General features: G+C 43.4%; 3 protein-coding genes across 4 annotated transcripts; all 3 read right to left on the reverse strand.

The window, feature by feature from the left end:
- Nucleotides 1–32280: 32280 nt before the first annotated feature.
- Bcl2 (BCL2 apoptosis regulator) lies at nt 32281–198741 on the reverse strand. 2 transcript variants are annotated; one of them, XM_042693479.1, is made up of 2 exons: nt 198130–198741; nt 32281–37547 (listed from the first exon to the last, which is right to left on the reverse strand). In XM_042693479.1, exons 1-2 carry the CDS (start codon nt 198709–198711, stop codon nt 37413–37415), a joined length of 717 nt encoding a protein of 238 aa, XP_042549413.1. In that variant the 5' UTR covers nt 198712–198741; the 3' UTR covers nt 32281–37412. The 2 variants fall into 2 exon arrangements, with proteins under 2 accessions (XP_042549413.1, XP_042549414.1); XM_042693480.1 differs by lacking the exon at nt 32281–37547 and adding an exon at nt 183965–184246.
- A 12418-nt stretch (nt 198742–211159) lies between these two features.
- Nucleotides 211160–237216, reverse strand: Kdsr (3-ketodihydrosphingosine reductase). Its single transcript, XM_042693483.1, has 10 exons — nt 237064–237216; nt 232750–232839; nt 230700–230756; nt 227154–227219; nt 226621–226716; nt 224040–224231; nt 219347–219430; nt 216749–216832; nt 213217–213318; nt 211160–211901 (listed from the first exon to the last, which is right to left on the reverse strand). Exons 1-10 carry the CDS (start codon nt 237169–237171, stop codon nt 211782–211784), a joined length of 999 nt encoding a protein of 332 aa, XP_042549417.1. The 5' UTR covers nt 237172–237216; the 3' UTR covers nt 211160–211781.
- Nucleotides 237217–240422: 3206 nt separating this feature from the next.
- On the reverse strand, nt 240423–274492 carry Vps4b (vacuolar protein sorting 4 homolog B). Its single transcript, XM_042693481.1, has 11 exons — nt 274222–274492; nt 260963–261074; nt 259289–259445; nt 256489–256556; nt 253822–253941; nt 250899–251055; nt 250390–250538; nt 249787–249868; nt 248014–248233; nt 245411–245551; nt 240423–242114 (listed from the first exon to the last, which is right to left on the reverse strand). The coding sequence occupies exons 1-11, from the start codon at nt 274246–274248 to the stop codon at nt 242013–242015; spliced, it is 1335 nt and encodes a 444-aa protein (XP_042549415.1). The 5' UTR covers nt 274249–274492; the 3' UTR covers nt 240423–242012.
- Nucleotides 274493–288358: the final 13866 nt, after the last annotated feature.

Here is a 288358-nt window from a genome sequence, read left to right on the forward strand (position 1 = left end):
CACTTACAAGGATAACCTGTTCCGCCATCAAAGCACCTAAAACTGAGAGAAGTCCTTATGCTGAAGGGAATTTCTCTGTGATGCTCTGGACCATCCTCTAGACTTTGAACACAGAGATCAAGTCTTATACCACGAACCCATGATAATAGTCCTTTGTGTACTGAAGGTGAATTGGTTCTCTGTTGTCCTAGAGTTTGCTGTTCTGACAACTAGGCATACTTATTCCTTCAGTTTCCGTTTGATGGTAGGGTTCTTCCTGTCCTGCCACTTTCTGTGTATAACTGAGTCTGAAATGACTCTCTTTTAATGTAGTATTTTCAAGTGAGTATATACTCTAGGCATGGCCTGGACAATAAGTTTCTCTTACTGTGGCTGTGAATTACATTAGCGCCTTGGTGTTGACTTGGGTTGTGCTGATAGGCCATTCATGAACCATTGCCAAATCCACTTAAACATAAATGTAGCATGGCGCCAATCAAAAACTAATAAGGGATACTAATTATTCAGATTATTTTGATCTTGACTCTGCTTTTCATTATATTAACTTTCCTCTTACTATTGATTGATAGGCAAAGACACTGTATTATGAATGGAAGGGGAAAAAAACAAAACAAGTCAACCAGGGCTAAACAAGAAGCCTTTTCATTTAGATAGAACTAGCAACCTCTCAGATTGACACTGAATGTCAGTCTGTAGTATAGCTATTAAACCACCTACGAATTTCCACAAATGCAGAATTCTTCAGAGTGTGCTTGGTGGAGGAACTGTTCCTCTAGTAGTGAGATTTACTTTAAAGGAAGGCAACAACAACATTACTTCTGAGTCTTTATTACTGTGCCCAGTAAATCAGTAGGAACATGCGATACTCTGTAGGCTTCGGTCTGAGTGTGAGGAGAGCATCTGATGAAGTCCCTTGAGGCCTACTGAGGAAACACCGGTAGAATGAATGGTATTGGATTTCAGCCAACATCCAAGTGTCTAGGCTACCTCAACAGGGGTTAACAGGGGTCTTAACTAAGTGTTCTACTGTGATCGGGAACCCTTGTTCCTCCAGCAAGCCTGTGTTCTTCCAACCCTGCTAGCCTTACCAAAGGCAGTAAACAAGGGGAAATTTTCAGAACTGTGCCAAGGGGCTGCAGGCTAATGCAGGTGCCTGTTGCCTAGAAAACTTCAGAGGGAGGAGAACTCAGGTTCTGGAGTGCCAAGAATAAATGAGAAAGGTGGAATCATAGTGAGTCAGAGGTTGAGCTATTTACCATGAAGAGCCAGAAGGAAAACCCAAGCTAGGAGGTCAGGACAATTGGACATCTTTGAGTCATTTATGGGCAACATCCTACCTGAGTGGTCACTGGCCTGGTGTCCAACCATTGGAGAGCTAAGAAACGTCTTTCTCTTTGGTACCTGCTAATAATGCGCGGTTAGCCAGTGGGCATAGCCTCACTTTATCCTCTTAAGCTAGGATGAACACCACAGACTCTTTCTGTTGTTGATAGGCTCTCCCACCCATCTTGATTACTTTGGGCTTGAACCTTCTTGACACCTCTCCCCCTTTTCCCTTTCTTCCTCTCCCCTCTTCCCTTGTCTTCTCCTCTCCTCTTGTCTACCTCCCCTTCTCCTTCCCTCCCCCTCCTTTTTTTGTCAGTTGTGGACCTTGAACTCTGGGCCTGAGCACTGTTCCTCAGCTCTTCAGCTCAAGGCTAGCGCTCTACTACTTGAGCTACAGCGCCACTTCCGGTTTTCTGGTGGTTTATTGGAGATAAGAGTTTCACGGACTTTCATGCCCCGGCTGGCTTTGAACCGCGATCCTCAGATCTCAGCTTCCTGAGTAGCTAGGATTACAGGCGTGAGCCACTGACGCCCGGCCTCCCTCCCCTTTTTTATCTTTAGTTTCCTTCCTCTCCCGCGCTCTCCTCTCCCCTTTCCCTTCCTCTCATCTCCCCTCTTTTCTCTTCCTCTCCCTGGCTTAGCTCTCCTCTCTTCTACTCTCCCTTCACTTTCCCCATAGGATCTCATTATGTAGCCAAGGCTATACCTGAACTGTGATTTTTCTGCCTCTGTGGTCCAAATACTGAGATTTCAGGAAGGCACCACTATGTCCTGCTTCGTATTCTTTCCACTTTACTCTTCTTTCATCTGGGGTTTTCTGTCATCTTCTAGACTCATTCTTAGAATTTGTTCTTGAACTTTAAAAGCAATATTTAAAGGCTTGCTTTATTTGTGAAATGAGTGCATGCTTGAAAAAAAAGGAAACTTTGGCAAATTGATTTACATTTGAGCATACAGCGGGAGCTTGAAATATATGGATATTTCACTGAAGAAGACTTTAATAAGTCAAGTAACAACCTCTAATTGGCCAGTTTGGTAATTCTAGATTTAGTCTTAAGCCAGGTTAACACAAATTTATAAACAGTACTTTATAAGTTGATTGCTTAGCAGAGGATCTGATCGGATGGCCAGAATTAATTGATGTGATTTCAGGTCTGTGTTCATCCTTACAGTATGATTTAAGGCTGGCACTCAGTAAATTACATGAGATCATTTTGTATCTACTCTTTATGTAAGGCTGCTTGTTAATGTGGGGTGCCTGTGATACAATAATGGGTCTACAGTGGCCCAGTTAGAACTTCCTGTTGCTTCCCTTAATATTACTATTCATCCACCAAACAATGAGTGCTTAGAACATTCTAGAAACTGGGAATGCAAATGCCTTTGGTTTAATTCACATCACACAATCAGAGTATTTCACTATCAGGCACCTAATCTGAAATCCCTGCAAACATGTTAATTACTAATGAGATAGGAATGGACAATATGCTATGACCCTACAGGCATTCTGGAACCAAGCTGGAAAGAAGTACAAATGGGAGCTTCACAGTTGTTGGAACATACTTTTCCTTGGATATAAAAGGTCTAAAAAACAATAGTGAGGGCTGGGAAGGTGGCTCAGTGATAGAATGCTTGCCTTGCGTGAATGAGGACCTGGGTTCGATTCCTCAGCACCACATAAGCAGAAAAAGCTGGAAGTGGCACTGTGGCTCAAGTGGCAGAGCTGAGGGACAGTGCCCAGGCCCAGAGTTCAGGCCCCACGACTGACAAAACAAACAAACAAAAAACAATAGTGAGTTTATGGAAAAGCCACACACTTAAGCCCAATTTGGGGCTTAAATTATTATCCCAGGAGATGCTAAGTAGAGAGAGATAACATTTGTGGTTTGAGTTGATTCAACTCATTCTTTTTTTTTTTTTTTTGGGGGTCCGGTCATGGGGCCTGAACTCTGGGCCTGGGCACTGTCCCTCAGCTCTTCAGCTCAAGGCTAGCGCTCTACCACTTGAGCCACAGCACCACTTTCGGCTTTTTTCTTTTTGCTTATGTGGTGCTGAGGAATCGAACCCAGGGCCTCAGGCATGCAAGGCAAGCGCTCTACCACTGAGCCACCTTCCTAGTCCCTGATTCAACTCATTCTGACAACACCTTTATTATGTAAATTCTATTATAATTCCTTTATTATAAATGAAGATACAGATGCAGGATCTTACACAAGGTTGCACAACATGTAAATGATAAGGCTGGCATCAGAGCCAGGCAGTTTGTCTCTAGAGCTTGTGTCTTGGTGGTTGCAGGGCTAACTGAGGGGTGACAGTTGATGCACACCCCCGACTCTCCGACAGTGCATAAAAACTGCAGCAAATCACCAGTATTTGGGATGTCTGACTCTTGTGCAGACCACATGCTCTTGGTTTACCCAGTAACAACTTCATCAAATGCTTTACATTCACCATCGCCTGTTGGACCGAGTTATGTAGCAGTCTGCTTCTGGTGTGTTATGAAACAGATGTAAAAACACTCTCAGATGACTTATGGAGAAAATAAATTTCATAGTAGGAATATAAGGTAGAATACCTACACTGGGACTGAGGGCCACACAGACTCCCTTCAGAGCTCCTCTCCATGGCCATCTGCGTGCCTGTGGTACACCCGACTATCTCCCCAGCCCTATAACTCTGAGCGCCTGGATGTCTAGATAGCAAATTAGAGAGTATTGATGAATGGCTGTGTATTGGACAGGGCCTGTGAATAGTGATTCATTAACCTAGGCAGTCTCCTATAGCTAAAAACATCAAAGCTGGAGGTTATCTTTCCAAAACACAAATCAATCCATAAGTCTCCTCTGCTTAAAATTCATTCATAGCCGGGGTGCCTGTAACTCATACCTCTAATCCTAGCTACTCAGTAGGCTGAGATCTGAAGATCTTGGTTCAAAGCCAGTCCAGGCAGGAAAGTCCATGAGGTTCTTTTTTCTAATCAACTACTCAGAAAAAGCCAGAAGTGGTACTGTGACACAAATGGTAAAGCACTAGCCTTGAGCACAAAGAGGCTCATAGACAGTGCCCTGAGTTCAAAGCCTCAGGACCGGAAACAAAACAAAGCAAAACTCATTAATGGCTCTCCTCTGCCCAAGGTAAATTCTGAATGCTGGGCCTGTCCAGTCTCCCCACACAAACGCAGCAGGACTTACATTCCAGACACTCAGTATCCTTGGTTGCCTTTCCTCCTCCCGTGCCTTTCTCTCCTTCACCTCCTCCAGGACGCTGCTCCTCCAGCCCAACTCAGATCAGCTGCAGGCTGCGCTCCTGTCCCCTGCCTCCTGCGTGGTGTTGAGATGACGCAGTATCAGAGGCAGCCCAGGCCAGAGCCGGGGAGTCCCTGGGGTCCAGACAGCTGTAGACAGTCAAGGAACTGCACAGAACTTGGCTGAGTCCTTGCAGGTGGACGCCCGTGGAGAAGAGGGCTCAGGCAAGGCCTTCAGAAAAGCAGGCAACAAGGCCGGCCCCCCACATTGCCACCTGGATCCAGGGCCCCAGCCATGATGCTGAGGTGGCACCAGATGCCCAGAGGCAGGAGGAGAATGCCTCAGATGTGGGCCATTGGAGAGCTTACTGGGGCCTGAAACCAAAGCTTCAGGGACAAAGAATCAGACTAAGGGAGGGACTAGTGTGTCACCATTAAGGGATAAGGCAGGAATGGCTCCCAATGGACTCTCCTTTGATTCCTTTATGGTATCTCCCCCTCCCCCATTCCAAGACCATCAGATGATTGAACACAGGGGAATGATGGTACGTCAACAGTCACAGAGAGTTTTCTAGAAGACAGATCCCGGTCAGTCTGTGTTATTCAGGCCCATTCACTCACCAGATTCAGGTCTACTTCCTGTGTTTCAGGCCCTGAGCTCTGGCTGGGTGCCCAAAGTGGGAAAGATCTCATCTTCTGGGAACCTGGGGAAACTGGATGGACATCGGGCTCATGAAGGAGAGCCAGGCAGTGGGACCTCAAAGGCTTTGAAGGACGTAGGTGCTCATTGGGAACTTGGGGGGCAGGGAGCCCTCAAGGATGAAGGGTGCTTGACAGTGTCTTTTCAGGGACAAATTCTTCTGTCCCCCCTCCACGCCCTTACCTCCTCTCCTGCTGCCACGGGCCTCCCAGCATCCTGTAGTTCTGTTAGTGGCAGAGAACTAAGAGCTTGACTAAATAAATGGCTTTCAGTGGCTTTTTTTCTTTGGAGTGGGTTGGGAATATTGAAGCATAAGGGTTCCATCTTTTTGTCTTTTTCTTTTCTTTTACTGTAAGGGTGATGTACAGAGGGGTTACAGTTACATAAGTAAGGGAATGAGTCCATTTTGTGTCGAACATGGTTACTCCTTCCCTCATTTTCTCCACAGTACTACTTAGCACATAGTTAGTACCTGAGAATTCATGGTAAAAAGGATCAAAAGAAATGATCTTTCCCCCTGTCCTTTCTCCCATTTACTCTCTGCCTTCGTCCATCTCTCTCTCTCTCCTCTTCCTCCTCCTCCTCTCTCTTTTTTCTCTTCTAGTCTGTTCCCTTCCTTCGTTCTCTCTAAGATTTTAGGAGTGTGGCATGACTGAGCTGACAGCCTGTCTGTCCCCTTCTCAGTCTGTCCCAGAAGCCTGGCTGGAGAAAGGTTTTTGGATATAATCAAACCAGGCCATAAGCCTTTAGAGGAGGCAAAATTACAATTTGCATTTCATTGTGGAGTGAGAACTCTGTAATTTAGGATTTTCTCTAGGTGCTGTTTAGAGTTCCCAGGGACTACTTTTCTCTCTCCATTCCATGTTTGGTGGGGAGACTAGTAATGGCTTCGAGGTGAGATGACTCAGCTGGAGATAGGTCAGTCCTCAAGTTCTGTTTTGATCCTAGAGCCCAGATCTGTTCCCCAACAAGGCCACGGGGAGCCGTGGGAGATCCAAATGCTAGTTTTCACATAGCATCTTTGGTCAGTGTCAGCTCCAAGTTAAGCTCTGGGCAGCTGGCAGCCAGGAACCAGGCCTTGCCAAAGATCAGCGCGTCCCTGCTCCCCCGCAGCCCCGGCTCCCTCTGCTCGTGGGTGCAAAGCTGCTTCTCATTTGCACTCCATGGACACTTGGGAAAGTTACCTGCTTCCTTTAAAATCATTTTCAAGTATTCCCAAGTGGTATGGAGAACGTGGCACAGGCTGCCCGTATCTGTGGGTGGGTGCTACAGGCTCCCCCGCTCCCCAGGCTTCCCACGTGCCTGCAGATTCATCCAGACCAAGCCTTTCTGCTCCTCTCTGTGTGGATTGTCATTTAATAACCTTTCTTCACTTTTGTTTCTCAAGAAAGATTCAGAGCTGAGCATGGTGGCAGATGTGAGGAGGAACATAGTTGAAGGCTAGCCCAGGCAAAAAGCTCTTGAAACTCCAATACAACCCATAAGATGTCAGGCTTGGTGGTACATGCCTGCATCTCAGCTGCCAAGGTTAAGTGTGAACAGGGGGATCATGATCCACAAATGTGAGAAATGACCGAAAGGTCCAAGGGACTGGATGCATGGCTCAAGTGGTAAAGTGCCTGCCTAGCAACTACAAGATCCTGATTTCAAACCCTATTACTGCCACAAGAGAGTGAAAGAGAGAGAGAAAGACAGGCGGACACTCAGAAGAGGGTCAAAATTAGAATCATTTCAATCTATTATGTGCAAATACTTCGGCAAATATAAAACAAGTGCCCCTTTTTGTTCAACTTAAAAAAAATAACTGGCAATTCCTTGTGGTTTCAAGTTAAGGTCACAGATGTGCAAGCCACAGGCAGAAATGTTTCCAGGTGGGGCAGGGCCACGCTGAAGCTGGCTGTTCTCCAACCATCTCTGCTCCAGGGCCAGGCCATGGCTGGATTTGGTGGATTCAGGACCCTGTATCCCTAGCTCAGCTGAAAGCAGCATCCTCAAAGTCCTGGAAGGGAGGACAGAAGTGCCTTCTGCTACATACAGAGTTTGCTGCTACATACAGAGCCTACTGGTGTGTGTGTGTGTGTGTGTGTGTGTGTGTGTGTGTGTGTGTGTATGTGTTGTGTATGCTGTAAGTATGCAATATGATGTGCACATGTGTCATTTAAAATAAGTAGTGTGTGTGTGTGTGTGTGTGATATGGAGTCATGTGTGTATAGGAATAAGGTGTGTATGGGTGCATGTGTGTTGTGTGTGAGGTGTGACATGGATTAGTGTGAGTAGGAGATAGTGCATGTGTGGGTCCATGGCATCTGTATGTTATGCATGTAGTGCCTGGTATGGCGCATGTATATGGCAGTGTTTGGGAAACACTGCCAGGAAGAAGAGCTGTGGAGAATGAGCTCCCTCTGTCTGGCAGAACACTAGTAATCATGTCTCCTTTGCCCCCTACTTGTCAGATGCTTCCTGTATATCTCCTTATTTCATCTTCAGATCTCCAGAACGTATGACTCTGGCACCTTCATGGGGAGGAGACTGAGCCTAGAGTCCCCAGGCTGCCTGAGGCTACAGAAGGGTCTTCTCTCCTAGTTCTGAGGCTGGGCCGGCACTGGGGCGAATCTGTCTCAGGCTTTTCCTAGCTTCTGGAGGTGGCTGCGGGTCCTGGACATTCTTTACTATGCAGCTGTGTTTCCTCGCTATCTGTTGTTGTCACTGTGTAGCTTTCTCCTGTCTATATCTCTTCTTATAACACCAGAGTGGATTAACATCCTTGCTAAGTGAGTAAGACCTTATCTACTTAACCAATTCCATTTCATTGACTCTCTTTCCAAATAAGGTCTCACATTTGGTGGTACTGGTAGTTAGGTTTCATCTTCCATGGGGCCCCATGGAAGCACAAAATACCTTACTCAAGATGGCATCACTTGCAAGAGGCAGGGAGGAGCGCAGCCTGTTACTCCTCCAGACGCCTTTCCTTCTCAGATAATAGCTTCTAGCTATTAATTAATTGGTGTGTGTGATTTACTCAGGCTTATATTTTCTTACCCTACTGAGTGGTTCTCACAGGAGGCAGGAAGAGGGAAGGCCAGGGCTGAGGCGCTGAGTCAGACACAGCGATGAAAGTTGTATTTGTATCAGAAATCCAGTCAGGAAAGCAGAAATCAAAGTATTTCAAATGAAAGATTTCATAGAGAAATTAATTATAAAAGCATTGGAAGGGCCAAGGGAATACAAAAAGAAGAGGGTGGAGGAAGGATGGAGAGAAGGAGAAGGAGGGAGGGAGAAGATGCAGTAGGAAATCATGAGTGAGCAATATGGCAGCCAAGGTATCTGCGGACACATCCTGTAAATAATACCCTGGAAGGCTAAGGGAAAGAGGAAGAAAGAGATATCACTGTATGCCCAAAAGGACACAAGAGAAGACCAAAGCGGTAGCCTTAAGCTTGAGCATTAAGAGGCTCTGTCACTGTGGCAGAGGATAAAGCCCGGGACCACACAAGAGGGAAAGTCAGAGCAGAGATACCCACACAAAGCCAGGACCCAGGAAGAGCACTATTTTTGAACCAGAACAGTGACACCAGACATAGATAGGAACAATAAGAGCACCTTCTTGTCTTAATCTTCACTCTGGGTAAAGGGAAAAACAGAAACAAAAGTTACCCACGAAAGAGGTTAATGTCTTTTTCTTTTTGTTCTGACTCTTTCTGATAGAAGGAGCTCTTTATTTACTTGGTAGGAGGAAATCTACACAGAAGAAAATAGATTACTTGCTTGGGGCAAGAAAGTTCTAGAAAGTAAAAAGAAACCTTGGGCCTTTTCTTTTCTGGCTTATGTATAAGCTTATTTTCTTAACGGAAGAGAATATCAAGAATTTTTGAGGAAGTGAGGAGCATATTTCAAAGGGAATATGTTGTCCGCACATCTCTGTTTCCAGTACTTGAAGCATCAGGCTCAGGTTTCCAAGATGTCCTTTTGAATAGAAGCTAAAGCCCTTGTTTGGATGTCCTGCATACTCACGGGAAGCAACTGGCTTATGTATAATGCCAGCAACTTGTAGTAGGAATTTCCTGTGGGCATTTCCATGGTGTCTCATGGAACCTGAGCTGCATCATCAGAAAGAAGTACCGGACGGCAATTTCCTAAAAGGAGCACCGATAACACGAAAGCAGGGCAGTGGCAGCGTGGAGTCAGACAAGGCTCCTGACTTCCACCTTCAGTTCCAATGAATAAACATGCGAATAGCGCCCTAGATGCAGCCTTGGTGGTTTCCATCTCCCACCTGAGCTAATAAATTGATCTCTTGGAAGCAGGCTATGAGCACAATTTCAAATTTACATATTGTGTCACCCAGTTTGAACGTGGTATTAGCTCACATGAAGGACACGCTGAATTGAAAGTCAGAGTGTATTGGCAGAGAGGCCTTTCCCTTAATCAAGAAATTTATAGGCAGACAAATTTGCTCAGGAGCCAGAAACCTTCTCTAAATCTAGACCTGGAAGTCATTTCCAACGGATCCACGTGCCCCTTAGCGTCCTGACCTTCCTGTCCCTTAGTTCAGCTTCATGACTTTAACAAACCACTTGTGTTTATCTTTTTTTTTTAATTTTTCATTATTTCTCCACAGGTACCAGGAACAAATAAAAACTCCACAGAGATTCAGAGACAGTGAACGAAATCAGTAGCATGGGATTCTGTGCCTACGTGTTCTAGTCTTGTGTGGACATTCCAGGGGCCCAGCTTTGAGAAACACAATGGGAACCAATGGAGGACCTTGGGCACATTGCCATACAGGCTGCAGATTAGGGAGACAGTGATGGAGAATGATGTCATCATAGAGTGCCTTCCAGGAGCTGTGAAGCCAGTCATCAAATGCCAGGCTTCCTGCCTCTGCCTCTGACTGCATTAAGTGAATGTTGGTGACTTGGGTTGAAAACAGATGGGGCTTTCAGAGCAGCAGCTTTCTGTGTGAATTCCAGTACAAGTAGTTTTCAACTCTATTTTTTTTACTTAAGACTGGAGAATATAGATCTATAGTTGTGTAATCCCACTCAATTAAGACTTGGACAACGAGCAGTTCTTCAGCAGAGTGTGTTATTCATGGGAAGGCTGAGATCACAGGTGACACTAAAGGTGACTATATTAGTGAAGTCAGCTTATAATTACTGTTAGACTTACAAACCTAAGGGTAAAGAGGATGCAAGTCTCTGTGAGATTGTGAATACTAAATATAAGTAGGTAGGTGGGCATATCTACATGTGCTAGTTTCCTTAATATACAAAGAGCTCTTAAAAGTGAATAAGAAGATGGAAAAAACCTTGACAGGATAATGAGCTCTTATGTTTGTTACAAACATTTTAGCCTGATGTGACAGTAACTCTCTGAACTTACATTTTTTTGGTAATTTCTATGGGTTGGTATTTTATGTGGTCAGATCTGTACATCTTCCACTTTTGTGTTTAGGAAGGCATTCCTCATTGTGAAGCTGACATATTCAATATTGGATTGGGGAAGGCATTTCTGATCCATCTGTAACATTTTTGGTGTATGGTTAAAAACAGAAATAAACTCCCTTTTTCCTAACTAGCCCACGTTTCCAGCTCTACTTGCTGAGTGGTCCTCCTTTTCCCCACATCATATATTAAGTGCCCATGCATGCTAAACATAAAGTCATTTCAGTTGTGTGTGGTGCATTAAGCCGAGGAGTGTGCAGAAGTGGTGTTTGTGGATGTCCTTCCCTTTCTGTCCTCCCCAGAGACTGAAAACAGAGGGAAGGAAGCCAGGAAAACATTAAACAAGATCTGCTACTCTGGATAATGTCTACGAAGAAAAAAAAAACAGGCTAAGATTGCATGATTTAAAGACTACTAGGCCCCTGGAAAAGCCTTGCAAGACAAACCATCACTGCCGTTTCTTGGGCATTCACCCCAGGCCAGGCTCTGCTCTGAGGGTTTCCACGGATGACGTCACTCCATCTTTATGTCCACTTATGTGATGTGGCTATTTTTGAAAAATCATCATCCCTATTTAATGTTTCATTCCGTTTCATTTGTGTTTGTGGTAGTACTGAGGCCTGAACTCAGGGCCATGTACTCTTGCTTTTAGCACTTAAGCCACAGTTCTACTTCTGGCTTTTTGTTAGGTAATTAGAGATGAATCTCATGAATTTTTCTGCCACGGTTTACTTAAAACTATGATTCTCAGATCTCAGTCTTCTCTGCAGCTAGGACTTCTAGGTGTGAGCAACCAGCACCCCCAGATAAACCCTATTTCAGACATGTGGAAACCGAGGCCCTAAAGCTCCATGTCCCTTTCTCTAAAGCCATCAGAAGGATGACCACTGAAAACATGGCAAGAGCCAATTAGCAGAGCAGGAAGGTTCATTCTTCAAAACCTTCTCAGACATCAGGCATCCGTACACCAAGGAAGTTTCCAGCAGAGGGAGCATGAAGAGCCATGTTTTTGCATGAGTGTGGGCTGGGCATAAAGGGAAGAAGCCCCCTGAATTCGTGGTTCGGGGAAATGTGGGCCATTGACAATTTCCAGCTACTCATCTAACTCCGATCTTTCCACACCAGGCTTCTCCTTTCCAAGAAACCAAGCAAAAGGCTTTTCATCTAACTGGCTTGGGGCAAGATAGAAACCTTTTTACCCCATAAACCCTCTGGTAGCTTGTAGAATTCTGAGCCTGAATCTTTGATGGCCTCTGGGTGCTTCCATTATTGATAGCTGTTCATCTATCAGATGTTTAGTAAATGTCTTCAGGGAGCAGCAAAGGGTGAGGGTGGTTAGGTTAGAGAGCAGTCTTTGTTCTCAAGCCCTACTCAGTAATGGGGGTGTGGCTCTGGAGTCAGATGAAATCAAGGCCATAGAGACCATTGTGGTGATCTCAAGGACATGGAGATGTGGTGATGTCAAGGTCATAGAGACTGTTGTGATGACATCAAAGTCATGGAGACTGTGTGATGATCTCAAGCCCATGGAGACCATTGTGATGCAGGGTCATGGAGATCGTTGTGATTGTCAAGGTTATGGAGACCATGGTGATGATATCAAGGTCATGGAGACTGTTATGATGATACCAAGGCAAGGGAGACCATTGTGATGATACTGAACCTGCTTCTTTCTGAAATTGGGCTCTGCTTATGGTTGGGTTTGTATCATGCATCAGAGTCCCAGATTCTTGGGCCCACTTTGTCACACACCATCTTTACAACCATAACCCCAGTTCTATATCCTTATCCAGAAGCTAGGGGTAATGACACAGATCTTCACACCCACACCTCCTCAGTCTTAGGAGCATCAAGCATGTGTGAAGATTGTTTGCAGTGTATCGGCTGTTTCCATCCTGATGCAGAGATTTGCTTTTGGTTTTGGGTGGTGTGCAAGTTGCTGGCTGTGGTGTTGATCATCTTGGTACCAAGCTCATGGCCAGGCTTCCCCAGACTTCACAACCAGTTGACTGTGGGCAAAAAAACAGCCTCTCCCAGCCCCCTTTGCATCCTGCCCGCCCTTCAGTGAGGAATGGACTGCTTCCACTTTTGTCAGTTCAAACCACATCCTGCCCATTTCCACTTTCCATGAGACAGCTCATGACCCCGGTGGTTCCAAAACGTGGCAGGCTTCTTGGTGAAGTGATAGCAGAAGTGTGTTTTTATTTCTTTAACAGAAGTGAAAATAATTCATCCAGTGGCTGCAGGTCAGGTGGGGGAATGGAGTTTACTGCTCATATACAACCGGTGCTGATGCCTGATGTGGAGTGTGAGCTGCTACTTAACCTGCTGTTAGCAGCTTGACCGAGGCCTTCACCTACAGGGAGACTGGGCCCTGAGAAGGAGTCAGGGTACCAGAGTGAAAGGGCTATGTACACGCAAGCTGGGGGCCCTGGTCCAAGCCAAAGGTATAGCCTGCTGTCTCTAAAAGGATTCACACTTCACATGGGGACACGAGTCTGATAAGGGTCCTTGTATGAGGCCTCACACAGTACCTTCATTTCTGGGCTCTTCTTGTTCAAGTTTTTCTGAGGATCAGTTGCACCCATCACTGCCGTAATGACTCATTGGCATTGCTGGAACTGGTGAGTTAGTCTTGCTTACGGGGCTTGGTCTTGGTGAACAAAGGATACATCTCAGCTGGAAGTTATTTTCTAAAAGCAAAGCCAAGGCCAGCTCTGGGTTACCAAATAGCATAGTAAGCCATTACTTACAGTGTGAGGTGAATGGGAATAGTAGGTACAGTAAAACAAACATTCTGAAGTTAACTATGATAGCCCATGCATGAAATCTCAGCACTTGGAAGGAAGGCTGAGGCAGGCGGATCTTGAGTTTGAGGTCACTCTGAGCTACATAGTGAATTCCAAGCTAGCCTTAGACTACATAGTAAGCCCCTGCCCCACAACACTAAACAATAACAACCAGCAATAAACACTTAGGAAGAATTTTCTTGAGTGGAAAAGAGGAAGAGAGAGAGGAGGAAAGAAGGAATGACAGAGGAGGAGAGCAGCATTAAAGGAGTCATGAGAAAATCAACTCATTTTTTGGAATTCTTTATTATGATGATTATTCTTTATGATTATTGTCTTTAGTTGTACAAAGAGGTCTCAGTTCAACAGGTCGGTTTATGTACACAATGTATCTTGATCAGTGTTAGTCCTTCCATTATTCCTCCCCCATCTCAACCCCAGCCATCCTTTCAAATTACCTGGCGCCATTTTCACATTTGTACATGAATGTTATAACTGAGTTCACCTCCCCTTCTCTGTGCTGGGGATGGAATAGAGCACCTCGCATATCAGAGGTGAATGCTTTACCACGATGCTATAGCCCCAGCTAGCTCCTAATTTGATCATTTTGATGCTAGCAAACCAACATATCTCCTGAGTGTTCACGAGAAGCTGAAGAGAGAGCCACAGCCTAAACCAGCAGCAATGGCCCTAACCCGGGGCTGGGTGACCAAGTGTCCCGAGTGTCACCATGTTCGCCTCTGTCCCTGCATTTCCCTCGGAGGGGCCTGGAAAGCTGAGGCGGCCTTGACCACAGGAAATACCGATTTTCAAAGACATCTCCCTGGGTTACTTCTGACCCCAAATGGGGCTTATCACTCGGTTGCTGACTTTCCTTATCTTTCAAGGGTACTAGAAAGCTCGTAAACACTTAACTTATTAACTTAGGAAACCAAGGGTGAGAATAAAACCGTAATGCCAGTGTATGTGCATAGTTCTGGAACCTACCATTCCACACTGTGGGCTTTTGTGGATCTGTGCATCTGGAGGCCTCTTGGGGGGCAGGATGAGCCCATAGCCTGGGTGAGGAGAGGGGTAGAAAGTACAGCGAGGCACTGTAAGGACCAGTCCCTTCTGAGCAAATCACCTGGAAGGGTCTGTTCCCAGACCTGGCCCAGCCTGAGTCCGTTTCAGCCCTGCTGTGGGGAGAGTTATCTTTCTGCCAGTTTAACTGACGGCTCAGATAAGAAGCACTGGGGCTGAGGCTCACAGGTTGCACAATCCAACCACTCTGTCAACTGGGAGAAGAGACACGTCTGTTCAACTTCTATGGTCAGAAACGAATTTCCTCTCGGGCTGTCTTCTCCGCCATCTCCTCTCCTTCTCCTATTTTTAGTTTGAAGGTTGGTTTTAATTAGACTTTGGTTTGTACATGGGTGGGGGTGGGAAGAGGGTGGAGGATTATGCTCCATTTCACTCAGGATGTGCAGTGTTGTTGAACACGATTGGCCCGGGCAGGAAGCCCAGCGGCCAAAGCCACGATTCCCACTTGGGATGCGCAGATGAGCTTGGCCATGTGGGGCAAAAACTGAGTTCAGTCCTGTGGCAAGGTTGGTGGACTGATAAACCATCTGCTGACGGGAGGAGACCCATTTAAAATGTCCTGGAAACTGGGGCTGGGAAGGTGGCTCAGTGTTAGAGGCTTGCCTTGCATGCACGAGGCCCTGGGTTCGATTTCTCAGCACCACATAAGCAAAAAGAAAAAAGCTGGAAGTGGCGCTGTGGCTCAAGTGGTAGAGCGCTCACCTTGAGCTGAAGAGCTGAGGGACAGCGCCCAGGCCCAGAGTTCAGGCCCCATGTCCAACAACAACCACAAAATGTCCTGGAAGCTGACCTCCTGCAGTTACCCTCAGTAACTTAACCACGTGGGTCCCTCACCCTACCATGACACTCTCTCTGTAAAGATGGATCAGTACTCTCTCAACCAAACCCTCACTGAGGTTCTGTCATGTGCAACCTCTGTGCTAATTTAATTTCTGCCATAGCCGCCCGTCATAACGCTTGACAGAAGCATTGACAACGTGAAGTGTGTTTTTAACTAATCATGAGCTAATTAAGTCATGTGGTCATGGGGGATAGGATTTCCTGTAGGTGCTACGCACGGTAGCGCAGAGCTCTCCTGCGCAGATGGCAGCAATCTCCTCTCTAAAAGCCAAGGAAGGACAAATCAAAGCTGTGGACGTGCTGATAGACCGAAGGCTTAAGACAAATGAAAAAGAATAAGAAAGGTCCAGAGAGGGAGAGCAGGCCGGAGAGAGAAGACGGAGCAAAGAAAGAAGAAAGGGAGGTGTGCCTTCAGTGTGCCGGGTGCCAGCCAGCGCCATGGGCTCTGTACCGGGTGCTCTATGGCATCTTCTCTTCTCGCTCTGGCTGAGGGTTGTTGGAGTGGCCGAAGCTCCCTGCTCTCCCTTCATTCCGCTCTGGGTACAGATTCAGCTTCTGGAAAGCCAAGATCCCAGGGCTGGAACCTCTCACTCAGGCAAGCAGAGGGAGCTGGTCCTGAGCCCGTGGCCCTCTGCCTGAAGCCTCGCACTGCCAACCAAACGCCACGTGCTGAGATCTGCAGCAGACTCAAGGCTGTTCCCACTCCAGTCTGCATTCAGGCCGTGAGGACCACCAAACGCTGGAAGTCAGCATCTGTGAACCGACATGGAGCTCCTGTTTGTCCCAGCACCGGGAGTCGGGGTTCGCCCTGCTTCCTATCAGGAGGTCACAGGTGAGTTAACCCGTGTGCTGGACTGCTGAGTTTCAGGTTTCTCACCTTTGTGACCGTCTGTGTGCAGGGATCATCTGCTCTCCGGAGGCCTGGAGTGGAGGCAGGGGTGGATGAGATGGGGTGGGGTGGGCCTGGGGTGGGGTGGGATGGGGTGGGGTGGGCCTGGGGTGGGGTGAGGGGCGCGGATGGGATTGCTCTCTTCACTGTCACAGTGGGGCCAGCTTTCTTCCTGTGTGCTAATGGGTTACCATTGCTGAACTTAAACAGATGTGGTCAAGGACACGATCCTCAGGCTGACCTCCCGGAGCTGCTCTGCCATGCATAGCTAATCCCAGCCCCCCCAATCGATCACTCCCTGTCTCCCCCACTCTCCTCACCCACTGCCAGTTGCTCAACAATAACTCGAAACCTGCCTTTGCTGACAGACCACAGTGCCAACATTTTATCTGCTGCGCATGATTCCAAGAATTAAAGTTCCAAAGGAAAGAATAATAAGAAATCAAGAGAGGGAGTGTTGATGATGACAGAACTCACTGCTAACCTGAAAACGAAGTCCTGGGAGCTGCTCTCAGCCCTGGGAAGCACACCCTGGCCCGTGTCCGCACTTTCCTGTCCTCTTGCGTCTTTTTCCGTCAGGTTCTGGCTCCTCTTGCAGTGTTTGCCTGCTCTGCTTCTTGGGCCCCAGTCCGGCTCCTGGTGCTCCTGGATCATTCCCGAAGCTTCTTCAACTGCACCCAGCTGGGATGGCTCAGTCCCTCGTCGCCACCCTAGCGAACCTGTAGAGGAACATCTGCTGACAATGAAGACCCACCAGTATAGGTATAGGGAGGCGGGAGGCGAGGAGCCTCCTCATTTCACACTAATTCAGCCATGATGGAGAGGTGCGGCAGCGAGATACCGAAACCCCAAGCCTCCTCCCTCCACACTCCAGGGTAGGTGGTATGAGATTGTCCATGGTGAGGGGAAAAGAATGGAGGAGGGAAAATGGTGTCACAGATTGAAATATGGGGGCTGGTAGGAACTGATGTGCGTGTGTGTGTGTGTGTGTGTGTGTGACAGACAGACAGACACAGAGAGACTAGAGAAGCAGTGTAGGGGATGTCATGAGAATCACTGGTGAAGGACAGAGGAATTTGGTCAGATGGTGAATTGAAACTCCTTTGTACAAGTGTTTATAAAGGACCTTGGTGAATCATTAGGAGGAAATTGGTGAGAAAAGTAAGGGACAAGGATCTGATGAGCAAGAGTGGATGACTGAGGACCAGAAAGAGAAAAGGGAATCTCTTCCTTTGGCCTAGAATCTGGTTCATTAGGATCCCAACTATGTTACAAGAGATCTGAGTTTTTTAAACAAAAGTTAGAAGAAAAAGATCTTCCTTTCAGCCTGAAATTTGCTTTTCTGTGGTTTTGGAGGCTCAGAAGTTCCATCAGGTATGGGTAGAGAGGTCGCTTTCTGGTTCCTGGAAGGATTGTCACTGTGGATCTCTCTTCTAAATATGATCCAAATTATGAGAGCCTCACCACCTGTTACCCTTACCAGGGCACTTCAGCATTTGTAGTGTGGCATGGCAGAGAGCTTCAGGCCACAGAGATCTCAGCCAGGGAAAAGGGTGAGAAGAATCAGGTCCTTCCAGCAATGGGGGAAATCCCAGGCCTAGATTCACAGAAGGATTGCAGCAGCTTGGGAAGAGCTCTGGCCAGGGAACAAGGACTATCTGTATTTTCCCCCGGGTGAGAAGGGTGTCTGGGAGATCCCAGGGGAGCCTCTGAGATGATGCAAGCCTTCCACAGGACTGTTGCCCTCTGTGACATCAACTAGGACTATGGTCCAGAGTGGAACAGCACATGAAAAAGACGAGACACCTGAGATCATTTTCCAGTTATAGAGGGAAAGATGACTGGTCTATTGAGTTTGACTGTGCAGCTCTCTGAGTCTAGGCCAGTAGGTGGCAGCACTGAGAATGCCATGTTCCTTGGGATTCCATGACTCTGTGTGTGTGTGTGTGTGTGTGTGTGTGTGTGTGTGTGTGTGTGTGTGTGTGTGTGTGTGTGTATTCCTGATGTGAAGCTGTGCCAAGAAGCAGCTGCATGCCAGGGTGATCTCCCAAATCGTTAGTTGGCAGATCCCTCCCCAGCTTATGGAGGCCCATGGGGGCTTAGAGCTGGTGGGGGAGAGGGATGGGGAGGGGGGGTGCTGAAGCCTGTAGCTGGGGAGGAGCAGGAGGGGTGAGGGCACCTGCCCTTGCTTCTTGGTACACTCAGTTCTCCTGAGGGGGGATTGATGGATGTCTCTGGTCATTCTCGCTCCATGTCTTCTCTCTTTTCCCCTTGTATGACAGGATGGGGCTCCATAGGCCAGAGGCTGGAGACAGACTTGTTGAACATAGTCTAAGGTAATTGCAGATTCTTCTCACCTGGATCCTGATACTATCCGGCTCCTCCCACGCCGGGGTTTGCCACTGTCCCCAAGAAGCTGTTCATTAATGCATGTTGACAGTATCATTTCTGCCCTGCTCATCAACTCATTGATTTTCCTTCTGGTATTTTATTTTATTTTTTCCAAATGACATCTATGAACCAGGCTCCAGTGGCTCATGCCCGTAATCCTAGCTACCCGGGAGGCTGAGATCTGAGGACTGAGGTTGGAAGGCAGCCCAGGCAGGAAAGACTGTGAGATTCTTAGCACCACCCAAAAAAACCAGAAGTAGGTTTGTGGCTCACATGTCAGCTCAGGGACAGTGCCTAGAGCCTGAGTTCAAGCTCCAGGACTCATGAAAATAAAAATAAATAAATAAATATGCCTTTTCTCCTTATTTCCTATAATATGTCATCAAGGCCAAGATTTCAAAGGTTACAGAAACTTAACTGCTGGGAAGGCTTTCAAAGAGCCAGAAGAAGTTCCCAGGTTTGTAAATATAGGACACCTCTGTAGAACCCCGGGGTGAAGAACACAACAGTAGAAAGGAGTAAAAGGAAGCCTCTGAGTTTGTGAAGTACAGTCCTGGGGGGCTGCGGGGGAAGGGGGTGACTGTGATGGAAAACAGTAGAAGATAAATGAAGGCCCAGGAAACAAGACAGGAAGAGCTGATCAGGTGACCAGTATTTTAGGGGAGAATCTGTGGGACAGGTGGCACCATGTTAAGCCCAGGGTGATTAAGGTAATAGAGAAGAAGGGAAGAAAATCTAGCTCTGGGTGTGTGTGAGTGTGTGTGTGTGTGTGTGCGTGCATGTGTGTGTGTGTGTGTGTGTGTGTGTGTGTGTGTGTGTGTGAGAGAGAGAGAGATGAATAAACAGATCTGGAAATGGCTTAGCAGGGCATATTTAGCTAAGAATGAGGAACATTTATTAACTTTCAGGGTGCCAGGCCCCATACTGACATTGGCTCCTGCGGCCCCACTCTTACAATTCCTGAGAATTTGGTGTTAATATGCAGAGGGGGTATTACTATTGCAGGGCTTAAGGCTCATTGTCAACCAGGAAAAAAAATGAGATTAAAATTTACATCTGTTTCCAAAGTCCTGGCTCTTCATTCTCCTCTCTTGCGGACTGTGGGAAGGCCGACTGGAGTGATCGGAGTGTGGTTAGATTTAAAAAGGGCCCGGTGTTGCCCAGGTAGAGCTGAGGCCGAGATTGTAGCCTGGCTGTAGGAGGGTGGGGGAGGCCCGCCAGGCCTGTATCTCACAGGGAAATGGAGGGAAGGGGGTTGGGAACAACGGAGGGGGTTGGGTTTGCTGGAAGAAGCCAGAGAGCAGCGAGGGAGGCTGGGGAGCAGGCGGTGCGCTGGCACGGGAGGGTCGAGAACCCGGCAGGAAACGCATCTCAGCCACCGAGTGTCCTGGAGCCGGAGGAGGAAGCGCTCAGGAGAGGCTGACAGGGCCGTGAGAAGGGACTGCGAGCCCCGATCGCGGCTGCTGCGCCAAACCGGCGGCCCCTGCGGGGGTGATCCTTCACCAAGAGCACGGCCGGCCGGCTCCGAGAGCACTGGGCTGAGCAGGGTTAAGGGAGGAACTTCTCGCGGTTTGCCTTCGGCCTAGGTGACTCCACAAGAGGGAGTGTAATCTGCAGGACTTCCCAGGTTTGCCTGGGGGTGAGGCTGGTTTCTGCCGATCACCGTCAGGCGCTGCTGTGCCCGGGAGGCCGGAGACATTCCACGATGCCCGCCAGGCTCTTCTGTGTCGCGGGTGATGGGGCATTAGGCAAGCTCAGACCCTGAGGGGAGAATCTGTCTGCTTGGTTCCCTGGCTTAGCTGAGGTGCTGTTCTGTTTCCCTAATCTTATTTTGTCTCCTCCCCCCCTTCCCCAACAGCTGGGACCCCTCATTGTGCGCTGCCTCCGTTCTCCTTGGGTGACCAGAAAGGGGGTGCTGGCCTTGACAATGGCCTTCTGCTGGCTCGCCTTGCTGAGGAGAGCAAGGAACTGACTCAGGTTTGGGGAGCACAGTCTCCCCAACTTCCCACTCCACAGGGGATCCAGGAGGTACAGGAACATTCTACCCTGGACAAGACATCAGTTGAGACTCTAGAAGCCCCTGGGGGACCCTGGCCGGATCATATTAAAAAAATGATGATGGGATGTATTGGCTCTAGAAGAGAATTCAGAATAAGAAGGGTCTTGGCTCCCACCTAGATGGGGTTCGCTACACAGGGTCCCAAAGAACCACCTTCCAAGGTGAGACGGTGGGAGTCCAGGGGCTGTCGGCCAGGTAGTCGAGCAGGAGTATTCAGGGAGCAAGGCTGTCTGTCGGCATAGTTACTGGCTGCACCGAGGCTCTGGGGCGGCTCCTTGGAGGATGCAAGGCTCAGCCTCCAGAGACGGTTCAGCTGTAGAGACCAGATCTGTTCATCCCAGTCCAGACCCAGACAGGCTGGCTAACCCTAACTCGATGTGGAAATGGGTGGGGGGAGAGGGAGAGGAGATGGGGCGGGGGAATGAGGAGAGAGAGAGAGGAGAGAGAGCATGAAAGAGCCTATCTGATCCACCTCTTAGAGGTTCAAGTGGTTTTTGTTTGGCTTTTTGTGAAGAGCGATAATAAAAATGATACCAAACTCCTCTGAAAATAAATACAGAGGCTCTATGGATTTCTAGCAATAATAGCAAGTATTCTCAATGGGATCGTGGCTCACTTTACCATGATAAAAATCACTGGTAAATTTCTCAAAAGTTACTCCTTTGTGCGTATACTTTCTCACAGAAAGTGGTTTTCTGCTGAGGGGGGGAAGGTGAGGGTCAGCCCTAGGTATTCGTCTGGGGCTCTCCGGGGCTCCTTTCCTGATGAATAGGATCCCCCCCACCTCCAGGTTTCCATTTTGGTCATATTTCAGAAATGGCTGAACTTCAGATTCTGAACTCTCACTTACTTGAGAGTGAATTTAGAAAAAAATAATAATGAGATTAGCAGATAAGTAAACAAACATTTTAATTGAGGCTCAAGAGCTCTGGATAGTATGGAATTACGTGTTTCCATATTCTCTCTTGGTCTGCATGAAACCAAAACCCAGAAGGTTATACTAAACATAATCACCTAACTCCACAGGGCCTTGGAAGGAGTTTTTAATGTGGCAATTAAAGGTGTGCAATGGTGTAAAACACAATGGCCCAAATGAGTGTCTCTGTTGCTTTTCCTTTCTTTTTTAAAACATTCGCTCTGGTGAGTACATATGAGTACCAAATTTCAGTTCCCTTTCTTACCTCCTAAAAAGAAACATGACCTACTGGGCCTCGCCGATCCCTTAGGCGGGGGAATGAGTCCAACCCAGAGGAAGGTTTTTCACGCAGGTTCCATGTTGTAAGAAGCTGGATCTGGTTCCTTGGGTTCATCTAAATCGAAACTTCTTTTTTTTCTCTCTGTAGTATTTAATACATACTTCATAGATTCTAATTTTTTTTATTGTATTACAAAGGTGAAGTACAGAGGGGTTACAGTTAGGCAAGTCAGGTAATAAGTACATTTCTTCTGGGACAATATCACCCTGACTTTCTCCCAAATTTTCCCTCCTGTCCCCATCCGCAAATTGTGTAGTTCATTTTCTGCAGCGAACGCCTTCTCGGCCAGCGAGAAAGAACGACCACCACACCAGGAGTCTTCTCAGATCACACTTTATTGGAGAGCCTTTGCGTTGATGGGAGAGAGCTTGAGCGAGAGACCCCGTGTACAGAAACGTGGCCGCTTATATATGGAATAGGAACACGGGTCGTTCTATCATTGGTCGTCTGCCTTTCACTGTCACCAGGTGCCACGGGATTGGCTGGGGACTCTACGTGGCTCGCGCATGCGCAAAGCCTGGGACCTACAATCCCGCCAAGCACTGCCTAATATGGAGTTGTTTACCTCCAAGCTGCAAGGAAGTGGGCGCCATCCTGTAATGGCGTTCGCCCCGGCTCCCCGCAATTTTCAACATAGTGTCAGGCGAGTGTCCCTGCTGCATTTGTTCACACTTTGTCCCTCCATTTCTGTGCCCTGCACCCTTACCCTCCCAAACAGGACAAAAAGAAAAGCCACAACAAAGAAAAAAAAAACAACCTCTTATTTTCATTTCCTGAAGTTTATTTTGATAAATATTATTTTCTATAAACGGATGTTCACAGGTATGGCGCCTGTGTGTTCCTCCCTCAAGAGTATCCTCCTCTGGTCTCACTGTGTGTGAATGTTTAGCGTCCTGTGTAATTGATCATGTCCCAGTGTATTGGTGTATTTTAGATCTAGCTTCCACCTATGAGTGAAAGCATGCGCCATTTGGCTCTCTGAGCTTGGTTTATTTCACTTAACATGATTTGTTCTAGGTTTATCCATCTCCCTGTGATTCTGATCCTAAGCATTCTGACAGGCTGGTGGCAGGGTGCTAGTGCTCTGCTCTAACTAGACTAAGTTCCCATAGCCAAGAGGTCACTGGTATCTGCTGTGGAATGAGATCCAGGAAGCATGTGGAAGACGCTGCTCTGCTCCCTCTCTTTAGAAGTCTGGCGGTGGCTGCCTCCAGCTCCTTACCCTTTTCCCTTTGAATTCCAAGTGGTCTTGCTAGTCCTACAGCAGGCGTGTGGTTTCCTGGTCTGGCATCTTTCCCTCTGTGCCCAGCTGGAAGTGCGCGCGAGGACCTCCATCATTTCCCCCTTATTGCAATACACAACCTCAGCTGATATATAACCACGAGTCATATATGGCTATGTAAAATGAAACAAACCATCTTTCCCACTCACACTAGCCCCTGTCAAAGGCTCCGTGGCCACACGTGGCAGGGGGCCACTGTACGAGTGCAAATTCAGAGCAGCGCTGTTAGTGCAGAAAGCTCTGCTTTCAGGAATCACCAGCAATTCCTTGATTCAACCAGGATTTGAAGAAGCACAGACCCATACGTGTAAGTGACTTCCGTGATGATATCCAGGGACTTAGGAGAATACTTTGTTCCCTTTGGCCATTTGGGAATCTTTTATTTCAACTTGATTTTAAGATACTTCTGTACGGTTATTACAAAATGTGCTGTGCAGGGGCATTACTGTTTCATAAGACAGGTAATGAGAACATTTCTTTTTGGACCATGTTAACTTTTTTTCCCTCTCTCCTAGACAACTTGGGTTTTTTTTTTAAGACAAATTCTTCATATCAAATGTAGACTTGATGTTTACAAGTAGCACAATGTACCATCATAATGATCTTGAAGGATAAAAACACTGACTCCTTTTTAGAGAGGCTCAACAGGGTACATCATGTTCTGTTTAAATCATTTTTCCTATTTCTAGTGACTTGTGGCAAGGAGAAGAGAGAAGTGAAGACTGGATTTAGTTTTGGAGACCCAGAAACACTGCTGTTTGTTGTGAAGTGTGTGAGGAATGCCATCACATTTCCAAGGCCATCTAGAGCACAGGGATCCACTCTGTAAGAAGGCCAGCAGGTCACTGCGCTGGGGTCATAGGCCCCCAGCGTGATAGCTTGCATGGACAGTGGTTTGAAGGGCCAGATTCAGAACAGGAGGGTGTGCAGACCGTCTGTCATAGGTGTGTCTTGAGCATGCTTCATAAACACAGACTCAGAGCCAGGCAGACAATGGATGTGCCCCTCACACCACACCCAGGGTTTCTGCAGGGCATGGGGGATCTCATGGGAGACCAGAATTCATGACACCTTGCTCATGTGCAACAAGTCTACCCCGAGGGTTCAGAGCAAGGTAGTGATGGAGAATTCAGGACCGGGGGACTCAAAACCTACCTCTGTGAGCCTCTTGTCCCCAGGAAAAGAGATGAAAGGCAATTCTGGACAATTGCTTTTAGTTATAAGCTAACTGAAATCAATCTTTGATGATTATCATGGGTAACAAAACTATGGTACAGAGAGACAGGAAAAGAAAGACTCTGGGGTTGTGCCCTTATTTTATTTTATTTTTGTGAACATACTGTACAGAGGGGTTACAATTACATGGGCAGGATAATGCGTACATTTCTTACCAAGCATTGCAGCCTCCTCCTTTGTTTACCCTTCACATCCCTTCCCAGCCTCCCCCCCACCCCCCCACCAAATCCTCCCCTCTCCCCCCCCCCCCCAAAGCTCGTTTTTGACATGACAACTTGTACTTCTCATTGTTGCAACAAGTCCACCTGTGCCCTTTATTAAGTTCCTTCCCTACCTCTCTCGGCCTTGATCTTGGAAGCTCTAGCTTATGTGAGTTGTAATAACTTCCTCATCATGTGTATCCCTTCCCAGGCTCCTTCTGTCTTCACCGTTTTCTGTTTACACCTGAATATGCAAGTGGATGACACCCAGCCCGTATATAAGATACAAGTCTGATTTGGGTGCTGGTGGTTAACACCTGTAATCCTAGCTACTCAGAAAACTGAGATATGAAGAGTGAACTTGGAAGCTAGCCAGAGCAGGAAAGTTTATCGCCAGTCAACCAGCAAAAAGCCAGAAGTAAAGGTGTGGCTCAAGTGGTAGAGTACCAGCTTTGAGCAAAAAAGAGACAGCACACAGGCCCTGAGTTCAAGCCCTAGGACTGGCACTCAGAAATAAATAAAATTAATTAGTTTTAAAAATCTGAACCACAATCTGCAGAAACCAGTTCAGGAAGCCAGCCTATTATCCACAGTATCGAGCCCAGGAAGCAACCTGCTAGAAAATAGACTTATAGAAAATCAAGCCATCAACTTTAATAATCATCTGGGAAGTCCACAGTAACATCTGGAATTGACAGTTGCAAATGGACAGATTTGGTTATTATCTGCGAGCTTTCTTGTTGCCTCTCCTCCACTTCCCCTGCTCAGATTCGATCCAAACAGAGAAAGCCAAGTGTGTACTCTAACCTAGCACATGGATAGTCCTCTTCCAGCTAGCTCAGCTCCAGCTGTCTACCTCTGATTATGGTGTGCCCAGAACTTGTCCCCAGTCCTCTTTTTCCTTCTGTAGAGCTCTTTTGCCTCGCTACCTGCCTTGGAGTCTCTGTTGAAATACCAGGGAAGGTGGATGGTTGAGTCCTGTGCTATAAATAGCGCATCAGCAGCCTTTGTCTCTCCTTTGATCAGTCTTGCTTTATCTCTGTCCATCACACAAGCAGAGAATGTGGATTTGGAGGTGGACATGCTCTGTGCACAGACATGAATGCAGGACAATTGTAGCAGCTCACGAAGGCCAGCACCTCTCTCCCTGCCCGCCTTTGTAGGATGTGTATGGTTTCTCTGGGAGTTGGGGCTGAGTGTGATGAGATAAATAATAACTCCGTGCTATGTAAACTGGAATTGTTATGGCACATCTGGGTGGAACATAAAGGAAGTAATTAGGGAAGCCAAGTGGGAAAAGTTCAAAATTGGAATTTTGCTTTTAAGGAACACTTGGGAGAGAACCATTGAGGAAGAAAGAGAACGTATGTCCCGACTCCCCTGTCCCCAGGCCTCATCTGAAAGAAGACAACAAGGAGGTAAGTGGTAAGTAGCGTCCTAGGGAACATTAGACGCTAATGTCACTAATCTAAAAGCTATTAGTGAGCCAAAATATCCAGGTGGTTTCCCAGGCAGTGATATTACGGGACCTCTCTGTGGACACCTCCGGCATGGGCCTGGGAAAATCGGGTCCACTCGCAATGCTCTCAGCAGGGCCATTGTCAAGATTGCAATGAAGTTTATTGCTAGGCAATATGAGGATGCATTCCCGTGATGTGTGGTTGGCTCCAGGGATGCTAGTTGATTATTATCCTGGAGTGTCATCCATCTCTTTCCACCCCTCGCTCAATAAAAATGACACATCAAGGTTTGATCATGGGCCCTGTTGACATTGTGGATAATTATAGGAATTTGTTTCTTAATAAAAGCTTCTTCCTTATACAATCTTCAAAGCTATTGTAAGCTTATTGTTTCCTGTAGTTAGTATTTTTTTTTGTCGGTCATGGAGCTTGAACTCTGGGCCTGGGTGCTGTCCCTCAGCTCTTCAACTCAAGGCTAGTAGTGCTCTACCATTTGAGCCACAGTGCCACTTCCGGTTTTCTGGGGGTTTATTGGAGACAAGAGTCTCATGGTTTTCCTGCCTGGGCTGGCTTTGAACCAGATCCTCAGATCGCGCCGCCTGAGTAGCTAGGATTACAGGCGTGAGGCTGTAGTTGGTACTTTTAATGGATTGGAATAATAAGTATTGTTCTTTCCCATTGTCTATGACATCCTAGCGTCCTTGACACTCACCATTTTGATCTCTCTTAGTCCACTGTTCCGTGAAGCTGGTAAGTAGGATGTGGAAGACAAATGCCACTCCCCTTTGTACTGATAACAACATAGAAATTACCAAGGCAAATGCTTTGCCTAAAGTCATACATTTGGAGGTCTGGATTCAGACCCTGAACCTCTGATCTTTCTCACTGCCAACCAGTGGAACTAATTCTACTTTTATTTGACATATTCCAGACCTACTTTCCCCTTGAACTAACATCAAATGTTTCAGAAGTAAGAACTCTCTGGGAGCCACTGACTCACTCAATGTAATCTTAGCTACTTAGGAGGCTGAGATTTGAGGATTACAGTTCAAAGCCAACCTGGGCAGAAAAGTCCAGAAGTAGAGCTGTGGCTCAAGTGGTAATGTATTAGCCTTGAGCACAAAAGCCTTGTAAGGGGCGGTGCTCAGGCCATGAGTTTAGGTCCTAGGACCAGCCCAACATAAAAAGAAGAAAAAAGAAGAGAAAAGTAAGAACTGTTTTGGATAAACTTTGGGGAACTTCTGTAGGGAAGCTTGCAGAAGAGCTGTGGAGGGAGTTAGAAAGATGTATTCTGGCCTTAGCCACTTAATTCACCAGCACTGGAGTAGAGGGCTTGAGAGAGAGGCGTGTTGGGGTCACGTTTGTCCATGTGAGCTGTAAACCTGTAGGCACAGCCCACGTTGCGCTCTCTAATATACTAGCCACTCGACCACAGAGCACTCAAAATGTGGCTCATTTGAGCCGAGATGTGAGACCCAGGTCCGTTCCCCACAAATTCATAGACACAAGGAAGGAATGTAAGCTGTTTCAGTACTTTTTAGATTTATTTTGTGTGGGCGTGACGGATCAGATCACAAAATACATCGTGAAGCATCGTATCAGGGGGTCGTTCTGAATTTTTTTAATGTGCTTGCTAGAAGATTAAAAACTGACACGTGTGGCTCCTAATCATTTCTGCTGGGAAGCGCTGGCCAGCCCAGACACGCTCGCTTAAGGATACCACAGGCACTGGGAAGGTGGGACTGGCAGGGTCAGTGGTCCCGCTGGGGCTGGGCTAGAGCAGACGTCTTGCGGGAAGAGCTGAAACAGGAAAGCCAGTGGCCCGGCGCCTGCTCTGGGAAGGGGACCCTTATTATGCAAGAACACTGAAGAACCCCAGAGCTCCATGTGGCAATTTCAATGGAAACATTTTCACTTCTGAAACCTAGTTTCTTTTCTAAACTCCACCCAAGGCAACATAGATGATTGCTTCCTGGAAATCAAACCCGGGGACTTTAAAGTGTTTCATATTAAAACCAGAAAAACCCAAGAAGGAGAAAATTATACTTCTAAAAGCTTTGAGAACAAATGCTTGCTTGTGAGAAATAATTCTCCTATAAATATTTTATTCCTTCCCTCCCCCTTTGTTATCCAGCTGAGAGGTTTCACATGGATACATGACATGATGGTCGTCTTGGGAGAGAAGATCAAAGGACACTGGAGGCCCCCTTGCTGCTCAGCTGGACGTCTACAGTCTACAGCATCGACTCTGTGCTAGTCTACTGAGAATCTGGTGGGATTCGGAGATGGAAGGCCCACAGCCTGTGGAAGGCAGACAAAGAAGGCAGAGAAAAACATCCCCAAGGACATGGCAGCCAACTGATTGTTCTAGACATTCAGGTTCAAGGCCCAGCTAAGGGGAATTGGTTATAAGTTACCCCTGGACACAGGGACCCACACAACCCATCTTGAAGGACACCATTGAGTGACAGACCTGCCAAGACCGCCCTGAATGCACTGAGCTCACTAAATAGCTTGAGCTAAATTTCAACAACAAATACAAATACAAAACCAGCCAAGACACTTCCATGAAGCTTCCTACGCCGAAGAATTGGGTCTCAGTAACTCTTAATGCCTAGAGGTGAGCCCACACTTGCCTTTAGAAAAGCAATTACATCCACACACCAACCCACAAAACGAGCATTGAGTGTGAGCTCGTGTGCCTTAGATGTTTAGTCTGGAAAATGTCGGAAAGAATAGAAAAGGGTAACTAAGAAAGGGTCTAGTCTTGGGAGTGGATTATGAACAAACCCGTTGTTTGTGTGGATCCATAGCTGGTCGCAGTTGAGCTGTTACTGAACGCCTAGGTGCCAGCAGACAGCAAGTATCTAGAGGAGAGATCGCAGGGCTGGCTTGGCCTCGGCTGCGTGCAGGCCGCTCTGGTGTGTCTTAAGAAGATGAAACCATATTTGGTTTCAGAGATGTTGATACATAGAATGTGTCCAAAGAGAGGAGCTAGGCCGAGGTAGAGCTGAGATCGCGGATGGGACGTTAGACTTTTAGGCAGCAAAGCCCGCGGGGCTGTATTTTGCTGTCTTCACACTTGGTGGCCGCCACAGGCAGCAGGGGGACAAAATTGTCATGGCATGGAGACAGAATTGTCTTGGACCTCTCACTTTCCCGTTCCTACTGCGCGCAGACTTGATAGTTCTCTGTTCCAGACTATTCAGGAATGCATTTACAGTATCAGCCTTGGAAGGCAGGAATAATAACTTCACAGAGTTCCTGTTGCCATGTTAGCCCTTTGTGTCTGCAGGTGTCCTCTAGGTTTCTTCCTACTGCCTGCTGGGAATTGAGAAATGGAGATCCCACTTACAAAGGCAAGTAAGCCTAGCAATTACAATCACTGTGGTACTAGCGGTCCGTTGGCTCTGACTCAAGTGTCTTCGGTGTTCAGCCAGCGTCTGTGGATACTGGGCAGAGAGAATCACCAGCTTGAAAGTAGGGAAAACTTAAGAACTTCAGAGTTTCTGACAGCCACCCTTTGAATTCTTGTTTTGGGATCTGTAGAGCAACCTGAAAGGAGTCTGTAATTAAAGTCCAGTATTAGTAGGTGGGAGGAGAGAGAAGACAAGAGAAGACCGATTGCTTTGGGTATGCCTTTCATGAAGGGGGAGGGGCAGGCTTAGCTCTTTAAGGAGCATGCATGAAGGATGGTGTAGGTATACTCAGGACACAGACAGACAGATGGAGGCAGGGTGAGATGGACAATGAGCTGTTGGAGTCTCTTTTTAACATGCCAAGTAACAAAAGTTTAGAATGTATTTGCAGCCAGATACAACTAGGCATAGAGTAGTACTTACAGAAGGTACAAAAAGAGAGAGATCTCAACTTCCGTCATAACAAACCATGTAGTAAAGGAAAAATCATATTCTACCTCAATGGAGAGGTATTAAGGAAACAGCGAGGGCTTAAAGTCTGGATATGACCCATTTTCTAATGTTACCAAAGACAGAGGGACAGTTGTAGCAGCCTCTCCTACCAAGTTGGTTTATGACACAAACTTGGAAAGCTAGATAAAAAAACTGAAATCAGAAGCAAGTCTCAGAAGGTAAAGAGGTGTTGAAAATCAAGCTTATCCAAATAGGACAAGCAGGGTGATGGGGGGCTGGTGACAGGCAGGACAGTGAGTCTGAGGGGGCAAAGCCCAGCAGGAGGCACTTCCCGTCATACAGTGGAGGATCTGACACCCTGGGGCGGCCGCTGTTATCCTTGGCTGTCAGAAGTCGCCTCGGGTTCTAGGTGGTGTACCACAGGGAGAAAGGCTGGGTTTCCTGCTCACTGATTGGATGGGAGGACACATCTTCAAGGTGTCCTGCACTTATTATCATTATTATTAATTTTTATTTTTAGCGAAGACCTGTGACAAGAAGCAAAGCATGCTCCGAGGCGTTTCTGTCCATGACTTTAACCTGGAATGTTCCATGACCTTGAGCTAAACAAGTGTAAAAATGTACCTGCCTATTTCCGCCTAGGACAGAATGGAGAAGGCTTTCCGACTTCTGCTAAGTGAAATACTGAGACAAAGAAAGAATGAAATGAAGTGCAAACAATAGAGAATCTTAGTGCTAGAATGATCTTAAGCTTTAAAGAGTCCTGCAAATATGTCATTGCTGGTTTCAACCCCTAAAATACAGATTTCTTCTGCTCCCCATGGTATTTTGAGAGTAAACGTTTCAAGGGGGTTCCCTCTGAGAGTTTTTTGGACAATATTTTCGACAACATTTTTCTTTTGACTCTGTGCAGCTAAATGAGTCTTAGTGACACCGACTCTTCACTTTCTTGTTCCTAGAATGAGTGATGATGACAATTGTCATTATGCAAGAACCTGGTCCAAACTTCAACACAGGCAGACTCACTTAAATACAAAAGCTCTGTGGGGTTATATCTGCATCCGCCCCGGCATGCCTGCCTGAGCTTCTAATCAAGAGAGGCTAGATGGAGAGGGACTTCTAGAGAAGGAGCCTTCCAAGCAGTTGGCCAGTGTGTCACCTAAAAAGTTGGAGGCAGATACCACCTCTGCACATTTTTGTTCAAGTTTTGAACTTTAACTGTAAAGAGCTGCCAAGAACGTAATTCCCAATTCATTGTTAATAGTCTGTCAAAGTAACTTATCCTCAAACTGTCTGTGGCAGAACTTGTTTTGTCCAATGTAGTTTATAACCCATCCCATGAAGTAATTAGGATTCTTGATAGAGTGCTCCTGTTTTTCCCTGACAGACTTTCAAGGGATTAGGAAGGGCGGGGAAGTTTGAGTTCCTTCATCCTGAATACTGCCCATAGCTGGGGTCCCTTGGAAATGGGGATCCTCCCTGGGTTTTCATTCAGTAGTTGGGAGACCACAACTGGAAGAGAAGAAATTATGGTGCCAGGGGCCATGGAGTCATGGAGTCGAGCATGTTGATTCACTTCTGTGTCTCTGTTTTATACTGGAGGAAAGACCAATACCTACCTTCCAGGTTGGTAGTGTGCACTCTGGGTTCTATCCAGCAAACCATGAACAAGCAGATGTCATGATCAGAGCCTTTTAAACCAAATCAAAGGCAATAGCCTTGGAGGAATGTAGTTTAGGACATCAGGACCCAAATATGGTGAACCTTGGACTTCCTTGCAACAGCATTTTCATACTCCCAAGCAAGTGGTTGGTTTGGTCATCTTATACTGCTAACTTTAAAATGGAGCCTTCAGCTTGCTCCCCTCCTTTTTTTCCAACCCTTTGTCCTAAGACAAAGAATAGAGATGCAAGGACATCCAGGTTCTATGGAAGAACCCACCAAACAGCAACAGTAGCTGTATCTCAAGGAATAGACCTCAAGCCCAGCCTGTCCGTCCTAAACCTAACCCGGGTGACGAATGACCAAGAAACAAAAGGGAGCTCCTTCTACAGCAGGCTCACCACTAAGCCAATCCCTCTGGTGGTCTCCAAGGGCTTCGTTAGAATGGGGTTCTGGAGGGTTCTACTGACGGTTTAAAGGGCTTTCCAAAATCTTGTTAAATGATGAAAAATCATGGGAGCATGTTACAAACAATTCCAGGGCACAATTGATATCTCACACTGTACTTTATTTTTCTTCACAAAATTAACTGGATAGACAAGGAAAGTTTAATGGCAACGTGACATTTTCCAACAACACAAACAAAGTGCCATTATGTTTAATGGTTGCTAACTGAAGACTCACTTTACTTAACTATGTAAAGTATGCTTAGCATATATATATATATATATATATATATAGAATCTTTTTGTATGTACAGTGTTGTGGATATCAGCCACCCCTATAAAAAGCATCAATCTTAAAAGTAGCCTGTGGAAGGTAAAATTATGAAAATCTTGATGACCAAAGCTTTCAATACAAAATATTTATTGTACACTTATTTATTTAAAAGAAAAATACCTCCAGTAATTCCAAACAAGAACAAAAATTGGTGGAAAACTTGATAGTATTAGAAAAAGAAAACCCACAACTTCCATAGGAAAGTTCCCCCTTCCCCAAATTTAATCAGCCATCAATCCTTTCGACGCTACCCTGGAGGGAGAAATTTAATGAAATGAGCTAGCTGCTGGGCCCACTGCAGATTTCCAAAATGAAGACAGGATGTGTGGCATTGCTGAGCAGAGCCGTGGCTCTCACGATGGGTAATAGAACCAGCACTTCTGGTAAGCTGGCCTCCCCACCTTCCAGCCATGCTTTTTATCTTCTGTACTTAGTTTTGGTATATGAAAAAGAACAGTGTATTTTTCTAGGGCACCAATTCATGATGAATTGGTGTGGTACCATTCATACTCCATCTGGTTTTCTTTGTGCCCAGTGAGATGCAGATTTCATGGTTGTCCAAAGACTGTAGGATGGAATGATTTGTTGGGTAAGGCCAAGGGATTCCTATGATCATTTACCCAATACCACTTCACAATGTTTAATTTAATTTAAACTTTTTGTGTGTGGATAATAGACATTTAGAAACAGATGTTCCTACCAACTAGAAGATTGTCATTAAATAGCCTTTTGGTTAAAATGGCAAGTTTATTGTTAATATCCATTAGGACATCGCCAGCGGAAACATAATATTGCCTGTTCCTACTAAGCTCGTCTTTGAACTGGGCCAATAGCTCTGGAATCCTAATGCACCACAGAAATGAAAAATGATTTTCCCTGGATGCTTAGGGGCCTTCATGAAGACATCATGTTGACTCAATAGAAAGTTCTCAACTCCCGGAGTCCTGGGTTTTCTGAAAACCTCCCCTCCTTGGCCCAATCTTGAGACTATTTTGCTCATTTTCTTCTCCCTCCTACCTTCACAACAACTATCCTTTGTCTCATAGTAATAATAATTCTAAAAAAATATCCTTGAGAGATTCAAACTGAGTTACAATACGGATCTGATTGGAACATTCGTAAGCCTGGCAATGTGGAATTGTATTTCTTCAAGTGTGTAACCACATCTGTTTGGGCTGCAACAGACGCCACAGAATAAGATCAGAATAGAATTTCTACTGACTCCTTAATTTCCTTAGGCTGGTTTATATTTCAAGCCCTTTCCTGTGTTTTTTTTCCTTTCTGATAGAGTAGGTATACGTTTCTAACTATAAGCGATAAGAAAGTATAAAAACAGCTACTGCCCTCAGAGTACAATTGGACTTAGACTTGAAGCTCACATTTATGAATTGTTTTAGTTTAATGACAAATAAAGACTGTGTGCGGTTCTGTCCATTTAATAGGTTCTTATGTGAGCGCTGGAGATGTACTGGGACTCCCCCAATAATATACATTTAATTCTGATTATCACTATCAGATTTATAATGGTTCTTGGATGTGTAAGCACGTCCCCCAGCCCTGCCCCCACCCCCACTTCAGGTGTAAGCAATAGACATTTACCATCAGGACAGAAATCACCTGTGATGGCTACACACGAACAGCAGAGACAAGTGACCTGAGACCACCACGTTGTGTTTTTGAGGCATGTCCTTAATTCGAAATGTAATCTCAATCCAAATCTTAAACCTACAGACATTGTGAGCTCTTGCAGATTCGCTGGGGGAGGGGGGAGGGGGGTCTGTTTCCTTTCCTCCTTTGGGCTGCCCAGGCAGTGAAGCTTCCAGGGCACAGTGAAGTCGTGGAACGCAGTTCTTCTTGAGAGCTCGATGAACAGCGCTGAATCCCATCTGGGAGGAGCATGTGTGTTCTGATCTCTTCCGACCTCAGCCAACATGGAGAAGATTCAAAGTATTAAGAAGAACTGACAATCAGGTGTGAGTCCCTTCTCAATATGACATTCTCCAGGATGGCTCTCTGTTGCCCGACTGCAAAAGGATTGAGACAATACCAAAAAGAGAAGGAAAAAAAATGGACTAGTGGAGACTTTTATATATATACATTCATTGCTTCTAACATGTTTAACAAGAAGAAAAATGCAACATCCACTACTCTTAGAGCAAGTGCAGCCACAATACTGTTCAGTCCTGGGGTTGGGTGGCTGGGTGCAACTACCCTTAAAATCAGACAACAAAACTCCCAAAGGAAACCAGCCAGAAGTTAGGCCCCATGACTTTTTCTTTTAATATATATACATTTTCAAATACTCTGCATATCCCAGTTTGAACAACAACAACAACAACAAAAGACAAAATGAGCTTTATAGTTAAAAAACAAAACCAAACCGAAGTCCGTGTTCTTCACGTTACTCTGAAAGCAGCTTGGCAGATCCTGCCTCTGTGTCATGTACTGCAACCCGACGCCAGGAAAATGATCCATGCAGGATAGCAGCACAAGGTTTGAAATCCTCTATTCACCATGTTGAGCATGTAAACCTTTCAGAAAATAAGAATTTGCTTACAAAAAGCAGGATCATTCAAAAGGTCTGGCCATTGTTTTCCCTGAGCCCTGCCGGAGCCTCTGCCACTCCGAGGTGGGTTTTCGGCTTTTTCAGGGAACCCCTCGAATTCCAGGAAGGGCTGGGAAAGAAGGCCGCTGGGAAGGGCACTGCGGAAGGAGGGCTCTGGATGCATCTGTTGAAATAAGCCACACCAAAGCAACTCCTGGCAGGGCCCACCGTGATGGCCAGATTTTTGTCCTTTGGCTCTTTCCCATCTGGACTTCCAACTGAATGAACCCCATGGGTTGAGCCAGACATGCATGTCATCCTAGGAAACATGAGTTAAAATGCTGAATTGCCTAGGGACAAGTAAACTGTCAAGAAACAAGGTCAAAGGAACAATAGATACATGACAATGAATAGTCCTGTGGATCCAGAAGTGCACACACAGAGGGCTGCACTGGTTCAGACAGAGAGCTTCAGTGGGGGAGAAATTGAGGTTGCTCAGGTTGCTGAGACTCAGGGCTGATCCCGCCTTAAAAAAATGCTTCTGAAGTATCAAAGACACAAATATCTCTGATGGAAAATTAACATATTTTTCTCTAACAAATAGGGTAGAGGCTATAACTAAATATACTTTTAAAAAAACTGCTGAGATGCATGTATTTTTTTAAAGCAGCTTTTGAAATATCAACCACAGCATTAAACATCAAACATAGTACATTCCCAAGTTAATACAGATAAATGGTATATAATGTGATAATGCCACAAAGTTCTTCCACAAATGTCTCCAGGATGGTTCTAAACTCAAAATCTTTTTTTTCTCATTTATTAGCCAGAGCTTTCACTTCTTTTGCTACTTCTCTACAACTTTCCACCATTATTATTATTACCTTTTTTTTTAATGCCCCAGGTTGAACATCTAATCTCCACATTCCACGCCTAGGACTACTTTTCCCCCCCTCTCTTCCTCTATCAGGTTTTCAAACAAAACCAACTACAATGACAAGACAATGTTTCCCATGTAATTCCATAGACATAGGTCATTTAATCCATGACACTTCATTTCAACGCTTCCTTTAGGACAGGTGACCAACCCTCTCAAGGTCATCCGAAGCCTTCCCTGAGCCACAAGACAGGCTGAGGGCCGCCAACACACATGCACAGAGGCCTAAAGGGCTTGGGCCGTTTCCGCCCCTTACACCTCACGTCCCTCTGCTGGGAAAGGAGAGGCATGGAGCCGGCCTCCCTCCCTCCAGTGACGCGTGTCTTCAGAAGACTTGTGTTCCAGGCAGCCGGGCTCCCTGTGTGAGCAGGCCCATCTGGGGGGCTCCACACCCCCTATTGCTCTTTCTTGACAGTGGAAACTCTGAGCTCGCTCAGCTTCCAGCCATTTGGAGACCACACTGCTCTGTTTGAAGCTCTCCCCAGAGGCCGCATCTGCAGATTTGAGTCTCCTGAACGCAGGCACTTGTGGCCGCCTGATGGTCTGGGTGACTCCAGTCTTCCTGATGGCAAAGAAGTCACCAAAACACCCCAACTCCTCCAATCCCGAGGATTCTGTTTCCTACTCACACAGAGCAAGTATTGGAGGGGACGGGGGACATATGCAAAATATAGGACTATACACAATCAGGGGTTAAGGTACTGGATGATAGCGTATATAAACTGCTAAAATGCTTCTGGGCACAATTGGTAGCTTAAAAAAATACTTTCCTATGGTTTAAGGGCCTTTTTTTTTCTTGTTTGTTTCCCTTCCCTGTCCTTTGATAGGGAAGTCTCAGCGGGTACCACATCCATCTGAAGAAGTTCCCGGGGTGAGTCCGTTCATGGGGTAAGTACCGTGTGCATCCTACGGTCAAGTGCCCGTTCTTCAGGGAAGAATGGCCGCCCCTCTGAGAGCCCTGCCTGCCACGGCTCAGCGCCAGGGCCGGTGACTGCAACCGGGAGAAGAACACCTTCTCCCCGGCCTCGCCTCTGCCACCCGGAGGGACCACGGCGGGGCTTCTGCACAGGCTCTGCAGATAGCAGGTGCACGGCTGCACCGCAGAGGGAGGTGCACACGCCGGCCTGGCAGTTAGTGATAGGGTTTCCAAGAAAACGGGAGCTGCAATGGGATTGTCTTAAATAAATAAACCTTTTTCTTCTTAGTAATGTAAAAAATAAATGTTATTTCCCTTTGGCAGTATATAGCTGATTCAACGTTTTGCCTGAAAGCTGTGTGTGTGTGTGTGTGTGTGTTGTGTTTTGCTTTCTTTCTAAAGAGACCGCAACTGCATTTCTCGGTGCGTCGCTGACGCTGCATACTATTTCTACTGCTCTAGTGAACCTTTTGCATATTGGTTGGGGGAAGGCCCGGGACGTCACTTGTGCCCCAGGTAGGCACCCAGGGTGATGCAGGCCCCCACCAGGGCCAAGCTGAGCAGAGTCTTCGGAGACAGCCAGGAGAAGTCAAACAAGGGTCGCACGCTAGGGCCGTACAGCTCCACAAAGGCATCCTGCAGTGGGAGAGCAGAAGAACGTGTTAGAGAGGACAGGGAGCTGGGGACAGACCCGGCCTGAGGCCTGGGACGCTCAGGAGCCAGACAGGAAAGGCAGCAGGCTCTCTGAGACAGTGATTCAGGGTTCATGCTTTGCATTCATTCAGGGACTATTCACTGGAAAGCCATTTCCATGCCAGGCACTTTAGAGCTAAGGCAGGACATACAACAGTTTAAAACCTAGTAGAAGAGGGCAGAGTCCCATAAAATGAAGACCAGGAGTAAGGGATCAGAGAGGTAAGTGCTCAGAAGAAATGTGAAACAGCAAAGGTCACTGGAAAATCATAGACATTTTGCAATTTTACCTAGCATGGCCACTCATTAAAAATAGTAAAACACAGCAAAGACAACACCTAGCATACTTCTTTGTTGAGTGCTTGCTATAGGCCCAGCACAACACCAAGATGCCCAATGTATTATTTTACTTATTCTGCACAGTAATTGTACAAAGTCATTTAATTTGTTCTGAATATGGACACAAACAAGCAACTGGCTTGCTTGTTGCAAAAGGCTTTGTCCATCACAGGGCAGCTGCGAAAGAGGAAGGGCAGATTAGCAAAAGGATTGAAGGACTCCATTCTGATGAACAGTCAACTGAGTTCACTGCTAGGAAACCTTTCGTTTCATTTAGAAATAAGAGCTGGAGCTGGGGCTGCATTATTGAGCTGACTCAAGCAGGTAGGGCGCTGAGTTCAAACCCTCGTACTACCAAAACAAACAAATAGGTAAGAAGTTCTGTAGAATGCATTATGGTGTTACTGTTGACAATGGAGTTGAAACCTCTGAGCTTCACAGAGATGAAGAGATATATAGATAACAAATGGCAAAGGCAGGATTTGAACCCCAATTCAGAGCAGTTCTGCACCTGGTGGGTGCCCATGCTTAGCGGAAGCAGTTCTGGGAGGGGCTTAGCCTGACCTATGTGAGGTCTGGGCCTCTGCAATGTACAACAGGGCTCTGTCGGCCTCTCGCAGCTTTCCTGTGGGAAGTCTGGCTGAGCTCAACTGGCCTGAAACTCAGGTTGTGAGGCCTGCAGAGCACGGGGCAGGGGCCACGCCACTGCGTGCACTAGGCCTCTGAGAGAAGACGTGCCTCGGTCGAGCGCTGCAGCGCTCAGGTGCGACTGGGTGCATGGTGCTCTGTAGCAAAGCTCCCTGCCTGGCTTGACTCCGATGAACACATCATTAAACGTTCGTTTCCTAGATGCTGCGGGAATTACGCTCTTTGTTTGGACCCAATGAGTATTTGCACAATTCTCTGAAAGATTATTGGGCTACATAAATCAGTACATGAATTCCTTTCACTTGATGTGACTTACTCACATCTGAAGAGAGAAACAAGATAGCTACTCGGAGCTTATTCCCAGAAAGCATGAATCAAAATACTCAGTTTAGGGCTGGGAAGGTGGCTCAGTGGTAGAGTGCTTGCCTCGCATGCATGAGGCCCTGGGTTTGATTCCTCAGCACTACAAAAGCAGAAAAAAGCCAGAAGTGGCGCTGTGGCAAGTGGTAGAGCACTAGCCTTGAGCTGACGAGCTGAGGGACAGTGCCAGGCCCAGAGTTCAGGCCCCATGACCAGCAAAAAACAAAAACAAAAAACAAAACTCAGTTTAATTCAGGAAATAGTAATGTACCCAGACTTAGGGCACTGCCGTGGTGCTGTGGAGAGTAGGTTGTTAACCACACTCAGCACTTTTGTCTCTCTGGACTTGTATTACAGTAGAGGGGCCAGGTGTGTGTGTTTATCTCTTGGTCTGGCATGGATATATTATAGCGGATTAGCCAATGTTTGATTAATGATTAATGCTTTCTGAATTGTCACTGGTTTGAATTTGGTCTAACATTTCACCTGAATGCATATTAATCTCTCTGAAATTATTCTCTCTAGATGTAACAACCTTTGGGTCTCTAGAAATGGGTTTAGAGTGAGATGTAGGAATTATTAGGAGAACTTCTAACATTCAGTTATTTTTCATGAGTGTATGGTCTGATGTCATTCATATATACATTTTTATATATTTATACTTTAAAAAGTGTCTTCTTTAGGGTGTCTCAAGCCTAGCTATTATATAAACACTACTATGATATTTCTTTACATATAAATTGTTGATTTGTTCTACTGATTTTTAAAATAAACTCCTGGAACTCAGTTGACCATTAATGGACATTGAACCCCATTATCCGAAAGGCCTTGTGTCTAGCTGATGTCGACCTTTACAAAGCAGGTAAGACTCTTCAGCAGCAGCTTTCACAGAGGGTGCTCTCCTTCTCCAGGGATATTTGACAGTGTGCAGAAACATTGGTCGTCATGACTTGGGCAGGGGAGGGGGGGTTGTTCCTGTGTCTATCTAGCGGTAGAGGCCAGTGATGCTGACCAGCATTCTACAATACACGAGAATTTTCCAGTCCTTTGTACTCTGAGGGCCATGGATAAAAGGGACCACGATTGTGAACTACAGAAGAACAAATGATTGCTCTGTGTGTCAGCAGTCTGCTCACATCCACACTGGGCTGATTTACTGGCCCAGACGAGCAACTGGTCACCTAGTGGGTGCTAGTTCTGCCAGGCCTAGATTAACTTTTACCAGAAGAGGGCGCAAAGGATTTCTTCTTCATTGTCAAATAACTTGTTAAAAGCATCTAGTGAGGAACCAGTCAGTGGCTCATGCCTGTAATCCTCGCTATTCAGGAGGCTGAGATCTGAGGAACATGGTTCCACGCCAGCCTGGGTAGCAAAGTCTGTGAGATTCATAGCTACAATTAACCTTCAAAAAGCTGGAAAAGGGGCGGAGGCTCAAGGGGTGGACCACTAGCCTCAAGCTGAGTTCAAGCCTAGCACTGGCTTGTAGGAGAGTCTGCCTCCTCACCGGTCTCCCAGGTTCACAGACCCAACTGCAGACTTCTAGGAGTCTTCTGCTCTGCATTTCTCTTTGCAGGGAGAGGCAGATGCAGACAGCCAGCCAGCTCACTAGCTCAGCCAACGATTCCCACGCTCTTCAGAGCACTGCCACTGGGCTGTCTGCAATTAGGACTGGCTTCAAGAGGGTCAAGGCTGGGCCCTGAATCCCTTTAGTCACCAAAGGAGTTCACTGGGGCAAACTTTAAAATGGAGTCCCTGACAATCTCCCAATGAACTCCCTGGTCGGGGAGCCACGGTGGGAAAGTAGAAGGTACAGGGGCGGGGATGGACTCCCGGTTCGCCTGCTCTCCAGTATAGTATGAAAGGAAACCTTTCCAAACATCCCTGCCTCTGTGGAGCTGGAGAATTCCCTCTCGCTGCCTCATTCCCCTACACCAACAACAGAGCTTCTAGTAGATTCCATGAGCCATTTCCCATGAGCAGTATGACCAGCCTCTCTTATGAAGAAAATAACACCAGCCTCTCTTGACCCAAAAAGGGGGCACCAGGTACTGCTGCAGCCCCAAGGGCCCAAGAAAGGCACTGACCACAGAGGAGTCTGGGTGAGCCCTCAGCTCTGGTAGTTTATGAGTTTATAGCCTTGAGCAAAGTCCCCAGGCCCAGATATGGGTTGTATTTACTTCCCCCATACAATTAGAGGTGGCAAAGATTAACCTGAGTCATTTGAAGCCATCTGTTGGCCTGGTCCAAAAGGGGAATGAATGAGTGAGGTCCTAATGGCTTGTTCCCTCAGCCTCCTGGGCAGATCAGCTCTACACCTGCTCCCCTGCCCTTCCCCTTACAAGGCTGAGCCTCATCTATCCCCCCACAATAGTGATTCCTCAATTCCCTCAAAGGAGTTATCTTCGCTTGTGAAGATGGTGTGTGTATGTGTGTGGGGGTAATTCCCATAGAAATGAGACTTCAAAGGTGTATGTTCCATGTCCCAGCTGAAGATAGGAAGTAACAATAAAATGCCCTTCAGGGCTTTATAAATTAGTCAGGTTGTAGACTAGAGGTGGTGTTCATTCACAGAAGCCCCAGAGACTGAATCTAGTCCCTAAGCTCTGCCTTTCTGTGATCCAAACGTGCAAAGAAAGCCCCGTGTGTTCAGGACTGAAGATCTGAACAACCTCTTCCAGAGGGAATCTTCTTGCTTTTTCAAACATCCTGATGAGGGCGATTTCCGAAGTCTGTTTGAACAGCCTGTCACTATTTGTTTAAATTTGAAAGCCGCTTTAAATAAACACTTGCTCATTTTATGTATTAAAAGCAACAAAGAGGGAGAAAGAAAACCTGGGCCTTCTCGTCACATGACCCTGACCAAAATCTCCTGTCTACATATTCAGTGGGTCCTCGCTCATGTCCGGGCTGGCAAGGCTCACCTGCCATGGGGTGTGCCAGGCTCCGGGTTCCAGCCACCTTTGCTGAACTCCACTCCAGCAGGAGACAGGCAGGGCCCAGCTCTGCTGTGATGCGACACAGCTTCTCTCCACATTGCTCATTCTGAGGTCACAGATTGTCTCAGACTGTGGGTGGCCCACAAGGCAAACTGGCAACCCCAGGTCCTCAGTGGGAAGTTGGAGGAACCCAGGGAGGCTCAGCCAGGAGTGCACAGAGCCAAGACAAGGCAAGTGTCCTCATCTCTGCATTACAACGACTGATTGATCGATCCTGGAACCACTGACATCCCTCCTTGGGTCTGGCCCCCCCATCTCTCCCACACACCCCTGGAGGGAGGCAAGTCACCCTGCAAACGTTCTTTTCTCCACTCAGAACCATTTCACACAGGCATTTATTCCAACAAATTTCATTCCAAAGGAAAGGACATTTTAAAATCCAAACAGATCCAAAAGGCAAAAGCAGAGCTGAGGTGCTGAGAAGAATGGGGGCGGGTGTTCTAGGATGCTTCCGGTCAGTGTCCCACATAAAGAGAAAGAGAGAAATCCTTTCTGTTTGTTCATGCCTAACCAAAGCCTTCTAATGAGTATCCCTCTCCTTCATGACTGCATTTCTAGTTATTACCTTAGAAAAAAAATCAAATGCACAAATGATGGACAGTATCAAGAACTTGGAACCATCTGAAAATATGATTGGCATACCCATACAATTCAATGCTACCCCACTTTATGAAACCAATGCATAATAATCACAAAAGTAAGTATTCTCCCCAACCTGCTTCCATCTCATGGTGAACCTCAGCTGGAAATCCAGATTTCACTGGAGAAAATAACGGCACTGATACAGCTCAGAGTTCATGGTTTCCAGACCATCTAGCGATTCCTCTCCCTTTACCAGATCTTTTCCAGTTCTTGATTGTTCCAAACAGCCACCCCTTTCCTATTACAGTTTCCTTGTCTTTCAGCATCCAGCAGCACCCTCTTCCCCTCTGAGCGAACTGAGGCCATTAAGCATGACCAATCATATCACCATCTCCCCTATCCTCTGCTCCTCTCTTCATCCTGATTCCACTACTTTCCATTACTTCTGGAACCTTCCTACATGAACTGCCCCTACTCTCTACTACCATTTTGATCTATCCTTTCTTCTGCCTCTTTATCATGGCATGTAAATGTTCAGTTCTTTAAAATGCTCGCTCTGATGTGTGGTGAGCTACCCAAACCATCTTCTCTCTCTTTCCTCTCTTTAGCTTAAATACTATTCCCATCACGACCGCTGAAGTCTTTATATCCTGCCCTACTCTCAATCTAGCCACCTGATTCCTGTTCTAGTCACTGTCTAAGATGCCTCATCTACGACAATCGACCTGCCAAGCCTCCCTCTCCCCCTGCCTTCACTGTGCTCTTGAGTAAAGCTATACCCTGAGACCACCTCCATGTTTTCTCCTTCCCCACTCCACAGCCAATCATCAGTAAATCCCACTGTCGAGGCTGAGCTGCTCTGAAGCAGACCTTAAATCAAAGATGAAGTGTAAGTGGTTTATTTGGGAGATGATGTCAGAACACTTTTGTGGGGCAGTGGGGGAGGCAAGACATAAAAGGAAGCAGCCATGGTTACTGTGGTGCACGAAGACTGCGTCTTTCCATGTGTATTTCCCCACCCAGTCATTAGCACTGAGGATGTAAGATCTCGTGAGATTTGTCTGTGGATCCCTGGAGCAAGTGCTTGTCATGTGTTACTTTGGCAAGGGTATATGGAGCTGAAACAAACTGATTTCTTCTGTTACATGGTAGGTTTTCCACACATAATCTAATGAATGATCTTTTTTTAAACTGGGGGAGCATAGAAATGCCAAATAAATGGCCAAACTAAACAAAATCTAGTATCTGTTGTTTTAGTTGTAGCAGCTTCAAGAGCCCTGGGCCAGTTTACGGGGGTGCCATGCAGTTGTGGGCACTAGGTCTCACAGTTAGCCCCTGTGTCTTTCTGGTTTGAAAACTGTGTTACCTGTCCACACTGTAAATCTGCGCCACAGGGAAGGGTTGAGCAGCATCACTCTCATGCCCTTGACCAACCATTCCCCCGTTGGGGAGACCAGTGTGGTCCTTCAAGCACTAGGAAGACAAACCTTTGAAGCCTGTTGCCTAGAGATAAAAGCTCAATAATCTGGGACACTGCAAGGGGAAAGCACTCTCCCTGCTATACAAGACAGAGGAGATGACCAAGGTGAAAGGTAGTTTATGAGCAAGATCAAGAGCAGGTTCCAGACATGCCTACACCTGAAGAGATGCTGCTAGATGGTTCCGACATTGTGGATTTACCAAGAGGATTTAAGACTCATTCCTAACATCATCTGTCTGGTGACATACAACCGCCAGGCAAGACAGAGACTCTTGGAAGAAGGAGAAAGAAGGAAGTGGAAGGCAGGAGGGAGAGAGGCCCACACTTCACAGCAGAGACCAGAGCTCTCCATAAGGACAAGGAAGTGGTAGTTCTCTTGGCACAGACGTGGCTCTGAGCAAAAAGGGAAGCGGAGCGCACGCGAGGAAGTGAGGAGTTTTTTCTTCTACCTGAATAAAGCAGCTGGTGAGGAAGTGACTCCATTTCCCCCTTCCCATTGGCTGGGCAGGATTTCCTCTGCAGCTACATTGTGCTGAATGAGCCCTGAGGGTTCAGTCTGCAGAACTGGCTGGCTATGGCAGACATATGCTTGCTAGGTCCCCTGTGACTCTTCCTCCTGCACCTTCCCTTTGCTCTGAAAATACTGACTCTGGGTTTGAGAGAAAAGGAAAGGGGAAAAAATAGCCCCTGAGCCTCTAACTGAAGGCCACACAGCTGCCTGGCTTAGAGAGAGAATGCTGGGGTGTGAGAAGTACCACTCTCCTTCCTCCTGCTTGAAAGATCAGCTCCACAAGGCCATTCCCAGTGAATGAGAGCCAATCTTGGAGGAAATCTGGGCCCAGGGAGAAAGGTTCTTTGAACCTAAGGCAGAATATATACAATGAAATCTAATCTAAGCACTACTGGGATGTAACTAGAAACCTGCTAGACAAATGGCAGAAGATGAAAAAACGGAAACAAAACAAAAACAAACCTTGCCCCCCTGCCTACCACCAGTTGGTTCAGGGCAGTGTTGGTATATTTTGCTATGCAAATTTAGCTGAAGATGCAAATGAGGCAGCTGAAGATGCAAATAAGGCAATGGTTGAGATCGGACGAGCTCAAAAAGCTGCTTCCTTTCTTGAGCAGGACAGTTTGAAAAGAATTTGCCAAAGTGGCTTTGATGTTCCAGAGGATCTTCAGCCACAAGGGTAGGCCAAAGGAGGTCTGGCTGTGTCCAGCTGCTAAAGGAGACCCGAGTCTAGAGTTAGCCACTCCCTAGGACAGAATCTCATAAAACTGTTTGGCCTACTCACCCTGCAGGGCGATGCTGTCTGCAGAGAAGCAGAGACACAAACTCTACCCAACGTATCAGTATCAGCTATGCAAATATCTCATGGGGGGCAAGGCGGGTAATGGGGGAGTGAAAGGCTGTTTAGCCACCTGCAGGCCCCATGTCCACTGTCCAATGAGATGCAATTAGTCCAGTACTTCAAAAGGCATACAAAAATGCATTCATTAAAAAAGGCATGACAATGTGTTGACAGTTACACTTTTCTGGGTAATAAGTCATAATAATAGCAACTGCAGGCCCATTCTATATCAGTCTCTGAAAGCTCATCCTCAGTTTGCTTATTCATGTAGCCACCAATCCTATTTTTGCAAGGTCCTGGGGACTCTCAAAGATAAATAGGGCACAGGTCTTCTTGTTCTATCATAATTGCTTTGGAATCCAGTATTTCACAGTTGATTTTCCCATTCGTGTTTTTATTGTGTTTTAATTTACAAATCTGTATGCAAATTAGCCTTTATACTTTCATACATTTATATTACAATTTTAAAATCATAATTCCCACCACCACTCATTACCATTTCTTGTTCTTCCTCTTATGTGTACTCATACACGAGTTTCTTTCCTTTTCCTAAATAGTCCCCTTCCATACCATTAAAAAATCTAGATTTTGCATATTAAAATATGTAATATGTGCCTGAGCCTGGCTTATTTCAGATGAAGGTGGATCTATAGTTCTATTTTCCTGAAAATGACACAATTTCCTTATCGTTGAATAAAACTTGATTGTATACATGTACCATATTTTCTTTATTCTTTAATATGACAGGATTAATTAACAAGTTTAACTGACAGGCAACTAATTCTCTCAGACTGAAGAGTCCTCTGGTTGAACATCATTATCTTTTAGGTACAGGATCATTGTCTGCAAATAGGGATAATTTTTCATTCTTTCTCTCTTTTTTTTTCTTGCCTTATCACTATGGCTAAGAACAAGAGCTCTATTTAAGTAAAAATGAAAAGGGTGGACTCCCTTGACTCATTGCTGATTTTGAAGCAAAAGCTTTTTGTTTTCCCCTAAAATGTGTAAAGGTTTACAATATATATCCTTATGTCAAGGTGTGTTCTCTTCTGTTCTTAGTTTCCCTGTGGCTTTTTATCATAAAAGGATGTTGATTTTTGCCAAAGGTCATTTCTGCATGTATTGAAATGACCAAGGTTATTTTTCTTGAATGGATTTATGTGCTGTATAATGCTTACTGACTTATGTTGAGCCTGCCCGCATCCCTGGAAGGAAACCAGTTTTATCCTGGTGTTTGATCGTTTAAATGTGCTGTTGAATTCAGTTTGTAAGGATTTTATTGAGAATGTTTGTGTCTATTTTCATCAAATAAATGGGCCTACATTTTCTGTTTTGTGTGTGACCTTATCAGGTTTTGATATTAGGGTAATACTTAAACTGAGTTTGAAAACATCTCTCCCTTTTCTACTTCATGAAATAATTTGAGGAACATTGAGGTTAGTTCTTTGAAAGTCTGGTAGAATTTAGCAGTGAATTCATCTGGTCCTGGTTTTTCTTTGTTGGAAGGTTCTAACTCTTTCAGTCTTGTTGCTCATTATAGATCTGTGTAGGTTGTTATATCCTCTTGATTTATTTTTGGTAGGTCATATCTAGAAACTTACCCATTTCTTTTAGATTTTTTTCAATTCATTAGAATATGTTATCAAAATATTCCCTAATGGTCTCCTGTATTTCATTGCTATCTGTCATAAATATACGTTTGTTCATCTCTAATTTTGTCTCTTCCCCTACCCTCCAGTACTATTGCTTTAACTCAAGGCCTGGGGGCTGTCCTCCAGTACTATTGCTTTAACTCAAGTCCTGGGGGCTGTCCCGTAGCATTTGCTCAAGGCTAGCACTCTACCCCATAAGCCACAGCTCCCACTTTGATCTAATTTTATTAATATGGGTCCTCTCTTTTTGTTGTTGTTAACTCAAGGTTTATATTGCTTATTTTTCCAAAGAATCACATCTTTGTTTCATTTATTTTTATAATGTCCTTTTAGTCTCTTGTTCATTAATTTCTGTTCTAATCTACTATTTCTTCACATCTACTGATTAGGGATTTGGCTTGTTCTTGTTTTTCTAAGAGCTTGAAGCATATGTTTAGGTCTTTTTTTTTAACTCCTGTTTTTTGTTAAAGTGTAGTCATTCATAGTTCTGCATTCCTTCTTAGAACTACCTTTGCTACTAGTTTACCTTTACTGATAGTCTGTATTTTAATTTTGATTTGATGCTAGGAATTTTAAATTTTTCAGGGAATTTTACTCCCTAATTTCTTCAGTGACTTACTGATAACTCAAAAATGTATCATTCCATCTCCATGTGTTTGTATGTTTTCTCTTGTTATTGATATACAACTCTCCTAACTCCATTACAATCTGATAAGATACAAAAAATACTAGTATATTTTGGTATTTGTTAAGACTTGCTTTATGTCCTAAAATATGATCAATTTTAGGGTAAGTTTTCTGAGCCACTGGGAAGATTCTGTGTTCTGCAGTTGTTGAGTGGAGTATTTCGTATTTATTAGATAAGCCCAGTTGATCTGTGGTTTAGTTTAACTATGAACTTTCTTTTGTTCTTTCTTTTTGATTTGGATAATCTATTGATGAGAACGGGATATTGAAACCACCTACTACTGCTATATCTAGACCTATCTGCCTCTTATGTCCAGTAGTGCTTGGTTTATGAAACTGGATACACTGATGTTCAGTGCACATATATTTAAAATCATTACATCTTCCTGATGGGTTGTTTGCTGTTAATATGTAGTGACCTTCTTATCCCTTCTGAATAATTCTGGCTTGAAGTCTACTTTGTCAAATATGAACATGGCTACTCTTACTTGCTTTCAGTTTCCATTTTCTTGAAATCTTGTCTTCCATCCTTTCATTTTCAGTCTATGTGTGTGTGTTTGCTAGTGAGAGGAGTTTCTCATAGACAACAAGCAGTTGGATAGGGTTTTGAAATCCATTTTTAACCACTCTTCATTTTTCAAGTGGAGACTTAAGACCATTTGTATTTAGGGTTATTATTAAGAACATTTGGAGAAGTCATGTAGACTTGGTTTTGCCTATTGCTTGTGTTTATAAATAGAGATTCGGACATCTCTGCTTATAAAGGGTAGATAACGCTTGCAGTTTTATCGAGGTGTTGTTTTAGCGAGCATCTTTCTCTTGACAACTCAGTCTCAGTACCACTCAGAGAGGAGAAGATAAGTGATCATAACAGTAACACCACCAAAAGAAACCAGATATACAAATGCACCTAAAATTAGCTAAAACTAATTGCTATACCATGACTAACCACAGAAAAGACAATGACAAAAATAATACAGAATAAACTATAAAGTTATGAAATAAGGTAAAAGTAATAATCATAAATGAATAAAATAAAGGGCATGGAAACTTAGAAAAGAAAAAAGCAAGTTTAAATAAAAATAAAAACACAATAATATGTAAATAAAATTAGATAAAGAAAAGAAAAGGAATAAAAATAGAAGATAGAAAAGAAAATATAAATGCTGGAAAATACAGTTAAAAGAAAACAGTATGACAATGAGAAAACTAGAGACTTCCCCCCCAGATCCTTTCATGTGAAAGCTGCCAGGTGGGGACTGGTAGTGATTCATCTCTAGGTAAGTTCCTGCTATTCAACTTGGTACTGTCACAGTAGCTTTAACAAACAGGAGCATTTTCAAAGTCTGTTCAAAGCACTTATATGTCTAAGCACATTTACCCTGTGGGAGAGAGGCCTGGTCAGGAAAGAAAAGCTCGCTGCTAAAGAGGGCTTTCTGTTTTTCAGGATCTCATACTCACAAGTCTCAGAAACCTGCCTGCCAATACTTTGGTTTTAGAACACAGTGTCTCCATTTTTCTGCCTTACCTTCCTCATTCCAAAGCCGCCTTTTTAGCTAAGAGCTGCATTTTTGGCACCCAGACCTTTCTTGTTTTGGGCTTGGTGTATCTTATTATTTGTGAGAGAATGTTAGTTTCTGTAGAATAGGGAAATATATCAAACTTACACAAAAAACTTTACATATCATACTCAATGATATAAAGGTAACTAGCCCAATTTTGAAACAAAGGATTTAAACAGACATTTTACTAAATGGTATATCAACAGTCACATTATATTCATGAAAGGATGCTCTAGATCATTAATCACAAGAGAAATGCAAATCAAAACCATAGTAAGGTATTCTTTCAGACTATGAGCAAGGATATAATTTTACAAAATAGACAATAATAGGTGTTGGTGAGGATGAAGAGCAACTGGATACCTTGCACACTGGTGGGAAATATAAAAAGTGCATCTATGAAAAACAGTTTGGTGGTTCCTCAGAAAGTTGAGTTACTATGTAACCCGGCCATTTAACCCCTGGCATATGTTCCCCAAGTAACTGAAAAATGTAAGATCATCCCAAACTTGTACATGAACAGCATTTGCTGCTATGAATGAATAGCTGAAAAGTGAAAATGACCCAAATAACCATTAACTGAAAAGAGACAACAAAATGTGTCATGACTATCCAAGAAGCTCCAGTGTTCAGCCAGTTAAAGGAATTATTGTACGACATGAGTGAAACTTGAAGATACCATGCTAAATAAAAGAAGCCAGATACAAAATCCAAAGTGATTCCACTAACATGAGATGTCTACAACAGGCAAGTGCATGGAGGCAGGAAGCACATTAGTGGTTTCCAGGGGTGCGGGGGAGGAGGGGCGGTAAGTGACTGTGAATGGGTTCAGGGGTATTATTGGAGTGATGGCTGCATAATCCCGTAGCTACTCTAGAAAAACAATGAATTGATCACTTGAAATGGAATTTCATGAAATGTGAACTGGACCTCCATTTACAACCCGCCTAATTTCTTACATTCTAAGAAGAGGCGAATAGATTAGTTTTCTATTTATGGAGACTCAAAGTATAATCTTGTTCTGTAGTCTTGTTTATGAGTGTATGGGTATGTGGGACTCCTTTGGTTAAAAGCTTTGTGCTACCATCATCCTCAAAAACAAACAAAAAATGCAGGTGGTGGCATGGTGGGGGTTGAAGTGTTTATCTGGATGGGAAGTTAAGGTGGCCAGGCATCTCTCTTTATGGGGAACTCACTTTCCCTATGGGTCTTAGATTCTTTATCTAAAACTGTTCCCACACCTGGGCTTACTTACACTGCTAGTGATGTGGTTTCTTTTTTCTCTCGTCTTTTTGAGCATCCTTGGGATGTGATTGGGATGTGGTAGACCATGTCAGAATCTGTGTTACCAGAACCACTTCAGATGACACATCTCCGTGTTCTCTGCAGAGTGGCCCGTCTCTGCATACTCTGCTTCCATCTTCTTTTGGGGCTCAGGCTACTCTCTTGGGTCTTTGAGTCAAGAGTCCCTCCTCTCCCCAGTATGGTAGCTATGTGGCCTCTGTTTCTAAACTCTTTGCTTTTATAAGCGTAAGCCAGGTACTTAGTCCCACAGGCTCTTCCTCAGCCTCTTCACAGTGTTTCCGGAGAGCCCTGTCACTCATACTATTTTTTTTTTCATGAGATAGGTCTCACTATGTTATCCCAGACTGGTCTTAAACCCCAGGGCTCAAGGCTTTGCCTTCCCAGTAGTTGGGAGCTATAGCATGTATCACCATGGATAGTCCTCACTGCCAATTCTAATTACATCTGGGGAGGCTGCTAGCTCACAATGGGAAGTGTGAGGCTTATCCTCAATAGCAAACAGGATGCCCCCGTGCCTGATAGGGACAGGGGGTTCCACATGCACATTTCCATCAGGATAGATCTTCTGCCTGCCTTTCCTGGGACCAGGAGGTTATTCTCCTGGCCTCTCACCACTGCCCATGCCTGTATGTGAGCATGAATGTGAGCACTGTGGTCCCCACTGGACACAGGGTGGTAGGTGACCATGCTCCCCTTGGAGGTTTTTATTTGGGCCAGACATACAGTGCCTCACTCTGCCTGCCATGTGGCCTGTGGACTTATGGTATGGTCCAGGCTGCCGCTGCAAGAGTTAATTCATGAAAATATGCCAAAAATGGGAACTGAAAGCAGATGCTTGTTAAGTTCTGCAGCTTGGCCTAATTGTTGTCATCAGGATACACTGCTGGAGGCTGGGTGGGGGGGGTCTTCATTGATTAAACGCAGAGGACCAGGGTTGGGGGCCGAATATTTGATTCTCACTTGCTTAAATCAGCAAGTGTTGACTGAGGGAAGGGGGGTGGAGTACGAGGACCCCACATTTCCTAATAGGCACTTGCTGAAAATGGGTTCAGCCCTGGCGGGGCCACATGCTGTAGTGAAAAGAGCAACGCAGAAGGCATTGGGGGGGGCAGATGGCACCTGTGGCTTGCTGAGCACTGGCACCTTCCAGCCAGGCCTTGTTTGACACGTGCTTTTCAGGAGTGGTTAAGAAATAAGCCTGGGTGCCTTTTCTGGAAACTTCACACTGCATTCATTCCAGAGCTTTTGCCTTGATGACCGACCACAGACTCAGCATCTAAGGGAGACTGTATTACCCCCAGGGGTGAGCGCCCTGTTGGTGGTGGTCTGGGGCAAGGAAGTCACATATGTTATTAAAACGCACAGGCTGCTAACATCCCACCCCGGAGTACTCCGAGAAGACATGCCTCACCCTGTTTCCAACTCCCCTGTTCTGCAGCTCTGCGTACCCGTTATTCTGTGAAGATCAAAATGATCATCTTGGAATAGTCGGGTGGGAAAAGTCTCCTAGGCTCACCAGGGGCCAGCCGGCAGTAAGAGAACAGCAATTCCGTGCTCTGTGCTCTGGTGCTGAACCCAGTGTGCTCCACGTGGGCGTGCTGACGGAATCTGCTTTCACTTTGTAGTTTATGATTTAGCTCGGATCACCTGGAAAGACTCAACATGAATAGAACCAGATGCCTTTTAAGACACACTGCCTGGCTCTTTGACAACCCTCTTCCTTCCTCATCAGACAGTCTTCCTGTGCCCAGAAAGGACACTAAACCACTCTATCACAAGGAAAATGTAAAGTCTCTGACAATGGTAACAGCTGTATAACCGGGACGAGGGAATGCTGAGCAAGGTCAAGGCTGTAGTTCTGGATTCAGGCTCATTAACGCACGGGCCAGAGGATATACCAGACTGGTCTTCCACCTGAAGAGAAGCTCAGGGAGGAGCATCTCCGGCAGTGTGTGTTCTGTTACCAGAACGATATGATCATATATGCAGAGGAAGAGAAAAAGAGAGTGGAGGGAGGGAGAGAGGGAAAGGGAGTGAAAGATTGAAGGAGAGAGGGAGGGAGATTGAGAGAAGGGGAAATAAGTAGGGAGGTAGAGAGGAACAAAGGAGAGAGAGGAAAGAGAGAGAGGGGATCACGGATGAGCTTTAAATCAGAGGAAGGGCTGAAGTATCTTCCATGAGCTCACTCCCCCTCCAGGGTGACAGCTGAGAGCTGGCTGACCTGACACACAGTTCTGCACAAAGCAGGCCTGCTGTGGACATGAGCAAGGTCAGGAGCATGGATGAGTCTACCTCCCAGTGCCCCGGGTGTCATCAGCAATGGGGTCTTTGAATGAGAGAAGCCGTACTCCTGGGAACACGACTGCCAAAGGCGATGATGCTGCCAGTCACGCGCTTACTGAGTGGGCTGCACACACGGGGCAGCTCACAGTGTAAAGCCTGTGAGACCCAGTGGCAGAAAGCACTCGTGTGCCTGGACTGGAAATGGACGGACTTGAATCATGCCACTGAGCCTTTGCATGCTGATTATTCCTCAGGCAAAGGGGGGCAGGAATGGAACTTCCTGGATTCGAGGGATAAGTAGGGTAGTGCTCATGTTTTTGAGCACTAAATGCTAGACTGTTACAAGCCAAATTCAATGAAACAACTAGTTTCTGTGCATGGCCTTGTGCTAGCTGCATGGCTCTGTGCAAGGATGTCACCTTTGTTACCCAAAGCAGCTCCTCTATATTAAAAGCTATCACAACTGGATGACTCAGAGATGTTCACCATGAAGGCCCTAAGAAGTTCGGATGTGAGAAGGCTTCCAGAAGGACATTAGGTTTAGGAAATTGCCATTTCCACAACCCTTCAGCCAGTCTGGGATCCACGTACAATGTGCTTTCCAGTTGAATCGGTACCAACTTTGGGGCTCTTCCTAGCACAGGGTGAGACTTGAATCACACGGGCTCTTTGTTTCTCTCACTTTGGTCTATCCAGTAAACACAGTTAGACTCAAACCATCTAAGCTCTTTAGTAGAAATCGTACCAGAAGTAGCTCTGGTCATCTACTAAATCTGAGATGCAAAGCAAAGGAACTGACTGCTGTGGTGAATCCCATTAGGTAACTTTGACGAAAGACAGAAGAGATTTGTCCTCAGAGAGGTCCTAACACTTATCCAAAGTCACACAAGCTCACAGTAGCAAGGAGGAGAGTTGAATCTAAGGCTGTTCAATTTCTAGACACATCCTTTGTCAGTACTCTGTGCTTCGGGTGGAAGCAGAAAAAGGTACAAGATAACAGCCCTTGAGGAGATAAGCCATGAAAAGGAGAAGTTATACTGGGAGAGCCTGGCTGAATGGAGCTGGGAAACAGAAGGCTGGATAGGAGTTGTGCCCTAGGCAACTGGAGTAGAATAGGAAAGCTGAAGCTGGCATTTCAGGGCATGAAATTAACATGAGGCTCGAAATTATCCGAGGGCAGGTCCCAGGGTGAGCTGATGTCTCAACAGGGGTGAATCAGTCCACAAGGCTGAATTCTCAAAAAGACCCTGTGGCCATGAGAAACCACAGGTCACAGGACCACCCCGCACTCCTGCCCTAGCTGCACTGGACAACTGGATCCCACGGGAATGAGCACAGCACCCTGCGTCCCCCTCAGTCTGCGGTCTGTCCTGTCTCAGCTTGCTGCATGCCCCACCTCAAGAGTGTTGGAAAACACTGGGCAAATAAAGCTTGCGGTCCTGAAGGAGAAATTCTTTCAAAGTACTTCAGGAAAAGCTGTCCCGTTCACAAGGATGCTTTACAGGGCATTCTGGAAAGTGAAAGAGCAAAGAACAAATCCACCCTAAAACTGATTCAGGATATTGAAACATGCCAAGCAGTGGTGGCCCATGCCTGTCATCCTCCGTGTTACTCAGGAGGCTGAGGTAGGATGATCGCAGTTCAAAGCCAGCCTGGGCAGAAAAAGACTGTGGGGACTCTTATGTCTAATTAATCATTAAGAAGCTGGAAAGGGAGCCGTGGTTCAAGTGGCAGAGTGCTAGCTGTAAATGGAAAAAGCTAAGTGACAGTGCCCAGCCTTTGAATCAAGAAAATATTTCATAAAATAATATGAAAATAGGTGGCCCAGGAGTCTCTGAAGTAACCATTGGATTTTAGTCCTTTCGGGGGCTCAGCTCAGCTGGTTCTGAGATCAGGACCAACTCCCACAGCCCAGACACAGGAGATGAGCGAGGCATTCCGCAATGCTCCAGTCCTGCTGATGGGGCCTCCCATCCATCCAGCCATCCTCTAGATGTCCCTCGGCCTTCCTCAGGACTAGAAGCATGCTGGTTCTCTGCTGAACACCTCATTATTTTACCAAGGTAAAGACCTGCCCACAGAGGCCAACAGAGCTCCTGGGGCATTCCACGAGTCCCCGCTCCCACTCCGAGTGCTTCATCTTTTAATGTCAGGTTTGTTTCTGGAAGGCTGGAAGTTTAACACTGTTACAGTCAGATTCAACAAGTCAGGCGTACTTTCTCTTAGCATTTCAGGAGGTACACACAGCAGAGAAAGCGTTCAGTGCAATCTCTCTAGAACACCCAGCAAAGGATGATCAAATGGAAGCAGTATTGCAATCTACTTCACACACCAAACAGGCAACGGCTGTGAGCTCTGCCCCACCCGGCACAGCCAGGTGTGGGGCCCACAGAAAGGCTCATCAGGCTTCTCTGGCCTCCACCTAACTCAGACAACATGCATCCGTGACATCCCCAACCGACTCCTCCACGCAAATCCCTTCCTTGTGTTCCCCTTGACATTTGTCTTTCCTGTTATATTTGATCATTCCTTCCTGGCCTTGCATTTTATCAGCTAAAGGTCATCCTGTAGTCCTGATTTTTTACCCCCTCTTGTTCTGCAGTTGCCTTATTACAGAATAGGCTTGCTCTGAGTTTTCTGGGAGACAGAAACTCTCCAATTCCTTGGTCATGCAAAACAGTGAAGAGGCACTGAGCAGAATGAGGGGGAAGCCCTGTGGTCCCCAGACATGCCTGATTCCTGCTTCCGGGACCTTGGTCTATCTCCTGGTAAGAGGACCCTGCTGGCGATGGGGGAAGGGTCATGTGATGCCTGTCATCGAGGTCCCATTGGTATCATGTGACCAGGGAAGTCTGACAAGAGCCAGGCCTGTGATCCAGGCTGAAGGCAGTCAGATGCTTGTTCTACAAACTTCTTTAACCCTTGCAGGGTTAAATACTGGTGTTGTCCTTATGGGACAACCGAAGAGGGATTTGTGCTGGATAAGGAATGTAATGAAAGTGTCTCAATCTCGTGTTTTCCTTGTGTGTTTTCACCTCTGCCAAATTCCTGAAATTCTTTAGTCTTACGATTTTATGTGCTTTTCATTTCCATGTGAGCCCCGCACATCATTGAAATGTCTTTGGAAGTCATCTTTAATCTACTGAGACACCCTGGAAAACTTGGGGTGGGGGAATAGGGAAAGTTAGGGTGTTTCTGCACTCACACCTGGAGAGTTTTATAAGATATTTGCCTCCCAGGCATAAGTTAATGGTTGACGGATTACAGATTTAATCATGAATGTTTTAGTAACTTGGTATATCACTTGGAAAAGGGAATTTTATTAAGGGCTACTCTAAATATTTAGAAAAATTTTATAACGTTACCACCATTATGTTGATAATACCATTTGGTGGGAAAGCAAGAACGCCAAGATTGGCAATGGAATACACTCATTTAAAGGCACAAGTGTGAGCAGTGCTGTATGTCCAGTGCAGAAGCTCATCACATTACCGCAGACAGTAACAACCTAAGAGACCTTTACACCCTGTTATATCACAGTCTACACAATGGCAAGTTTCAAGTCTGGTCTTGGACTTGCTCTCCAGGGACTCACCTCTCTGGATTTTCAAAGCCTCATTTTCTAAAGCAAAGAGGATAGCTCATGGCTATGGAAAGCCTGTCAAGAGCCTATGACACTGTCGTGTCTGCTTCAGGGACTCTGGGTTTGAAGATGTCCGACCATCCCAAGCAGCGAGGATGAAAAGGGTCGAGCGAACTGGACACCACCAAACCCTTTGAGTTCTCATTAAATACCACAGAGTCGCCATCATCTAAGATGGGGTGAGAACAGAGGTGTGCATCCTGGAGGGGGTTTTACTAGGCAGTCCTGGGGTGACCAGCAGCCAGGAAGGTGCTGAGTTCCCAGACACCAACAGAAACACGTGCCCACACCACGTGCCCACACCGTGAAGGCACCAGAAATCTGAATCCCAGCAGGGTTTCCAGAGTCCCAACAATCTATTTCTGCTGAAGAATCTACACAATAGCTGTTCTGGTCGCTGTTCAAAGGGAATGACAGCTATTTCAGTAATATTGACTAGAGATGAAGACAATGAAAGGATGCCTTCATTAGATGTGTCCCACTTACTTGCCATAAATAATACTCATTGCCAGTAACTCTTGAGGATGGGTTAATCCATCAAGCAGAGATGCTAGATGGTTTTCCTTCCTGATCCTCAGGATTCCTGTGGTATTCCTTTAATTTGACTTGATTTGATGTTTTCATCTATCCAGGAGGTAGCTCTTATATTTCCTAGAGAACGCCATTAAACTTTTCCATCCCAAAGTCTTTTTTTTTCTCAGGTTGTCCATTCTCCATACCTACCTGGTCTGACCTTCAAAATTACAGAGATAATCTGTCAGGTGTTTAGGGAAGTTTTCAGACTGCAGAAGATTTGTTCTGCAAGCTTCAAAAGATCGCTGAGCAGCCTTTCCTTCCTCCCACCCCAAGATAATGCAAAACTAGTTGGAATCTACTACCTAACTTCAGCATGTCTGAAGAATGATGGAAGTTTTTTTTCCTTGTTTGGAATCAAATGAGAGAAATTATTTGTGCTCTCTCTCTCTCTCTCTCTCCCCCTCCATTTTTATTAAGACAGCATTCTTTCTTTTTCCTTTTAGCTGGATGATGTATACTTTTGACACCGAGAAAAAAAGTGTCAGTGATGTGCAAGTCATAATAAAATCTTAAACTGCAACTACACAGGAGAGGAAATGGTATAATTTTGAGTATGACACGCCCAGAGGGAACTCTAATTTAAAAAATTACCAATACCATAGAATGAGCTGAGAATGTAAGAGAAGTTTGTTATTTTAAAAATTCGTTTAATTCTTAGTCATTCTGGTTTTTGGATTTTTATCCTCTTTTTGATGTTGTGTTTTGTTGGTTTTTTTTCTTTTTTAAGACCAAAACTTGGCATTTGGTGTTAGGTAAGGAGCAAGCTTCTCAATGAGACAGTGCAATGCTGGAACATAGTAAGACCAAGGTAAGAGGAATGCCTATATACTGAGAATGAATATTGATAGTAATTACTATTACTATTATTAGATGTGTGTGTATGTGTATGTGTGTGTACGTGTGCACTGGTACTGGGGATTGAACTCAAGGCCTGAACACTGTTCTAAATTTAGCTTTTTCTCTCAAGGCTGGCACTCTACCACCTGAACCACAACTCCACTTCTAGCTTTTCTGGTGGCTAACTGGAAATGAGAGTCCTCATGGGCTTTCCTGCCTGGGCTGATGAACTAAATCCTCAGATTTCAGCCTTCTGAGGAATTAGGATGACAGGCATGAGCCACTGATGCCCATCTTTTCCCACTATTACAATGGTGTCCTTTAACAATAAAAAAAATAAGAGCTGGGAAGGTGGCTTAGTGGTAGAGTGCTTGCCTGACATGCATGAGGCCCTGGGTTCGATTCCTCAGTACCACATAAGCAGAAAAAGCCAGAAGTGGCACTGTGGCTCAAGTGCTAGTGCACTAACCTTGAGCTGAAGAGCTGAGGGACAGCACCCAGACCCAGAGTTCAAGCCCCACAACCGACAAAAAAAAAAGAAAAGAAAAAGTTACAACACAACCCAAATTTGCTAAAAATTATAAAATCAGGGTGAAAAAATAAAACCCCACCAGTACTCACATGGCACCTTGTATTTGGTAAAGTACCTTCACATATAAATTCTCTAGTGTGATCCCACAAGAGCCTACAAGCAGGTTACTCCATGTGTCTGTCACCTTCATTTTACAGATTACTAAGGACACATTACTTCTCCAAGGACGCACAGTTAATTAACAGTGGAACTAAGATTCAAACTCCGTGTCCCACACAAACCCTCTTACCTGTCTACTTCCTTACATGGCCTCCATAAATTCAGCTATGATTCCCAGCAAAATTGTCTCATCAAGGGTGATGATGCCATCGCTTTATATGCAATGGTGAGCTGCTTATTTCTAACTCATATCTTTCTTTGAGAAAGCTTCAATTATGAAGAAATTATTAAATTATACCATAAATGTTGGCTGACATTGTAGGATGTAGACACATTTCTGCACTGTCATTGCTCTAGGCCAGGGAGAGCTCATCCAGCCACCTTCAACCTTGTGACAAGAAGCTGGAGTCACTTATACAATTCTAGCAGGAGCCAAAATAACAATGCAGAAATTCAGGTCTTCTTTAAAGACCTGGTCTTGATGGGATCTCCAATTTTCCTTTCAGCATGAGAAATCACAGTTATGATCGTGACCTGGCAGAGGGTGAGCAGCAAGGAGAAGAAATGTGACCAAGGGTGACTTCCAGTCTGTTATCTAGTTTTGTTCAGAATCCAAGGTAACGCTTAATGGCTCTCTACAGAGAGGGTTTCCCTGACATCACGAGATCTTATATTTATTTGTCCAGATGTAGTTGTTCCCCATTTTGCTTTGGGTCAGCCTGCAAGTGAGAAATGGAGACCTGATAGAAAGATCACCACGATTTCTCCCACTTCAAGGGTGGCCTTGGGGGAAACACTCTGTTCTGACCTCTTCACACACACACACACACACACACACACACACACACACACACACACACACACACACACACACACACACACACTTTAAAAAGGAAGAAAAGAAATCACTATGGGCCCATAAGGCCTTGCAGTGAGTTTTCCTCTTTCATTTCAATGTAGATGTACTCTTTTTTTCCTTCTGATCCTTCTTAGTCCCCAGTTTGTCTCAGTGTTTTTCCTTGCTCCCATCAGGCATCTCTCGAGTTACATTCCGCTTACCCCATGAAAAACCACCACCGTTATGTCTTCTCTGCACCGCTAAGCTTGCCACAAATGCGAGAACTTGACTCCCACTCAGCCTTCTAGTGACTTGCTTTAGTCTGACATATTGGCAGTCTGCATGTAGTGGACCTACGCCTGCTTCTTTACCAGAAATTCCTTACCAGAAAATGATGCTTAGCTAACACATATTTTGGGAGAGCTTCTGGCAGCAGAATCTCTAGGAATGTTGGAGTGCAGCGAAAAATCTGATGCTTCAGATAGCTTTTTCCAGGCTGGTGGCAGGGAGGGGTGTTGGCTCACCCACCCCCACGGGTGACTGCTGTCACATTTGCAGACGGACAGGCCAACACTCCTCCAAGATCGCTAACCACATCTCCACGGAGAAAGCCAAGGCCTCTTTTCATCCCGACTATACCAAGCTCTCAGTGCAGCTTCAACACATGACTCCTTAAGTCATCTTGATTTTTCTCTTCGGTAATGCAATCAGGGGCCCTCCCTGCTTTTCTTTCATCTCTCTCAAAGCCAAGGCAGAATTTTCCCCTTCTTGTACATTTTCAATACATATAGATTAGTCAAATTAGTCTGCCCAGATTCCCCCCAAAACTCCCTCCTCCACACTGACAGTCACTGGTGAAGTCCTGAGCTACTTTTGCCCATGGTCTTTCCATCCTTCCCCTAATGACTCACATCCATCTCTGTACAGCATTTAGTGAGCACCAAATATGCAAATCACATGACCTAAACTTTGACGTGGGCTCAAGGCAAGATCGGACCATTCCTCTCCCCTGGCTAGGAAGCAATACCAGGAGAAATGTCATGTGGCAGAGCATGTGGGCCAGACACACAGCCAGGAAGGTTCAGAGAAGGGCCGGTTCACTCAGGCAAGGGCACAGGCTGGAGGCGGGGGGAGATGTGTGCACATGAAATGCTAATGGCCTGCCTGACTTTGTGGATTTCAAAACAGAATCTCATGGAAAAGATAATTGAAATGAAAGTCGGAGCTTATTAAGTTTCTGTAGGCCCACCCCAACTTCTCAGAGTTCCCAGTCATGTGGATACATGCTAATTTCCTTGGCAGCCTTAGATAAAGCTCTTAATGTGATTTGAGTCCCTTAGAGATTAGCACTATTATAAATATAAAATGTTCAAACACAAGCAAGTTGAAACCAAATGCCCCCCAAACACTGGCTTGCTGGTATATGAGGGCACTGAGGCCTTGGATAAATGAGCCCATTGGTTAACTTCAAGGCCAGGTGCCTCCAAAGAAAGGACTAAGAGTAGCTGCTGCTTATATATGTGATCTATGGTAGTTGGATGACAATCAGAAAAATACTAACTCACAACTTCAAGTTGGAGTGTAAGCAAGGGGACCTTGGGACCAGGATCAAAACAGTGGCTCTACCCCACAGTCAAGCTGAGAAGCATTCCTTCAGGTGCTGACCACTTCGTACTGCTTACAAGAGATCCATCAACCAATAGTCATAAATAGACACCAAGGGGTTTGTTTATCTAGGAGAAAGCAACGTGCGAGGGCTTTAGAGACACACGTTTGACACCACACAGTGCATCTGCTCTGTGCCTAGGATCAAGGGCACACCACACCGGGGTTGGTGTTTTGATGTGGTCATTACTGGCTCAGCAGAGTCACTTGACAACACCTTGTTTGCCCAGTTCTGAGTAAAATTCACAAATAATTCCCTTTAGAAATTCTAAAATAAAAGACTGGTTTGTTAATTAGGGGGAAAAAAAATCTACCTTGAAGTTAACTTAAAATGCCTGAAATATGACTGGACCATGTGTAAGTCTGATGAAGGCACAAGAGACATTACAAATGACTAAATCTCTTCACTAATTTTCTAACAGCTGTGCAGAAAACCAACCAACTAATTTCCCTTCAGAGTACTACTCCTAAATGTTCTACTCCTAAAAAAAAATAAGTATTTCCAATAGGAAAACAGTAATGAATGATATGCCCATCCTAAGCACCTACCAGAGATTCTTTTCTTTCCACAAAATGGAATTACCTGGGTTTGGTGAAATGGCATGGCAGCCATTGTAACAGGATGGTGGGTTGGTTGAATGATATCGATGTACTATTTCCTAAATTTGAATATACCTTTCCTATTGGATAACAGCGTCCTCATCAGAGGACACAAGAGACCACTCAACACACACGACTACCATTTGTTTGTATCAGTATCAGTGCCCACTGGCTCTTTCCCATGTGAGAAATGATGGAACTTGGTCTTTGACTCTGCATCCCCCTCTTCCTGCTGTGTGGAGCGCTGAGTTCACTGCCAGGAGGCAGCGGGATGGAGGGGAGGGAAGCACAGATGTTGGAATCAGATGCGTCTCAGCTTGATCCTGGACTCTGCCCGTGACTGGCTGTGTCACTGAGCAGGATGATGAATAACTGTTCTCCTTCCTTCCCTGGAATGTGACACCTAACTCGTGTTTGATGAGCTCTTCAGTCTCAACTTCTTAATTCATACGACAGGGTGCGTCTTCCCTGTCGTGAGGATGAAGTGACTTCCGTGGAGCTACAGGCACAGCCACTGACCTTCAGTGACACTTGCTGATTCCCTCCACTTTCCTCTCCTCTTTCCACGGAACTGTCTGAGATCACTGTTGCTCTTTCCTAGATACCTCCCCCGATGTACAAAGGAGGTCACAGGGAATCTGCGTATGAAGGAAGTAGGGAGAAACTTTTAACACGAAGGAAGCTCCTCTTTCAGGGTCTGTAGTTCTGAACGTCCTGCAATCGTTATCAGACAAGGTAAGTTCTTAAAGAGAACAATTCAAACTAGACCGAAAACCTGTGAGCTATCAGCTGTGAGCCTGAAAGGAGAGTTCTAGAATGGGTGGAGTGATTCTTGGTGAGCCTTTGTGCAGATGGCCAGGCAAATGCTGAGTTTCATCTGGAAGGATTTCCAGGCCAACAGAGAGAACACGAGACCCTGCTATGTGTACCCCGTGAGTGTCTCCCAGAATGCTCAACCCAGAGGTGCCTTCTCTACAAAGCTGATGGCAGACCCCCTCAGACAAGAATTCTTCAGACAAGAATGTTTAAAAGTTAGGTACTACAGCTAGGTGCTGGTGGCTCACGCCTGTAATCCCAGCTACTCAGGAGTCTCAGATCTGAGGACTGTGGTCTGAAGCCAGTCTAGGTAGGAAAGTCCTTGAGACTCTTATCTCCAATCAACCACCTGAAAACCAGAAGTGGAGCTGTGCCTCAAAGTGGTAGAGTGCTACCCTTGAGAGAAAAAGCTCAGGGACAGCTCCCAGGCCCCAAGTCCCATGACCAACCCAGGCAAAAGGTATGGCCCTAGACAGGAGAAGCTCAATGTGCCTACCAGAGAAGACAGATCCACAATGTGACAATATTCATGACAACTTAAGGTAGACAAAGGATTAAAGTCATTCATTCATCAAATATGAGAAGCTTCTAACTTGGGGCCATTGCTATCAACCTGGAGAGGCTGGTTTAGGAACAAAGATAAGAAACTATTTCCCACAGAGGAGTAGATTTATGGAAACTGCTACCCACCCCCATAAAGCAGAGACCTCAAGTCTTTCCTTCACCCAACCAAACATGTCTACATATGCTCAGGAGCCTCAGCCAGCCCATCCCGAAGGTAAGTTACCATGCTTTACCAGCAGCTGCCTCTAAGAGCCCACCCACCCCTCCTCTACCGATCACGAAACATCTCGGGGCCTTTGCTCTCTCCCCTTTCTCTCCCCACCCACACCCTGTGCGTGTCACCTGACTTCTCAGAGGGGTCTCCTCTTTCAGCCTGGTGCCTGCTCCCTTCACCCCATCACACTGCTTACATGGGGAGCCCCCGGCAGCGCCTCTCTCATCTTGCTGGCGCTGATCGGGGGGGGGGGGGTCTTAGAGCACAGCTGTGTCCTCTCTTACTCACTCCCAAGTGGTTCCCACTATCACAGGGAAGTCTGGCCCTCACCCACACCTCCACACCAATCACATGCCTTCAGCTCCGTGTAAGCACCCGCAGAATCCCGCTAAACGCACAGCTTCAGCCCTGCCCGCCTTAGAGATGCTATTCTGGCTTCTGGCCGCCTCTCAAGACTCAAATGCACCTCCTTGGGGAAGCAATCCTCTATTTTTAAAAAAGTGAATCTCAACGTATTCTATTACTTTTAAATTATGTTTTTTGAATGTTTTTATTATCTTTAAGTAGTAGTACAAAGGAGTTGCCATTCAATGAAGCTGTTTATGAATACAGTGTCTCAGTGTCCCCCCTTTCCACATTCTCACCCACCCCTCCCTACCCATCCCTTCCTTCACCTTTCTTAATTTTTAGGCCTTGAGTTCAGTTTCTTTTGCCATTTATCAAAGCAGTTTGGGTGTACAATGCATGCTGATCTGTGTCATCCCTTCAACATCAAGTGAAGCATTTTGACCAAGCCCCTGCTTCTCACCACACCTTTTTCCTGTTCTGCCACTTGTAGGCACACACGATGCTTCTTGAGCTTTGGCTGTTTGTCTCCTCCAGAGCAATGACTACATCTGACTCACCTATGTCCGGGTTCTAAAAAGTGTCTGCCACCTAGTAGACGAGGCCCATACAAGCTCAGTGGCTCCACCTGCAATCCCATCTACTTGGGAGGCAAAATCGGAAGAACAAGGTTACAGGCCAGTCTGGTTCCGGATGAGTGTAGTACCATGCCCCTGTCATCTCAGATACCCAGGAATTATATATAGGATTGCAGTCACAGTTAGCCCCAGGTACACACGAGACCCCCCAAATAAATAAAGCAAAAAGGGCTGGGAATATGGCTTAGGTGGTAGAGCAACTACTTAGCAAACATGAGGTCCAGAGTCTAAATCCCAATACATTAAAAAGAGAAGAGAAGAATGATTATTATGCTGAAGGAGATGGATGCATTCCACCTTTTCAAAGAATGTCATGTCTGTTTGGGACCAGGCTGACATTGTAGATCATGAGGCACCTGCAAAGTTGAGTTGGGGGTCCCCATTCTACCACTGCATAGTTTTTCTTGGGCCAAGATATCTAATGTCTTTGACCTTCAGCCTGTTCTTCTATGAAAAACAAGAGTGATACAGTGTCAGCCACGGGAGAATGACATGAGCTGATGGACATCAACTGTCCAGCAGAAGTTGGCAGGGTCTAGGCAGGAGGAAGCAAGTGGTAGTCTTCCACATTCACCAGTAATTGAACAGAGACTTGGGGAGAGGTGCTGGACCTTTCCGGCGTCAGGGGACAGACAGTCCACTTGAATAGGCAACACCCCAACTTGGAAAGTTGAGAAGCCATGCAGCAGGTCCCTAACATCTCAGTGTAACGATCTTCTGTTGCTGGGGGGTGATGGCTAAGAGTTGGTTTAAATCCATCTCCTGCTCGCTGCTGCCCCCTCTTGGTGTGGAGGAGGGAAAAAGAAGGGCAGAGACAGGGATGGGAAGCAGGTAAGAAAGAGGCCGACAAGGGAACAAACACAGCGGCCTGGAGTGGGTGGTGGAAGTGGGAAGGGAGAGGAAGAGGAAGGGCGAGGCACTCTGACAGTCGCCATCCTTTTGGACCTTAGGAAACGAAGTTCAGGGTCGCCTTGAGCTCTCACTTCCTTTCTTTCCTGGAATGCCTGTCACATACTCTCCCACTTACGTTTCTGTAGCTGGACAGAAGACACTAACGCAGCCCGTGAGGACCGCTACTGCAACTTCTATAAAGGGAATTGCACTGCACTTTCTTGGGATTCTTGTTTGAGACTATTTCTCAGGGAAGGCCAGAAACACCAGTGGCTGTTACTATCCATGGTCTCCCAAGAAGCAAACAGTAACGACACAGCCGAAGAGGTATTGGACCAGGAGGGACAGAGAGGAAGGGAGCAAGAGTCTCCTCCAGCCAGCCGCCAGAGTAGAAGAGCGTCAGCAGATTGTCCCATGGTGGAACAATTGCAAAATAACTTTTCCATTCATCTCAGCCCAGGGGTGTCAACTTATAAATTACTAGGCTTCAGGACCTAGATCAATTGATATTTTGGGTCCGATAATTCTTTGCTAGGGAAGAATGAGGGGTACGCTAAGGATTCACTGTGGGATGTTTCTACCAAACAGAAACCAACCCTTGGTAAAGCCAAGAAAGCCAAAAATGCCTTTGGCCTTTACCAAATGTCCCCTGGGATGAAAAGTCACCCCCCCTCCCGCCCCAGCCTTAGATCATTGTTAGGGTGTAGTCAAATGCCCAACACCATAACTCGCCTCCAGTCTCATGCCTACCAGATGCTACCAGAATACCATGCACGCACATCTACCTACCCATCCACTGGTAGGTAGTTTCATTCAGAAGCCTCGAATTCTTATTGCCAGTCACGATTTGGGGGACACCTCCTGCTCTGCTCAGCAACTATAACACGGTGGCCTTATAACCTTCACACCCAATGCTTTGACTTCCCCGACAGCCAGAGGTTCAGGCAGAAGGCAACAGGTGAAGGACATGGGGACCATGCAGAGCCCGCTCCCCATTTTCTTCTCACATTTCTTCCTCCATTTTTGTCTCCCTGGAGCGGTGCATGGTGAGTAGAAGCCCCGACAATGATTCATGGGAACGTGAGTCTGGGACCACGCTCCTTCGTGTGGAGTCAGCTAGTCCCCAAGCTGCGTAAGAAAGCTTTTGCACAAAGAAACAATTAAGCTAATGTGGGTCCGGCAAGTATTTTTTTTTTCCTCTGAGGAATTAAGTACCATTTGGGGTTAACTTCCAAGGCTAAGCTTCTATCAGAAAATAAAAACAAAACAGAAAACCAGAATGTAAGAGATACGGTCAAAGTCCTTCAGTTTCAAAGCAGACACTTTGTCCTAGAGATGTGAAATGCCAGCCAGCACTGAAGCCAGAACCAGACCTGCCACTGGTACCTTGTTCACCACCGTGTAAAGGGAACAAACACCCCCTCCTGTACAGGCAGAGATGGGGGACATGCCCCTCCCTAGAGGGCAGGAGTACCTCCCAGCATGGTTTTCTCGACTTCAGAGATGGTTTATTTCACAAAAACCCCTTTGCCTGGGGGCTGCTTTATAAAACCATACAGGAGGCAATTGAAAAGACATCTTGTAAGGCACCTGGCATTTAGCATCACATGTATTCGGCTTAAACTCCAGCTGGCTCTATCTTCTCTCTTATTCACACCTGTTTAGACACCATATTCCACAGAAATACCATGAAGAAAACGTCCTGTGGTCCCCGTCGGGAGATCAAAAGAGGCAGGCCATCTCCTTGCTCAGGCCTTGCAGCCTTTTCCCCAGCACTGACATAGGCCCAGGGACACGGCTGCAATTGAACTTGACTTCTAGGCCAAGTACACGCTGCTTATTGACAGAGAAACACATACGGCTCAGCACCTGTCCGGTTTCAGGGTGATTAGGGAGTTTCCAGTCTGGATAGGAGAAAACTTTTACACTGTACCCAAACATTCTTTTTTCTTTTTTTCTTAAGCCAACTTTAGAACAAAAACAAATATATACAGAGCTCAATTTAGCAGAAAAACAAAACAAAACAAAACCCTCACCCAGAAGTCAAGATGTTTCATAAGTAAAGCTCCATGTGGCTTTCAACTCACCTGGTCTGGCACCTTAGGATGCTCGAAGCTACTTCCCAGGGCCTGCAGGCTACACGGTGCTTAGGGAAGGCAGGGTTCCCACACTAGCCAAGGGCCCTGTGAGGATGATGTAGGGAAGTGAGAGGGGCTGTGGTGGAAGAAGGTACTTTTCTCGTCTAACCTGGCTATGCCTTGAGGGGATTTAATAAGTAACTGCCAAGAGCAACTCACAGTGAAGGCATTTAGCACACCATCTCCTGCTGCCAACGCAGGAAGAACCTGATACTGTTTACCTGGCTGCCCTAGGACCTAACCCAAGCAGAGACTTGCTAATTAGCATAGTCGCTCACAGCCCAGGCTCAGGTCTGGCCTTCACAGGCTCTTTTACATTCCAACCATCCCTTGTGGCTGGGCCCTGGGAGACCCCCAGGCAGCCAGCCAGCCTGTGAGCCTCTCTCCAGAGGCCCTCCGGGGGGAGGGGGGGCTGCCAGGCTGTGCTGGCCATGTTTACCTGTGAGCACCCCATCAGAGCCAGCGGGGCCCAGTATCAGGACCGCAGGCCTGTGTTCATCTCCAATAAGGCTTCCCCTGAAACTGTAGGAGAAAGGGTTTTCCTTTAACAAAATAAAATAAAATAAAACCCCAACAGGGCCTAATAACAGCTTCCATGAAACCAAGCTGCTACTGGAATTGACCATATATATCAACACACAAAATATCGATAAGACACTTAAAGAGCTGTCTGTCCGCCCCTCCACTTAGAACAAGGTGAGTCTTTAATTTATGGGAGAGTTACTGCTTTAGAGAAGATGCTACACAAGTGAGTTAATTGTTAGAAAGTGAATGATCACTTTAAAAATATAAAAAAGGATCTACGTTGGGCTATTTTTCGTCCAAGCAATTTACCTTTCTTCCCACCCTCCCACAGGCTCATGGCCCTAAAGAAAGGCCTGTACTTAAAAAATTTAAACCCAAGCTGCCACCAGTACTCTCACTTGCAATCCTAGCTACCCAGGAGGCTGATCTGAGGATCGTGGCTCAAAGCCAGCTCAGGCGGGAAAAGTCTATGAGACGCTTATCACCAAGTAAGTACCACCAGCCAGCATGGAGGCCAACGTGGCTCAAGTGGTAGAGCACCAACACTGCGTGGAACAACTAAAGGACAGCACGTAGGCCTCGAACACTGGCCCTCCCGCAACAGAGAGAAAACGAGACCCAAACAGAGGTGGGGCTGAGGACATGATAGTCGCCCAAATCATAAAAACACAACCGAAAGAGAACTATTCTTGAAGACTCATGTACCATAAAAGGGGAATTTCCAGAAGCGTCTGATATTAGCAATTTGCCCCTCCATTCCCTTCCTCTCTAGTTTCAAGATGAGATAATAACAAAAACACTGACTTGTCAAGGTGGGGGGGGAAGGAATATAAGCAAACAAACTGTGGAACTCCATAAACAAACATACAAATGTGCAAACGTGCAATGAGACAGGAATGATGTGGGAATTTTCACGCTTGTTCTTCTGAATTGCTCTAAAGAAGAAGAGAGAGAGAGAAAGCAGGGTACCTTTGCCTTTATTCGCTGCCCCCAGAGTCATTTAATTGTTTTCTTCATTTAAAATAAACACGGCTGCATATTGAGTTTATGTTTTATTTTCTAGTCAGGTAAAAAGGAGTTTTTCCAAAGTAAAAGTTCTGAAATGGATTTCAAAAAAATTTTTTTTAGAAGCAGGATCGCTGGGAACTTTATTGAAACTATTGCAAGTATGTATGTTTTTCCTTTCGCTTTCCATTTTTTACATATGCATTTAAGGCCAGTGTACGTTGGCGAATTGTGATTGAACATTCCAGTGAGGAGCATTCTATCCCAGTGGGAAAGTGGACATTTACTGAGCATTCACTTTTTCCAAGTTTGGGAAATCAGGTACTTGGGGGAGTTGTATTAAGAAAATAGAAATCAAAATCCAACTGAATGGGGGAAGGAGGGAAGTGAAAATGGGCATCAAAATCCTTCCAAAGCCAGATGCTGGCACATCACCAACTGTAGTTTCTACGAGCTACCTGAATCTTAGCACCTTGTCAAGGTTTCCCATACAATGGGGACTGCCTTCTCTCCCTCCCTTCCTTTTTTCTTTCCTTCCTTCCTTTCTTTTTCAGTGCCAGTCCTGGAGCTTGATATCAGGTCCTGGGCACTGTCCCTGAGCTTTCTTGCTCAAAGCTAACACTCTACCACTTGAGCCACAGCTCCACTTCCGGTTCCACTTCATAGCTCTACTTTTGGCCTTTTTTTTTTTTGGTGGTGGTTAAATGGAGATACGAGTCTCACAAACATGGCTGCCCAGGCTGTTTTTGAACTACAATCCTTAGTTCTCAGACTCTTGTGTGGTTAGGATGATAGGCGTGAGCCACTGGTTCCAGGCTATTTTACAACCCTTGATGCCTGCACATTTCTTAATTTCTGCCTGCTGTTAATTGTTTACGTGCTTTTAATCAAAACATTTACATTATATTCAATTTTTATATGCTCCAAACTCACTCCATTTTATTATCTTGATTTTTCTCATTGAAATATCAGATGCATGCAGAAAAAAAAATGAACATACTGAATGTGCACAGTTTGGTCAATATCAACAAATGCGTTCACCTCTGGCGCCCACTCCTTTGTCCAGATATGGCCTGTCCTCCTAGAAAAGTTCCTCAAAGCCACTCTGTTTGAAAATCAGTGCATCTCAATGGTTTTGAATAGCCCGATCTTTAACCATCGACTACAAACAGAGGTAGTAAGACTGTAGGGAAGAGGGCAATTCCACAGGATCTAGTGGGAGAAGCTTTTTCTTGCTGGTTTGGAATCAGGATTTCCAAGTTTAGAAAGAGGGAAGTAGAGACTGAATGATCAGATCTATCATGTTCTCAGAGGAGCCAAGGTTTTGGGCCTAGGAGAGTTCAACCACAGCTCAGGGTCCTCTTCCAAAATTCTGTTGCAACACTGCATGAGTTCACATGACCAGGCAAATTAGAAATTTTCTCAGCACTTCCTGTTTCCCAGAGAGGAAAACCATGGCCAAATGTGCTTCCTTTAGGGGGCAGGGGTTTGAGGATACCCCTGGCTCCAGTAGGCCAAGCTCCTTCCTCCTATTTCTCCTGCCAGAACTAAAATGCTCACAGAATAGAAGTCACATTACCTCTCAACTTAGGGGCACCGATATCTCATAAAAGGTTGAAATAATTCATGGATATCTGAATTGTGTATCTTCAAAGCAAAGCCTAAACGAGAACTGTCACCAAACACTATGAAGTACGCGTTGTTGTTGTTGTTTGTTTAAGTCGCTTTTCCCAAAATGGTACCCTGAAGTGCTCCTTTAAAAGAAATCTTCCAGCCATGAAAACAATGTGGTTGAAAAGTTTACAACTTTCAACCCTGCAAAGGTCACCTCCCTGCCCCACGCCCTCCTGAGTTCAGAGCATAACGGGTATTTTGAGTCACATCTATTATTCTTAGTTCATTTGCATTTGGTGAAATCCCTACATTGGACTAATTTAGTAAGCAGTACCTTGGGCTTCCTTGGTGATTGTCCTTTTGTAATAAATATGTATTTTTTTTCTGTCAAAAATTTAGAGCCCCCAACAGCTCAAATGAAGTCATCCCCTTTTGTCACTTACGGGTTTTGTTTTTGTTTGGGGCCAGCCTGAGGCTTGAACTCAGGGGCTGGGCACTGTGACTGAGCTCCTTTGGCTCAAGGCTAGTGCTCTACCACTTGAACCACAGCACCACTTGTGGCTTTTTCTGTGATTTAATTGGAGATAGAGTCCCACAGACTTTCCTGCCTGGGCTGGCTTTGAACCGCAATCCTCAGATCTCAGCCTCCTGAGTAGCTCGGATTACAGGCATGAGCCACTGGTGCCTGGCTTTTTTTTTTTTTTTTAATTGTTGTTTGGATGATCTTCCCATCTCTCCTGAACTGGAATTCTTTCTCCTTTGCAAAGAACTGGGAGGTCCAATGTCCAACTGAAGCCCTTGTCTTTTGAGATGCTCTGAGAGCTCTTCTCCCTGAGCCTCCCTACCTTTCCTTCTTTCTGCTGAGCTGATAGACTGCGCATTTGAGGAACAGAAGCTTTGGTCTCTACCACTGCATGGTGCTGTCCCAAGTTCCAGTGCGAGTCACAAAGTGAGACTGTGAGAGCAAGACAGGCTAGATGGCAAACGTGTCCTAAGCAAGCACTGCTCTGGGTCGGGGCGGTGGCAATGGAGATCCTCACCTCCAGATCAGTTGCACAGCCAAGAGGGCCCAGTTCTTGGGGGAGGGGGGAATGCTACTTCCTACCTGAATCCCTGTACTCCCCTCTGTCACTGGAGGCTGGGTGCTTTAGAGAGCTGCTGAGCTCTGCTCACCCCCAACTCTATGTGTAAACCAACCAATGGTGCTGGCTTTCAGAACTGTGTTTCTTTCTCTATGAGTAATTTTAAAGTGACTCATGCTCAGTTTCAGCAGCCGGTCCATGTGACCCACAAGGCAACGCTGTCTGAGCAAATCTATAAATGTGTAAAGCAGGGTGGTTCTTAGAACACAGATTCCCCCTCCCACGTGGCGCCTCTCCCTGGGCTTCACTGGAGGAAACTTGACAGAAATGAGGTGTCTGGGGCTGCCCGCTCCACGCTCACATGTAGAAGGTGGCCAGGAGAGGAAATGAGGACATCACCCGGTGACAGAAACTGAGAGGGTCTAATAAACTTATTTCCATATGAGTAGGCTGCTGAATACACTGAGGAAAACTCTAAAAAAATCTAATAGAATGAAAATTGATATGACTAAACAACAACAGATCTGTGTCCTGCCTCTCTGTCTCAGAAGAAATTTAGACCGAATAAGGTAAGAGACGACTCCCAAACTCAAACCACTCCCAAACGCAAGCCAGGCATGCTTCTTCACTGTCAAATCAGAACCCATTTTCAGGATCCACTGTGGTTTGACTTGGGAGCATAACTATCTTCAAATGTTTTTTTTTTCTTTCTCCTAACTTGTTCTTACTTCTCTACCACTCAAGACTGGTGTCAAGCCCAGGACACTGATGCTGTAGGAAGGCACGCAGGGAACACAGCTGCCCAGCAGCCTAGAGAGTGTTTCCTACCTCTTTCTCACTTCCTATTTTCTATTAAACCAGATCTCACCTCATTTGCCTGCTTTGCGAAGCCATCACAATCAGGCCCCTTTTACCATGTTTTCTTACCATGCTACCTCTGCGACAGACCCCTGCCTACTACCAAGGCTCATCTTCCCTGCCTCTCTAACAAAGGTATCAGAGCTTCCGCTCCTACCCAAGAGCCTTCACCTACTCTGTCCAAACTCATCGGCCCCCAGCTCTGTTCTTTTCTCATATCTTCCTCTCCCTGGAGTCCTTGAACTTCAGTACCCAAATCTTAAGCCTCTTTCTCCAATGCAGCTCACCTCACCGAAATCTTCCCCCAAGCCCTTCCTTCCTGATCATTTAAGCTGTCTGGAAATCTCTTGTAAATCTCCCATCTCCAGTTTTGGTGCTGTTACTCGATATATGACAGTCATGTTTGATGATATGCTTTATTTTATTTTCAGGATGGGAATATCATATATAAAAATGAGCAAATTATGCTTCAGATGAAAACAAATCATGTTTTTGTCAGCGGTCAGTGGCGCATATCTGTAATCTTGGCTATTCAGAAGAGATCTGGAGGATTAAAGTCTGGGACCAGTGCAGTCGGAGAATTATACCAGATTACACTTTCAAAATAACTAGCCAAAGACAGGGCTTCTGACGACTCAAACAGCAGAGTGCCAGCCTAGCAAGCTCGAATCCTGAGTTCAAAGACCAATTCCACTAAAAAATAATAGTTACTTTTGCTGGGATAATAAAAGGTGCAAAGTGTTGCCAGCGGGCCCTCTACCCCTCGGGCCACGCCCCCCACCCCTTTCCACATGGGTTATTTTCAAAGTAGAGTCCTGCTCTGTGCCTGGGCTATCCTGGGCTGTGGTGCTTCTACTAGTGTTTCCCTGTGTGGCTGGGGTGACAGATGCAGACTGTGGCAAATCATGTTTCCCCTGGAGCTGGGATGACAGGCATGCACCGACACACTCAGCTGTTGGTTGAGATGGAGTCTTGAGAACTTTTATGATCAAGCTGGCCGTGAGCCTCTGCCTGATCTCTACCATCCAAGTAGCTAGGTCTTTAGGCTTGAGCCATGGCATCTGGACTAAACCATTTCATCCTTAGTAGGAAGTTCTATGGAGAAGAATAAATGCCTTGAAAAAAATCAACAAGATGACAAAATGACATTTAATAGTCATTTGGGTAACACGGTCCTATGCATCTGACAAATATCTATTCATCTAACCTCATCCTGACCCAACAAGGTATTATTATTATTCTCCCTTCACACTGAGGAGACTGAAGTACAGTAGATAACTTGTCCAAAGTCACAAAGCAGAAAAGTGACTGAGCTGAATAAAAACTCCAGCGATTTGACCCCAGCATCTGTGCTTTTAATGGGCATGCAGGTGTGATTCACATGGCTTCATCCATTGTAGCAAAGAGGAGTCTATCTCTGTCATAGTTACGTATGCCAAAACCTATCACCACTCAAGTCCAGAGCAAAAAGCACTGGTGGTAAGGTATAATCTTCCAGGAATGCTCCAAAAGGAAGCGTCACAGCCAGGGAGCTAAATAAACACTTTACCTTGAAATGTTTACCTTTGACATGCTTAAAACAAATCTTCCAGTTCACCCTGGAAGCCCTGCAAAATAGCACGACCCGTCTACACTCTACAGAAATATCAGATTCTGAGCAATCTTTAGTAATCCACTCCAGACAAATATTACTACACTTTCAATAGAATCTTTCCAAATTCTGTATTTCTCAACAGAAGGAAACTGCATGTAGCTCACATTATAGCTGCAGTTAAGATTTGTTTACTATATTTTAAATCTGATCGCGTGGAGCCACCCATAGCATGCTTGAGTGCTCTAGCTTATGCGCAAGAAGAAAAGCCTCACCCTGGTGGTCAAATCACAGCAGGAAATGATGCCACCAACAGTTTATTCATGTATTAGCAGTTGCTTAAGTTAACCATAAGGCTTTTAGGGGGGAAAGACTGGGAGGCAGTGGTTGGAAATGAAGCCCCATTATTAATGTAGTCAAACTATTCAGCTGGATTCAATAAAATAAAAAGCCCTGCCCAGACCAGTGTCTGTAGCAGAAGATGCTAAGAGCTGTTTTTTTTGTCTTTTTTCTAATCTGGTTTTATTAAATCCAGGCTTTACACACAGAATTCCTTCTTCCTGCATGGCTGAAAAGTCATCCCATGCATTTGAAACTATTTGAGGAGAGGCAGACGGAAGTTATGTCAAGAAACTAATAGTCGGGTTTAAGGGTGAGAAGCCTATCAGGTGATTGAAACTTTGGTAGCTCTTTAGGTGGATTGTCCAGAAAGACAGTGGTGGAACTCTTACTGAATTCAGTTCAGATTGGGAGGGTAGAGAGGGAGGAGTTGGGGAGGTGGGAGGGAAGGGATGGTAGGGGAAAAACAAAGGAGGAGCTAACAAGGTTCAATAGGAAATGCACTCATTACCTTACTCATGTAACTGTAACCCCTTTGTACAGTATTTTCACAATAAAAATATATAGTACAAAAGAAAGCATTATTAGGAGTCCACTCCGTGCCCAGTCCCCATGTGGTACCCTGCAGGCCCTGGAGGGCACAAGATGAACACACCTCAAGTCCTGCTCTTGAAGCACTGACAACCCAGGGGAGGGGTGGCTACATTGGGAGAAGTGTTTTGGTGTGGCTGAACATCATTTGATACAACTCTGTGCGTCCCTGCGTGTCTGGCCCTCTCGCTGGGCTTGCAGCTGTCCCTTTTCATGTCGCAGACTCTGTCTGCATTGTCCTCATTCTGCTCTGCCCCATCTCCTAGGCTCCTACCTCAGCCCTCCCCGCCCTGCAGGCATCTACTGTGTTGTTCATCCTGTAACCACATCCTCATCACCATCCTTCCCAACCCCCCCCCCCATCTTCAGCGCTGCCTGCTCCTCCCTCCACTGCCCCACGCAGCACTCCATCTGAGCATGTCAGTGATACTGGAGAGAGGGCACTGATTCCTGATACCTTTCTCTCATGCTAGTTGGCAGCCCAACCTTAGTAGGAGCCAGGGGGAAAAGTGAAGTCCTTTGGGTTAAGGCAACACATATTTACTGATATGGTGAAGGGGAGCAAAAAGTATTAGGCAAGACTGTCCTCAAGGACCTTAGGATCTAGAGAAAAGGCAACAACAAAACAAAACAAAACACCCCTAATCCCAACGGAACATCTAAGTAGCAAATAAGCTTTATGGCAATGTTAAAAACAGAGCCAACTCCTGAGGGTCCAACCGAGCCAGATGGTTACTGCCAAATTCAGTGCCTCAACTAGGCATTGATCTTGTGCTAGATGGCCTCGAAGCTGTCTTTCTAACTCCAGGCCAAGCCTCTTCATGAAACCGGGTCTCCGTACCATATTGGTGATGCCATCCTGGAGTTCAGCATGAGGAGCTCCTATGGGTTACCCTCTGTTTGCTTAAGATACATTATTGCCAATGGCTGAATGGAGATGTTGCGGCTGTTTATCAAATCAGAACCATAATGGAGCACGCAGAGCATGGAAACGACATACATATGAATAATGGACCTTAATGAAAGACATTTGGGGGATTTTATCTGAAACAAATAGTGTTATAATGAATTGGTGTCAATTAGAATGGGGTCACATGGGGGAATTAATGAATTTACCTGATGGTATTGTATGGACTTTAAGTAGGACAGCCGACCCAGGGAAATAGTATATGTGAATAGATTAGATGTGGTAGGGAAATATTAATGACTGCAGAATCAGGAATGAAGAGTGATTATTATCATCTTGAATGAGATTAACATATTTGCTGATTCACTTCCCTCACTCTTTCTTTCTTCAATTTTTCCTTGTTTTGATCTTTCCCTCCACAGAGTATGACCAGGTGCCGGGTACTGGGTTAGGTGCTAAGACTACACAGAAGAAAAAGACATAATCCCTTGCCTTTGGCACTCACACTCCAGCGAGGGAATCCAATAGCTACCAGATTCTCATGTTGGCAACATGATAAGGTGCTAGAGTAGAGGAATGTGGAAAATGCGAGGGGAGTGTGTGACAGTGTGGGTTGGGGAGCTCCTCTGATCTATGATCCTATAATAAACATGTCTTACTGCTGTCTCCATAGTCCCCTGTCCTCTCTGCCTCCTTCCCTCTCCCATCTATTCATCTTTTCTCTCTCTGCATCTATCTATTGAAACATTTTAAACATTTAACGTTTCTAAGACAGATTTCTTTTTTTGCTACAGGGAAAATTTAGCTATTAAGGACCATTTTGCCAAGGTAAAAGTTGGCAAAGGGGATTGGAGTTTCTTCCTTGTGGGTCTTTAAAAACAGGATGGCTGGGTGGTCCCGTCAAAAGACAAGGGGGCAAAGCAGAAGACTTTACAAGGGTTCCCAGAACACTCTTTTCCTCTGAGGAAAAATCCATAGTCCTCTTGGACTATGGGCAGGTGCTACCCCTTCTATTGGGCCTGCCTGTTGAGGCCGCAAGCTGAGATGTGGTGGTCCGGAAAGGCATATTTCCATAGTCACACAGGCCACTGTTACCACTGGTGACAGCTCTACTAGTGACATGCCTGGCTTATGATCTCCTCTTACTGACACAAAGAGCCAAAAAAATCCACTGGATGCTTGAACTCGGAAATGTTTTAAAAATACACCTCACATTTCTACTGCCCTTATGCTTCTGATACAGCTCCAAATGGAGGAAAATGTTGACTGCTCCATTTACTGGTAAAATTGATCTTTGTTGCATAAATTTCCAAAGGTTTTCTTCCTAGTCTTCAGTAAATATGAAGCCCTCATGAGATGTCAGGGATTTTTGGTAGGCAGCATGTTGGGGGAAGAGGGGAAGGTAATTTGTGGGTGTATGGAGAACATTACTGTCCGATGGTTACTGCACTTTGTGTATGGAATCCAAGCCAAAGCCATTAGTCACCACAACAGCTGAGCTGAGCAGTAACCACCCAAGTCCGACATAGTTTAAGTTAGTCTCTTGGACAAAAGTTGTTTATTGGCCTAACAACACTGAATAAATAGGCCAATCAGAAGCTCTGATTTCTCTCCCGGAGACTGTCCAGCTTTTGATTCTTACTCTAACAAGGGGGCCGACTCCCATATCAACAGGCAAGTAGGCACCTGAAAATGTCTAGTGACATTCATCTCTAACTGATTCTTTATGAAGGCTTCCTTTGGACAGTCAGAGCAACTAGCTTTTCTTTCCTAAATTATCAACACAGGCAACATAGTTTTTGTTTTTTTTTTTTCTTTTACATTATCCTTAAAGGGCAGATACCAATGTCTACCATCAAATCAATGTCTACCACTGAAATTTCTGTCTCTGGGGAAGAAATGAGATGATCCACTTAGGTTCTTTTACACTTGCCAGTGTTTTATTTGAAACAATAGCAACCCAAGTCACATAATGAGCAGCACATGATGGGCATAGTGGAAGAGGAACTTGACACAGGGCACTAGCAGTGGAGACGTGGTTCAGTCTCGGCTTGCCACTACTACTGCATAATACTGGAAAGTTTATTATTTCTGTGCCTTAGTTTCTTGATATGGATAATGTATGCCTCATCAGGTCCTTGTGAGGGCCATGCTGTAGTACCATGCTTAAAAAAGTGCTCTTTTGTCAGACGAATGGAGAAATCATTAAGCTAATCAACACCAAGCAGATAATGCAGCATCTAGAAACCTGGGTTGTAAATGGGTTATAATAACACAGCAAAGACCTTGGGACAGTATCTGGTATGTAATAGTATTTGATTTTAGCAGCTAGTTCCTTGGGCACCTGGGCTCCATTATTATGCCGAACTTTTTTAGGTGACCTTGACTTAATCCTTTCAAAGCTCTGCAGGATTACATTATATTTTCCTTTCTTTTTATCATCTCTGGTGTTCAAGGAGAAAAGACTCAGTGCAATTCCCAGGTCAGAGGGAGTCCCCCGCCACGGGCACTAGGATGGTAAGTGATTCTGATAGATGGCCAGTACACTGGAATCCAATGTGGTGTTCTTCCTCCATTTAACGATCATTCTACAAGTCTTCCCCAGAATTTTATAATTGAGTCTTCAAACTCATTATTCAACCTTTAAAACTTACATTCATTAGGACAGGTAAGGTATTCCTATTCTAAAAATGTGAAATGCTCCAATATCAAAAACTTTTTGAGATCCAACATGGGACCACAATGGAAGTTCCATACTTCACCATATGTGGCAGACTGCACACGGCTTAACCTGGTACACTGAAATATTGCCTATCAATTGCCTTCAGGCAGGGTGTAACACCTGTGTATGAAACAGAATGAATTTAATGTGTAGACTAGGTCCTGTCCTGAAGATAATTTAATTATGAATATGCACAAATTTTAAAATTAAAAAAAATCTGAAATCTACAACACTTTTGGTCCCAAGCATTTCAATGAGAGTCTCCATACTGTTCTTCTATTTTTCACGCAAGGAGTCTTGGGTATAAATAATAATGTGAATGTGGGTATGTTATTAATCAGACAGCAGTCTGATTAATGGCCACTGAGTTCACAAAGATGCCTCTTTCACACATGTGCTATGGACAGTTGTCTGGGCACTGGGACAAAATAATTATAACACTGAAGTGTTTTCTTCTAAACACTAGAAATCAGAGACAACCCAATCCTTTCATTAAGTATTCTTTATAAATTGACTTTTAATAAGACCGGAAAGGGAGTCATTTGTTTTTTAAATAATAGAATATTATAAGTTCAGTTTCAGTGGGAATTTTTCATGGTTGTAAATAACATTTCATTTATACTGAATGTAATGTTTTGCTATAAGCCTAAAATTTATGTTTTGCCTAAAATTTTGTAAGCCATACGTAGTATATATTTATCATCTGACAGTGGCCAGGCTGCACTGAACACTTTCCACATTTCAGTCCCTGTGCCAGCTTAATGGATTTAAAACCAACAAACCAAACCTTGACTTCTACAATCTGGCCTTTGAACCTTCTAGGAAATGAAGGGTTTAAATAGCCTGCTGATATATTTCTTAGTGTCTCCCCTGCAATTCTCCTAACACTGTTGTGAATGAGCCTAATTCACTTCTGGAGGTAGAGAGGTTAGGAGATCCTGATAAATGCAGATAAAGTGTAATGAAAATGCTTAGCAGCTGAAGACCTGGCGAGGTTCAGAAAGCTTACAAGTGCAAAGCACTTATAAGCATAAGATGAGAAGGGAGGTTAGTAACAATGACCAAAGGATTGATAGCATTTTTTCTTGTAAGAGTCTGGTTAAGTGCACTCATAAAATAGCTACACAACACAATGGGTAAGATGAAACTGGAACATCATTTGAAAGTAAGCTAGTAAATTCTTCACGATGAGCATATTTTTATGTCACAGGAACTAAATATAGTTAATATATTTGATAGGAGAGAGATTTCTATTCTGATGTACAGTTGGGTTAGATATGAATTATTCTAGCTGACTTCCATAATGCATAGTGTGTTAGGCTTGTTAATACTTTAGGTAGTTAAAAACCAAGTAGAATATACATTCACAATGAAGAATTTCTAAATGTGGATAAACCGCTGTACTAGTCAGTCACTGAGTATTATCTCCTCATTCCTGAGTATTATTCTTCATGTACTGCTTATTGCACAAGAACAGTGTATACACTAAAGATCCTTAGGACTATCTGACCCTGAAGAGCTGGCGAGATAGAATTTACTTTTTAATCAAAATGTAATTATTTTCCAATCATAGATATTTAGGAAGTCAAGGAATTACAATGAGAAGCAATGAGTTTTTAAACTCATAGTTCTATGAGAAAAATTTTAATGTATCCTATAAGGAAATGAAAATAGAAATGTCTGTTTATGATACACTAAAGGAGCTCAATTTAACCTGCATTGCTTTTCTAGATGATCTTTTTCTTCCCATACACTATTATACCCTGCATTTCCGTTGATTCTGCCGAGGATATCCATAAACAGTGATTAAAAACGGACAAGAGGCATCATATTGCCTAGCTTGTTATAAACTTTCAAAACAAAAAGGTTAGTTCTAATATAAAAATGTGAGTGATAAGCTAACCTCTTGGTTTTATTCCACATAGAAACTGGCACATCTGAGATGGAGAAAAATTCTGTTTTCCAGTTATATTTAATTAGGCCTGCTGTTAAAATACAGACACGCCAAAGATACCAACTCTACCTGAACATTTTGGATGTTATTTGTTTAAACATGTTTGTTTTCTTAGTTGAGCTAAAAATGTTTTTCCTCTGGTGTTTTGTTCTGGGACAGGTTAAAGTAAAATAAAAATAAGTGACATGTTTGAAATGTTATAGTCATTGAACCCGGAGCAGAGTATAGTATATGGACAAAGGAAGCGAAGTTTGGGCCTGTGTAGTAGTTTTCCTATTTTGGTTGCTCTAAATAGGTGTGGAAAATAAATCAAAAGTAAAAAGTATGTTTTCTATCTTGTACAAGTAAGAAATGAAAAATTCTTCCTAATATCAAGTTATGCTTAGAAATAAGTTAATGTACAACCATACAGTCATTTTTCTTGTTATTATAAACCAAATTCTGTATGAGCTACTATAATTGTATAAGACCTCTTATTTGCACAGATTTTTTTTCTCACTTAGTGTGTTTTTGACATAAATGAGCTAAGAAATCTTAGGGGATGGCGATCATAAAGAAATATTTACTGTAGAATATTGACTGTAATTAAATTTGACTTGCAGTTTCCTTTCAAGTGAGAAAAACAAGAATTTTAGCAGCAAAATGGTTCCCTCCTCTGGATAAAAGAACCCTTTATTAAGCAGCCTATGGCTTTGGGTAATTCCTAAATTCCCTGAAATTTTAGACTAAGGTCCTTGTGGTTGTGAATTTTTCTGGGAGACAGTACACTGCTTTAATTTAATTTGCAAAAGATATATATATATATATATATATATATATATATATATATATATGTATCTTAAACAGCATGCATATTTGAATATATGTATAACATATAGGCATGTATTTATATAGAACCATGTAATTCTTTAAAAACATTCTGAAATGAATATTATTTTGACCTCCATTTCATAGATAATAAATTGAGGCCTAGAAAAGGCAAATGAATGAAATGTCAATATGTAACACAGTCCATTTGAGAACTCAGTTGATCTGTTTCTCAGGTCAGCACTGTTTTGCTTGGATTTAGCCAAGACTTCATAAACCTAACTCATTGCTCACTAAGAAACAAGACTAGCACTTAGGAATTTCTGTTAGTTGGATCAGGATGTATGGATAAGAATTTGCGTGGGTGTTAGGGACTGCTTTTGTTTTTATTGTCTTGTTATTCTGATAAATGAATAGGTTTCTTAGCAATTTGTACTTTTGCTGAAGGCCCGTGTTTTTGTTTTTTGGGGTTTTTTTTCCCCCAAGGCTCAACTCAGACATTCATTTTCCATCAGAAGTGGCTTGAAGAACTCCCTGGCCTATCTTCCCTCCATGTGGCTGAATCTCTGTCATCTCCACCAAAACAATGAATTACATGAAATTCCATTAGGAACCATAGCATGCCTTTTTGAAAAAACAGTTTTCCATTTGTGCCTAAAATGCCACACTGATCCCATAAACCAGAGATGAAGGGCGTCTATGTTACCACAATAGGTATCTACCCTATTTTGTTACAAGACACCTTCTATAAATACACTCCTCCATCCCCAAATCATGTGAGTAGTTCTCCAGTCATTTTCCAAGGCTCAGACTTGCTTCATTCTCTACAATCTCAGGGAGCCAGTTCATCAGCACTCATAAAAAACACACAAACACAACCACTGAAACAGGGAAGTTTAAGCCTAAACATTGTAGAAGTCTCCTTTGCTGACCTCAAAAGATAGAGGGGGTAAAAATCAAGGACTTACTTTTAAAAATATATAGGAAGTATGAGTTAGAGCTGAAAGTGACTGCTAACCAAATTAGTAAACACTGTGCTGTTTTGCTTACAAACTCTCATATATAAATTCTTTCTAAGAGTCATATTCCAAATATTGAACAAGCATCACCGTGTGCCTCCAGCCAGTCAGACTTAACTTCAGCTGGCTACAAATAACTGGTACAACTGGATTGGGGCATCTCAGGTGAATTCCAGCCCTGCTTAGTCCATGTAGAGTTCTGAATAATCCTATTTCCCTATGAGCATAAGAAGAAATCCAGAAGTTGGATGCCAGTGGCTCACATGTGTGATCCTAGCTACTCAGGAGGCTGAGAGCTGAAGATTGCGGCTTGACCTGCTCAAGCAGGAAAGTCAGTGAGACTCTTATCTCCAATGAACCACAAAAAAGGAAACACAGAAATGGGGCTGTCACTCAAGTGGCAGAGTGCTAGCCTTGAGCAAAAACCTCAGGGACAGTCGCCTAGGTGTTAAGTTCAAGCCCCAGGTTGGACGGACACCCCCTCCCCACCCTCCCGTTAGGAATTCAAAGGTGAGGACACTCTGGCTCAAGGACTTAATGGGATATACTGGACTAATAATCAGCTGGTAAAGGACAAATCTAGGAGACTCAATTTCAGATTTTATGGTCTCTGCTCTCTCTTCCCTCTACTATAGTGATGTCCAAAATGTTTTCAGGGAGAATCTGAGCCTCTGCCACATCAAGCATCTAACATCAGGGCTCTTCAGGAGATGATCTATTTAGATATCATTCATTCCAGGAGTCCCAGTAGTCTGTTGGACAGGTGACTTTCCCTCCCAAGCTTTCCAGGGCCCTCACACCTCTCAGAACAACTTCACTCTAGTGGCAGCTTGTGACCCAGGAGGAATTCACACTGGAGGTTCGCTTCAGATGGTGGAATAAAATTTGAGATGACGGGAAGAAGGTGAAAATTATGGATGGCGTTTCCAAGCAAAGGTAAATCTAAGAAATGACTTCAGCTAACAATGCTGGCCAGTGCTGTCTGGTTGTGTATTTTCCCAGAGGAGTCGTTCAACATGCCCTGGTCAGCACTTTGCATGGTCCAATGACAGGAAAGGATTTTTATTAGTTTGGGGAGCAGTGTTAGGATGGAATCTAGGGTCTGAGACAAAATCATATACAGACTATTCAAAAATTATATATTATATATTGAAGAGAACTGGCCTGGGAAACGGGTGTGAATCACCTTTTTCCATACCTTTCTGATAGTAGAGGTACACTGGGCAGGAGATTATAAAGTTCAGAAAATGTTGGTTGAGTAAGTTGTATTTGTTCTCACAGTTTCTGAGGTGGAAAGTCTAAAATGAGGCGCTCTCTTCAGTGTGGTCTCTGGTGAGGGTTGCATAGCAGATGACAACATAATGGCCGCAGACACATGCCAGAGGGATAGATCAAATGGCAAGAGAGGAGGCCAGAGACCAGAGAGGGGCCTCTCTTGTTCTTTTCCTAACAGCCCCTCATGAGAATTGATTCACTCCTTCAGCCCAGCATTGATCCTTTCCAAGGACTGGGCCCCCAATGATCTAACCTTGCACTAGACCCCACCTTATAGAGTTCTGCCACCTTCACAAGGCCACAGTAGGACCAGCCTTCCAGCAAGTGAGACATGCTGAAGCTACAGTGACTTAGACTACAGTCTGTTCACATTCAAAACAGAGTTTTTAAGCCAGTACTAGTGCCTCAGACTATGCTAGCTACTCAGGAGGCCGAGAGAGGAAGGTTTATCATTCAGTCAGCCCAGGCAAAAAGTCCTCAAGACTCCAAAATAACAAAATGTCTGGCTGGAAGTGTTTCTCAAGTGGTAGAGCATCAGCTAAGCAAATTAAGTCCTGAGTTTAAGCCCTGCACACATGTGCATGCACAGGTATGCATACACCTGTGTGCACACACACAGCAGTTTTAAATGGATTGCTACATTTCTAGTATATACAAACCTCTCATAAGGCTTAACAAATTAATATTTGTTGGTGAATAACAACATTTTGATAATTAGATTTTTCCCTTCAAATACTCTGGAGATGTGTGTGTGTGTGTGTGTGTGTGTGTATGTGTGTAAATCTTTAAATAGTTGTACATAGGAGTCACCATTCAACAAATCAGTTTAGAAATGCAATGTGTATTGACTAATGTCACTCCTTTCACCATTCTCCTTTCCCAATCTGATTCCTTCCCTCAGTTTCTTTTTCTTCTTTCTTTTCTTCCCTTCTTCCTTTCTTTCTTCCCTTCTTTCTTCCTTCCTTTCTTTCTTTTTTTGTCAGTTGTGGGCCTTGAACTCTGGGTCTGAGCACTGTCCTTCAGCTCAAGGCAAGTGCTCTACCACTTGAGCCACAGTACCACTTCCAGTTTTCTGGTGGTTAATTGGAGATAAGAGTCTCATGGACATTCCTGCCTGGGCTGGCTTTGAACCACAATTCTCAGATCTCAGCCTTCTGAGTAGCTAGGATTATAGGCGTGAGTCACCAGCACCTGGCCCTAATATCATAGGATATACACTGATTATTAGGATTGCATTCTCCACCACCATTGCTCTTTTCAGACTTTTATAATTTTTAGTGAATACCAGGAAACATAGATCCTGAAATCTGGGGTAAGAAATAAGTGACTAGGGACCTCTACAGGGGATAGACAGGTGGGAAAGGTTAGAGATTGGCCTGATGCTCATAAGCCATCTCTGTTTGAAGATTTGTTCATTAACTCTCGAAGGGGTAGGTATGTGCTCTGTGTAGTAACCCCATCTCCAAGAAGAAAAGAGGTAGAGATTTAACTCATCCTTTCTTCTCTCATGAAGAGTACCACTAAGCCAGCCCTCATGAGCACACAGGCCATGCATACCTCTGACCACTTGCTTCAGTAAACACACAGTCCTGGAGGAGCTTAGCAAATAGACTCAGAGTGGGTGATCTCCTGAATGAGAGCCCTGGTGATAGATCCATCAGAGATCAGAAGCCACACAAACACTGATCCAGGAGGAAACTTCCCACTGGTTATAATCCATGCTACTTTGCTTTAAAATGGCACTGAGTATGAGATTCTTGCCAATTTTCATCCTCAGATGATCACCCACCACCTGGAGGTGGCCAGCTACCTAAGAAGAAAACTCTTTAAGATGCCGAGAGACTAAAGGCCCATAACTTTTGTCTTGAAATGAAAATGGTCCTAAATTATAACCAGAGATGGAAATGTATCTCGGGTGTGTGTGTGGGGGGGAGTGGCAAGGGAGAGTAGAATGTTCTACAATGAAGTCTCAGATGTGTAAAAAGTTTCTACAAGTGGGCAAAGGCTCTCACAGTGAAGAATGTCCATTGCTATCAGATTAAAGCCCAGTTTGGAAAACAATTACCTGCCTGAGTTCCTGGGAAAGTAAAGCTTCCTGGTTTCTTTGCCAGGAAGAGCAAACTGTAAAACAAGGACCGAGAATCTCCCAAACAAGATTTCTGGTGCTTGCTCCTAACAGCTGCAGTTCACCTTTGAGGGCCCCAGACTTTCTGGGTCTGATGGATGTTGCAATACCAAGTTCGAGGTCTCCCCAGCCCCGTGCCAAGAGCTGGCCCCAGGGGACAAAGAAAGAACAGTTGCTCTCTTAATCAGAGCAGAAAACAAAACTCGCTCTCCCCACACTGGACCTCTCCGCTTTGTTGTGAAATTGTCACCGTGCCTTTGAGGAGTGATTAAAATCCCCGCCATGTCAAATTTAAAGGGCAGGTTCCCAGGCAGGGAAGGGAAAGGGGTTCAGGAGGAAGAAAGAAGCCAATTGCAGGGAATTTATGGAGGATTTGGGGATCACAGAAGTCATGGGACTTGACTCAATTAAAATGAATGGAAAAGCACCAACACACCATTTAACATAATCATAAAGTGGCAAGGATACTCTTCCTGGCTTGTTCTCTGTTTCCATTCTTCAGCCTGCTTGGGAATCTGCAGAGACTTCCTGAAGCTCAGCATGAGAGCCAAGGGCTAATTTTGCCTCTTTTCCTGCCCTTCACACACAAAGCTTCTGCTATGGAGAACAGGAGTGAATGGGGCCCAGCACCGAGCAAAGCGTCAGCCAGTGCCCAGCAAAGCTGCATGGGCAGAAAGGCTTCATACAGCAGGCTACAAAAAGGCTGCAGAGTCCTGGATCCCCTCTGCCCCCCCTCCCCCCGGAGCCACAGGTCTCTCATCTGGCTCTAGATCTTCCTATTTACTTCCTAATTACATATAGTGGTCTTTGAGTAGGTTCTCGCACTCAAGAAACAGTTCTTATTGTCAAGCAATTCACATCAAGCCAGCTCCTCCTCATTGCTAAGGTAGCGATAATCAGTGCCTAGTTCTTTATGAAGAGGAATGGCCAATGTGTGGGGTGCTTCCAATGCAACATGGCGCACGGAGCTCAGTGGATGTGCTCTGTCTTTAGTGCTCTGATTCATTGTTCATGTGGCTTATTGCTTTCTCATTTGATGAGCGTTCTCGACTTTTTACAAATGGCAAAAGACGGAAGGTTCCCATTAAATAAACAAATGGCAATCTAAGCTATCCTGCTTAGACAACCCTTCTCCCCCTTTTCTCACCCTTACTTTTTTTGGCGAAGTCCTCCCTTCCAAATCCACTGACAAACACTAATAGATAGATCCTTAAGTGAGCAAGGAAACCTCAGTTTTAGTCATATGAAGATAAATGGCATTCAGTAAAGTTACTTTGTGAATTAAATACCACCCTGGTCAAACAGTGGAAAGCAGGCATGGGAGAGATTAAAATCCCATGGTCATGTGAAGCCCTTGGTGTTGCTAGGAATTCTTTTTCTTAAGCAAAACTTGCAGCAGGCACTCCCCTCTCCTTTTGTGAGACAGAAAAGAAAGGGCTCAGCCCCCTTGCTATACAGGGGCTCCTGGGGTAGACTGACCACCCCCCCCCCAGAGAGGGGAGGAGGTGAGGGCTGTCTGCCCACTGTACCCCAGGCTTAGTCTCCATGGTGCTTTCCACTTTCCCAGGCCCACCAGGGCAACCAAAATGATTCACTGCCAGCCAGACGAGTGACTTCTCTTGGTAAAAACTCTGCTTTTAACAGTGGGGACCAAGACGGTCACACAGGGCAGCGGGTCTCTCATCGACACTTCTACACCTCTGCTAGGGATGGGCTTCCTTGACTCTCAGCTCCCACGCCTTTCAGAGCTGGGCTCCTCCAGAGCCAGCCAGAGGTGTCCGATTTCCTATCATCGTTATAACACACACAACAGGCAGTAAAAATCACCAGAGGGCCTGGGGGCTCTTGTAGCACAACCTGCTCACAAGGCCTGGCGGCAAGATGTCAACGGGCAGACCCTTTAGTTCACTGTCATCCAAGGGACTTTTTATGCCTTTAAAAATCAATGGGAAAGTGCTTAGATTCCCTCTTCACTCTCAGGGCTCAGACCATCCTGGCTCTAAATGAGACACTTTCTAAGTAATCAAGTGCAGAAAGGGAGATGGACAGCTCATTTCTGCCTCTGCAGTCACAAGTGCTAATTCTTTCGCCTTCCTGGGTGAGGTTACTCATTTGGAAGATGCCAGTTTTAGAGCTCATCTCGGCTTTGACTTGTAAATGAAAGGTGGAGTCCCACTAAAAGTACCCTGCCACCCAGACCCAGCCACCACATAGACAGCTTTTTGCCATCCTCAGGGGGGACAGATGACCAAAGTCATTAGGAAGAGAAATGAGGTGAAAAGCAAGCTTTGGAAGGTGGTGACACAGCACTGGCCACTTGGCTCTGGGGTCCTATGGTCCCAATGAGTTTCAGTAGTGGAGAGACTCCTAGAATCACCTCGAGAGATTGAGCAAAGAACAGGAACTGAGTTCTTTGAGATCCCAGGCCTCTCTGGTGGTTTTTTGTTTTTGTTTTGGCTTTTTTTGTAGCTGTTCTAAGTCAACATTTCAGAACCCTTGTCTTTTAGAACACGGAAGAGAAATACCTGGTAAAGAAGAACCAGTAAACTTTTATTGCAATAGAAATGTGAATTTCCTGTAATTCTTCTTCATCTCGATTTCTAGTTGCAGGAAGCCTGGCATGCATTGCCCTTCACTGAAGTTCTGTCAAGTGCACGTGACAACCCCATTTCACTGGTGAGGAATGAGAAGCTCAGAACGGCTCAAGAACTCTAGGTTCAGGAACCACCAGTGGGAAATAGTTCATGAGAAAGACCAGATTTCACAATAGGAATCAATCCTTGCCTCCCAGCAATGCCTGAAGTCCTCATGTTTGGGTCCAGGTAGAAGGGGACATTTGCTGGACTGTACTGGGCACTGGCTGGTGGTGCTGCTCCACTTCTGTATCCTTTGTGTGTCCTTCACTTTCTTTTTTCTTGCTGCTCCCATTCTTTCCCTCCCACCTTGCTTTGCCTTGCCCCCTTCTCCTTCAGATAGGACAGTTAACACTTGGGGAGTTCTGCATCACAACATTAAAGAGAGTGGTTTGTGCTATGGCCTAAGGATTCAGGGTCTTTCAGAACGCTAAGATGATTCCAGTGCATAGTCAAGGTTAGGAGCTACACATCACCAAGCCCTGCTAGCCACAGCCTTCAGAAGTAGGAGATTCATCTGAACATGCTTAGGTAGACCAGATGACTAACCATAAACACAATGGTGTAAATAAGATGTTACAAAGCTATACCAGCATCAGCCCAGCCGTATAGCTACATGTGGAAAAAAAAAAAAAAAAAAAAAGCAACACCTGGCTGACTGCAAGGAGCTGATGGAAATGTATGTTACCACAGCAGTCCTACACACAGAACAGCCCGAAACAAGGAGTGACTATGTGAATGCTGTTCTCCCAGTGAGATCCATGCTATAAACTAGACCATAAAACAGGCTTCACTGGCTCATTCTGCACCAGCAACCCAGTTTTATTGCACACATAACACTCATAGACTGACAAGGACAGCGAATTTTGCATAGGGCTCTGCTTCACACCCATCTCCTTAAGGAAATATTGCAGCATGTAATAAAACCTCATGTTTGTACCTGGGGCATTTGCGTGAAGACAAGAATATCTCATGGCAAAGGCTTCCTTGCGTAATACAGATCATAGTCTGGTGGGAGAAGGAGGCTAGAAGGAGGCTTACTAGGGTATCTGACGGCCTCTGCAAATGGCTGAAGTCTTAAGATTGCCTGGAGTGCTTCACATAGCACCTGGCGTGTATGGGTCACCTGTGAACCTCTGCTGATACACAAATGAATTAATATACATCACACTGTAGGTGGGGCTTAGACTCACTACTCACCCAGGGTCATAGAAATATTGAGGAAGAAGCTAGGCACTTGGTGGCTCAAACCTGTAATCCTAGCTACTCAGGAGGCTAGGATCTGAGGATCTCATTGTTCGAAGTTTGTCTGGGAACTCTTATCTCCAGTTAACCACCAGAAAACCGGAAGTGGAGCCATGTCTCAAAGTGGTAGCATGCTAGCCTTGAGCAAAAGAAGCTCAGGAACAGCACCCAGGCCCAAAGTTGAAGTCCCAGAACCATGATCACCAAATAAATAAATAAATAAAACAATAAAAAGACAGAGATGGGGGGGATTAGGGAAGGATAATGGACATGAAGGAGGGGGGATTAGAGAAGGATAATGGACATGAAGCTTCCCAGAAGACAGGTGAGTATGCAGAAGAGTAAGTGCCTTGTTGGGCAAACCACCAGAGAGGGTAGGAAAAGACACTTCTGGACAACCTCATTATCTGTGGGCCAGGATAAGGAAGAGACTAAAGGGAGATGTGCTATGTCTGCCTCTCCACTGTGCCCAGGGAGAAAAATCCGTTTCCTGAGGAACCGTGAGTCCTGGGGCCTGATCTGAGGCCCATGAGACTTCCGATTTGCTGGACTCTTCCTCGCCGGAGGAAGACAGGAACACGGAGTGGAGAAGGGACAACAGCCTCACTCTGTCACTAAAATGGAGACAGCGGTCCCTCATGAGAGACGGAGAGAAGGGGTACACTGTTTGTGGGTGCCTCAAAGGGCTGAGGTGAGAGAACTCTCAAAGACAGCAAGAAGTAAACCTCGTCTGAAAGAGGCAACTGAAGATAGGCTTCACGAGGCTCCTGTGTGTGTGTCAGTTCAGAAGAAAGGGAAATGGGGACACAGCCCTCTGCATGGTATGTGTCTGCGAACTGCACGTGCAAGTCTGTAATCACACAGCTTCAGCAGTAAACACTTACTGCAGGGAATGCCGCTGCGCTTTGCATGTTCCTATCTCTTGTGTACATTAAGCCGTGTAATTTATTTTTAGCAAGAATAACTCTGCTTCTCTCTTACTTCCCTACTTTGAAGACAGCTCAGTGCAGCACCCCAACACCCCATTCCAAGGTGCAAGAAGCCTATGATGGACCCTGCCCCTCAAACCTCAGCCATCTTCTGGACCACACAGGCACAGACACGCTGTGGTCAGAGCCAAGAAGCAAAAGGCACTTCAGAGCAACAGTGGATCCCGATCGCACCAGTTTTGATGGCGAGCAGAGTGCATTTAGGGGACAGTTATGCCAAGCAGAACAGACACTTGCCAGCTGTTGCCGGTGAGCTGGGGGACAACGCTGGCCTTGGCTAGGGACAGAGAACATTAGCGACCTGAGGAAATCTTAGAGGTATGCATGTGACATCCTTCTGACACCACCCAATCCCCTAACTGCCTTTCTACTGTGCGGGGGGGTGGGGGGGCCTCCACCCTCTCCCCCCAGCCAAGTATATTCATTAGCTTTGAGTTGCTGAGACCAAAATACTAAACTAGGGGCGTGTTATGGTTCACAATTTCAGAATGCACGGTGGTTTGGCCGCAGGTGTCTGGACAGTGCATCATGGTGGTGGGCAGGTGTGGTGGAGGAATTTCTTCACTTCATTGCAGACAGGAGACATTGACAAGAATACGACAAAAAGGGGCATGGGACAAATTTCCCCAGGACCTGCTTCCACTGGCCTACTTCCCACAGCTAGGCCCCACCTCCTAGCATTTCAGAACCTCCTGGAAGAGTGCTACCTGCTGAGATGAGGCATCAATGCACAAGGCTGCAGGGGGCTTCTCAGATCCACCATACCACCAAGCTGCCCCAGGAAACTGCCCAGTCACAGAGCATGGCTGTGCAGGTAAGCATGCAGAGCCCAGGGTGAATCTTTATCATCACGGCACACAGGTGTGACACCTGTAAAACGGATGCTTCGTGGCAGTTGTCCCCTGGGCGGTTCCTCTGTCCCCTGTGGGGTTGATAATTGAGGTTTTCAAGCTCGTCAGGATGACAAACAGCTCCCAGGTAAATGGTGATTTCAGCAAATAATTCCACCCTTTTGGGGTACCTCTTAGTCTTCTCCTGGCCAGCCTGATGAAGTCTTCCATGGCAAATTCCTTAATTCCTTCCCCACTTCTTGAAGGAAGACTGCTGAGTTTTTCAGGGTTCAGGGACCTGTGTACCTCCTCAGTTACCCTAACATTTTTGCAGCTGACGTCAGTTTGACCTACTGACTCCTTCAGTCTGGTGAACAGACTGCCAGGCAATCAAAAAGACAACCCAGAAGGAATTGTGGGAGATACTTGCTCTCCAAGAACACAGGCTTTGACTGGGCAGACAATGTCTACATGAGGTGGTCAAACACAATGTCACAACGATGTGACATTGTCCAGTACACACTGATAAAGGACCAAGCAGGACTGAGTGAGGTTAATCTCCAAAGGCTTTCAAAAAATATTCCTAAGGAAATAAGCTTAGTGATGAGTCTTGAAGTCAAACAGACTTGGGCTGAAGTTTCTGACTGTATGGGACTTCATAAGACCTGGGAAAGGCTAAGTAGTGTCTGATACTTCTTGAGTGTCCTCAGGAAATTTTCTTCCCCTTACAGTTTATCCTCTGTTCTCGCTATATTTGATTTTGGTATCCTCGGTATTGTATATATGTTTATTTGAAGTAGGGAAGGGAAGGGGAACACAGAAAGGTGAGACAAAGGAAAAGGGGGGAACCAACGCAACAGCGATGTACACAAGACAATATGTTAGAAACGACCTGTACAACCTGGGGGGGGGGGTTGGAGGGGAAAGAAAGTAGGAGAAAAATGAGGGAAGGGGTAACAAGTTTGGCAAGAAATGTACTTATTACTTTACTTACGTAACTGTAACCTCCCTGTACATCACCTTGACAATAACTTAAAAAAAAACAACCATCTGGGCAGAAGAGGAAGTATGAGGAAAGACATGAAGAAGAAAAGTCTTCAATGCCTTCTTAGGGTTAACTACTTTCTAGATGGCATCTCATTTGGTGCTCAGTAGTCCTGAGAGATGTCTATCATTCTTGGCATTTTACAAAGAAGAAGCAAAAGACCAAGAAGAGCTTGTCTAAAGTCTCTTTGCTCATTGGTGGCAAAGTCTCTGTGGGTAAGGCTATTCTAAATACTTGTTTATCTTCATTCATTTCAGCTTCATGACAAAGTAGTCACTGTCCTTACCCCCATTTACCAATAAAAACAATAACAACAAAGCACCGAGAGGCTAATTCACTTTCTCAAGATCGACCCAACTAGTGAGACCAAGCTGGAAGCCAACCCAGGCAATCTGGGCCTTGAGTTTTGACTATCAAGCACTTTACTGTCTTCTTCCATTACATATGCCACATTGCCTCTCTTTGAACCACACTATTAACAGACAAAATTGTCAAAACAGCTTGGATTTTTAGGAGGAATATTTTAAATATTATAAATCCCTTTCTCGTAGGGGAGTGGTTGCTCGATGCAGTTTCTGCTGATTACTCAAGTAATCTATCCAAGGCTGTGATGTGCACAGACTATTTTTGTCTCTGTTAATATACAGCACCATATAAACACTGACTCAACTGCAGAGGCTGAACAATAAATTATCACTAGCCCAAGTGCTAAAATAGCACTTGATTTTTCTCTGTGCCTGAGCATGCTATCTATTTATACTTCGCTTACTTCTGTGGAGTTCAAAGTGCTTTATACACATTTCATCATCGCCATACTTATGTAGATTTATTGTCCTTATTACATACATGTGAGTAATGTACTGTACCCTGTTGCCTACTATTGACTACAGGATTCTCAGTTTCAACTAGCTTTTTGAATCTATGGGAGTTAGTGATTGCCTTTCATTTATAATTAGTGTAAGAATTGTGACTGTAAAACAGCTACATTTTACTAGTGTTTCTTTAGCTAAATTGACCATATACAGATATATAGCTATGAATGACCATTTCTTCTCTTGAATATTAACTATGTATTATTTTTCGTTCTTTCTTTATATAATTCCATTTACAGCTGGTCTTGAACCAGAAGAGTTCTTAAACCAGAATAGTCTGATACATTATTATTTTTCTTTTTTCAGGTAGACATGTGTTTTGGCCCAAGTGAATTTATAAATTTGGTCCTTGTCATTTCAGGTTTCATAGGCCAAAAATAAATTTACATAATGAAGAAGTCAGAGGAAGGGGGAAAAAACTTGAAAGAAAGAAATCCTGGTGTATATAAATTGGAACACTCAGTTTACCTGTTCAGAAGCTAATAGAATTTAAGATTTAGTAGAATGCCTCAGGATATGTAAAGAGGAAAGAAGGAAGAATTGTCACTTGAAGACTTGCTCAGTGACAAATAACACCAGCCAACTGTTTAGCCCTGAACACAGAAACTCAAGCCACAAGCATTTCCCTGTCTCCTCTCCTCCCCACACAGTGGCATTATACCAATAGTCCTTTATAAAACGTTAGTGATCATTTCATTCTACCAGAGTCTCTAAAGTGTTTTTTTTTAATCTTGCCCAGGTGTGTCATTTGGGAAGATGCAACAGGTAAGATCAGATATGGGAGATAAGAAGTCACATCATCAGTGGTGTTATGGGCTTATGTAGAAACAACGACATTTATTCGAGGAATGTTTTTGTTACTAGAACTAATGATAGGATGACCCATTCACAAGGCCAAGAAATCAATCTGTAGTCAATATCCTTATGCAAAAGAAAAGGCTAGCTGGACAGCAGAAGTCTCTTCACTGTACAGATATGTCATGTTGTCATTTATTTCTGGCCTCTGTTCTCTCTTCTTAGATATCTGGGCACTTCTATCATTTCTCTGGCAGGGCTCAGTTTGGTTATTTTTCCACCAAAAAAAAAAAAACAAAAACCTCTCCCCAAACTGACTTGGAGACTTATTTTGAAGTTGTAGCCTCCTCCCCTATACCTAATCCCAAGTACCTTAATTTGTTGGAGAATATCAGGCCAATTTAAGATAGAGACATGTCTCAGTAAACAGCTGAATGAAAGGAGGTTGACAGAGCAGAAAGGAGATGATCTTGGAAGGGTCTTTCTTTCTATTATTGTTATTAAGTAGACATCTCTTAAAGCAAAATCAGGCCAGGCCTAGAATTAGTTCAGCTAAGAAAAACTACATTACTTGAATGTGTGCAACAGCAGGTTTTGTTCTTTTGTTTTCCTTTGTTCTCTATCTTATGACAATAAACAGTGGTATGGCATTGCTCTTCTGGATCACATCCATCCCTGGACGCTGGGGCAGTTTTCAGATGGCATGGTCCACCTGGCTCCTGAATAGAAAGCTGTGTTCACACTACAAAAATCTCTGCAGAATCAAATGCACTTGGGAAGTTTCCATACAGGTTACAAGTATATGATCAAAGTTTGGATGAATGTGAAGCTAAGAATAATTAACAACAATGCCAAATGGAAAATGCCAGAAAGCACAAACACTAGGCAATAAAACAGTCCAAAGTGTTTTTTCGGTTACATCTTCTTTTTGAAATGATCTGTTTTAACCACAAAACAGACACTGAGTTACCAGTGCTGCATCTTGGGCGGAAGGGCATATGGAAGCACTTGAACCCTCCTGGCTACATAACACTAGCAAGTTCCTGAAGATGGTAGAGCATCCATCTCCCTGTCGTCTTTTGGGATTTTGTGAGATCCAGAGAAAGCTTAAGTGCAAGTGTTTAGCGCATTATACTTCAATAAGTAATCTCCCTTATCACCAACATGACTGTAGGAACAGTACAAATGTCAGTCTGAAAATTGTCAACAGCCTGGACTGAAGGTTTATACAGGTGCCTGGAGTAAAGCTGGAATAAGCAAACTAAATATAAACTAGAAAAACATTAACATACATGAAAGAGCAAATGTAAACAATCCAGTGATAGATATTTTACCATAAACAATTCACATATTGTCTTTACTTTTATTAATCTTATCAATAAAGTTAAGTATTTTATTTATAATACTCATAATTTATAGTACCTGAGCGGTATACTATTTATATCCTTTCAGAAAATGCTATGTGGGTGTATGTATATATGTATGTATGTGTCAATGTACTTGTGTATGTGTTTGAGCCCACTTTCCTTCCAGTTGTTGAGATCATATATGCCAACTTCAACTTTGCCAATACATCTTTCTATTTGAGTTCACATGTTCTATGTGATTATGTGTGTTTACACTGTGTTTCCTCATAGTTGTATTTTATTTTACAATATCAATTTAGCCAATCTCCAATATAGGCATTTCTTTTTTTCCAGTTTATTTTTGTCTCTGAAGCAAAAACAAAATAAACAATGCTGTAATGGACATCTTTACACACATGCATGAAAAATTCTTAGGTGTGAAATTACTGAGTTAAAGATGTATGAACTTATTAGCACTTTCAAAATTAAAGTCCAACTTTACAAGACTTTGCTCTTTCTTTACTAATGCATGGAGAAGAATAAAACAAACTAAACTTTTTTTTTTTTTTTGGTCCGGTCGTGGGGCCTGAAATCTGGGCCTGGGCGCTGTCCCTCAACTCTTCAGCTCAAGGCTAGCACTCTACCACCTGAGCCACAGCGCCACTTCTGGCTTTTTTTCTTTTTGCTTATGTGGTGCTGAGGAATCGAACCCAGGGCCTCAGGCATGCAAGGCAAGCGCTCTACCACTGAGCCACCTTCCCAGCCCCCAAACTGAACTTTAAATTGCATCATCCAAATCCCTTTCCCTACACTTGTCCCTGAGGACAAGGTATTAGCTGAGGCCATAAGGACAGTGACTGATGTATGTTATCTCTTTGACATTTACCCTTCATGAATGATATAGTTCCTTGCACTCAGCCCCTGTAGATGCTCAACTGAAGATTTTAAACAGTGCTGAAGATAGCAATGTTTCTACGCCTTCTAAGTTAGGGGCATCAAGTTCCTACAGCTAATGAGCTGAAGATTATATGCAAGCACTAACCTAATCAAAGCAAAAAACCCAAGCTGACCACAGTTGAAATTATTTACATTTATCAAACATTTCCCTATGTATAAGGGTCACTCCTCGGTGCCCTATATGCATCTAATACTACTATCTGCATTTCTGAATAGCTTCAGACAGTCTGATGATAGCCGAAAGGGGAAAAATAGACTTGGTATTCATCTCTACTCACCAGATCTAGTGAAGTGCTATCTTTACTTACCAACAATAGCCTGGCCTATTATCATCTCCCAATCCCTACCAATGGCCATATTCTAGATCAATGATGTTCATCAAGATAAACCACCAGCTTGGGGGGGCAGTCAAAGATCTGGCTCAATCAGTGAAAAGATAAGCAGGTTGTTCACTTCAGTGTGGAGCTGAGCACATTCTGTTGAACTCAAGTTCTATTTTTAAAAAAATGATTGTAGAGCCGAGCGACACTGGCTCACACCTATAATCCTAGCTACTCAGGAGGCTGAGATCTGAGGATCATGGTTCAAAGCCAGCTTGGGCAGGAAAGTCCGTGAGACTCTTATCACCAATAAAACCACTAGAAAACCGGAAGTGGCATTGTGGCTCAAGTGGTAGAGCACTTGCCTTTAGCTGAAGAGCTGAGGGACAGCACCCATGCCCAGAGTTCAAGCCCCATGACCGACAAAAAAAAAAAAGAAAAAGAAAAAGGTTGTAGCATAGTGGTGTGTAACATCATCTGGAGATTAAATAGAATGTGGAGGGAACTAGAACTCACTCTTCTGGATAACTGAGGATGTACTGTGCTAAACTAGGGTTTAGTAATTAAGCTGAAATAAACTGGGGTTGACCATATTATTCAGTCCTGAGCTTACCAACCTCAAGACCTTATGCTTCACTCTTACTATGGAACTGAATGAGGAATAGATAACCTCTTCCCCCACAACATAGAATTCAAGGAAAAACAAAAAACTCATTTCCCATCATCCTTCCTCAAAGAATCCACTATTACTGGGTGCTGGTGGCTCATGCCTATAATTCTAGCTACTCAGGAAACAGATCTGAGGATCAGGTTCAAAGCCAGCCTAGGCAGAAAAGTCCAGGAGACTCTAATTAACAACCAGAAAAATCCAGTAGTAGAACTGTGGTTTAACTGGCAAAGCACCAGCCTTGAGCAAAAAAGCTAAGGTCCAGTGTCAGACCCTGAGTTCAAACCCTAGCATTGGTGTGCATGTGTACACACACACACATACACACACACACACACACACAGAATCACTATAACAATATCAAATCCAAAATCTATCCTTCATAATAATCTCCAAATGAACAGTTATATCACTGGGATTAGAGCAAGCAAGTAATTGGTTTGGAATGCAAAGACTGACTCAACAACTTTGTTGCAATATAGTCCCTGTGACTTTTTAATATAAAGGCAGGCCCTCATTTATTTATAGAAAACCTTTTAAAAGCTTTTGGAAAATCAGGGTTTTGAATTTCAATCTACCTCCTCCACTCCCAAATTAATTAGGATGGATCTTCAAGTATGAAGTCCATTAAACTATGAGAAGTTGGATACTAACAGGATTGTGGAACTGAAGTCAGTAATTATCAGAGTCCATATCCCAGAAAGCAAGAATACACTTATCACCTACCCTCTTCTCTCCAACAGGAGTGAAGGAATCCTCTCTGCTCTTCTTTTCTGAAGTCCAAAGTCCAGGAAACAGTTCCTGAGCCCTAGGGCATAAGGAGCTGCCCAAGTAAGGGAAATCACTTTGGGAGTCTTTGTTTTAGTAACTATAAATCTCTTTGTCTGTCTACAAGAGATATATCTTATTCTAAATTCTACTTTCTAGCCAGCAATTTGTTTGCCAATTTCCAGTATATTCAAGAACAGCTCATTTATATTTGGTTGCGTCACTAACATACTCAAATGAAAACAAAAAAGCTTCGTGTGTGTGTGTGTGTGTGTGTGTGTGTGTGTGTGTGTGTGTGTGTGTGTGTGTGTGTGTAAGAATATATTAAGCTCTATTTAAGAATCCAAGATGTATTTTCTGATGAAAGCACTGTGGGAGTCGTATGTGAGCAGCTGTGTGCTGAAGTAAAGCCAGCCTTGGAGTTGAGGATTAAGCCCTGAAGATTTCTGTGTATTAACTGGAGGTGCTAAAATTGGTACTAGAGAGTAAGATGGTAGAGACCAGTGCACTCACAAAGCCCTTCTGAAAAGAGCAATGTGTTAGTTAGGCTTTGCTTAGAACAGCCTGGTGTACATAGTGAATTGATCTCTGACCAATCAGAAGTAACTTAAAACAAAGTCCTTCCATTTGTTTTGCTTTATTAAGACTGTCCTACACAAAATAATGGCATTTGCAGGGAAATGGATGGAGCTAGAAGGAATCATGTTGAGCGAGGTAAGCCAAGAACGAAGAGACAAACGGTACATGGTCTCCCTGATAAGTGGATGCTAAATCCAAAATGTTAGGTGATACGACAAAACTAACAGGACTTAAGAAACAAAGAACTCCCGCTCATCTGGTTGAACCACTACTAAATATCCCCATGCTGCTGATCACAAATATGGTATATAACATGTGAACACTGTTATATATTACAGACTGTGGTAGACAATTTGCTCCAGGGAAGTTAGAATGAACTTGTGACTTTGAAATTATGTAATCACTCAATCACAATCAAAAAAAAAAAAAAAAGAACCTCGGGGAAGGGAGGGAGGGAGGGGATGGTAGGGGGAAAACAATGGAGGGGGTAACAATGTTCAAGAGGAAGTGTACTCATTACCTCACTCATGTAACTGTAACCCTCTGTATAGTATCTTTACAATAAAAAAAAAACAAAAAACAAAAAACTAAAAACAGAACTACAAAAAAAAAAGACTGTCCTACAAATGTATTTGCAAATCACCCACAATTCAATTGTTTCCTCCCCCCATTTCAGTTATTTATTGAACCACTCATCTAGGTGTTGGGGTACCAGAGAGTAAGACAAATGTTGTCCCTGCTTTCCAGGAACAGGGAGGAAGAATCTTTTTCCTGCCTTGTGGCTATTTGTAATATCATTTGGAGGCCACACAAAGTTATCCACTTATCAGTTAGAAGCCTATAAGAAGCATTCTTGTCTGTCCCATTGTGTAGCAAATGATTCTGTGGGCCTTATTTGGCTCAAGGGCTGGATGTGTCCATCCCTGGCTACTAAAAGAATAAAGAAGCAGTGTGACCTTCATTCTTCTTTTCTGTTTTTCGGCAGTGTCAGCAACTTAACCCAGGCTCTTTGCCACAGGTTAGCCTGATGGCTTTTCTTGCTTGTCAACTGGACTGGACTGAGTGGTGCCTAGGAGAGTGGTAAAGCACACCTCTAGGCATATCTGTGAGGGGCATTTTCAGACTAGATTAACTATGAGGGGAAGACCTTCCCTGAATATGAGAGGCACCATCCTATAGGCTGGGGGCCTACTTGGAATAAAAGGGGAAAACAGGAGAGAACTATCTAACACCGGCATTCTCTCTCAGTGCTTCCTGACTGTGATCATGGGAGCTGCTCTCTCCTTGCCAGGTTAGCCTGACACCATCAGTACAGTAAGTCCTCTTCCTAGGTTGCTTCTTTGGGGTGTTCTGTCACAGGAACAGAAATTGTGATTAATAAAATACGCACATTCAGAGAGAATTAAAGTAGAGTGAGAGGAGAGGGAATAGGGAAATTGGGAGGAGTGCAATGAAGCAGAAGACCACAGAAGGTCCCATGGAGGAGGCAAGCTGGTGTGCTAGAGGACTGATCTGCCATTCAGCCCAAGGATCCCACAAGCAATGGGCAAGTGAGCAAGAATAGACAGCTAAGATGCAAAGCCAGGAGCTGGTGATCAATGCCTGTAATTCTACATACTCAGGAGGCTGAAATTTGCTGGTTCAAAGCCAGCCCAGGCAGGAAAATTCATGAGACTCTTACCTCCAATTAATCTCTTGAAAACTAGAAGTGGTAGAGCACTAACCTTGAGCAAAAGAGCCCAGGGACAGCACCCAGGCCCTGAGTTCTACCACACCACATGCATGGTGAGTCAGACCACTAAGCAAACCATTTCTTTGGAAACCAGACCAAGGAGTTTAGATATCATTCTAAGGCCAATGGCCAATATTTGGGGTAATAAAGAGAACTGAAGAGCCTTCTTCATATATTTGCAAAGATGCCAAACTCAAAAGTTGACTCAAGAGTGAACACAGGAGGAATGGTAGAGGTATACCTCTCCTGACACTCCTCATCCAGAGAGTAAGGCTCTAGGAAGCATTGGTGGCCACACCAGTGTTTTAACTCTAGGCCTTGTGAGTGTTAGGCAAATATTCTACCACTTGAGTCATGCCCCAGCCCCTACTGCTAAAATTACTGATGCATTTCAAAGAAATAGAGATAGTCAATTCTGCAACTAGACTCATTTCATGATATGAAGAGAAAAGCTTCCAAGTATCATACTCAACCATTACCAACCTAGTTTTTTTTTTTTATCAAATTCTAAACCAAATGAAAGTTCATATGCTATCTAAGATACACATGGTATTGTAGCCACCAAATAGTTCATCTGAGGTGAGGTATTTATAAGAAACTGCTTTTTATAAAATCAGCACATACTATAATCATTGCTGTAACCTGAAAATGTAGACAACATCTACATAAATGGTAAGGGAATATGGACTCAATCAATACATTTTAAGTGACATTTCATGGAAATCCAATGAAATGACAATTTACATGTGTACAGTAATGATTAAAATATTACTTTCTAAATTTTAAATGCACAAACACAAAGGTTAACTATAGGATGTTGTTCTATAGATTTCTAGAACATATGCACACAATGCATCTATATCTTTATACATATTGAATATTGAGTTCCCATTTCTCTCTCCCTTGGCCTCTGAAACTTATTCCTTCCATACTTCCAAGAATTGGAGTATTAGGGATACATCATATGAATGGATTCCTGCAGCACCTGATTTGTGACTGGCTTATTTGTTAGAACAGTGTCTTCAAGGTTCATCCATGTTTTGTCATATGTCAGGATTTTCTTCTTTTTCCACATTCAGTAATGCTCTGTTATATGTATACATCACATATTCCCCATCTATTTTCTCACAAAATGGTATTTCTTCATGTATGTTGTTAACTTTGGCAAAAATGTGTCACTGATTTCTTCCACTTACTATTCCTTATATTATCCAATATAGTTCTAAAGTAATAAAATCACCTGTAGCCTGGAATTAAAAGACCCATCTAGATTTAGTTCCTTACTGGTTTTATTTTGACCAAGACATAGTACATCTTTAAACCTTACTCCCTCATTTTAAGAACACTGAGATAATCACATTCTTCTTTTAATGAGTCAGTGGAATAAACTCAACCCAGCACATGATAAAGTCACAGACATTCAATATATATGAGAGTTCCCTTTTTTCTTTGGCTGTCTGCTCTCATGGTAATCTCAGTGTTTCCAACCTAGAAGTTTTTCTCTTTTTAGGGAAAGGGGGACATTATTTATTATTTAAGTAGTTTTACAAAGGGTTTCAGTTCAACAAGTCAGACTATGAATACAATGCCTGTAGACCAATGTCACTCCTCCCACCATTCTCCCCCATCTTTCCCCATCCTGTCCACATCCTCAAGTTGTGTAGCTCAACTTTTACATAATGTACATTGAATATAATGACTGTATTTGCCTATCCTCCCTCCAATGTCATATAAGCCATAATAGGGCAACAACAGTTGTCATCTGTCTACTGCATTATCTTTACATTCTGAGAAGTGCCTGTCATATAGCAGCTGTTCAATAAATTGTTCAATGAAGAAACAAATGAATGGGAAGTGAGCACTCAATAAATTATTGTCCAATGAATGAACAAATGAATGGGAAGTAGTGGGGATGTACAGTTGAATGGGAAGGTCAGTTGGGTGAAGTATTTTATATGTTTTGATGAAAGAGATAAAATTCTGAAGGTATAAGATAAACAACTTACAAATGTAGCCATCTTGCAAAGTAAATATCAAAATAATCTATTAAGGAAAGCACTGGGTCAACTATTTGTTGTGATAGCTGACAGTCAAATAAAGCACTAATGGAAGAGGTCTGGTTCCAAATGATCCTGCATTTATAGGAAGTCTGTGACTCATAAGGTAATGGGAACTAGAATGCATGACTTTCCTTGAATTCAACTTCAGGGCAGCTGAGAGTCAGCCTGCGAAAGTTCAGGTTGCCTTTGAGTTCAGACAGGGGCAGACATCAAATCTCTAGGACTTTCCATGTATTTTCTATGACAGTAGTTGGTCCACACATCAAATAGCTGATTCTAGAATGATACATCTATATTGAGTGTCTGTCCCTAACATCAAAGTGGCTGAGAATTCAGCAGAATGACTCTGGAACAGAAGAAGGTAGGGAACAGAAACATACTAGTTAGAGAACTGGGGCTCAGAAGATGGGTCCCCACAAAGAGGGTGTGTGGCTTTGGGTAAGTCACTCAATCTCTGGTCAAGCAGGCCTTAGTTTCAGCATCTGTAAATTATCAATATGAGCCAGTTTTATCCCAAGGGTCCCTTTAGTTCTGGATCCCCTGCTTAGATGATGGCAGCCCTGGCCAGTCTCCATCTCCATGACCTTAATAGTCTGAAACATTACACGTGCACACGGGAGAAACTGTAGAGGATAGTAGGGTAGAAAACAAGGAAGAAAAAGTCATTCCTTTCCCCACTTTTCAAGAACGACTGCTCACAATTGCTTACATCTGGCACGCCTCAATGGTAATCATTTGCAAGGTTCAAAAACCTTGAACCTTGAAAGTGAAATAAGGAGCTTTATCTTCAAAAGGAAAATTAAAGGCCTGGAGTAGACCACATGGGACCTTTCTATTCCACCTGGATAATGGTGGGTATTATTACTCTACGCAGCAGTATGTTTTTATGAATAGATTAACACATACCCTTAGGCTGTAAAAGGGTGCTTTAGGATATAACATGTTGATTCAGATACAAAATAAAATACTGTTTGCATTATAGGCTCTTAATGAAAAGTCTAAAAAGCACACCTATTTAACGAATCCCTATTTTTATAGGGCCTGCCTGAAAAGGCTTGCTTTAGAAAAATGTAACTGGGTGGTCTCACACCTACAAGTGGCACAAGAATCCTTTGTCAAGCCATGTGTCTTAATTTTTGGTATGGAAAATGTGGTCACCATAATTATAACTCAGAGAAAGTAAAGGGCTTTTAAAATTCTGTGCGGGAGGGGAGTTAAGAGTTTGTTAGCATTCAATAAAAACTATAATTTAACCAGGTTTTAGGTATGTAAGAATCAGCATTAACATTACAGCACTGGACGATTTTCTGTTTCACTTTATGGCTTTTGTTGAAGTGCCTTTTTTGTTTGCTCTAGTAGAACTGAAATCCTTGAGAACAAATGCCGTCTACCCCATACCTCTACCCTTGTAACTGCTCCCAAACCTAGGACATGGTTTGTTTTTGGTGTTCAATGAACCCAAGGATCTTTCAAGAAAATCACTCAAGAAATAGGTCAGAGTCAGAGGGAAATCAATGCATAACTTGTTTGAAAACTATTTTCTGAGTCTTAAAGGTATTTCAAATATATACCTTAAAAAAGGTTCATTTATGGAGAAAAAAAGTTCACTTGTACAGATTCTGAAATGAGATGTAGCCAAGCAGAGTCAATACTAATTAAATCGGTCAATACTGATTAAATCGGTCAATACTGATTAAATATTGATAAAGGAGGATGGGGAAAGTCTGATTGTATCATTTAGTCATTCAATTACTCAATCCTGATTCAAAGGCATCATCAGGGCTGAACTATCTAGAATGAGGAAGATACACACTGGTTCTCTCTCTCTCTCTCTCTCTCTCTCTCTCTCTGGTCTTTCTGGCTTTGAAATTACAACATCAAAGCCAAGTGAGTCTATGGAAAATTAATGAGAGCTACACACTGCATGATGTTAATATGCTTAGTGAACTCAGGCAGCAAGAAAGAACAACATGCCCTTTATCACCAGGATGAAACACCAAAGTCCTCATATACAATTTTTATTTGCTAATTAAATTAAATAAAAATTTTAAATATATATTTAATTTTAAAATCAGAAGCCTTCCCGAAATGCCAGGGGCAGATAAAGCCCTGAAGGGCCCTGTACCTATTATAATCTGAACTATGGATTGTCTGGCTTGGATTTTCTGAGTCTCTTAGAATTTCTAACTCTGTCCTGCAAACTTACTTCCATTCTAACCATAAATATGTGCCAGAAATGCCGAGTTAGGTTTAGTAGTACACACCTGCAATTTCAGCTACTCAGGATACCTTATAGGCAGGAAAATGGTGAGTTCAAAGCCTGCCTGGGCAAAGTTATTGAGACTCTGTTTCAAAAAATAAAATTAAAAAAGGGCTGGGGTTGAAGTAGCTCATAGCTTGGCAGTAGAGCATTTGCCTAGAAAGCCCAAGGAGGCCTTGGGTGTATTCTCCATACAAACAAAAACAAAAATAAAAATCTTAACCAGTATTAGTTCTATCTCTTCAACTGCATTCTGCCACCAGAAGTGGTTTAAAAATTCTTTAAATCGATCTTGTCTACATACTTTGGTTTCTTGGAAAAGAACACTGGATAATCTACGGACGAGAGAAAATATTTTCCTCAAATAGATAAGAAAGTTGTAGCATCTTGGTACATGGTTTCCATGAGCTACAGATTAGTTGAAGCTGATGTTAATGTACATGTAAGGGATTGAGTCCTTGTAAAGGAGCTGAATTTCAAGATCAAGAGCCTGACCTCTAGATTGTCCCTGGCTGAGGCCACCCCCTTGTCTCTGCTTAGCTTGGCTTTCCTTGACAGATCATTCACTTTCTCTCAGCTTCTGTTCTCTGGTCTGGAAATGGGGAAATGCTTTACCCCCAGATGAGTTTTTAGGACTCACAAAGTTCAAGTGCAGATCTCAGCCTGTGCCTGTTATGTGGTGAGAACTCACGACCCCATGGCATGTCTGTAACCTACTTCTGCTGCATTTGTCATGCAGGAAATGTGCAGGTTGCAATGGATGACAAAGTGTACCTGTGTTTTCAGGGAAGCTCCTAGAGTGGCAGCTACTCACAGGAAGTGTCTGGAGGGGTCAGACACTCCCACAGTTGACTTTTTTGTATGTTCACATTTAGTAAAACAGAAGAAATATCACGAACAGAGACAGAAGCTGGGGGTGGGGGAGAGGATAGGGAGAGAAGAAAGGAGGGAAATACAACATTCATTCAATAATGTAATATTCAAGATGGGCACTGTGACTCACGCCTGTAATCTTAGCTACTCAGGAGGCTGAGATCTGAGGATCACGGTTCAACGCCAGCCTGGGCAGGAAAATCCATGTGACTCTTATCTTCAACAAACCACCAGAAAACCAGAAGTGATGCTATGGCTCAAGTGGTAGAGTGCTAGACTTGAGCTGAAGAGCTGAGGGACAATGCCCAGGCCCAGAGTTCAAGCCCCATGACCGACCAAAAAAAAAATGTAATATTCAATATCCCATCCCCATCCTTAAACAATCACCAACAAATATTCTAAAGTCAAATTGAAACCCACTATCAATCAAATGTGGAGAGTTGAAGTGTACTGGAGAAAACATTCATTTGTTGGCAAATGGGGTAGAGGATAGAAAAGAAATATAAAATCAGCAAAAAAGATTCATGTTAAACTGAACCACCTTCCATCTGCTGTGGGATTTTCTCCAAGAAAAAAAAATGTCTATTGATTTTAATACTGTATGATAAGGTAGCCTGTACGTGAGCTTTGTGGGTTACTTGATCTGTATTTTGTAAGAAAGCAGTTGTGCCACAGCAAAGTAGCTGCAGGATGAAGGTGTGAACCAGGACTCAGAAGGAAGGAGGTTTGGCATGACTCTAGCCTGTGCTTGTACATACAATACAGACACACAACATACACATGTGCGGGCACTCTGACACATATATGCACTTGTGTGCAAATCCTGACTAGACTGCTCTGCCTCTCCTACGGCATGAGAAGCAGAATATCTGATCTCTTCTCTCCTTTTCATTTTTGTCAGAAAACCTTAACATTTCCAACCTCACAGGATAAATAAGGAAGAACTAAAAACAAAAATAAGCAAAACAATTACACACACCCTCATGCAGGCAAACACACAGAGACATCTTTCAATCGAGTAGAACTCTACTGAACTTTTCAAAGATCATCATCATCTAACCTAACCTGGTTTTTAGACATGTTTCTATCTTGTTTGTTGAGGTTTATTTTTGTCTTCTTTCTACAGAAAGCCTCACAGATATGATGGGTGATTTCATTCTGCATAAACTTCACCTCCCCTAAATTCTTAGAATGTTGATAGCTACCACTACCGGTATTCTTAGAGTTAGAGTCACATAGCTTCTCACACCAAACGGAGCAAAGCAAAACCCACACCTCATTACAATCCTTGCTTTAGTTATTTGCAGGTTTCTCTTTATAACACAGGAAACCAAAGATGAAGGGCCATTGCCGATACTGATAAATGGGCTTCTAAGGTATTTTTGGTGGCCAGTCAAATAATAACCGATTTATATCCCAAAATGAGAGCTAATATCTCACCCTTAACATCTTGTAGAGGAAAGTAAGAATCTAGACATCCTTTTGTCTCATGTCAAAACTGACTCAGGATGACAGCTTCTGTTAAATGCATCTTTGAAGCTTCGCCTCCATCATCTAGGTAGTCTGACAATTGAGCCAAAGATGGCAGAGAATTGATGGGGGAATCACAAGATGGAGTTCATACAAGGCTGGAGCAACTTCAGGATGAGCTTGGTCAAGCTGGGCACTGAGTAGGAAGTGCCATGGAATAGAGGTCTCATAAGTTAGGGCCCTCCTGTTTCATGAGTGCTGCTCCTACTGCTAGTGAGCCTAATTTAGTAAAGACCACGAAAGCCCACTCTCAGCCGCAAGCAGAATTTTCCCTAGCAGGCTACTTACACCTGAGCAGTCTAGCAAACCATTGTAAGAAAAGTCCACTGTTTTCTTCCCACTCTGACATGTAAAGATTTTCTGTAAGATGGCCAAGATAGCTTGAAACTAAGACTCCTGAAAGTCTTTCAAAGACACTAGACAATTCATCTTCACAAACCTCATTTTGCCCACCATCTAGGACGACTGTTGATGGCTAATTTTTAAGTGAATTAAGTAAATTATTCCAAGTAGTAGCTAACACACGATTTTACTTAATGAGGGGTTTTGAAATAAGTTCCTGTAAAAAGGAAATTGATTCATTCTATGGTAGCTTTCTCTCACTGTGACAAATCACTGAGATAAATCAACCTAAAAGTAGGAAAAGTTTATTTTCCCTCCGGGCTTCACAGTTTCCAGTCTTGGCCCCATTGCTTTCCGCCTATAGTAGTATAGCATAATGGAAGAAAGATCTGTTCACCTCATGGCAATCAGGAAGTAAAAAGAGAGAAAGGAAGTGCTTGGAGTCTCAATTCCCCTAAAGACCTAACTTCCTCATACTTCTTAAAGGTTCTACCACTTCTCCATAGTGCACCAGGATGGCAACACATGGACCTTTGTGGACACTTCCAAACTACAACATATTCATTCAATTAACATTTGTAAGATAATTGACACTAATATATATATATATATATATATATATATATATATATATATATACTTATATATATATTTGCCAGTCCTGGGGCTTGAACTCTAGGCATGGGTGCGGTCTCTGAGATCCTTTTGCTCAAGGCTAGCACTCCACTACTTGAGCCACAGTGTCACTTCTGGCTTTTTCTGTGATTAATTGGATATAAGAGTCTCACAGGTTTTCCTGCCCAGGCTGGCTTTGAACCATGATCCCCAGATCTCAGTCTCCTGAGTAGCTAGGATTACAGGCATGAACCACTGGGGCCTGGCTTGTCACCACCATTTTATGACAATTAACTTTCCTAAACTTTAGAGGAACCTAGCTCTGTCTCAGGAATACTACTGGAGACCATATACATCATCTTTCTGTGCCTCAGTTTACTTATCTGTAAAATGGTGAGGCCTGGACAAGATGGCTTCTAAGTTTACTTTCAGCCCTATCATTTTTATGACCAAATATTTATGTTGATTTCATTCTGCAAATGACACTTCTAGATGCCACAAAGCAGCCAAACATGCAAAGACACGACCTATACCCCATCCTGTTTATGGTGTCATTGCTTGGCCGGATTTCCCAACTTCAATCATAGGCTACTTTGATTAGGTATCAAATTTCTCTCTTGAAATTTATGCCTCCCTTTGATGTTTAAAGACTCCTAGTCAAATGGGGCTCACTCCTGTTTGCACAAGCTTTACCTACATGTCCCTACATTCACCTTTCCTATGCATTTCTCCTGCAGCCAGTTTCCTTGGCACCTCGCACCAGCTCACTCCACAAGAATGGTGTGGGCATGAGCTGCCATATTTCCTGAGTGCTAGAATGTGAGGTAAACCCTGATCTGTACAGCTTCTCCTGCTCCCCAAAGTGGATCCTTTCTTCTCTCTTCTCCCTCAAGAACAAGCATCTTGGCCCACAGCCTGCAGCCTGGACTAGCGACCTGTTTGAAAATCTGTGCATGTCGGACCTGTCAGCATCCAGGCTCAGAAAAACAGGCTGCCCTTGAGCAGAACAGCTTTGCTAATCAATCATGCTTCAGGGAAGTGGGTGGTTTGTACGAGGGGCCCACTTTGGCGGGTCCAAGTCCCTGTGAAAATGCCAAAGTGTGAATTACAGAAGAGAAAACAGTCTACTTTCTATGTCCAGTGTAAGAGGGCCAAGACAAAATTTTATTTAAAAACAACTCCTCCTCCTTGAAGGCCATTAGCATATGGGGTAAAAGAGAATTCTTCTCTCAAGACTTACTGCTAAGATCAGGAGATTAAAAGTTCTCAACTTGCATGACGAGGTTCAGCACAAAACTAAGATATTCTTCAGTATTTCTAGATTAGAAATACAGTATTCATAATTAGGTTAAAAAGAGCTTCCTGAGGAGTTATCACATGTGATGGTACTACCTTAATGTGACAATAGGAACTTGACAAAGTTTTTGTTTTGAAGCTAAGCCAGATAAAAGACATAAGTTCTTACTAAGGAGATTTCAGTGAATGTCTCAGGTACATATCCTGACTACAAATTCCTACCAGGGGCAAGTTATGGAAGTGCCCTAAAGACTTTAAATTGCACCCCCTCCCCAAATGGAGCCAATTACACCTTCAATTTATTGAGTTATTCTAAGAATTATGTCAGATAGTATAAGCCAACTCAGTGTTTCCTTGGTGTAAACAAACACAAAGGTAAAACATCATTATAATATACATATTTGCTCAAATACTATATACATGTTACTTTTTCACAATTATTTGACTTCTAGCTTTCATTCTTATTATGTTAGAAATGAGTTTCTGATTTAGTTTTATGCACTTCTTATATAAACTCTTTTTATTCTTTTAAATCTCCTGAACAAGTGACAGAAAAATAGAAGTTTAAAATAACTAGAGAAACAGCACCACAGACATAGAATATAAAGATAATTTGGAAAGAATCTGACCTTTAGCCCTTGAGCAACCCAACTCTGGCAATATATCTTGTTTATATATAAACTCAGTTCTGGACAAGATTATCTATTGGAACCCTGTTTTCCGATATCAAAATTGAGAAACAAGCAGGTGTTCTCCAAAAGAAGTCTCATTAATTACAGCATTGAGCATGGAGAGTTACATAATGGCTTCTAATGAACTTCCCATCCTGTATCTCTTTCTACATTGACCCTTGGTGCATCTATAACCTTTTGCCAATGTGACCATCAGTGAAGGTTTAACAAGCCTAAACTTCATCAGTACTTCCACACTGAGGCATAAATAACTCCTTGCTGTTTCTAGCCTAATGTGCAGTGGTCTAAGGCAGCCTGCTGGAGCAGCAATGGCCACTGAGGGTCAGTCCACCACCAACCCTGAAATGAGTCTGCATGAGAGCATCTAGCCCTAGATGAGCACTCTTGCCTGAGATCAGACTAGACCAACAGAAAAACCACCCAGCCTGGACCCAATCCAAATAGCTGACCCATAAAATTATGAGCTAATAAAATAGCTGTTGTTTCAAGCTACTATGTTATGGAGTAGTTTGCTAGGCAACAACAGATAACTGATAGACCATGATATCTCCAAAACACCATAATACTATCAAGGTGGTATGTTAGCCATGAAGAAAAAAAAGGATGTCTTCTATATTTGGACACAGAAAGATCTCTAGATATGGTAAATGAACAAGCCAAGTAAAGAACAGAACAAAGGAAGAAGAAAAGCAAACACTCAACAAAACCAATAGAAGACAAAATACAGCAGCTTGGCAAAGTTGAATTTTGAACGGATGGTTATAACTCTGCTATGAAGCTATCCTTCATAACAAATAGCCTTCCTTCAAACCAGAATCACCCTTTCTTTCTGAAACACAATTTGTCCTCTTAGCTAGTATGTAAGTGCCTTGGAAGCAGGAACCAGTGTCATGCATCTTGGTCTCTTCTGTAACTGGCAAGCCCAACATAGGGCACAGAGCACACAGTCAATGCATGTGTCTTAAAGAAAGAAAGAAACACATTCGGACATAGAACACACGAGTGTGTTCTACCAAGTCCTTAGCCAGTCTGTTGGCACGCAGAGTGCACACTACCTTCCAGGAAAAGAGTGAACCACGGTCATAATGTGGGATTTGCTTCTCATATAAATATATTCTGAATTACTAGGGAGGACTAAGTTTACAAAAGCTAAATTTGAATACTATAAAAGGAAAAAATGCAATACAAGCTTTTCTATTTAAAAAGAAAACCCAGCATTTGACAAAAGGGGGACTAGAAAAACAAAAGAAGAGCTTTTGTTATTTCTTAAAGAAACAAATGTAACTCCTGTGGGTTGGAATAAACAGACCCCCTGCAAACCAAACTAAGCAGATCCAGATAAACAGACTATCAGAGGCTCCACAGAAGCCAGCACTCCCCACAGTGCAGAGTTTGTCTGTTGTGACTCTCATTTCTAGGAAAGGAGAGACCACAAGCATTCTCTGTAACCCATCTCAAGGGTTTGACAACTCTCACTGGAAACCTGCACTTCCTTTGAAGATGTATCCTTTCCTACAGGGCCCTAGAGTTCTGCCATTACAGCTCACTAGCTCCATGACTGCTCTCCATTAAAATATTAATGCTTTGAGGAGGAAATCTGGGACCTGGCATGGCTGTACCTACATCTCTCCCTTGAGATTGTTCTCAGAGACATCTTGAACCTTATGTGTCCTAAACCAACATCACCAAATCGCATCTCCATAGCCTTGGAACCATGTCTGATTAATGCAACACAAGATAACACCATGGGCAGTAAAGACGGTAAAGCTCTCAGTATGAGGGCACAGGCCACGGAGATGCATAAGTAAGAGTGGAATTCAGTTATCACAAGACAGATGGGGTGCTTGAATCTTCTCTACAAGCTTCATAAACATTTGTTGAAGGAGACAGAAATGCAGTAGCCTGAGTAAAGGTTAGAAAACCAGCGACAACAGCCATGGCATCTAAGTTGAAGGGAGAGAAATCAATGGTAATCGAGAATCAACATGGGGTAGAGAATCATAATGCTTCCTGAATATCAGCCCTCCAGACAGCCTGGCATAACGGGCTGGGAGGGGTGAATCACTTTACAGGAAAGCGTGGCCTCAACTCTACCAAGTCCTGATAGATTACCAGGGCTGACACTGTTTTATTTGGTATGAGAAAAAAGTTCATAATATTTTCAAGTTAATTTTCTGTACTGTTTTTATTTTGACTATGAGATTTGGAAACTTCAAATAAAACATGGAATATTTCAGCTAGCATGGACCTCCACGGGTACCATATGGTACCATTTTACCCTTGACTTTGGAAAAAGGAAAAAGCAAAACAGAAATATACTATTTTTTTTTAAAAAGGTCTATTCAAAGACACCTGAAGTTTATGTAACATCTGAGGGAAAGTACTTGATTAGAGGGACACTTAAATGGAAAAAAATAAAACTCTAAGTAAATATTCCCATCTGCTCCTAGTCTGACCACCTGGTCATTATTCCTCCTTCTTCTGTGATAAGTTTAAGCCAACCAATTCTGTTTTATTTGTGCAAGTTGAGAGGCCACCTGTCATGAAATATACTCACACGTTAAACAAAGTGAACATTTTGTACGTCTGTGTTTCTCATACGATTTTCTTAAACACAAGGCACTCATTTCACCTTAAGCAGATTTAAGAAATGCTGACACTGACGAACAGGTATAAACAAGGCAATCTTTTGCTTATAGAGATTGTTAACGACCCACCCATTGAAGGAGACCCCTTGTGTTTGTGTGTGTTTGTGTGTGTGTGTGTGTGTATGTGCGCGTGCGCACGTGCGTGCACGTACATGCATGTGCGCATGCACACACACACAGTTCCTCAACACTGGTGGATCAATCTATCCATCTATCCTTTGCTCATTTGCTTGTTAGAGGCAAAAGTGAAGGAAAGTGTTTTACAAGGGAATGTGGTAGTTTGTGCTAAAACCAAGCACCACAGAAAACCAGAAAAAGGAGCCAAGAAGAAATACCAACGTGTGAATAAAAGCAAAATTGAGAAGAGAAAGACTATGGCACATCTGGGGGATGGTATTTCTTGTTGGAGGAAGAGAGTATTGGGTTAAGGATTTGTAGCCAAGAAGGCTTGAAAGAGGGGAGCACAATTTGAGGAGGCCGTCAAATGTCAGGCTAAGCGAGACTGGGATTTTCTCAGAAAAGGGGCAGCTGTGGAGGTTTTGAGCAGGAATATAAGCATGGCCTTGGTGCCTTGGACAAAATAACCTGTAGGAAGCCAAGTACATAAACTATGGAATGAAATCTAATTGGAGCTAAAATGCCCATGCCTACTTGACATCCCCCCCTCCCCCACAGCCCTTGCTCTGAAGGGTGGGCCACAGTGATATTTTGGATCTCCTGGAATGAACATTAACTCAAAACCTGTGTCTAGAAATCTCTGAAAGTTGCAATTATTCTTCCCTTGGTCCCAGTGCATAATCACTGTGGTACTAAGTCATAGGTTACTTTGGGAAGTGCTAGGAGAAGGATGACTAAGTATAAATTTGGGGTAGTATAGCAGGGACTTGCCCCTGACCCTCTGCTTCATTCAAGGTACCTGATCATCATTCAAGGGTCCTGACTCTAAACTGGCTATAAATTGGGGATAAATGGATGTACCATGACTCTTGTGTATGTGAACTAAAAAGTCTTTGGCTCTTAGATCAAGTGAGAATTAAGTAGCTTGTCCTCCTATTTTACCTCTTGGAAATGGAGGAAATGCAATGCGAGTGTTTGTATCTAGAAGAAATCAAAGATGACTTAAATGTAGGGGGTCAAGATGAGGACCTCCATGACCAGGTGGTGCCCAGTACCAGCAAAACTAGGGGGAAGAGCTAGTTAGTTTGGAGACAAAGCATGGTCTGGTGGTATTGGGTTTCCAAGTTGGTGTGTCCAGCAGAAAATTGGAAGTATGAGGTGGGCACAGGAGAAATGTTTTGTCTTGAGATGTGGGTTTTGAAAGTTGATAGGATTGGGTGGGGGAGGGGGAGGAGGATGGAAAGGGATGGGAATGGGAAACAAAGGAGGAGGCTACAATGCTTGATAAGAAATGTACTCATAATCTTGCCCATGTAATTGTAACCCCTCTGTACAGTATTTTCACACTAATAAAATAAAATAATAATAAAAAAAAGTTGATAGGAGACCAAGAACCAGTACTGCTACTCAAGAAGAAGAGAACCAGAGTATGGAAGTTCAAAGCCAGCCTGGGCATAGACGTCCACAAGACTACATCTCCAATTAACCAGCAAAAAGACAGTTGGGTGTATGGTTCAAGTGGTTTGTGTACCAGCTGTAAGTAAACAAACCTCAGTGCGCGTGCGTGTGCGCACACACACACACACACACACACACACACACACAAAACCACTGAAAAGATCAGAGGGAGTGAGGTATTCAAGAGTCAACAGACAAGACCCCAAGGCTTGGAATGAAGAAAACATGGAAGAAGAAAGAAAAACCTATATGTTGGACAGACATGGGATGGTCAGCCAGCTTGGAGGAGGAATTAGGCCTCATGGCAGAAACAAGAAGATCTAGCATCTGTAGAGAAGGAAAGCAGCAGGGACCTGAATGTCTGCTGAAAGCAACACTTACTTGATTTCTCAGGTCAGCTGTGCTGCTTGAAACTCTAGAGCTGGAAATCCAAGGATCAGTGAGCAGAGGTGGCTAGCAGGCCAAGGAGTTGAGCTGTGAACTCAGAAATAAACACTGCAGCTTGAAAAGAACTCATAAAAAACATAAGAAGGAGATATGATGCCAGACTACTAATAAACAAGCTAAGCTCCATCATTTTCTGGGAGTCCTAAATCCTAGGCAGTAACAGGGAGGGGTCAAGTAGATGACTGAATCAATGAAGGTCGGAAAGCCCAGGGGACAGGAAGCAACTAAAGCTTGGAGGGCAGACCTCAGGGTGCAGCCCCGTGGTTGGGAATCTTGATGAAATGGGAAGTGCTGGATTTCAGTTCCAAGGAGGAACAGTCATTCTTTTCCAAATAGTGAAGGTAAGATCAACATTGAGTCTTTATTATCTTATTCTTATTACACAATTCCAGATTTATGTTATACTCTGCAAATATAGTTTTTTTTTAACTTAACTGGAAGGATTCTAGTCAACAATGAGTTTCTATCCATGATCCCATGAACACTCTGTTAATTTTAATCTGTACTCTTTATGAATGAAGTTGGGAGAAACAGAAATTCTAGCCAATGCAAGGCCCTAGATTAAAAGATACTATTTTATCTATATTTGGTTCAGTCATATGTCTAAGAATGAGTTTATCTGACCTGAAAGCCTTTTGCTTTCCTTCCAGTTGTTGTTTTTTTAAAAAAAAATTTGGTAATGCCATCATAAAGTGATCTAGGTTCTTCATTTCCATTTCAATGTCTTCTGCAGGACTTCACTCGGCCAGACCCGCAGCTTCATGCCTGGCCCTGCTCTGACCTCTGGCTCATCCTGAAAGTCTTGTAACCCACACCCTGCAGCTCACTCGTGACCTGATTGTTCTCAGACCCACTTCTGACTTCTTCAGCCTTTCTTCTTATTTCATTCCACCTGATCCAAGTGTCAAGTCCCACATTCAAACCCCACCCCATTCTCAGTCGCTACCCTCCATTCATCTATCCAACCAGCTTTTCTGCACATCTTTCCAAAGCACTCTGAAAGCTACTACTGAGAACAGCTGGTCCTGTTTCCTCTTGACTCCAATCTCTTGTCTTCTGAGCCCACAGAATCTCTGGGTAGCATCATTCATTGGAAGTTTTAAGCCGTGAAGCTCTATTTTTAGTCTTCCCCTTTCCACCTTGACTAGATGCCTTTAGGAGGAGCAATGTAATCTTGGTAATATCCTTGTTTCTGAATTTTATTTTGGAGTAGGGTGGGGGATTGGCTTTTGCTGAGTCTTTCTAACAGGTACAGTGAAGTAGGCACTAGATAATAATACATGCAGCTCTTTTTCTCTTGGATGCCCAACTGAATGGCAACTGGCTCTGTTAGAACCTGGCTGCAATCTACACAGCCAATGATGCATTTGTTGACACCTTGGATTGAGGATGTGCTAATGCTCCTGGCGGCTCAGGAGGGAAGCCATTCAGTATCATATGACTTTCCTGGGCCTGGATTAGGTTTTATCAGATGGCAATCAGGTTTTAGCAGAACTGCAATCATGTGACTCCGCTTCTGCTCTCTGAGAGTGGCAGGAAAGAATCTGGCAGGAGACTATGGAGCGACTTCTAAGTGGCCCTAAAGATAAGGCATTGAATCATCTTTTAAATTCTGAATTTCTCCAAAGGAAAGGAAGAAAGGAAGGAAATGACATTTCCAACAGCCACCTGAAATAAGATGTCTCATTTTAGAAATAAGACAATGAAAGCTCTGTGATACCATGACTCTATAACTCTCCTGGCAGTAAGCGGCCACAAACCACAACTAGGTCCCAGGACCTGTGCATCTTCGGTCAGAAATCTGAACTCCTTCAAGTAAGCTTTGCTAGCTTAACGTGAGGTTAAACAGCAGAGAAGGTATGGCCATCCAGGGATGTGGGAGAGAACATAGAGAGAATTCAACATTGCTAAAATACATGTCCTGGGATTTCTAGTTGGTTCTAGGTCAGAACTAGAGCTGAAGCTGAAGGTGACCTGAATGCCACTGAGCAGAGAAAGTGAAAGAAAAGCAGATCGTCAGAGCCAAGGTGTCTGAGGGTGCTTCACCCCCACCCTGCATCATGAAGGCTCTTCAGATCACCACATACAACAAAACAGGGGCTGGGGGCGTGGCTCGAGCAGTAGAATGCCTTCCTATCGCTAGAAAGTGCAGTATCCTGAGTTCAAACATGTACTGCCAAGATAATAGTGGGCAAGATGAAGGAAGGGAAGGAAGGGTCAGGAAGAGAAGGGCAGACAACGAAATAGCTAAATCTCTGATGCTTGTAGACAGTAGTAAACCATTTAGGCCCTCTCATGTGCTTAATATGATTTGGGTTCAGATCACTAAAATTGGTGACTGTTTGATCTTTTTATACTTAGCAGGTCCCCCCCACACACACACATACCCCTCACTGCTGATGAATTCACCAGAAAGACTTTAGTTTAGGAAACTCGTATTTTCTTAGAAAAGGAAGAAGAAAAGGCAGTTCTCAGTAAAAGATAAACCACAAGAGCTATTGTGTTCAGACAGTTGTACACATTTAACCACACACACACACACACACACACACACACACACTACCAAAAACAATATGAAGGCATTGCCAACTCCACACATTGGAGTAAATGAAGGAGTTAAGACCACTATCTCAGTCAGGACTTTGGCTGATGCTGAGAACATACAAGGACGGTGAGATGCTTACAGCTGCCTTCCTGCTCTCCTCCTAGCTCTCTGGATCCCTGTAATTTAGAAGTTTGAATCTGCCAGGCCAACAGCTGTCAATATTCAATCAGAGAATAGGCTGACTGGAGACTCCATGGTGACGGAATCCTCATGGATTACTAGGACCACACAGGCTCTTAGGGACTCTAGGTCCTGAAATGGTGTCAGATAAAACACTAAAAGGGGACTGACAGAAGCATTTCGGTTGAATTGACAGCCTAGCAACAAATAGAGGAAAATAGCCAAGAGAAGCCAATGGCCTTGAGGTTACATGCAAGTACGGTGGGCAACCTGGCAAAAATAAATACAGTTTTTGAAAAAACCAAGCATGATGGTGCCACTGCGGCCAAGCTCTTGAGGGAAAGCGGATCGACATGAGAGAAATGGAGATGACAGAGGGACGAGGAAGAAGGAAAGTGAGACTGGACAATGGCAGTGGGATGTGGAATGCGTCTGACAGCCAGGACCTGGAGGGAAACACATAGTGCTGAGGGGTGGAGGGTGGGCCCAGCTCAAGCGGGCCTGTGAGGTAGCGCGCCTTCACTTGCTTCTGGTCTTCCAAGGCCACACAGGCAATGATTTTCATGACTTCAAGAATATAAACGCAGCTGGGCACAGGTGTCTCCCCACTGTAATCCTAGCTACTCGGGAGGCTGGATTACGATCCAAAGTCAGCCTAAATGGAAAAGTCTGTGAGATTCTTCTGCAATTAACCATCAAAAAGTCAGAAGTGGACATGTGGTTCAGTGGTTGAGTGCTAGCCTTGAGGAACAGAGCCAAGGCCATGAATTCAAGCTTCAACCCCAAGTACCAACACACACACACACACACACACACACACACACACACACACACACACACACACACACACACACACACACACACACACACCCCACCTTGACATCTTTCCATCTTGGTATTTTCAAAGTGGACTCCGATGTTCCCAAGTCACCTGTGATGTGTTTTAGGCAAAATGTTTGGCAAAAACTGTGAAGAAGCAAACTCAACTTTGAGGGAACTGTCTAGCTTCTGTGCTAGCCAAATAATGTCAGCCTATTTAAAAAAGAAAAACCCAAGCATCCTAAAAATAAAATTATACTTCAGGCCCTAGGGCCCATTTCTATAAATACTACTTCCCCAGAACTCAACTCTAGCGAACCATGGTCGTCTGTTGATGGGTTCTCTTATGCAATGCGAGGGGGGCGGTCTCAGTGGGGTCCCCCATTTGTCTTGATGTTTTAGATTTCAAAGGGACATGAGATCCCATCCTTTTCCACAATTGAAGGGTTCTGCTCTTTGGTAAGAAGGAGGGATTTTCTGATGTAAATTGCCATACCACTTGGAAATACCTGGGAATATCCATAACAATTAAAATATACATTCTGTCCTTGATCATGACATATATGCCATAGGAGCACAGTACTGGGAACTGAACTCAAGGTCTTGTGTTTGCTATGCAACTCTCTACCACTTGAGCCTTTCAGCTTAGTTTTCATGTAAGATGCCATGCTAACTTTGCCCAGATTGCCCTATACTGCTATCCTTCTACCTTCATCTCCAAGTAGCTGGGGTTACAGGGATGCCCCTCATGACTGGCCTAGAAGTATTTTCTAATTAAGAGACAAAAAAATTCATACTTTGTTTTGCTTAATCTGCATTGACTATTACCAAACAAAGTTTGTTATATGTCCACATTTATGAGTTATTTTTCATAGAATCTGGGTACCCAATCAGAGCCTAGTGTTTTCTTAGTGATCTGTATGATACAATTACATTAATCTTTTAATACATGTTTCTAGTTTCTCTACCTTTCTAATATAATTCATAATTATTTATATAGGAATTGAATACTTTAATGCACTCAAAATTATTAAACCCTACTAATTACAAATGCTATCAAATTATAAATACCCCCTCAGTATATTTTAATCTTAGAAAGTTCCTTCCAAATCAGACAGCAAATATACATTGAGATTTCAAAAAGCTGACAACCCAGGAATAGCATGAACAGTCATACAAAACAAAGACTAGAGTGACCTCAACATGTGCATTATTAAGTAATAAAAAAGGGGATAGAAAGGAATTTATAGTACAATCTGATTTTTTAATGATGGAAAAATCACAACACATATGTATGACACAAGCATGATTATATTTCTAATGATGTCTGTATCACTGTCTAGAAGTGTGGAATTGTGTGAGGCAAAGTACAACTGGCCATCAAGGGAGAGGGATAAGGGTGGGAGGAGGAAAGGTAGTGGGAGCAAAGAACTGAATACGTGGGAAATGAAAGAAGGTGAGTAGTGTAAAAGCCATATGGGCGTTTCTAGCTCACTTACAAGAAATGTGTGCATGGACTTTTGCACACATGTGAATGGATGAGGATAGGATGAATGGGTCCCAAATACCAATGGTTTTCTTGTCAGGGTGGTGAGAGGGTTTAAAAAAATAACTTTGCTTTGCCCTAACATGTATGTCTTGAAATGATTATAAACAGGAAAAAAAAAACAAATCATGAGTGGGGAAATAGGAAAAAGTCCTATCCAGGACAGTCTAGGGGTCTGGAGGAGGTAGCAGGATGAACTTGTAAACTCAAATTAGAACAAGGCTGACTTAAGGTTCTAAGGGCAAAGACGAAAAGAAAATAGCTTGTAGGAAGTGAAGCATTCAATGGCTTATCAGCAAGGGTATCTTTGGTGGATGGTGGGGCATAAATGATGTTTTCTCTCTTCTGGCTTTCCTCTGTTCTCCAAGTCCTCAACAAAAACCCTAGCTTGCTTTATGACCAGAACAAATATAAATATAATACAGTGAACACTTTTCAGTGGGAGAGGGTACACATGAAAGTGTTTTAAGGTATCTGTCTAGAATGGTTCCAGCAAAAGACACCGAAACCCACTTACAAAGTGGTGGCATCAGCCTAAGTCCACGGGGCCCGAAATACAGAAGAAGTAGTGGGGATGGAAAGGGACAGAGCGCTCCTAAATGCTTTCTATATAAGAGTGAGTGAAATGCTTTCTATATAAGAGTGAGTGAGTGACACATTACTACAGAGGAACTGGCAAGTCTCAGTGGCATTTGTAAAGTGGAAGTGGATTCCTGGGAAAACACACCCAGGTAGGGTCAAAGTTGGTTGATTGGGTTCAAAAACTGCAGAGGATTGTAGTGGGTTTAGAGACTGGCCCATTTTTTTTTTTTTTTTAATATCAAATCTCCAAATACAACTACAACTTGCAACCTTCACTGAGGGAAGGTGCAATACTCAAAGGGAAAGACAGAACAAAAGGAAGAATATGGAGAAAAACTCTGTGCAAAGGTGATCTAAGAAGCTTTCTTTTTTGGGCGGGGAGGGGTCCGGTCGTGGGGCCTGAACTCTGGGCCTGGGCGCTATCCCTCAGCTCTTCAGCTCAAGGCTAGCGCTCTACCACTTGAGCCACAGTGCCACTTCTGCCTTTTTTCTTTTTACTTATGTGGTGCTGAGGAATCGAACCCAGGGTCTCAGGCATACAAGGCAAGCCACCTTCCCAGCCCCCTAAGATGCTTTCTAAGATGTGCACCATTGGCAAGCATGGCTCTAGGGAAGATAGATAACGAGATCTGTGAAGCAAATGCAATGATACCCAGCTAATTCTGGCTTGACTCATACAATGGTAAACATAGCATTGGGGTTAGGAGAAATTAATGGAAATGTTTCCATTCCATTGTGGTTAGGTGTTTTTTCTAACAAAGTGCATATCCTGAGAATTCCTTTTCTCTTCCTTAGAAGTATTCAGAGAAGGTACTGTGGCATTGTGCAGATGATAGAAGGGACAGGACATGGCTTCCAAAGAGTGTCCCCACTGCAGAATTTGCAGGATTCTAACTTGAGATGGGATACCATGCCAGCCAGATCTCTCTCCTCTCTCTCTCTCTTTCTCTCTCTCTCTCTCTCTCTCTCTCTCTCACACACACACACACACACACACACACACACACACATACACCTCAGATGCTCCACCAAACTTAGCTTACTAAATAAACTCTGTTTATGTTTTCTGGCATTACTAAAGCTGATGTCATAAAGCTCAAAGGAAAGCAATTTTAGTAATACAATTCATGCACTGCCATCTAAACACCATCTAATCACGAAACTAAAATGTTTACCAAATAATCAAAGACTCAGACAAAGGAACCAAAAGGCATCTGGTGAGACAAAACACTGGGTAGTGCTTCCTGCAGAAGATTTGAATGTGAGCAACCCTGTAGGTGGCTTCTTAGGAAACACTGTCAATATGACTTGGTTTCTAAACACAGTTAGGATTGTTCTGCCCTTATCAAAGATCAGGAGGGAAAATAGGAGACACGGAACCCATTTCATAGATGAATAGGTTTCTGCTGATAGCCTGGAGAGAAGGTAAGCACAAGCCTGTTCCAGTTGGCCACCAGACTCCATACACAACATTTCTCCACACAATAGCAGCAGCTGCCGCAGCCCATGATCCCTTCTCTTCCTCTCTGGAGGGACTGTCCTTTTCTTCCTTGTCCTGTGGGCTTGGCATGCCTCCTTGCCAATCCCATTCTCTTTTCCTTCAAGCTTGGCTCAGTGCTCACCCCTTCTGTTTGACACTAGCAACTTCTGATCTCCCATTCCTCTTCTCCTGATTTGTATACTCGGTTAACATGAAATTACCAGCAGTCCCAACCATCTCCTAAAACCTTGATTACCACCCCCTGCTGTGGTCTAGGGCAGGGAGGGGAAAGCTCTGCCTCTCTCTCTTCCTCTTTCCCTCCTTTCTTCTTCCATTCTACTAACTGTTCACTCTGCACCTATTCTATGCCAAGCACTTGGCAGTTTCTTCCACGTAGGTCTCCCTAGAAATCAGGTGTCCAGGCTCATCCAATCTCGATCTGAGTGTCTGCCACAGCCCTGCCACGCCCTCAGCACTGGGCATCCTGTGTGATTTGTTTCTCCACCTCAGACCTCCACCCAATCACCCCCAGCCCTGCAGCTCTCATCTGGATCCTTCTCCTCTTTACTCAGCAGCCTTTCTATCTCTCCTGAGCACTCTTGCCTCCTCAGACCCGAACTCTGTGCAGGCTGGCTGACAGCACTACTCTCATGTGAACTTGGGTGTGATGGCACATTTTCCTTTGACACTACAACACATCTATCTTCCAGTCATGTGACTTCTCTGTACCCAGGCAGGTATGACTTTTACAGAATTTTGTTCATACTATGCCTGCTGTGTGGAGAGACTGTCTCGTACCTACATCCTCAGGGAAAATCCTCTTCACACCTAGCTCAAAGGCCATCTAACTCCCTCAAGTCAAGATTGACTACTCTGTCTCTTGAACTTCCTAAGCTTTAGTTTTTGCAGCTCTGAAGATGCCCCCAGATCATAAAGTCTCACAGGTTACTGCTGGGTCTCCATTTTCCTTCACATTTCTTCCCCATGCTCCAACCGTGGCCTCACTCTGTGAGCATGAGCTGAAAGGAAGCTTCTAGAACTGATCATGACTTTGCTGACCACCATCATCTTCCAGATATGCCTTGGAATTTCAAGTTAGCCAGCATTCATGAGCAAGCAGATAGGCTTACTGTGTACAAAGCACTCAGGCAGGCAAGACAGATAGAAGGAACTGGGAAGCAGCAGGGTTTTTAAAGACACCTTTGAAAAGGTCTACCTCACCTTACTTACTATATCGTACTACCAACTACCTTGTTACTATGAAGACAGAGTACAGCCTGGGAACATTTGTAGTAAGGATTTACTGAACGTGCTAACAAGTAAGGTCCTGAGGCCTCACCCAACACCCAAGCAAAGAAGGCTCTAAATCCTGGAATGGGGGCTTGCTTTCCCTCTGGGGCAGAGAGAGGACCAATATAGAGTGTAAAGACCTGTGTTCGAATCCTCATCATTATGACTGACGTAAACTTCAGCGATAACCAGCACTGAAAGCTTTGAAGTAGCTGAGAAAACAAGAGTATCTGCAAATACTAAATTCTTTTTTATTATGTGTGAAGTGGGTTAGTGAATGAAAACTTTGTAAGCAATGACAATTTTTCTTTTGTTTTGGGGTGGGTTTTTTTTTGTTAAAAAGATGGGTATCTTGTGAGCAGCTGTTCACATTTTTCTGAGGTACTCATGGTGACCATTATTATAAGATCAGGTGACCATATGTCCCAGCAGGTCAGAGAAAGTCACAATTTATACCTGTAATCCTGGCAAAACTATTAATGGTGTCTCCTTCTTACTCTCAGATCAGCCCCAGTTTGAATGGTACATGGTACCAGCACTTAATTAGGGCTTTTGTGAGATACAATCAGTGGCCTCTCCAGATGAGGCATGAGGGTTTCTTCCCATGCCTAGAGAGCAGAAGCAAGGACCAGAATCCAGGGCTCCCAACACAAGAACAGCTCCGGCTCAAAGGACACAGTTCCTCTAAGCTGTTTGTTCATCAACCAGTCAACAGAAAAACAATGGGAGAAGGTAAGGATATATGAACTATGGTTTCTGTAAACCAACACTTACATTCTTGTTGTGGAGGAAACACACACACACACACACACACACACACAAATTGAAGGGGATCAGATAATATGGTTGTTTGACTTAGGACTCAAAAGACTATTTCCAAAGGAGTTGAAGACAGGGAAGAAACCTACATGGGCTTCTGTCTTCAGGAAGGTTTCTGAGAGGTGATGGATGCTGGCTGGGCCTTAAGAGAGAGAGAAAGAGCAAAAGAGGAGAGAAAAGGGTATTTTTATTTGAAGAAGAAAAGTAGAAAACAAAACTGGGACAGGAATAAACCACTTAGATGATTTGACAAGTATTATCACCCCATAGGACAGAAGATAAAAATAAAAAGCAACACAAATAGTCTTTGTGGCTGTCTCAAAATGTCGCAATGATTTCAAGCTCAACAACCATCCTATCTAAGTGTCTAGACAACCAGACAGATCTGTGTCTAGAGAGCCAGACAAAGGCAAGCTGATGGTGCTCTTCCTTGTGAGGTGGGGAGGAAAAGGTGGCCTCTTTTCAGTTCAGTCCCAGCCTTTCTTACTAACCAACTGTGGTGGGATTGGGGAGGGGAGGAGAGCTTTTTGAGGTAGGATTTATCATGGCCTCACACATGCTAGACTAGCATTCTATTGTTTTGAGTCACATCTCCAGCCATGATTTTGCTGGGATGCGGGGGGGGGGGGGCAGGGGAGAGGTACTTATGGGGGTTTTTGTTTGTTTGTTTTCTGGGATAGAGTCTCATAAACTACTATGCCCAAGCTGGTCTCAAACCTCAATCTTTCTGCTTGCTGATTCTTAATTAGCTAGGATTACAATTTTGTGAGCCACCAGAACCTGCCGTTTCACCCATTTGGAGCCTAATTTTCTTCAACAAAATGCTATGTCTGGATGAAATGATTTCAAATATTTTACTTCTGGCAATCCATGACCATTTAGAATCACTTGTGTTGAGTATGTTCCAAGTGTAGCTCAGAAGTAGACTTGAACATTCATCTTCATCAAAATAACAAAGATTGGGTTGGTTTGATGGGTCCCTTCCACTACAAAGAAGTGAAATCTATAACAAATCATCACAAAACTGAGTTTAGAGAAAAAGACAGAGGGACAGAGGGACAGAGTGGCAGAGGAGAGGAAAACAGGAGGAAAGGAGGGAAACAGGGAGGGAGAGGGGTAGAAGGAAAGTTGCAGAGGTCTTAGAAATGAAGGTAAAACTAGAATCCAGCGCTTTACAAAAAATTAATGCTATAGCATCCAAAGAAGATTGAACCCCCACAAATGTTCCTGGAGGTCTGGAGGCAATGGCTAGATTCATGTTCATGCACAAGCATGACCTTAGTCTTGCATTAGCAAAGCAGACCAGAATTGAACTTCCTTCATAAACCTCAAAGCCTCAGAAAGAAGTCTAGGGATACTGCTTACCCATGCAGAGAAGAACAGAATATTTCCTACATCCATAGCTTAGGACACCTTTGGGAAATCAAAGCCCCAAGTCTATAATTAAGACACTGTAGCATGGACTCACATGTAGATCACTAGATCAAAGCCGCAGAGTCCCACAGTGCATGGGTTCAGAGTGGGGTGGGGATGGGGAGGGTTTGCAATATGAAGCTAGTGATGAGAAAAGCCTGAACTATTTACAGGTAGTTCTAGGACAGTTAGGAGCAGGGTTGGGCGGGAGGGAGGGTAGGGGGAATGGGAGGGGGGGCCGCGGGGGAGCAGATCTCTAACTCACACCCTATCCAAAAATAACCTAACAGTATCGCAGCCCATTTGAAAACACTTAGGGGGGAAAAAACGTGTTTTAGACACTTAAAAACAATCTCAGGCTAGGGAATGCACAAACATGAGAACCATAAAGACCAAAAAATGATCATTTTGATGTTTGGTGTTAAATCTTTTCTGTGAAAAAAAGATGTCAAAAATAAATATTTAAAGGTAAGAAATAAGACTTAAACAGGAGGCTGTGCATATGTGTGTGTGTGTGTGTGTGTGTGTGTGTGTGTGTGTGTGTGTGTGTGTGTGCGCGCGTGCGCATGTGTGTGCATACTGGGGCTTGAATTCAGGGCTTGAGCGTTATCCCTGAGTTTTCGTGCTTAAGGCTAGCACTCTACCACTTAAACCACTGTTCCATTTGTGGTTTTTCTTTTTTTTCCTGGTAGATTATTGGAGAGAAGAGTCTCTCAGACTTTCCTGACTGGGCTGGCTTTGAACCTTCATCCTCCAATCTCAGCCTCCTAGTAGGTAGGATTATAGGTATGAGCCACGGCACTTGGCTTGTATAGTGATGTTTTGGGCAGCAAATACGGGGTGGACCTGTAAGATCGTACGCTAGTGATGCAGCACCTGTCTTTGTGTGAGTCTACTTTGTGATACTGGAACAATAAGAAGTTTCTTAACCACACCCCTCTAAGATTCTCCCACCACTGACACGTGGCCACTGGGAATTTGGGGAGCCCTCTAGCTCAGGAGGATGAGCGCTAATATCAAATGGCCGATGAGGAAGCTGAGCAGCATGGAGCTGGACAACGGCTCTTGGTTTATTGTTTGAGCACTCTGTCCCAGTCGCCACATTACGACATTCACTCTACTCATTCAGTTATTTATTTAATACCAGGAAATGGAACTTGAGACAACTTAGGGCAGGCAGAGAAAGGAGGAGACAACTTCTTCCTTTTTGGAACAAACCACAGCCTGAGGAAGGGCAGTGACATAATTGGATTAAAAAAAAAAAGGAAGAAGCTGAGTGCTTGGGTCATCTGACAGTTTTTCAATGGATCTGCAATTCACTGTGTGAATCTGCTGATGGGGACGGGGAGGAGGCGTAAGAGAAGCCATGGTGACCCAGCATCCTTCAGCATTAAGAACAGATGACATCTCACCAGAGATCTTTCTGAGACTGGTCCCTTACCCTCTCTGCCTTTACCTCTTCAGATTTAAAGCTACATAAGAGGGCACATGCCTCTCTCCTCTCCTCTACTCTCCTCTCCTCCCTCCCTCCCTCCCCCTTTCCTTCCTTCCTTCCTTCCTTCCTTCCTTCCTTCCTGGATTGGGGCTTGAACTCTGGGCCTGGGCACTGTCCCTTAATGTTTCTGCTCAAGCTGCCACTCTACCACTTGAGCCACAGCTCTATTTCTGGCCTTTTGGTAGTTAACTAAAGATAAGACTCTCACAGACTTTCCCACTCAGGCTGGCCTGGAACTGAAATGCACAGATCTCAGCCTCCTGAGTTAAGCTAGGATTATAGGCCTGAGCCACCAGCGCCCAGCTAGAATTCTCATTTTAAAATCTGAAGCAAAGCTTCCTCATTTAACATGAGCACATGGTTGGAGGCTCGCTTCAGGCTGGGCCACAGCTCTGCTTTTCCTTTCACCTCTGGTAAATACATGCAATGTCCAGCAGTGGTCCCAGTATGTGTTCTATCTCCACAAATGCTAGTCCCTTCCCCAGCTCCACACACACAGCCTACTCTGCCCCATCAGCTCATATGAGGCCCATTGCCTCTTCTGGACGCTCCCTGCAGTGTTCAGGGAGAAGCGAGTAATGCAGTGTGTACCAACCCATCCCAGGAGTAAACACACTGTGGGAGGTGGGAGTGGCCTGGGCCAGGAACTTCTCCCGAAAGTGGCACCACATGCACATTTTAGGCTGCAAATAAGAAAGAATTTCCTGGCTGCAGGAACTGCTAAATAGCAGGGTGGGTAACCAAGGGAGGTTCCGGAATCTCCTCTGGAGATCTCTAAAACTATGATACAAATCTCCCATGTCTCAGATGACTTTTTTTTTTCCAGTTCTGACTAGACACAGATGGACGAGGTGCCTGCTGGCTGCAACTCCACTCCTTGGCTTTCTCTTACCTCTGTTTCCCCTCAGAGTGAAGCACACAGCTCACACAATCCCATGAGTCCATCTCAGGTCACCCCTCTCCCTGTTCTTGCATAGAAAGCTGGTGAAAGGTCAAGGTTGCCCAATTGCCCACACATAGTTTGGTGTTAGCATCAGAAGCCTGGGCAAAACAGAGGGCCGATTTCAATGCCAGCATCTCAGCCACCCTAAACCCCACACGGCAGCGAAAACAGAGAACATTAACTGTTGCTAACAATCCCGCTGTAAATGCAAGTGTGATCCCAGTAATTGATTTTAAATAGAATTGAAGAAGAAGAAGAAGAAGGAAAAAAAAAAAGGAATCTTTGGCTTCATTTCATCGAGAATACAGAGTTTCAAAAGCTTTCGTTCCAGGGTTGGTTTTGTTCCCCCCTCTTTCTTCTGGCTTAAACCCCAAATGGCCAAGATCCCAGTCTGAAGAAACAGTGTGGGTGGTGGCTGTTCTATGGGGCCTAGTACAGGATACAATCACTTTCTGACTCGGTTCAGCATTAAATCATGTGAAACTAGCTTGGTGGCTCCACAGAACTCTACTGGGGAAAGGAGGGCTGTGTAACACGTATTCTTTCTCTGCTTCTCAGGGAGGAGAAAAAAAATTTCCCCCTCCTGTGAGCGTTTAATTATGTATAAAGTTCATTGACCTCACAGGCGGCTGTCAGATGATCTTGCTAAGGCCTGTGAATGGCATCCCAGGAATGCAGTAATGTGGGCAGAAACTGAGTGAGTTCATGCCACCAAGCGCTCTAAATGGGACAGAATCAGCAACCCTCCAGAAAGACTTCAGCAAGAACACAAATGGAGGGTATTCAGTCATTTAATCTCACCTAAGCATTTCTAGGTCTTCAACGAGATCGTGATAAATCAGAAACTCAGGACAACTCCCATAGGGCCTGGCCTCGAGACAATGCGGGTAATGGAAGCCCTGTTTGCTGTTACCTCTGCAAAGGCTGGGAATGGATGCATAGGCAATGTTCATTCCTCATTTGGCAGGTAATGCCTTCTGACTTTTCTACTACCGACGGTTAACAGAAAATAATGAAGCAATCTCATTCATAAATACTCGGTGGGGCTTGAAGGAGACAGCAGGGTCTGCTGTTTATTTAGACAGTTGTGATATAATACAGACCTCACATGTGCATGCAGTAATTATACCTACTTGTCAGTAAAGGCCCTGAAAAGTGTTCTTCATATGTAGAGGGCTGGATTCTCCCCTTCTAGCTCAGGGATTGAGAGGGACCATTTGGATTAGCTTCTGGCCTAATCGTTGCTCTACTAAAACTAGGTTATAGTGGCAATATTGGCAAGCTTTGGAGCCAAACTGACCTATGCTTCTTGGTAAGGAAGATACCTAAAATGGCTAAGTGCAGGGGCTATATGCCTCAGAAGGAAGAAACATAGAATGTCAGGTCTTTCAACTATCTTCTTTCAGAAGCTTTCTCCACAAATGCACTGACTTTGTCAATCAAAATATTATGCTTATTAGATTATAGTATGGCTCTGTGACAATACTATACTGCATTAGCTCTGCTACCTTTGTTAATGTTATGAACATAAAGAATGAGTGGATAAAAATCAGGTAATGACATTATCATTCTGAGAGAATGAAAGGAATTCCACTTTTTCACTCTTTTTTGGGGGAGTGGGTATGGGAGGCTTGTCATGGGGCTTGAACTCAGGGCCTGGGCAATATCCTTGAGCTTGTCACTCAAAGCTAGAGCTTTGTGTATCCTAGTTAATTTAAGAGCTAGTTGAAAAGACACAAAACGGATAGGGCACTATTGGTGATACAAAAATCCAAAAAGGCATCAACTTTCAAGCAGGTCAGATACCAATCCTAGCAGGGAGGATTGGAGGTTTTATGCAGGGGAAACCTTAAGTATTTTGGGTTGAAGCCTTTACAGCTTCAACAGGCTAATGGGAATTTGCCACACTGTGATATTGTGGAGAAGAAAGAGATGTAACTGTCATTGAGTGGTGGTGCTAATATGTAGCTTTGATTCCATAATTTGATCTCCGCCTTATAATCTCTTGGTATTTGAAAGGTTGCTCCTCCAGAGCCTTTCTTTGAGACACAAGGCATTTATTTTTCACTTGGTTGCATGAATGGCCAATTAAGAAAAGGAAAAGGAATTCCCTCTGTCTGCACACACTGAGCACAGACATCCTTCAAATCTTCAATCATTTTCTATAAATACAATTATCCCCACAGTTACAGGGACATGAGCATTCTGATAAAGACATCTGCACTGTGCATACAAAGTAATATCCGAAATCATTTCCACCATTTGCATACTACAAGTTATGAAATCTCATGAAGGAAATGACTCTGATTTCTCATGAAGTTCCCACTGGGAAATCATTGTGAGCCACAGTTATGGAAGCAATATCTATGTTCATACTCCAAGTCTTTTCATCAAGGGTTCTGGCTGTCTCTGAACCCACACAGTGATTTTGTTCTTCCTTATGTACAGACTGAGCTGCACTCTGACTCGTCCTATGGCTTTTCCTTTAGCAGTGTTACACTGTAATTTTTGGCCATTAGAGACCACTTAGTTTATCTTTACATTCCTCCATATAAGTAGAGCTGGCATCCACTAAATGAATGGATATATGAATGAGTGATGTGTGTGTGTGTGTGTGTGTGTGTGTGTGTGTGTGTGTGTGTGAGTGTGTGTGTGTGTGTTGGTCCTGGGCCTGGGTGTTGTCCCTAAGCTTTTCTGTTCAAGGTTAGCACTGAATCACTTCAGCTACAACTGTACTTCTGGCTTTTCTGGTGGATAACTGGAGATAAAGAATCTCATGGACTTTTCTGCCCAGGCTGGCTTTGAACTGTGATCCTCAGATCTCAGCCTCCTGAATAGCTAAGATTGCAGGTGTAAGTCACCAGTGCCTGGCTTGAATGGGTGATTAAATATCATGGAAATGTATATGGCAGGGATTGGAAATTTTCTTTCTGCAAAGGAGCGGACAGTTAATATTTTAAGTCCATATGGTTGCATGGCAATGAGCTGTTTCAAGACTCATCATGACTATGTATGACATGGTTGGTTAATTTGAGTTATAAACAAATTTCATAGAAATAAAGCGTAGTAGTTTTGTCTTTATGCTATCTAGTGATCTAATGAAATAACTGGGTGTGGTAAGACCTTGGAGTTATTGGCTGTGGTGCTGGGTCACACAGAACCTGATACCTTCTTGGAAAAGAGGGATAAAAATTTACCCATTCTGCTTCTCACCAGATGATCTGGTCTGGGATTTTACTGCTAAAACCTTTTCCAGGGTCATTAATGAAGAAGATTCTTTGCTCTGGAAAACACCCAGCTGCAAAGTACACAACAGAATCTCATTGCTAGGCCAACAGAGAAAAGTAAAGCCTAGCCATGAGACTTGATGAAAACAAGATGCCTCAGCCTGCCACCCTGGCCTGATGTGAGGCCACCCTGGCCTGATGTGAGCACCATTATTCTGTGCCTTATTTTCAGGTCATCTTTTGTGTAAATAGAATTTTTGAAAAAGCAGTTGCATTTGAATTGTGACAGACACGTAAACGATATAAAGTCAATCATCTGGTTTACAAACACCTAACCAGTCCCTTTCTAGGCACAAGGAACAATGGACCAATGAGACCTCAGATGACATACGTTTGTCACCTATCATGCTGAAGAAGGGAAATCAGACTGTACCAGGCAGGCCCAGTTTGTGATGAAAGTGTTCTGGAGATGTCTCTCAAGGAAGGAAAATAGAATTGAGCATTTCCTTTATACCAAAGTTCTCTTCAATATTAGGTCCAATTTATAACAAAATAGGATTCTGTGCTCTGAGGGAATGGAAATGGCTGGCATGTGGTGAATGTCTGTAATTCCAGTACTCAGAATGGAGAGGCAGGAAGATCATGAGTTAGAGAGCAGCCTGGGTTATACAGTGAGACTCTGTCAAAAAAAAGGAGAAGGAGAAGGAAAAGGAGAAGGAAGAGGAGGAGGAGGAGGAGGAGGAGGAGGAGGAGGAGGAAAGAAAAAGAGCTGGGTGTTGGTGGCTCATGCCTGTCATCCTAACTACTGAAATGGCTGAGATCTGAGGATAGTTGTTTGAAGAGCAGGAAAGTCTGTGAGACTCTTACTTCCAACTAACCACCAAAAAAAAAAAATAGCCAGAAGTAGAATTGTGGTTCAAGAGGTAGGGTACTAGTCTTGAGCGAAAATAGCTCAAGGATAGTGCACAGGTCCTGAGTTCAAGCTCCAGGACCTGAACAACAATAAGAAAGGGAAAATTGGAACATACATTACTTAGGAAGCCCAAAGCCCAGAGTTTACGTGCAACTAGTCAGACTATGGGACTTGAGGTGGATGACACAACTTTAATGTAAGCTGGTGCTTTAATTTCTCCCACAGGTCTAGGACATACATAGTACTGAAAATAAATCAGCAAAGAAGGTGCATGACTTAGGACCTAATTGATTTCAAGAAATGCTGAGTGCCTACCATGTGCCAATGGTGTTGAGCAGAAAAAGCCTGTGCCACAGGCTCTGAGTCCTTAATTAGCAAATCACTACATGCTATTTTTTGTTTTTGTTTCTCTTTTGTACGGGTTTTTGTTTTATTTTGCTTGCAACAATCCAGTGCTTAACTATCTTTGGTTTCTCTCTTCTGTCGACTGAAATGATGCCTTATTACTTTTGATTCCCATTAAAACCTTCCCCTTACCCCTTTACCATTATAAAATTAAGGGCATTCAGCCAACAACATCCCATACCTAAGCTGCTATTACACAAGCTTAGTTCATATGAGATAAAATTCTAAGTTTTTTTAAACCCGGGACAATGGCATATGGGAATCTTTTTGCCATCTTGGTCGGGGGTAAGAAGTGTCAAAACAGAGACAAGAGTTCAAAGGAGGGGGCGGTCTATAAAGAGGTTGAAGAAAGGGAATGATGAAGTTATGGAGTAAAATGAAATTTCCCAAAAGGGTTTTTTAAGTCATCCAGAGCAAGTTCTCACATCTCAGTAATGGTGATCTTCAGGTAACATGGGTTAGTAGGTCGCTCAAATCCTTCAGGGGAGCCAAATCACTGAAGATAAAATAGATGTACTGGGGAGCTAGGAAGGTGGCTCAGTGGTAGAGTGCTTGCCTTGCATGCCTGAGGCCCTGCGTTCGATTCCTCAGCACCACATAAGAAAAAAGCCGGAAGTGGCGCTGTGGCTCAAGCGGTAGAGCGCTAGCCTTGAGCTGAAGAGCTGAGGGACAGCGCCCAGGCCCAGAGTTCAGGCCCCACAACTAGACCAAAAAAAAAAAAAAATGTTTTTAAAAAAAAGAGATGTACTGGAAGCCCATGATGGAGACACGAGGAAGATGGATGAAGGGGCTACTCTACCCATCATCTTTTTCTGTTAACACTCAGACAGAGCGTTAACATCTCTGTGGAGAATGTTCTATCTGATTCTTTAAATTAGGCTCTTGGCCTGTGTCTATAGGGCATGATGAGGAAAAAGAGTAAGTCAAGGAGCTACTGTGACATACTACCTCAATCGAGGTTCAGGTAGGTGTTATTAATCTGTTCTCTGGCTTCATGTAAATATTATATACTCCATTTTTTGGCTTCCAACTTTTGTGCTTGAACTCAGGGCCTGGGCATTATTCCTCAGCTTTTTCACTCAAGGCTGGTGCTCTACCACTTGACCATATGACCACTTCTAGCTAGTTAATTGGGAGATTAGCAGCTCAGGGACTTTTCTGCCCAGGCTGACTTTGAACCATGATCCTCACATATCAGCCCTTTGAGTTGCCAGGATTACACATGTGAACTCCTGGTGCCTGGCTGTTTCCAACTTCTTTCCAACTGAAAACCTCTTTCTGAAACATGAAATGCCAGAACAGATCTTAAGAGTTCCAGAAGTTTCATTTGGCAAAGTAATTAGTCCCTCTGATTAGTATGTCTGGGAACAATGCAGGTAAAACATCTCTTCAACCCATCCTTGTAATGTTAACTTCTAAGGAATGCTACTTAAGGCATCAAGAAATAGGACCATATGAGTTCATTTCTTCAGTCCTGGCAGCATTCTGGGCAGAGTAAACAGAAAAATCTCGAGGAAAAAAAATAGAAACTTCCAGAGCCTGTCTTGGGCCCCTTCACATTCCTTTTTTAAGCATTGCAAGACTGATCGTAGGCCACAGATGCAGCTTTTGGATGTCAGACCCAACAGACAGATGTTTTCCCTTAAATCTGTTGTCTCTCCCTCAATCTGTTTATAGCCTGTTTCCATTTCAGCCTGCACCTTCAGTTCTCGCTGCTAACTGCACGTCCTGAAGGTTTCTTGCTGCACACACAAAGGGGTGCTTTTCTATTATTTGTTCTGTTTCCTCTATGGAATGTATCCACTCTTCAGGTAAATTGTTAACCCCTTCGTGTTTGCTTTCTCAGTCATCTTCGAGAAATGCTATGATATTCCCACAGAAAATGAGGAAACCCTCAAGTTATGCCTTGGTTCTTAGAAGTAATACTGAGGCCACAAGACTAGTCCCATGGGGTCTTCACCCAGGCCTCTGAAACCAACTGGGTAGCAACCTAAAGGCTCCCATGAGTGGTCAAGGCTACTAAGGCATCCCCCTAGGGTGTTGTTGTTGTTGTTGTTCTGGGCTTATACCTGGTCTTCATGTTAAGTCAGACCAAGCAACTCCATTTACAGGTCAATTAAGCAGACTCCATGTTGACCAAACTAAGCCACGGAGTTCGGAGATTTCTCTTGCCTCTGTGACTATGGGACCATTCAGAACTAAAAGCAAGGTAGCATCTATTATTAAAAAACAAAAACAAAAAACCCTTGAGAAGCTGGGCACTGGTGGCTCCTGCCTGGAATCCCAGCTACTCAGGGGTCTGAGATCTGAGAATTGCGATCGGAAGCCAGCCCAGGTAGGAAAGTCCATGAGACTCTCATCTCCAATAAACTACTCAGAAAAAGCTGGAAGTGGCGCGGTGGCTCAAGTGGTAGAGCGCTAGCCTTGAACACAAAGAAGCTCAGGGACAGTGCCCAGACCTTGAGTCCAAGCCCAGGATTGGTAATAAAAACAAAAGAAAAGAAAACAAAAACATCCATGAGACAAGCTAGTTGCTCGGCAGTGAGGGCACAGCCCTGTACTACATGGCAGGAGTGGCTATGGAAACTTAGACATGGAGTAAAACACACACGCACACTAACTATACATGCATGTCAAACTTGCTGAAATATGAATAAAGTCTGGAGATTAATACTAATGTCGGTTTCCTGGTGTAGATAACGTATGTGACATATATTTATGATCTTGTATAGTTTAGTTATTAAGATGGTACCCTGAGGGAAGCTAGATGAAGGGCACATAGGACCTTTCTAATTCTTTTTGCAACTTCCTGTGAGTCTATACTTATTTCAAAATAAAAAATTTTAAGAAATGCTTTTGAAAGCTCCATGAAAACTGGAATGCCTGTCTGGCAGTAGCTTGCCCAACTTGTCCTGGTCACATTTGAAACTGCACAATACTACTACCATCTCTTCACTGTCTATTTAAAGGTTTCCCATGACCTTCCTCTAAGAAATGAAGTCTATTTACCCTCCGATCTATAAAATGTCGGCTCTCTGAAAATGGGAGCTGGGAGATGCGATGGGGAAAGATAACTAAGTTTTTAAAAGGTCAGTATGAGCTGACCAGTGTCCTGGATTACAACCAGCATTCTAACCACCCAATATCTTTCTGTTCCATGGGTGTTCTCAATGACCTAGACTTATAAGGAGTAAATCAGGTCACAGCCTAGATACATGAGGTCATTAAAGAACAGGGAAGAGAGAGAAGTCTTTGTCCATTGCTTTGCTCTTCCTTTTGTCTCCAGAAGCTTTTCCCTCAGGACTTCTTATGATTGGCTCTTTATCTTACAGGTCCTGGACCAGAGCAACTTCAGAGTTTAGATTCTTAATGACATTAGTTTTCTCTTTTTTCAGTTAACCCTTACACGATTGATCCTTTTGGTCATCTACCACAGCCTTACTTATTGTCTGTGTCTCTGTATTCTCATAAGGAACTGTGAGCACTGTGTCACTCTGACTTAACAATGCACTCCCAGCACTGAAAACAGGTTGGGATTCTTGGATTGAATGGCTGAAGAGATGAGTGAAAGAACTCCAGAGCCCACATTATTAGATGATGGTAATTTTCCAAAACACACACCATTTTCTGAAATCATACACAGCCTCAATTAATCATCATCCATGCTTGTGTATATGAATACCATTTTGTTTGGCTAAAATCATGAGCATGACAAATTTGAATGGTGCCTTCAATGGAAGCAGTGGGTTCAAGACCTATGAAAATCACAACAAAATGTGACTCCTGTTGCATTTTTCTGCCTGAGCTAGAAAGAAATCAAATGTGAGGTGGTACATGGGGAAACGTACATTTAAATACACATAGATGTCTAAATACAAATATATATCTAAATCCACACACAGGCACATTTTCTCATTTTCCAAGATATAATCCCATCTTGATACTATCTTGACATTTCTAAGTCACCCTGAAGTGAAGGGACTCCTTCATCAAGGAGAAAGGAAGAAAGGCACCAGGTAGAGAAGTTTTCTGGACACAGCTTATCAGAGAATAGAAAAGAAAAGATGGCCTGAGACGCTGCTGTGGTCTGTGGACACCATCTTGGATGGTGTTATCACCTCCACAAGGATTCAAAGTGAAGGATTTCCTGTCACCAGGTCACTGAACTGTCCAGGGACAGGCTGTCCTACCCCTGAAGCCATGTGAGGCTATAGATAAGCCACCATACGCAAGACGCCATGAGACAAGAACTTGGAGAGGGTTAAGTTGCTTTGTGGATATTTTTTGGTTTTAGGTGGGGGAGGGGTGGTACTGAGGACCTAATTCAGGGCCTGGTAGGCAAGCCCCAGCAATTGAGCCACAGTTGGTTTATAATAGAGTTTCACACTTTTGCCTAGATCAACCTCAGACATTGATCCTCTTGTCTCTGTCTCTCAAGTAGCTGAGATTGTGGAAATGCACTACCATGGCTGGCACAAGGCTTGCCTTTTAAAATGCGAATTGTTTTAAATAAAGTACTAACCTTAAATGTATTTTCTTCAGCAAAGAGTACAAAAAAAATTCCCCCAGAAGACTTCTTTAAAAACATGGGAATAAGAAACAAAGAGGTCAATGACCCCCTCAAACTTTAAAAGAATACATGGAGCCAAGCAACCCAAAAGTTAGTCTTCTGATACCAAAGTCAGCATGTGCTGACTGACTCCCCTTCATTTCACGCTTCTCTTAAAAGAAAACAGGCTGGACTATTTCAGTAAATAACAAAAGGTCAGAGAAATGCTACTCACAACATGAGCAAAATAACTGCTCAACCTGCCAGAATGCTTCCAAAGGCCTTAACAAGCAGAGAAAGCCAGTGGTTAAAAAAAGAAAAGAAAAAGTTCATGGATTTGCTACCAGATCTCTGGCTGGTTAAGAGGTCATTGATGAGAAATAAAAATGTAGATAGGTTTCAACCAACACTTAGCTTCCATAACCCTCATTAAAAAAAAAAAAAGGTAGTACCTACATGCATAGTGAATTTTCAGGTTCGTTTCTTTAGGTTATATTTTGGCCTTTAAGGCTGTGTGTGAAACAATGGTTGAAGCACTATGTACTACTAAGCAATGTCCAAGTATTTAACTGATACAGTGCCAAGTATCTCACCTGTTACTTCTATGTGGCCTTGTCACTGTATTGTTAAACCTGCTGCAAGGATGGACCCTTGTTCATCTCTAGGGACCATTTTTGGGACCATCAAGTGATGGAGGTTCAGCATAGTCATTGGGTTGAGTCAACAATGTCAATGTTCTATCATATTCCTGGTTTAAAACAGCAGGTTAGCATTCTGCAGAATATTTCCCATGAGATACTGGTCCTACAGGATGCTACTTGGGTACAGAGATAACTCGGGTACTGGTGATGCAATACATTTTGGAAATCTTTCATAGTATTCTTCAGTGTCAGAATCAGGAGTCCATTAAAGATTCTGAGCAGTCCTGTGGGAAGGAAATCTGTTATGTCAGCATTTCCCAAGTCGTTTTCAGAAATTATATTCAATAAATGTCTCTGATTACAAACTAGTGTTTTGTAGAGGACATCTTGGGGAATGCTGCCTTAGAACAGTTTCTACTTGGTGTCTTAAACGTGTCTCATCCTGTCTAACAGAAGATGCTTCCATCATGACATATTACTGTGGTCAGCACCATCCACCTGACACTATTGTTGGCTGTCTAGTCTTTGTTTTTGGTGAGAGGGGGGTGGTCATGGGTCTTGAACTCTGCGCCTGGGCATCATCTCTGAACTCTTCAACTCAAGGCCAGCACTCTATCACTTGAGCCACAGCGCCACTTCCAGTTTTCTGGTGGTTAATGGGAGATAAGAGTCTCATGGACTTTCTTGCCCAGTCTGGCTTTGAACTGCGATCCTCAGATCTCAGCCTCCTGAGTAGCTAGGATCACAGGTGTGAGCCACCGGCACGTGGCTTGATTGGCTAATCTTTATCTCATTGCTTCACAAAATCATAGATTCACAGAAGGTCAGACCTCAAAGTGTTCTTAGAAATAATCCTAAGTAAAGGTCAACCCCAAACCTTAAAGAGGAGTTAACCAAGGTCCCCAGGATGAAGGGCCTAGCCTATGATATCATGAGACAATATGTTTGGCTCGCTAAGGACAAGCATCTATTCCCTGCTGTTGATGGGAATTACAGTGGGATCCCCTCAGGCAAGTAAAGGAGCAGTGATACTAATAAAGAACTCACTGTCTGCCTGACCATTCTCTGAAAGGTAGAGATTTTACAGGCCTTGAAGGCCAAGACCACAAATTAAGGAAGTAGCCAGGCCAGGATTTGGGTCATAAACAGTCCTGCTAGAGAACTGTACTGTCTCCCGATGGAGACACCCTCACAAAGCATGCACAGTCACATATTAAACTAGAAATTTGGGCATCTGAAGTTGGTGGCAGTCCATTAGCACAACTGCAAGGAAGATAAAAATGGTCTATCACTTTTGAATAGGAGGAAAATAATGAATTTTGACTACTAATGGAAAATTAAATCAAGTGAGCAAAGTAATGAGAACTAAAGTATGGTACTTCTGAACATCACAAACCATATCTTCTGCACAGTTTTACATAACCATTAGCATTATAGATGATTGATTTCTTGGGCTAAATATGAAATCACGGATTATTTTTCATGAACTGTAAAAGGGGAAGAACCCAGTTAATATGATGATAATGGTGGTAGTGTTAGTGGTGGTGATATATTTTCACTTTATATGCAAAAAGAGGTACACTAAAACTGCTGTAGTCCTAATGGGAATGGAAACTCCCCCCAGGAATAATCAGTTAATAACCTATGAATATTCTTTTGCATATCTACCTTCCCATAATTCAAACTTAGTATTTTTTTTTATTTTTTAGGTACTTTGAACACTATTAAGTAGAATGTGACCTTCTGAGAATTTTTAAAGTAAATGTATCATCCACAGTTCCAAGTAACATGTTGAAAATAACAATAAAATAAACTGATAAATAGTGAACCATAATGGTCAAAGACCTATAAACAATAAAATTACATGAAACATTGTTATGGAAAATTTATATTCTTCATCACAATAATTAACATGAAACCAGCCTGTGAGCACCATGAAATTTCAATACTGGTAGTGGTGGTGGTGGTGAGGGTTTTTTTAATGTTATATTTAAAAGTGAATTACAATTGTATATTTAGGTAGAAAAGAGAGACTAATCATAAGAAAGACATTTTATATTTGACTGTTGAGACATTTAAGAGTCTTGTGTGTGTTTGTGTGTGTGTGCGTGTGTGTGTCTGTGTCTGTGCTGGTCCTGGGGCTTGAATTTAGGGCCTGGGTGCTGTCACTTAAGTATTTTTGCTCAAAGCTAGTGCTCTGCCACTTGAGGCACAGAGTCATTTTGGCTTTTTTTTTTAAATTGAAGACATGAATCTTACCAATTTTTTCCTGCCTGGATTGGCTTCCTTGGAACTGCCATCCTCAGATCTGAGCCTCCTGAGTAGCTAGGATTATAGGCATAAGCCATCGGCACCCGGCTTATAGTCAGTCTTAGATAGTAAACGTCTTAAATAGTAAGCAAGTCACAAGGGTGACCTTGCTTCTACTAATAGTTTGTTCCACAGATATGAAATGAGAATTTCCCCAGCACTTCAAAAAGATATCAAGAAGATTGTTATTCACTGAGATTAGAGATAATAAAAAATGTGATTATCTACAAGGAAACAGAACTTGTTAGAGCAAATTGTAAGCCAGCACTGACTAGACTTCTCATGTGCTAACATTCCAAACGTCCTTTATTTACTCGTTTTCTGCATATGCTATCGCGGGAGTTCTTATTTTAAAATAGTGTTTTACTTCACCCATAGGCATGTCATTGTAATAGGGCCAAATTCTGCATTGGTTCTGCCTAGGAGAAATTCTGCGGAGGTAAAGGGATCAGCTCTAATCTGGGATAGTAGAGGCCACAGGCTGCAGGCAAGGAAGAAGAGGTGATCAGTGGAAGTCCACAGCTTCCTACCATCTGTTAAGTGAATGCACAGACAGCAGACAGCAACTCTATAAACAAGACATGTTGGAATGATAACCAGAATGATTCCTAGGATGCGCACAGTTTGGGTTTGTTTTCTCTGTAGGCAGGCCCCACATACACCACATTGATGACGTACTAGGTGCTGTTTATTCTAAGCACTTGACTCCGTGTTGATTCATTCAAAGCTCACAATAAGCACACGAAGAAGAGACTACTTGGCACTTTGCAAATTAGGAAAAGAAGCCACCACAAAACCTCAGGTAGAAGAAGGCTAGAGCTGCGGTTTGAATCTAGGCAGCTGGCTAAAGTCCATACCAACGCCTTTCATTAAACTGACCAATAATGACGTTTACTGTGTTTACTATTCTGACCTGTTTGGACGAGAAGCATATTTAAGGCAATTGGTCATCATGTCTTATAGCTATGTCTATATCATCTCTCTGTCTCTCAATGGATCGATCAATGGATCCATTTATCCGCTGCAACATTCAGAAAAGGGTTAAAATAAGCCAGGCACCGGTGGCTCATGCCTGTAATCCTAGCTATTCAGGAGGCTGAGATCTGAGGATTGCAGTTCAAAGCCAGCCCAGGCAGGAAAGTCCGTGAAACTCTTATCTCCAAAAAACACTCAGAAAACTGGAAGTGGTGCTGTAGGCTCAAGTGGTAGAGCGCTCGCCTTGAGCTGAAGAGCTGAGGGACAGTGCTCAGGCCCAGAGTTCAAGCCCCATAACTGACAAAAAAAAAAGGATTAAAATATTCTGGGGTTCCTCAAATACATAGCATATCCAGGGCACCTTTAATCATGAGAGACATTTCTGAATCCTATTCCCAAACATCAGTGACCAGGATCCCAGACTTTAATAATATAAATCTGGATGCAAATTAACTGAAGTGGATACCAGAGACATCAATTACAGCAATTTGAGGATTTTCTTTCATAATCTCTATACAAATAATTTAGTTGCTACCATGAAAAGATTTATCTGATTTGAAAAAAGTGAGATTTCTTTAAAAAAAATTTTGGGATTCCCTAGTGTATTAGAAAGATGATTCTCAGTAAATTGTGGGCAAGAAGGAAATAATATACATGTTTGTGGCTATGAGCAACTAACCAGAAAGAAAAAAAAAAAGGAAAGAAACGCTTCAGAGTTACATCCTTCCAAAAACTGCTGAAAGTCTGCTCCCCGCTTCTTACCCCGCTAAGCATTTCTCTCTTATCGAGGTGGATCCATTTCCGACCTGCATCTTTGTGTTGTTGAAATACATCTAACGTTAGTGTTGATTTTCTGCCCACTGAAAGCTTGCTGGAGTTATCTGAGTTCCCTTCTTTTTGAGTTTTACTTTCAGGAGTCAGTTTGTTTGGAAAGCTACAGCACAAGAGAAAGCTTCCTTTTATGTACAGCAACTCCCAGCTACAGAGGATGTTTGCTTGGGAGATAAAGGGATGCCTGCCTGGTGGGTTTTTCTGCTTTGTAACAATGGCCACGGATAACATGACTGAACAAAAACTCACGCGTGCTTAGACAGAATCCCAGCTTCCTCTGATGAAGTTTTCCTCTTAATTGGGGTCATGATTGCCGATGCCAAGATTTTGATAGCCTAGTGTTATTCGAAACTTCCAAATGTCTGTGTTATAAATTAATATATGTATTCAAAATAGGGGTTGTGGAAAAGACACCACAGGGAGAGCTCCTGCCCTGGTTCGTCATGTGGAGGATTAGATTTCAGCTCAAATGAAGATCAGATCTTCATGGGGTCTTTACCATGCTGGCAGTCCAGGGGTAGTGCACTGCCCACCCAGTCAGTCTGAAAAGTCAGTGTGAGAAGATAAAGAGAGAGGAACGTGGTCTTCCAAAGGTCACCGGGGAGAAATGTAGAGATGCAAACGACAAAACATAGGCCCTGCACGAATCTGGATCTAGCCCCAGATTGCAGAGCCCAACTGTTGGTGAAACAACATGTGACTGAAAGCTTAATTCCTCCTACGGGCATTCAGAAGCAAAACACACACAGTGGGAAAGGCCCAGCATCATTATCATGGATACACTAATGGCATGGCAGAGGTCAAAAAGAACTAAGGGACTCACAGCTAGATCCTGTAGAGAAGCATTTCCTCCAGCTCCTTACACTATACAATGTATGGTCCTCTGAGACCATACTTCCAAAAGACAGCCTTCTGCTTGTTGATTCTGCTGTCCAAACCTCAGTTCCTCCTCTGTAGAGACTGGCCTGTTGTCTCGGGGGCTAAAATGCCATCTTTGCTCTTATTCTTGGGCAAGACATGCTGTCTATGCTTCTAACCAGAAAGGCACATCAGACTCACGTAAATGTTTAGGTCTTCAAGAACTGAAATGGACTAAGGTGAAATTCTGGAAGTAGAGACCTTATATTCAAAGAGACGCCATTGTCAGCCATGATAGGTGCCTTTTCTCATTTTTTACTTGACTTGCTTAGTGAACTTGGGTTGCTCACTTCCTATCCTTGATCTATCTTGGGTTTTCCCTCTGTATATAATATGGGAAAATAATGTGTAACTACCTCTCAGGGATATTGTGAAGATGACGTAATACATATACTCTTCAGTCCTAGGAAGGCACTATAGCGTATCATCACTGCAATTGTCTATAAATGAGCTGCAGGCACAAACACCAATCTTTCTTAACAACCCTCTGCCTCCACAAAAAAAGTAAGAAACTAATTTTGTTCTTATTTGGGGGGTGTTTTCAAAAAAAGGTTACAATTAAAAACATTCCCATTCTAAAAACTACACCCACTTGGTTGTGGCAAGGAAACATCTAGCACTTTGGTCAAATCTACAAGTTAAGGAAAGAATTCAACCTCATGGTCCACTAATCAAGTATGGTTGATGGTATAAATGTAGCCGGTAGTCTCGCTGTGTGATGGTGGGATGTCTGTGTTTTGCCAGTTATGTTAATTCAGGTTACAAAAATGATTGTGGTAAAATATGCCCGGATACAACATTTTTTGGAAAAAAAATCAATTAACCAATAGTTAGACTGTGATTCACTCAAGGACCACCCATATAAAGTGGACCGTTTATATATTGACTGAGATTCATCACCAGCAACTCACCTTTGTGAGAGAGCTCAAATGACATGCCTTAGGAGTATAAAATTAGAGACAAACACGTCTTGTTTGTAGTTTGGCAGGGGTCACAAACCAAGATGAACTAACCTAGACAAACTTGACCTTGTCCTGAGCATCTTCTACACCAGGTCCCAATGGATCATAGCTTAACTATTTACAGAGTAAATGGAGCAACAAACCATTATGTTCTATATCTACTAATAAATACACATTCAATAAACAATGCTGGTCCAGGAGCAGCTCCTACCAGACTTACAGCAAACAGGGAAATGAAAGTAAGTTATTTTTGAAAGTTAAATTCATTCAGTTTTAACTTATGCAATGTATTTTAGGATTAAGTCATTTCTTCTTTGGTGTTAAATATTCTTTGTACCAGTGCAGGTAAATAATACCCAAGTTATTAATATCACAATTTGGAAAGTAAGAAGTTAGCATCTTGATATCAGTCTTTGCTGGTTTTCTTTTATTTTTAAATAGGAGTTAAAATAAAAAGAGTTTTCAAGTCCAAGTTTGGCTACCACTACCTCAGTCACCTGATACTAAAAACTCATAAAGAGCAGAGAGCTATGTAGCTCCAGTTTCATGTGATCAGCTGTTTTGTAAGAAGACATAAAAGCTTATTTCAATTTGTAATGCAAAAGGATATTAAGATACACGAATGAATAGCTTCCAAATTTAGAGCTAGAAAAATATGCTACCACCGAAAATCAAATGAACTGCAAATTCTGAAGTACTACACAGAGCACATTGTCATTCGTCAAATAGTATATAGTATTTTGATTAAAACCCCGAGAACACAAAAAGGCAGTATAATCCAGTTTTCAGACCAAATAATAAGGAGTGAAAATACTGTTCATTGGTTTTCAACTTAAAGACAACCTGTATGAACTATAGACCCGTGCCTACTCTGCATCTGGGGATAAGTGACAGAGAGTGGAACTCTTACCACTGGCTGACAAAGGCTGGAAGAAGAAAGGGGAGGAGAGACGGAAGAGCTCGTGAATTTAACGGTGAGTGATGCGCGCTATGGTCAAGAGATAAGGTTTTAAGGGTAGCATTTGAGAAGCGAGCAATGTCCTGTAAGTGGAAGGACAAACCACGGAGATGAGAGGGGGCGACAGTAAGGGAGAGAACCTCTATTTACATTAAGAGGAAGACAGCAGAGTCAAATGTTTTAAACTGAGAAACAGTGGTTAAAACAGATTGCGTGGGTCCCCTTGATAAAGGAGCTCACAGGGAGGCGCTGACTAGGATGACGGTGTCCTCACCAGAAGGAATCGTTATGTGCAAACCAAGACGAAATGTCATGATTGACGGCCAGCCCCACATACTGAGGGGCCTCCAGGAGTGCGGCCCCGCAGACGCCGCTCCAACATCTAGAACATGAGACAATGCACCTCCGCTGTTCTGTGCTACTCACTTTACTGTAATCTCTTCGGGCCGTCCTGGGAAGCTAGCACTCATAGTATGCATGTATTATTTAGAGATAGGAAGGGAACCAATCAGATCATTTTGAAAAAGGGTGGGTGGGTTAAAAGGCATGCTTCTGTAAAGCTAGTTGATTTTTCCTTGGTTGCTTTGCTTTGCTTTGGGGGCACTAGGTAACTCAGGTTGGCCTTGAACTTGGGATCCTCTTGTCTCAACTTCCTGAGTGCTGGAATAAAAGGTGTGTGTACCATATCAGGCTTACTATTTGTTTTCTTTAAACCATGCATGGGTTACTTTATAAGTGTGTGTGTGTGTGTGTGTGTGTGTAAAATACTATCAGAACAAAACACTATCAGGTCTCTTTGTAGCTAAGGCTGTCCTCTGAGATTAACAGCCAGCTCCTCCACCAGTCTCCCTACCTCTCTCCCACCTATTTGCTTTCCAAGCACCGTTGTTGTCTTGGTTGGGAGGGTATCAGGCAACACTAAAGTCAGCTAGTGGCTGGACACATATCTGCTCACATCCGGCTGGCTTCAGCTCACAATCAGGACTTTCTGTGGGTTGTATCCATGTTCCCTATTGACGTGGATAATTAAGAATTGACTAGAAAGAAACACCGAGAGAGGAAGAGAGTTCCTCACTCATTTCCTTTGTAGCCAAACAAACAAAAAAGCAAAACAGTACCCAACAAAGATTCCAGCCATTTGGTTATCCATAAGTAGAAAACTTCACCACAGCTCTTCACCGCAAACGTTTGCTCATCACACATCCTGAACCCACAAAAGGAAATCTGAAGAGCTCCCCGACGTCTGTGTCAAGGGTCTTCAGTATGAGGCATGGGCTGTGGCTATGCTGGCTCTGAGTAGGTTCCATCGCTTTTGCTTACTCTAAGAAGAATGCTCACCTAGAGGCCAGCGTCTCCTAATGCCAGGGTAGAATGCTGTTGGTACCTCCCCTGTGAACAGGCCTAATCAAGACGGCAGGATGCAGCACAAGAGCCCCACAGCCTGTCGGGGAAGAGCAGGCAGTGAGCTGGTGTGACTAGTATAGCCTGGAGAGAGAACCAGCATGCACAAGACAAATAAGAGGCCAGGAAGGGCTCTGCTGGAGTCTGTTGGCACCCAGCCCCCGCAGCAGCTGGCATGTACCTTGCTGTTTGTTGGTACAGACGTGATGCCAGGTGGGTGACACCTGAATGAAATGCCTAACAGCTATCATCTGGATGAACACACAGGAAGTGGAACAAAGGAGCAGCATTTTATCAGCTCAGATCCCACTGTAGCTGGAGCCCAAAGGGAAACTCTTTGAAACCCTTCACTTTTATTTTTCATCCTGGCCTTCTCTTTCCCTGGGTAATGACTTCCAGCCACCCAGGTGACTACCTTACCTACCTGCCTGCCTGCTATCAGATGTTTACACTCGCCAGGTTTTCCCATTCCAGGTTGCATGGGGCAAGGTTATCCTGAAATGGGACATGGAAGCCAGGTAGCAAGGAGAAAGTCCTAATTCGAAAATCCATTGCATGTCAGAATGTCTACTGAGCAGAATGAATAAAAGGACTCCAGTTTTATTATGTGACCTTTCACAGAGCTCTCCCTCCTGGCGCCGCTAACCGAGGACAGCGTGGACCCAGTCGAAGCTGGCTGTGTTCGCTGCACACATCTGCTGGTTGATTGTCTCAGTGACTCTTCTCCACAGCTGGCCTCCTCCTTTCTTGCTTTTAAAACATCACCTCTCAGCATATCATGATGAAGACCAAACCCCGAGACGTAGATGTTCCAGAAACCTGATATATTAGTTGTACTTTGTACCTTCCTGGCTACTTCTACTCGTGTGTGTGTGCACGTGCACATGCATGCGTGTTTTCTGTGTTACATTAACACTGCTGTAAATAAATTCTGTATATGAGACTAAGCTATCCATTGTATAAGCCTAGCCAACTTTTCATATACTTCATAATTATAAAAGATCTAACTCTTCACATTAAATACACACTACAGCAACGTGAATGCGTGCACTCTCAAAGCAATATTTCATTTGAAGTCAGAGGCAGAGTTCCCTAGCAATGTAACCCAAAACATGCCAATACCCTTTGGATCTCCAAGTTCCAGATTTATTATGCAAATTGTTTAAGAGGCACGTAATTTAAGGCTTGAAGATTTCCTTTGACCAAAGGAAGTTCCAGTAGCTACTCATCTATAGAACTGTCTTCACCACAGAGCCCCTCTGTCAGGAGCTGCCAGTCAGGAGGTGAGCTCCCCTTGCTCAGCAGTGCTAGACAGGAGCACAGACCACAAACAACAACCAGGCCAGGATGGCTCTTTAATCCTAAGGCACTCACATAATTTCTTGACTGACAATGAATGATGGTATTCATTATATAATAACAGTAACAAAACAAAACAAAATCTCACTAGAAAAAGGGTGATTATAGAGATGTCCAGCTCATTGTTCTTTTAAAAAAATGTGTCTAGAATATTCTCAGCAGAGGATCACAGTGGCTCAATAGCAATGTGGATATGAAGATATAAAATGATGCCTATCAAAATGAACTCCAAGAAATGGAAGCAAGAGGATATTTTTATTGCACCGTTTGCAGTTATTTCTTTTTTCTACCCCCCCCCCCCCCGCCACTTGGTTTATTCTCAGTTGTCACTGTTTTGATTTCCGTACCTTTGTCTTGCTGACTTGGGAAAGAGAAGAGGAATCACAGAGAGGGGACAAAGGGTGAACCAATACAGCAGTGATACTCACTAGACACTACGTTGGAAATGAACTGTACAACTTGCCGGGGGGGGGGGGGGGAGTAGGAAGAAGGAAAATGAGAGAAAATGAGGGAGGGGGTAACCCTGTGCAAAAATAAATTTATTACCTGATTTATGTAATTGTAACCTCTCTATACATCACATGTACAATATATATATATATATTTTTTTTTTTCTGGTGGTTAATTGGAGATAAGAGTTTCATGGACTTTTCCTGCCTGGGCTGGCTTTGAACTGTGATCCTCAAAGGTCAGCCTCCTGAGTAGCCAGCGGCGCCCAGTTTTGTATAATAAAAATTTAAAAATAAAAAATAAAAACGTGCTTATATCTCCTCTCTTTCTCCTAAGTGAAGAAAGAGAAATAAGAGGGACAGCAAATGCCTTCATAAGAAGAAATCATTGCCTAAACAAGAACTCAAATGAACATTAACTAGATCAGAAAAAAACATGGCAAACCCAAGCAAAAACAATCTTTTGATAAGAATGATATTACATAATGCATAACATGCAAAGCCACTTTGTTCTACAAATCTTTTTTCTCTACCAAAAAAAAAGTTTAAAAAGTGTTAAAAACACAAAAATCAATTCAGATCCAGAGAAGGGCAGCCTTGCCTGTTCTAGAGCAACACGACATTTATCTGTCAAATGAAAAGGAAAAAGGGATCGTTTTAAAACATACAAAAACATTCTTAGAGGATAAATTATATTTTTATTATACTACCTGTGCCAGCTAAGGAATGTGGTGATAAATTTTCCAAAATATGGAAAAAGCCTTCTTCAGATTTTTTAAATATGAGGTTTGCCTAGAGATGAGAACATATCCACTTACTTTCTCTGAGATAAAAATACAAGTATGAAGTCAGGCACTGGTAGCTCATACCTGTATCTTCGCTACTCAGGAGGTTTTAAAGATCATGGTTCAAAGCCTGCCTAGGCAGGAAAGCCTGAGAGAGTCTGTCTCCAATTAACCATGAAAAATCCATAAGCAGAACTGTGGTCCAAGTGGTAGAGCACTTGCCTTGAGCTCAAAAGCTGAATGACAGCACCCAGGGCCTGAGTTCTAGTCCTATACAGTCCAGTACACACACACACACACACACACACACATACACACACACACACACACACACACACACACACACACACACACACACAGTACAAATACAAAATAAAGGGAAACTATCACAAATGCTGACTATCTCTCCATCATGGGTAAATGTGGTTGGTGAAAATCTTTTTTAAAAAGATTGGAAGTGTGGAACTCATTCCAGGGTCAAGACTCAACCTCCCGTTGAGAGCAAATGCTAAATTTCTGACCAAATTAGGTCTTTTGGGGCCTCCGGAATAGCCCTTTCCAGAAAGGAGGTGGGTAAGTGGCTATTTTGGTCTGTCAGCCCATCTGGGCTCTTTGTGGCTGGCTTGTTCAGTCACCAGGCCCATGGTCAGGCCACTGGCTTAGGCACTGACACTCTGACCAGCTGGCTATCTCACCAGGACACAAGCCATTCACTGTAGCCTGAAGAACACAACAAGAAAGTCCCGGGGGAAGGGGGGGGGGGGTAAAAAACACTCACCACCACTATATAAGGGTAGTACCAGGCTGTGGGTCATCGGTACTCTGTCATCCAAGAAAGAGAAAGTGCATCTGAATTTAGTGGAGGAACAAGTAACCCAACTGTGGTTCCCCAAATAAGAAGACTACTATCAACAGGGAATAGAAAAATGTTATTTAGGACGTCTGTTCTCAGACGTTTAATACAAAGGAGAGACTGTTGCACCAGAGGACAAAGTGATCTAATATTCACAAAGCCAGAATTCTCCCACTGCTCGTGTTGTTTCCAAAACACTAAGGCTACAGCAAGACTTGAAGTCTGAGTAACAAAGCTACTTTTGGAAAAACAAGAGAAAGATAACTGAAATCTGTTATTGATGGAGTAGAAATCCATCCTCACCCCCCCAACTTCCCCCCGCCCCCCCCCCCAAATCAACATTCCCAAGTATCACCATTTGGAGGCAGCCAGCACGGATGCTGAGCCGAGCCTTTCCTAAATGTGGGGAAGAGGTGCAGACTGGGAGGAAATGTGGCCTGAGAGCTTTTAAGTCCGCAGAACACTCCAGTGACATGGCTTGACAAATGCAGACGTTTAAGCACTTTAAAGAAAACATTAACCTCTTGGGCCAAGAGCTCCAGGCGGTCCTGTGCAGCCTGACCTCCACTGGGATCGCTGCCAGAGCGGAACACACTGTGCCCCTTTACCACATATTTGGAAAACCTGTTTAGTAGCCTGCAGGTGCATCAGAGCCTAAGGAGACATCTTTAATCAAGGTGGAGGCAGGGAGAGTAAGGTGGCTGATGAGTGACTGTGTTCTTTCTTCTCTTTTCTGTTTTTTTTTGGGGGGGGGGATAAGGTATTGAAGTTTTGAACTTGAGGCCTCACACTCGCGAGGCTGGCACTCGACCATTAAGCCATGCCTCCATTCCTGTTTCTCCAGTGGTTATTTCTGAGCTAGGGTCACTTCCTGTCCAGCCATGCATGCACCTAGACTGCAATCAGCCTATTTTAGGCCTCCTGTAGTTGCTGGGATTACAGCACAGGCCACCTCGCTCAGCTTCCCTTGGTGGAGATGGGAGTCCAATGGGCTTTTTTCTTCCTAGGCTATGGCTTACCAATCTCAGCCTCCCAAGCAGCCTGGGATGACTGGGCCCAGCTTTGGGGTGAGGAGGCGGTGTCATGAATTTTTCTGCCCAGACTGGCCTCTTAATACAATCTTCCCAATCTCAGCCTCCCAGCTAGAATTACAGGTATGAGCCACCAGTGTCTGGCTCATGAGCTCTCTCTTGAATGTGGCCGGCCTATCATATCAAATTGTGATACAGAATGAAGAACCAAAATCTCTATCTAGAAAGAAAATACAAGGCTATCAATATGTCTTCTTTGTATTCCTTAGAGTTTTTGCTTTCCCATTGATAATAGTCACATCACTTTCCTTCTCTCCTCTCCCCTTTACTAGACTTTGAAGCTTCTAGAAGGAAATACAATATGGCTGGGGATCCCAGGCTTTGAAATAAGTTTCCTTTTGTCTAATCCGAGTCCCACAACATGGTAGGATCAATGTCCAGTTACTCAACTCTTCAATATGTTCTCTCTTCCAGAACAATGAAGCAAAGTTGCCCACCATGATTCCTTGCAAATCCTATAAGCATAACCATCTAAGCAAAATTCTCAGGTGCAGCCAGTCCAGCTTTGTGTTCAGGAACGATGCCTTATTCAACCTGGCCCCTTCTATGGTCCCTGCCCATACTAAAGGCTCAAGTTACATTTCATAAAATAGTAAATGTTTTATTTCCTCTGGTTTTTTTCTTTCTGATAACATGCCCCCTGACTCTCCCATGCCATGACAGTGTGGTTCAGATTCGCCATGATTAACTTTACATATGCCTCTTTGTAAACGTGACATTCATGCCCCAAGTGTTATTTTAATTAATGGGAGAACAGAGGTAAAATTAAAAATGAGATGGCCTGCTGCACTGCTCCTCCCCTACTCCTCCCCCTGGAATTACAAGGGTCTCTGTTAAGATGAAGTATACAAAGAAAATACTTCAGGAGTCCATGGACCTGAGGAAGGAGCCACAGAGATAAAAGTCGAGGAAATTAAGGCCAAAATCTCAGCTCTGTCTCCAAATTACTACTGTTTATGAACCATGTTTAAGGAGTTAAAATTCTGGCAACTAAACGCTTACTAAGTATGAACAGACGCTGACACAGGATTTTTTTAGGGTGATCATCACTAAAAATACATATTCATTTGGATAACTCCTTCTGCTGTGGCCAAGGGAAAAGGAGGCAAAGCCAATAGATTTAGAGTTTTCACCATCAAATCTCTTTGGGGAAGAATATTTACATGTGGAGTACGTGGTCTTGAGTCTCTCAGAATATGAACGGGAACAAGGTCAGACACCAGCCTGCAGAGACTCAGAGATGGGAGAGGATGCCCCTGTTTTCAGGACAAGAGAAACATTGTCTCCAGAGTGGGGACCTTCAGGGAGGGCCACGGAGGATGGACCACGGAGTCCTGTTAATGGTCCCAGGAAGGAAACAAAGCAATCGAGATGTCCCATGGCACCAGGGTCCCTGAAAGGCACAGCTACCTACTGATCAGAGAAGGCCTGCAACTCTCCAGATGGACCCAGCCAGAGCAACAGCCTTTCCTTTTCCACTTGGAATAAACAGTGAAGCACTCAAAATGAGCATCAAGTACTTGTGCCAGCCGGGCACCATGCTGAGCCGTACTAAGAAGGCCAAGGTGGGAAGGTGAACACAAAAGAAGTGAAAGCAAGGGCTCTGTTCTCGTGGAACTATTACAGAATTGAGACAGAAATAATAACACAACAGAATACCGGACACCTCCCTACTTCATCACATTGGATTTTCATACTAACCTGTAAACTTAGAATGTAGCTAATACTAACTCATTTTAAAACATCATCCAGGATGACAAGAGCTTGCTAGAGATGCAGCCAGGTCAGCTGGGTCACGATGACTCTGCCATTGGTTTTCTCAAAACAGTTCGCTGCATCTCTATCTGAACCAACTAAAGGCAGAGAGCCATGCACCATAGAGAGGGTTTTATAGTGTAGGCGTGGGGAAGGTCAGTCTAACTATGACTCAAATCCCAGAGGCCATAAAAGAAAAAGAAACTGATAAATCTGATTACATGAAAATAAAAATTTTCTGCTTGGAGGAAAACACCATAAACAAAGACGAAAGACAAATGACAAACTGAAGAACTATTTAGAACATAAATCACTGACAAAGGCCTAATTACTTTATAAGGAATGACTACAAATCAGTAGGAGAGGAGGGGTGGATGGATACACTCATGATCCTCAATGTCCACATGTGAAAATGGAATTAGGAAATTGGAGGCAATGGAGGAGAATGGAAGGGGTGACACTGACATCAAGATTCGTTCTCTGGGCTGCAAAGGTGGCTCAGTGGTACAGTGCTTGCCTTGCATGTATGAGGTCCTGGGTTCGATTCCTCAGCACCACATAAGCAGAAAAAGCCAGAAGTGGTGCTGTGGCTTAAGTGGTAGAGTGCTAGCCTTGAGCTGAAGAGCTGAGGGACAGTGCCCAGGCCCAGAGTTCAGGCCCAGGACCGACAAAAAAAAAAAAAAAGGCATTCTCCATGTATGTTGACATGTTGAACTGAAATCCCTTGGTACAACTATTTAAAGAGAACAAACAAATAAAACTGAAAAGACCCACCCAACAAATCCAAACAAACAATGAATAGGGAGAAAATCAAAATACTTCAGAAACATTAAGACATTAAGAAACATTAAGTGAATTATAAATTAAGCATACTAATACATCAAACATCCAAACGTTTCAGTATACATACAGTGGTAAGGCTGAGAGGAAAAGAAGTAGTCCTAGATTACTCACAAAGGAATAAAGGCATGCATCCATGTCGGATGCTAGGAAGAATAGTCGAGCACTATCTATCAAAATAATACATGTACTTATATGCTTTCATGCAAAATTCTAGTACTACAGTTTGATTCTGCAGAAACACCAAAAGTGTGCAAAATTATGTCTGTTGGGAGTTCATCTTTGTCCTGTTTATCTGCACAAAATGTTTGAGAACAACTTGAATATTCAACAGAAGGGCTCTAATAAATTATAGTATATCTCTATAATGGCCTATTATTTAGGCACAAAAGACAAGAGGAAGCTCTTAATATATTGATACGGAACAAGCCCCAAGGTATAGTGTTAAGCAAACAAAGCAAATTGAAAATGTTGAGTAGAATGTTATCAGTGGAAGAGTGAAATCCTGTCATGTTTAGGTATATATTTGTACACTGTCCTAGAAAGAGATACAAAGGACTGGTAGGTAACCAGTTGTTGCTCTAGGGAGAAGCAAGTGGCTGAGATTCAAGGATAAAAGGGGGAATTTCTTGTCACTGTATTATATATACACTTTTACAACATGTGCTTCTATTAGTTATTCAAAAAATTACACAGGTTGGGCATGGTGGTGATACCAATAATCCCAGCCACAAGTGCAAGATCTTATCTGAAAAACAGGTTAAGAGCAAAAGGAGTAAGAACATAGCTCAAATGATAGAGCACTTGCCTAACCAGTTTAAGGCTCTGAATACTGACCAAAAATATGTTCTCTCTCTATATATATGCATATATATATATATATATATATTTGATATGAGTATTGCATACACACATATATCCCATAAAAGCACACACTCTATACAAAACAAAATAAATTAAGAGTCAAACTGTGGCAAAAGTGGCTTCTGGCCCTCCAGGCTGCTTGGCGTTGTACAAGTGTGCCAATTTAAAAAAGTCTCAAGCCTGGCACTAGTAGGTCACATCTGTAATCTTAGCTACTCAAGAGGTTGAGATCTGAAGATCATGGTTCAAAGCCAGCCTTGGCAGGAAGTCTATGAGGCAGTTATCTCCAATTAACCACCAAAAAGCTGAAAGTAAAGCTGTGGTTCAAGTGGTAGAGTGCTGGCCTTGAGTATGGAAGTTCAGGGACAATTTCTTCATCTGTAGACTAGAAGAAATAATCCTTCCTTCCTTCAAAGGTTTTTTGTTTTGGTTTGGTTTGGTTTTTTGTCAGTCATGGGGCTTAAACTCAGGGACTGAGAGTTGTCCCTGAGTTCTTTTTGCTCAAGACTAGAGTTCTACCACTTTGAGTGACAGCTCTGCTCCCGGTTGTCTGATGGTTAACTGGAGATTAGAGTCTCATGGACTTTCCAGCGCTTGGCCCTTCCAAGGTTTTGAGGAATAAGTAAGTAAATGACTGTATGCAAAGTCCTTAAATTAGTGTTTGACACAGGGAATTGATGGGAGCGTTTGCTAAGTAAGTGTACTGAGTTGGCCAAGGATGATGTCTCTAAAATGAGCCATTTAAGGTGAGGTCAGAAAGCTAGACAAAAAGAGGGAAGCAGGAATGGTATGCAGGACGAGCACATCTGAAAAAGGGAAGGAGGTGGACAACACGAAAGAGCTGCAGCAGAGCTATGAGGCAGGGGTGAGATAAGACACGGCCAAGGAAGCGAGCAAGGACCAATCACAGCGACTGTCTGTCATGACATAAACAATGGAGCAGTGTAGGCAGGAGGTTCCGTGATTGGGCAGGCTGGTTTAGAAAGATGTAGTGGCTACAGTCTGAAGGACAGTTTGGAGAAGAGGAAAAACTGGGTGGCAAAGGCCAGTTGGAGATCAAGGCAGGAACTCGAGGAAGATATGAAGAGGTATGAATCAAGATGAGGTCAGCCAGCAAATATAAGAGGAAAGATAATGGGGCCTCCAAGGAGAAGAAATCAACCAGGCTTGTGCACTTGGATAGAGATTGGAGGCGGGACTGACATGGAATCAAGGGTGCTGTTGGGTTACTTTGGGGACTGTGAGGTAATTCACTGAAAGGAATTTAGGGAAAGGAAACAGCTGGAGTAAAGATTAAGATGAGGGGTTAAGTCCTGGATTTATTTGGGCCTAAATGTCTCCTAGGTGATCTGCAGTGAGCTGTAGGTATCTAAATTTCACATGAAGGACCCAAGCTAGAAGTACAGCTCCCTGGGCTGGTACTGGGGCTTGAACTCACTCTTTGACTAGCTTCTTTACTCAAGGCTGGTGCTCTGCCACTTGAGTTCCACTTGCAACTTGTTGGTGGTTAATTGGAGGTAAGATCTCACAAACTTTTCTGCTTTGACCCAGTTGGCTTTGACCCAAGATTCTCATATCTCAACCTCCTGAGTAGTGAAGACTACAGACTTGAGCCACCAGTGACCAGCAAGTCATTAACACTGAATGAAGTTGGTCCAAACAAGACATTGAAGAAGGTATTTATTACTTGTGATACTTGTAACCCCTGCTTCTTCCTCTTGTACTTCTCTGCTTTCCTCTGTCCTATCTTCTTTTCTTCCCTCTCTCTCCTTCCCCCTGCCTTCTAAAACTATAATGCAAGTCCATACATGAGGTTTCCTTAAAGATGTCATGGGAAGAAATCCATTTCTGACAGTTCCAACGAATCACTGACGAAAGGCCTTGCATTCTTTTTGTATCTTGCTTTCCATATGGCACAGTCACCAGAGGGTCATCACAGTTGCACATACACTTCTCCACACCACAGTGAGTGTCCAAAGCCCTTATTTTTCCAATACACAATGATTTACAGCCTAGCAGCTGGGGGGGGGGGGTGCAGCGGGGTGCATCCTTGGCTCACCTCAAGTGCACGGGACAGGAGTTCTTAGAAGGAACATTGTGTGGGGTTTTTTTTCTTCTGCTTAGGTTCTTCTGTAAAAGCATTCCTGAGGACTAGCTACCATAAGGTTATACTAAGAGACCTTAGAACTGATTTCTTAAAGAGAATACGCTCTCTTTCAGAAAAAAAAAATCATGTTTAAGCAAGGCTTCTGGAACAATTTAGGTAAGTAAGGTCTGGAGCCAAGGCTGAAGGAGGCCAGTTTTCAGATTCACTGCATGACCCTAACCTTCTCCCAGCGTCAGCTTCCTCACCTTTAAAATTGGGATTAACTGCTGGGCCACTTCCAAATATCCTTCTGGCTCTACGATTTTGTGAGTCTACTTTCGGGAAAGGATTTTAATTGGTTTCATAACAACGTGGGATATTTCAACAAGTCAACACTATTATGAAGAAATTCAAGAGAATTTTGTTTTGGAAACTGGTTGATTTCTGCACTGGGTGATGAGAAATAGTATCATTCTATTAGTCATGAAGTTGTTGCAAGGCTAGAACAGTTACCCCAAAGGGAAATCTCTACTATGCACAGACGCTCAGTGTTCAAATGTCCTGTTTCTGCTCACAGGTGGGGACGTTCAGAAGAAAGAAAAAGGCAATCAAACCACAAAGTTGTTATTCCATCTTTCGTTACAGAAGTGCAATGCTGAGATTGTAAGAATACAAGGTAGAAAGTGCAGTGTATTTTCTTGTATGACTTCTCTCAGAGCAAGCAAGGGACTCTGAACACATTCAGTACAAGTGTAAGGCCCTCTGACTTCCTGTATAAAAAGGCCCATGGAATCTTCCAGATAAATTCAAGTACACAGCAAGGCTTAAGTCATTAAAAAAAAAAAAAGCCATAAGGGATTCTCATCTAAAGTTCAACAAAGGACAATATCCAGGGGAAAGGCGGTCATTTTGATCTAAGAGAATATTTTTTCCTGTCATGTTAATCAAATTGCGATTTCTCTAGAAACTGTGTATTTTCAGGTAAAGGCAACAAATGTCAGTGTTTAATGGGGTTATTGAACCTCAAAAGATATCATGTAATGGACCCTTACAAATGAAAATCTGATTAGATTAATTTGAAATGCCATATTTGGGGAAACAATTTAGGTTAAAATCAGATTTCAGCAATATGTTTTAGGTAATCATATGAGGGAGAATATCAGGTATCTTCCAATGTCTACAGTGTATTTATTGCTAGTAAAATAACAATGTGGAAATTAGCTATCTAATTTACTAGAAGCTAGATGTAATTTACCAGTGTTCTGAAGGAGTATAGCACAAAATACAAATAAGCTTCCATCGCTGAAATATATATATAAGTTCTATATGTAGTTTATATATTTTAATGTATATTTTCTATATATAAATTTTACATGCAGCTTCTACATATAAATTCTCTGTATATACTACACAAAATTATTTTTATTAAACATGTTGATTATATTCAGCATCACTCAAAATAAGAGAAAGGACAAATTAAGCCCCACACTAAAATAACTACATTTCACCTGTCATTTCCACAAATGTAAAACAGGCAGTGGGCGGAACTGCAAACTGTTATCTTCTATCCAGGGCAATCTGACAGAATCTGTCAAAATGATGCACACATTCTGTGTCTAGAGTCTTTTTCCTTCATACACACACACACACACACACACACACACACACACACACCCATATAAACTAATATAATACAAAGCTGCTTTCTGAACCACTGTTCATCCTAGCCCAAACTGAGAGCATCAGAATGTCCACTAGTAAGGGGTTCGTTATAAGTCATAGAACATTACTACTACCTAGCCTTGCCAAAACAACAAGCAGGTCCTACTGATAAGCACTGACTTCAATGTATTGAAAAGACACATTCATAGCATATAGGTTTCCACACTTTGCAAAAGGGGGGGAAAAGTACATACACATCCACATTCACAAACCCATCCACATACACATTACATACCTAACTAAATATACACAAAAGATTTCTGAAAATATAGATTCTAGGAGAGTAAAACAGGTGTCTGGAGACAGTGGTAGGAAAAATGAAAACTACTCACTGTATACTTTGGGGGACTTTCAAAAACTTTTTTTTTGGGGGGGGCGGGGGGAAACGCTTCTCTGCGTAGCTCAGCTTGGCTTCAAATTCAAGATCTTCCTGTGTTGGCTGCCTGGGATCTGGGAGTACAGGCACATGTCACCATGCTCAGAACTTTAGAATTTTAACAATATAAACTTGACAGCTTAAAAAACGTTAACAAATATGACTGACAAATTTTCCATGGATAAACAACAGATTTGTGTCTATTTCCTTTTAACTAGAAGTTGGAAGATCATATTTTTAAATACTCAATATTTAGGCCAAGATTATTTTAAGACATGATTAAAGCTATAAAAAAAAACAAAGTTGAGGGACTCCTCCTCTTTCCTTGTCTCTTGGGAGTTCTCAGAAATTAATAAATTAAATATAACAGCTTGGAGGAAAACCCATTAAAGGGACATAAATCATCACTAACCCCTCCCCCAGATGAAGGACAAAGAGAGACATGTTCTAATTAGCACTGAGTCATGTTGTGGAAGGAACAGTTAGCAATGGGAATGAACAGGTGGCAAACAAGCAGATGAGGTATTGGGAAGCAAGCAAGAAAACTGGACTGAACCCTGAAAATGTCCAGTAGCAGACACTGTAACCGCACTAACATGGCGAATCTAAGAGCAAGGATGACCTTCCCCATACAACTTCTTCTAGTGCTTAGGTGCGTTGGGATTTGCTCTGTTTTGTATTTTGTATTCAGTCCCCACAAAGCAACCTCCCCACTTGCTACAGATGCAAACACTCCCACACGCAAGCCACCCAACCCATCAACCAAGTTTTCCTATCCCTAGGCAACGAATGGCTTGGCTACTTCAACCCAATCTAGCATCTCAGTGCAACAAAAGATTTTGTAGACATCCCTTGTAGTTTGATGTAGCAAGAGCTGACTTGCACCATTTATGGTTTAACAAGTAGCCCTTTCCTTCCCTCCAACACAGAGATTTATGACAAAGACAGAGAGAGAGGCCACCATCCCAGGGTCGATGAAACCATCCTCTGCTCTACCAAGCGGGGACCAGGGGCGCTTCTGGCTCCTTCTCACTGTGGCCAACTAGAGCCACACATGTCCTCCTCTTGTTTTCAGGACCATCTTACGCTTAGGGTTTTCCCTGGAAACCAAGGATGCCACAGGAAGTGGTGATTTCATTTGCTGATCCCTGGGCAAGGAACCAGTGGCTGATTCTACAAGTGGAAGCATCAACACAGCTGGCAGATCTCTCTCTCTCTCTCTCTCTCTTTCTCTTTCCTTCCCTCTCTCTCCCAGACAGTACATGTCAGACAAGATGCTTTCCCAAGGGTCGTGACGCAACTCGGAAAACAAAAATCAGTTCAAGATTCGGAACCAGGATCTGGTTTCTGCTAGTTCAAAAGGCCAGGATTAAGAGCTAAAGCACTGGCGACTAGAGAGGGCAAGCTGAGTTCGCACATACTTAACATCACCAGACAATGTTCCTGTGTTGTTGTTGTTGATGTTTTACTTTTACCTACAAAGTGTTTTAAATCAAAACAAAAACTAGATAGTTGTTGCTTCCTGTGTAAAAAAGGAGCAAGGTATTTTGTCATTTGAACTAAAAAAAAAAAACAAAACAAAAAGCAACTTGACTGGAAGAAACAAAGCAGACAGAGGGCCAATCCAATTATCTTTAAGCTGTCTCAGCTCTAATTCAGACCAAGAATTCCAAGTAGAAATTATTAGTTCAATTTGAATTTTTCCATTTAATCTGGTCCTTCAATTCATGTGTTTAGAGAATAATATATGTATATGTGTGTGCTATGCATATGTATGTTTTATATATGTTCACACAAAGAGAAGATTTATGTATATATTTTATACAATGCTAGCATTTTTCACTACTTTATTCCAGGTATTAAGATTCAAACTTAATTCTATTCTCTACTGGAGACAGCAGGCTCCTCTAGATGGAGGATATTTTTAAATATAAAAACCAATTACATCCTATCTCACTGCCTATAAATTCAATTTCTATTTCTGAGGCTGCTTCTGTTATGTATCTCTTGGTAGTCCTCTTGCATTATGGCTTGTTTACAGCCTAGTCTAAAAGCAGAAAGGCAGAAACCAAATAAGACTAAGCGTGCACACACTCTAGAAGGATTTGGTAAAGCAGCACCCATAAAAAGCAAGACCACTATGTATGGGAGAATAACTCTTAAGTTGCAAATTTTGTAAACAAAATGTAGGCAGTATAAGGTGCACAGAAGCTAATTCCAGAGACAGATTGCTTTCTTTTGGTTAGACTTTCCAGTAAAGCCTATTAACCAGTGCACGTGGAAATTACATTACACAAATGTTCAGATCAAAGCCTGGGCCTTGCCTCTGTCAGCCTTCTAAGAACTCCCAAGGCCAGGCTGGATTGGCTCTGGGGAGTGCTGCACACAATGAGGAAGGCGAGCTCCTCCCTTCTAAACCCCAAGGACTCTAACTTTTTAAAGGAGAAGCCTTCACAAACATGTCAAGAAAAGCAAATCACTGACTATACTTTATGCTTACCAGCTGGGGGTGGTGAAGGTCAGAGGCAAAACAAGGTAAACTGACAATGATAAATATTCTCAAATGTACTTCTGATAAGAGAGAATCTCAGAAATACATAAGGGATCACACAACTCAGTGGCAATAAAGCAAGTAAGTCAAAGCACTTGAACAGACATTTCTCAAAAGAAAAATGTATGAATGGCCAGCAGACAAGTGGAAGAATGCTCAGTGTCTCATTATTGGGGACATGCAAATTAAAACCATAGCATGCTATCACCGCACATGTATCAGCCCGACGATCATAACAAAGACGGATGGCAGCAAGCCGGGACTATCCAGGTGGAGAAGAGGGAACCACTCTAGAGATGTGGGCACAGAAATTAGTGTGGTCATTTTAGAATGATGATATGAACATTCTTCAAAAATCTGAACATGGCATTGCTATATGATCCACCAATCTAACTCTGAGCATATTTCCTATGGAACTGGAACCCGTCAGCATGCCTGTGATTTCAACTCAGTTCTGCTTTACTCTCAACAGCTAAGTGAACACAGAAAAAAAAAAAAGGATATTAAAACTGTATACCCTACAATATTTACAAAGGAGATTTTATCGTGACAGCATAAATGGATTTGTAAGGCATTATATGTTGTAAAATACAGAACAGAAACCCTTATATAATAATCTCACCTTACTCTAGTAACAGTAGCAGGGCCATTGTCAAACAACGGGTATAATGTCTCAGGCCAGAGGGAGGAGTTCTAGCAATCTACTGCATGGTGACCACAGTTACAGAAATGTATTATATTTCACTATTACTAAAAGAACAGATTTTTTAAAGCATTCTTCTCTCTCTACCTGCCACACACAAAATAAATGGTGAGGTGATGGACATGTTTACTCAGCTTGATTGAATATTTCCTATAATGTATAGGTAAATCAAAAAATCATACTGTATCCCATAAATATGCATGATAAATACTTACCCAGTAAAAACAAGCCAGGTGCCAGTGGCTCACACTTATGATCCTAATGATTTGGGAGGCTGAGATGGCTGGGTTTGCAGTCCAAGGCCAGCCTGGACAGGTAACAAGTTCAAGAGGCCCTATCTCTCCACTCAATGAAGAGGCAGTGGCTATGCCTAGTATCCTAGCTATCAGGACACCTTGTGTATGGATCACACACAGGCACATGCCTAGCCAGGAAGGAAGACATTATTGCAAAAATAACCAGCAGCAATCAGGGCTGGAGTCACAGTTCTGCAGCAAGAGTACCTGCTATCAGGAAGCTCAAGGCCTTGAGTTCAAACCTCCAGTACCACCCAAAAGAAATATAAATAAAAGAAGAAAATTACTGTATTCCAGCCACCCTAGTGGCTCACGCCTGTAATCCTAGGTACTCAGGGGGCTGAGATCTGAGGGTTGCCGTTCAAAGCCAGCAGAAGTAGAAAAATCCATGGACTCTCATCTCCAATAAACTACACAGAAAAAGCTGGAAGTGGCGCTGTGGCTCAAGTGAGTACCTTGAGCACCAAGAAGCTCAGAGACAGCACCCAGGCTCTGTGTTCAAGCCCTAGGACCAGCAAAAAAAATTTAAAAAATTTAAAAATAGTGTATTGCTTTAGGGAAAAGAAAAAGAAAAAGAAACAGCTCACCTTCCTTCTACTGTCCTTGTGTCAGTTAGGTAAGACGTGAAGAATTTCATAAAGTCCGTGTTAAAAACCTGCATGTCCACTGTTACCTCAGCCACCCAATAGCTGTACAACCTGTAGTAGGCTCTTTCGCCTCTTCAGCCCTTCCTTTTCTGGTTTAGGGGCTGAGGAAGTTGATTGAAGTGACTCAGAAGCTCCTTCCCGCTCTGTGCTTCGTGTTCACAGCAGCCTAGGATGGGAGACTGTGGCCACACCCAGCCCTGCCCCAGACTCCAACCTCACTCCCCTTCCAGAGACTCAATCTACCCTAGGTTTTCTGACCTAGCAGGTGAAGACCTCAAATGCAGACATGAAACCTTTTCTGCCAACATGCTCTCTGTTTGTGGTGTAAGCACCTCCTGCAAATCACACAGTAAAGATAGTAATGGAAGAGTGAACCGAGTGTTAATGATGAGAATGTTCAAAAAGGAAGAAAAGTATCTTTTTTAAAAAAGCTCAGAGATTTTTTTTTTCCACAAGGGACCTAGAAAGCCATTTTTATACTCAATAGCCTGAGTCCTCATTCTTGAGGCTCTGAGTCTTGCTCCCATCTCCCTTGAGATTGGAAAGGGAAAGGATATTTTTTTTCTTTCTGATTCCACATTTGAATCATTCATACATACTTACAGTTTCATAAAACCCTTTATGAGAATTCCTGCTAAAGTGATTTTAAGCCCTTGGACCATGGGAGCTGACCTTCGACTCTCACCACACTGAATATGAGGTCTTGGGAAGGTCTCTCACCCTTATTTCTTAAGCTTCTTTTTAAAAAGTTAATTTGTGCCAATATGGGGACTTGGAGAACACTTGCTGGGCAAATGCTCAGCCACTGGAGCCACACCATCAACTCTGGCAGCTTAAGTCAGAAAATTCTAGAACAATGCTGCTGTCATTTCACTGAGCATCGGTAAGGACAGCAGTGGGTTCCACCTTCATAATTTTGTGTTGCTCCCCGAGGAAGTATTTCTTTGGCCACTATGATCTGCATAGTCTCCATTTTGCTCTAATAACCTTTTATGTAGAAAAATTGGGGGAAAAAACTTTAGCAGCACCCCAGAGCTTTGCGCGCTCTAGGCAGGTGCTCTACCATTTGAGCCCATACTCAGTCCTGCTTTTACGTTGTTTTTTTAGTAGAGTTTTGCATTTTTGCCTAGGTAAGCCTGGACCATGACCCTCCTATGTAAGCTTCCCATGTATCTAGCGTGACAAGAACACATCACCATACCCAGTTTTTATTGGTTGAGACATGGGGTCTCATAAACTTTTTGTTGACCTGGGACTGTGATTCTCTGGATCTCTCCTCTCAGGCTGCTGAGATTACAGGTGTGCCACTGCACCCAGCTCAGAAATCATTTTTTAAACACGCAAATAAGGCTAGGTTTCATTATATATACCAATAACAATATATACACACTAACATATATATCAATAACAATAATGCCTTAAAAACCCTGCAATGAGGGCTGGGAAGGTGGCTCAGTGGTAGAGCACCTGCCTTGCATGCGTGAGGCCGTGGGTTCGATTCCCCAGCACCACATAAGCAAAAAGAAAAAAGCCGGAAGTGGCACTATGGCTCAAGTGGTAGAGCGCTAGCCTTGAGCTGAAGAGCTGAGGGACAGCGCCCAGGCCCAGAGTTCAGGCCCATCAACCGGACCCAAAAAAAATTAAAAAAAAAAAAAAAACACAACCCTGCAATGACAAGCATCAACGGTACCCTCATTTATGTCCTGAACACCTCTAAACCTACAGAGTTGGCACAGAGTTGGAAAAGAGGTTGGAAGGTGCTGGGTTCTAAATACTTCACCCTCCTGATCTGGAAGCACAGTTGGACTGTGGCCCAATGAGCTTCATTGTTGTCAAAAACATAAAGGACTTGCTTAAGGAGTTTCACGTGGAAACCACCCTACTTCAGAGCGCCTCACGCGGTCTATGACGCATAGTTTACTTCTTTACTGTTTTCAGTGTCCATGTTAGGATCTATCCAATTATCTGTTGATTCTCTGGAAGGCCAGGCAAAGCAGATTCCGGTTACAGGAAATGCTTTCGCCATACAGGCCCGCAGGTGTGAGCCACGCTGGGAGCATATGGCAGCACATCTAACCGGGGCGCCATGGGTGCTGGAAGGGGCTCAGTTCCATTCCGAGGAGGAGGCCGCCTGGCGAAAGAACCTGAACATGAAGCTGACCTTCCTACCTGCTTCCAACCATTCTGCATGGGGCTGAGAAGGGGAGGAAAAACAGATAGGGAAGAGCCTGGGGGATGGGGTGCTGTCTGAGTGACAGTCAGTATCTGAACTCACAAAGGGTGCGGGGCACAGGCAAAGACATCACAAGGAAGTCCCTGCAATGGGTGACTCAGCTCACTCTGGGGAGAGACAGCTAGGATTCAGGAAAGTGTAAGGTAGAGAAAGGCAGGTATGGGTGAGGCCAGCCTGACACTGCCAAGCTGACATGTGAGGGACATCCTGTAGCACTGAAAGTAACACTGTTTGCCTAGGGGTAGAGCAGGGCACAGGGGAGGAAAAGCAGGAGAGGGATATATATATATATATATATATATATATATATATATATACATATATATATATATATATATATATATATATACATAATTGTCGTTTTTAGAACCAGCGTATGACACCCTCTAGCAAGCCTGGGCCTCTCGTCTTGGAACTCCGGCCCATCCTCTCTGCGGTCTCTACAGGCCGCACTGTGCAGACAGAGCACCAACTCAAGAAGGCACAGGCTTCAAAACATGAACAACTTCTATAATTCAACCAATGCCATGAAAAATACGAGTTAACAAAAAAAGGACAAGGACTTTGAGATCACCAAACACTGACTGCTGATGGCCAGTGTATCTTTTTTCATTTGTATCACATTACAGCCCCCACTGCTTCCAAGATAAGAGTTTTATTCATCAGCCATGAAGAAGAAATGCTATTCATTGAAATCCCAATAGGTATTTGTGTAGATCTTGCCAAACTGACTCTACAGAAGCCTAAAGGCTAACTATAGCCAAGACACCCTGATCAGTCAAGCAAGGGCTTACCTCTAGTAGACACTGATAGAGATGCTCTCCCTTGGCTATACTTAAATCATGGTGTTCTGAGCGTTCTCTCTGACATTAGATGACGCCTATGTCCTTGTAAAACCCAGCTTGAGCAAGAATTCCACTACGCCAATCTAGTGAAAAATCTCTCACCCTTATTACAATCTGTCATCATCCCCCATCTTCAATATCTCCTCATCCTTCAGTATCTTCTACCTTTTGCAAGAATTTGGTTGAGTCAGGGTAACAAGATGTTTCTTAGCAACCCTACCCACTGACCTGCACCCTGTTTCTTGGCTATGAATCCCCATTTGTCTTTGTTGAACTCAAAATCAAACTCGATCTCTCTCCTCTCACTGCAAGACTGCACGGCAGCAGCCCTAACCCTCTGCCATCAATGTTTTCCCACTTAAAATCTTCCCTGCCATTTTTCCTATTAGTCATGATTCATTTTCTCTAACACTACTGACTGCCTATAAAACTGTAAGGCAGAGTGGCAATGGGACACATATAAGCAAAGGGATGAATCGGGTAGACTAGAGACACTTAATCCCCCCCATACACCTAACACAAGAGAAAACTAGGTTTAAAAAAAAAAAGATGTTTACTCCCAATAAATATGGTGGGATACCCCTGTGCAAAAGAGGAAAATCTGATTCCCTTCCCCCAGTTCAAAGCATGTTAGCAAACCCAACTCCAGGTGCATTATATGCATAAAAACATGAAGGCAAATGTAGGCCTTTTAGACACTGATATAACAGAAAATGTTCATGACCTTGGGGGAGGAAACATTTCTAAACACGAGACAACCAGCACTAACGAAGAGTGATAAATCAGACTACATTAAAATTAAATCTAAAAACCTTTAGAAAACATCAAAGATACAGAAAACATCAAAAGATTCTTCTGAAGAGAGTTAAAAAGGCAAGTCAATAGAGGGGGAAAAGTAATAATTTGCAACATATATACCTCCTGAAGAGTTTATAGGCAGAAACTAAAGAACTCCTCCAAATCCATGTACAAAAAGCCAACACAATTTAAAAATGGGCCAGATCCCTGAACAGGCATGTTGTATGAAACGTAAACCAATAAATGTGCGAAGAGGCTATTCGTATCAGTAACTAGTAGCCAAAGAGATGCAAATTAAGTTTACAATGTGATATTGGTATGAACACAATAGAGTGGTTACCATGAAAAGAGAATGACAATGCCAAGTCTGGAGACTATGCCAAGTCTGGAGACTATGCCAAAGAACAGAAACTTTGCACACTGCTGGTCAGAGTGTAAACTGAGTCAAGTTGTTTGGAAAAACTGTTGGTCCTTACATCTACCATAAACAGCACTCCTTTGCATGAACTCAACCCAAATATATGCATTAAGCAGCAAAGGGCAAGTACAATCATGTTCCCAGGAGCATGAAACAGCAGGGCAGATTAATAACTTAGAGGGGGTTAAATTATGCAACAGACTTCAACAAGGAAAATGAAAGAAAAACCAAGCTTCACCAAATCTCATCAACCCAGAAGTAAAAGAAAGTTGAATACATAAAAGATACATATTCACATATTCTCATTTCATTTAGACAGTTAAATCATAAACAGATCTAATTTAGATGGCTTAGGGGTACATATTGAGAGGCAGAAGGATATATAGAAAAGTGAGAAACTGACTACCATAAAGGTTACTCTAATTTTCTATCTGATGAGAGCCATGTAAATGGCTTCGAGAAGCTAGCAATACTCCATGTGACTTGGCGGATGGCAAGAGAATCTGACTTTAAAGTGATCTGTATAGGAGGTTATTTATTACTTGTAATTTTATCCTGTTTATTGTACATTGTTTTTAGCAGTTTGTGGTTTGAACTTGGCTTCATGCTTGCTAGGTGGGCACTGTACTGCTTGAGACACACCCCTAGTCTTTTTGCGTGCAGGTTAGTTTTTGAGGTAGGGTCTCCCTTCCAGCTCTGGCACAAAGCCTGGACAACAATCCACCTATTTTCAGTTTCCTCTAGAAGCTGGCAGTTACAAACAATATAGCCGCTACTATGGAAAACAGTATGGGAGGTCCTCAAAAGGTTAAAAATAAAGTGACCATACGATCCAGAAATCCCACTTCTGAGTTCTAAGCAAAAGAAGTAAAGAGACAGAGATTCAAACAGATTTCATCCACCATTAATGGCAAATGGAGGAAGAAAGTCAAGTGTCCACAAATTAATGAGTAGATAAGCACTGGCATATCTGTACAATGGAATATCATTTACCCCTAAAAAGGAAGCTAATTCTGACACACATTACAATGTGGATGGACCTTGAACACCTTGTTCTAAGTGAAACAAGCCAGTCACTTGGTGATTCCACTAACAGATAGAAAACAGCATGATGTTTGCCAGAGGCTAGAGGTAAGGAGACTGGGGAGCTGAACTGTTTAATAGGGACTGAGTTTTTGTTTGAAAAGATGATTTTAAAAATATCTGCAGATGGATGATGGTGATGGTAAACAACACTGTGTGTACTTAATGCCAGTGTGTTACACTCACAAAAATGATGGTAATGTTAAATTTGATATCACATATATTCCATCACAAGTCAAAGAAAATTCTTTAAAAATGGATGCAACTGTCAGATGAGGTCATTCTAACAAGTTCAGAATATGCACACTACAAGGCAATCATACGTTTGGATACTGATAGGTTTATTATGATGACTTTCAGGATATCAACAGTTTCCCTAAGTTATTTCAATGTCAACATGGATTTTTATATTAATGACTAAACTTAGTCCATAGAAATAACCAACATTATCAGCTTTACTAAGAATTCCGTTTATGGTTTGACTGTAGCCCACACCTAATATAAGCTTATTGCTCATTAGGTAAATTAAGGATTATAGTTGATTCAATAGTCAACTAATATTACTTGACTCAATCATTCATTTTAGTCAGGGCCATTACCTCAAATTATTGACACATATAATTAAGAAAGTAGGGGTCACCTTTGATGCCATTCAAGCTGAAATTCTGATTATCTTTGAACTGTAATTCCAACCAATGAGTTGCAGCTCGTTATTTCTCTTTTGTCTAATCGCGGGTTAGAATTTACCCCAGTGGTTTATCAGAAATACTTTCCAGATTCAGAAACTCTTATTTGCATGTAATAGCCTATTTGAAAATGGACTGCCCGGGCACAGGTGAGCCCATGGTCCAGGTAGTAAAGAAAGTTGGTTTCATTTATTTTCTTTTTCTCCCCCTCCTTAGCATTTTAAATAAACACTTCCACTTCTACGGAGTAAAGGTCCAAATTGTAAAGCAGCATGCCAACGGGATGGAAATCTTATTTTCAAGATTAGCTTTTGAATACATCTCAATATTTCCAGTGCCATTACAGACTTCAGTAATTCGAAACACCAGTCAGCATTATGATCCTTCTTTAATCTACTAATGACTTCTGTGAAAGGAACAGAATCTTTGTATTCATCCAAAGTGAGATCAGGAATGTCAAAACACAGGCCCTGGCTTGTGGAAAATGCTTAATAAATGGTACTAACAAATAACAATAATGGCACGAATTGCCTGTGTGTAGTCCACACAAGCTAAATTTACTCCTTCCTCCATTTCAGCTGAGCAGATTTCAGAATACTCAATGGTTCCATCCCATTTTGTAAATTACTGAGCAAGACCAATTCAAAAATTCTTCTGAAACTCAATTCCCAGGCATTTGGCTTTTGTTCCTGGGATTTCCACTGCTTTAGAAAACTCAGCTTTAATGGCTCCTTTCTGAGAAGTCCTCTGTCAATTCTGAGAAGTGCTTTTATTGAATGGCCCACTTCACATCATTTTGCAATTAATGAAACTTTCAAGTCATATTTCCTTTTCTTTTTTTTAATTTCAAGTTATTTTTTCTTGTCTTTTGGGTAATTAGGAGCAGAAAAGTCAAAGGAGAGACTATAAATACAGTGATGAAAGTATCAAATGCCTAAACAAATGTTCTATGTAGAGCTTTTGCGAAGCCCATCTCTCAGAGTTAAAGACATTCACTGTCACTTCTAAGGTGTCATGACCACTAGTTGCCAAATGGGTCACTTTCCTCTTTTATAATTTTTTAAGTAATTGAACAGAAGGTTTCCATTTCCACATGCCAGTTTATGAGCACAATGCGTCTCGACTGTTACCCGAACCCAACCTCACTCATCCCCACAAATTTCCCTTTGTAAATGGGTTACTTTTTGACTTCAATAAAACTCAACAAATAGCAAAGGTGTTTGAAGTTTTTAACTCATCCTAGACAGAATCACTTAACCTTTTCAACCTGGGAGATCCATTCTTCCCTGCCTGTGAACTAGTCTGGTGATAAAACAAACCAACAATTTAGTTGCTTGCTTTCTTAACCTAAAAATGTTTGTGTGCTTAACTAAGTACAAAGGTACTCTACTTACTCTTCATTCGAAGTTTTAAATAAATAAGCACGACTTAATCAGCCAGAAATAACCCTTTGTCCCTGAGTTCGAAATTTTACCAGTGAAGGTATCTTATGTCAATCTGTCCTATCTACAAATTCATTTTCACCATGTGGATAGAAAGAATGTTAGCTCACTCTTAGACTCACTCTAGAACTTTCAGGTCAATTATATTTCTCCTAAATCACAGGGTGTTTTTTTGGTATTGAGTAAAATTGTAAAGTTTGGTTCAGAGATGCAAAATCATTCAAATATGAGTGGGGAAGAAATAAAAAAGAAAAGAACTCCTAAGAATTCTTTATACTGCCTAGTTCTAGGTACATTCAGAGAGAGGACTTTTAAAACAACTTGGCATCTGCTTCCTTTTCCCATGGAAAATCTGACTATCGACTCAACAGTTGACAGCAGAGAGGCCTTTTTTGGGCAGCCAGAATCCAGTTTAGGTGTGTTCCAACTACCTGGGGGTAAACACAGGGCACCAATACGTCACTGAACACTGATCAATATGTCCTGGGGGAACTTTTAAAAAGATTGATTTCTGAGTCTCCCTTTCCCCAAATATCCTGATCAAACTGTTCTGGGCACTGAGATTTGTACCCACTGCTTGAGTGAATTTAAAGGAGATCTGAGGAGGTAGAAGGAAGACGCGATGGATTTGGAACACATCCTTCCCTGGGAGGCCTGAGGATGGCCTCTACAAACCCATGCTCCCAAGATCTGGGCTGCCCCAAATACGGTGGCCTTTGGTGGGACGGGAGCGAGGCCCAACCAACTCCATGTGCAAGGCCTGAAATGTGGGTACCCCACACAGCTTCCAAAATACATAGGCACCAATACTGAAGCATTCTCAGGACTCTATGGAGAACTTCGAACAAGTTCATTACTTGGAAATTTTAAATCTAAAGGGGGAGGTGGCGGCAACAGGTACCTGTTCTTCATGTTTCTTCATAGCTAAAGCACATAAAGCTTCAGAGAAGGGTAGCACGTTTCCTGCCCCTTGTTGGAGCCTCTTGTGGTGAAATGGCAGGAGGACATCTTGGGTACAGGTCTGGTTGTCATATATGGGGGTAGAGCCCGTGGTCCTTATACTATCTAAAGCCTTGGTCAGGCTTCCACAGCCCTAGCTCCAGATGGAGAGAGTCTTGGAAGGCCCTTGGGGCTAGAAAGCACCCAGCTCCCTTCCAGCAAGTATAGATGCCAGGAAAAGAAAAATAAAGGGGAAGTTCCTCACATAAGCAGAGCAAGGTGGGGAAGAGGCCCACCCACCGGGGCTCACCTGGAGGGGCTCAGGGACACAAACAACTGACAGGAAGCAGTGGGAGGGAGGGGAACTGGAACAAAGATTCTGTTTACCTCCTTGGGGGAATGTCTCACTCATCCAGTCGTTGGAACCCCTGGTAAAGAAGGTGTGGTGATTGCTCCCAGGTGAGTCCAACCTCCCTAGAGGTGGGTAGGGGTGGGAAGCGGCCGTCAGCTGCAGGCTCCTGGCCTATCTGCTGCTTTCTCTGGCTGACTTGAGGTGCGGTGCTGAGGGGGTGGAAGGGCCTTGGGATGGACAGCTGTCCTTGGAGTTGCTCCTGGTCCTCACAATCTTGGGAAAGGGGAACATATGCAAATACAAGATGGGCAACATGCTGGTGAGATACTGGATGGGAGATGCGTTCTAGAGGCTTGTACATAGGCCACAGACTGAACATATGTCAGCCATGTGGCAGGGCTCTGACACAAAAACGGAATGCTGAGCTTGGAGTCACAAACAGGCCCATCTGCTCTCGTCTCAGCACATGCACAGGAAGACGGAGTTGTGTGAAGGTGGCACAAGTTGGCATGCAGGGCATATGTGTTGGGGGGAGAGGAGCTCTCCATCTCCACATGGGTGTGGAAATCACTGGAAGTGCATTTCCTTCAACTTGCTTAGCAAAGCATGCCTTTGTGTCCCAGCCTTCTGGAACCTGGCAACCTAAATGTGACAGCATGAAAACCAGTGGTTCGGATGGTGCTGGAGGACCAGGCAGAGCGGGGCATTCTCTAACTTGGCCTTTTCCCTCCACGATTCTTAGACTTGCTGTGGTTATCTCGCCTTACCAGACAGGAGCTGAGCACCTTTGACACTGTTCGGGAAAAGGACAGAAACACACATGAATAATTAGGACACCAAAACCTACTGTGCCTTCTGTAAAGACAAAGAACAAGTTCATCTTGGTTGGAGGGGGACTGGATGTAGAGGGAAGATGAGATGGAGGTGGGAGGTGGAAGCAAGAAGTGGAGAGGACAGCACGCCAGGGTGGGAGGTAAGTCAGGAAGTGAGAGTTAGTAACCCGCTTGGAGGGTCACTCCAGAAGGGCCTTCTATGCCAAGCTCAAGAGTTAGACTTTGAGGAGACCATCAGAAAGAAGATGAAGGTGAGACAAGATGAAAGGAAATGAATGAATTGCCTCCTTTCATGCCCAGCTCCTCCAGGCCTGAAACCAGCTTGCCCACATGCCATCTCAACAGCCTATGGAGGAGATATTAATACCCCCACTTCCTCCTGCTATTGGTCTGACTCCCTTCTCAATATGAAGACCACTGAAAAGACATCCATGCAACATAGGTCTCTACTGCAGGTTTACCCAGGAACCAGTCACTCCCAGACATCTGTTCTCTCTCTCTCTCTCTCTCTCTCTCTCTCTCTCTCTCTGAGTCTCTGTCTCTGTTCTCTCCCAGCCCATTTCTTGGAACTTTTTTCTTCAGTATAGTTCCAACTACCATTTCTTAACTGAGTCACTGACTGCTTTCCTGGTCTCTACATCAGTCAACCCAATTAGCCAAACACATGGTCTGCCTGCCTCTGGAACCTACTTCTTAGAAAGCGAAATCCCCCCAAAACAACTCCTCACAGAAACAACAGCCCCACTAATAAGTGGGCTATAGACTTAAAATGAGAATGGCCAATAGACACATGAAGAAATGCTCAACTTCTCTAGCCATAAAATAAATGCAAATCAAAGCCACATTGAGATTCCACCTCACCCCAGGTAGAATAGATACAATCAAGAACTCTAATATTAAACAACAGACGCTGGAGGGGATGTGGCCATAAGGGAACCTTACTGCACTATTGATGGGAGTGGAAACTTGTTCAACCACTCTGGAAAGCAGTATGGAGGCTCCTGAATGCTTTCTACTCATTTCCTATTTTTGTTGCGTTGGTCACATACTAAGAAAGAAGTTGAAGCTTGGAGAAATTATAAAACAGAGATGTGTTTTAGGATCATTCTATAACACTGACAAGCAATGGATGGACAGGGAACAGATGCTCCAGGAGAGAGAGGCTAATTTACGACATACTGGAAAATACAAAACTTTGCGGATGGAGAAGAGATCAGCCACTGCCAGAGGCTGAGGTTGGGCCAGGAATTGAGTCTGAAGGGACTGCAGTAGAGATTTCCTGATGGATAAGGAATATGGCCTGTATTTTGACTAGAGTGGTGGTTATTTCTCAAGGTAGCTATCAAAATTCACAAAGCAGTACACAAGAGAAATGAATTTGACTGGTTTTACATTTTTTTGGTCGATCATGAGGTTTGAACTCAGGACCTGGGTGCTGTCCCTGAGCTCTTCTGCTCAAGGCTATTGCTCAACCACTCTGAGCCACAGGTCTACTTCTGGTTTTCTGGGTGTTAATTGTAAATAAGAGTCTCATGGACTTTCCTGCCCAGGCTGCCTTCGAACAGTGATCCTCAGGTCTCAACCTCCTGAGTAGCTAAGATTATGGTGACAGGCATAATTACACTAAGCCACCTGTGCCCAGCTGGGTGTAAATTTTGAAATGATGTTTAAAAGAGGACCAGGAGACTAGTTTGTTGGGGGTGTGGGAGACACAGAAAAGTCAAGAAGTAATTAGAGTTTGAATTAGAGAAGTAGCAAAGCAAAAAATTCCTAGAAGTGTGTGAGCCAGCGGAGGGAGATTTCAGAAGCTAAGGGAGAAGAGTGAAGAACTGCAGAGCCACCGATTCTCAGATGGGACCTTACATACCAAGTGCGACCACTCTATCTCACAGAAAACTGAGTTGGGATTGAGTTCAGGGTTTCAGCTTTGTCTGGGTGGACGGTGATGTCATTAGCCAGACAGAAGAGTCAGAAAAGCAGGCTGAAGAGGGAAGTTGATGAGTTCACTTTTGGATATTTTGAATTTGGAACATTCATGTCACCAAGATTTCTTTTTTTAGCATTCAGGAAAATGAAAACAAAATCATTGGGTTTTGGCATTGTGAGCAGTATCTTTCCACAAACATAGTTTCGCTGCAGCTTCAATAAAAAAAGAACCCCAGACTATAGATTCATACGGGAAGATGGCACATTGGCTTATTCTGAGTTGCTTTGGCTTTGAGACTGACAATACTCAAAAAACTTACAAGGGATGGTACTGCTCCAATCCAGACTTCAGGCATCTTCTCCATTAATGTGCTTGCCATCCACGCTTCCATATTTTTGTGTGTCTATACAACAAAGCCTTTTCTTCTTTCTCACTAAAACTATAAACCAAACTGGAAACTGGTTGTTTTCATTCTCACTGAAGCCAGTTGTCATCCACTGCTGGCTTGTTTTGATTTTATAATATGTAGCAAATAACCAAGGGAAGATATATACTGACTGACTGTTAGTTAAATTTCCACTGTTGCCTACTGGGTTGAAATCAAAGGAGACTTTGTCAATATTTCAGAGCAACTTGGAAAATAATCTTGTTTAGAAGTTAAGAGATGGAAAAGGAGTAGTTCTCATCATCCTTGGCCACTAGGATATGTAAACAATTTTGTGAACCAGAACTTCAAAGTTACAAACTACCAAGAAGCAGCAAAATAAGTTTAATCACAGAATAAAAAATTATAAGCCTAATACAATTTAAATAGCTGCAAATCGCTTCTCCAAGAGCTGAGCGATGTGAATGGAAAAATGGTGGTTCTTGAGAAGGCACAATCATACATGCATCTTAAAGGCCAGGGATGTTGGCTTACACCTGTAATCCCAGCTACTTGAGAGGATCAAGGCCAGCCCAGGAAAAAAACAAAAGTTCATGGAGGTACCATCTCAGTAAACAAGCTGGATGTATTATGTAACTGTAATCCCTCTGTACATGACCTTTACATTATTTAAAAAAAAAACAAGCTGGATGTGATGTTGCACACCAGAAATTCTGACTATATCAGAGGCAGAAGTAGGAAGACTGCCGTTCAAGACCAGCATGGGCAAGAAGCACAAGATCTTTACTGGAAAATAACTAAAAGAAAAAAGGCTGGAAGTGTGGCTCAAGTAGTCGTGTGCTTGCCAAGTAAGAACAGGAGCCTGAGTTCAGATCTTATCACTACAAGAACTAACAACTCAAAAAAAATGTATCTAACCTTAGCCAGGGATCCTGCTTCACAGGCTAATGAATTCATATGTCCAGTACTTGTAGACTTCCCATATATAATTACTGAATAATGAATGAAGCTATCAAGGACACAAGTGGACTTAAAGAGATGGCAAAGCAACTCTATTCATGCAGCAAATTCTGAGCACTGATTAATATAAGATCTGCTTTGATTGGGTGTGATGGTAGAGATACAAATGCAGAAGTCAGTCCTGGGCCTCAATACTTTTATACCTACAACAGGAAGCAAGGAAAGCATAATAAGCATTTGTCACCAAGGCAGTGTCAGAGGGCACAGGACCAAGTTTGGCAGAATAGCATAAAATGGACAGAGGTCAGCAGGACCATTCTCATCCTTTTTTCCAGGTGGAGGGAGGGAGAATTTCCCCAAGCTCAGGGAATGTGAAACTAGTAGCCAAACGTTCCTCAGAGCAGAGAAGACACAGTGGGTCTGAGGAATAGCATTCCTGCTGCGGTAACAGGAACAATGCTAGTTGCATCTCCTACAGGTAGAGAGGAGTTGAATGGAAGGGAGCTTGAACAGCTGGTACAGGAAATGGAGACATTTCCATGTATGAAAGGATTCTTATTTGTGGTCAGAGAAGAATTTTAAATAAGTAAATCTGTTAACAGCCTAAAGGAAACTAAAATGGAGGGAAAATGGAGCCAGTGAACAAAGTCGGTGAGGATGGGGGCATCCAGACAGTGAGTCGTACCAAGGGCTATCTGCTAGCGCCTCAGGACTCCCAATGCAGAAGCTGGGAAAACATACAAGGTTCTGAACCTGAGCAATGAGGGTGATCACAGTAATAGGAAGGGAAAGGCTCTGGAGAGCTGGTGGTGAGCGCTGTCCTGAACTAAATATTTTTATTACATGCTCAATCTGAGCTGCCAACAAGGGCCCCAGTGAAAGAGAGTCTTTAGGAACTAGCATAGAAGCAGGACTGGACATTCATGGCGCTGCCTAAAGGGAAGCTGTGAGGAGAGAGGTCACTTGGAAGAGGGAGAAGAACGAGTCTGCATCTACAGGCCTCTAGGACCTTCCAAATCACACACTCAAGTCTTATGAAAATGAAGATAATGACATGTTATTTTTATTTATTTATTTTTGTTGGTCACAGGGCCTGAACTCAGGGCCTGAGCACTATGCCTGAGTTTTTTGGCTCAAGGCTAGCACTCTACCGCTTTGAGCCACAACACCACTTCTGGTTTTCTGGTGGTTAACTGGAAATAAGAGTCTCATGGGGACTCTTCTACTAGGTCTGGATTCAAACTATGATCCTCAGATCTCAGCCTCCTGAGCATCTAGGATTATAGGCGTGGGCCATCAGTGCCTGGCAATGATGTATTTTATTGCCATGATAATTCCTCAACCTGGATTTTAACTGGAGGTAGAGAAAGACCCTAACAGCTCATGCATAAGGACCCGGCAGTGATGCTTTCTAACAAGCTTCCCTGTGGGAATGTCACTCGAGAGATGAGATAAGATGGAAGGAGGGACCAAGAGCCAGGCTTGGTACAGCTCTCCTTACTTCAGTAGAGTTCATGGTTCCCATAAGAGGAACGAACAACTCGGGGACTTCAAGAAGGCCTTCTATTTGGTCGAAGGCAATGGAAAAGAATAACCTAATTCATTTCACCTGCAGTGGTCACAGACACAAACACAAGAGAGAGATAGAGGCTTGATGTGTGGGAGGAATGTTTCCTCGTCCCACCAGCTCTTTCCCAGGTTATTATCAACACATTTCAAAGCCCCGAGATGTAGATAATGCCCCCTTGACATCTGCCAACTCCTCCTCCACAGCAGAGCTAGCATCTCAACACCAAACCTTCCCACCTTTGCATGGAACAAAAAGCTTGTCTTCTACACTCTGCACCCACAGCTGTTTTCCACGAATAGAAAGAACACAGCCCACCCTCACTGGTTCTTTGAAGGTACACCATCCTTTTCCTGTGGCCTAATTTAGCTGCAGATCGAAAAGTGCACAAAAAGCGAAAATGGATAAGGGGTATCACAGAGTTCACTTAGCAAGAGGAAGTTGATTTTCTCCCAATGTCACATTCTTGAGGTATGCACGCTGAGTTTTCAGTCTTCTATATTTGTTGGGTCTCTAAACTGGGTTCCCTAAATGACTTAGTCTTTTTACTGGGGTGACTAAAGTTCATTGGTAAAAAGAAAACTCTCTCTCTTTATATATATATATATTTATATATATATAGTTATAATTATCATTTGTCTTACCAAAGATTTCCAAGATAGTATATAAAGGGCAAAGCACGTACTTGGATATCTACCCTCACAAAAAGTAGCCTTTTGCTAATCAATACAGCATCTAGTACTGAAAAACACCAGACTGAAGAAGTATCGAGTATCAACTTGTCCACAGCTATGCTTGTGGATAATTTGGACAAACTTAAGCCACAGAGTTCCTTTCCTTTGGTAGTTTGCAATTTAAACCAAGAAGCATGAAGGTAATCTGTAAAAGTTTACCCAGTAACACACTGAAGAGTGAAGAGGTAAAAGCAAATGGCCTTGAATCACTTGGTCTAGTTTTAACTATTGTCACATTATCAAACACGGTTTTGGAATAGTCATGGCTATTCTTTTTTTATTCCTCAGTAATATGGGAATTTTTTTTTTTTACTGAAACGATGTTTTAGATTCTTTCATTTCTTTCATCAAAAGGGTAGAAGGCAATCTTTACTGGGCCAGGGGTGGCACTGAGCTGTGTCTCTTCTTCCTAGTCTTAGAATACCAAATGAAGAAAAGAACAACACCTGGGTGCCAGTTGTGGTGGTACATACCCGCAAAGGATCATAGTCCAAAGCTGGTCCAGGCTAATGCACAAGACCCTAACTGAGGAACAAAATCAGGACTGAGGAGGCTGATCCAAGGTTAATCTAGCAAGTTTGAGGCCTTGAGTTCAATTACCCAGTACCATGGAGGGGGCGGGGCAGAGAAGGAACAATGATTGCCTATAAAATGGTGTAGGGCCCTGAAGAATTCCACGAAAAGGCTATTATTCCATGAGAGTCCAAGAATGCATTTTCACGCGTGGTGAGCTCAAGGAGCTGAGTATGTAAATACATAGTCAACAGGAGGGTTTCTAGTGGATGTGTTTATAATGCATAGAAATCTACAGAATTCTTCATTAGCCTTTGCACAAGTCCTGGAAGGACTAGCACAACCCCCAGTAATGAAGACCGACATGTTCAGGGTTAGAACTTCAGGTGCCAGTTTGCCTGGGAACATCCTGATTTACCTTGACATCCCAGCACACCCCTCCTTCCTCGTGCAAGGATTCCAGCTGGGAAACTAAAGTTCTGGCCATCCTAGATATGAACGATTAGCAGTCTCCCCAGATTAAGCTGAAAAAACAAATCAAAATACTTTGTAGGAAAGCTTTCCCATATGGTTCATGACTCTTCTAGCCTGAACGGACACAAACAATGGTAGCTTGGAAGCTGCTTCTGAGCCTAATGTGGGAGGCTTGCACGCAGACAGAAAAGGTTGAGTGCGTGATGGCTTGGGAAATGGACAGCCAGTGAAGTTGACAGAGAGCAACCAAAGAGCCATTTTCACTGCTGTGGCACAGTTTTTCAGCCATGAGAGCACACAGGGGTGGGCTCTCAGTTCTCCTTGAGTCTGGTCTCCTTGAGGTATGGTCCAGAAGTGTTGGACAAGGTGCCTACTGCAGCAGATTCACTGAGCAGAAGGCGCCCTCACACTCAACGGGGAGGGGAGCTTAGAGGCTCTCTGCCGGATACAGTAGACAAACAGGCCCAAAGACAGAAGGGTGTTAGGGGTCTAGGCATTCTGCTTCCCACTGCTGGAGACAAGTCATCTTAGCAAAGACTTGCACAGCCTGACCTGAGGGCCCTGACTCTCTGAGCTGAAGGGTCTTCTCTCTGACAGAGCCGGTTCAGAAACATCACCTGGGCCAAGCCCTCACACAGCCTATGAGATGATAACCAAGTCGATGCCACCCTAGCCTAGACTCAGCCCCCAGGCAAAACTCCCAGCCAGCGTCTCTGTGCCACACAGAGAAGACCAAGGAGGAGAAATGGAGTCTAATCATAGAAGGATCACACTGCATGTCCTGCCCCCAGGCACTGCCCAGCACAAAATTCCCTCTGATCCAAACAAACATTTTAAACCAAAACCTCCTCAAACCCTGAACATTAGCAGCAGCTGTACTTCTCTTTTTTGGGGGTTGTGAAGAGAGGGTGGGGTACCAACAGAATAGCAATGGGTAGCATAGGAAAATTCCCCCAACACAGGCTGACACCTGCTTTATCTGTCCTACCAACCAAGTCAAAGAATCACAAACAGCTCTTTGCGAAATAATCTCCACAGGTGCACAGAGACTGGAGATAGGATCAGCAAGCCTGCAGGTGGGCGTCTGTGGGGGTGTGTGGTGAAGGGGCGCATTTCTGGAAGGAGGAACAGCAGGCTCCAAGGAAAAGCAGCAGGAAGAGACTGAAGGACCCTGGACATGAGGAAAATCAGGGTCCAAGGAAGCAAAGAACACACAGAAATTCCACATCCAGATTTCTCTATTTTTTTTCATATACCTACATGAAAGAAAAGGGTTGAGGTCAACTTGTAGCAGGCAAGTGGACAAATCCCATTTCAGAACGCAGGCCAGGTGAGGGGATGTATGGGGTTCCGTGGTACAATGGAAGGGGCGATATTAATCAAGGTGCGCTGCACTCATCTACTGATATGTTCAATCGAGACCTCTTTGTACAACTATTTAAAAAATAAAAAAATGAAGCAGTTACAGAAAGTCCCACTTCAATGTCTGAAATAAGATCTCAGATTGTGAAGCTAGATCATGTAAATGTATGAAAACTCTTCGTTGGCCTTTCCCTGATGTCCATTTTACAGGTATCAATCATGACACAGGCTACCTGTCCATCTTTGTAAGGAGTATCTGGCAACCAATCCATTTCATTTCTATGCTTTTGTTTTTTTTTTAAATTTTTGTCCTCAAATCTAGCTTCTCCTTGCCATGTGATGCACTATGCTTTGAGTCTGAAGTGCGAAGGCCTGTCATTCTTAAAACATGAAGAGAATAATTCAGCGCCTTTTTTTTTGTGATCACAGAGAATGCAATTAATACTTTGGCTGCCTTGGTATGTAGACCAAACCTTCTGCCACAGTGTTTTGCGGTGCTGTTGTCTAGGGCAGCTCTGCCAAACTTTTCATTCCAACAGAAACCATGCCAGGCTTCTCAGTGCTAAGCAAAGTATAATGAGGCGGAAGAGGTGGCTGGAAGCTGGAGTGAGGGAATGTGCTCCTGAGAGGATTCTACAAAGCTGCTCCAAGATAGGGGGGGGGGGGGGAGGTGGGAGGGGGAGGAGGGGGCTTTGTCTCCCTGCGGTTAAAATACAGTCCTCGGGAGAAAAAGTAGTTAGGTCCTTCTGTCATTCATCTCTAGCCTGGAAGCTTGTTTAACTCACAGGAGGTATAAAAGATGAGGAAATAGTTTAAGATTAAAAAGAAGATTTGGTAAAATTTGTGATCAATGTGAGAGAAGGAGTACCTGTTTAATACCACACTCTGAAGACATATGGTAAGAAATAATTAGAATTCAGAAAGCATTGGGATGAAGAGAACAGAAAGAGCCCAGAACGACAAGTGGAAATAAGTACTTTTAGATCTCATTCTACAATAGCTATGCACCTATGTCGGGAAGTAGGTATTTATTTAAGTATATGTAGGTATTTGACCACAGTTAGAGGGTAATTAGAATTCAGGGCCAGGTAAGGGTTCAGCCAATCACCACACTTATGATCGTGGTGCCCTTGAGTGTGCTAGGCAGCAGAAGGAATGGCAATAGAAACTCAGACCTGGTTGATACAGTCTTTGCCAATTGCTCTATCTTCAAAATGGTAATGGGTTTCTTATTCAATTCTTGCACTTGAAGACGAAGAAACACATATTCAGGAAAGTATGTGACATGCCAGAACAGCAAGTACCTAGCAGGGCCAGCAAGGCACGCCCAAGTCCCCTGCCCCTCCAGGCCTCTGGAGGCTACACAGCTCCCACCTGCCGCTCCTGCCTCCAAGCCTTGGCCTTCTTTCTTCTTCCTAGGAATTTTCACCTTTCTGTCCCAGTCCTAAGCCATCTCCTATGTCGGATGTAATCCCCCACTCAATGGTCCAGGGAACCTGCCTTGTGTTTCTATACCATTGATGACTAACACTCAATCTGAAGACTTTCCAACCTTGCTTCACATTTCCAGGAGCTCAACATGACTGTCTGACTTCCAACAGAAGAAAACAGCCCTGGTTGTGACAATACGCCTGCCACCCTGACCCTACCCTTCCCTCAAGTGGATGGGAAAATCCCAACGGGAGTTGCACATTGACAATGAATATCCATTGCGACCTTGGGTGACATCATGTTAGCTGGCTGTGGGATATGTACACAAACATATCTGCCTTACACATGTACACATAAATATTTCTAAATTGACTATGTTCTATTACTTTTGGAAGAAATAATAAAAGAAAATATTGCCACAAGCAAGTTTTAGCCTATTTTAGTGGGCATTGAGCTGCAAGTCAAAGGCTGAAATTCTATTCCCAACCCAGCTCTAACTGCAGGCTAGCAGTTTCCCCCTTCTTTTCTCATGCGAAGGCATGCAAGGCTTGCCATCCTATAAGAGACAGTCACAGTGGGACTAACCACAGCCTGGAAACAAACACATTAAACAGGGCTATACAGGATACTGCAAATGATCTCCACTGTACCCCAATTTCAGAGGAAAAAAAAGGCTTTTCAACTTCCTGCATAATAATATGCAAATATGGAAATCAACAAAAATGTAATCCTAGAACCAGAATCCATAGAATAACACCCAAGTGTGGAATAAATAGTGTTCACATCCTGTAATGAATAGTTACAAGTCTGGACCAGTATTGTCCAATTGAAACAAAATTTATATTTCCTAGTGACCACATTTGATATTTTTTATTTAAATCAGTATATACAAAAACACTGCCTTAACATGTAATTAATATAAAATGTACTGATGAAATAGTATTGCATTCATTCTGGCAACCTAAGGGTAGAGTACATTTAGATACAGGGTCATAGCTCCACACTTAGGTGGTACATAGTAGCCTTTTCTCAATATATAGTTCAAGTGCCTGCAGCAGGTAAATAACCAATCATCATATATGGGAGAAGGAAGTGTTTCACATATACCATGATCATAGCAACATTGGGGGATAACGAGAAATACGGGCCTTTGGAAAGCATGAGTTGCCTTGACATTCTCCTGGTCCCCAGACACATCAATCTTGTACTGTTTTCTGCCAAAGCTGCAGCTCCGTGGATGCAATTCCAGGCGTGGTGTCTGTTGCTGCAGGCGGCCATTCCTTCCCAAGCCATCTGTAACCTGTCCTGCTGGAGCCCTGCCCTGCCTCAAAAGCGGCTGGATCTAAAGCACAGAGACACTACCGAAAACAGCTGAGCCTGTGTCCTTGGGCCTTGAATTACTGAGAAATCATTTGCATTCTGTTAAGCCAATTTGCATAAAATTGGAGCCAAGAGAGTTTGGCTGGGTTTCCTCCTCTTTCTCCACACGGTGGCCACTACTATTTATCACCATTTATCAGCATGACCCCTCCACCCCACCCCCTGAGTCAGACTCAGCATAGAAACAGCATCTTTCCCCACAGTACCTGGAAATCTTCTGGATGAAGCAGGGAGAGGGCCTCTGAGGTGTAATCTGGCAGCCACATGCTTTGTTATGACAAGAACTTATTTTACAAGACCCTGACCTGTAGCGTGAGAACACAGCTTCAGAGGAGGTTGTAATGATCCATGATGGCGGGTGCAGATACCTGAACCAAGACAGCTCAGATTCTGGTCCTAGATGAGAGACCAAACTCACCACCCTTCTTTCCAGAAAGCCCTGGGCTTCCATTTTTACAGCAGTGCTTCCCCTGAAAGATCCCTTCTTCTAGCTAGGTATGCTGAGGGCAAATCTAAAGTACGGTTCCACTAACTCCACAGTACCCAGCTCTTCCACTGGACTCGGGTATATACCAGTCAAATGGACAGGGCCATCCAGCCCAGATGGGTGGAAATGAGCAGAGTCAGTCATGCAAGGCCTCGAGCGTGGATGGGAAAACACAGGAAACGTTCGGATCCTATGTTATATCTTTGTTATTTTTATCTCAACTGCTGCTTTCTTTCTAGGACTCTTCCCCAGAGAAATTCCTTTTTCCTTACATAACTGGTTTCTTATGCCAGGGAAAAAAGGCTGTGAGGCTGATGTCACTGCCATTGTTGTTTCTGCTCAGGTCATTGCAGATGCTATGTCTACTTGAGATAAATGGTTTCCTAAACAGGCTTCTCCGCATCCTGCCTGCCACTGGGGAGGCTTGCCCCAAGTCATCACTTCTGGGGGCCTTCATAGAAAGAAGCTTCCTGAAAACTCCAAAAGCTGAGCAGTGTGTTGTCACTAACAATCCCCAACATGTTATATATGCTTTAATATACACAAATACCACCACCACCAGCATTATCACCATCATCATCACCACTACCACCAGCAGCAGCACCACCATTACTCTGTTGAAGAAGACTGGTTGGCAATCACTGATGGCCTAGCTCTCGGGAGCTGCGCGTGAACTTCACATGAAAACTTTCTAACCTCCTTCTGCACAGAGGGTGGAAATTACTTCCTGCTCTACTTGTGTGGAGGGTAATTATCCTTAAACAGAGATCTCTGAAAATATTACTACACTTCGCCGTCATAAAGGTTTTTTCTACTCACAAATTCCAGAACCGGAAACAAACAGGCACTCCTTATTTCTCAAAGGACACTGAAAAGAATCCCAACCATCTCCTCTTCACACTGGAAACCAGAAGCCCAGAATCCAGCCTACGCTTTCCTCTTCCTGACAGCACAAGTCTGTCACTAAGAGGTCACACACAACCTGTTAAAGAACAACACACACACACACACACACCAGGCAGCCTTTTAAATATTATGCTGTTGGTTTATAGCTTATAAATTAAACATTCTGGATTATATTGGGTCAACTTAAAAAACAACCCGTATGGTTCATTAAACAAAAGAGAGAGACAGGGAAGAAAGAGCTGGTGACTTGTTTAGTTCAACTAATGAGGAGTCCTGGGTTTGGGGGATTGGGGAGGTTCCTGTTGAACTCTTGGTCTCACCTAATGAAAGGTTACTATCGTCCCTCTGCTTGAATAATAATTTCCCTTCCTTTTTTGCGTCCTTGTGAAATATCACATAGTTCTACTTTAAAAAGGCATACCAGTGCATGGGGGAGAACATTTAATTTTTAAAAATGTATCTATATTAACCAAATGTCTGAACACTTCAGAGCTTCTTCTTTTGAGTTTTGCATTCTGCATGTGAACTTCAACTTATCTTAATATTCGATTTGTATCTGCTTCATAACAAAGAGATATACCGTTCATGAGAAAGTAGGAGTAGAGAGACGGGCTTCCTAAGGAGGGAGGGAGAGATTCCTACCTTGTCCAAAGCTAGCTTTTAAGTATAAGAGTTTACTGGCCCAAGCTGGACCTCCCTGAGTTCCACAAGTCAATACACTGCATCCTGTTCAACAGTTATTCTGGAAACACTTTGTTGTTCTAGGCCAAAGTATCCAAATTAGCATGCAGGGGATGGAAACAACCCTAACTGGATAAACGCAGGGCTCTACAGGTGGGTTTGTTTACAAGTAGAATAAAATTTACAGCTAAGTCTAAAAACAGATATATCATCATCTTGTAGACTTGAGTCACATGTCATTCCATCGCTGGGCAATAAAAACCATACTAAGGTTATACCTAAAATAAGACCAGCCTAGGGAGGAGGCTCACAGCTGAGGGAAACCGCAGCCTTGCCTGGCTTTTTATTAAGACATTAGGCAGGTTACGGTGGACAGTGAGATCACGGGTTCCAGCTGTTAGGTCCAGCTCTGTTACTTTCACCAAGTGCCCTTCCCCGAAGACCTTGGAAACAGGAATCTAGTCTTGAACATGAGGCAGCTACTTTTTTTTTTTTTTTTTTTAACGACTGAGACCTGGACTCAAACTCAGTACCTGCCACTTGGACTCATAGGCCAACACTCTGCCAAGGGAGCCACATCCCTGACCCCTACTTTTTAAAAAAAGCAGGTATTTATACAGACTCACGGAATGCAAGGGAAGCAAGCAAAGTTTCATTTAACTTGCTTTTTTTTTTCCTCTAGGAAGAATTCGTGCTGTGAGAAGAGTTCCTTCACCTCTTCCTTACTTAAAGAACAAGGGCTAATTGGGTTTTTAAAGAAACCAAAGCTTCCCTTGCAACATCTGCCTTTTTTTTTTTTTTTAACTAATAGGTCTCTCTTTCAAATGTTTAAACTTCTCTTTAAGTTCCAGAGGACCTTCTTTGTCAGCTGGTCTGTCTACAGGACCCTGGCTTTGCCTCTTTCTAGGAGAAGACACTGGAGTTTCCTCATCTTCTATCTAGTCCACTTCCTTCTCTCCCGAGGAGGTTACTGAGGTTAAATCATCTCCTATCCATAAAAGGGTCAAACTTGCCATTCTGGCACCCAAGGAGACTCCATAAATGCTTCGCTTCCTTCCTTCCTGACTAGTGGTGCCGAGGTCGATGACCGATGCTGTGATAAATGGAAATGTGAGGCATGACTGACTGGCAAGGGAAAACGTGCTTCAAACACCTGCACCCCAAATAGAAGCCACGGCTTTGAATGCCAGGTTGTGAATGGGAACTCGTTTGAAACTGATGTTCAGAGCCAGATTCTACGAATAGCATTAATCTTCGAGTAGAACACCATCTTCAGCTGCTAATGAAGAAAAGCCATTAGCTGCGCTGTGCCAAGAGCAGTGCAGTGGCACAGGCTCCCCGTATCCCTCCCTCCCATTCCTCGCCTCTGCTTTGCCAGGTAGACTTTCTATTGAGCTGTTAATGCATTATTTCAATTTAATATACCAAGTTATGAGTCCAACGTCACCCTCCCATCATTCTCCTTCACAGCTCCCAACACCATTCATCCCAAGTTCCATTTTCACATGTGAACTTTGAACGTTACAACTGAATTCACTCACTCTCCTCTCTCCATTCGTCTGTAGCTATTTGCTGGCTGATGTGTCTACAGGACTGCATTCAAGAGACAAATAAAAGACAGTTCTTGACTTTCATACATACACATAGATGTGTGTGTGCGTGTATATATGTGTATACACACACACACACACACATAATATATATATCTCACTTACAGCCAAGCTCTCCATCCCCAGCTGTTCTGATCCCCACAGCGCCACCCCAGTGACCCACGCTCCTGCATCACCCCAGATCCACTCTTCCATCTCTACAAAGCTTGTTGTGGAAGAAGTTTTCTGTGGGCACATTTTGCTCTCCCCGGTCCTCCACCCACTAGGCTCTGCCCTGCTCCCCCTGGAGGTTTTGCTGCTCTTCCGGGGAAGACCTCCTTGTTCTAACAAATGTCTCCTGCTGCTGAACATCCTCTTCTAGCATCAGGACAGTCCGCAGCACTGGATTTTTATGATCTGTGGCCACCCCACTCCTGACCGTGGGTCTACACGCTTGACCTCATGCTATAGGTAAAGGGTGTAAATGTGCTGGATAAATGAATAACCAATCTTTTGTCCTGTGTGTTTTAAGCCTGTGACCAATTTAAAACTAACAACAACAATTTAAAAAAAAAGTTATTCGCTCATTTTTGAGTAACTTAGCAACCACAAACAGGACATTGCTTTTCACATGCCAGACCAAACAGGTAGAGAGGCCTTAAAATGATTGTCTGCTCAGATTAACCCTACCCACACCCCACAAGGCTTTGTGTTTTAAAAACCACCCATTTATTCATTGGTCATGCCTTTGAAATATTCCGTACAAAAGGTATTTTCAAATTCCAACGACATGTACTTTTCATCAGTTAATTTTTAATCGAGCCAAATATTAAATGTTCACATGAACCAGACAAAGCTTGTTTAAGCTACTGATTTGCAGTGACAGCTTGTGTTATTCCCACACACAGGCCAAGCATGAAATAGAAAACTAATAACCCCTCCACTGGATTCTCAAAGTATCATTTATGGGAAAGAAAACTACATTCAAAGAAAACTTGCGCAGTGGCTGTCACGTCTCCCCCTGAGCCACAAGCTGTTACAAAGCGGAGGGGCTCATTTTCTCACGGACCCGGACAGGCTCAAGAACCCCACTGTCACTGGATGTATTCATTAGAAGGATCTGGCAGCAGCGCAGGGGACAGATAGTTTGGGGACCAGGCCAATTATCTGTGTGTCCTTTATAATTTGAAGTTTCTGAATTCACTCAAAGATAAGCCACTTGAAGAGGGGCTGGCAGTGGGAAGGCAAGGCACAGATGGCCTCAAAAGCAAGGGAGGAAGGGGAGGGGGAGGGGAAAGAGAATTTGCTGGTGGTTTCATTCATGGGGACGTCTGCAAGGGGACAAATCCTTCTTTTAAAAGCCCTTGGAGAAGTATGACGAGGCTTCATTATAAGTAAACAAGTCATACAGTCTTTCTCTCGAACAGATGACAAATGATGAGCAACAAGGTTTGGAGTGTCCTTTGTGCTAAACCCAGAAGATTCTCAAAATACAAATTCCCCCAGTTCTCAAAACCACAGATTGGCTGGGAGGTTTTCCTGAATCACAGCGGAGAGCGTGGGTAAAGTGACCAGGGCGACAGCTGGATCTGTGCAGCACTGACAGCCTATACTGCACGTCTTCAGAAATGAACTCCTGGTTCTCTCACCTCTGGGGATGCTAAGCTATACCGACTTCTAGCTTCAGTTGGCTGCTCACTTTTCTAGGAGGACTGGAGGCCCACTCATCTTGGTGACTTCCATGCTGTTCTGTTCAGAGTTAACATTCACCTTGCTCTCTACCAATAGAATCTTACACAAGCCTTGTATAGTGTGTGTGTGTGTGTGTGTGTGTGTGTGTGTGTGTGTATACATGCACACACATGAGTATGTGCCAGTTCTGGGCTTGAACTCAGGGTTTGGACACTGTCCCTTTGTCTCTTAATTTTTTTGCTCGCACTGGTGCTCTACCACTGGGACCACAGCTCCAGTGCTGACTTTTTGGTGGTGAGGGAGAGAAGAGTCTCAAGACTTTCCTCCCGAGGCTGGCTTCGAATCACAGTCCTAAAATCTCAGCCTCCTGAGCAGCTTGCTAGGCATGAACCCCTGGTGCCTGGCAAGCTTTTCATTCTTTAATGATAAGGTGATGAATAATCAATCTTAATCATCAAGACCTTCACAGTTTGGGTAACATGAAATTCAAGGAAAGAGGAGAGGGAAGCATATATGTATAGCCTTTGTGTGTGTTCAACTTCATATAAACAAAAATATGTGGGAATGAGTCTGATCAAAGTATATTGTACAAATATATGGACATGTCAAAACGAAAGCCCCCTTGAACAATGAACTGATGCTAATTAAACAGATTAATGTGACCACTAGCAGTTTGGTGTCTAATGTTGATTTTAAGGACTCATTATTCTTGTATGTCTATTATTAAGTGAAATCCAGATTTACCTTTAGGGAGGAACAACGTACCTTGGCAATATAATGAAAAAGATAAATTAATAGGTCTTTTTTGGTTTTGTTTCTGTTAAATATTAATGCACCAGTAGGAGGTAACATTTGGCCAACACACTCTGTAGTAAGAGAAATGGGGAGCATTCACTAGTTACCATGACTTAGATACCCAAAGTGCGTCTAAACTGCAATTTTCTTAATCCCATCAATATGCAGTGATGTTTATCCATCCACTACCCACAATGCTAGGTGCGACCCTAAATTTATTTATTTATTTATTTATTTTGGGGGGGGGTCTGGTCATGGGGCCTGAACTCTGGGCCTGGGCGCTGTCCCTCAGCTCTTCAGCTCAAGGCTAGCGCTCTACCACCTGAGCCACAGAGCCACTTCCGGCTTTTTTCTTTTTGCTTATGTGGTGCTGAGGAATCGAACCCAGGGCCTCATGCATGCAAGGCAAGCGCTCTACCACTGAGCCACCTTCCCAGCCCGCGACCCTGAATTTAATACGAGAAGTATTTCATAAAGAAGTCCCAGTGATTGAGAGAACCTTGATTTTGTCAGTCCTAGAGCCACAAATGGAAGACACTAATTAGAACTAATCCATCCATCCAGCTTCTTACTGAGCATTTGACTTGGGCATCCTCACAGAAGCTGAAGTTTAAAATGTTCAAAATTATATTCATCACATTTAAATCACCAAGTCATAACTTCTCTTATCTTTGCTTTCTCTCTTGAAGATACTGTTGGCTTTGTAAGCCAGTTGGTACACGCCCTGAATCCTCTGATGATTTTCTTCCCTCACTCCTGACATTTTGTCCTTTGGTTCAACTTGTGTACCACCTCCACGACTACCCTGTCATTCTCCACCCAACTCACATGGCTCGGCTGTTTCCTTCTGCAGTCTCCCCATCCAGCCTGCCTCATCCATCTTCCTCACACCCACTTACTGTCTTGTTTTGGGACCCTTCCAACATCTATCAAGTTAGGACCAAATGATACATTCACTAAGTAGAATCTCCAAGTGCTCTTGATGCTCTAGTCAAATGAGACTCCACAGCTCCCTAAACAGGTATCACCCAGCCCTGCCTACCTTGACTGCTCTGGAATCCTCTGCCCACACCACTGTCTGTTCCCCACAGTTTGCCTCAAAGTCATCGCACATGTGAAACTCTTCCAAAATGCCTTCAGGCTAAACCAGACCTCTCTGTCCAGTAAAGATTGTCAAGGATTATACACTACTCAGCCTTCACTGCTTGACAAGCTCTCCCAAGGAAATCACTGTCCTACACATTTTTATTTAATGGAAACAAGTAGCACAAAGCTTTGCAAACAATAGGCCTCCAATATTTTTTCCTGTTTTTGTAAAATCAATATAACAATGTGCATACTTTTCTCAGTCACCAGATCTTTCTACACCATCATTACCTTAATTACGCAACGCTAAGTTTTGTGGACAACTGTTCATTTTCCTTAATTAACTCTTTCTCACATCAGGACGGAGCTTCAAAGCCAGCCTAGGTAGAAAAGTTCATAAGACTCTAGTTGACCACCAAAAAGCAGTGAGTAGACATGTAGCTCAAGTGGTAAAGCATCAGCTTTTAGAGAAAAAGTTAAGGGATAGAACTCAGGTCCTGAGTTCAAGACCCAGTATTGGCACCTATGTGCATATGCGCGTACACACACACACACACACACACACACACACACACACAGAAACTTCCTCAGATCATTTTTTCCTTATACTATCGCTTTAATGTTTAGTAAGTGGCTCTACCTCATTGTACTTATTTTAATTTTGTTATAAAATACTTTAAAACTCTTCTTATGTTCTCAGTGGGGTGTGTGTGTGTGTGTGTGTGTGTGTGTGTGTGTGTGTGTGTATTTAAAGCTGATAGGAACCCATGAAAGAAATAGCTAGGATACAGCCCTGCAATTTCAAACATAGAGGTGCTTTAATGGACCAACATTCTTTTCCAAAGACACAAATCAATATCTAGAGCTGATGATATAATTTTAAATAGTTTTATTCCTACCCTAATTGTAGTGAGGATAAATATTATATACTAGATAGGCACTAAACTTGTAGGACTAAGTCTGTGCTCCAAATGCTCTTAGACAATTGTAATGCAGTGGAGAGGGAGAGTTGGCTGCATTTCAATTTCAGAGTCAATAACCTAGACTCAAGTCATAAAGAAGCCTTAGTTATCTGCTTAAGAGAACTGGAAAAAGTCAAGAAAAGACAAGCTGCAACATTGATTCCTTGTTTGGGGCTCCAAGCATTAAAATGAGTATACACTGCATTACTCTTTTGCAACTTAACTGTCTACTCGACAGTTAAAAATAGAGAAATATTGTCATTGCAACTGTCACAAGAAGAGATGTATTGGTCTCAATGGGAAACAGAAAATCTCCTTTGAAGAATTAAGGCTTCGCTTGACACAGTGGGTTCCGGGCTTGTTTTGGGGGAGACATACATAATAAAGAACAGAGTAGAGTCAGTCATAAGCTTCTGACTCATTACACCAACGCCTCAGACAGCTGATTATTAATTTAAAAGGGAATATGGCCCTAGTTCTGAAATTCTGAAGGCAAAACGGTGGCTGAAAGGAAATGTGAATTTTCCCATTGAGGAGTTTCCCACGGAGGCACATGCCCCACGGACGGTGTATAAACAGAGGTGTGTTCCATCCTTAATCTCTTCATGGAATGTGTTCCATCGCCCAAGAAAATCTCCCAAGGAGCCAAAGCAAACTAGCCACACCAGCACGTCAGGGAGATGTTCTCTTTTTAGCACGTTTGAGAGACTGTTTAGCGAAGTCGTTCTCACTACAAGTGATTTTAGTTTAGTCAAAACGTATGGAAGACTCAAGTTATGTCTTATACACCATCATTTTGTACTGCAGAGATGGGAAGACGTGAAAATGCTGCCAATAAGACACCACCTTTTATCTGCTCTGCCCTGGGATTTATAAGCTCTGGTTAGCTTCCGTTGGCAGCATTTTTACCTGTGCTGCTGCTTATGACAAGATTAGATGGGGATATACTACACCTATGGCTATACCCCCATTTCTGCCCTCTCATGCTAAAACCTAGACATATTGCTATTTTCTCCAGGCAAATTCTACCTGTTGAATAGTAGCAAGGTGCTGCACCGAGGGTCAGCTTGTGCTCAGTGAGCAGGCAGGTAGGGGGTGACAGTAAGTGTAGGCTCTATGAGAAAACGCAACTGCTTTTGGAGAAACAGAAGTCACATCCTCAGTTCTCTCGGGAGGACAGGCAGGTGACATGCGGACAAAGCTCTGGGCACATCAAAAACAAACAAACAAACAAACACCAAAACCACAGGAATACTGCAAAAAGGGAAAAAAAGCTATGTAAGTTTCAAAAAGAGGACCATAAGCACTGTAAGCAACACGTTCACCTGCTCCTGAGGAAAATGGTATCACAGTGGACCAAGACTTTCCGAAAAATGGAAGTCACATTTCAGAAGAGAAGCGTTTGAGAGTAGAGTGACGCAGGCTTGAAATAGCAGCTTTTTCTTCTCTCCCAAAGCAAGCAGCTCTGCTCTGGTTCAAAACCTTCCAGAGACAAGAATGCGTTATTTAAGAAAGCTCTTCAAATTACCCAGCTCTAATCATCCTAATCAGAGCCTTCATTGTTTTTTTACTTAAGAAGCACTAATGCAATTCTTCACAAAGTGTAGACTGGTGTTTATTAAGTCTTCCTAATGTGCATAAATAATATTTAGTGGGTTACTATCTAAAAAGGGAACTCCCCCCTTGTCTTTCAGTTCTGTTAGGCCTCCTTCTGTGGACAGTAGTTTTTAAGTTATCTGCATTTTTGCCCCTTATTTAAATTAGGCCTAATGCACACATGAACAGCTTTAAGGTTAGAAATAACTTTTCTAGATAAAAACAGAAGTAAAATCGCATCTGTTGGGTTATTTGCTTTTTCTTTCTAAATGCTGTAGTCCAGGAATCTGGCTTGTGGGGCTGTGTGGTACCAATGAGTTGATGAAGACACTGAAAATCCTGGCCTGTCGGTTCATCTAGGCCAGGAACAACCTCTCCTTCCCCTGTCTTCAGTCTAACCCAGGACACACGTAGGCCTTGCCACCTAGTCTGTGAGTAACTGTCTCAGTTCTTGAGTGATTTTTCATCACAAATTCTGTGCAGACATCAAACCACAAGGAAGGAAGGAGACACTTCCCACAGAAGCAAACAGACTGGGTGATCTCTAGACGTAGCCAGGGGACTCGGTAACCAGATTGGGAGGCGACTGTCATACCTGAATAAGGTGATATCACATTACCTCCAAAAGGTTTAAGAGAACCTCTGATCCTCCAATACATTATAGCTCTGGGGGAAAAGAACACTTTCTCCTTGTAGGCTACAAAGAGAGTGTTGTTTTCTAGCACAAATGCCCTCCTGCTGAATACCACTTGACTAACGGACTGCCGAGACACGCGGAGAGGCTCTCAGGGTGGGTGGGGAGATGGGCTCACCAACGCGCAAAGCACCCACATGCTGCTTCAGGAGTGGGCTTCTCATCCCTCCCAAAACATGGAGTAGGACAAGGAGCAGAAAGGAAGAAAAGGAAGCGAGAAGAAGGGAGAAAATGGTGAGAAGCAGGCTCTTATTTATTTTTAATCTGTGGCTTTCTGTTACCTGGTATGCTCTTTGTGGCCTAATGACATTTAAGCAATACGACATGTACCAATTCCATCAAGGCTCACAAGAAAGAACAGTCTGTTCTCACTAGACAGCACAACTCAAAGTAAGATGCATGAAAGAATGTTCTCAGCGCACATTAAATAGCAACCAAAAGCCCTAACACGGAAGAAAACTCAGTGAACTAAAAAAAAAAAAAATGTATGAAGGTCCAGAAATATAATCACTCAAGAGCACATGACTGAAAACTCCAAGAGCAATAATGCATTCTTTTCCTACAAAATAAATTATTAAAAGGGGCCATGTGATTCTTAGCCAGCAGAAAGATGCACTTTCCCAAGGAAAAGTTCATCATTAAATGGATTATTTAAGACTGTATCTTTGTAATGTTATTTTTAATCCTATCATTTCACTGCCAAAACTGGGCCGTAAGCAGCTGATACTCAACCAATAGAAAAATGAGGCTTTTTCACGAACAGTGAACACTGGCATGAGCATGGTACCAATTCCCAGTTAATAATATTTAGATGGATGGATGCATAGATGTGAACTATATTCAGAAAAGAGACACAAAAATCTGACTACTCCCTCATCAACTGAATGAAGTCAATCTCCTGCATGTTCTTGTTTAAAATATACGAATCACTACTCAAAATCAGTCGGACAGTCCTACTTCTTGGTTTATAGCATGGAAGGTTCACAATTTTCCTTTACCATCAGCTTACCCTTCATGTTTCTGCTCTTTACCAGCAAGAGTCCCTAGTCTCAAAACAACTTCAAGGCCACCAAAAACTCTTTAAGAGAACTTAAACTGTGCTGTAAGGAGATAAAGTACTAACTGAGCTGGATGTTGATGGTTCATACCTATAAGCCTAGCTACTCAGGAGACTCAGATCTGAGGATCAAGTTCAAAGTCAGCCTGGGCAGGAAAGTCAATTGAGACTTTTACCTCCAATTAACCACTAGAATACCAGAAGTGGTGCGTGGCTCAGTGGTAGAGCACTAGCCTTGAGCGAAAGAGCTCAGGCTCAGCACCCAGGCCCTGAGTTCAAGCTCCATGACTGACTCCCTCCCACCCCCCAAAAATACTAATACGTCCATTAAAGGAGCAAATTTCTTGCCTTTTAATTGCAGTAGGAAAATCATCATAGTTTAATGGACCACTGATAATCAATTACAAAAACAGTTACAAAACTACCATGGAAAACGCTCTTGAATTTTCCTTTTAAGAATCCAGATACTTTTTTCCTTCCCTTGACCATGTAGGTCTACTTCATATAATAAATACGCAAACACACTCATACTAAAAATACTGTAAGAAACAAAAGGTATACATCAAAATGACATTCTTAGTAGACTGCACACCTATCTCTTCCTCTCTCCACTCTACTTCACAGGGTCCCACCGGTCTAGTGACCATCTGAGAAAGTTGGTATTCCAGGAAAGACTGGAAAAAAGAGGCCCTACACAATCCATTCCAGGATGTGATTCTTCCTAATAAATAAATAAATAAATAAGATGTCCCTCAGAAGCCAGGCACTGGTAGCTTAAGCCTTGTAATTCTAGCTTCTCATAAGGCTGAAGTCTAGAAGAGTAAAGTTCAAAGACCAACCCAGAGAGAAATGTTCCTGAGATTCCGTCTCCAAAAAAAGCCCAGACGCATGGTTTAAGTGGTCGGGCACCATCCAAGCAAGAAAGCAAAGCAAGAGTGAAGCCTTGAGTTCAGTAGCTGGTACTACCAAAAACAACAACAACAAATAGACTCCTAGGAGTCAACTTAGTAGGGAGCGCACGTCACTTCAACATGCATACAAATTACAGTAGCACTGGGGTGAGTCTTAGATTCTGCATCTGTGAGAAGCTCTCAATAACACTCAGACTGCTGGTCAGGGAGCCACACTTCAGTGCCAAGGTCTTAGGCAGTTTTAGAGCTAATGCTCTCTCTTTCCTCTTTCTCTGCATGCCACACAAAGCCTTATTCAGACTTAGGAATGAAGCCACGCCCCATTCTACACCCAATTACTTCTTTAGTCTTTTATTAATTTGAAGGCTTCAGGGACCACTTATCAGAAGCTGATCATTACAAGGAATGCTTTCTCCATGTTATAAAGCCTAGGATATGAAGAACTCCCCTCAGCCAAGGAAGAGTCTGGACTTTGCAAAAGAAAAGCAAGGAACAGAAAAGGTGACATCAAGAATACTGTAAAGTGTTCTAGAGATCAAGGTGATCTACAGAGCCCTAGAAATGCCACCACTGTGGTCTCAGGGCACGGAACTATGCTAGCCCTCTCCTGAACCTGTCTCACTGTTATCAACCCAACACGGTACGATCCAAGCTATTATTACAGATGCAACTGTGACTGGTGCAAATCTGGAGGAAAAGCTGTCTGCATGCCAGATGCCTTTAAAAAAGAAAACTTAAGATGAAAACCACACATATGAATTGATGGTTGAATCATTAATAACTTGCAAATACTCCAACTTATATTCCGAAATGTTCACATATGAATGTATTTCCTAATACATACTTTTTCTGTGTGCCAAATTCCTTTGTTTTGCTAGATAGCCAACCATCTATGTGTTGTTCTGAAAACTATTACACATTTTATCCTGAGTCACTTGTGGTTCTATATGATTTATTTTTACTATAGGAGTCGTCAAAAAAAAGTGTTTTATCATGTTCTACAGTATGTCATTGTGGTTTGGCATCGTTAAAATGTAGTCTGTACATTTATCAACCCCAGATACCTGTTGACCACAAAGATAGGCTCGACAAGGAAAACCCGATGGGGAACAGGAAAAAAAAAGTGATGCTTCATTTAAAAAGAAACTCAGTTGTATAAGATCTTAACATACTGCAATTCAACTCAAGGCCAAGGGTATATCTAAATTTCTATCCTAAACATATGGCCTGGCTTCCCACCTTTTATTAACTTCATAGATGGCAGTTATTACCTTGGATTTCTTTCAACTAGAAGGCAAAATGTTTTAAAATTTCATAAAAATCTAAGTAGTAAAAGTATTAGTTTTTCTTTTGATTTTAAAATGATCCTTCTGGAGTCTGGATACAGTGACTAAAAATCAAACCACCTACTTAATGAAACTCTTAACAAAAACGTTTTTCATCCTTTAGCAAATTCTTCTGGAATTACTAAAGATTCTGATAATGTGAGTTCCCAACAAACAGGCAATTCATAAAGAGCATTTGAAGTGTAGAGGCTTAAATGTGGATAGCCTAGTTAATTTTACTTTTAATGATGGAATAGCAACATCAATATTTTGTCACCTTTGATCAAATAACATCAGATGTTCACTCAAGCATCCAGTTTGTTTGGGGGTTTTTTCCCCCTCTTTTGGGGCTCTGAACATCAGCTCATGTTGTGAGATGTAGTAAAAACAAGTAATACGCTTTTGAACTCCATGTGCAGTCAATTCTAGACTCTTGGCACCTGATAGGTTCTATAACACAGTATTAATCATTCTCCCCCCAAAACTAGAAAAGGCAAGTGCTTTGGAAGATAACTCTTCAAATTAAAACAAAGTGGTCTTAAAAAAAAAAAAAGAAACCAGATAAGAATGACTTGATTGTCTTACATACGAGGTGCAGATCTTGACGAGACACCCCAACTCTTAGGAGCTGCTCTCCACCCCTTTTCATGAAAAAGTACTGCTGGGTGGTAGAATGAAGGGAGCTCTATGTGGCACCGGACCAGAGAACCACCACCTCACAGACAGTCTGCGAAGCTATAGGGATTAGCTACTTCAACTGCAGTCAGCGCTCAAGAAAATCCCAAGCTAAGAACCACCTCTCCTCACAGATAACCTGGGTGCAAGTTTCCAGCAAGGAAGATGGCCAAATGCTGCGGATCTAGGTGGCGGGATAGTAAGACACCAAGATGCCAGCGAAGGTTTAAGTCTTGCATGGGCTGTGGGATGCAAAGAAGGCTCGCAGTGCAAATCCCCTCGCTGAGGACTCCCGGGGAGGCGCCCACGGCCCCGAGGGCCCGGGGCCACGCTGCCTGGGAATGTGCGCAGGGGCCGAGGCCTACCCTGCCTCTTCACCCACACAGCTCCGTGCTCCAGGGAAACCGCTACGCCTGCGCTTCTCGTGTGGGCAAGCGTTCGGAGTGAGCCAGCAGAGGCCTGGTCTCGGTCCACTGGGGGGTCCTGTCCATCTCATGGGAGGACACCTACGTGGAGGCCACGGCACTGTCCACCAGGGGGGCCTCGGACCCCGCGGGCTGGCGCCTGAGCGGTCCCCGACATCCCCCACGTCCACTGGCTAACTGGGACCACGTTGGAGCGGACGCTAGATCTCCGAGCCCTCCCGTCCCACGAGATGGGCAGCACCTGGGGCCAGGAGGCGCCGGCCGGGGCCGCAGGAGAGGCCCATCTTACTCTCCAGCTCAACAAGCCTGCCCTGGACCCAAGGGGAGGACCTGGGACCCAGTCTCGACTCCATCTCCCCCCTCCCGGCACGCACCCTCTAACCACAGCCCCTCACACCCGAGATCTCGAACCCAGACCCACCCGAGCGCACGCGCGCCTGCGCACGCGCACACGCACCCCCTCACACCTACCCAGCCTCCGTTATCCTGGATCCAGGTGTGCAGGTGTCGGTTCAGGTACTCGGTCATCCACAGGGCGATGTTGTCCACCAGGGGCGACATCTCCCGGTTCACGCTCTCCACGCACATGACCCCACCGAACTCGAAGAAGGCCACGATGCGGCCCCAGTTCACCCCGTCCCTGAACAGCTCCTCCACCACCGTGGCGAAGCGCCCCCTGGCGGTGAAGGGCGTCAGGTGCAGCTGGCTGGACATCTCGGCGAAGTCCCGGCGGTACCGGCGGGAGAAGTCGTCGCCGGCCTGGCGCAGCGTCAGGTGGACCACAGGTGGCACGGGGCTGAGCGCCGGGGCCGGGGCGGCGGCGGCGGCGGCGGGGTGCGTGGCGGGCGGCGGCGGCGAGGTCCTGGCTGCGGGGTCCCGGGGCGCCGCGGGCGGGGGGAGGCGACTCCCGGGCTGGGAGGAGAAGATGCCACGCGTGGGGGCGGCCTCCGGGCCTGCGGCGTCCCACTCGTAGCCCCTCTGCGACAGTTTATAGTGGATGTACTTCATCACGATCTCCCGGTTGTCATAGCCGGTTCTCCCCGCGTGCGCCATCCTTCTTCCTCCCCTCCCCGTGCCCACCCCTCTCCCCTCCCCCCCCACCGCGACCCCGCGGGGACCCGGAGCAGCGCCCCCCGGCGGGGGCTCCCTCGCTGCCGCCCCGCGCGCGCGCGAGCGCGGGGTTCCCCACCCCGCCCCCACCCTCGCGCACACGCGCGGAGAGCCGGAGAGAGAGGACGAGTTATAATGTCGATCTCGAGGGGCGTGCGCCGGGCATGCTTGGAGGAGGGGGTGTCTGCAGTCCCGCGGAACCCTGGATGGCGGTGTGGGGTTCCTCCGCCGCCTCCTCCTCCTCCTCCTCGTCCTCCCCCCCACCCGTGTTGGCGCGAGCTGCAGGGAATGTCTCTTCCGATCCCTCCCGCGGCTCTATTCCACGAGGCGCATGGCTAGCCACCGTGGTGACTCTCCGTCCGCTTGCTCCGGCGAGGCCCCGAGGTCGGCGGGGGGCGGGGGGCAGCGCTCTAGGGAGTCACGGTCAGGTGCATCCTCCACGCGCGGAATGAGAGGCGGCCCCGCGGCTTCACGAGAGAGAGAGAGAGAGAGAGAGAGAGAGAGAGAGAGAGAGAGAGAGAGAGAGAGAGAGAGAGAGAGGTGCGTAAACTGCCTGGAGATGGAAACTCAGCCGGACGCACTCCAGTCACAGGTTGGCCGACGACGTGTGCGTGGCAGGGGTCCACGCCAGGCGCCGGTGCGCGCGGGCCGTCGGGGCGGCCGGGGTCGGGTGGTCCGGTCGCCTTTGCTTTCTTTTTTCTTTTGCTTTTTGCTTTTTGCGCCGCCGCCGCCGCCGCCGCCCGCGGCGCGGGGCACTCGGGGCTCCGGGACTCCGGGCTGGGCGGAGCGGCTCCGAAACTTCCCGAGGAATCTGGAGTTGGGGGGAGGGAGGGATGTTAAAAAGAGAGAGAGGGGGGAACGGAGCCGATCCCCCCGGGGCTGACCCCCCGACTTCTGCCCCCCAGAAATGTCAATCGGGAGGAATCCCGGCCGGGGAGCGCGAGGCGGCGGCGGCTGATGAATTACAACGTCCAGTCCGGCGCTCCGTGGAACTCCAGTGATTTCTCCCTCTCTCTCCCTCTCTCCTTCTCTCTCTCTCTCTCTCTCTCGCTCGCTCGCTCTCCTCCCTCCTTGGCAACTGACACCCGCCACACACGCGCGCGGACCCGGCCTGGGGCCGGCGGACAGCGATGGTCCGAGCGCGGCGGCTCGGGGCCGCGGAGGCCGGACGCGGGCGCGGGGACGCGGAGCCCCGCGCGCCCTGGGTGGTGCGGTGCGGTGGGGCGGTGCGGAGGGCGGGGTTGGATTTTTCTCCCCCCCCCCTTCCCCTCCCTTCTTGTCCTAAAAAGGATGACTGCGAAGTTCTGCCCCCCTCTCCCGCCCCCGCCGGACCCCCTCTTCCGCTGCACCCCCTACCGGCGCACCCCGCCTCCGGGCTGCGCACCCCTTCTCTCCTCCTCGCGTCCCGGGCGCGGTGACGGCGGCGGCGGCGGCGGCGGCGGGGCCGGGGAGCCCGGGAGCGGCGGGCGGGCGGGCGGGCGCGGGTGCGCGGGCGCGGGCGGGCGGCGCAGGGAGGGAGGGAGGGAGGGAGGAAGGGGGCGGGGGCGCGGGCGGGAGCGGGGTCTGGGCTCTGACTTCATTCTCCGCACAAACCGCCTGGTTTCCTGTGCGTACGTCACTGTTCATTCAAAAAAAAAAGAAGAAAGAAAGAGCCCTCCCTCCTCCCAGCCGCCCGCCCGCCCTCCGCCCCGGTGCCTCCCCCCCACCCCACTCCCCCTCCCGGTTAAAGGCGCCGCGGCCGGCCGCGCACGCACGCGCGGCGCAGGCCCGCGGCGCGGGGAGGGGCGCCCGGGGCGGCCGCCGCCGGCTCCGCGCCGCCCGCGGGGCCCGGCCGGTGGGTGTGCGAGGGGCCTGCTCGGGCCTGCGGAGGGCCCGGCGCGCGCGGGTCGGGGAGGGAGGGTGTCCCCGGGCCTGCGGTGTGTGGGGGGGGGGGGGACCCCGGGGTCGCACGTGGTGGGGCCGCGCGGGGGGGGGGGGGGAGCGTGCACACAAGGGCTGGATGGGCCAGCGCCGTAGAACCGCTTCACCCCGTCTCCGGCCGCGTTTGCGCGTGCATTTGCAATTGTGTGCGCATTGGCGTGCACTTCTTGCGTTTGTGTGTTGTGTGCATTTGTGCGCGCACACATCCGGTATGTTACCAGTCAGAGCGGGAACCCCCCTCCCCGGGGATCCCCCCACGTCGGCCACTCGGCCCTTCCTTGAGCAAGGCATGCCCCGCTCCTGTTTACTTTCCAGTTGCTCCGTAGGTGTGCACGCACGACACGCGTGCCCCCCCCCCAGGTCGTTCCAACGCCCACCTTTGGTGCTCAGTGAAGCGGGGCCTGGAGAAGGGTGGACGGGGCGTTAAAATCCTTTAGTAGATGGGTTTCCTCCGGCCATAGCATTGAGGGCTGGACCCCCGGAGTCTGCATGGGGGTGGGGGGCTTGGAGCCTGCAGTCTTCCCGGGGTGGCAGGTGTCTCCGTGTGTCTCGGCTCCCCTTCTCCAATGCAGCGCGCTGCGCACACGCAGATCAGGGTGGGCACGAGCGGGTGGCCTTTCAGTCACCGGTTTGAATTCCCCCTGCGAGAAAAGCACACGAGGACAAACAAGGTGCACGTGTCTCACTATTTTTATCTTCCAGAGTCTCTGACAAGTAAAGCATCAAGGGGGGGGAAAAGTGTTCACTAAAAACAAAGCCGTTTTGCTTCACAGACCTCAGGCAGGAAGACATAAGGACGCTGGATTGTTGTAGAAACGGGACAGGTAAGGACTATAATACACACGAAAGCATTCTGACACCATCTGAGGCTTTCTCCTTATTCCAAGCATTCTCTTTTTTTTTTCTTCCCTCTTTCCTTCTCTTTCTTCCCTCCCCCCTTTCTTTTCTCTCTTTCCTCTCTTCCTTTCTTCTCTTTCTGTTCTGAGGATTGGACTCTAGCCACATACTCTATGCTTGAACCATGCCTGCGGCCCCTTCTTGTGTGGATCATTTTCAGGTAAGGTCTTCCTCTGCACCCAGATTAGCCTGGGTTGCAGCCCTCCTACCTGTGCCTCCCATGTAGCCAGCCACGGGCTGAGATGGAGTTTGCTGTATTTGAAGGCTGGCCTGGAATCATGATCCTGGATCGCCACTTCCCAAGAAGCTGGGATTACAGGCTGGAAACACCGCACCTAGCTAAAAGTATTTATTCTTAAGGGAGGCGACAGACATCTTTACTTCATCCCCCATATTCAGTCAGCCACCATGCCAGTCATACGCACACAGGAATTGTTGTCCTGGTACAAAGCTCTTATCCAGCCAAAGGGGAAGAGGGGAGAGAGATTCCTTCCTGCCCTGTGACAAATGGCTGTGACAAATGCCCTCTACTCATGGGCAGTAGTGGGATGATGGTCTTGCCTGGGCTGGGGAAGGGAGGTTAGTATAGGTTGACCTGGGAAAATGTGTACTCATAGAAATTGTACTGGTTTCATAACATCATGGCTTACTATTTTCTTGGAACCTTGTCTTAAATCCATAAGATTACTCATGAGGAATTGAAAGCCTTTGCATGTCTAATATCCAGAGTATGGGTAAGGAAACCAGAGAACTGCTAGAAAAGGAATTGTAATTGGCCTAGCAGGCAGCCAGAAGGAGAAGCTTCCTGCCTTTCCTTAGGCTCCTCTAGCCTACCTTTATGACTTTCCCCAGCCTAGTTCTTTTTTTTTTGTCCAGTCATGGGGCCTGAACTCTGGGCCTGGGCACTGTCCCTCAGCTCTTCAGCTCAAGGCTAGCGCTCTACCACTTGAGCCACAGCGCCACTTCTGGCTTTTTTGTTTTTGCTTATGTGGTGCTGAGGAATCGAACCCAGGGCCTCAGGCATGCAAGGCAAGCGCTTTAACCACTGAGCCACCTTCCCAGCCCAGCCCCACCAGCCTAGTTCTTTATGTGGTAGCATCTTGACTTCAACCAACAGCCAACCTCATGATGTCTGTTCTATAGACCTTGGCTACATCTGTTTCTCAGACCATCCAGACAAAGCACACAGACTGCACTTTGAAGATGGCATCTACCTCCTCAGAGCAGAGACCACTGGGCATGTGACATGTGTCAGTGTCCCTAGTAGCTAGGGACACTGAGCTGGGAGGATGGCAGTTCAAAGCCATCTGGCAGAACCGTTTCAGGAAGCCCCATAGACAGGTATGATGGTAGGTGCCTGCCATCCCAGCTAGATGCGAGGCTGAAGTCAGTATTACTGTACTTCCATGTTAGTCCCGCTCCCCCCCACCCCAATATATGTCCATAGGACTCCATCTAAATAAAAGAAGCTGGGTGCAGTGTGTTGTACCTATCACCCAAGCAACAACTGTGGGAAATAACTAGGCAGATCTTGGTCCAGGCATATGTAAACATGACTGAGCAGTAGAACCCCTCTAGCAATCCGAGTTCAAAGCACAATATTGCACAAAACAAAAGAAGCCAAGGGACCACCTCTTGCCAGCCCTGGTTGGTTGGATTATACCAATAGAACAGTAGCAGGAAGAGATGAAGAGGATGGAGATAGTAACTGAATCTTTGAGGCCTATGTTTTCCTGCAGTCTCCAGTCTATTAGATTTTTATTGCCAGACTGCGCCACCTGCCGTTTGCTTCCTTGAATTGCATAATTCGGAAAGTTTCATCCATCCTGAATATAGATTCTTCCTAAATGTATAAATTTTTTTAAAAAAAGAGCTGGGAAGGTGGCTCAGTGTTAGAGCGCTTGCCTTGTATGCCTGAGGCCCTGGGTTCGATTCCTCAGCACCACATAAGCAAAAAGAAAAAAGCCGGAAGTGGTGCTGTGGCTCAAGTGGTAGAGCGCTAGCCTTGAGCTGAAGAGCTGAGGGACAGTGCCCAGGCCCAGAGTTCAGGCCCCATGACCGGACCCCAAAAAAAAAATTTTTTTTAAAAAAAGAACATTGTTCTAACACAAACTAATAGACATGTGCATTAAATCTCTCCAGCTCTTAACCTCTTATTCTATATGAAGAAAGAAGCCATTAACTGAGATGGAATTGGTAGTTAACAGTAAGATGAAAGTTAAAAATAGAACCATTTAGGTTATTTTAAATGAAAAAATTATGACCCCCTTAAATAAACTCCACCAAAAAATGGATTTACTAGAAGGATAAACACTTTCCAAATAGCCTGCCTAGATGAAAATTGAATTACTTGAAATAATATCTCACACACTTGATAAGCAATCCAAAAATGATCATTTGAATTTTCAAACCTTGTACATTTTATAATCCTCACACTGAGTGTTGTCACATTCCTTCAAGTGGCTTGAATTCTTGGTTGAAAGGCCTTGAATATATGTCAGTTCATCCAGGCTCAGATCCCCTCCGCCTTTTTTTGCAAGCACCTTGTATTTTCAAATCACTAATAATCAGGGTAACACTTTAGTCAAATCTAAGCCAATAAGCCTTAATTTCACTCAGAAACTTCACTAATTATGATAGGCCCTAGACATCAAAAACTTAGGATAATTAAGCAACAACTTTTAAAATTAGACAATGAACCATAAACAAATCACACTGTTGTGCAACTTTTAACAGCTAAAAAATAAAAAGTTACTTTTAGCATGGGAAATTTGGCTGGGGCCAGCTTAGTGATTTGTCATTTAAGGTGAAATAGACCAAGGGTGAGACGTTGTCTTCCTTGTTTTTCTTTGGCCATTTCTGGGCCATGAACTCATGGCCTCTCATGCTTAGCTTTACAGCTCAAGGCTGGAGCTCTATCACTTAAGCCACACCTCCAGTTCAGGCTGTTTGTGCTGGTTACATGCAAGATATGTCTCTCAGATTGGTCTGCTCAGGCTGGCTTTAAACTGTAATCCTCACATCTCAGCTTCCTATCTAGTTAGGATTACAGGTGTGACTCACAGGCTCCTGGCTCAAGTCTTTCATTTTTCAAATGCATACCTGCTCTCCTTGGGTTGAAACTGCAATCTTAGAATCAAACAACATGTAACACCATCCTATTCCAAAAGTTTCCTTTCTTATGTGCAATAACTTTTGTTCTATGCTATTTGGCACAGAGCACAGGATCTCCCAGATTTTAGTTGCAACTGAACATGATTAGAAAGAAAAATCAAGTTGAATGTGTTTCCTAGGACCTCTGTGACAATGTACCACAAAGTGTGGATGGCTTGCAACAGCTGAAATCGATATTGTCATTGTTCTGGAGGTTAAAGTACAAAATCAAGAAGGCCAGCAATCCCCATTCCCTTTGTGACTTTAGGTGGCCACTTTCTTTGTCTCTTCCTAACTCTGGCAGAGACTAGCAAGTAGTCCTTGATGTTCCTTGGCTGGAAGATTCAATCCTCAGTCTCTGCCTGGGCCATGATAGGACATCTGTTTTTCTTTTAAGATCATCTGTCATACTGCATTAGGACTTATCCCTACAACCGTATCAACTTGATTATACCTGTGCAGACTCTTCAAATCTTTGGGAGTGACAGCTGAATCTATAACATGTACCCAAAGGAGTGTCTTTCAAATTAGTAAGGACTCTTTACTCCAGTGCCCAAGAACTTCATCAAAGCAGAGGCTCCAGAGGTATGTATGGGGCTGTGAGGTAGCTTAGTGGCAAAGCACTTACCAAGCAAGTGCAATGTCCTGGGTTCAATCTCCAGTACCAAAAAAAAAAAAAAGAGGTACTTATGGTCTTTCTAAAACTAAGATCTAGCTACTTCCTATTTTTGCTCAGAAATTCTTCAAAGGCTAGAATCTTATTCCTTTGCATGGAGTTCAGTAACCAAGTCTACTCACCCTGCCCTTCCTTTCCCTTCTTGCGGCTGTTAACTTCTGGTGGTCTTTGAACTATGCCCTAACCTCTCTTTTTGCTTTTGAAAAATGCACCCCACTATTTTACCTGGCAAATGCAAACACAGACCTTAAGTTTCAGCTCAAGAGTTTCTTCCTCTGAGAAAGCAGTGCTAACACTTTCATGAGTGTTGCTAGCTACAGTTTGGTACAGGGGCTAGGAATTTAAAAACCAGGAATCTGGATTGGAATTCTGGCTCCATTGCTTTGGCAGCTTCACCTTGGGCCAGTCATGAGGAAATCTCTGCTCCTGCTCTCACATCAGAATGCAGAGGTATTCATTAGACAACAGGTAGGGCTAGTGTGGGCTTTCAAGTTTAAACTTGTAGAAAATTCAACATTGACTTGTACCACCTATTAACTTCCCAGTGCTAGGTATGATACCTTAACCTTATCTAGTGCCAGTCACAGTGCAGTCTCTGTCATATTCTCCACAGTAGCTTATTGACTATTTGAGGGTAGCGACCACATTTTTCCTTGGTCCACTCAGCCTAGAAGAGTGCTTGCAAAGACAAAGATTTGTCTTTGTGGCATTACATTGAAAAACCTCAATGCCAAAGACAGGAATGGGAAGTCCATTCCTTTCTCCAGGAAGTTTGTGAGACTGTAGAAGACCCACAGAAGGATGGCTGAAAGAAATGTAATCTCTGCAAGGGACAACTCGCTTACACAGAACTGTAGCTCCAGTGTCTGCATAGCAAGTTGACCACTGGTTCTCCACAAATACATGCTGAATGAGAAAAATGGAAGTTGTAAAGTCAGAAGTGGAATAGAAACCAAGAAATAACTGTTTCTTTTTAACATCCAAACATAAGAATTACAGAAGTGTGATTATATGCTACTTATGAATATAAAGTGTGCAAATCTGAAGGAAGCCTAAACTTATAAATCAGAATGTTTGAAAAGTCTCTTCTCTGTGTATGAGCTGGTGAAGCCAGTTGTGATCCTGACTATTCAGGACGTTGGAATCTGAGGAAGACAAATCCCAGAGACTCTTATCTTCAGTTAACCAGCAGAAAGCCTGATGTGGAGGTGTGGCTCAAGTGGCACAGCCACGCCTTGAGTGAATGAAAACAAAAACAAAAAAAGCAAAAGCAAGAGGCTCTGAGTTCAAGCGTGCATGCATGCGTGCGCGCACGCACACGCAACTCATGACCATCAAAACATGTTCTCTTACCTAGCAGTCCTGTAGAATTTGTTTCCCTTCACAGTCAGGAAATAGTTCCTTGAGAAAACATTTGCATGTGAACTATGAGAAATCTATCATTCACTTGTATATGAAATATAATTAAGAAATTTTTATTGAATTCCACATTTCTTAAACTTCTATTCGGCTATCACATGTGAGTCCCACAAACAGAACGTATTTGAAATTAGAGATGTTTAGAGAGGAGATACTCTGAAAATATTACCTCTTTAAAAAGGACCAAGGTCAGGCCCAGTAAAATATTTAGAATGCTAAATCAAGGTAACGTTATAGAAAACATTGTATTTTGTTCAAATAGCCCGGTAAAACACACAAGTTTGTAGAAAGAAAAGTTCTCAGATCTGGAAGGCTTATTCCTATTTAGTTTATTTTTTGTTATAATTCAGAAATATAAGGTATGAAAATGGGATAGTTCTCCCACAAAAACCTCTAGAAAGTTCTAAATTGTATCAAAATAGCCATTTATCCTTTCATTTTTCTATTTAAAAAACAATTTGACTTGTCACATCAAGCAACTACACTGGCAACTATTTGCTCTGTAAAGTAGCATCTCTGCGCCACAGAGCAGCCTTGCAGTCTCACAGGAAGATTCGGTCAGCAGTGGAGGTTAGGGTAGCCATGCTTTGTCAAGCTGTTACCAAGACACCGGGGATGAGAAAGATACAAAGCAACTGACATCTAAAGTATGAATCTTTGTAAGTGGGCTCAAATGAGTTCCCCAGGCTTAAATGAGAACATGTCATATAAAACGAATGTGGTGACAATTCAGAACAAAATTATGGTACTGCTTTCTTCTAGAAAGAGAAAATTATACAATGCATCTATTACACAAATATCTTCTACATCTAAATATCTAAATGTCTCTCCAGGTTCCATTTGCAAGAATCCAGATATTTATAATTAAATATAGACAAGTATTAGTGTGAAAGACTACCACAACAGCGTTGTAAATTTCCTTTTTCTCTTTCCAAATTCATCCCTTTATTTTGTTTGAATGAGTTCAAACCCAGAGCTTCAGGCTGGAGCCACACTGCCAGCCTTTGAGCTTTAGCTTATTTTATACATTTGTCTCTCACCCTTGCCTGAGCTGACCTTGAACTATGATCCTCCTCCATTTCCTGAGTAGTTGGGATTACAAGCATGTACTACCGTAACTACTTGTTTTATGAAATAGAATTTCACTTTTTTTTTTTTTTTTTTTGCCTAGATTGGCCTCAAACTGCTATCTTCCTATTTCTAAGTCCAAGTAGATTACTTTTTTTCTTTTCAATTTAAAAAATACAGATAACACCCTCACAATGCTTTTTTTTTTCTTTCCTGTTTTGGGGATCCCAGGACCTCTTATATGCTAGGCAAGCACTCTACCACAGAGCCACATTCCCAACCCATGATTATTGTTTTTTTGTAAAAAAAAGAAATGAGGATTGTTTTGTAATCCATTTCCAATTTTGGAAGTCCTTTGGACATAGCTTAGAATTTATACAGCTGAAAGAGTTTGTTTTTAAAGAAACAAGCTTAAAAGACGAACATATCTGTGTTCCCTCCTATGTGCAAACTACATCTAAAAGACATACTCATGGACATACATGCACAAGTGTGCACACACAACACTCCATTTACATAATTATACATGTGGATAAACATAAAACGACTCTAAGACAAAGGAAAAAAGGGGTAGGGCAAAATGGAGGGAACATAATTTTCTAACATATTTGAAGCATAGATGAAAATCCTCAATGAAAGCTGTTGGCTCAGTAGGGCACTGGGAGTCAGGAAAGAGTATAGACTGGGGCAGAGAACAGGTATTAGTGGGAGGGATTTGGGCAAACAAGAAGGATGAAGGAGGTTGAAAATGGTCTAGATTATTTGCAACTATGAAAACAGAGCAATGAAACCTGTTGAAATTGTTTTGGGAAATAGGGAAAGGAGGTGACTGAGAAGCTGAGATTGATTGGGATACATTGTAAACATGGCCCAGTGAAAATCATCCTCTGTAAGATTGATCTACTTTTGGGTATAGAAAGTGTTGAATTAATCTGATCCTTTTTTTTAAAAAAAAAAAGTGAGTTTTCTATCTAGGTCTTTTCTTTGCCCCCTAACCCTTCTCTCCTTGGACAAAAGGAAAACAAGTAGTCCAAGAATGAAGCACAAGCCGGGCGCTGGTGGCTCACGCCTGTAATCCTAGCTACTCAGAAGCTGAGATCTGAGGATCGCGTTCAAAGCCAGCCCGGGCAGGAGAGACCGTGAGACTCCTATCTCCAATAAACCACCAGAAAACTGGAAGTGGCGCTGTAGCTCAAGTGGTAGAGCGCTCGCCTTGAGCTGAAGAGCTGAGGGACAGCGCCCAGGCCCAGAGTTCAAGCCCCACAGCTGACCAAAAAAAAAAAAAAAAAAATGAAGCACAAACAGATAAAGAACTTTCCTTGAACATTAAGCAAGATGCTTTGTACTCATAAATAGACCTGTGGAATAACCCCTTTGTATAGCTACTTAAAATACTAATAAACCAACATTCCTTGTAACATTTTCATTTTGCATTTCTGAGTAGCCAGGCACTAAATGAATACAATCCCTTATCCAAAAATTTCTAGGCCAGACCTATTTCAGGATTCATCATTTGTTGGATTTATAAAAGGTAATACGGTAAATATTGCAAAACATGTCTATCAAATTTGGGCAAGACCTATAATCAAATCGTTATTTTTCTCAGGTAAAATTAATAAGCAGGCTTCTGATGTGGCATAAATAAAAAGTGCAGCACTTCACATTCAAGCTTTGCTAACAAAAACAAATTTCCTCTTGGCCACAGAACCATTTTGGTGCAACCTACCCCTGGTAAATGGTTGCAAAATTATTCAAAGCCATTTATATTAAATAATGTTTTCTGAAAGAATGATTTCTTAGATCTTGATGAAGATACTGTGGAAGCCACTTGAAAGTCAAGAACTACAAAAACTGAAGTGCAAAAACAAGCCTGTCTATAACTTCTAGGCTTCTCATCATTTTTGTTTTCATTGATTTTACCATAGAAAAGTTTCTTCTCTAAAAGTAGAGGTCTTTTCCCTCCAAAGTGATCTAGAAAGCATGGCTATGGATGCAAGGAGAAGTAACAAGGAGGTGAAGGAACATTCCCCTAGGTCGGGGCACACTGGAGAAGGAACAGGATGGAAGAGGTGAGGCACTTGCTGTAGAAATCCACGAAGGGAACGAGAGTCCTGCATCCCAGAAAGTACACTGCTGGGTGCAAAGGGTTTCCAGAAGGAGCAGTGGATTCCCTGACACATACCTAACACCTGGCAAGACCACACTGCTCTCGGCGTCAGTGGAGAGTCACAGAGAATAGTCAATCATCCTACTAAACGCCAGGACGAGCCAGGCCCCAGTGGCTCTCACCTGGAGTCCTAGCGACTCAGTATCACCAGGCTCTCAGTATCACCATTTGAAGCCAGCAGGAGCAGGAAAGTCTATGAAACTCTTATCTCCAGGTACCCAGAGAAAAAAGCTGTGGCTCAAGTGGTAAGAGTGTCAGCCTTGAGCGATAAAGCTAAGGGGCAGCTCCTAGAGCCCGAGTTCAAGCCCCAGTACTGGCACACACACACACACACACACACACACATATACACAAACAGATTTTTCAGAATCAGACATCTTTCTCTAATGAAATCTATAACCAGCCTTTCCTAAAAGCTATACATATGCTACAAAGATAAGAATTACACACTTTTCATTGTTGTTGTTTTTTTGGTCTGTTTTAATGACTGCATGAATTAATTTAAAAAGTGAAGTCAAATAAATCTTGGCTGGTCTCTTTTTGTTTGTTTTACAAAACTATCTCAGCAATATAAGCAAAATGGAAAGGAGGAGAGAGGACGAGCACACAGGTGCTACCACGGAATGGAATGGAACAGAGGTGGATTTCAGTCATCATGGCTATTGAAGAAACTGTAAACTTTTAAGATTCTAAGATTTTATTTCTCTTCAGAAAATATTTAAGGTTGGTTGCGTTTCCCCTTGAATTAAAAAAAAAAAAAAGAGTTGCTATGAGGGTCTGAAGGTGAGAAGCAAAGCCTGCCCTTCCTTCTGCACGGCCCTCTCCCCTCACCCCTGCAGCTCAGCTCAACGGGATCAAAAAGAGGGAAACTCATCTCCACTGGCAGCCGGGGACGCGCATCCCAAACACAACATGACACAGTGATGTCGGTGACCCTCAGCCTCCCTGGCAACACCCAAAACTCATCTTGACCAAAATACATCAAGTTCAAGCAGGGCACCAATCGTGTGTGTAATCCTAGCGATCCAGGAGGCTGAGATCTGAGGATCACAGTTTGAAGCCAGTCTTGGCACAAAAGACCATGAGACTCATCTCTAAGTAACCACCAAAAAGCTAAAAGTGGAGCTGTAGCTCAAGTGCAGAGGATTAGTCTTGAGCAAAAAAACAAGCTTAGTCCCCCAGTTTAAACTCCAGAATTGGCACACCGGTGCAAACACACACACACACACACACACACACACACACATACACACACACAAATACATAAAGTTCAAAACACAACAAAAACCAGCTTCTAGGGAAAGCTTAACAACTACTATAATAAAACCTTCAGACCTTCTAGTGGGGAATCAAGTATGGCTAGACTTGATCTCTATGGAGCTTAAAAACAAAAATGAAGAATAAATAGGAAAAATCTAAATTACCCTTCTATTCTTTACCCTGTTCACCTGCTATTGTCCTCACACTATAATGGTCCCACCTCAGAGCCCAGAAAACCCACGTCTCCCAGCCTGCATTTGCATAGTATCAATCATATTGTCTGGAGTTAAATTCCTATCCCTTTGTTTGGGACCGGTTTTCTGAAGAGCACCGGTCCAGTTAAACATAGTCAAAAACAAGACAGAGGAGTCTGTTGGCCAAAAAGTCGAGTCTCATGTAGCAGCAAGCTGTTCAAATTATTTGCAAACAGTCTTTTGCCAGAGGGATAAGGAATCAGGCAGTTTTGTCTGCAATTTCCGATTTTGCTCTCTGAGCCATGCAGCGACGGACTATATTGTCGAAACTTCCAAGGTAAAACAAAGCAATCGTGCGGAAAAGGCCCATGGTGACCACCTGCAAGACACAGATAGACCTTTTAGCTCATTGGACAGAACAGTACAATTGTTGGTTTTGAGGTATTTAGGTCTCTGGGAAATAGTTTCTAGGACATGCTTCTAATCTGCTCCATGGAGAAGGATAATAAAAACCCCACAAGTATCAGCTAAGTCCCAAGAACACAACACTTCTACTGTGTGTAATTGTATAACTGGAAGCTGACAGAGAGAGAATGCTCTTCCAACAGATAAACTCCAGCCATCAAAAGCAAAAATAGCTGGGTACCAGTGCCTCACGCCTGTAATCCTAGATACACAGAAGGCTGAGATCTGTGTGGCAGAGTGCCAACCTTGGGTGAAAAAGCTAAGGGACAGCACAGTGCCCAGGCCCTAAGTTCAGGTCCTACTAGTGGCAGACACACACACACACACACACACACACACACACACACACACACACCAAAACAACAACAAAAATAGGTATTCTTAGTACTGACAGTATTTTGTACTATTCAAAATAGGCAACTTTATAATAGCTAGGGACTCCCCAAATTTCCTTCCCACCTGTCTTGTTTTCAGAAAGCTACTACACGAAGCAAATGAGAGAAAGGATCACAGAAAGACACTAGCATGGGCTATCGGAAGCATGAAGCCCAGTCAGAAGATGGCAGAGGGGTGCCAGGGCCACCAGGAAATGGAAGTGGGCAGCCAGGCATCTGCTATGCATGGGGCATGACTGGAAGATCCCATGCTCCTTCCAGCAGGAATCCCTCTCTGAGGATGGCCCTGATCCAAGATCTGGTATTGCTCAGGATCTCAAGAGGAGACTACAACTGTCAGCAGAGAACTGAAGACCTAATAATACTCAGAAATAATAAAAGAAAACAGCCAAGAATATTTTCAGGTTCCCAGGCTAGCAGGTGGGAGGGCTTGTCCCATGTTAAGCTTAGTAGCAGTGGGCAGCCACTGCCGGTTTTATGCAAGGCAGGTTTGCAATTTAGAAACAGAGAGTGGAAAATGTGACATCAGATGTATCTGGAAGAGCAGGTGAGGAGATTACAGACCAAGGGATTGAGAAAGGAGCTTGGGAGCAGCTGACACTTGTCCCTATTGATTACATTACTGCCTGCTGACAATGCAGCTCCTGTGTGGCTAGACTTCCCAATTTTCCAAGAAAAAGCTGAAATCTAGACTTGAGCATGTTCGTCCCAGTCACCCACCTATCCACCCACCCACCCACCCATCCACCCATCTACCCATCCATCATCCATCCATCCATCCATCCATCCATCCATCCATCCATCCATCCATTTGCAGATGCAGACAGAGCTCACCTGCTGGAGTCCTTCAGTGATAGACGTTACTGGCGCCATCCCACACGTTAGGGAGGAGAGCATGTACCCATCTGAGCCAATGGAGCTGTTAAAATTTCCTTGCTAAAAGAGGAGAAGAGACTGATCTGTAGGAAGTTTTAAGCAATCAGTTTAACATATGAAGAACAATGGATGTATTCATTTGCTTCAGATGGGGCAGGATGGTAACAAAGCACTGATGAGACTTTACAAATGGACAAATGGCCTTAGCAGATGGGCAGTTCTCTAGTTCAGGGGCTGTTCAGTGACATCATATACCATGACATCATTTCTGTCTACCAGTGACGTGCACTGATGGTCAGTGCTGCGGGGTGTAAAACAACTCAGTGTTATCAAAGGGCTGGGAGTCACTGCCACAGTACATGCAAAATAAACACACAAAGAAAATACTACCTATAGGGCTGCGAATGTGTCTTAGTGGTAGAGTGTTTGCCTAGCATGCATGAAGCCCTGGGTTCAATTCCTCAGTACCGCATAAACAGAAGGGGGAAAAAAAAGCCAGAAGTGGCACTATGGCTCCAGAGGTAGAGTGATAGCCTTGAGCCCAGAAGCTCAAGGACGATGTCCAGGCCCTGAGTTCAAGCTCCAAGACTGGCAAAAGAAAAGAAAAGAAAATACCACCGATAAAGAGTTTTTAAAAATTTGCTCATTGCAGTGGACTCCATCTGTAATCCTGGCTACTCAGGAAATAGAAATCAGGAGAATCTTGGTTTGTGGCCAACCCAGGCAAAACCTAACTGAGACTCCATCTTAACCAATACAAAGCAGGGGGCATCATAAGACTCCATCTCAACCCTGATGGTACTTAGTACCTGTCATCCCACCTGTAAGGCATATGTAAATAGGAGGATGAAGGTTCAGGCTGGCCCAGTATAAAACAAGATTCTCAGATCTCAGCCTCCTGAGAGTTGAGATCTGACGCCCGGCATGTAGGTGATTTTAATATTATGATGAAAACTCATTTTTTTTCCAGGTTTGTCCCATCCAGGACATGAATCATCTCTTGGTCCAGAGTATCTGATACTTGGCAAAGAAACTTTTCATAGGAAAAGTGTAAGGAAAAACTCAGTGTTAGATTCAGTATGATCCGCGTTCTATATCCAATCTCTGGATGCGGTAGGGAGAAATTCGCACTGCTTCTGCATCTTTCTGAATACCAAAGGAGGATAGCTGTCTCGAAGAAAGGCTCTTTTTGCAGCTGTTGAAGAGCTGACACCATTCCCTATGGGGAAAAAAAACACTGCAGGCAACCCAGAGACATTTAGAGCTAGGTTCTTGGTTGGAATGATAGGAATGAAGTGCGCCTGTTGCTTTTAGGAAAAGAACCTGCTCTGTTTGTGGGTTGTTGGATCTGAGCTTTGAAGGGGGAAAAACAAGTAAGATTTCTGAAAAGCTGCATCTACATCGTGGGATCGCTGGCTTTCCAATGCATACTTTTAGGATAAGATCAGCAGTGATACTGATGAATGTGATTTTTTTGAACCCATATTTTCCAAATGACTAATGCATGTTACAAAATCATAAATGGGTAAGCGTACAGGGCCGACTGATGAGTTTTAATGTCACATAGAACAGAAAAGTTCACTGATGTGGTTTCCATTTTCACACTGTAACTAACCTTTGAGACACTACCACTTGTCAAGTTTGGGTTTACAAAACTCAAAAAAGAAAATTATGCTCCCATGATGTGAAAACCTAGTAAAATGCTCTTTCCTCTTCCACTGATGTACCTACCTGTGTCATGTCAGGTTTTCTTCGAAGGCTGCAATTAAAATAATATGTAACTGCATTTTACAACAGATTAACCCCAGAAGCTTCCCTAAAGATCCAGCCAACTTCTATTAATAAAGACTATGGAAAAACTAGTAAAAAGACGAAATGATATCCCTTTTTTCACTGAATTTTTGTTTGGAAGAATATTTTTGTCAAACCTTTCACACTAAAATTTGACAGAGCTGAGTGCTGGTGGCTCACTCCTGTAATTCTAACTATTCAGGAGGCTGAGATCTGAGAATTGCGGTTTTAAATCAGCCAGGCAGAAAAATCTATGAGATTCTTATCTCCAATTTACCAGCAAAAGCCAGAAATGGAGCTGTGATTCAAGCGGTAGAGTGCTAACGGTACAGTGAAAAAAACAAACAAGAGAGCAGTTCAGCCCCCAGCATTGGCAACATACATACAAAAAAAAAAAAATCAAATTGATTTATTCTTATTAAAAACACCAAAAGTTTTTTAAATTATGATTTCAATTTCTAAAACAGCAGACATGGATAAATATATGTAAGCAAAAGTTTCCTGGGGTTGTCAATAATTTACAAGAGGGTAGGTCAACAGAAGGAATATGAAATGAATCTGGCCAAAATTGGAAGAGCTATTTAAGAACACAGAACACCCTGAGTGTGTTTGCTTTGACTAAAACTATGCAGGAAAAACAAACTCCTTCCTCTACCACTTGGGCCTTGGGCCTGTGTTGTAAAGTCAATCAGGGCAAAGTTGAATAACTGCTGTATGTATTTTATAGAGGGTGCTATTTCTTTTATTCTGCTCAACCCAGCCAACTCACCAGTCCTTACACTACCATCGTGTAGTGGATGCCTCAGGTTCTAGTGGTCCCAAGGAGTGTTCGGTCAGTGTGGGAGGGGCTCGGAGACAATGCTCAGAAATGCACATTTTTCTTCATGTGGGTTCATAAGAATGCTGTGGCACATGTATGCAGCTTTTCAAAAGAGCACACAGTTTCTAAGGATACCATTTCTGAAGCCCAGAAAACTCAGTAGCTGAAAATGTGCATCAGCTGAGCTGACAGGATGAGGGGCCCAGGAGGTTGGCTTCACTTACAAGTTAACTTTGGGGGAATGATAACAAAGAGTGGGGAGAGAAAAGAAAACAAAGACCTTTCACCAGGGAGCCTGGCCAAAGAAGACACCTAAATACAATAGTCTAAACTGTGGAGAGGAAGAAAGGGAACATATAAGCCATTTATAAGCCTCATTTCCTTTTTATTTTTGTGTTGGTTGTGAGGCTTGAACTCAGGGCCTGAGCGCTGTCACTGAGATGCTTTTTCTCTAGGCTAGCTGCTTGAGCCACAGCACCACTTCTGGCTTTTCTTTTTTTTTTTTTGAGTAGTTTATTAGAGTAAGAGTTTCATGGACTTTCCTCCCTGGGCTGGCTTCAAACCACCATCCTCACAGCTCAGCCTCCTGAGTAGCTAGGATTACAGGGGTGAGCTACTGGTGCCTGGCTAATTTTTCTTTTTTAATAGCTAAAGATACAGACATCCTTGCTGATAAATTCTGTTCCTGATATTAAGGCATACATTTAGCTTTCAGGAGTTTAGTATTAATATGGAACTAGAGTCTGATAGTAGCTCTGATGAATCTGGCCAAAATATTACAACAATTTTTTCTCTTAAATAAGTCCTTGTGTAGGTGTCTGTTCAGAAATACAGTATATAGACACACAGTACAGGAAACGAAATGAGACTATAACTTACTATAGCATCTTTAACAATTTGTTTGGCCACTTGTTCTGGTTTGCAAACACCTGTGGTCTCAGAAATAAGGCGAGTCTCCAAAGGCTGAAAGTGGAAAAACAAAGACACATACATCAATGCCATACTGCCCATTATGTTAAAAATAAGCATGTCCCCTGCCCCTGGCCCGATTAATACCTAATTCTGACTTTCTACCTATTTTTAGAACAAGGCCTATCTGGATTCTGAGCCAGTTTCTAGCCAATTACCACAGAACATTAAGCCAGTTGCTGAAGCAAGAAGCCCGTGGTGTTCTTGTTGGGAAAGTGTGGCCTCAGCTCCAAGCAGGGCCTTCAACGTTGGAGTGAGAACACAGCACTGCACGCAAGGGCTGAGGGACTCTCCCTCCTGGCCAGACCCCTGAGTGATGGTGCCTATGCCAAGGCTGGACCCTCTGTCCCGAGCAAATGTCCTCCCAGGCCAACACCTCCATTCTGATCCAACTCTCTGAACAGAAAGAGTCTCAGTCCAGACTCTATTCAATCACTGTATTGTTTCTTAATGGAGTTGTACAAGCAACCAAGAAGATGCTGAAAGAGCAAAGCGCTGAGTGGTCCCTAGTCTGACAGGGCGTTAGTTATAGGGCTGAGACTCAACCCCTAATCTTAGACTTTGGTTCTGCTCAAGGTGGTTAAAAAGACCTACCTCAACCCTTACTTAGCTCAAAATGCCTTTCCGGAATATTTATTTCTCTCTGTCTTTTCCTTCCCTCATCCCCCCTCACCATTCCTCTCCCCACCTCCCACCCCCCATAAAAACAAAGAACAAAGTAACACAGATGTTCTAGAACTGAAGTTTGTGAACTGACAACAAAAGGGCTCATTGATTGTGCAGTATATGAAATGAGAACATCAAAATAATTAAAGATAAAAAGGGATCAAAAAGCTTCCAAAAATAAACAACAACAACAAAAATACATCCTGAACAAAGGATTGGGCCCCAAAAAGGCACAGACTAATGGACATAATGGGAAAATAAAGGGACTTTTAGGCATGCGTGTTCTAAAAAAATGTGATTCCTTCCTTTTCTGTTTTTGGTAGGAGTGGGGTTTGAACTCAGACCTGGTGCTTTCTAGGCAGGTACTCTGTCACTTCGGCTACGGCCCCGCCTTTGTCACTTTGGAAACTTCAGATATGGTCTTACACTTTCTACCTGAGCCAGACTTAGTCTGTGATCTTCCTATGCCCACCTCCCACAGAGATGGGATGTCAGGCTCAACCTCTTAAATGTTACTTCTGAGGTGCCATTTCTCAGGAAACTACCAAATCCATCAAAATGGGTAAATGATAAGAGTGGAGACACTTTCACCAAGAAAAGGAAATGGAAAAGGGACCTATAGTATGACAGGAGAGAAATACCCAAACCACTCGTGAGCAGTGAAGTCTAGGATAGACCAGGAAGTAGAAGGTCCTGGAGAAATTCTTCCAGTGAAAAGAGAACGAAACTGCCATAAAGCCTGATGTGTTCAAATGAGTCAGAAGGAAATGTTTGGTTCTGTCTGACGTGGGATGGAATAAGTGAAAGATATGCATGAAGTTTAATACATGGAAAGGCAAAAAAGGGGAAATTCAAGCGTATAATAAAAATATTTATAAACACTCACTGAAGGGCTGGAATGTGGCTCAGTGGTAGAGCGCTCACCTTGCATGCATGAGGCCCTGGGTTCGATTCCTCAGCACCCCATAAGCAGAAAAAAAAAAGCCGGAAGTGGCGCTGCGGCTCAAATGGTAGAGCGCTAGCCTTGAGCTGAAGAGCTGAGGGGCAGAGCCCAGGCCCAGAGTTCAGGCCCCACAACCAGACCAAAAAAAAAAAAACCAAAAAAACAAAAAAACCCACTGACTGACTTAAACCAAGATTATATGGGAAGAAAGCAGGGAATGGGGAAATTAGAGTTTAAAATTTTTTCTCTTCTACTGCATAAATCAATAAATAATTCCTAAATCTAAACATTAAAAAAATATCAGCATGTGGGTTTTTAATAAATGCTGCTTTTGCCAGGCTGTTGGCTCATACTTAAGATTCTAGCTACTCAGAAGACAGAGATCTGAGGATTGTGGTTCAGAGCTAGCCTATGCATGAAAGGCTGTGCAACTCTGATCCTCCAATAAATAACCTCCCCAAAGTCAGAAGTGGAGCTCTGGCTCAAGTGGCAGATGCTAGCCTTGAGCAAAAGAAGTTCAAGAACAGTGCCCAAGTCCTGAATTCAAGTCCCAGAACCAGCACAAAAAAAAAAAAAAGAATAAAATATAAACAAACAAATGCTGCCTGTGGGCACAGGAATCAAGACTGGAAGAAATGCTAGTGCAGACTGATGATGGACAATGAGAACATATCACCTTGATAAACGGTTAACAAAAAATTTAAATGTCAAGAGAAGGGGACTAGGGAAGAGAGCAAAGAGAGGGAAGGAGGACACTTTTCCTGAAGGACCCACCACAGAGTCCTCACGCCAGGCACTCAGTCCTCACGCTGCTGACTAGCGCTGAGGGACAGGGAGCCTAAGTGGAAAGCCAGAAAACCAGAAAGGGGCTGACAACATTCATGATTTTAAATCCTGACCTTTGTTTTGTTTTCTTCAGCCAAACCGGGCGTGTCGGTGTCTGGTGGGTAGGCCACGGTCACGTACACATTATAGGGCTTCACCTGCAGGGCAGAAGCAAGGCTTACATCACCAGTAGATAAGACACAACGCCATGTCCAACCTCACAAACCTACCTGTGCTGCCCCGATTCCCAGCAGGTGGCCAGGGTGATTCTCCACACACAAGAAAATGATTTATGGAAAGGCAGCAAAAGGGATCTATTCCCTGATCTCCCAACCAGAAAATAGCTGACCCTAAAGTATGGCAAATTGTCTCTTACTAAGAGGCCCGGAGCTGTCCAATGACAATAGCCGACCGTGCTTCATTTCTCCCAGACTCTGTTACAATGTAAGTGTGGATTTGATGCTTGGCCCATCAGACTGAAAATCTGTCTTCCTTCAGTTTGCTTCTGATATTCTTGCTGTGCTAGGATCATTCAAATCCCTTCTCTTCTGCCCATCTTGTGTGTCCAAACTCAAGGCAAGCACTCTATCCACTCCCAGAGAAGTTCCTGTACAACCAGCCCCTGTCCATCTGAAGGGAGGCCTTCCTCCCACAGGACTTAAAAAATGCATCCTCATCTTTTTTTTAATTATTATTTTTGTCGGTCGTGGGGCCTGAACTCTGGGCCTAGGAGTTGTCCTTCAGCTCTTCAGGTCAAGGGGAACACTCTACCACTTGAGCCACAGCACTACTTCGGCTTTTTCTGCTTATATGGTGCTGAAGAATTGAACCCAGGGCTTCATGCATGAGAGGCAAGCACTCTACCACTGAGCCACCTTCCCAGCCCTCTTCTTCCTCATCCTTGATGGAGCCCAGCAAAGCCCCCTGCATACAACCTCAACCCATATTTACACAAAGCAGCTCCTTCCGCTGCCTTCTTGGGAAGTGCCTCTGCCTGACCCCAAACTCCCTGTAGCATCTCTGCCTGCTGTCCCACCTCCCTGGCTCATGAGCACACCCCTGCAACCCCAGTGGGTTCTTCTCTAGGAGAGACACGCCCCCGCAAAGACTTCCCAGCCAACCCTGCTCTCACCACAATAATGAGCAACTCAAAGCTATGGTTCAGACTATCAGAAGCTCTTTGCCATGATTTGTATTTGCAATTTGCTCATTTTTCAGCCCTCTTGAAGCCATGGAGGGGATTTAGAAGCAGAGGCAGCTGACAGCAAGATTGGCCCGTCAATTTTGAGGAGGGTGAAATTGCCAACAGGCTAAAAACTGCTTCATATAACAGACTTTAGGAGTCTTTTCCTAGTCCTTTTTCCCCCTCCTAGGTTTGCTCAGGAGAGCATAGGTCCAAAATTCAACTGGGGAAGTACAAGGTTCAGGAGAAGTGATCGCAAAGTCCTGGCCAGCCATCCTGGGAAGCGAATGAGGAATGGGAGGTAACTGTCGGTTTTGTTTCAACACAGCTTGACACCAGCAAGGTGTACACCTCCTAGCCAGCCAAGTTATGCTAATAAGTGGATCTGGGTGAGATACAGCAGAGAGATAAAGGAGCCTTTTCTCCTACACTTGTTTTTCAGACAGTGACTTAATCAAACTTGTCTCTGACTGCCTTGTCCTCTGCTGTGCATGGATGGTCCAGTAAAGGAAAACAAAAAGGAATAAAAAAGTTCGTAAGTTCTGGGTGCTGGTGGCTCATGCCTGTTAATTCTAGTTACTCAGGAGGCTGAGGTCTAAGGATTGCAGTTTGAAGCCCCAGCAGGAAAGTCCATGAGACTCTTATCTCCAATTAACTATCAGAAAGCTGGAAGTGGAGCTGTGGCTTAAAGTAGAAAAAGCTCAGGGATAGTGTCCAGGCCATGTTTTCAACCTCCATGACCAACAAAAAGAAAAAAAAAAGAAAGAAAGAAAAGAAAAAAGTAAGTGGTCACTGAGAGTCATATAAAGATGGAGGTCATTTAACAACCCAATATACTGTTTCTGTGGACAGCAGGTATATTCAATTCCATTTCCTTAACATTTGTATGATTCCTTAAAAAAAAACAAAAACCTGTTGAATTATCTGTATCAGGAACACTTTACTTTTAAAGGATTGCTTTCACTAATTTCTCTTTTAGTTAAAAGATTAACTTGAAGTCTTCTGATCCAGATTATCTTCTGGTCTTGATCATAGCAGTCGATCAAGCAAATTTCTTATCAACCAAATTTCCCATGTCATCTCATAAATTAAACAGGAAAATGTCTTTCTGGTTCCCTTTTTCTAGGCAGGACCAATAGTCCACTTTCAACAGCTACTGAATGGACTATTCACCCTCTAAGCCCTTTTTATGATTAAAAGGAACCAAAGTCATCTAGGGGGGAATTATGGGCGAATAGACAAATGAAAAGACAGGCAAAATATATTTTTTAAACGGTATCAAAAGGGCCAGACTCATAAGTTAAGAGCAACCGAGTATTCTTTCAAATTAACCCCCTGTATCTATAGTTCTAGGGTTCCACCTTAGTTTGGTAGACCCAAAGACTAAAAGTTAATTACACCAAAAGGATTATGAAAAGGATTCAGAGTTTGAGCAATTAACCCAGTTTTCTTCACAGAAACTGGCCAAACTAATCAAGTATCCACAATATACTGCTAACACTATGTTAGGAAAATAATAGGTTTGATCCAAGTTCTAACAGGTTTTTAAAGATCAAATTAAACTTCCACCCACAACCCTCCTCTCCCAAACAGCAGGCTCTTTCATGGTATACATTTATTTTGGTTTTAGGTTTAAGTGATGACATTATTAATGGACGGAAGTCCAAGTCTAGGCCAGCTATGAGCAGTGTGCAAATCACACTGTCATCCAGAGGCTGAGAGAACTTGGTATTGGGTCACTGCTGGGCTCTTTGCTTTTGAATTAGTATCCTAATTCCACCTGGAGGGAAACCAGGCCACCCAGATTATATACTTTGCCCTAAATAACTGAATCCTGATGTCATTCTGCAAGACAGGACTGAGGAGAAAAAGCCCTGATGAGCCTATTTTTTCATCAAATCATTCACCAACATGGACTCTAAGATGAACGTAAAGGTCTGAAGCAACAGCCAGATGAACAGGGCAATGTCAACTAAATTACAGATGCTTTCTCTGCAATAAAGACCAATTGACCGATTGCCAAAGGCTTGAGTCTTATTATTTCTGTCACTGTGTAGCACGTGGCTTTGAGCAACTCCTGAATTTACTGGAAACCCAAGCTTTTTTTCCATCTGGTGGCTAAACCACTTTGGCCTCACACACCTCCCAAAACTATCATAAAAATAAAAGGGCTATTCACAAAGGAACTTTGCAAAGTCATAAATGCACGAGAAAGACCAGTATTTTTATTTGAAATTTCACCACCATACAAGTCGTATTAAGCTTAGCATATTTTAGTGACCTATTATTGATGGTGAAACCTTTGGCTGGATCATTTGATAAAGACCAGGACAGTCTATCAATCTCTAAGTGATGGAGGACTCAGTCACTAGCCAGACAACTTGCCTAATATCTAGCACACACACTATCAAGGAGATCTTGTAAGCACAAGTCAGCAGATCATAGCTTGTTAGCTAAATCCAGTCCTCTGCCTGCTTGTATAAACTTTTATTGCATGCAGTCACACATTCATTTACATATTGTCTACCATAGCTGCTTTCTTGTTTCAACAGCAAATTCAGTAGTGTGACAAGATACAATCTGGTACTCAGAGGCCTAAAATATTTACTATCTGGCCCTTTACAGAAAAAGATTTTGCTTACCCTGGAACAAAACTCTTAACTAGAATTCCCAAAGTCATACCTCATAAGAGGGCTGGCTACAGCAAATTCCCATCCAGGCTGAATATGAATAGGATTCTATTTGACTACATGCTACAACAGGAAGACTTTTACCCTGCCCTTCAGCAGGTGATTCAGAGTAGACATACACATAAGGCACCCTAAGCAATTCCACATGGCAATCACACAGAAGTCAACCTTCCACAGTTGAGGCATAGGCGTGTTTACATACTGACCTACCCTTAAAGCCAATCCTTACTTCCAAAAAATGTTTTAGTAACTGACAAAAGGCAACTCACTTCCTTCACCATTTAAGACATGGAAATACAAACATTAGGAGAGTTGATTTTTCAGAAAATTCTCTCTCTCTCATTCTTACAGATAAGGAAAACAAATCCAAATTTAGTGAATTCGCTAACAGTTAAGAATTAGTACCTGACTCAAGTTCTTCCCAGCTACAGGATCTTGCTATAGAGCTCAAGCCGGCCCTAAATTCATAATGTAGCACTTGGGCTAGCTTTGAACTCACAATCCTCACCTCTCAGCCTCCTGAGGGCTGCCTTTACATAGGTGTGTTCCACTGCAAATGAGTAACATTTATTCATTTATTATTCAATCATCAGGACAGACCTTTTGTGAAAGATCTCTGTATAATATAATATCAAGTTAACTTAAATATTACTCAGGAAGTATTAGACCAGAAGTACCATGAAGATACTACCAGCACTTGGCATATGCAATAGGCTACATCTTCATAATTATTTTCTCCTTGTCATAAATATCATCATGCAGTAAAACATGTTAACTGTGAAACTTAGGGCTGAGCTAATGCTCTTTCATTAAAATCAACTATATAAATCTCTAACACAATAAAGTAATCCATATGCCGCTGAGAGGAGTTAATAAGACACAAATACAACTTACCTCCATCTGCAGAGCCTCAGCCAATCCCCGTATAGCAAACTTGGATGAAGAGTAGGCCGTGAAACCAAACAGACCCAACTGGCCTGCCTGAGAAGACACAAACACAATCCTGCCCACCCGGCGCTCCTTCATGGTCGTGATCACAGCCCGGCTGGGGTACACGCTGCCCAGGTAATTGATGCTCATTAATCTCTGCAGAGAGCACAGAGGACACATGAGGTGAGAACAAGGGCAAAAACCTCTAGCCCTGTTGAACAAGAATTCTGTCTCTTCTCCATGTGTTGAGTGAATGAATGAATGAATGATTATGCAAATAAGAAGTGATGCTCAGGACCTACTGTCTGTAGCCTACTTCAATGTAGTCTGACATTCCACAATGAAATCTGTGCTTAATCAGGTCAAAATTAGTTTTCTCCTGTATGGTCTCACTCGGCACCATTTTAACATGCGCGCACACATGCACATAAACTCAATTACCCGCCCCACACACACATACTCATTCTGTTTGTCTCCGTCCAACTTCATCTCCCCTCCTTTCTTCTCCACCCTCCCTCCTCCTTTTTCTGTTGATTAACTGGAGATGAGAGACTCATGGAACTTCCCTGCCCAGTTCCTGCTTTGAACTGAGATCCTCAGATCTCTGCTTCCTGAGGATCTAGGATTACAAGCATGAGAGAAGCATTTCCTGTTCCTTATGCAGGAAATGGGAGTTAAAGATTGAAAGATGGTAGCTGTGGTCAGCTGCCTATATTCTTTCTGAGCTGGGGGAATATATGTGATCATTGAGCACTCAACTTTCAGGTAAAGGTTCTGAGTAGCCAAGAAGGATGTTACTTATTATTCTACAATATTGGGGTGTGCACACATAGGGACAACAGGTAAGCTTCCTTTCCTCAGAGAAGCTTCTTCATATGGGCTCTGCCCATGTATGGAGCATCGCCAAGATTTTTCCATTTCAAAGGAAAGGGCAGTTTTAGCTAGTTAGTCTCTTTAGTCTCCTAGTACCAGAAACCTAGCACTTGAATGGAGGAAAGTTTAACTGGTGTTTTGTTTCCTAATTTTAACTACCAAATTGATTTATAGAGCTGTTGACATCATCTTCCAAAGCATCATTCCAGATGAAGGTATACAAGTCTAGACATCTCCAGCATGCTGATAAAATCAAGCTGATAAAAGCCCCAGAAGACACTTGGGCCCTTATCACTCTTGTTTTTATCTAGCTACACCCAGACTCTCCTACGTGCCTTCAGTAGACTGCAGAATGCAGGATGCTTTCCCATGGCCTACAAAAAGAAAAAACAAAGCCGGGCACTGGTGGCTCATGCCTCTAATCCTAGCTACTCAGGAGGCTGAGATCTCAGGATCATGGTTCAAAGCCAGCTCGAGAAGAAAAGGCTGTGAGATTCTTATCTCCAATAAACGACTCAGAAAACTGCAAGTGGTGTAGTGGCTCAAGTGGTAGAGCACTAGCTTTAAGCTGAAGAGCTGAGGGACAGCATTCAGGCCCTGAGTCCAAGCCCCATGATTGACAAAAAAAAAAAAAAAAGACAACTGGCCCAGTGTTTGTCTTTTTATAAGGAAGGTAATTAGCTCCAAAGAGTCAAGCATTCAAAATCCATTACCAATAAAACACAAAGAAGAAATGGTTGGGCCATTGCAAACCACAAAATGTTTGCCCTTAAAAAAATGTTTAGCTCTAACACTCACTTTTTGGGGGGCTGAAATATATTGCTAATGGAGGTTCCTTGCTAAACCCATCTTAAAATATAAGTAAGAGGCCAGGTGTTGGTGGCTCAAGCCTGTAATCCTAGCTACTCAGAAGGCTGAGATCTAAGGATTGCAGTTCAAAGCCAGCCAGGGCAAAAAGTCCCCATGAGGTGGTTAAATCTCCAATTAACCACCAGAAATAGAACTGTGGCTCAAAGTGGAAGAGCACCAGCCTTGAGCAAGAGAACTCAGGGACAGCAGCCAGGCCCAGAGTTCAAGCCCTACAACGGACAAAAAATAGACAGATAAATAAGAGGATGCATCATTTTATCTTGACTCTAGCATGACTGTTCTACAACTTTTCTGAAGACCAGAAAGTTAACATTAATTATTTGTAATAATGCTGATACATGACACGAGCATTCAGTGTCAGCTGGTTTGCAAGGATTCTTTTTACTGAATCCTTGCAATAATCTGTCATATCTGGTATTTTATTTTCATTGTCCAACTGACAAAACCAAGATTTAGAGATTTGTGTAAACTCTTATGGTTCAACGTTTTGGGCTTAGAAAGCAAAACCTTATTTTGAGTTCTGCTAGTTTTCTTAAGCTTCTACAAACACCCAAATACATTCATCTATTTCATTCTTTTTACTTTCAAGTCAGTCCTGAGGCTTGAACTCAGGGCCTGGGCCTTGTCCCTTCCAGACTAGCTTCTAATTGTGACCTTCAGATTGCAGACTCCTACTCCTGAGCAGCCAGGATTACAGATCTGAGCCACCAGCTCTGGGAAACTTCATCCTTGAAGCCTTTAACCCAAGGCTCGTTCTACTTTTCATGCATGGTTACCCCAGCAAGAAAACAGTTATACTTACTTCAAAGGTGCTAACTTCAAGTTCTTCAAATTTTCCTGACAGCGACATTCCTGCACAGTTCACAAGCATGTCAACCGGTCCTAGCTTCTCCTGTGCCTGGAAAGCATGTATCAAAGCAGATATCAAAAAAGAGCTGGGTGCCGGCGGCTCACACCCAAAACCATAACTACTCAGGAGGCTGAAATCTGAGGATCATGGTTCAAAGCCAGTCCATGCAGGAAAGTGTGAGATTCTTATCTCCAATAAACTACTTAGAAAAAAGCCAGAAGTGGCATTGTGGCTCAAGTGGTAGAGCAGTATCCTTGAGCACAAAAGCTCAAGGACAGTGCCCCAGGCCCTGAATTCAAGCCCTAGGACTGGCAAATAAAAATAAATAAAAAGAGAAGAATTACTTAGCAGCAAATCAAGACTAATAAATAAACTCAATGAAACTATTAAATCAGTTGGGAAGAGTTACCAGTTCCAAGGCATGTAGCAAAATGTTAAGAATCCACCAAAAACAGCAATAAAGTACAATCAACTCAGGCTCTTACCTGTTTTATGACATTCTCTACTTGGTTATAGTTTTGAGACACATCAACTGAGATACACAGCACCACCTGTTAAAAGACAATTACATCATCAGAGGCATGCAGGTGTTGAAATAGTTTGAAGGTTGCTTTTTTAAAAAAATTAAAACCAATTCATTCCTATGGAAAGGAAAAGGCTGGTGTTTAGATGTATGGATTACAGTGCTTGAAATCTGCTGACTATATGATCAGTAGGCAGAGCCGCACATGACAGTATGTCTTGGGGTTGGAGTGTGAGCTAGGTGCTGGAAAGCACAGATACACATCTGGGAATCTGGTGTTAGATAGGATAAGGGTTGCCAAGTATGGAAGGCTTGGCCAACAGCCTGCAGTGCACCTGGGAGATGATGAAACTTATACAAAGTAGGCCTTAATAGGAGGACTTCAGTCTCTGGGAATGTGCCCTTGAAGGAGATATTGGGGTCCTGGTCCCTTCCTATCTCTCTCTGCTTCCTGACCACCATGGGTTAAGCAGTTTTTCTCTTGCAAGCACTCCCCATCTTTCCACAGGCCCAAAAGCGACAGAGACAAGTGACCACGGATTGAAACCTTAGCCAAAAATAAGGGTAACCAGAAGCCAGTGATGACCAGCATTCTCACCGGATCCAAGAAGCCACACTGAAGGACTGATTCAATGTACTGGATGCCTGCAGTTCCAGCTACTTGGGAACCTCAGGCAGGAGGATAGAATTTCCTGAGCCTAGGAGTTTGGGATCAGCCTGAGTATCATAGTGAGGACCATGTCAGGGAAGAAAAGAGAAGACAAGAGGGAAGGGCAGGGGAGAGAAAAGAGGAACAGAAAGAGAGAGAGAGAGAGAGACAGGGACAGACAGGATAGATTGAGGAAGGAAGAGAAAGAGGACGAGGAGGAAAGGAGGAAGGGAAGGAATACACTGCCTTCAGATTTAATGTACCATGTAGACATTTTGTCAATTAAAAGGAACCCCAAGCTGTATATTGGTGGTTCATGCCACCAATCTTAGCTACTCAGGAGGCTGAGATGTGAGGATTATGGTTCAAAGCCAGCCCAGGCAGGTAAGTCTGAGACTCTTATCTCCAACTAACCACCAAAAAGCTGGAAGTGAAGCTGTGGCTCAAGTGCTAGCCTTGAGCAAGAAAGCATGATAACTCAGGGACAGTGCCCAGGCCCTGAGCTCAAGTCTTAGGACTGACATGTGTGTGTGCATGCGCGTGCACACACACACACACACAAACCCTATCAAGTTCCTTAATTACTCAAAAAACAAAACAGTCTCCTTCATAAACAAGATACAGAACATTCTGGATTGGAGGGTTTACCTTCTGCTGTAGTAATACCCGAAATGGATTTTATTCCCACATTATTATTCAGAAAAACACTTTCTCAGAAAGGGCTAAGATTAACTTTAAATATGACTTTTTATACATTTTCCTGAGAGTCTTACTGTAAATATGTACCATAGACATTTCAAGGAAGAATGTTATGAAATTACCAGGATAAAAATTGCCCAAGGTGCTGCCTTCTCTTGTAGGTAGCTGCAAATCTGTCCAGGCAGAAGGGTCGGGCTCACTGTAGCCCACCAGCCCTGCCTTCTTTCCCTTCCCTGACCTGGAAGACAAGCTCTCCCACTCTATCACGTGACCGTAAAGCTCTGGACAGATGAAGAGGACCAGCCATCACCGGGCAAAGTCAGCAGAGACACCATAGCAGCAGACAACAGTGGCAGGCCCTGAAGCCCAGAGCTGTACACCACCTTCCCTTTCCATCACAGACTATGTGGGTATGGGGAAAGTGGGCAAGTTCATACAGCTAGCACCCTTCCCTGTCATCAGCTTCAGAGACATGGTACAGGCAGAGACACAGTCCTGAAGAAAAACTCTCAAAGCTTTCCTATATAAGGAAATGTGGACAGGAATTTTTCCTGCAGCACTCATTGCAAAGGCAGAAAAAGAATGCAAATATGCAACAACAGAGAAACTCTGGGATAGCCAACTGTGGATTACATGAAAACATGATGCAGATTTATCTAAATTGACATGGAAAAAATCTCTAACCTATTTTGGAGCGGGGGAAGGAAGCTATTCAAAAACTACAGTGAAATCCTATTCAAAACTTATCCAATGCCAGGTGCCAATAGTTCATGCCTATAATCCTAGCTACTCAAGAGACTAGAGCTGAGGATCATGGTTCAAAGCCTGGCCTAGCAAGAAAGTTCATGAAACTCTTATCTATAATTAACCACCAAAAGGCCAGAAGAGGAGCTTGCTCTAAGTGGTAAAGGGCTAGCCTTGATGAAGAAGCTCAGGCATAGTGCCAGGCCCTGAGTTCAAGCCCCTGGAACGGTACACACACATATGCACACGTGCACAAGCACACACACACAAACACACACACACTCATCAGAAAGTTAAAATTAAAAAGCTGCTAAACTCAAGAGTTAGCAAGGTTGTGGAGCAACAGGCTCTACCATCCACACGGGTGGGAATATGACCACTTTGGTATGGGAGAAGAAAATGTAATTATGTCAGGTATGGGTGGTCCATGCCTGCGATCCTAACTACTTCAATCTGAGGACTGAAGTGCAAAGCCAGCCTAAGAAGGAAATCTGTGAGACTTTTTTTCTTTGGGGGGGGTCCAGTCGTGGGGCCTGAACTCTGGGCCTGGGCCCTGTTCCTCAAGGCTAGTGCTCTACCTCTTGAGCCACAGCGCCACTTCCGGCTTTTTTCTTTTTGCTTATGTGGTGCTGAGAAATCAAACCCAGGGCCTCATGCATGCAAGGCAAGCGCTCTACCACTGAGCTACCTTCCCAGCCCCAATCTGTGAGACTTTTACCTATAATTAACCAACAAAGAGCTGGAAGTGGAATTATGGCTCAAGTGGTAGAGCACTAGTCTTGAGGGAGAGCTAACAGGTAGGGCCCAGGCACTGAGTTCAAGCCCAGTATCAAAACACATACACACACACACACACACACACACACACACACACACACACACACAATGTATACACACAGTGTACTTATTAATTTATCATGATGTTTTATACTAAAGCATACATTATGTTTATCATTTTATTCACGAAAAGTTCCACAACCAGAAAAATTAAATGCCCTTAATTCTTAAGCATTTTATGTAAGGGGAATTAAGTAAATAATTGAGATGACATCATTTTCAAATAAAACACTGTTATCTGAGCATTTGAGGAGGTCTATACATTTGTGTGAGGTCTATACATTTGTTTTTTAGGTAACAGTCTAAGCTCCTAGCCAATTAAAAAAACATGGCCTTCTGAAAAAGAGTTCAATATGTATTTTATTTTTACTTATTTTGTTTTTCTTGGCAGTACTGGGGTTTGAACTCAGGGCCTCGTGCTTGCCAGGCTGGCACTGCTCTGCTGAGTCATGCCTCCCGCCTATCACTATGTATTTTAATCAGGAAAAGCACAGATGCTTTCTTAGTAAAGTAAAACTTTTTTGCTTTCTGCAACTATATGGATAGGTATGGAAAGTGTGACGGAAAACAGGGCCTTACCTGTTTATCATTAATGGAGTGCTTCTCAATTTCTTTCTTCGCCTGCAGCAGCTTGTCCTGGAAGCAAAACAGAGCCCTTAGACCTGTGACTATCCACATGGCTGTGTGCTTGCTTGTGGTAAAGGGAAAAAAAGCAACAAACGTTTATTCTATAATGCACACCTAACAGCCCTACACTGAGTAACTATGGGTTACAGACTATGAAAGAACAAAGTGTAATGTGTTAAGCTATGAATAAGTAATAACAATGGTTTTTTACTGGTCACAAGGAAAGGTAACAGAAAAACAAATGATTTCCAAAATCCTAATAAACAGTAATAATGCTGATGGCCAACTTATTGATCCAATATTTTTTCTTTTGAAGAGACTGAGGTTGGAACTCTAAGCTTCCTGTTCATATTCTACCACTTGAACCATACCTACAGCCCTTTTTGATTTAGCTTCTGTCTCAGCTAGAATCTCATGCTTTTGCCTGGCCTCGGAGAGTGATTCTCCTAACCATGACTCTCATGTAACTGAGATGGGCAAACCTATGTCTGGCAACTTCCAAAACAATACTGTTAAGATCAGCAAACTAACCCATGCAATTAAATAACTTTTCCATCTCAGGTCTGTTTTGCTTATTGTTGAGGTATCAGTTTACAGAATACTCATGTCTTAGAAATAAATTAACTATACTATTGCAAAGAACAAAGGAGAATTCTTCTCCAAACATGAATATGTCTGTAACAAAATTATATGGTTCTATTTAATAAAGATACACTCCTGTGACTGCCAAATATGGAATGAAAAAAAAATCACATTTGAAACTAGAGTTTCTCCATTCCAGAAGGCTCCCTGCACCTGTGGAGATGATGGGCATGGGCCCCCAGTCAGCAACTGCCACCTGTGCCCCTGGTCCCCATCTACTTTTTCGCTGCTCTAATGTCAAATATCAGCCTTGTTAAAAACTCACAAAATGATGCCAGGAGCCAGTGGTTCACACCTAAAATCCTAGCTACTTAGGAGGCTGAGACCTGGAAGACAGAGGTTCAAAGCTAGCCTAGGAGTCCTCAAGACTCCATTTCTAAAAACTAGGCTGAACCAAAAATACAGACCCTGAATGTCAAGTGCTGGTGGCTCACACCTGTGATCCCAGATACTTAGGAGGCTAAGGACTGCAGGGAAATCTATGAGACTACTATCTCCAATTAACCACCAAAAGGCTGGAAGTAGAGTTAGGGCTCTAATAGAGTGTTGACTTTGAACAAAAAAAAAAAAATATGGGACACTGGCTAGGCCTTGAGTTCATGTCCCAATAACTGGAAAGGAAGGAAGGAAGGAAGGAAGGAAGGAAGGACGGAGGAGGAAGGGAGGGAGGGAGGGAGGGAAACACATGAAGGAAGGGAAAGAAAGGAAGAAAAAAAGAAAAAGGAAGAAAGAAAGAGGAAGGAAGGAGGAAGAAAGAGAGGGAGGAATGGAAGGAGAGAGGAAGGAAGGAAGGAAGGAAGGAAGGAAGGAAGGAAGGAAGGAAGGAAGGAAGGAAGGAAGGAAGGAAGGAAGGGGAAAAGGGATACAGATTTAAGAAAAACAGACCCTTCATCAGCGTGACAAGGAAAATCCATCCTGCTAAATGTGTTGGAATGAAACTGCCCTGTGATATTCTGGTTTCACTGGTGTGTACAACATTTCATTAGCAAAGTCTGCAGAAAATTTATAAAGCCCTACACACCTGGGGTATCAGCTCCAGAAGCAGGAACACCTACACACTCTCAGGTTTGTTGAGCTGCCAGCACACGTGAGTTCCTATGGCTAAGAAAGCAGCTCTTTCTCTGTTTCAAAACCTGTGCTATCTATGGTGATATTACCTGATGAATGAATAACACTAAGTAAATGGCTGCTGAGCTGCTCTTCCTTGAACAGAGAAGTCCTTGGCCTATCAATACAAGCAAGAACCAGTAATTCAGGAATCACCCCTCCCATCAGGGAAGCAAGCCCTTTGCAGCCCAAGTGTGAATGTGGAGACAGCACAAGTCTCTTCACCCACACCAAGTAAGTCAGAAGGACTTACCTCATTTCGTGCCACCAGAGTTATAAATGCTCCTTGCTTATAGCACTCGATAGCTATACACTTCCCAATGCCGCTAGAACCACCTGTAACCTAGGAATGAAAGTGATTAAATCTTAGCAGTTGCAATTTCTCCTCTGCAGTAAGTTTATTTAACAGTGAGACGACGGGAGGTCTAGCTCAGTGGTGAGCCTTACCCAGGATGCTACAGCACCAGAAAGTAACGTAACGTAATGATATCATGCTCTAAAAACACACCTAAGAAAACCATACTTTTTTTTTTTTTTTGAGATACTGGGATTTGAATCAGAGCCTCATGCCTGCTCAACTTGCTCAACTGAGCCATGCCTCCAGCCCTCATCACTTCTTTATATCAAACACAATGTTTGGAATAAGGACAGTTCTGAAAGATTATGCTGTCAGCAGGGCCTGATGATAAGCCAATCCTGAGCGATAAACAAATCACAGGACTAAAATAATTTTCTGAGTTCCCTAGAGGGAAAGAGCCTCATAACTATAGCTAGGAAGTATTCTATCTCACTCTAAATGCAAGCAGATCTTATTTTCTTAGTGCACATCTATGCAAGACTAGATCTTAAAAACTTAAGCTACAGGGCTAGGGATGTAGGTCAGTGGAAAAGGTCCAGTCTAGCACATACAAGGGCCAGGGAGTGATCTCCACAGATTTGTGACTCCAGACGTGTGTTTGGGGGGTGGGGAGGAGGGTGGATATTATGTGGAAGTTCTATAAGGCTTCACAATATTGCATTAAAGAACTGTATCAAAACTAAAGTCATTTCCCTTTAGGCAGATGTTTGGACTACTTCAAATATGTTCTAATTACATATAAATCATGCTGTAAGAAACACCCTCTATTCTACAACTTTAATAATAGGTCATAAAGCCACTCCTACACAAAGGTGTATAGGTTAACTTGCAGTTATCCTTCCTTTCTTTTTAACTTCAATCTGTTGTCAATGGAGAGATTTTATTTGGTGGATAATTAATCAAGTATCTCCTAAAGATTAGTTGCCCAGACTAAATGCTGTCTCTGAGATCTGAGTATTTCGTGGGCTGTTTTGGTTTATTAGATTTCACTAGCTATTACAGTTCCATAGCACCCAGAAGGGTTCCCAGCAATGTCCCTGCAAGGTTTATAACACGACTACCCCTTAGCTTTCTCTCCATCCCACATCACCCCACAGCCACACTTCCAAACCAGACTCACCCCGCAGGCTCGCTCCACACACCCTTCTCCATAAACCTCCTGAATCTGTTGCCATCCTGCCCTCACCTGTCATCGTCTATCCCTTACTTACAGGCATGTGGTGGCTCCCTGGCCCAGACTGCCTATTCTTTAAGGGCATACACTAAGTCCCACCAATCTCATCCGTTCCTAGCACACTACCTTGCATAAGCAGCTGCTAAATAACATGTCTCTATTAAGTTGCAGAATGATCTATTACGACACACATTTCCCTGAAAAAACAATCTGATGCCCTAAACTAAAATTTCTCTATTAGGCCATGAATTAATGAAAGTGGAAGTTATGGGATGACTGAGAAAACTGGTATGATCCAAAGTATTATATGGATAAAAGACATTATTGCTCTTCTTTTTTTTCCTAAAGGGTATGTAGGGAAAACTGGCAGTGAAGACTTACTGAAAAACAGAAAACAAGGTTTACAGTCCCATAAGGTTGAAAAGCTCTCCATAACAGGAGTTATCTTGAGCTTCTGGGCCAAGGTTCACATGAAACACCTTTCTAATCAACCATCTAAGACTTACAAGGCAGCAAAGAATTAGACTAGCTCTGGGCTGTTATTCCGAATGTTGTTTAAGAAATATCAGGATGGTCATGGTGGCTGAAAGAACAATGCAATTGTATGACAACCTGTCTGACAAGTAATAAGCTGAAACCAGGCTGGTGACACTCCTTTCCTTTCCTTTTTTTTTTCCTTTTCTAAGTCACTTCCCACTTCTTCATTGCAATACTGTTTAAATATCACTGTCTCTTTAACTACACCATATAGCTCTTATTAAGGGCACCCTGAGCTGGCTTCCTGCCAGGAGAGCTGGTCCCAGTCAATCCAAAAGAGGGAGGCTTGAAATCAGCAGCATCCAGCATGAGAGACGAGCCGCAAAGCTTCGCTGGTACATGTAGGCAGACAGTAGGAGCACAGAACTGTCCTACAAACCAAGCAGGAGACAGCCCCAAGTGGTTTTTTCCTGCCACACAGTGGGTGGAAGGAAGGGCACTTTCTCTCCGGTGCCACACACTATTGACAAATCTCAAGTGTACTGCACTTCACTCTCCTTGGGGGGAGTTCAAAGATATGGTCACACTGTGTGAGCTATTCTTGCCGAGCCCCATCAGTCAGAGGTGTGTACAGTACATATCATTGGTCATAGATGCATCATTTACAGTATTAAGTGGAAATAAAAAAAAACAAACCTCTGTCTGTCCTATTTAATGTGATCCAGACTTCTATACCCAGACCTGGAGCTCGATGGAGGCAGCTAGATGTGTGGAGGTCAGCTAGAATGGTCATAAACTGAGTCAAAAAGTTCATTCTGGGGCTGGGAATGTGGCTTAGTGGTAGAGTGCCTGCCTAGCATGCATGAGGCCCTGGGTTCGACTCCTCAGTACCACATACACTGTGGTACTGTGTATGTGGTACTGTGGTGTGTGGTGCTGTGGCTCAAGTGGTAGAATGCTGACCTTGAGCAAAAGAAGCTCAGAGACAGTGCCCAGGCCCTGAGTTCAAGCCCCAGGACTAGCCAAAAAAAAGTTCATTCTGCCTTTGCCTTTAACTATTTGATTTCCCATGTTATACTTTGCACATGCAAGTTCTTAAAGAATTCAGTGTGCAGTGTGTGTGTGTGTGTGTGTGTGTGTGTGTGTGTGTGTATACTGGAGCTTCAACTCGGCCTGGACACGTACCTGAGCTTTTTCCCCCAAGACTAGCATTTTACCACTTGAGCCACACCTCCACTTCCAGCTTTTTGCTGGTCAACTGGAGGCTCTCAGATCTGTCAGCCTGTGCTGGCTTGAATCACCAGCCTCAGATCTCAGCCTCCTGGATAGCTAGGATTACATGCACCAGCCATCAGCTCCGGGCTCTAAGTAAGAACTCAAGTGTTTAAAGCCATGCTTTGGGGCAGAAGTCCTCCTGTGGATGCAGCACTCAGGATGCCTGCCCAGCGTTCCTTGTCTTCCTCTCCCGGGGTGGTGAACCTACAGTGCTCACCTTCCTCCACATATCCAGTGGCAGTCGTGGGAAGCACACCAGTAACTCTACCAGAGAGAGCTGCGCTCAAGGACCGGCCTGTCCCCTACACGCTGGCTCCCAGGTCCTGCACGCGCGGTGTGAGGCCGGCGGGCGCGGCGGGGACGCAGACCACAGCCTGGAGCGGCCCCGCACGGCGGGCGCGCGGTCCTCGGTCACTCGGGGTCCCGGGGCTGCCCTGGACGCCTGGAGCCCCGTTTCCCGCTGTGCCCCAATTCCCCTGGGTTCACACCTGCTCCCCGGAAATACACAGCCGGCGGCGAGCTCCCAGAACTTTCTCAGCCTGCCTGTGGTCGCATGGGTAAACTGAAGACCCAAATTTCCCCAACGTGTGGGTGCTCGGGGGTTAAGGAGCATCCCCAGAACTCGGCCGGCAGGTGCCATGAGGAGTGGGGGGGGGACACATCAGGAGGAGCAAGAAGTGCGAGGGGGGGAGGCGGGTCCCCGAGGTCGGACGTCCGGCCCCGAGGGGCAGCGTCAGGCTGGACAGAGGCCGGCTGGACAGAGGCCGTGGGCCCCCACCCCCGCCCCCACCTCGGGCCCGGACCCCGGCGGCCCCCGCGACCCTCTCCCTGGGCCCGGACCCCGGCGGTCCCCTGCGACCCTCTCCCTGGGCCCGGACCCCGGCGGTCCCCCGCGACCCTCTCCCTGGGCCCGGGCCCCGGAGGTCCCCCGAAACCCTCTCCCTGGGCCCGGACCCGGCGGTCCCCCGCGACCCTCTCCCTGGGCCCGGACCCCGGCGGTCCCCCGCGACCCTCTCCCTGGGCCCGGACCCGGCGGTCCCCCGCGACCCTCTCCCTGGGCCCGGACCCGGCGGTCCCCCGCGACCCTCTCCCTCGGCCCGGGCCCCGGAGGTCCCCCGCGACCCTCTCCCTCGGCCCGGGCCCCGGAGGTCCCCCGCGACCCTCTCCCTCGGCCCGGGCCCCGGAGGTCCCCCGCGACCCTCTCCCTCGGCCCGGGCCCCGGAGGTCCCCAGCGTCCCTCTCCCTCGCTCCGGGCCGGGCCGCAGCAACAGGAGGCCGCTTACCACGACGTGCGCGCCGGGCAGGGCGAGGGGCTTGGGGCTGATGAGTGGAGACACCATGTAGAGCAGCAGCACGAAGGCCACGAGGCAGGCGGCGGCCAGGAGCAGCATCGCGGGGCCGTGCGCCGGAGGGGGCCGGGGAGAAGGCGGCGGGGCGCGGGCAGGCGGCGGGGCGATCACGCGCACGGCCGCAGCCTCAGCGAGCCCGGGGTGTTTGGGTTCCGAGGATGGGCGGCGGCGAGGGGAAGAGGCGGAGCCGGGCAGGGCGGGGCCGGGGCGGGGCCCGGGCCGGCCAGCTTGGCCCGTCACTCTCGCTCCGCCGAACCTCAGGGTCCCCGGCGGCCGAGCGGCGGCGGCGGAGCCTGGGCTCGGGCCCCCGCGCGCCCCGTCCAGGCCCAGGCCCGGCAGGACGTGGGGTGACGGCTGCTGCGACGGTGTTAGGACCCCGCGGAGCGGGTTTCCAGCCGCCGCCCCTCCCCGAGCCGGATCCCGCCAGCCCAGCCCCGGCCGCCGCTAAGGGCGGAAGGGAACTCCGGCGTCCGGATCTGCGGATCTCGTCCGGATCTCGCCCCGATCTCGGCTCCCTGAGCCGGGGATTCAGACACCCCCCGCCCACGTTCCACTTCGCGTTTTCCCCGCGATCCTAGAACACAATGCTCCTTTATTTCCGAGGACCCGGAAAACCCGCACAGGGACTTGCGAAAACCAATCACCGAATTACGGCCTCCGGGCTTTCAGAGCCCGGTGTCACCAGCGCAGGGGTCAGAGCCGCGGGCCGGGCCGGGGGCGCAACCTGCGCCTCGGGGTCGGGGGCGTTGGAGGGGCCGTCTGTGGGGTCGGTCCAGGAGGTTGGACGGAGTTCAAGCGGTTGACCTTAGTCAACTGGGACTACTGGAATCCAACATTCCCCCCCCCCCCCCCGAAATGGCTGGTCCTGTCACGGCCAGGTGACCCTCAACCTCCCCCCCCCACACCGGAGACAAAGACCAGATCTCTCCGGACTAGGGCCAATTCTTCCCTTTACCACCCATCACCTACCTTGCAGTCGGGCAAAGGCCAGGCTTCGAACTCCATTTCCCAACACGCTTCATGTCAATGGGTACTTTGTCCTCTCGCCAGCACTGCCAGGGTGACACTGTACAGAGGTAAGCCTAATCTCCAAACTGGAGTCAATAGGGGTCCAGATCACCGGCCTTGTCATGTGACCAAAACAATGGCACTATTCAGCCTGGCAGATTTCAATTTGACCTAATTGGAGCTCAGGATGATACCTCAAAGAGAGAGAGAGAAAAGAGAGATTTGGGGGGCCTGGTAAGCATCTGACCCCAGGGAATCCTTGTTTTGATTCTGCCCACTTAGAAATGACAGGACTCACTGCAGTTCCCTGCATTCCAACCAGATGGCAAAGAGAAAAACCAGCTATCTCCTTCCAGACAGAGCACCCTCTCCATCCAAAATACCACCACTTACCTTAGAAGATGGAAAATGCATAACCACACGTGGACTGACCTCCAGAACAAGATGATGTCTGTCCCTTGGGCTCAGATCAAACAAACAGAAAAGCCCGGGCACATATCAATTACGCAGGGGAGCTGGACTTTGTTCATGTATATGATGCCTTCCAATCAGTCTCACTCTATTACTCTCCAGGGCTGGCTTTTCCCTTCCTGAAACAATTGCAGCAGGTTTCGTTGTGGCATCTTCATTGGTGTAAACCGTTATTCTGACCATATTCACCCTATGCACCTTCCTTGTGAACTCCAACCCTTCCCACACACTTGCCCCAGCAGAGGGATACTTTTACAAGCTGTTTCATTCTCGCTAATCATTTGAAACGCCTCAAAACTGTCTACATTCCCCTAATAGCTTTTCTGTAGAAAAGTGTGTATAAGCCTCTTAGAGGTTGCTGAGCTAGAGGGTAACCTGTGATTAACTCCCATGCTGTGGGTCCATCTTTTAACCCTAGATGCCTTTTCTTCTTTTAACCTTTGCCAGTTCATCCCAGTGAAACTTCAGATGACAGAAGGGAACCATCCCTGTCCTCACCACCCTACCTACCAGTTTTCAAACCAAGAATTGTTACTTTTTCAGTACCTGGCACACTTAAGCTAAGAAGGGTGCACTTGTGCTTTTATGAAGATTGTAACACATCACCTTGGAAATTAAGGCTACTGCTAGCTAATTGGCTGGTACTATGTCCACACTACACCTCTTGTTATTTCTAACATCACTCTTCCTATTCTCACGTACTTACAACCTGCCATGTTCAGCTCAAATACTTTTTAACAATCTAGATCTTAGAGTAGCTAGGTACCTTGGTACCTTTTCGTGCCCTATGTAGTTTGAAACTTTATCTTATGAATTACAGAGTATAAGGTCTTGAGCCTTTAAGGGTATACTGGCCAGCTGGGCATGATAGTGGCACACACCTGCAACTCACCATTTTGGAGGTGATGCAGGATCAGTTTCAGGCCATCCACTCTGGAACAAGACTGTTTACACACACACACACACACACACACACACACACACAAACCCACCATATCCTATGTATATTCAAATGCCTTAGTATAACAGCCCAGAATGGTAGTGTCCAGTTGTAATGGATACTTTCATGATCTTCAAGGATTGTTCATAGGTCTGTGTGTTATGTGGGAAACGTCAAGATGTCAGTTATGAATCTACAACTATTTTTTTTTGGTGCTGGTACAGAGACCTGAACTCATGAGACCAGAAGCTATCCCTAGCTTTTTCCCTCAAGGAAGGCAAACATTCCACAAATCTACTTCCTGCCTTTTGGTAGTTAGTTGGAGATAAAAGAATCTTATAGATTTTGCTGTTAAGGCTAGCTTCAAACTGTGATCCTAAGACCTCAGCCTCAAGATTAGCAAGGATTAGTTGTGAGCCTCGAGTGCCTGGAGACAGCTACATGCTTTAAAAAAAAAAAAAAAAAAAAAACTGACTCCAAGCTTCACCTCTTCCAGACACTATACTTCATCTCATAATCTTACATAACCAAATGTACTTTTCATGTAGGTGTGTGAGTGTATGAGGTACTTTTCTGACAGTGTGAGCTAAGAACACCGTAGTAATTTTCCTCTCATCCTTATGACATACTACATGATCTGAAGCACAACTAGAGGTAGAATTAAACATATATAAACATAATCCCAGGGAATGCATTACCATGTCTAAGACAATTCACAATGATTCCATAATCTTAGTCCACAGTCATGTCTTTGTTTTATAAACTGTTTTGTAATTTTTTCCAAACCAGGATTTAATCAAGGTTCAAATATTCTATGTCTTCTATTTCATTTAATCAAGATGAGTAGAAGAGTCCTTTAACCATTAGTTTTCAAAATAACTGAGTTTTTGAGGAAACCAGGTCAGTTGTCTTGTAGAATATTTTACATTCTCTTTTGGCTGATTGCCTCCTTGTGTAATTATTTCTCTCTCCACTAAATTGCCTGTAACCAAGCAATCTGGCTTATTGGCCAAAGAGTTTCACATTAAACCATACCCAGTCTTCTCATGTACACGTCCAAAAATTTCATGTTATTTCTTTGTACCCACACACCAAGACTCCAAATAAAAAAAGCATACAAAGCATACAACCATTGTAGGTTATTATCAATTTACTTCACATGAGAACATCATGTTTTAGGCCTATGATTTCCATTGAATATCAACAATCTGTACAGAAAACCCCAAGGCAACCATATAGCATAGTATGTAGAATGTGCAAATGTAGTTTAAAATGTAAGTTACTGTATAGAATTTGTAAGGTAGAACTTTATAGTAATTAAGGACTCTACCTCATTCTAACTAACTTAGTCTTTGCATATATAGTCAATGCAAATGTACAAGGCACAACTTAGTGTCGATGCTAAAGTGTGTAACACATCCTCAGATCATTTATTTAAACACTAAAATAACATATGTTTAGGTTTTATTATCCAATAAGTTCATTTTTAAAGCCTCATGAAGTGTCACACTGATAACACATGTGTGGACAGGACCAACTGTTCCCTGAACTTAAAAGGTGGAAAGCAAGACCTTTGTTTATATTCTGTATCTTAAAAAATTATATATACATACATATGTACAATACACACACCCATTTCACACTGAAAAACATCCCATAATCCAAAGGGAGGCCATTTTCTTATTAGCAAAGGTTCCCATTACAATATCTCATGACAGTTATTAAAAAAAATTCATACTTCTTTACCACCTGTTTTGGTCAATCTTGCTACAAAAGACATTGAAATAGACTTTTCATCTTCAAGGTAAATTCAACATCTAATTTAGAAAGTCTTTCTCTTGAGATTGCACAGTGAAAGGTATCATTTAATTATAAAAGCTTTCTACCTTGAAAAGAATTAAATCTCCACAGGAAAACAAAACAAGACAACAACTTATTAAAAAGTAAGAGCACTGAACGTGACACAATTCAAAATCTTCCCAAAACCAATCAATGCTCTTTATTGTTTTATTGCCTATCCCTGAGTAAAGACTCTATCATTTTCAATAAAGTAAGTAAAATTTACGTTGATAAGAATGTTTAAGACATTTTTGTCAAAATATAAAGCCCTATTTCATTTTACTAAAAAAAAAATGAAAAATGCTCTTGGCAAAGACCATTACTCATAAAAATTTTAAGTATTTGTCAATTTTTAATACTCTTTTTGCTGGATAATTCTGTTTATGCGCCATTCACATATTGCTTATTTCCTTATAATCCATTATTGTACCATCTTTGTCTATGGGAACACTTAAAAGGTAGGTTATGGAGGAAAAGTACAATACAAACTAAAAGGAACTCTGAAGTGAGATGTTTGTAGACTGGTAAGAGTCACTGGAAATAATGTCAGTGCCATCCCCGAAAGGCAGAAAACATATCTATGAAAGAAAGGCATATGGTAAACATCTTCCTTGCTGTCTTTGGTTTAGCCTTCTTGGCCAAAATCTTCTGTAAACTTCTTTAATTTCAACAAGTCGTGTTCATTGACGGTGGGTTTTGTATTTGACAGTGACCGCAACATATCCCACTATCAGAAAAGAGGGGGAGGAGTGTTAATAGATGAAATAAAATATAAGCCACTGCATTCTTATGACAAACAAGGCTAAACAATGCAATAAATTCCCTTATGCTTTCCAATGGGCATCTTTGACCATATCATTCCTTTGTATAGAAATCTTCCATTTCTTCACTTGTGCTGATCAAAACCTTCCAGTGGGCTTCTCATTACCTTACCACAAATACAATCTAATTTCTGGTCTTATCTGTTTTCATTAAATATGAGATCAGTTTTCCTAAGTGCAGTTCAAAATTAATACACTAATAGTACTACAAAAAATTGGTTATTTGCTACAGAAGTGTTCAAAAATCTATGAAGCAGAATTTTTTCTTTTTTTACTGGTTGTGGGCTTGAACTCAGGCCTGAGCACTGTTCCTGAGCTTTGGTGTTCAAGGCTAGCGCTCTACCACTTGAACCACAGTGCCACTTCGGGCTATTTCTGAGTAGTTTCCTGCCAGGGCTGGCTTTAAATTGCGATCCAAAGGTCTCTGCCTTCTGAGGAGATAGGATTACAGGCATGAGCCATTCGTGTCTGGCAAAGCCGAAAATTTTGAAAATCAAATATTCAGGACAGGAAGAATAAACACAATAAATTTAACTTTTTTTTTTTTTGGCTGATCTAGTTGGAACTTGGGGCCTTATGACTGCTAGGTAGGTACTCTATCACTCAAACCAGAGCCCGATCTTTTTTGCTTTGGCTCTTTGGGGATAAGGTCCTTACACTTCCTACATAGCTGGATGACAGATACTTGTACCATGTTAACAGCTTTATAGTGGTTCCTATAGTGGGGGCTGTTCCTCAAAAACTTTTTGCCAGGCTGCTCTCTAACTGAGATTCTTGTGATCTCTGCCTTCTCAGTAGCACACTTATAATTAAGTAAATCACAATTCACTTGGAATTAAATGAAGCAGAATACAATTTTTAAATCAATTAGCCACAGGAAAACAATAGATGACTCAAACACTAAGACTCATTAAAAAAATGATTGTGGCATGGTAGTTCCAGCACTTAGGAGGAAGAGGAAGGAGGACTGTGGGTTACCTAGCGAGTCCCAGCCTCAAAAATCTAAACCATACATACAAAACAAAAACCTTAGCAACAACAGCAACCAAGAGAGAATATGTCTTGCAAAACTGGAAGCCAGGTACTGAGAAGGAACACTCCTACACTACTGTTGTTCTTCAGCGCTGGACAGAATACAAACACTTAAAAGAGACCATCTGTAAAGGGTTAAAATCAAAAGGGATTCCTGAATAATTTCTCAAATAATCATAGTTAACACATAAACATAAGACCACTGTGTGTGTATATACACACATATACACATACATACATCTATGCCGTCTATCTCAATCTACATAGCACATACATAGAAGTGCTAAAGAAATTTTGAAAACTTAAGTGTTCACCAAGAAGAAAACTTTAAATATCCTAAAAGTAAATAGTTACAAAATAAAAGTTTACAAATTATTTTACTCCTCTAATATAAGAAATATATTCCTTTTTTTCTTTTAAGCAGTACTGAGGTTTGAAATCAGGGCCTTATGCTTGCTAGGCTGTTGTTCTATCCCTTGAGCCAAGCCTCTAGACCACATATCTTTTTCCTGGTCGTGGGGCTTGAACTCAGGGCTCGGGCATGATCCTTAAGCTTCTTTTGCTCAAAGCTAGTAGTGTTCTACCACTTGCGCCACAGCTCCCCTTCTGGCTTTTATTTTTGGTAGTTTATTAGAGGTGAGTCTCATGGACTTTCCTGCCCCAGGTGGCTTCTAACCATAATCCTCAGATCTCAGCCTCCTGAGTAGCTAGGATTACAGGCATGAGCCACTGGTGCCTGGCTCCTGCCTAGGTTTTTAATCGTTATTTTTGAAGAAGGCTCTTGCTCCTTGCCTAGGCAAATACCTGAGCTGTGATTCTTCTACTTCGAGCTTCTTGTTTCTAGGAGGACAGGTGTACACCACTATGTCCTGCACTTCTTTCCTGGACTGCCTGGATCCAAGAACCTCCCACCTCCCAATTCCAACTTCTAAGGTAGCTTGGGATGACGGTGATAGGTTGAGAAAGGGGTCTCACTTTTCTGTCTCAGTTAGTCTCAAACTGTGATCCTTACCAGCCTCCCGAATAACTAAGATTACAGTTGTTAGTAACCCATCGTAAAAATACATTTTACAGCAAAAATGCTATAAAATTCAGTTACATTTTTTAAAAGAAAAAAGTAAGTTATTTTTCAAGTAACAATTTAAAACCTCAACTGCTGAAACTTTCTGTGGAGCCTGGAGAAAAAAAGCTAGAAAGGACCACTGTGAACCCTATGACACCAGAATCACTGTTTCTGGTGGTTTTGAAATCTGAAATTCAGAGGAAGAACTCCATACCAATCCTACTTTTCAGTTAAGTCTTGGCAATAATTTGTGAACGTACATAAGCAATAATTTGTGAACGTACATAAGCATTTGAAGAATGCTATTCTAGCTTTAAAACATATGAGGTCAGAACACTGTGCTTTAAAAGATAAATATTCTTTCTCTTAAAAAGTCTTGCAGGGCTGGGAAGGTGGCTCAGTGGTAGAGCGCTTGCCTTGCATGCTCAAGGCCCTGGGTTCGATTCCTCAGCACCACATAAGCAAAAAGAAAAAAGCCGGAAGTGGCACTGTGGCTCAAGTGGTAGAGCACCTTGAGCTGAAGAGCTGAGGGACAGCGCCCAGGCCCAGAGTTCAGGCCCCACGACCGGACCCAAAAAAAAAAAAAAAAAAAGTCTTGCAGCCTAAGCCAGGTACCAGGGGTCACACCTGTAATCCTAGCTATTCAAGAGGCTGAGATCTGAGGATCTAGGTTCAAAGCCAGTTCAAGCAGGAATGTCTATTAAGATTCTTATATCCAATTCACCACCAAAAAGCTGTAAGTGGAGCTGGAGCTCAAGGAGTAGAGCAGCCTTGAGCAAAAGAACTCAGGGACAGTACCTAGTTCAAGTCCTAGGACTTGTCTTGCAGCCTAAAAAAACCACTTTAAAGACAGTAATTACAAATACACTGTATTTGTTTACAGTCTTTAAGTGTATATAGAATTTAAATGCCTGGTTTAATAAACATTTAACACCCCCCCCCCCCCAAATAATAAAGACAATAGTTTTTGTGTTTTAAGCTCAATTAACCTTTACTACTTTAAGAATGAGTCAATAGTACTAAATAAACAAAGGAACACTTCCCAGCAATTGTTTAAAAACGTTAAGATTTCATCTATTTGGCAAATTACAAAGTATAGTGCTTTACCATGGAAACCACTGGCTCCAGAAGCTTATCTCCAGGGACATCCATCCACGTCATTTCAATGGCTCCGGGGTCCCCTGGAGAGCAGGGTGTCAGCAAATCATCCACAATGGTGTTCGGGTCAGCTCGGGAAGGTCCTCGCACCTGTAGCAAACACGAACTTAAGTAAGCATAAGAAAAATGGCCTAAGAATGTAGGCTCTTAAAAGAAAATCGAAAAATATATTAACTGTTGCATGTATTTAAATGCTTACTTCTGCAAAAGAATCCGCAACAAAAATAAGTACCACTGGGTAAGTGAATAGATTTTGGTTGATTGAATTTGAGTAAATAAAAGAGAAAACAGTTATCTGTGGCTACCTGTTCCTTTTTTATCCTCTACAGCTTATTTGGTATAGCAATCTTGGGGACCAAAAGGAAATATATTCAAATATCCTAAGCTGTGCTGTTTTACTTGGCTGAAAAACTTGAGATGTATGGATGTGCTAGTCTAAAATCTTTATGTCCCTTTTAAATTTAATTACACAACAAACAATCTCCATACCATCTTATGATGGCTAACTTATTTAAAATAAATAAGTTCTAACATTAACTAGAAAAGAACCTCTGTGATATAAAGTCATGTGCAAGTATTTAGATGTGTCTCAGGTTGGGACTGCTTTCATGTTTGAGAATGATCTACTTTGGGGTAGGCATAAGGATGAAGAAATACATATACCGTTTACTCATTATGTGAACATCTGTCTTTCCTCCTCAAAATTTCAGCTACACAGGGCCAGATACCTCTGTCATTCTTAGCTGTTTACTTCCTGGTTTAACTCTAAACCTGGATTAGAACTTTAAATATTTCAAAATACAGTAAACAAAATTAACAGGCAAATATGCTAATTGAAGTAATTAGCCATGCAAACAGAGAAAAGAATAAGAGTTGTAGCAATGGTTAGAAAAGTTGGTTATAGAAGTCCTAGTGTTGAAATTGTTCTGATCACAAACCATATGTATATAAGGGAATGCCACAGTGAAGCCTAGTGTTTTGCACAATTTATTCATTAATAATTGTAATTGCAAAAATTGGTCTGGTTATGTTACCTTTATGTTAGTAACTAGAATCTGGCTTCACCGTCATTTAAGGCAATCCTAGCAATAATATCTAGAACTGAATAATTAATTCTGTATAGGATAGGATTCAATTCCTAAGAATTTGTAGTGAACAGCTAAGAAAATTTAAGAGAAAATGTAATGACTTGGGTATTAAAGGTAATCTGAGACCATTCTGCTCTCAGAAATAAAATGGTTGAAAAGCAGTAAAGGCAGGCAAATTTTGGTACCATGACTATTATGATTATTTATGACATCACTTGAAAGTAGTGTTATCTTCACTAGAGACAAAAATGAGCCTTAAATAGGTACGATATCTGCTTGAAGATACCTAATTATGATTCATTCTGGTTTTAATTAAATCTCATAACTTATACAACTTCATTATGGCATATGACAGTTATATAAATGTTAATAGTCCTAATCTTTTAGTTTTGTCATGCTATGGGATTAGGTTTATGTTTTTGTTTTTGTTTGTTTACAATTTCACATGTATTACCTTAAGAAAAGGTAGATACTGCTGTCCAGTGGGTGATCCCAAGTAGCAATCCACTGTAATTTAAGTTATAATCATACCATGGCAAAGTTATAATCTCAGCATTTGGGAGGCTGAGGCAGGAAGATTATGAGTTTGAGGCCAGTTTGGACCACAGGGTGAGACTTCTAAAATTTTTTTTAACAAAAATGTATCTCAGTCAAATACTAAACTCATTCACAAGGAAGGCATGTCAGAAGAATAACTTGAATTCAGATTCTGTAGTTGAATGACATTTCTGCCACTTTCACATTGTAATATGCTGGGGTAATTGTTAGTATCCAAGTCCCAGATTAAATTACAGAAGTTACCAGGTGCCTTTCTCATGGTGTTATTGAACTCAAAATAACAAGTCAGGATACAGCACAGTGCGCCAGACAGTGTGCACACCTGAAAGACACTAGGCTTGTATTATTTGGACTTTGTTCTTGAGGTTTAATGTACCAGATTCTGCTTGGGATAGTTCTATCTACATCAGAAGCAGTTTTGCAACTATGTAATTTATATTTCTATGCTTACCCCAAAACAATGCAGGAATACTTAAAAAACCATCTAGAGAAAAAGTTAAAACAGTTTAGCACTACTAACAAAGACTATTAAGCTTTACTGGAGAAGTATTTTCAGTGAAACAGAAATGTCCATTCCAACTCCTTTGAAGACAAACCAATAATGCTCTTAAACTTGATCTTAAAAATAACAGGCCAGGAGCTGGGGGCTCACATCTGTAATCCCAACTACTCAGGAGGCTGAGATCTGAGGATCATAGTTTGAAACCAGTCTGGGCAGGAAAGTCTGTGAAACATCTTATCTCCAATGAAACATCAGAAAACTCGAAGTGGTGGTATGGCTCAAAGTGACAGAATGCTAGCCTTGAGCAAAAGAGCTCAGAGACAGCTCCCAGGTCCTGAGTTCAAGCCGCAAGACTGACCAGAAAAAATAAAAAGATATATGAAAGACAGACTAAAGTTGCTTACCTTTTTGAAATGAGTGGCTGACTGAACTTTCCTAACAGGCTGCATGAGTGCATCTCGCACAATGATGCTTATGTCTGCGCCCGAATAGCCATCCGTTTTCTTCCCAAGTTCTTGGAAGTCAGCTTCCTTTAGACTGTTCTGTGTGCTGCCCAAGTGCAGTTTAAACATTGCTGCTCGGGCATGGGCTTCAGGCAAAGGAATATAAATTCGCTTCTCAAATCTTAAAAAAAAAGATAACGTAAGGTCAGGAATGTTAAAATATATACTTAGGACTTCTTCAGGTTAGGCATGGTGGTGCATACCTGTAAACTCAGCACATGAGAGACTGAGACAGAAGGATTTTGAGTTCTAGACCAGCTATGGCTATGTGTAGAGATCTTGTCTCTTAAGACCAATTAGGACATTTTCAAGAAACAGGTATTTAGATATTTTTCAATGATACCAAAATAAGCTAAACATGTGTCAAGTACGTTCATTATATATGGGACAAATATCTAGGGATACATTAAAAACAAATAAAAGATGACAGCAAAATAGGAGTTATTCTGGCTTATTTGGGGTTTATTCTATGTGGAATAAATGACTTAAAAGGGCAAGTCCAAAAGGGTTATAGTTTGCTATAGTTTGTACTCTGAATCCTGGATGAATGGGTTAATGATCAGTAATATAAAATAAATGACAATAAATCTCTAAATTCAAACTAGTAAAATTACTCAAAATGTGACAGGATAAACCTACTATGTAAAGCCCCAAGTTTTATTCAGAACAAATTATCACATACTATAAATAATAAAGTACTAGGTTTTACTAACGATCTTATTTGCCTTCTCAGGATTTTAATGTTTGGAGGTAGGGAGAAAGCAATGAAGGACAACTTAAGTGGTCTTTGCAGACTGTTCTCCTTCAAGTAACTCTCCGGGGTTGGGAGATTTTAAGAAATTAGTTTCTATTACCTCTAAACACAGGTTTGAAATACTCTTCACACATTTCCTTTATTAGTAAATGGATAAAATGGATAGAAATCCAGTGTGTTGGCAAACCAACAAGTAAATTTAGTAAGAGTAGCTCAAAGGGAAGTGATTATAAGTTTTACCATGCAAGACTAAATGCATGCCCTATGGTGAGAAGTAGAATCTGCACACCTTTCCTACAACTGAGGTTTGGAAAAAAGTTGCAGACACCATTTCTTTTCTTTTTTGTATGCTGGTACTGGAACCTATCCATTGCCTTTTTAGCTCAAGACTGGTGTTCTATGCTTGAGCCACAGCTCTACTTCTGGCTTTTTGGTGGTTAATTGGAAATAAAAATCCCGTAGCCTCTCCGTTAAAACACGATTCTCAGATCCCAGTCTCCTGAGGAGCTAGGATTACAGGCATGAGCTACAGGCAGATACAATACAGACACAATTTTCTTTTGTTTACTAAAAATCTATCATCTTTACCTTATTTACCTTGTGAAAGAATCACACCAGAATTATAAATACAATATGCCTACAGAACTATATAAGTTTTGGAAGCATCAATGCTCACTAAGCTTAATCAAAATTAAAGGTAAGCCTGTGACAATATATTTTCCGATGTGAAAAGACTGCACTTAAGAAAGCTTGTATCTGCAACACAGCAGGCAAACAAACATGGCAAAGGCCTTTCCTCTTCCCCCAAAGCAGAGGGCCACAGGGTAGTTCCCTGAATGCCTCCTCACTAGGCAAAAGGGAGTCATCATTCACTTGTGACATATATAGTTAGAAACATGGTATTTACTCTATCATCTTACCTTCGTCTAATAGCAGAATCCAGAACCCAAGGTATATTTGTGGCTCCCAGAACCAAAATTCCATCATTGTCCACACCAACCCCTGTATTAAAATGGCCAATACTTTAATTTGTCACTGTAGTGTTTTTAAAACTCATCTGTGTTCTGTTCAGAAATGTAAATCTTTATTAACATTAAGGTGTCTCATTTTGAGACTCTTGGAGAAACTACATTTTGAACTTTTCAATTACTTTGAACCTCTCAATTAAATCTCTGAATTCATGTTACTCTAAGATCATGTAAATATTCCCAAGAATCAAATCTCCTGGATTGTGGAAAATACTATTGTTATCCTTTTCAAAAGATTCCTTTCATTGCTATTTCTCCTGGCATTTTTTAGATGGTCATATTAAAGTCTTCACTATTTTTACCAGTGAGTTGAGCCCTGTTAAGTAACTGCAAGTGGATAAAAAAATCACATTCACATGAAAAAAAAAGGATTAAAATTTGGTATAAATGAGACAGTTAAAATGGAGAAATGGGCTTTAATTTTTCTACACTGTTAAACTAATGGCTTCATAATAAAGAAAAACTGTATTAAAACAGTCACAGCAGCGATGCCACCTTGCATCTGGACGAGAAACTCCGTCTTAATTCTCCGAGCAGCCTCGCTCTCATTTTCACTCCGGGAGCCACACAGAGAATCAATTTCATCAATGAAGATGATGGAAGGCTTGTTCTCTCTTGCAAGCTGGAATAAGTTCTTAACCAACCTAAAAGTAAATAAAACCTGTAGTTGCTAGAGAAGTAAGACTGAAACAAGGCAACAAATGGACATTACCAGAACTGAATTGATTAAAAGCCTAAGATATTTCAGGAGCTGGAAGTAAGAATGCTACAAGTAGACAATTCATTTTACAATTTACTAAATTACACATACACAGAAACACTTGTATGCTGTTATTTTCCCCTACAAAGTAAATTCCAAATTAGGGACTGAGGGAAATGAATACCAATATTGTATCTCTTTTCTGAGTATTATTAATGATGTAAAACAAATTATTTTATAGTTGATACAGCGACAACTACTCAAAGAAGAAACTAAAAATATTAACAACCAATTTACTACTTACTTTTCACTTTCCCCCAGCCACTTAGAAACAAGATCAGAAGAAGATATTGAAAAGAATGTTGAGTTATTTGCTTCTGTTGCTACAGCTTTGGCTAAATAAGATTTTCCTGTTCCAGGTGGCCCAAACAGTAGGATTCCTCTCCAAGGTGTCCTTTTACCTACAGGTGCATAATAAAAGAAGAATGTGAAGACTACTATCAGTCACTGTAGACATTAATCATCCACAATGAAGAATGCTAGGAGAAGGTTTTCTCTTTGGAGCTCTCACCATAAGATTTTTTTAAGTAAGTCAAAAGTAAGTACTTTTTACATATACTTTCTTTATTTGCTTTTTCTAGAGACTACTCTGTCAAAAATGCAGATTACTTTGTAAGTAGACATCATTGTAGCCCTTCTAGTAGGCAATTCATTTACTTGTTCACTTGTTCATTCAAACAATATATATGGAGACCATAATGTGCAGGCCAATCCAAAAGGATCTCTTCCCTCCAGGGCTTATAGTCTAGTTAGTGAAGGAGACAGGATTCAATTAAAGGTTCCTTCTAGATGGTCTGTTCTTTATACTTCTCAACACCAAAGCCCTGTAGAAAAACTGTACATGAAGATAGGGCAGCTGGAGAGATTGTCTTTGGAAGAATGAGCCTAACACTTTGGATAACTTGTCCAGTTCTGTTGAATTCTTGATTCATAGAAAGTACAAATTAATATCCCAGTTACCAACCTCATTGGTTGGGTAAAGACATGAAAACGCTCAGTTTTGCCAATGAGGAATTATAATGAGGAATAAAGTAAGTTGTGGCAATGAAATATCAAATATAGATTTTAAAACGTGCTGGGTATATGTGGATGGTACACAGTATTTTCAACAAAACGCTAAGCAAACCACTGGTGGCAAAACAAAGCACGGCTTGCTATCATTACTGCTATGAAAGCTCAACTTGTATTTGAATTATCCCCTTCTAAATGCATGTGATTGCTGGGAGAGCAGGACATACTTATCATTCTAGCCCTTGGAAAACAGGCATTAGGGATTAGGCGACTGAGGGCAGCCCAGGCTACACAGAGGATTTCTATCCCCAAAACAAAAAGGAACAACAACACAAGATGTAAGTTTATCCAACTGAAGTCAATGTCTCTGAGAGGGTGGTAATAGAACAGCAGTATTATCACCACATGAAGCACTTTGAGGTAGCATTCAAACACTTTATATTTAAATAATTGCCATTAATATGTATTAGAAAAATACTTTTTTCATTTATAGTAGACAGAAAGCAGTCTTTGAAGACAAAAGAGATGGACTGAAGGTCAACCATGAGCAAATTAACCTATGCTGTTGGAAGTCAACAGAGGGATGACAACTGGGAGGAACTGGGAAGAGGCTATGGGCAGGCTCAGGTGGTAGCACATTCCTTAGCTCCAGGCTGTTACACACACAAGCTCACCAACTCTGTGGAAATTAAGGAAGCTGAACACTTGTAGATTTTAAAATGTCTCTCTGTATTTATGCCATTTTTATTTGAAGAAAAAGTACTTTAAAAATGGCACACATGGGCTGGGAAGGTGGCTCAGTGGTAGAGTGCTTGCCTTGTATGCATGAGGCCCTAGGTTCGATTCCTCAGCATCACATAAACAGAAAAAGGTAGAAGTGGCACTGTGGCTCAAGTGGTAGAGCACACGCCTTGATCTGAAGAACTCAGTGACAGTGCCCAGGCCCAGATTTCAAGCCCTACAACCGACCAAAAAAAAAAAACAAACAACAAAAAAGGTTCACATGTAGAAAAACTTACATGTGGGAAATATTGGCACATTAATACAGTGGCTCAACTATATTTTTGTGCCCTCACAGAATTATGTCAACTTTTATACTGTGAGTTTCATATTTCTGAAGTTAGGTGTAAGTCTACCTGAAGCCCAGAAGTTCTTTATTCTCCGTTACTTTCTGGATCTGTTCGGTTTGAGGCCAATGTCAATCTCAACATAGACCACTTGTTCTTGAAAGGCTAGGTATAGCCCCATCACAGGCACAGGCTGTCAGTCACAAGAGCACTATGGGAAGGAATGGTTCTGCACTGATAGGTCACTTACTGTTGGAATCAGAACCTGAGCTACCTCCCGATGGTGGGTCAGTAACATTCTCTTCACAGTGATGATAGCTGTTCTACCTAGAGGACATCTGCTTTTCATCTGAAACCATTAAATCATTCTGACTCCTCTTTCATTTAGAAATAGGAATACTCAAATGTGACTGGTGCAAGCAATTCAAATGAAAGGCAAAAGTTAAAATCATCTAAAGTCTTACTCTTTGGACATACATTAATTTTTATTTTATTTTATTTTATTGTCGGTCATAGGGCTTGAACTCTGGCCCTGGGCACTGTCCCTCAGCTCTTCAGCTCAAGGCTAGTGCTCTACCACTTGAGCCACAGCGCCACTTCTGGCTTTTTCTGCTTATGTGGTGCTGAGGAACTGAACCCAGGGCCTCATGCATGCTAGGCAAACACTCTACCACTAAGCCACCTTCCCAGCCTACATTAATATTTTTAAGTCAGCCTACCTTATACTTACTTCTCAGTAGACCCATTTATTTAATACACATTCTCTGTACTCATGATTTGATTTTTGGTCTTTACAAGAGATTTTGACATTCTTAATATAGAACTTAAATTTATTATTACTGATATATACTGTATTTTAATGAGTACATAATATCCTACTAAATGTCAGTTGGATTCCTTATGGATTTTTTATCTATTGCAAATATAGATGCAGATATAGGAAAGAAAACTTCTTTTGTGAAGTTTTACCACCTACAACTGTCACAATTTAAGATAATTCATAATATGACAAGAACTCACAATGTTTACCTTAGCCATTTATGTAATTTAGAAAAGTCATCATATAAAACTAGTTCAAAGTTATCCCACCTGTAAAAAGATGAGGAAACTTAATAGGCAGAATCACAGCTTCTTTGAGTGCTTCTTTGGCTCCTTCAAGTCCAGCCACATCACTCCATTTCACATTTGGTCGCTCTATAACAATGGCACCTACAAAAAAAAAAATCATGTCAGCAGGGCAGTGGTGGCAAATGTCTGCAATCCTAGCTATGCTGGGGCTGAGCTCTGAGGATCATGGTTCAAAGCCATCCTGGGCAGAAAAGTCCCAGAGTCTCTCATCTCCAATAAACTACTCAGAAAAAGCCAGAAGTGGAGCTGTGGCTCAAGTGGTGGAGTGCTACTCTTGCACAAAAGAAGCTCAGGGACAGTGCCCAGGCCCCGAGTTCAAGCCCCAGGACCTGGCTCCACCCCGAAAAAAAATCATGACATCTTTAAACTAACTTTCTTTTTTCTTTTTTTGTTAATAAAGAAGCAACTTTATTGAGAAGGTTCCTACACTGACCAGCCAGGGCCACAGCACAGGCTCAGGAGCTGATACTGCGACCTAAACTAACTTTCTTTAAAGTTAAAAAGCAACATAAAATAAGGATGCTAAATGAAATGCATTATAAAACTGTCTGGAAAGCTTCCCTTAGCCAGAAACCTTTTTGAAATAGTAGGAGGAAGAAGCTGTTGTGGGAACTAGTCACAATAGTGAGGAAATTGGCTGGGTGGCAGATAAAACTCCCAAGTTTGCATTTATGCTTCTTCATCTGTGAAACAAAAATACTATCACCTGGCCAAACTACTTAGGCTAGCTTCATAGGGCATGATGAATATCATGTGTGCTTAGATAAGCACCAAACAAGTGGCTACCATATTTAATACACTGACTCTGGATGATCAAGTGTGCTTGTTCAGGAGGGCAGATTTATTATTGTTCCTGTTAACCAACAGGGAAGGTGACCTAATGCTTTCCTTAACCAGAGAGAAGATACCAGAAAACTTTAGCTGAAGGCAGAGGGTGGAGAAGCAAGAAAAGGGGATAGAAATGGAAGCAGAAGCAGGTGTCAGGAACAAAGGAAGTGCATCCCTATGCATTTGTAACTATTTTGGCCAAAAGGCTACTCATAGATCCAACAAGCCATACAACTGTTGCATTAGCAGTCTGAGAAAAAGTTCCTGTAATTTTTTTAAAAGATGTTCTAATATTTCATAAAAAGCTTTTCATGGAAAATATTCTGGTAATATTTCATGAAATTACTCAACTACTAAAGCAGCCTTTCTAAGATGACATGCAGTTGTTTTAGGTATAATAAAAACACCACTTACATAATTTAGTGGTTCTAAAATTAAGTTTTATAGATTATTTCTTTTTGTTAGGAAGTATCACCTATTAAACTAAGACTAATTATATTTTTAGAAATTTAAGACATTATAACCTGTTATGAAAACATTTGTACTTAAAATCAAATAGAAGCATAAATATTTTGCATGTTAAAAGGTTAGTCTAATATGAAGAAAAAGTCAATTTGTACTTTCATGTGTGTGTTTGCATGTGTGTATGTGGTATTCTGGAACTAAAATTAGAATTAAGATCTAGACGTTATTTAATGATAAACAATCTTAGTAAAGTCATGAAGAGATGCCTTTTCCACACAAAGAGCTACAATTTATCAACTCTCTAGATTTGTCAGTAGAATCTTTTAAAGTATGGTGGGTAAAACAGACAGCTAAGAGAAAAGAAAATGTAAAGACAGAAATATATGAGGGAATATTAGAAAGCAGATAAGGAAGAGCAGGCGGCCATGAATCAAAGAACCAGCCACAATAGTGGCAATAAAGGCCAACTGTAAACTCCTTACCTATTTTGCTATGACAATAGTCAACTGTAAAACCACCAGATGTTATAGTGTGCTAATAGTATAAAAGCTACTTTCTCTACATGGGGCAAAACAAATAAAATGAAAGAGAGCAAGCTGTCTTAAGCCTTTTAAAGGCAGGTATAGAGGCTGGGAAGGTGGCTCAGTGTTAGAGCGATTGCCTTGCATGCATGAGGCCCTGGGTTCGATTCCTCAGCAACACATAAGCAAAAAGAAAAAAGCCAGAAGTGGCGCTGTGGCTCAAGTGGTAGAGAGCTAGCCTTGAGCTGAAGAGCTGAAGGACAGTGTCCAGGCCCAGAGTTCAGGCCCCACAATCGGACCAAAAAAAAGACAGGTATAAAAACAAAGCACTATTTTTACTGCTAATAAATAAATAAGTAAATAAACCAAACTATTAAAAACTCTAGAGGAAAAACTTCATGAAATCTTTTAAACAAGCCATCATATGACCAAAAAGAACCAAAGTCAGTCTTGACCTTCATTGAAATGCAGAGGGTAAGAAAAAATAATTCCAAGAGACAATTCACCCTGAGTCTTTTCAACAGAGATAGGAAATTGAAAAATGAAATCTAAACCAGGCACCAGTGTCTCACGCCTGTAATCCTAGCTATTCAGGATGCTGAGATCTGAGGATCACGGTTCAAAGCCAGTCCAGGGTGAAAAGTCCATGAGACTCTTATCTCCAGTAAACCACCAAAAAAACCAGAAGTGGCTCTGTGGCTCAAGTGGTAGAGCACTAGCCTTGAGCTGAAGAGCTGAGGGACAGCACCCAGGTCCAGAGTTCAAACCTCACAATTGACCAAAAAAAAAAAAGAAAAAAGAAATCAAAAGCCACCTTGAAGTTGATTCTGTAGTTTCTTTTTTTCAGGATCATCAGATTCTCCTTCCCCATCACTGTCATTCCTAATAAAAAGAGTTGAATATATTCAATCACCTTTCTGGTATAAAATCATGCAAAAATCAAAGATAAACCTGAAACATCTGTAATTTAGGTAGCAAAATAAGACATTTCTATGAAGTTATGCTTATTGTGTTACTTTTAAGAATATATTAAAATAGGAAACAGGCATATTATCAATCAACAGGGAATTATTTCTAGAAAAGGACAAAAAAAAACAGGTAAGTCAGGAACTAACTCCAAATTGCCATGACATACTTATGCATATACAAATTCAAAAAGTCATGTTCAACACATTGTTCCATGAATAATTTAAAATTACAGGAGACTTTTAAACAAAATAAGTCAATCAGGACCAGACAAAATATAACTCAGAACAAGGAAGGAAAAATATCATACCAGAAGGAAAAATATCACATACTGTCATATAAGGTACAAAGGTCTGTTATCTAAGGTACACCAACCTAGTCTGAAGGTTCCAAAGGATAAATGAACTTCCTAATAAAGGAAAGCGAACTCAAAGAGCAACAGTCAATCTAGCATTTATCTAGGAATTATCAAAGTGAATTTAAGATTTTGACTTCAAGGATAATAATACATTGGACTAGGGCTATTATGCAAATAAAAACTTTAGCTTATGACAGAATGTACTGCAAACTTTAAAAATTATCTTGTAAGCCATGTGTGGTGTGGTTCACACCTATAATCCTAGCTACTTGGGAAGCTGAGATCAGGAGGCGTTTGGGTGGAGGCTGGCCTCAGCAAAACTTTTAATCTCCTGAGATCCCTCTCTTATCCCAACCAATGAAGAGCAAGGTTCACTGGTGTATGCCTATAACTCTCAGCTTTGAGGGAAAGAAAAATAGGAGGACTGAGGTCCAGTTCAGCTTCACCCTATTAAAAAAATAACAAACAAAATGGGCTGGGACACAATTCAAGTGGTAGAGTACCTGTCTGGTGTAAGGCTCTAAGCTCAAACCTCAGAATCGCAACAACAACAAAAATATCATGTTAGAGAAGTATAGATGTAAAGAAATAAAGGAGTAAGGTGTTTCTGATAAAACGCTGAGTGGAAGACTGATTTTTTTTAAGTAGTATTACATCATTAAAAATATGTATGTAAGATATAAAGGATATAAAATGTTTTAGAGTTTATGCCCAAATAGGATGGTTTTGTTTCTCTAAGGATGCTAGCTTAGGGATCTGATGGACACTGAGAAGTTTATTCACCTAATCCAACTTCCTATCATGCTTTCCTCATCTGGAAAAAACTGCCTTTTGGAGGGCCCCTTGCAGGTAGGTTCCACAGGGGATAGGTTCCTCAAAGAAGGTGGGGCTGCCTGAGTGGAGACAGCAGAGGAGCTGTGACAGAGGGCTCACTAGGAGTGCTTGGCAGCAGGGAATCCCTTCTTGGATATGACATACTGGGCACTTCTCCTAGTGATAAGGAATACAGTGTGATTCTGTAAGGTAATACCATGTAAGACTGCGCATCAAAAGTGGCGTCCCCTTGCCGCACCGCTGGTAAGCACCAAAGGAAGTTTAGGGGCACCATGCAAGACTGCACCGTCTCCACAGACAGGGGAGATGGATGCTTCTCAATGAGGCCTGGGCCAGAGGGAAGTGTCCCAGACACTTGAGGTCAAGTAATTTCTAAAACTTGAAGTTTGAGGGCGCCTGTAATCCTAGCTACTCAGAAGGCTGAGATCTGAGAATCACGGTTCAAAGCTAGTCCAGGCAGGAAAGTCCATGAGACTCTCATCTCTAATAAACCACTATAAAACCAGAAGTGGCGCTGTGGCTCAAGCAGTAGAGCACTCGCCTTGAGCTGAAGAGCACAGGGACAGTGCCCAGGCCCAGAGTTCAAACCCCATGACCAGCAAAATAAATAGATAAAACATGAAGTTCAATTGAGTTTCTGTCCCACATTAAATGTACTTTCATAATAAACTTTAAACTGAAACATTTCCCTAAGATCATAACTCAATGGATGGTTTGAGTTATGTTACGTCAGAGATGTAGGTGAAGATAAAATATTCTTGGGGTGTCCCAGAAACTCCTTGGCTCCCTAAGTATGTCTTGAACAGAGAATATAAAGCTTTACTATGTTATTTTCTTCAAACACTGCCAGGTACTTTGAAGCAACCAGTGAACTCTAGTGCTTACATTCCTCATGTCTTTCAAAACAGATCTCTTCTAGAAAGACATTCCAAAACCTACTTTCAATATTTACAAATTTTGCTGTCCTTTTTTTTTAGTGACAACATAATACAAAGATATATTGAAAATTTTTGCATAAACGAACCAAAATATTATCTGCCATATTAGAATTACTTTTTACTTTTTTTCACATTGTCAGTAGTTCACAGATCACTGTACAACTTCAACCCTCGGTATTGCACAGTAGGCAGTACCATCCAACATATGCTTCCCCCATTAGAGGCAAGCAGGCAAGGAGTTCAGTTACTTGAGGTATTTCATACATGGATAGGCAAATTCTCGTCGATGAATATTTCAGGTTGAGGACTGTGGCCATATGGTTTTTACAGCAACCCCTAACTATTCTGATAAAGTATGAAAGCAGCCTTGCCTGACAACAAATAAATGGATGAGGTTCTGTTCCAACAAAAATCCTGACCAAAACCAGGCAGCAAATTCACTCTAACCCATGACTCCTAGTTTGCTAACAAATGGTGTAAACAAGTGCAAAGTTACAATCAACATTTTATATACATACCCCTTCTCATCAGCTGGGCTTGGTTGTCCCTCTTTTACTGGCTTCTGTGGCTTTTTCTCCTTTTTCTTCAGGTAGTCTTTTAATTTTTCTGCCCTATCAAGATACTCCGTACACTTGGCCCTGATACTCTGTTTGGCTTTATCACCTTGTGCTTCATCTGTTGATGAGAATGAAAAAGACTTTTCCAGTAGTTTTCTATATAGAAAGTTAATAACTGTTGGTGATTTTGTGTGTGGGGGGGGGTGGGGAGGAGGGGTGTCCAGTCGTGGGGCCTGAACTCTGGGCCTGGGCACTGTCCCTCAGCTCTTCAGCTCAAGGCTAGCACTCTACCATTTGGGCCACAGCACCACTTCCAGCTTTTTTTTTTTTTCTGCTTATGTGGTGCTGAGGAATAAAACCCAGGGCCTCATGCATGCAAGGCAAGCGCTCTACCACTGAGCCACCTTCCCAGCCCACTGTTGATGATTTTTTGAGATAGAGTCTTGTTTATGCCAGGGGCAGCCTGGACTATGCTCCTCTTATTTGTGCTCCCCTTTGTAACTAAAATGGCAGGTACATGCCATCATTCCTAGATGAGGTGAAGTCTTAAAAAATTTTATGCTTGGTCTGGCCTCAATCACTATCCCTCAAACCTCTGCCTCTCAAACAGCTAGGATTATAGGCTTGAGTCACTGTGCCCAGCCTCAACCCTTTCTTAGTCCTTTCCAAATCACAGGTGGGTTGGAGCAAAAAAGTGACCTGAGCAAGGCATAGGCACTTTAATGTTAAACAACCATATGCTGTAGTTTCATACTTTTCTTTCCATTTTGCAGATAGTTGACAGCTGACTACTGAACATGAAACCAACTACATGAAAACCTGAATGTAGAACAGGTTTTCTATAGCTGGGAAAGGGGAAAGGCCAAATAAAAGAAGCCAGACAGCGCATGCTATATCGATGTGTCAAATACCACACTGAAACCAACAGGAAAAATACATATTAATAAAAATAAAATAAGAGGAGTAAGTAACGGAGCAAAGCAAAATTACTTCTATGTTTTTATAAGCTTTACTTCAAATATGTTAGAGTCTCAGATATTATGCATACCATTAATACAATAATCTTACTACCTAAATGTCTCCATCAGTTACTAAGTGGATTTAGCAACATATATAACGCATGGGTTTAGTGCATGAATCTTACGTGTTAGAACTTATTCTTAGTTTCCCTTTCATTTGGCATGAACCTTCCCCTTTCCTCTTAAATGGGAAAGCTCAAAAGTAAACCTTGAACTACCAACTGCTCCAACTTAAGATCTATTTTTCTCACTTTATCTCAGAACAGTACCTGACACATGGCAAATAGCAATATGTGTTTGTAGGAGACACCAATCTCTCCCATCTAAGCATATGGGTAGAATATAGGTATGCTCAGATTACACAATTTGGGAATACCACTCATAAAATTAAGTTCTTCTTGACTTAAACATTTTAGGATGCTAGGCATACAAAGTTGTAACTATAATATCTTTCACCTTTATTAGTTAAGTTGGAGTACTTAAAAATTATTTGTAAGAAAAGAGGATTGTGTGTGTGTGTGTGTGCAAGGATGAATTAGAATTTCCTTGGATTTTTACTTCCACTTTATAACTGAAATGGCAGAAACTACTACTTTTAAATAAACTATGACCTTACATTTAATAACATGAAGAAAATACTGCACGGCATGTTGATAGAGCTGCAAGGCCTCCTCATAGTTGCCAGCTTTGTCTTCCTGTGCTGCTTTATTAGCAAGATCTATGGCTTTCTGTGAGAGGGAGGCAAAATACTAATATTAAGACCAAATGTAATAGCACGTTTGAAATAAATCATTAAACTGAAATTATTTATTTTAAAAAACCTTAAAACAAAGCTTTTTTTTTCTCTTCAGGTGCCAAGATTCGAACTTAGGGCATAGTGCTTGCTCAACTTGTTTGGTTGGGTTGACTGGTACTCTACCATGTGAGACACAACTCAAGTCCTGTTTTTGCTAGGTGGGGGGGGAGGTTTGAACTCAGAGCCTTATGCTCTCACTTGGCTTTTTTGCTCAAAGCTACCATTCTACTATTTAAGCCACAACTCTACTTCCCCATTTTTGCTGGTTTATTGGAGATAAGAATTGCATGTACTTTACTGCAGGAGCTGGCTTCAAACCACAATGCTCAGCTCTCAGCCTCCTCAACCAGCACCTGATCTCAACCTCTGGAGTAGCTAGAATTACAGGCATGAGCTAGTGTCACCAAGTCCCATTTTTTTTTTTAAAAAGAAATCATATCTGCAACTTATTGTAAATCACAATTTCATAAAATGCAAATGACACTGTTATATGGATGTTATCTGAATACTACTTTCAGAACTAAAACTTTCACATAATTTCACTCAACTAAATTCAGTGCTAATAGACTAATAGGATAATATGAAAACCAAAATTTAAAAAGCAATTAGGGAAGTTCTTAAAAATTAGGTACAGAGCTGGTGCATGAGGCTTATACCTGTAATCCTAGCTATGCAAGAGGCTGAGATCTAAGGATCACAGTTCAAAGCCAGCTTGAACAGTAAAGTCCATGAGACTTTTATCTCCAATTAACCACCAAAAAGCCAGAAGTGGAGTTGTGGAAGAGCACTAGCCTTGAGCAAAAAAGCTCAGTGACTTTCCCAGGCCTTTCCCAGCCGTGTGGAATGCCAACCTGGCCTGGTCCCAGCAGGTCTACTGAATAAACCTACCCCTTACCTGAATACCACCTGTGTGGTGCTGTTCTTACTCGGCCACCTCTTTTTAAAAACCTAACAAATATTTGTATATCCATTTTTGTGACAAAAACTGTTGGGTATATACCTTCAAATAGAGTTGTTTAGTCATGTGGTTAACTGTATTTAATGTTCTAAAGAACTGCAAACCATTTCTGGAGGAACTACAACATTTTACAATCTGCTAGCAATATACAAGGATTCAATTTCTCCTTCATTGATATTTATTGTCTGTGTTTTGCTTTGTTTTCTTTTTAAATATAATCATTCTAGTCACCAAGTGGGTGTGAAGTAGATTGAGGTTTTGATTTACATTTACATAGAGTACTTATTAGCTCTTTATATAATCTTCCTTAGAAAAATGTCCCTTCAAATCCTTTGTCCAACTTCTAATGGGGCTGTTTTCTTAAGGATATAAATGCAAGTCTCCTTTTAGATATATAACTTACAAATATGTCCTCATAGACTGTGGTTTGTCTCTTCACATTTTTGAAGTATAGTTGAAGCACAAAAGTTTTCAATTTTGATGAGTTCCATTTAATCATTTTTTTTACTTTTTGTGCTTTTGTATTATATCTAAGGAGTCATCAGAGTCATTATCCCATCCAAGATTAGGAAGTCACACTCTTAGGGTTTAATATTTTTATAAGTATGATCCATTTTGAGTTATGTTTTCATATGATGTAAAGTTTTACATGTAGATATGTAGTTCCATTGATAGGAAAACTGCTCTTTTCCCTATTGAATTTCTTAGCCTATTTTTTCAAAATTGAACTGACCACTAATGAAAGCTCATTAGTGCCACACTATCTAGTGCCACACTATCTCAATTTCTGTAAATTTGTAGTGTTTTAAAATAAAAAAAAAATATTAAGTCCTAAAAAATAAAAATAAAAAAAAAAGTAACATAAATGGTGCCGTGACTCGGATAAAGGGCTTAAAGTCAGTATAGGTGGGATTCCTCTCTGCTTTTTTCCCTCTTTTTTCTTTTTTTGTTTGTTCTTCCCTTTTTGCTCTGAGGAATACCCACAGTTCTGACGGCCTTTTGCAAACCCGTCTGTCTGCTGCGGACACAGCGCATCGATACCATTGCTGCCTTCACATCCACGTCCACACCACTTCTCTACTCTGGTGAGTGAAACTACTCTCTACGGCTCTCTGTCGCTCAGTCTCTGTCCACACGTGGCGCCACGCCAGAGAGCTCCTACGGCCTTTAGCTGAAAGGCTGGTCACCTCTGAAGCCGAGGACACTTGGTGTTGGGGGCTTGGCCATTTCTCTCTAGAAGGCTCTGGGGGAAGTCAGGATGCCGCTTCTGCCTGGTCAGATCTCCTTCACTCACCAGACTGACTCTCCTACACATTTAATGGGGTGCTGCGAGTCACACCTTTGAAATGCCTCCTGCACTCCCTGGAAAGCCAGAGTGCCTCATTTTTATGCCATTCTCAGATGTAGACAGTTTTTGCCACTGCAATGGTAAATGGTCAGAAGTCTGTTTATTTTCAGGTTCTCTTCGCTCTCTCTCTCTGCCAGTCATGTCCAACTTTTCCTATCTCTCCCTTTCTCTTTTCTACATTTTGGCTTGTGCCCTGAAGAGTGCAACGCAGGCTGGGTCCCAGGGACCCCCTCTAGGTTCCCTCTCAAAGGCTAGCCAAACTAGGCTTGATTTATTTGTTCAGAGTTTCTTTACATTTTTTCAGAAATTCGCCATCTTGGCCACATGGTGGGTTAAGGGTTTGGCCCCATCTGACCCTTAACCTTCCACTAAGTTTACCACTCCATCCATCTATTCTAAGGTGCCTTGCTAACAAGTTGCTCTTTTCACAGGCCCTGGTAAGTGAGGCCCAACCATCTGACGTGCTTTGTTAGCAAAGATGTCTAAACATTGTTGTCAAAATTTTAGGTTTTGAGTTTTGCCTTTTTTGTTTTGTGTTGTGTATTCTACTACTGACTATGTGGTTCTAAAATACTGGGCATATCTGTGCTAAAATTCTCATCACATCTAATGAGTTTAGTCATTGCAGACTATTTGTTGGTCAATTATTGATAAGAACTTGATAAGTAGGTAAACTCTACTTATTCTAGTTGATCTCCTTGTTGCTTTAATTGGAAATAATAAAGAGCTTTTGTGGCAAAGATTGCAGTTCAAAGCCAGCCCGGGCCGAAAAATCCCTGACTCCATCTCCCAACTAACCTGCAAAGAGCCAGGCTGGAAGCTGGCTCAAGATTCTTATCTCTAACCAGCCAAACACTGGAAGTGGTACTGTAACTCAAAGTGTAGAGTACTAGCCTTGAGCAGAAGTGCTCAGGGCCAGTGCCCAGGCCTTGAGTTCAGTCCTCCTTGAATACCAACTGGGACAAGCCATCCCAGCAACGAGCACCTAGACCCAGCCAGTCTGGGGAACAAGGGACCATGGAGAGGAGTAAGAGGAGATGATGTCACATCAGCCACTCTGTGCCTGCCCTTTCAAAATTAACCAGAGCCGGGAGGTCAGTAGAAGCAAGAAGCCGCCTGCCCATCCAATGTCTATACCTGTCTACCTATTAACTGAACAGGAATTTACATTCTTGCCTTTGTTACCTGAATTCTCCTCTACCTTGTCATCATATAGGGACATACCTACCAACATTTTTCAGCCCCAAGTCCTTCCTCTTGCCATTTATTTGCTCTCTAGTATTTTTTTTCCAGCCCCTCAATGCCTCATGAGACTTCTCCAGGCTTCATCTGAGGACTCACACCACCAAGGGAAAGCTGCTGCTCGCTGCCTTCTCTGGGAGGGGACCAAATTCCAGCTTTTACCCCTATTGTCAACACCCCTTGTCAGCAGGAAGTAGCCAGAGAGAATCTGCACCCTATTTCACGATTATTAAAAGGCTGGAATGTAAGGTCCGCTCCTGGATGGCCAGCAGACTCCACCCTCCTCGCAGCAAAGTCTCCACCCAGTACCTGCATTACCTAGGCAACTGGCACATCTGGAAGAGGTCAAATCTGCATCCGCTGAGGTCACATCTGAATTTGATGTGGCCACACCTTTCCCCACCCAAACCCTAGATAAGACCTAGCCCAGGCCCAGACGCTCTTTCCTTCTCAGCTCTTTCTCAGCCCTTTCCCAGCTCTTTTCCAGCTCTTTTAGCTCTTTTTCCCAGCTCTCTCTCTTTCCCAGCTCTCTCTTTCCCACCTCTTCCCCACCTCTTTTCCCAGCTCTCTCTCAGCTCTTTCCCAGCTCTTTTCCAGCTCTTTTAGCTCTTTTTCCCAGCTCTCTCTCTTTCCCACCTCTTTTCCCAGCTCTCTCTTTCTCAGGTCTTTCCCAGGCCTTTCCCAGCTGTGTGGAGTGCCAACCTGGTCTGGTCCCAGCAGGTCTACTGAATAAACCTACCCCTTACCTGAAAAAAAAAAAAAAAAAGCTCAGTGATAGTACCCAGTCCTGAGTTCAAGCTTTGGGACTTGGGACTTGTGTACATGCGTGCACGGCGCGCACACACACACACACACACACACACACACACACACACACACAAAGTGCTAAAGAAAAAGCATATAAATAGCAGAACAGTAGAAGAGAAGAAATATTAATGGGAATGAAACTGCCTCGGGAACAATGGGAAATGGAACACCAAGAATCTGGAAAATACACAGAACTTTTAACCAAGTAATTAATTTGGGTTAAGAAGACCTTAACCAGAAAGATCTGTTAAATAATAAAAACCTTGGAAACTTAAACACAGACTACTACAAGGATCATTAAAAATAATGATAAACTTTGCAATGACATAGAACGTGTTTCTGATGATGTGCTGAAAGAGTACAGCTTTATTAGCAAACAATCAAACCAATAAAAACAGCACAGGAAAAAAAAAAAAAGATGTAAAGGACATTTATCAGACCTTCCTCTGACAAGGAAGATTTCACTGGTTTTTACTTTTAACTTTTTCAGTCTCCTACAACAGTTATAATAGATATAAACTAATTGTAATTAAACTACTTGTTAGAAATAAATCCATGTAAATATATCCTAGGGTATTTTAGAATGATACAAAATAAGTCAAAGATGGTGCTGTTATCAACTGGCCATCCAAAGTTTTTAAAAAGTAGGTAACAATGAAACTTCAAACTTTATGTGAAAATTGACTCAAAAGTGAAATAAAGACAAATATAAAATGTTAGGAAAAGCCAGGGGAAATCTTCAAGATCTAAGGTTAGGGAAATTTTTTAGATTTTACATCAAAAGCACAAAAGTATAAAAGGAAAAACCAAATAAACTGGATCATGTCAAACTAAAAACTTTTTATCTCAAAATAATCCTGTTTTTAAAAAGGATAAAAAGAAGCCAGGTGCTAGTGGCTTATGCCTGCAATCCTAGCTACTCAGGAGAATTGCAGTTGGAAGCCAGACCAGGCAGGAAAAGTTGGTGAGACTCTTATCTACAATTAACCACAAAGAGCAGGAAGTGGAGCTAAGGGTCAAGTGGTAGAGTGCTAGCCTTGAGCAAATCAGCTGAGGGACAGTGCCCAGACCCAGAGCTCAAGCCTCATAACTGGCACATAAACAAAGAAAAGGATTAAAAGACAAGCTACAGACTGGAAAAAGTATTTTCAAAACATATTTGGAAAAAGACCAAAAACAATTAAACGCAACCCAATTAGAAAAGAAGCTAAAGACAAAAACAGAGATGTGCCTCAGAAGTAAAGCTCCAACCTTGAGCAGAAAAAATAAACAAGAATGTGAGGTCCCAAGTTCAAGCCCCAGTACTGGCAGAGCAAAGGACAGGAACAAACATTTCACCAAAAAGGCTACGTGGATGGCAAATAGGCACATGAAAAGATGCTTAATTAACATCATTAGCTACCAGAGAAGTGTTAATTAAGACCATAATGAGCTATAATTACACAACTATGAGAATGGCTAGAATAAAAGTGATATCAGGCATGAGGATGCAGAGATTGGATCTCTCTCTACTGCTGGTGGGATGGGAAACAGGCCTGCCACGTTGGAAAACTGGCTGGTTTTGTTTTGTTTACAAAACTGAACATGCACCATACGAACAAGTAATTGAGCTCTTGGACATTTATCCCAGAGAAACAAAGATTTATGCTCATGTGAAAATCTGTATGGGATGTCCAAGATAGCCTTCAATGATTTTGCTCAAACAAACTGTAGTATATTATATTACTACTATGGAGTAGTACTGCTCAAAAAAAGGAATGGACTACTGTTCTAAAAAACCTGGATCCACCTTCAGATCATTATGCTGACTGAAAAGCCAGTCACCAAGGTTACATACTATAATAAAAGTTTCATTATATAATGCTCTCAAAATGACAAAATCAGAGATAGAGAACAGATCAGATTTCCCAGGGGACAGGATGAAGGTGGTCGTGGTCATGAAGGGCCATGTGGGGTGGGAGGGGTCCTTGTGCAGGGGAACTATTCTCCAATGGTGGACATACAGAGTACACTGCAATGCAACCATCCGGAAGCATATACACACGATACCAGCAAGTGCAAGCCAGGTGAGGAAGTATGAGTCAGGCTGTAGAATGTCTCAATGTCAACATCCTGGTGGTGATGATACATGAAATAGGTAAAGGGTATGACAGATCTCTCTATATTAATTTCTTATTGCACAAGAATCTACACTGATCTCAAAATAAAATTTTCATTAAGCCAGGTGCTGGTGGTTCACACCTGTAATAATAGCTACTCAGGAGGCTGAGATCTGAGGATGGCAGTTCAAAGTCAGCTCAGGCAAGAAAGCCCCCGAGACTTTCTATCTCCAATTAATCACCAGAAAACCGGAAATGGGGCTGTGGTTCAAAGTGGTTGAGCTCTAGCGTTGAACAAAAGAGCTCAAGGACAGTGCCCAAACCCTGAGGTCAAGCCCCACAACTGACTATATAAATTTTCATTAATAACAATGACTTAAAATATATATGCAAACATACGCAAATAAAGAACATGATTTACTAAGATAGTCCACCTGGGTTAACTGAGGTAGTGAAATCATACTCAACAAAAAATAATAGTCAACAAAAGTAAACAATCATGGTTAGGCCATAACAAAAAATAAGCACATAATAAAGATAAAATCAGTCAAATCAATCATATGAAGGAATCACATTGTGCTTGGGAGCAGCTGCTCATGACAGGAGGTAGATGGGAGGAAATCTGTAAGTGGGAAGAACAGGTCCCACTGGAGATTGAGATTCTTCTGCTGCAGCAAGAGGGAAGGAAAATAAATGGTGCTGCTGTAGAACTGAAAACCTGGAGTACTACCTCCATGTTTCATATAAACAGCCTGACTGCAAAGAGTAATTTTCAAGTTGTGCAGGCTAGGCAGGAAGTGAAGTGGTCACAGCATGAGGCCGACAGATGCTTAGCTGAGCCTGGTCATAGAAAAATGCATGCTGAAGACTCAGCGGCTCAGTCACACAGCAGAAAAGTCTTTCCTTATTCCCACCCTATTTTACTTCACAGATTATCTGGAAATGCTGTGCTTTAGTAGCTCATTCCTCTCATTGGCAGTCGGCTCTTATTGTGATGTCATACATACATGTTACTGTTTTGTGCTGAGCCTTGCACAAGCTGGGTGATAAGCCTCCACCGCTAAAATAGAGTCCTGGCTTGGTATTAGTTACAGTAAAATCCTTAAAAAAAAAAAAAAAAAAAATTAGGTCTGAATTTGTCACCCTTTCATGCACTCAATCCTCCAGCCTCAGGCTCTTGAGCAGCTGGGACTCTAGGCACCCGCTACCAAACCATGCTTAAGGTAAAACTTAGTATTTAAGCATCTGTTTCCAAACACTGTACCAATTACAAGGATTAAACTGGCCTTTCTCCAGTGGTTGCATCTGCTCTGTCCAAAAGCGAATCCTCCAGTCTCACACGGTTGAGCATTTGACATGTGGCCAGTGTGTGCAGAGGTTTTATTTAAATTTAAATAGCCAAACACAGCACTGGGACACATTAAATCTCTCATAACCTAATTCTCCTCCAACAAATGTTATTTCATCCTTGTTAGCATTCTTCATCAGAAATGAAACAAAACATGTCTTGTTGGTTCTGAAGAGCAGATTCTTCTTTCAGAATACACTGCTTATGACCTCTACCCTACTTCAGTCCACTACCAATTCCCAGAACTACTTCCTAGTCTTGTGGGCAGAGCTGTGTCACCACAGGGCACGCACGGCCATCTTGGATGGCTTCCTATGCAAAGGATAAGATCCAAATGTCAGAGCATGATCTACACAGGCCTTGAAAGACCTGTGTGTGGCTATGTTTGGATCTCACCTGAAACCATCTAGTCCTTGTTCACTCGGGCTGTGGAAAGCACTGTGGAAAGCTCTCCCTAGAATACTCAAGACATGGTCCAGATGGCAAGTTCCCAAATAAATCCTCCTTAGTCTGCTGTGATTCCTGTTTCAGCTCTTGCAACACCCCTACACTCACTCAGGCCATCATTATCATTAAGTTTACCTGTATCTACACTCACTGGCCTTCTCCTTGTCTACAGAAAGCTCTGAGGACAGGGCCTACCCCAACACTCCTGACTAGAAGGGTGCTGGCAGATAATGGGTACTCAATCAAACCACAGGGGTAAAAACATCTCCAGTAACATCAAAATCCTCCTCCTACTGGTTGGTTATTCCACTTCTGTCATTCTGATCATTTCTCTCCAGTGGGTATTTCTGCAAGCATTGAAACAACCCTCCTCCACAAAGCCTCCCTTAACACAAAGAAACTTCCTCAGAGCCCAAACTGCCGTGGATCACACTCTGCCTTGCCCTGACAACAGTACACCAATAAAAACGCTCATGTCAAGGCTCTGTATGATGCTGGATGTAAAGACCAGCTCTGCCTTCATGTTGATCTGACAATTTTCTACAAAGTCCATCATTTCCTTTTTGATGCTGTCCTCTGCTGAGCCCCAAATACCGTTTTCCTTACTGTCTGACGTCTCAGGCAGCTCCTTCCCTATAGGTTTGCTCATTTCTCAAACCGTTGGATATCCCACTGAAATATGTTCCTCAAGGTTTGGGCTGGGATTCACTTCACTGTTAATTCCTTCCCCACACATGATGTTTTCAATGATTTAAACTATCTTTAGACTGCTGACTCTCAAACTGACTCCATTTTCAAACACAGCTGTTCACATTACTCCTGTGTATAAAATACTTCTAGGGGCCTGGCATGGAAATGCATGCCTATAATCCCTGCTACTCAGGAAGCAGAGGTAAGAGAATCATGGTTGGAGGCTGGCCTGGGCAGCTAGCACAAAACTCCATCTGAAAAGCAAATGGACTCATGTGTGGTTCAAGTACAAGAGCCTTGCCTACAAAGTTCAAGGAACATTTCATCCCCCTTACCGTGTGTGAGTGCACATGTGCGCGTGTGCGTGCACACACACACACACACACGCACACGCACACGTGCACACACACAAACACGCATGCATGCACGCCTGCACACATACACACACTCTTCCAGATTGTGAACAGATGTGGGTTTCAGTTCTGGGTGGGGTGGGGGGGTGGTTTGGCTTGGTTTTCTGCCTATTTCTCCCTAAGTAAACTCCCTAAGGACAGGGCTGTTCCTGTTGCCTGCACATTGGCCCTGAGTCAGTACCCTGGCTGCCCTGGCACAAGACCTAGGGATTCTTTACCACAGACTAAGCAAGAACTAGTCATCAGTGTGGAAGTACAGGCTGGGAATATTGTGAGTGTCTTTACAGATTGGAAGAGCATGCTGTGTCCACCCTAGAAAGCCCTGGGGAATGGCAAATTCTACCATTTCCTGTGCCAGGAGAACAGCCGCCCCAGCCCTATCTGCCACCTCGGGGTTTCTAGCTAGCTCCACATTTCCCTCTTTATTACCACAGTAAAATCAAGAGTCCACAAATTCATCATGTTTTCTGGGTCCCCTATTCCTCCCACAGTGTTGTGTTCTGCCTCATGATTATCAGATCTCCTGCTTACCTAATTCTCTCTCTGGAGCACTTAACACTTGTAACAATATCCTAACATGGTTTCCTTTCTAGGCATTCAGTGTATCATGTGCTCCTGGTTTTACTCTCAACTATCCAATAATCCTTTTCCAGTGTATCTTTCTTTCCTTAAATGTTAATACTCCACAGGGTCCATGGTCCTTGTTTTTCCATTGTGTAAACTCTCAGATGGGCTTCTAACTTCTATACCACTGTTTTGCTAGTAACTCCTAAATCCTTGTTTCTAGTCTGGACCACTCACTCTCATTCTGCATGTGCATTTCCACCTGATGGAACCCAGAAGCATTTCACACTCAAGGGCAGAACTAATATTTTGCTCACAGAGAGAGAGAGAGAAAGAGAGAGAGAGAGAGAGAATCCCTAGAATCAATCAGATATCCAAACTAAAAACATAGCAGAAAACTCAAGACTCCTCCTCCCCCACTCTGAAACACAGATACGAATCTGATTACTCTTCAAAACTTTTATTCTTTATTCAAATTGTTACTACAATAATTTGGACAGTTACCATCTCCCATCAGACAAGCCTCTGCTTTCTAACTGGTATTCTTCTACCAGGTTTCTCCCTATACAGACAAATGAGAATTTGGGTCTAAAACATGTGAACATGTTACTCCATGTGTAAAACCCTCCACCTCTCCACTACAGCAGAATGAGGACCCATCATTTGTGTGTGGCACACGGGTACTCTCACCTTGTATACTCAGTTCCTGTCATACCAAACTCTGGGCACACCCCAGACCAGCTATGTGTGTATACATAGCTATGCTATGTGTGTATACAGAGAAGGTTCCCTGTGTGTATGTTCAGAAAAGGCACCATGCCACTATCTCCCCATAAAACTCCCAGCTTCTACAGGACTCAGTATAGTCAAAGCCCTGTGGCCACAAGACCTCCTCAACACCACTAGAGCAGCCAGCTTGTGCTTCCTCTAGATTTCTATTGTTTCTTGTCCGTTCTATATCATATTAGTAACTATTGAGGACCGAGTAAACTTTAAGTTCTGCTTCATACTTTACTCCTTGCTGTTTTCTACATTTTCTATAAGGTTAATTACACTTCGGGACTAAAGCCTAAGTTGTTTTTTCCTTCCTTGGTAAACACTCAATTTTCTTATTCAAGGAGACAGAATTTTTGCAGTGAAGGAAATCATGGATTTGTAAACAGAGAGATCTGGTTTTAAAACTAACCTTAACACTAATTAACTGCATGTCTTTGGGTATACCATATCCATAACCTTAATAAGCTTAGATTTCTAAAACTATAACCTGGGAATAATATTCACCTTGAAGAGTTGTTTCCAAGACTGAGCAATTAATAGTGCTCCTCTTTACCTGAGATTAGATAATCTCCTCTGTGATATATTTCCCATCTGTCCTTGGTAGAGTAAGATCTGCCTTTCCTCACATTAACCTCTAATACCATTACAGCATTTATGTAATTATGTTGTAATTCTGTTTTTTAGTAGATTACTAGCATTTGGCAACGGGGACTTCTGCTTTGTTCACTGGGACAGTCATCCATTATCTGACTATTCATCCAAATTTCCTAGAGGCCAGCAGGCTGAAAAGGCTGAATGAGAAAGCTCACCTGAACCAACCAGTACCAATAAACATTACTCCTGCTATCATTTGTGACTATGACTTTTAACATTGATCAACCTCTAGGTATTTCACTGAAGAACATACAGCAATCCAATTCAGTCTTTATGCATTTTGGTTATAGAACAACAACCACAAGAAGATACGAGGAAATGGACTGAAACTATGTTGGAGAATGACCAAGTCACCTCTAAAGTCACTGTCTAACAAATAAAGCAATGAAACAAAATCAGCTAACTGACAAACCAATGAAGAGGATAAGATGGCATGTCAAAAGAAATCACCTATAATATTCACAACAATACCTTTACAAACTGAAAAATACTTTCAAGATACGTTTACCAAGACATAAAACAAGAAAAAAAAAACTTTTCCAAATAGTATTGCAAAAAGCTATGAGGTTAAATGAAGTGTTCTTAGTTTAATACCACCTAAGTAGAAAAGATATACATACCAGTCAACATATAACATTTTAAAGAAATGTGTCATAGTTGCATTGTAACATTTTGTGAAAGATAAAAAGATGTATTTTTACAACCTACAGGTTGATTTTCTTTTGAGATAAGAACCATAAACAAGCCTATCATTTCATTCTGTGGGTGGGGTCTGGGGCTGGACAACGACTATCTGATCTGTTTAAATAGGTTTACACTGAGTGGTCTTTCTTCAGGATCAATTACCCCAATAAGGCAATCTGCCATTATCACTGATAACAAGGACCAGGCACTCAACAAGAACCTGTCTGACAAACTCCCCCAAGTCCAAAATAAGAATTCAATATAGACAGGCAGTTCACGTTACTCTCTTGTCCCAAATTGACGTGGTGGGCTGGGAATTTTGGCGACCGACTCATATTTTAACCCCCATCAAAGCTCCGGTCGTTGAGGCGAGGAAACACCGTTACACACATTTCTTCATACCCAATGAATTCCACTCCACAAGGGACTACAGATCCTTTCCCAAGCCTAACATCTTAGGGTTCCACACGATTGATGCACCCCAAGGCCGGCGTGCTCACGGCGATGGGGGTGGAGTCACAAAGGAGTTTTCAGTCTCTGATTTGATATAATTTGAGACTGTACGGAAGCACATACACACTCAGTGAATTCTGGCAGACTCTGTAGTCCGGCTTTCTAACCACAGCCGTCAAGGCTCTTACTTGCATGTACCTGGCAGCAAGACGGGCAGAGCTTTGCACAAGGAGTGAACTGAGCCCACCCGGCTTGTAACTGGATCAGGGTGGTGCTTTGCAAAACTTGCCTTGGTGGCCGCGAGTGGCGGGGTGTGCGCGGTCTGGCTGCGGCTCTCCCCCGGTGCCATCGCAGACCCACGGGCCGGGCCGCAGACCCTCCCCGGGCACGGGGAGCGGGCGCCCAGGGCCCTCCCCGGGGGCCCACCCCGGGGTCCCTCCCCGGGGTCCCTCCCCGCGCCGCTCCCGCCCGCGGCCCCGCCCTCCGGGGCGCGGCCCCTCCTCGCTCCTCCCCGCCCCCACCTCACTTCCCGCCCCCGGCCCTGGCCCCGGCCCCGGCCCCGGCTCCCGCCTGGAGGGGCACCGAGCGGCCATACCTGGAGGTTGGGCCCGGTGGAAGCCATGGTGGAGATGAGGCGGTTCCTCGGGGACGAGCGAGGAACGGAGGAAGCCCGAGGCCGCGACGCCCAATCGCACCCAGTGTGACCCACCTCTGGAGGCTCGTGGCGCTCGGACCCGGAGCCGCGGCCTCCGTTCCGGAACTTGTAAACCACCACAGCTCCGCCGGCCCTGGGCCCCTCCGAACACAAACTTCCGCAATCCCGAGACCCGCCGGAGCTGCCACCGCCTCCCTCCGGAACGCTTCCGCTTCGTCATCGGTACGCGCCCGACCTACTCACCTACGCCGCGCCGCGCCGCGCCACAGCCGGGTTCTCGGCGAGACGGGACGGAGGAAATCGTGAAGCTAAGCGAAGCCTGGCGGAAGTTACCTTTTACGCCTGCGCACTACGGCTCGAGTGGGCGGGGCGCAGTGGAGAGCCACACGGAGCGCAAGCGCAGAAGGATAGCGCCCTTGTTTCCCCCTCGTCTAGCCTTGTTCTTGGTGAGGCGTCAGATCTGAGTCAGGGTAGCCGGCGCCGCCTACTTCTCTCGCGCTGTCCGCCTGGATCAACGGCTGTGGTGGCCTTAGGAGGATGGGAATGTGGATATAAATACGGTCCGTGTGGCCAGCGCCGCGAGGCTCCGGCCCGGCTCCTGAAGTTGCGGGGCGGGGCGAGCGGCCGTGGCCCGGGGAGTCAGCGGTTCGAGGCTGGAGGGCTCTGTGCCAGGCCGCGGTCAGGCTGAGTGGCCGGACTGAAATGACAGACACGGCTTCCCAGCCTCTGCTTCTGCGAGCCCTCGCTCTGAAGAGGCAGAAGAGGCGCCGTCACCCCGTCATTTCGTCTCCCACCCCTCCCTAAGCCTCCCCGCCATTGCATCCTCTCAGTAGTGAAGCGCTCCCCCCCCCCCCCGACGGCCACCCGACGAGCTCTCGACCACGGTCTTTGTGGGGCTTCCGAGGGGTTTTACTCCTGTCCTTGGCCGACTCCCGCTTCTAACCGATCTGTAAGTGTCTGACTTCTCTCGCCGTGACGCCCGCCCTGTCCATCGGCTCCCTTTCTTTAGCTTGACTAGAAATGCTTTCAGATCGAGATCTCAAGGCCAACCTCCCCTCTGCCCAGCCTTTATGACTGCCTCCTACACACCTTCACAGGGTGTTTTGGTGGGAGACAAATGCAGCATCTACAAACCCAAGTTGATTGACTTCTACCCACGTAGAATGCTATGGCCAAATCGGTAGCAATGGACTCAAAGCAAGACAATAAAAACAACTGTCTCTCCGACTGGCATCTTAGTTCTTCTCTTCACTCAATTGTCATAGGGATCTCCGCCAGGCATGGTGATACCTGCCTGTGACTCTAGCTATGAGGGAGGCCTACGTCAGGGGTGGGGGTGGGGATCAAATCAATAGAAAGCTCACAGATTGGGAGAAGATCTTCACTAGCATACAACCAACCGACAAGGGCCTCATAACTAAAATATACTTTGAACTCAAAAATTTAAATCCCTCAAAAAACAAATCCCCAAAGAAACAACTGTCCCATTGATAAATGGGCTAACGACTTAAAAGAGAGACTTCTTTGAAGACGAAATAAAAACGGCCAATAGACAAAGAAATGCTCAACATCTCTGATCATAAAAGAAATGCAAATCAAAACAACATTGAGATTCCACCTCACCCCAGTTAGAATGGCTATAATCAAGAAATCTATTAACAGGTGCTAGAATGTGGCCAAAAGGGAATACTACTACACTATTGGTGAGAAAGTAATCTTGTTCAACCACTGTGGAAAGTAGTATGGAGTGTCCTCAAAAGACTACACATGGAGCTCCCCTACGACCCAGCAATCCCACTTCTGGGAACTTACCTAAATGACCACAGACAAGGCCATATTAAAGCTACCAGCACAACTATGTTCATTGCATTGTTATTTACCATAGCTAAGGTTTGGAACCAAACCAGATGCCCCTCAGATGAATGGATCAAGAAAATGCTTCTATCAGAAAGAATGGCACTGCTCCATTTGTAAGGAAATGAAGAGACTTAGAAAACATCATATTAAGTGAAGTAAGCCAGACCCACAGAATGTAAGTCCTATGGTTTCCCTCATTCATAATAATTAGTATATATCTAGGATATTCCTAACAGATGAGCAGAATAGCTCAGTAGCTATGTACATATGACCATGTAAGATGATGCTAAGCGAAATGAACTCCAAGACATGAACATAAGAGGTTTTTCTTTGTTGTTATTTTTAAAGTGATTTCTTGTTTAAAAAATTCAAGATCCTACCTGAAAATTAACTAAAGCAAAGAAGGGCTGACAGCACTATGAAAGTGTGAAAAGAATAATTACTAAGCTGTTCAACTGAATGCTTAAAATCAGTCACAGGGCCCCTAATTATATTGAATAAAATACAGCCAAACTCCAATTTACCTTTCAATTCAATCACTAAGCTAATTTTCATTTTTTTACTCTACCACCGAGCTATATCCACTACTGAGCTATCTTCTACCATTGAACCAATTGAACTATAGCCCCTCAATCCCTATATACTACTGAAAATAAATACAAGTACTAACTAATCCACAAGTAATACTCGGCAAGAGACAGAATAATTCAATTTAATTGAGATTCATTGAGCATACCATGAGTCAATCTATTGCAAATGCCAGATATGAACCCTTCAAAAACTCTCTCTCTTAGCTAGGCATTACAGGTACCTGTAATCATTACCATGCACATACCTGAAATCCCAGTAACTTGAGTGGAAGGGACAGAGTTCAAGGTCAATGTGAGCAGTTATTGAGACTATCTCAGAAACAATACAAAAATGAAAGAGCTAGGGACATGGCTCAAGTGGCCAGGCTCTTGTTTAGCATGCATGACACCCTGGATTTAATCCCTGGTACTGCAAAACAACAACAACAACAAACTCCCTTTCTTGTCACCAAGAATGTTCATGTGAGGTACCCCCATGTGCAGTACAAAGAACGTGCATTTCCTCTGTCCCATTTGATGCCAAATCTATAACCTCCATGAACAAGAAAATAGCACAAAAAATTCACATGGAGGGGCTTTTCTACTTCTACAACTTAGCTAAACAGTTCTTCAGAAATATCAAGATCCTGAGAGACAAGGAACAAGTGCGAAAGAGTCCCAGATTGGAGAACAAAAGACATGGCAATTAAATGCTGGCTGAGATTGGATCCAGGAACAGACCAAAAAGGGTATCAGTAGAAACACTGATAAAAAATGAGAATAGAATCTATAGGTTAGCTAATGTATTGTACTAGGTTATTAATTTGTTACTTTTAATCAATGTAGCATGGTTACTTAAGATGTTGGCAGTGAGAAAAGTTGGGTAACAAGTACATGAGAATTCTCTGTAAACCTTTACAACTCTAATTTTTTTTTTTTTTTTTGCCAGTTGTGGGGTCTGAACTCTGGGCCTGGGTACTCTCTGTCCCTCAGCTCTTCAGCTCAAGGTTACTGCTCTACCATTTGAGCCGCAGTACCACTTCCGGCCTTTTCTGCTTATGTGGTGCTTAGGAATTGAACCCAGAGCCTCATGCATGCTAGGCAAGCACTCTACCACTGAGCCACCTTCCCAGCCCTAATGTAATTATTTTTAAGTATGTGTTTTTTAATATTCCTGTTATATGTGAATGGGGAAGAGAGACTTTACATTTTATACGTTTAACATGTAAATGGACAGAGGTTACCTGTGTAATAGCTTACAAAGTATCTCCACTTACATTTTATCATACAAGATTCCATAAGGTACATTGGAAATCTCCATTTTCACAAATGAGGAAGCTCATTGCAGCTCTTGCATTGCAGCTGGGTTAGATTGGACCAGGTCATGTGACTCCAGGTCCTATCTCAGATGACCATTGCTGGGATAGAAGAAGGGTGTCTCATGGCCTTTGCAGTAAGCACTTCATTCTGGACAAATGATTAGACATGCCTTAGTGAAGTTGCCATTTAAATGGAATCTCAAAAATGACACGAATTTCCAATGAGACCTGGCCATTTCTGGCAGTAGAGTAGGAGAAACAAAGGCACAGACTAATAAAGTACACAATATGTTTAGGTGAGACTGATATGCAAGAGCACTCTGGGGACAGAGAAGCATGAGATGAAACTAGAAATGAACCAGCTGGCATTGCAAGGTGCTCAGAGCTTTGCATATAAGGCGTTTGGACTTTATTATGTAAGCAATGGCATTTACTGACTCCAGTCCCTACCACCTAGCCTTATGATCCCCGTCTCTGACCTTCTTAACTTCCTTCCTTGGTAGAGTTGTCATTTGGTAGGATATGGGTTTTGGAAAGATGGATCTATCCATGGATCGTAGAATGGGTCAGGATGTGAGAGGAGGTAGGCAAGAAAGTCAAGACTTGGGTGAACACCACACTGTTGCATTTGGGGAAAAGGCATATCGAGTCCAGGAGATGTTCCTCATTCAGGAAGCATGACCTCTATTTTCTTGCCTCATGGGCTTGATGAATACATCAGCTCTCTCAGTGGCCTTCACAATTCTGTTCAATGAAATAACACCTGTTCTCCAAGTGCCAGATCCAGTGTCACTTCCTCAAGAAATCACCGGCATCTCTCGGAACACTCTTCACACTTTGGATCTTGACTTTAGACAATGTGTTGCTGAGCAGCTAAGATGGTGCAGTGCCGAGCGCACAACAGATGTTTCAAAATGGTGATCTCGCTTGCAGCGTGTTCTACCCTGGTAGGCGGTAAAATCTCAAAAGCAAAGATTTCACAGTTTCATGTTTGTAGCTCCCTCTGTCCTTCTGTCCGCCCCGCTATAGCCACAGAACAAATGCAAAAGCAATCCAGGATGCTTTAACACAAAGAGGTCAGGGACTCTGGAAATGTTAGGGTTCCGGGACACTCACAGGTTATATTTGGGGATTTAGCCTGGCAGGGGGAGGGGAAGTCAGTCATGCAACACAACCAGGGCTCAATCTGTCTGTTTTACACACCATTTTTTAGGAGTGTATTATCTGTGGTCCTCACCGTGTCCTACACATCTATCTGCATGCACCCAAAGTCAAGTTGCTGCTTGTGGTGTCCCCATTTCCTTGGTGACCTGGAACACAATCATCGTCATGGGTCAGGCCAGTGCTGCCAGGTCTGGTAGTCACCTGGAGTTAGGCTGAAAGCCTGTTGAGCCATGGGGGGGGGGGGGGGGGGAGGGCGTGGCATGCCTGTGTGAATGTGCTCAGTCACCCGGCAGGGCCCACTCAGTGCTGTGATTGTGTTGGATTCAGGGGCAGCCACGGAGAGTTTCTGAGCTGAGACGTGGTCTGGGTAATCAAGCCATCAATGTCAGCCCCCCATGTGAGGGAGGGCAGGAGCGGCCCTCATAGTCCACATTGCCAGTGTGATGAGAGAATTATTTATACATGGATATTTATAGCTATACACACGATATACACATAGATGCACACACACAGTTGGTTGTACTTTGGTGTAGAAAAGATCATGATTGACTGACTAGCTGTTTAACAACTAGCCCATTGGTCAATGTCTGTGTGGACACAATACTTTAGGGGGGGGAGGGGTGTCGGGGAGTCCATGGGGGACTCCTGAGAAAAAAGATCAACCTAATTGAAACTTTGCTAGCAAGTTCCTGCTTTGTGAGGTGAAAGTTCCTCTATTTAATACTTAAAGTTGCAGTTGGAAATGATGTAGTTCAACGTTAAGGTAAAGAGCCAGACCTTAATGCTACTGCTGTTGGAGATCACTGCAAAGCCAGTATGTGAACCGGGTTGGACGTCCATCACTCCTGTCCCTACGCTAGCTGCCACAGTGTTGGATCTGGAGTCACGGCTTGGGAGTTAAATTATTATTCACATAAAAAATAGGTACAATCCTTGGGTCTCAAGGGAAGATGAAATCATAGGTTGCCAATAATACTACGTTTCTATCACTTGACCAACTGTGTTTATTGAGACTCTACCAGCTATGCAGCATTTGAATGGGATGTGCAGAAAAGAATCTGCAAGAGAACTCAACCATGGTTTCTTCTTTATGAAAATCCATAACTTGGAAAATAAGGCAGAAACAAACAGAAAATCAATCTTTCTGTGTCAAAAGGAATGACAATACAATGAATGCTTTAGGAGAAATCAATAGCAAGAATTTGTTGGCTTTAGCAATCATAGAAAAGTTAGGCCCTGAAATCCCCACATAGTGTGGAAATTAGATGCAAGAAAGAACTCACTTGTTTGAATAAAGGCTTTTGGCGCTGCTGAGGAGAGTTGTCTTTCCATATTATCCAAATCATCATTACAAAATGGATGTCTTCAAAATCCAAATGTGGATTACGGCCAAACTCCACCTTGGAAGACTTAAGGATACATTTTAAAAAATCACAGCCAAGTCAATCATTTAATTTTACTGTACTAGAGCTCAAGGTTTGCCAAATGATCTCATTACCAAATTATATCCTAAGGTCGTCTTGGGAAAATAAGCTATTGTACGCCCGGGAAACGACTCCCAAGGGCAATTCCTGGCTAGCGATATTTTTAAAGTTGCAAAATGGCTGTGTTTTCCAGTGGAAAATTCCATCCCCTGCCCCCGCCCCCACTCCCCAAAGGAATGGAGAATTCTTACCTAAGCTGGAGAAACAGCTTAGGATCAAACAGTAGCATGCAAAGAGTAGAGAACAAGTGAATAACAAATGCCATTACAGAGACAGATACAAAAATCCTACGGGGAGGTGGCCAGTTCTACTGCTAATCACAAATGACTTATTTGTATTCTTCTGGTCAAATATAAAATGCTATTGTATTGAGATTCACACATGGGGGCATTACAAATTAAGATATGAATACAGAAGTGTGTAGCTTTTACTCTTCAGGGTGGAAGGAAGGCCTATTTTTCTTTTTCAGTGGTGGAACTTGGTCGTAGCAAAAGGTTCAAATTCCCTCTTAAAAGAGAAAGTACACTAGTCCTACCAAGGCAAGAAATACTTCCACACAAAGTAGTGCTTTTGTGCCTGGAACAAGTGAAAAACTCCAGCAAATGGCTATTTATAAGAGCCCCTGAGGGGTAGATTTAGGTCAGGGAAAACCTATACCTTGGAGGGAGATGGAGAAATTACTTTATTTAGAAGTTGGAGCTCTTCAAAGACCCCAGAGTGTAAAGTATCATGTAATTGATCCAAGTGGCCAATGTGTCAATCAACAAATCTAAATTGAGTTGAGGATTGTGTGAGAGGCATCTGACCCGCCCAGGTCCTTCTAAATTTCCCCCATGAAAAAGAGTAGCATTGTGCATTCACTGGCTAACCCATGGGTCTTATAACACAAATATATTTTGGAAGTGCCAACAGTGATGTGTGTGCGTATTTGATATATGCACTGTGGTGTGGTGGAAAGAGCTCCCTCTGGCCTTAGAGTGTGGAAGTGCAATGCTGGAATGGAGACTTCCATTCAAGAGCTCTAGTGCCTTTGCAAGGGAATTAGAACCTGGGTTGGAAAGAGGTGATGTGGATTCAATCAGAAGACCCTAAATCTGTAATTGGCTGCAACACTACCTGGCTTATTTTGTCTTTTTTGTTTTGAACACAAGGTTTTTCTTGGTTGTGCAGACTAGCTTTGAACTCCTAGGCTCAAATGACCCTCCTGCCTCAGCCTCCAGAGTAGCTGGACCTAAAGATGTGTGCTACGATACTCAGCTATAGCCTTGCCTTTTGATTTTGGGAAGCTCCCTTAGCTTCTCTTGTCTTTTAGCAACTTGGGTGTGTTGCCTATCTTTCCAATCGTTTGTTGCTTTAAACCAGGTCCTCAAAGAAAAATGGAATTGCACTTCAGATTCCCGTGGATGCTTTATTTTTATACTTGGCTTTCAGGCACTGAGATTTAGAAGTAAGCCTTTGAGATTTTGAAGTAAAACCCAAAGACAGGCGCTTGTGAGCCCTGCAACTTAGTTTTCTTATTTTTTCAAACCTCTTTTACAAGGCTGCTGCAGAGATGAGAGATATGAGGCGTGAGGTCTGGTTCTTAGCGCACACTGAGTGCTTTTCGTTTCCCCTCAGAGAGCTACTCCATGTTAAGGTGCAGCATTAGCTTTTTTTGCGGGGGGGGGGGGGGGAACTAAGAGAGACTTGGCAGCTATTGTTTTTTAGGGCATCACTACAGGAGACGTGGCACATAATGTGAGTGGTTGGGTATCACATTTTAGGAAAAGTTAGTGACAGAGTCACAGTACTTTATCAGGCATTGGATGTTGCCTGCTGTCTGTCATTCAGATCTTACTGCCAGTTCTAACAGGCAAGAACCAAGGTGTAGGCCAGCTCCGACAGGCTGAGTTCTGGAGGTTGGGATTCCAGTGTCAGAATGAGGGCTGGGCCACACTCCCTTGGGAGCTTCTGAAGGGTCCTTTCTTGTGCCAGTTTCCTGCAATCTCTGCTGTGCACCCTCGCCCTGTCAGGCTGTGTTGTCCCCATGTGTCTGAGCCTCTCTACCGACTTCCCTCATCTTGTAATAGCAGTAGAGACCTCAGAGTAATGGCAATACTAGCTTCCCTCCCTAGCCAAATATTTCCAGAAGGTGCCAAGGAAATGCAGAACTTGGGAAAAATCTGCATCAGATGTGTAACTACTAAGAACATTAATTATGTTGGGACATTAAATACTGACTGTCAAGTTGCTAATTAGTTGTTAATCTTTTATACAAATGGCAGGATGAAGAGTCTTTATAAGCACAGTAGGTATACCAGGAAATTCTAGATTTTTACTCATCACTGTCTAGGGATCTGAGAGTGCAAATTCTATCATTTTTATTTTTAAAATTATGTCTAGGGCTCAATGACTCAGTGGTAGAGTGCTTGCCTTGCATGCATAAGGCTTTGGGTTCGATTCCTCAGCACCACATAAGCAGAAAGCGCCAGAAGTGGTGCTGTGGCTCAAGTGGTAGAGCGCTAGCCTTGAGCTGAAGAGCTGAGGGATAGCGCCCAGGCCCAGAGTTCAGGCCCCATAACTGACAGAAACATATCTGTGTATTATATTGTATATAATGTGTATATTATTCATCTACATATATATCTAGGACAAGTTAATCAGAGGTGATCTCATTATTACATTTCCACACATGTGTGCAATATATTCCAATCAGTTTCACCCTCTTGATCATTCTGCCTTCTCCTTTTTTCTCATCTCAAAATAATTTCAACATATTTCCTTTTTCAATTTTCATAGTTGCAAACAATTTATTTTGACTTATTTCTAATTATTTTAAAATGTGATCTGGGGGATTCTAGGAAAAAATTAAAAGAGGAGTTTATTCCATTTAATGATATTTTTTGGCTACGGAAACAATTCCTTAATATTGGGTCCATCTGTAAAGTTTTGAAGAAATTATGTCCCTCAATATGAATTAACTTAGTTTTCTTAGTTCAATCAGCGTATCTGTTCATTAACAGTCTTAAGCTGGTTAAAAAAGAAATGATGGGCTGGGAAGTTGGCTCAGTGGTAGAGCGCTTGCCTTGCATGCATGGGGCCCTGGGTTCGATTCCTCAGCACCACATAAACAAAAAGAAAAAAGCTGGAAGTGGCGCTGTGGCTCAAGTGGTAGAGTGCTAGCCTTGAGCTGAAGAGCTGAGGGACAGCGCCCAGGCCCAGAGTTCAGGCCCCACGACCAGACCCAAAAGAAAAAAAAAAAAAAGGAAAGAAATGATATTTCAGATGTTGAAAAGAAATTCCAAACCTTTAGTGCGCTAGGTTTTCTAATTTAAACGTAGCACTTACTCCCTCTACCGGCGAGGAGTAGAAACTGCAGATGTAGTTCCTGCTCCACTGATGTGACACAGGGATTCAAAAGTGAGTCGTTTGTTGTGGTCCCTTGAAAATTGTCAGAGCTGGTAGCTCCAGAGCAGGAGCTCTGAGTGGTGCAAGTTAGGAAACAATTCTTAAGTAAATCTGGACCCACAGCTTTCTGGACTGAATTGGAAAAAAATAAAAGATTGCTCCTCGTCAGAACCATGCTACTCAGTAGAAAAAGTGTGAGCTACGTATAGAATTTAAAACTTTGTTCTGACTACATTTTACATAAAAATATCCAGGTATGGTGCTTCATTCTGATCATCCCAGCCCAGGATAGGGTGTAGCTCAGGGACAGAGAATGCACCTAACACGTGAGTGGCCTGGAGTTCCCAGCACCAGTACTGTGAAAACAAGAAAGAAAAGTGAAATGAATTACAATAGTATAGCTTTATTGAACCTGCTATAGTTTTTTTTTGGGGGGGGGGGGTCCGGTCATGGGGCCTGAACTCTGGGCCTGGGCACTGTCCCTCAGCTCTTCAGCTCAAGGCTAGCGCTCTACCACTTGAGCCACAGCGCCACTTCCAGCTTTTTTCATTTTGCTTATGAGGTGCTGAGGAATCAAACCCAGGGCCTCAGGCATGCAAGGCAAGCGCTCTACCACTGAGCCACCTTCCCAGCCCCTGAACCTGCTATAGTTTTATTTAACTTAATATATCCACAATACTGCCATTTTGGCACGCAATCCATATAAAAATGATAGTCCAGAGATAGCTACAGCCTCTGGGGATGGAGACAGGAGCTGGGAAAGGCTCCATCTTGATCAGAGCTTTCCATCTGGAGTGCTGGGTTGATAGGAACCAGAACTGAGGGAAGCTGAGTAAAGACCAGTGTCAAAGCGGGGATCAGACTAAGTAGGACTTGCCTCTGCGCAATGAATAATTTGATCTAAAAAATTGCTTTTTCCCCCTTCCTCTTTTCAATGAGTCAGTTAAGAGTCTGTCATTGGAAACATATGACTTATTTACTTTCTTGGGTAGTAAAACTTTATTGTAACTTTGAGCAAATGCCTAGACATTTGACAAAGCATTGAAATAAAAGCATGTGGGAGCTTACAGGAATATGTCTCTGCCTCTCTGTCTCTGTTGCTCCCTCTTCTTCCTCCCTCTCTCTGTCTGATAGGTCCACCCAAGTGTCTCCTCCAAGTGTGCTGTCAGAACGAGGCAGAGATGATGTCACTCATGGACAATAAACACTTGGGAAGCCATCACCAACAGGAAGTTAGGAAGAGTCCCCAGGGGAGTGCGTTGCTCTGCCTCCAGCCCTGTGAGAGGGAAATATATCTCTGGAAATACATGCACATAGACTTAGTTACTTACTACCACATAAATTGGATCGCGAAGGCCAGTGCATGTCAGGATGATAGATTTGAGCATTCAGCATTAATTCCTCAAAGGTACAATTCAGTAATATGATTCCTGCGATCACCAAAGACCTAACATGGGAGTCTTTCTTTAATTGCCAAAACCAAGAATTCCTCCCCTACCCTTTATAAAGTGAGAGTTCATCCTTTTGAGCCAAGCTTCGGTGACGACAGGGCATGGGGTATTATCATGTAACAGAGGAGCATTCATTCCTAGAAACTGGAGTCTGGCAATCCGCTTGTAGGGGCCTGTTTGCGTGATTCTCTGTTGGGACAAACCCGCTTGGAACTGTGCCTAGACCCTGGGCAGAGAACCTGCCCATCCCATTTGTATCCTAAAGCCAAATATCTTGTCTCATGAGGAAATGAATGAGCTCTTTAAATATTTTATGAGAGGAACTTACAGGGTGGTTTGACTGAGTTTGAGAAGGCAGGGCTGGAGAGAGAAGCTATTCAGCTTAGGATTTTTTGGGAGGTAGGGGTAGAAGATGGGGAGTAACTTTAGATAAAGGAAAATTCTAAGTTGTGGAAATAGTCAAAATAAATTATTATTGTTATTATTTGTGTATGTGTGTGTGTGTGTGTGTGTGTGTGTGTGTGTATGTGTGTGTGTGTGTATGTATGTGTGCTGATCCTCAGCCTTGGACTCAGGACCTGAGCACTGTCCCTGAGCTGTTTTACTCAACACTAGCACTCTACCACTTGAGCCACAGGTCTCCTTCTGGCTTCCTTTTGGTGGTTAATTGGAGATGAGTCTCATGGTCTTTCCTGCCTGGGCTGGCTTTGAGCTACAATATTTACTTATCAGCTTTCTGGGTAGCTAAGATTACAGATGAGCCATGGGTACTTGGTGAGGTTATGTACTTATATAATCTTGGCTACTTGACAGGTAGAGATAGGAGGATCATAGTTCGAGGCCAATCCAGAACAAGGTTTGTACAAAACCCTATCTGAAAGAAAACAAAACCACAACAAAAAAACTGAAAAGTAAAGAAAAAATAGAGGTGTCACTCAAGTGATTTGCCTTCCAAATGTGAGGTACTGAATTTAATCCCTAGATTAAGAACCTTTGGCATTACCTTCAGATATACCTTAGTATGTGTATAACCTGTGCAGACCAGTGCACATAGCACTTCTCAGAGACGTCCCACTGGGTCTCTTTTTTTAAACTACTGAACTGGAGAAATCACAGATTAGAGGAAGTTGCAAAGATAGTAGAGAGGAGTAGTGCTCATCCGGTCTCTTCTGCTGATTTTGTCTTAAGAAACCACAGTACAGAGTCATAAACACTGGAGCAATGGGTGTGTAGTTCTGAGTTACTTAGCACCTGTGTAGATCCATGAACCACCATGACAGTAGAGATGCATAACTGGTCCATCTACTCCCAAGACCACCCTTCCAAAGCATGCTTCCCCCATGGACAGACAGCACTGTCTCTTAAGTCCTGGCATTCCAAATTACTTTTTATCTCTGTGATTTTGTCATTTTGCACATGTTTCCAATAGAAACCAGACAGAATGGGATGTTTCAAGATTAGTTCTTTTCACTGCATGCATTTCCCTGCAGATACATGTTTGTTTTTAGGTGCATCAAGAGTTTCTTCCTTTTTTATTGCTGAGAAATACCCCATAGTATGGACATACCATGGTTGGTTTAGACATTCACCCACAGAAGAATATTTTGGCTGGTTCCTATTCAGATGGATTGTGAAGTCATTTACTCATCTACAGTTTGTTTGTGCAGACAAATATTTTTTATTTTTATCCAAAGTGAAAGCCAAGGAGTTCAGTTCTCACACCTCATGCTGAATGTACATTTATTGTCTTGAAAAATCTGGCAAATTATTGTCCAGAATGGCTGTACCATTCTACATCTCCAGTAGCAATGGATGAAGGCCTGTGTTCTATATCCTTGCTGGCTTTTGGGCTACAAAGCAAAACATTACCCTACCAGAAATAACGCAGGTATCCCAAAGGTCTATTGTAGAGAAAGGGGAAGCTTAGCAAATTCAGGAAAAGAGTCCACAATGTAAGTGTGGTGCAATATGGACTCTGTGTAATGTGCTATGTAGTTATTTCAACCAAATTCCTCATTTCCAAGGATAGCTCTTCCCTGAGTTTATCCTTTCCTCCAAGTATATGGATATAGCTCTTGAGGTATTCTTTTTTATTTTGCAATGACAACATACCTTTCAAAATTTGTCCTTTCTCTCCTCAAAGCTTGGAAGAGGTTCAAAATTGGAAGCGGAGAACTCAACATGTACCATTAACATTCCTCCAAGAGGCTAGCTGGTTTGTTATGGATCATATCACACACACACACACACACACACACACACAGAGTGCCAAGGAATGAATCTACCTGTATCATTTGAATAATGGCAAAGGTAGAAATAGAAACAACTTGTCTGAGAAGAGATATAAAAATTATGCATCCTTTCTGGACATGTGTTTCAAGAACTCTCTTTTCCACTGGATAGAGGAAGTATTGGTTTGTACCCACCTTCCATTCCCTTCCTTCCTAGTCTTAAGTGTTGGTATACATTTCCCCTGCATTTGTTAAACATGGAGACTTTAGGGTTTCTTCTAGATATTCAGAATCAGTTGGCATAGGGTGGGTTACAGTTGTTACAGCCTAGAATCCTAGAATTCAAGGACATCCTGTCCTAGAATGCTTATTTTATGGTCAACCCATGTGCTCCTGCTGAAATGGAGTCAATTCTCCTATTCAATTATTCTCTTTAGAATTTCTTGGAAGTTTGTTTTTTAAATATTGATGCCTGGACTCCATCTCAGATCAATGACACAAAATCTGTGGGTGCATAGCTCAGTAACTGTACCTGTTAAGTGCTCTCAGGTTGTTCACACCCACAGTGGGACAGGAAGATTGCTGCTAGACAATGGAAAGTGTCAAGCAATGGAG

This window comes from Dipodomys spectabilis, unplaced genomic scaffold (assembly GCF_019054845.1).
Source record: "Dipodomys spectabilis isolate Male_0828 unplaced genomic scaffold, ASM1905484v1 ptg000169l, whole genome shotgun sequence".
NCBI classification, from domain to species: Eukaryota; Metazoa; Chordata; class Mammalia; order Rodentia; family Heteromyidae; genus Dipodomys; species Dipodomys spectabilis.

What these genes read in the sequence shown, in the direction of transcription:
- Bcl2 (XM_042693479.1), bottom strand. Translation starts at nt 198,711, where the DNA reads ATGGCGCACGCGGGGAGAACCGGCTATGACAACCGGGAGATCGTGATG. An exon ending in TCCAGGATAACGGAGGCTGG is followed by an intron (nt 37,548 to 198,129) that starts GTAGGTGTGAGG and finishes CTCCCACTGCAG; the next exon opens with GATGCCTTTGTGGAGCTGTA.
- Kdsr (XM_042693483.1), bottom strand. Translation starts at nt 237,171, where the DNA reads ATGCTGCTCCTGGCCGCCGCCTGCCTCGTGGCCTTCGTGCTGCTGCTC. An exon ending in CTCTGGTGGCACGAAATGAG is followed by an intron (nt 230,757 to 232,749) that starts GTAAGTCCTTCT and finishes TTTTGCTTCCAG; the next exon opens with GACAAGCTGCTGCAGGCGAA. An exon ending in AAATTGTTAAAGATGCTATA is followed by an intron (nt 213,319 to 216,748) that starts GTAAGTTATAGT and finishes CTCCTCTTTTAG; the next exon opens with CAAGGAAATTTTAACAGCTC.
- Vps4b (XM_042693481.1), bottom strand. Translation starts at nt 274,248, where the DNA reads ATGGCTTCCACCGGGCCCAACCTCCAG. An exon ending in CCACCGGGCCCAACCTCCAG is followed by an intron (nt 261,075 to 274,221) that starts GTATGGCCGCTC and finishes TCCCTCTCACAG; the next exon opens with AAAGCCATAGATCTTGCTAA. An exon ending in GTTTCCTCATCTTTTTACAG is followed by an intron (nt 251,056 to 253,821) that starts GTGGGATAACTT and finishes ATGCACCTGTAG; the next exon opens with GTAAAAGGACACCTTGGAGA.